Raw genomic sequence first — 271,254 nt, forward strand, 5'->3', positions numbered from 1 at the left:
TGAAGGGAAAAATCCCTGGCTAACCATTAAAGAGTGAAAAGTATTGCCTAAACATAGGTGGTAGAATCACATACCTATAAAGAAGTGTAGCACAGTATACACAGCCGTGTATACTGTGCTACACTTCTTTATCAGCGTACTCAGGACAAATTGCACAATAACTTTTAGGGTCCTGTTACCCTTGGGAAAATAAAAATTGGGGTGAAAAGATCATTTTTGTGGAAAAAATATGATTTTTTAATTGTACAGCTGTACGTTATAAACTTCTGTAAAGCCCTTGTGGGTTCAAAGTTCTCACCACATATCTAGATAAGTTCCTTGGTGGGTCTGGTTTCCAAAATGGGGTCACTTGTAGGGGGTTTCCACTGTTTAGGTACATCAGGGACTCTCCAAACGTGACATGGCGTCCGATCTGAATTCCAGACAATTTTGCATTGAAAAAGTCAAACGGCGCTCCTTCCATTCTGAGCTCTGCCATGCGCCGAAACAGTCGTTTCCCCCCACATATCAGGTATCAGCGTACTCAGGACAAATTGCACAATAACTTTTGCAGTCCAATTTCTCCTGTTACCCTTGGTAAAATAAAAAAAATTGAACCTGAAGTACTTTTTTTGTGAAAAAAAGTAAGATGTTCATTTTTTTTTAAATATTCAAAAAAATTCCTGTGACGCACCTAAAGGGTTAATAAACTTCTTGAATGTGGTTTTGAGCACCTTAAGGGGTGCAGTTTTTAGAATGGTGTCACTTTTGGGTATTTTTTATCATATAGACCCCTCAAAGTGGCTTCAAATGTGATGTGGTCCATAAAAATAAAATGGTGTTGTAAAAATGAGAAATCGCTGGTCAACTTTTAACCCTTATAACTTCCTAACAAAAAAAAATTTTGGTTCCAAAATTGTGCTGATGTAAAGTAAACATGTGGGAAATGTTAGTTATCAAGTTTATTGGGTGCCATATCTCTGTGATTTAAGGGCATAAAAATTCAAAGTTGGAAAATTGCGAAATTTTCAAAATTTTCGCCAAATTTCCGTTTTTCTCACAAATAAACGCAAGTTATTTGAATGAAATTTTACCACTAACATGAAGTACAATATGTCATGAGAAAACAATGTCAGAATCACCGGGATCCATGGAAGCGTTCCAGAGTTATGACCTCATAAAGGTACAGTGGTCAGAATTGTAAAAATTGGCCCGGTCATGAACGTGCAAACCACCCTTGGGGTGAAGGGGTTAAAGCCCATGGCACTGTGGCTAACCTCCCTAGATGTGGACGGAAAAGAAAAATTGACAAGAGATTTCAATGCAAGATTGTGCGGATGTTGGATAAAGAACCTCGACTAACATCCAAACAAGTTCAAGCTGCCCTGCAGTCCGATGGTACAACAGTGTCAACCCGTACTATCTGTCGGTGTCTGAATGAAAAGGGACTGTAAGGTAGGAGACCCAGGAAGACCCCACTTCTTACCCTGAGGCATAAAAAAGCCAGGCTGGAGTTTGCAAAAACTTACCTGAAAAAGCCTAAAACGTTTTGGAAGAATGTTCTCTGGTCAGATGAGACAAAAGTAGAGCTTTTTGGGCAAAGGCATCAACATAGAGTTTACAGGAGAAAAAAAGAGGCATTCAAAGAAAAGAACACGGTCCCTACAGTCAAACATGGTGGAGGTTCCTTGATGTTTTCGGGTTGCTTTGCTGCCTCTGGCACTGGACTGCTTGACCGTGTGCATGGCATTATGAAGTCTGAGGACTACCAACAAATTTTGCAGCATAATGTAGGGCCCAGTGTGAGAAAGCTGGGTCTCCCTCAGAGGTCATGGGTCTTCCAGCAGGACAATGACCCAAAACACATTTCAAAAAGCACTAGAAGGTGGTTTGAGAGAAACCACTGGAGACTTCTAAGGTGGCCAGCAATGAGTTCAGACCTGAATCCCATAGAACACGTGTGGAGAGATCTAAAAATGGCAGTTTGGAGAAGGCACCCTTCAAATATCAGGGACCTGGAGCAGTTTGCCAAAGAAGAATGGTCTAAAATTCCAGCAGAGCATTGTAAGAAACTCATTGATGGTTACCGGAAGCGGTTGGTCGCAGTTATTTTGGCTAAAGTTTGTGCAACCAAGTATTAGGCTGAGGGTGCCAATACTTTTGTCTGGCCCATTTTTGGAGTTTTGTGTGAAATGATCAGTTTTGATTTTTGCTTCATTCTCTTTTGTATTTTTTCATTTAAGACAAATTCAATGAAGATAATAATACCAAAGAATTTGTGTTTGCAATCATTTTCAGGAAGAAACTGAGTATTATCTGACAGAATTGCAGGGGTGTCAATACTTTTGGCCACAACTGTATATCCACTAATTAACTTTTATTAATGCTTCAGTGTTAAACATACAGTATAAATACGTTCTTGCCTATATTCTCCAGGTCAGTACAATTACACTGATACTAAATCTATATTTTTTCAGTATTTTTTCCACAATAAAACACTTTAGTTGTGTCCTAGGTTGCTATAACTTTTTACTTTTTTTATAGAGCTTTGTGAGAGCTTGTGTTTTGCTGTGCAAGTTGATATTTTTAGTGGTATGATTTTAGTTTCATAAAGGTGTTTATTTGTAAGATGTAAAACATTAATTCCCCACAATGAAGGGGTAAGGGTACAAAGGCAAGTTTTTGGTATGATTTCAGTGTACATGAAAAAAATCTTTGCCTTTTATAATGTGATGTAAACACTGTAATTTTATAGTTTTTATACATGACGTAGAGTGCCCATTCAACAAATAATTACAATCATAAAAGTTTCATTAAATGAGGAGTGTTATATATTGTATGAAAGCAGGAGGTAAGGTTTTGGATGGCAGATATGACACCGATGTGCTCAGTAATGTAAAGTCTGTACTAGTAACACTAAGTTAGAGTTTTAATTCAACTGGATTTTGGATCCGGATTCAGGAGCAACCAAAGCTTGAGCTGATGATACTGCCTGGAATATCGACATTGGTGAGACTTCTACGTTAGTGAGACTTTGTACATTCTACCTAAAGAAAGACTATTTATGTTTGCATTTGTACTAAAGGAAGGCTGTTCTCAATATGGAGATATAAAGGTCATTGTGGGCAATAAACCTTATGCTGTTTTGATATAAAAAAAAAAAAAATGTGTGTGTGTGTATCCAATAGATATATTTATTTTTTTGTATTTTATTTTTTTTTTAAATCTCATTTGACATTGTAAATACTCAAAACTCAACACAATTATTTCACTGAAGTTCGAGGATCTCTTGGTGTCCAGGTGATAAAACAATGGTGTGCTCCCCAACCCTGGCTTGAGGCATCCATGGTTAACACAATCCACTGTTTCTGATCAAATTACTTTCCTCTCTGAAAATTCTTGCTCCTCAACCATAACTTAGGGAAAACTTCATCTTGAGACAGACATAAATGCTCTTGGTGAAACCAGCTTGGTCTCTATTCCAAGTTCTTACGATTTCGCTCTTAGATGAGCTTTGACCCAAGATACAGCCTTTATTGAAGTAGTCAACAGGCCCAAAACTTTAATTGTGTCGTGGATTGAGATGATTTGGATGTGAAGCATTGCCAAAAATACAGTTTGATAGTAAGAATCTTCTCTGGTTAAAAGAAAACTTTCATTACTATATTGTCTAAATGCTCTGAAACATTTCTGTAGAAGCAGTCAATTGTCTATGTAGGAGACTTGGTTTATGTCCAAAAAAAAGTAGTGTCCAAAAAAAAAAGCCAGAAGAAAAGGGCCACAAACTGAATATGTGGTATCTTAAAGAAGCGCTCTCATCAATTTTTGTATCCTAATATTTAGCAGTCAGATTATATAGCACTGTGTACTTACAATAGCTCATTTTGCCTTTCTACCCAGCTAATTCTTATCTTATCCATTAGGTCTATGACATCACATGATTAAAAACTGACTACCTGAATCCTTCTAAGCTCTATGTGGAAACAGGAGATCGATTTCCCTGTATGAGTCATAAGTCACTGCAAAGGTCCCTGCAAGGGGGAGGAGCAGAGCAGCTGGGTCAGGAGATGAAGAGGGGAATGATAAATGCAGGGACCAGAGACTTCCTGTTTCTACATAGAGCAGAGAAAAGACCAGAATTATCTGGGTAGAAGGGTAAAATGAGCAATTGTAAGTACACAGTGGCTTATATTATGATGACTGCAAAATAGTAAGAGTATAAAAACTTTGATGGGAGTGCTTCAACTTTTTTTGTTTTTTTACATAATCGATTGGGAGACACTGCCTGTATGCCGGTAGGTATATGAACAAAACCATCTTTGCGATCCAACAAGCCCATCACCTCTTCTATGGAAGTACAGTACACCAAGCTAAGGCAGACTTACTTTACTGACAAATCTTTGAGGTGGGGGATATACAATCTCCAGAGGATACCTCGACCGACCTAATGTCCAACAGCATGTGTAGGCTTCCCAAAAATGAAGAACGTGTCTTAACATTGTGCTTTTCAGCAGGGAGAAGCCTAGCATTGGCTGTAGAGATTTCTTCCTTTAACCTTCTTCCCCCACAAACATTCTCATTCTTGCAGAATCTAACTTTTGAAGGAAAAGATCTATAGGTGCAAAATTTATTATTTAAAATGTAAATCTGTTTCTCTTCATCATCTCAGCAGCACGAACATATAGGGATTTCTTAATCCTGCAAGCTTATAGGACTAACAGAAAAGTTTAATCACGCATAATTCTATATGAGGCCCTTAAAGGGGTTGTCTACTAATAGGACAACCCCTTCTTAAACTAAATGTTCAGCCCCGATAAAATAAGCCTATACTTGACTCCTGTGCCGGCTCTGTTCCAGCGGTGCCTGGACTCGCGGTCCCGGGGCTGTGATGCGGTGGAATGACACGTGACGCCGGTGCCCAGTCAGCGTTTTTGTCACTGTGCCTTCGGGGAAATTGAACATGAAGAAGAAGCCAGTTCTGCAGCTCATCCCAGACATCCTCTTCATATTCAGCTTGTTTTACGGCAGAGACAGTGACGCCAGCACTGATTGAGCGCCAGTTATCACGTGTCATTCCCCGGCTTCACAGCCCCTGGACCGCGAGTGCCTACACTGCTGGAATGGAGCCAACACGAGAAGAGACTATAAGCTTTATTATTTTATCGGGGCCAAACATTTAGCTTAAGAAAGGGTTGTCCACCACTTTGTAAAAAACAGCCTACTGATACCCCAGGAAGGGATACTATCTTTTCTCAGAATCAACCACCCAAAGGCTCTTTCATCTGAGGTCCTGTTTGGAATTGTGTAGTGTCTAATAGAAGAATTTGGAGTAATACAACATGAAGCATTACCGCTCGGCTTAACTACCAGGGGAGCGTTCTACCACAGATTTCGTCACAGATGTCATTGAGTGGGCCTTGATTCCAGAAGTCACGGGAAATCGGAGGAGGTATAGGCAGGACAAATAGATTCCTTTAACTGGCAAAGGACATCTTTCTTGACAATGTGAGAAAGGCAAAGCTGTGAAGATTTTGTTAATCGCTTGACTTCTGAACCAATTAAGTATATTTATCAGAGGGATTTCAGAAGGAAACTGTCAACGTCCATGTTGTCAACCTAAGTCTCAATAAATGTGTGCATAGAAGGCTGTCCTAAGGGGAAAAAAAAGATCCGGCCCGTGGCTCATTTTCATGAGCTGGGAGAACAACACTCTTTCTGGCCAGTCAGAAATCAATCAATCAATCAATCAATCAAATTTATTATCGCCAAGTACATATTACATATATACAAGGAATTCTTTGTGGCAAAGAGGCACCATAATATATAACAACAGATACAACAAGTAACATCTAACAAGACAGATACAGTATATAGTCTACACATGACGATTTAATTGTTGAACAGAGAGTGGATAGAAGCTGTTCATATGGCGGTTGGTACTGCATTTGGGGACTCTGAAACGACGTCCTGAAGGGAGTAGTTGGAATGAGGAGTGTCCCGAGTGAGAGGGTTCGGATGAAATTTTCAATGCGTGGGATCGAATACTCTTATCATAAAGATCCTGGATTTTAGGCAGGGGGGAGACTATAATTCTCTCTGCTGTTCTGAAAGTCCTTTGTAAGCGGAGTTTGTCATGCGCAGTGGCTCCCCCATACCAGACTATCAGAGAGGAACAAATCACAGATCTGATGACAGCATTAAAGAATAAGATCAGCAGATTCTTAGACAAACCATATCTTTTCAGCTGACGCAGGAAGAACATCCTCTGTTGTGCTTTTCTTATAACAGCATCCACGTTTTTCCCCCATTTAAGATCATGAGAGATGATAACACCAAGGAATTTGGTCTCTGTGACCCTAAGAACCACTTCGTCATGGATGTAGATTGGAAGTATCTCATGTTGATCTTTCCTAAAATCCACAACCATCTCAGCAGTTTTTTTTAGTGTTGAGTACAAGATTATTGGCTTTACACCAGTCACATATTCTTTCCACCTCACTCCGATACAAGTCTTCAGCATTTCCCCTGATGAGACCAATCAGTGTCATATCATCGGCAAATTTCAAGATTTTTACTGAGTCTGCTGAAGAGATGCAATCATTCGTATAGAGAGAAAACAGTAACGGGGACAAAACACACCCCTGAGGTGCCCTGATGTTTGTGACCAAGGTGTCCGAAGTGAATGGTCCAACTTTTACACTCTGTATCCTGGCTGTCAGGAAGTTATAAATCCACAAGCATAAGTTGAGAGGGACTCCAAGAGCTACCATTTTCTTATGAAGTAAATTCGGATCAATGGTATTGAACGCTGAGCTAAAGTCCATGAAAAGAATCCGGACATATGAGTGCCGCTCATCTGTATGATCCAAAATGTACTTCAGTGCCAGATTGACAGTGTCGTTTGCTGAACGATTCTCCCTATAGGCAAACTGAAGCAGGTCCCATAGCTTCTGCGTGAATTTTATCAGGTGGGACATCATAATTCTTTCGAAGACTTTCATAGCTACAGATGTGAGTGCTACTGGTCTATAGTCGTTCAACTCAGAGGTTCCCACTTTCTTGGGGACAGGGATAATTGTGGAATTTTTCCAACACTGAGGTACAACGCACTCTTTCAGTGACACATTGTATATATTTGTCAGTATAGGGGCAAGCTGGGTAGCACATACTTTCAGACACATTGGAGATACACCATCAGGGCCAGGTGCCTTTTTGACCTTAAGTCCTTTGCTGTCATTAAGAAATGACAGCAAACACTGATGATAAATCAAACTGGATCTTGACAGAACGCTCTGAATCATGGCCACTAAAGGGAAGATGTGAGAAACACGGAAATTGCACAGAATAGTCATTGGTTCTCATGCACCTAAAACCCTACAAAATCCTTGACTTCGTGCAAAAGTACCTAGAAGAATTTATGCTGTTTTGAAGGCAAAAAGTGGTCACAGCAAATATTACTGTAATTTGATTTAGATTTCTATTTATTATTTTTTTTATCAATTTACACAATGCAAACTATTTTTATTTTTGAAAGCGCTCTTAAATTTCAGTGTTCTTTATTCTCCATACCTGTTAAAAACTTTTGCAGTACTGCACAGCAATGCCGTTGATGAGGAGCTGTCACCAGGCCAAAATTGGACAGTTCTGAAACGTTTTATTCACAGCGATTCTAAATATTCCATTATTTGGGGGGTTATCTTTATTTAAATCCAGCATATGGTTCCAGAGATTTGGACCTTTATCTTTAGTGCTAATTTTTATGATCGTTGCCAAGTCATGCCTTGTTTATACTCCCCTGCAGGGGCTACTGTCAATAGTAGCAGACCAGGCAGCTTCTATGGGGCCCGGGTGAGGGGGCCCTGATGGGTGAGGAGGCCCATGACGGCCGCTGCGGTTTGACAGCTGTGCTGTGCTGACACAGTACTATCTCCATTACTTAAATGTAAGCGACAGCTGCCGGCGCTGTATACCCCCTGGCTGGGCCCCTTGAAGCTCCCTTTCCTTGTTTCCTGGAGAGCAGTTGGCTGAAGTCTCTGGCTGGATTTGAACACCACGCCCCCTGGCAGCCAGAGAGCAGTGCATTGCAGGAAGCAGAAAACATTCATCATGAGCCTCTCTCACTCAGGGACAGGGACACACACAAGACGGTGACTTGGTGAGCCCGGCTGGGGGTGGATTTTTTTTGGTAAATGTGTCCCTTCACTGTGCTGTGTGTGATATACAGCGATATACAGCGTCCTGTGTGTGATATACAGCGTCCTGTGTGTGATATACAGCGTCCTGTGTGTGATATACAGCGTCCTGTGTGTGATATACAGCGTCCTGTGTGAGATATACAGCGTCCTGTGTGCGATATGTAGCGTCCTGTGTGCGATATACAGCGATATACAGTGTGCAATATACAGCGTCCTGTGTGCGATATACAGCGTCCTATGTGCGATATACATCGTCCTGTGTGAGATATATAGCGTCATGTGTGCGATATACAGCGTCCAGTGTGCGATATACAGCGTCCTGTGTGCGATATACAGCGACATACAGTGTTCTGTGTGCTATATACAGCGTCCTGTGTGAGATATACAGCGTCCTGTGTGCGATATGTAGCGTCCTGTGTGCGATATACAGCGATATACAGTGTGCAATATACAGCGTCCTGTGTGCGATATACAGCGTCCTATGTGCGATATACAGCGTCCTGTGTGAGATATATAGCGTCATGTGTGCGATATACAGCGTCCAGTGTGCGATATACAGCGTCCTGTGTGCGATATACAGCGACATACAGTGTTCTGTGTGCTATATACAGCGTCCTGTGTGCGATATACAGCGTCCTGTGTGCGATATACAGCGTCCTGTGTGCGATATACAGCGACATACAGTGTTCTGTGTGCTATATACAGCGTCCTGTGTGCGATATACAGCGTCCTGTGTGCGATATACAGCGTCCTGTGTGCGATATACAGCATCCTGTGTGCGATATACAGCGTCCTGTGCGCGATATACAGCGTCCTGTGCGCGATATACAGCGTCCTGTGTGCAATATACAACGTCCTGTGCGCGATATACAGCGTCCTGTGTGTGATATACAGCGTCCCATGTGCGATATACAGCGTCCTGTGTGTGATATACAGCGTCCTGTGTGAGATATACAGCGTCCTGTGTGCGATATGTAGCGTCCTGTGTGCGATATACAGCGATATACAGTGTGCGATATACAGCGTCCTGTGTGCGATATACAGCGTCCTATGTGCGATATACAGCGTCCTGTGTGTGATATACAGCGTCCTGTGTGAGATATACAGCGTCCTGTGTGCGATATGTAGCGCCCTGTGTGCGATATACAGCGATATACAGTGTGCGATATACAGCGTCCTGTGTGCGATATACAGCGTCCTATGTGCGATATACAGCGTCCTGTGTGAGATATATAGCGTCATGTGTGCGATATACAGCGTCCTGTGTGAGATATATAGCGTCATGTGTGCGATATACAGCGTCCTGTGTGCGATATACAGCGTCCTGTGTGCGATATACAGCGACATACAGTGTTCTGTGTGCTATATACAGCGTCCTGTGTGCGATATACAGCGTCCTGTGTGCGATATACAGCGTCCTGTGCGCGATATACAGCGTCCTGTGTGCGATATAGAACGTCCTGTGCGCGATATACAACGTCCTGTGCGCGATATACAGCATCCTGTGTGCAATATACAGCATCCTGTGTGCAATATACAGCGATATAAAGTGTCCTGTGTGCGATATACAGCATCCTGTGTGCGATGTACAGCATCCTGTGTGCGATATACAGCGTCCTGTGTGCGATATACAGCGTCCTGTGTGCGATATACAGTGTCCTGTGTGTGATATACGGCATCCTGTGTGTGATATACAGGGTCCTGTGTGCGATATACGACGTCCTGTGTGTGATATACAGCATCCTGTGTGCGATATACAGCGTCCTGTGTGTGATATAGTGTCCTGTGTGTGATATACAGCATCCTGTGTGCAATATACAGCGTCCTGTGTGTGATATACAGCGTCCTGTGTGTGGTATACAGTGTCCTGTGTGCTATATACAGTGTCCTGTGTGCAATATACAGCATCCTGTGTGTGATATACAGCGTCCTGTGTGCGATATACAGTGTCCTGTGTGTGATATACAGCATCCTGTGTGTGATATACAGCGTCGTGTGTGCTATATACAGCATCCTGTGTGTGATATACAGTGTCCTGTGTGCTATATACAGCATCCTGTGTGCAATATACAGCGTCCTGTGTGTGATAGTGTCCTGTGTGCTATATACAGCATCCTGTGTGAGATATACAGCGTCCTGTGTGTGATATACAGTGTCCTGTGTGTGATATACAGCATCCTGTCTGTGATATACAGCGTCCTGTGTGTGATATACAGTGTCCTGTGTGTGATATACAGCATCCTGTGTGCGATATACAGCGTCCTGTGTGTGATATACAGTGTCCTGTGTGCTATATACAGCATCCTGTGTGCGATATACAGCGTCCTGTGTGCGATATACAGTGTCCTGTGTGTGATATACAGCATCCTGTGTGTGATATACAGCGTCCTGTGTGCGATATACAGCGTCCTGTGTGCGATATACAGCGTCCTGTGTGCTATATGCAGCATCCTGTGTGCGATATACAGCATCCTCTGTGCGATATACAGCGTCCTGTGTGCGATATACAGTGGGGCAAAAAAGTATTTAGTCAGTCAGCAATAGTGCAAGTTCCACCACTTAAAAAGATGAGAGGCGTCTGTAATTTACATCATAGGTAGACCTCAACTATGGGAGACAAACTGAGAAAAAAAAATCCAGAAAATCACATTGTCTGTTTTTTTTTTCATTTTATTTGCATATTATGGTGGAAAATAAGTATTTGGTCCGAAACAAGCAATTGAGATTTCTGGCTCTCACAGACCTGTAACTTCTTCTTTAAGAGTCTCCTCTTTCCTCCACTCATTACCTGTAGTAATGGCACCTGTTTAAACTTGTTATCAGTATAAAAAGACACCTGTGCACACCCTCAAACAGTCTGACTCCAAACTCCACTATGGTGAAGACCAAAGAGCTGTCAAAGGACACCAGAAACAAAATTGTAGCCCTGCACCAGGCTGGGAAGACTGAATCTGCAATAGCCAACCAGCTTGGAGTGAAGAAATCAACTGTGGGAGCAATAATTAGAAAATGGAAGACATACAAGACCACTGATAATCTCCCTCGATCTGGTGCTCCACGCAAAATCCCACCCCGTGGGGTCAGAATGATCACAAGAACGGTGAGCAAAAATCCCAGAACCACGCGGGGGGACCTAGTGAATGAACTGCAGAGAGCTGGGACCAATGTAACAAGGCCTACCATAAGTAACACACTACGCCACCATGGACTCAGATCCTGCAGTGCCAGACGTGTCCCACTGCTTAAGCCTGTACATGTCCGGGGCCGTCTGAAGTTTGCTAGAGAGCATTTGGATGATCCAGAGGAGTTTTGGGAGAATGTCCTATGGTCTGATGAAACCAAACTGGAACTGTTTGGTAGAAACACAACTTGTCGTGTTTGGAGGAAAAAGAATACTGAGTTGCATCCATCAAACACCATACCTACTGTAAAGCATGGTGGTGGAAACATCATGCTTTGGGGCTGTTTCTCTGCAAAGGGGCCAGGACGACTGATCCGGGTACATGAAAGAATGAATGGGGCCATGTATCGTGAGATTTTGAGTGCAAACCTCCTTCCATCAGCAAGGGCATTGAATATGAAACGTGGCTGGGTCTTTCAACATGACAATGATCCAAAGCACACCGCCAGGGCAACGAAGGAGTGGCTTCGTAAGAAGCATTTCAAGGTCCTGGAGTGGCCTAGCCAGTCTCCAGATCTCAACCTTATAGAAAACCTTTGGAGGGAGTTGAAAGTCCGTGTTGCCAAGCGAAAAGCCAAAAACATCACTGCTCTAGAGGAGATCTGCATGGAGGAATGGGCCAACATACCAACAACAGTGTGTGGCAACCTTGTGAAGACTTACAGAAAACGTTTGACCTCTGTCATTGCCAACAAAGGATATATCACAAAGTATTGAGATGAAATTTTGTTTCTGACCAAATACTTATTTTCCACCATAATATGCAAATAAAATGAAAAAAAAACAGACAATGTGATTTTCTGGATTTTTTTTTCTCAGTTTGTCTCCCATAGTTGAGGTCTACCTATGATGTAAATTACAGACGCCTCTCATCTTTTTAAGTGGTGGAACTTGCACTATTGCTGACTGACTAAATACTTTTTTGCCCCATTGTATATAGCGTCCTGTGCGCGATATACAGCATCCTGTGTGCTATATACAGCGTCCTGTGGGTGATATACAGCGTCCTGTGTGCTATATACAGCGTCCTGTGTGCGATATACAGCATCCTGTGTGCGATATACAGCGTCCTGTGTGCGATATACAGCGTCCTGTGTGCGATATGTAGCGTCCTGTGTGCGATATGCAGCGTCCTGTGTGCTATATACAGAGTCCTGTGTGCTATATACAGCGTCCTGTGCGCGATATACAGCGTCCTGTGTGCTATATACAGCATCCTGTGCGCTATATACAGCGTCCTGTGTGCGATATACAGCGTCCTGTGCGTGATATACAGCGTCCTGTGCGTGATATACAGCGTCCTGTGTGCGATATACAACGTCCTGTGCGCGATATACAGTGTCCTGTGTGCAATATACAGCGATATACAGTGTCCTGTGTGCGATATACAGCGTCCTGTGTGCAATATGCAGCGTCCTGTGTGCGATATACAGCATCCTGTGTGCGATATACAGCGTCCTGTGTGCGATATACAGTGTCCTGTGTGTGATATACGTCATCCTGTGTGTGATATACAGGGTCCTGTGTGCGATATACGGCGTCCTGTGTGTGATATACAGCATCCTGTGTGTGATATACAGCGTCCAGTGTGCTATATACAGCGTCCTGTGTACAATATGTGTGATATACAGCATCCTGTGTGTGATATACAGCATCCTGTGTGCGATATACAGCGTCCTCCTGTGTGCTATATACAGCGTCCTGTGTGCGATATACAGCGTCCTGTGTGCGGTATACAGCGTCCTGTGTGTGGTATACAGCGTCCTGTGTGCGATATACAGCATCCTGTGTGCGATATACAGCGTCCTGTGTGCGATATACAGCGTCCTGTGTGCGATATACAGCATCCTGTGTGCAGTATACAGCGTCCTGTGTGCGATATACAGCGTCCTGTGTGCTATGTACAGCGTCCTATGTGCGATATACAGCGTCCTGTGTGCGATATACAGCGTCCTGTGTGCGGTATACAGCGTCCTGTGTGCGATATACAGCGTCCTGTGTGCGATGTACAGCGTCCTGGGTGCGATATACAGCGGCGTCCTGTGTGCGATATACAGCATCCTGTGTGCGATATACAGCGTCCTGTGTGTGATATGCAGCATCCTGTGTGCGATATATAGCGTCCTGTGGCGATATACAGAGTCCTGTGTGCGATATGCAGCGTCCTGTTTGCGATATACAGCGTCCTGTGTGCGATATACAGCGTCCTGTGTGCGATATATAGCATCCTGTGTGCGATATACAACGTCCTGTGTGCGATATACAGCGATATACAGTGTTCTGTGTGCTATATACAGCGTCCTGTGTGCGATATATAGCGTCCTGTGTGCGATATACAGCGTCCTGTGTGCGATATACAGCATCCTGTGTGCGATATATAGCGTCCTGTGTGCGATATACAGCGCCCTGTGTGCGATATACAGCGTCCTGTGTGTGATATACAGCGTCCTGTGTGCGATATATATATAGCGTCCTGTGTGTGATATACAGCGTCCTGTGTGCGATATATATACAGCGTCCTGTGTGCGATATACAGCGTCCTGTGTGCGATATACAGCGTCCTGTGTGCTATGTACAGCGTCCTGTGTGCGATATACAGCGTCCTGTGTGCGATATACAGCGTCCTCCTGTGTGCTATATACAGCGTCCTGTGTGCGATATACAGCGTCCTGTGTGCTATATACAGCGTCCTGTGTGCGATATACAGCGTCCTGTGTACGATATACAGCGTCCTGTGTACGATATACAGCGTCCTGTGTGCGTTATACAACGTCCTGTGTGCGATATACAGCGATATACAGTGTCCTGTGTGCGATATACAGCGTCCTGTGTGCGATATACAGCATCCTGTGTGCGATATACAGCATCCTGTGTGCGATATATAGCGTCCTGCGTGCAATATACAGCGCCCTGCGTGCGATATACAACGTCCTGTGTGCGATATACAGCGTCCTGTGTGCGATATATAGCGTCCTGTGTGCGATATACAGCGTCCTGTGTGCGATATATAGCATCCTGTGTGCGATATACAGCATCCTGTGTGCTATGTACAGCGTCCTGTGTGCTATATACGGTGTCCTGTGTGCGATATACCGTGTCCTGTGTGCTATATACAGCGTCCTGTGTGCGATATACAGCGTCCTGTGTGCGATATACAGCGTCCTGTGTGCGATATGTAGCATCCTGTGTGCTATGTACAGCGTCCTGTGTGCTATATACAGCGTCCTGTGTGCTATATACAGCGTCCTGTGTGCGATATACAGTGTCCTGTGTGCTATATACAGCGTCCTGTGTGCGATATACAGCGTCCTGTGTACGATATACAGCGTCCTGTGTGCTATATACAGCGTCCTGTGTGCGATATGCAGCGTCCTGTGTGCGATATGCAGCGTCCTGTGTGCGATATGCAGCGTCCTATGTGCAATATACAGCGTCCTGTGTGCGATATGCAGCGTCCTGTGTGCGATATGCAGCGTCCTCCTGTGTGCTATATACAGCGTCCTATGTGCGATATACAGCGTCCTGTGTGCGATTTACAGCGTCCTGTGTGCGATATACAGCATCCTGTGTGCGATATACAGCGTCCTGTGTGCGATATATAACGTCCTGTGTGCAATATACAGCGTCCTGTGTGAGATATACAGCGGCGTCCTGTGTGCGATATACAGCATCCTGTGTGTGATATACAGCGTCCTGTGTGCGATATACAGTGTCCTGTGTGCGATATATAGCGTGCTGTGTGCGATATACAACGTCCTGTGTGCGATATACAGCGTCCTGTGTGCGATATACAGCGTCCTGTGTGCGATATACAGCGTCCTGTGTGCGATATAGTGTCCTGTGTGCGATATACAACGTCCTGTGTGCGATATACAGTGTCCTGTGTGCGATATACAGCGTCCTGTGTGCGATATACAGTGTCCTGTGTGCGATATACAGTGTCCTGTGTGCGATATACAGTGTCCTGTGTGCGATATACAGCGTCCTGTGTGCGATATACAGTGTCCTGTGTGCGATATACACTCACTGGCCACTTTATTAGGTACACCTGTCCAACTGTGTGTTAAGACTTAATTTCTAATCAGCCAATCACATGGCGGCAACTCAGTGCATTTAGGCATGTAGACATGGTCAAGACAATCTCCTGCAGTTCAAACCGAGCATCAGTATGGGGAAGAAAGGTGATTTGAGTGCCTTTGAACGTGGCATGATTGTTGGTGCCAGAAGGGCTGGTCTGAGAATTTCAGAAACTGCTGATCTACTGGGATTTTCATGCACAACCATCTCTAGGGTTTACAGAGAATGGTCCGAAAAAGAAAAAAAATCCAGTGAGCGGCAGTTCTGTGGCCGGAAATGCCATGTTGATGCCAGAGGTCAGAGGAGAATGGGCAGACTGGTTCGAGCTGATAGAAAGGCAACAGTGACTCAAATTGCCACCCGTTACAACCAAGGTAGGCAGAAGAGCATCTCTGAACGCACAGTGCGTCGAACTTTGAGGCAGATGGGCTACAGCAGCAGAAGACCACACTGGGTACCACTCCTCTCAGCTAAGAACAGGAAACTGAGGCTAAAATTTGCACAAGCTCATCGAAATTGGACAGTAGAAGATTGGAAAAACGTTGCCTGGTCTGATGAGTCTCGATTTCTGCTGCGACATTCGGATGGTAGGGTCAGAATTTGGCGTAAACAACATGAAAGCATGGATCCATCCTGCCTTGTATCAACGGTTCAGGCTGGTGGTGGTGGTGTCATGGTGTGGGGAATTTTTTCTGGGCACTCTTTGGGCCCCTTGGTACCAATTGAGTATCGTTGCAACGCCACAGCCTACCTGAGTATTGTTGCTGACCATGTCCATCCCTTTATGACCACAATGTACCCAACATCTGATGGCTACTTTCAGCAGGATAATGCGCCATGTCATAAAGCTCGAATCATCTCAGATTGGTTTCTTGAACATGACAATGAGTTTACTGTACTCAAATGGCCTCCTCAGTCACCAGATCTCAATCCAATAGAGCATCTTTGGGATGTGGTGGAACGGGAGATTCGCATCAGGGATGTGCAGCCGACAAATCTGCGCCAACTGTGTGATGCCATCATGTCAATATGGTCCAAAATCTCTGAGGAATGCTTCCAGCACCTTGTTGAATCTCTGCCACGAAGAATTGAGGCAGTTCTGAAGGCAAAAGGGGGTCCAACCCCTTACTAGCATGGTGTACCTAATAAAGTGGCCAGTGAGTGTATAGCGTGCTGTGTGCGATATACAACGTCCTGTGTGCGATATACAGCGTCCTGTGTGCGATATACAGCGATATACAGTGTTCTGTGTGCTATATACAGCGTCCTGTGTGCGATATATTGCGTCCTGTGTGCGATATACAGCATCCTGTGTGCGATATACAGCATCCTGTGTGCGATATATAGCGTCCTGTGTGCGATATGCAACGTCCTGTGTGCGATATACAGCGTCCTGTGTGCGATATATAGCGATATACAGTGTTCTGTGTGCTATATACAGCGTCCTGTGTTTGATATTCGGCGTCTGCTGGCAGCCTGGCACTTTACATTTACAGTGGCTCTGGCTGCACTTTGCACCTTAGGGAGGGGGGCCCGGCTGCACGCACTGTGGAGGGGGCCCTGCATGCACTGCAGGTGTGTGTGTGTGTATATATATATATATACATATATATATATATATACACCACTGAGCCACCAGTGATTTATTCTGCCTTGCTAAATGTCTGTGGTATATATATTGACAATCAATCATCTACTTGTTGGCCAATAGCTGATAGCCCATTTTGGCATTTCTTATGCTCACAGGATGATCAGTATAGATTGTTTTGTGTGGATAGATTATTATTGTTCTCAGCAGCACATACAAGCTGAGAACTGAAAAAAATCAAAGACTTGCTATAAAATTAATGGTTTGACCTATAACATGCATGCCTGGAGTTAAGAGCACCTGTTGATTTTTTTTTTTTTTTTGGGGGGGCCCCATTCAGTCTTTTGATTTGGGGCCCCATGATTTCTATGTACGCCCCTGCTCCCCTGCCCAATTCACCCCTATGATGTATGCCTGACTCTTCACAGTTTGGACAGTCATCACTTCCCTCCACGCTTTATGACATGTTACAAACAAGCTGTAGAGCTGAAAGCTGCGAACGCTGAATGAGCCATGACAGTTTATATTGTGTACTGACGTGTTGTTCTGCTGGTGAAGTGAGAACTGCGTGGGCATGAAGAGAGCTATGGCATGTGGAGAGAAGCTGGAATAGGTCAAAGAGAGGAGTTAGCGAAGCAGAGTGCAATCGAGGCATGACAGTGGAAACAGGCACATATATCAGGCTTGTTCAAGGGGCAGACCTTAGTCTCACTACTCTTACAGTAAAGTAAGAGCATCTGTGATTATGATTAAACCTTTTTTCCTCTAGACCAGGGGTCCCCAACCTGTAGCTCGGGAGCCACGTGTCTCGCGGTCCCATGAATTGGCTCGCGGCTGTCTGCCAGCTTGGTGCATTAGCTCCAGGTCTAGCAAAGAACTATGAAAAGAACATCTCAAAATGGTGAATTTTGTGAGTAGTCCGGCACAGTAGAGCAGATCTGGATGCACATATACTGGTCTTAGGGGTTTAGAGATAATTTAAGGATGGTGTGCTGGAGACAGGATGATACTACCGGTCAGAGGAGGTGCTTGAAGCTGGATCTTGGTATACTGCTGCATTATACCCATAATAGGGGCTTTGGTTGCCACTAATGTGAAGGAGTGTGGGAGCCAGATGTGGCTCGCGACCATCTCTCAGAGCTAAACATGTCTCACGACCCTCTCTCAGAGCTGGATGTGGCTCTCAAGGTCAGAAAGGTTGGGGACCACCTGTCGCAGACAGGTGTAAACAGATCCTTAGAGAGATCTCTGTACTGTCTCCTCATATATTTGTACATTGTAATAAGATCACCCCTAAAGTTGTTCCCTCTGGTCTGTGATTCAGCATAATGGAAGGGAAACACTCAGCAGCTGCATCTCCATCACAGAATGGTATAGGGCAGTGTTCCCCAACTCCAGTCCTCAATAGCCACCAACGGTTCATGTTTTCAGGATTTCCTTAGTATGGCCCAGGTGATAACTGCAGTACCTGCACAGATTCCATCACCTGGGCCATGCTAATGAAATCCTGAAAACATGACCTGTTGGTGGCTCTTGAGGACTAGAGAAGGGCAACACTGGAATAGGGTATTTGCTTTATACTGTGGATTAATTTCCGCAACGTGTGAATGGGATTTAAAGGGAAACAACTTGTACTTTACATTCATGGCTATTTGTGATACAGAATGTTCCTCGCAAATTCCACAATGAATAAATCCACATCCACAGAGGGCTATAAGACTTGACCATAAAATCTAGAATTAAAAGGGTTTTCCACAACGTTTTATCTAAAATTCAACATTACTTCAATTCATTTGTCCAGGGGGTGAGATGGGGGAATGTAGTAATAATAATAATAAAACTGCACTCACTTCGCAGAGGAACCCTGCTTCTCCTCCAGACTTCCAGTACCCAGCGGGAGGCATTGTGATGGCTGCAGCTGGCACAAGGCACCGCACGAGATGTTGATGATGGCAGTCTGGCTTAGGACACTCCTGCGAGATCAGGCAGTCCTCAGGAAGGCATGGATAGTTTTTTATTATTTATAGTATTCCCCTTGGTAAAACAAGCTTTAGATAAATTGTTATGAAAAACCCCTTTAAGAGTTGTAAATTTTTCTTTGATAAGTCCTTACATACTTTGTGCTGCTAAATCATGCAAAATTAGTAGCAAATATGCTTAGTATCTGCTAAAAAAATAAAAAAAGTATTCATCAGTCTCAGCCCAGTACACGAATCTGCACTATAGAGACCAGAATGAATCAATCATTGTGGTGTATTATGTTCTGATCTGCACAGTTCCTTAATAACACTTTTTGCTCTTTGCTTGCCTTGATTTGATGAGTCTGTGTCCACTATCGCTAAAGCTTCCTTTGTGCATTCAGAGTTCCTCCATAGGATATTATTCTAGCTACTATTGTTTTAGCTCACTGCATGTTTTGTTTTGTTTTATGCACAATTTGTAGAGTCCGGTGCTGGGAAGAAATCATTTTAGGCTGATTTAGACAGTCATATAATAGATTCCCCCCCCACACACACTTCCATACGATAAAGAACCACTCCAGTGAGGTTTTTTTTTTATTTGCCCTTTTATAGGTATTACATATGTAAGTGTCATAAAGACATGGATAGGATGTGGAGAGCCAGTTTACGCTCAGTCAGTAGAAAGTCACAAGTTATTCACCGCACAGAGATGGCAGATCCAATACATCCAAAGGTCCAGCTGGAAAAGCCATGAGATAAAAAATTTTCTTTATTATTTAATTTAAAATTGTGATACAAAGATGAATTACACATGGTGTAGACAAACTGATGCGTTTTGGGCATTATGTCTTACGCATGATCTGATACACATATAACACAATTCTTACATATATATGCTGAAATCTAAGATCATAAATAACCTAATACAAAAAGTGAAATGCAATAAACACTGAAAACTTATTTCAAATAAAAACTTATGTAAATGATAGTAGAAAAATCATGGTCCTGGGAGAAAAAAGATCAATAATGATAATTCAGATCGGTTTTATATTTAACTCCAATGTAATTCTGGTATCCAGTAACTCTTCCTAGTAAGTAATTTACATCCACGACCGCGGTTTGCGAACCTTTCAATAACTTAAAACATGGAAAATCGCGGTTATGGACTTGAGCGCCATGTGTAGGAACTGCTGGAACAGGGACAGCTTTAGGGCTGAGAGTATCGGACATGTGCCGCCGCTGGAATATGTAGCGTGCCGGTAGTAAATTCCACATACTGAAGATTGGATAAAGAGCGTTGTAATAAATATATGATGAAACATGTATTATAATTGATAAAACTCCTAATATAGTTTCTATTATTATGAAAAGATTGGAAAGAACATGACTTGCCCACAAAACCACGTGTTTTGCACATAGTGTGACCACAATGTGATCCAGATGTAGAAAACCACATTTTTTGTGTACGGTTAATTATTTTTGGTATTAATGTCGGTAATAGTGGGCGACAAACCTATATCCTGTTGCACAATCATTTTTAAACCCTGGTCTAGACATAAGATGGGCAAGTTCACTGTATGCTAAAGTCTCTGTGTCCGAAAAGGCTGAAAACTTTCTTATTCTACGCGGGAGCAACTTTTTCCTTTGGTATGCTAAAGTCTGTTACAAAGGTTTCACACTGGTTCTTGTTATTTTACTTGGGTTTAGTTTTCTTCAATAGAACTTGTTAATTATTTACACATATTACTAGCTCTATGGAGAAACCAAGTGGCATATTCTCAACCTTTAAGTCCACACTTTGTGCAGTTCCACTTTATACCAATTCATTTCTTTCTTAATACCGTAATTCTCCCAAAGGAATGTTTTTTTGTTACCACATGTGGGATGGCTTTATTTCGTTTGTAACACAGCATTACATGGCGTACTGTTGTGAGTTCATTTTCCCCTTCACCATTGAGGTCTGATGAACTCCCTCTTCTGGTGAAGGAAGGTAGTGAGGCTGATTACAAAGCACCTGAGCAGAATGATGATGACTGGGTGACTGGGATTGCTGACTGGATATAAGGCAGCCGACGCCCTTCTGCCTTGCGGGTGATTACTCTGAGGGATTCTTGGAGACCAGTCTGATTCCTGCTCCTCAAAAGCTAAGTTTTCTGCTCTTCTTTTTGCATTTGTGTTTTGGTTTTGTTTTGCTTTGTTTTTCTGGATTTCTGCCTTTCCCTGCTGGGTGAGCTGAATTCCTTTTTGCTCTGTCTTCAGATAATACCTGAGTACTGATATAGTCTTTTTGAAGCCTAGCGTCTTCAGGGCTTTTTTCCCTATCAGTCTGTTGGCTCTTGTTTTTGAGAGGGTTTTGGCGGATTTCAGACAGCAGCTTTTCTATTCTGCCCTATTTAGTTAGCTTGGGCCCCATCATTTGCTCAGCCTATCTTTCTATCTGTGTGTTTTTTCATCTTGCTTCACCGTCATTATATGTTGGGGGCTGCCTATTGCTTTGGGGTCTGCTCTGGGGCAGTTTAGATTTCCCTTTCTGTCTTTAGGCTATGTAGTTCTCCGGCTGTGATCGAGGGGTCTAGGGCACCGTAGGAACCCCCCACGGCTACTGCTAGTTGTTGTTGTTAGGTTCAGGGGTCTGCAATCCTATAGCTGCCAACTTCTCTGGTTTTCTGGACTTAGCTAGTATTTCTGTTTTTGCCTCCTACGGTGACTCATTCATAACACCGTACGTTCTCTGCAGGGAAGTATGTCTATAGTGCTGCGTTACCGGTAAGTGTTGTATAAAAATCATTAATACGAATATCAGATAAACAACTTGTAAATCTGGGGGTATGTGTACATATTGCGGATTTTGATGGGGATCTGCAGCATTTTTGGACGCGCGGAATTGCATCAAATCAGCAGTGTAGTGCATAACCAATGTTAGTGAAGGGTAAATTAAGAATTGCTGCGCACATGCTGCGGAAAAATCCACGTTTTTTTTTCCACAGCATGTCAATTATTTTTGCGGAGCCGCAGCGCGTTGTTTTTAGTCTGGCACATCTCTCTCTCTTTTCCAGAAGCACAAGGGAGAAAGTACACACACCAAATCCATTCCCATTACCACAAAATAAATCCGCACAGCAAAAACGCATTAAAATCCACAAGAAATCGGCATGAAAACCGCAAGCGTTTTGCCTTGCGTTTTATGCCAACAGATGCGGATTCTCTGCAGAAAATTCTGCAGGCTAATCTGCAACATGTGCACGTACCCTAAAGCGATTATTATTAATATATTAAAAAAACATGTTGCCTCTTCCGCTGAGCTATCCTGCACCAGTAGCAGGTCAGCAATGAAATGTACATACCACTTGTCAGTGCCAAACGGATTGGAAATGATCGTAAAGATACAGCTCTTCCCATCTTGCAATGACTATATACGCTAAGTGAAGTCTTAGCGTAAACTCCTGGTTTCTGCATGTATGTATGTAAATATAAACAATATGACACTGCTCAAAAAAATAAGGGGAACTCTTAAACAAAACAATGCAACTCCAAGTCAATCGCACTTCTGTGAAATCAACCTGTCCAGTTATGAAGAAACACTGATTGTGAATCAATTTCTCCTGCTCTTGTGCAAATGGAACAGACAACAGGTAGAAATAATAGGCAATTAGCAAGACAACCCCTATAAAGGAGTGGTTCTGCAGGGGGTGACCACAGACCACTTCTCTGTTCTCAACCTTTTTGGCTGTTGTTTTGTCACTTTTGCATTTTGTCATTGCTCTCACCCCTAGAGGTACTGTACAGTATCATGAGGTGGTGTCTACAACCCACAGAAGTTGCTCAGGTAGCGCAACTCATCCACGATGGCACGTCAATGAAAGCTGTAGCAAGAAGGATATCTGTGACTGTCAGCACAGTGCCCAGAGCATGGAGCAGATACCAGGAGACAGGACAATATACCAGGAGACATAGAAGGGGCCGTAGGAGGGCAACAACCCAGTAGCAGGACTGCTACCTCCTCCTTTGTGCAAGGAGGAGCAGTGCAAGAGCTCTGCAAAATAACCTCCAGCAGGCCGCTAACATCCATGTGTCTGCTCAAACTGTCAGAAACAGACTCCATGAGGGTGGTATGAGGGCCCGACATCCACAAGTGGGTGTTGTGCTTACAGCCTAGCACCATGCAGGGCGATTGGCATTTGCCAGAGACCACCATGATTGGCAGATTTGACATTGGCGCCCTGTGCTCTTCTCAGATGAGAGCAGGTTCACACTGAGCTCGTGACAGATGTGACAGAGTCTCGAGACACCGTGGAGAACGTTCTGCTGCCTGCAACATCCGCCAGCATGGCTGGTTTGGCAGTGGGTCAGTAATGGTGTGGGGAGGCATTTCTTTCTGGGGGCGCACAGCCCTCCATGTGCTAGCCAGAGATCCTCAGACCCATTGTGAGACCATATGCAGGTGCACTGGGCCCTGGGTTCCTTCTGATGCAGAACAATACTAGGCTTCATGTGACTGAAGTGTGTCAGCAGTTACTGCATGATGGAGGCATTGACTGGCCCACCCGTTCCCCAGACCTGAATCTGATTGAACACATCTGGGACATCATGTCTCGTTCCATCCACCAAAACCACGTTGAACCACAGACTGTCCAGGAGTTGACTGATGCGCTAATACAGGGCTGGGTGGATATCGCTCAAGAGAACATCCGCCGCCTCATCAGGAGCATGCCCAGGCGTTGTAGGGAGGTCATACAGGCAAACACACTACTGAGCATCATTTCCTTGTCCTGAGGCATTTCCAGTGGTGTTGAATCAACCTGTAATTTGATTTTCCACTTGATTTTGAGTATCATTCCAAATCCAGACCTCCATAGGATAATTTTGATTTAAATTGATCATTTTTACGTGTTATTTTTCTCAACACATTCAACAATGTAATGACTAAAGATTTGCAACTGGAATATTTACCTTATTTTTAGGATTATAAGATGCTCCGGAATACAAGACGCACCCCAAATTTTAAGGAGAAAATTAGGATTTTTTTAATAAAATGGTGGTGCTTCTTATAATCCATACATCTTATTGCTTACTGGGGGTGGTGGGTGCAGTGAAGCAGTGTCCCAGGGTGGCTGCTGGAGGAGGCAGGTGTGGGGTGATGCTGCAGGCTGGGATGAGGTGGTGTTCCGATGTGCGGGTGTCCGATGCTGAGGTTGTGTCAAGTGTTGCTGCGGGTGCTTTGCGGACATTTTGTGAAAGGCTAGAGCTCTCACAGTTCCATGGTTTCCTATGCGGTGGACTTCAGGAAAATGGCCGCCGAGGGTGGCGCATGCGCAGATGGCGATCTCGGCACCAAGATCTTGGGAGATGAGATCTCATCTCCAGAGATCTCCATCTGCGCATGTGTCACCCCCGGCAGCCATTTTCCCAGAGTCACCACATAGGAAACCATGAAACTGCGAGGGCTCTAGCCTTTCACAAAATGTCCGCAGAGCCCCCACAGCATCGGAGACACCCGCAGCAGCACCGGACACCCCCTCATCCCAGCCTGCGGCCTGCAGCAATGGTAGCGGTAAGGTATATACACATTATAAGATGCACCCCCATTTTTCCCAAAAAATTTTTGGGAAAAAAGTGCATCTTATAATCCGAAAAATACGGTAATTCAGTGATATCTAGGTTGAAACATTTTAGTGTTCCCATTATTTTTTGGTTTTAGCTGTGTTTGTGGGTGTATACACATACACACACATACATACATTCTATGATCAAATGTAAAGTAATGGTGTTTTAGTAGAAATGTCACCGCCTTCAATAAAAATTGTTTGATCTAACTATATGTAATGTATCAAGATGATATGTGAGACACTCCAGTATTGAGGAATAGATGGCCTATGACATCACAGCTTAAAGGGAAGTCTGTCAGCAGGCTTTTGCTATGTAATCATGGACACCATGAGGTAGGGGCTGAGCAATATACATAGAAAGCTACTAATAGTGGTGTTTTTGAACTTTCTGAGCACTGCTACATCTATAGCAGAGAAAACTGATATTTGGTTTGTCCCCAGAAGAGCTCCCACTATTACCAACATTCTCACCTCGTGCGTTTACCACCAAAAATAATTGCACATAAAAAATGTGGCTTTCCACTTCAGGATTTGTTTTGCAATGGTTGGTTTTCTGGACAGATCCGATTGTTTCTGCCCATTGCATAATGGTACAATCTATTTCAGGCGTTTTATAAACGGTAACCCATGCTTTGTCATGTATTTAGTCAAATGCTCTTTATGCAAACTCCAGTATGTGCCCTAAAGATGATAAGAGCCACATGTCCGATACCCTCATCTCTACAGCTGTCACTGTTTCAGCAGTTCCTAAACATTCAAGTCCATAACCGTGTTTTTACAGGTTGTAAGTGTAAATGTACGGAAAGGTTCACAAACTGCTCCAAGGCAGAAGCTACTTACTGGATTTTTAATTTTTCTACTATCATAAAAATAGTATTATTTAAATTAGGTTTTTAATGTTTACTGCACTTCTTGGATTGTTATTCCTGACAGGTGATCTTAGATTCCGGTATCAAGGATGGTGTTAGAGGAGCAGCACACCACGAGCGAGGCATAATGCCGAAGAGCATAGGTCTGTTGTACTACAGTATGTGTAATTTCTCTTGAACCAGGATTTTAAATTAAGTACTAGAGAATTTTTTAATCTATAGTTTTTCTAGTTGAAATTTTGGATGTATTGAATCTTTGTCCCATTTTCAGCAGCGCTGTGGCACCACATGACGGCATCAGTAACCTGCCAGATCACTGTGTTAAAATAAAGGTATGGTCATAATGGCCTATTATATAGATTTAATAGTTACCTGAACACAGGATGATGTGGAGTATAAAGGTTAAAATGACTAGAGGCAAGAGCAACCAAATACCAGTCATAGGCATTCCCCTTGAGAAAGCGATGTTTTACACATGAAACGCGCGTCGGGGTCCTGCCTGGGCTCTTTTCACTTCTGGTAAGATGTGCCTCTCCTAACCCTGCATTTATTCCCACTTGGTTTGACTCGTACATAGATCTATGGGCTAATATTAGGTTATTACCTTTAGTACAACTCAAACATGTCACTGGACGTGGTGTGGCCTGTTCATATGCTGCAGGCTGGCCACTGATTGTTTGTCTTTTACACACTTTATTCACGCTTTTGCGACTTATATTTTGTCCAATAGAAATTTACCATTTTTAACTCTTATACTCCGCATCCTCCTGTGTTCATGTTCAGGTTGGAGTCGGTTTTCTCTTTGTAGGAGTCATTGCACCTGCAATGTGCAACTGTTTTGTATCTAGTATGCAACTGGGTCTTCTTTTCATAGATACCTGTAGAGAAGAAATTTGCAGCCTGGTTCTTGTTTAATTAAGAAGTTTTGGAGCAATAGCCCTTTCAAACATAGGGGCGGGACTGTAGGCCGGGTCTTCGGCTCCTCCACGGCCCCTCTGCATTTGTACACACCTCTTAACGTTCATGCTAGAGCCACCCTTTTCACAAGTCAATGAGCCGAGGTCTGAATCAGCGCATGCGCCGCCATTTTGCTGAAGACCTCCGGGAGATGAATGTACTCAAAGAAGGCTTGTACAAACGCAGAGGGGCCAGGCAGGACCGAAAATCCTGCTGGCAGTCCTGCCCCAATGCATAAAACTTGTAACATGAATTAAACAGGAACCAACCTGTAGAATTCTTCCCTACATGTATCTATTAAATCAGTAAAACTGTGCCATTATGGCCACAGCTTTACTTTAACATACTAAATCGTGATGACAGGTTCAGATTCCCTTTATGTCTAAGACTCAGAACAAGGCTCAATATCCTTGTTCTAAAATTCAGACTTGCAATGAAAACATTTTAAGTGACCTCAGCTCCACCCATCAACCGCTGAGATTCATCAAGTTACATAGGGCAGGAACATACTGGAGTACAGCTAGAACTGCGAGACGATGATGACTGGTGAGTTTGTTGCTACAGTTAAGACACTTACACATGTGTACCCTAACAAATAAGTAGAAAAAAAAATCATTGCAGTGGTGCGGTAAGAGACTCTTTTGGTGGTTATGTGAATTTACAATGACCAAGAAAACTATGACCCACACAGAATTACAAGTGCTTCTCTCTACATTAGAATATCATCAAAAAGTTAATTTATTTCAGTTCTTCAATGCAAAAAGTGAAACTCATTATATAGAGTCATTACAAACAGAGTGATCTATTTCAAGTGTTTATTTCTGTTAATGTTGATGATTATGGCTTACAGCCAATGAAAACCCAAAAGTCATTATCTCAGTAAATTAGAGTACTTTATAACACCAGCTTGAAAAAGCCCTGCTGAAATGTATGTTTAGTAAATGCACTCAGTACTTGGTCGGGGCTCCTTTTGCATCAATTACTGCATCAATGCAGCGTGGTATACAGTTGTGGCCAAAAGTATTGACACCCCTGCAATTCTGTCAGATAATACTTCCTGAAAATGATTGCAAACACATTCTTTGGTATTATCTTCATTTAATTTGTCTTAAATGAAAAAACACAAAAAGAATTGTCCTAAAGCCAAATTGGACATAATTCCACACCAAACATAAAAAAGACGGTGGACAAAAGTATTGGCACTGTTCGAAAAATCATGTGATGCTTCTCTAATTTGTGTAATTAACAGCACCTGTAACTTACCTGTGGCACCTAACAGGTGTTGGCAATAACTAAATCACACTTGCAGCCAGTTGACATGGATTAAAGTTGACTCAACCTCTGTCCTGTGTCCTTGTGTGTACCACATTGAGCATGGAGAAAAGAAAGAAGACCAAAGAACTGTCTGAGGACTTGAGAAACCAAATTGTGAGGAAGCATGAGCAATCTCAAGGCTGCAAGTCCATCTCCAAAGACCTGAATGTTCCTGTGTCTACCGTTCGCAGTGTCATCAAGAAGTTTAAAGCCCATGGCACTGTGGCTAACCTCCCTAGATGTGGATGGGAAAGAAAAATTGACAAGAGATTTCAACGCAAGATTGTGCGGATCTTGGATAAAGAACCTCGACTAACATCCAAGCAAGTTCAAGCTGCCCTGCATTCCGAGGGTACAACAGTGTCAACCCGTACTATCCATTGGCGTCTGAATAAAAAGGGACTGTATGGTAGGAGACCCAGGAAGACCCCACTTCTTACCCCGAGACATAAAAAAGCCAGGCTGGAGTTTGCCAAAACTTACCTGAAAAAGCCTAAAACGTTTTGGAAGAATGTTCTCTGGTCAGATGAGACAAAAGTAGAGCTTTTTGGGAAAGGCATCAACAGAGTTTACAGGAGAAAAAAAAGGCATTCAAAGAAAAGAACACGGTCCCTACAGTCAAACATGGCGGAGGTTCCCTGATGTTTTGGGGTTGCTTTGCGGCCTCTGGCACTGGACTGCTTGACTGTGTGCATGGCATTATGAAGTCTGAAGACTACCAACAAATTTTGCAGCATAATGTAGGGCCCAGTGTGAGAAAGCTGGGTCTCCCTCAGAGGTCATGGGTCTTCCAGCAGGACAATGGCCCTAAAACACTCTTCAAAAAGCACTAGAAAATGGTTTGAGAGAAAGCACTGGAGACTTCTAAAGGTGGCCAGCAATGAGTCCAGACCTGAATCCCATAGAACACCTGTGGAGAGATTTAAAATGGCAGTTTGGAGAAGGCACCCTTCAAATATCAGAGACCTGGAGCAGTTTGCCAAAGAAGAATGGTCTAAAATTCCAACAGAGCATTGTAAGAAACTCATTGATGGTTAACAGAAGCGGTTGGTCGCAGTTATTTTGGCTAAAGGTTGTGCAACCAAGTATTAGGCTGTGGGTGCCAATACTTTTGTCTGGCCCTTTTTTGGAGTTTTGTGTGAAATGATCAATGTTTTGCTTTTTGCTTCATTCTCTTTTGTGTTTTTTTCATTTAAGACAAATTAAATGAAGATAATAATACCAAAGAATTTGTGTTTGCAATCATTTTCAGGAAGAAACTGAGTATTATCTGACAGAATTGCAGGGGTGTCAATACTTTTGGCCACAACTGTAGAGGTGATCAGCCTGTGGCACTGCTGAGGTGTTATGGAAGCTGAGGTTGCTTTGATAGCAGCCTTCAGCTCGTCTGCATTGTTGGGTCTGGTGTCTCTCATCTTCCTCTTGACAATACCTCATAGATTTTCTATGGGGTTAAGGTCAGGCGAGTTTGCTGGTGTCATGATCCAGACCGGGGTTGGAGTCCTGTTGCCCCTTTTTCCCAGTCTGGCCATGAAGGGGTTAACCTTTCTCAGCCTCAGTCTGGGTTCAGGTTTGCTATTTATTGCCGCTGCTTCCTGCAGGCGATGTCAGTTACAGTTCCTGCCTAGTGCTGATGTAGCCGACTGATTGGTCCTGCAACGTTTGCCATCTGATCCCGTGTCTGTTTTCCCCTATTCCTGTTCTATCTCAGTGTTTCCCTTTAGTGTGCTGACTCCCTGTTTTGACTTGGCTTGCATCCTGACCTGCTTCTGTCTTACCCGCTTCTGACCGTTGCTGATTCTCTGGCTTATCCATGACCGTGAGTTTGTTTATTCCTTTGGTACTGCGCTACAGTCTAGGATTTGACCCGGCTAGTTGACTACTCTGCTGCCACCTGTGGTAGCCTTGCTGCTGCACTGCAGGCCAACTGTTTAGGTGCAGTCCTGCTTCCACTCTACTGCCATCTTGTGGAGCCTGCACCTACGTGCATCGCAGTAGCATGATAGATGGCCAATCGAGCACAGTGATACTGTTGTTTTTAAACCAGGTATTGGTACTTTTGGCAGTGTGGACAGGTGCCAAGTCCTGCTGGAGAATTAAATTTCCATCCAAAAAGCTTGTCGGCAGAGGGAAGCATGAAGTGCTCTAAAATGTCCGGGTAGACGGCTGTGCTGGTGTTGATAAAACACAGTGGACCTACACCAGCAGATGACATGGCTCCCCAAACCATCACTGATTGTGGAAACTTCACACTAGACCTCAAGCAGCTTGGATTGTGTGCTTCTCCACTCTTCCTCCAGACTCTGGCACCTTGATTTCCTAATGAAATGCAAAATTTACTTTTCTCTGAAAACAACACTTTGGACCATTGAGCAAAGGTCTAGTTCTTTTTCTCCTTGGCCCAGGTAAGATGCTTCTGGCATCGTCTATTGGCCATGAGTGGCTTGACACAAGGAATGCGACACTTGTAGCCCATATCCTGGATACGTCTGTGTGTGGTGGCTCTTGAAACAATGACTCCAGCAGTCCACGCCTTGTAAATTTCCCAAAAATTTTTGAATTGCCTTTTCATAACAATCCTTTCAAGGCTGCGGTTATCCCTATTGCTTTACCACCCTTTTCTACCACACTCTTTCCTTCCACTCAACTTTCCATTAAGATTTTTGGCTACAGCACTCTGAACAGCCAGCTTCTTTAGCATTGACCTTTTGTGGCTTACCCTCCTTGTGTAGTGTGTCAGTGACTGGCTTCTGGACATCTGTCAATTCAGCAGTCTTCCCCATGATTGTGGAGCTACTGAAACAGACTAAGGGATCTTCTTAAATGCTTAGGAAGCCTTAGCAGATGTTTAATTATTCTAATTTACTGAGATAATGACTTTTGAGTTTTCATTGGCTGTAAGCCATAATCATCAACATTAACAGAAATAAACACTTGAAGTAGATCACTCTGTTTGTAATGACTCTATACGAGTTTCACTTTTTGTATTGAAGAACTGACATTAACTTTTGACGATAGTCTAATTTAGTGAAAAGTACTTGTATTTGCCACACGTCAGTGATGTAAACGCAGACCTTATCTTGACCTTCAGTGTTCCTGTTAACTGCCATGTATTAATTACCTCTTCCTCAGTTTGAAATGTAACTTGAAAACGCTTTGCTATCGTCGGATACTGTGCTAGGCAGCTGCTTAGAATCAATGGATGCTGTTTTTTTTTGTACAAAGTTAGAAGAGGCTGGATTTTTATAAAACTGGGTAATTTGCATCACCTGGCTCCTAACGATGATAGCGTACAAGCCATAACAGGCTAATTAACCTATTTACGAACTAAAGGTACGTCATATGTCAACTCCCTGTTTGATGCAGGCTCAGGCAAAGCCCGCATGTTTTCAAGCACGACAGCTGATTTTATTATCTGTCATGTGCCCCTGACAGCAGCCACAGGTGTAATCGCGATCCTGACAGCAGCGGCAGGCATTCATAGCAGATGAACATTTCTGCTGCACATAGCAGGACTTGAGCCCTGCTATGCGTAGCACAAGAGATCAGATGATTGCAGCTTCAAGTCTCCTATGGATACTATTGTAGCAAGTGGAAAAAAAAATGTTTAAGCATATTAAAATTTTTTTTTAAATGTTCAAATCACCTCTCTTTTGCACCATTCAAAAATAATAAAAAATACACATTTAGTATCACCACGTGCAGAAACAGACGGTCAAAATATATAAAAAAAAAAAATTAATCCAATCAGTAAGCAGCGTAATGAGAAAAAATCAAAACGCCAGTATTACCTTCTTTTGGCGCAATAAAATGCAAGAACAGGCAATCAAAACATCATCTCTACACTTAAATGGTGAAAAAAAAACAAAAAAAACACGGCGCACAAAAAATAAGCCCTCACCCAGCCACCAAAAAATGGAGACGCTACAGGTCTCAGAAAATGGCTCCATTCCCCCCCCCACTTAAATAATAAAGAACCTGTACATGTTTAGTATCTACAAACTCGTAATGACCTGGAGAATCATAATGGCAGGTCCGTTTTAGCATTTAGCGAACATTATAAAAAAAAACTGCAGAATTGCAAATTTTTTTGCAATTTCACCGCACTTCGATTTTGTTCCAGTTATCCAGTACAATAGATGGTAGAATCAATGGTGTTGTTCAAAAGTACAACTCATCCCACAAAAAACAAGCCCTCACATGGCCATATTGATGGAAAAATAAAGTTATGGCTCTGAGAAGAAGGGGAGCAAGACACAAAAATTGAAATTCCCAAGGTGGTAAAGGAGTTAAGGTCTGAAATCTTGGTCAAATTTATCTGAGCACATAAATCTCCAAGGGTGCCCAAGCTTTTGAATCGGCCTATTTTCCTTTAAAAAAAAAAAATTTCTTTCCCCAAAATAAAAAAAAGAAATGTGTCATCTTTAACTTTAGGCCTTTTAAAGATCATTTCATCTTCAACTTGCCTATCTGTTCACAATAACAGTAATTTTGACCAGGGGTGCCCAAACTTTAACACGCCACTGTAAAGGTTTCATAGTGTACACACGAGCACACATGTATGTCAAGGTTTCATAGTGTCTGTGCAAAAAAAATGTTCCATAATGTCTGCATGCGCAAGTGATAGCCAAATAGATTGTACTTTTTCATACTCTTCTGCATTTTGGCTCTTTGTTAAAGGGGTTGTCCACTACTAGGCTCTGTTCCCGCAGTGTCTGCACTTGTGGTTCTGAAGTTGTGATGTGGTGAAATGACACGTGATGCCCAGGGCCCAATCAGTGCTGGCGTCACCGTCTCCTGTCAAAATGAACATCAAGAGGAAGTCTGAAATCAGCTGTAACCCAGACTCCCGCTTCATGTTCAGTTTGTCTGAAGGCAGAGATATAGATGCCATCGTGGCACAGGAGGGGAGTATAGGTTTATTTTATCAAGGCCGAACATTCACTTTAAGAAGGGGTTTTCCTAGTAGTGGAGAACCCCTTTAACTCCTTAGGACACCATGACAAAATGTATGGCACAATCAGGTGCGCTTATATGGAGCAGTCTTAGACGCTGAGAACACAACAGTTTTTAAAGCAACTCGTCAGAATGCTTGTTCCAAACATCTTGGAGAACTAACCACAAGTCTTCTGATAATGTAGGCTTGCAAAAATCATTCTGTTTCTTCATGCAATTCCTCACAAATTTGGTGATACTAAGATCAGGGCTCTTTGGCGGCAATATCACTTTCCAGGACACACTTTTCTTCATTACACTGAAGATTGTTCTTAACATTGCTTGGCTCCAGTTTTCTTACCCAGCAGGATAACGACCCCGAAGATCCATCATGCAATAATACCAACAAGAAAATGTTTGGTTGTATAAGCATCTGGCTGTTTTTCTTAGCAATAAAGATAGTAGATACAGTGGTCAGCCAAGGAAATTTAGTGCAGCAAATGAATGACACATAATGCTTACTTCCCTTCTAAAATCAGATGATTTTTAACAATGCCATCAGCTCAGAACTGGCAACAAACAGTGGGACCCAGCTGCACCCAACTATTCGTTGGAGAAGTCAGACCAGAAGTGGTGCTCATGGAAAAACTGCAGCCAAAAACCATACATTTACAAAGAAAACAAAGACCAAGGCCCTAAACTATGCATAAAAACATAATTGGTGTGCAGAAAAATAGCAGCAAGTCCTCAGGTTATACACTATGGCAAGACTAAGAACAGCAACAAGATATAAGGTTGTTAAACTGAATCAGTAGGGTCTCTCCCCGGCAAAGATTTCAAAGCCAACTAGGGTTTCAGGATATGTAGTATTCATGTTATTTTGATGTAGCACTGAGAAAAGGGCAACACCAAAGTCTGTAGACGCAGTGCTGAGACACAGAATCTTGCACCAGCAGATGAAATACAGGGGTTGGACAAAATAATGGAAACACCTAACTTTTTGGCATCATAATCTTCGAACATGTTATAAACATGCAAACCGTGACATATGGTAATGTTTTGTAGTTGATTATTTGTGTCATGTGATATGTGTATGTAAATTAACTTTGTTTTGCAGAATTGTAAGAACATTGATGAGAACCTGATACCAATGGCAGACCTCTCGGATTTTCAAAGAGGCCAAATTGTTGGTGCTGGTATGGCAGGTGCTAGTGTAACAGACAGTGCCCGAATGCTTGGTGTGTCAAGAGGTACTGTCTCCAAAGTAATGACTGTGTTTGAAAGAGAAGGAAAAACGTCCGCGGCAAAGCATAGGTCCGGCTGAAAGTCAAAGCTGACTGAGAGAGACCGTCGGACTCTAAAGCGAATTGTGAGAGAGGATCGCAAGACCACGGCTCCGAAAATCACTGCTGAGCTCAATGAACACCTACAGAACACCAGTTTCCATGAAAACTGTTCGTCGGGAGCTGCACAAATCTGGATTCCACGGAAGAGCTGCAATTTGAAAACCGCTGCTCTCAATGACAAATGTTTCCAAGTGTTGAGTGGTGTAGAAACCTCCACAATTGGTCCCTCGAGCAGTGGAAACATGTTATATTCTCAGACGAATCATCGTTTACCCTATTTCCGACCTCCGGTCGAGTGTATGTTTGGAGACAGCCGAAAGAAGCATTCCATCGAGACTGCCTTCTCCCAACCGTAAAACATGGCAGATGTTCTGTGATGATCTGGGGTGCTATTTCGTGGAGATCCGCTGGGTCAATGATATCCCTTCATGGAAGAATTAACAGCTGCAATTATTTAGGCATTTTGGGCGACCAAGTGCACCCTATGGTTCAAGCACTGTTCCCAGAGGGGAACGCCATCTTTCAGGATGATAATGCACCAATTCATACAGCTAGAATCGTTAAAGCATGGCACGAGGAACATTGTAATGAAGTTGAGCATCTCATCTGGCCCCCCCACAATCCCCAGACCTCAACATTATTGAGCATTTATGGCCGATTTTAGAGATTCAAGTTCGACGTCGATTTCCGACGCCATCATCGCTCAAAGAACTGGAGGGTGTTTTAACTGAAGAATGGGCTACAATTCCTTTGGAAACAATTCACACCTTGTATGAATCCATACCTCGGAGAATTGAGGCTGCAATCACCGCAAAAGGTGGACCTGCACCATATTAAACTAACTTTTGTTGATGTTTCCAGGTGTTTCCATTATTTTGTCCAACCCCTGTGCATTATGCTTCCCTTTGAAATTAGTAGATGTCCAGCAGTGCCATCAGCTAAAAACTGGTAGACACCAGTGCGACCAAGCTATAGCCATCTAGTAGTTGGAGAAAGCTGCCCAAAGGTGGTCTTCTTTGAATAATTGCGGCCAATAAGCAGATATTCAACACAAGAGCATAGCAACAACTATGCACAAAAACTTGGGTGCAGAAAATTGGCAGCAGGTGCTCTAGGCTAACTAGTCAAAATCTGAAATATATGGCTGTCACAGTATGCAGTTTGTTTGACAAAGAGCTGGATAGATAAATTATGTCCTCGATGCTGAGAAATACAGATACTTAATCATACAAAACCATCAAGGAGAAATTTAATTGGCTCCAAATTTAAGGCTACATTTACATCACGTTTTTGCCAGACTTCATTGACTCCATTGGAGCTTACATTTGCAACTCTGAAATACGTGGTTTACTGTTTTGGTGTGCACCTCGAATAGTAGGATATTGCTGAAAATGATGTCCCTCAGGCTAGTTTCATATTTGCGCTTTATAGCGCAGCGACGGCCTGCGCACGGCCGCCGCTAAGCCCCGCCTGGCTCCCTGCCCGCCCCATCCGGTCATCACCTCCTACTAGCGCACATGGGCGCTTGCGATCTGCGCACCCTATCTTTAGCATAGGGTGCGCAGATCGTGCGCTGGCCGTGCGCTAGCAGAATTTTGCCGTGCGCTGCGCACTTTTGAAGGTGCGCCGTGCGCACCGAAATGCAACATGCTGCGTTCGGCGCACACGGGCCGGGAGGGGGCGGGGCTTATGGGGCAAATGTGAAACTAGCCTCAGAGCACAAAGTGTCTGCATTGGCAGGTACACCTGTTTTCAGGGCTTCAGCCATAAGCCCTAATGGAGCCACTTTGTGTGATTAAAAGGGGATGTGCACATGGGCTTATTTTGCAGGATGACAACAACCTCAAATATACAGCCAATCATTAAGAACTATCTGCAGTGTAAAAAAGAACAAGGAGTCCTGGAAGTGATATGCTTCAAACATCCCTCATCTCAACATCAAGGATTTGCTTAAGTCTATATTCACAGGAGTGAAATATAGCGTGGCACTACTGCAGGGTGCACAAGTAGGTTACCCAAACCAAGGAGCAAAAATGAAAATAACTTGGCACTCAACTTATAGCGTTCATGAAAATAGAAAGAATTTTATTTGTGCAGTCTGCAAAACTTTTCGGCCTACATGGCCTTCATCAGTCTGAGCTATGTGACAAGCAGTGGAAACTGCGTCCAGACCCATGCCCACTTCTACTAACCACCAGTGCCTCATTAGGACCTGCTGTACTGACACACTGATGTAAAACAAGCAGACTGATGAAGGCCATGTAGGCCAAAACGTTTTGCAGATTGCACAAATAAAATTCTTTTCTATTTTCATGAACGCTATAAGTTGAGTGCCAAGTTATTTTCATTATATTCACAGGAGATCTGGGATTAAGTTAGCCAAGATGTTTGGAACAACCTCCCTTTTGAGTTCCTTCAGAAACGGTGTATAAATGTACCCAGAAGAATTGATGCGGTTTTGAAGACAAAGGGTCATCAAATATGGATTTGTTATAGATTTTGCCTTTGTTCATTCACTTTGCATTGTTACCGTAATTGATAATATATTAATTCTGTTTTTGAAAGCATTCATACTTTGCAGTACTTTTTCCACAGTACTGCATACAAGTCATTTTCTGTTACTTAACAAATGCCTGTGTTGGGATAGGGAAAGTTTTGTCACCCTGCATATCATAGCAAATTACATTTCATATGGCATTATGCAAAGCTATTTAAAAGTGGTTCTATTAAACTTTTTCTCTTTATGAGCGCACCGCTCCTAGGTTCCTGATGGGGGCGGTGTGCTCATGATGACTGACAGTTCGAACAATTTGCATGTTCACGACCCTGGTCTGTACCGAGCAGACAGATTTGCCTCCATGCAACATGGGAGTAGCGTAGGTGCACCAACACCGTATCCAGCCAGTGTCAGTAGCACAAGTAGACCCTGACGCATACAGCCTGCCCGTTCCATGAGCTCCTGGCCTAGGTAACTGAACACTGCAGGAAGGATGGTAACTTAGGTGACGAGCTGTACACTTATAGAATTAAAAATCCCATCATTCTTGAAAACGGAGAGGATTTTTAATAAGTTGTAAAGTGTTTTTGTTCTTAGGGTGTGTGCACACGTTGCGGATTCTGCTGCGTTGTACAGTACCATTTTAGTCTATGTAAAAAGAAAAACGCAGTGCACACGTTGCGTATTTTTCCGCACAAATTTGCTGTGGATTTAAATCCGCAGCATGTCACTTCTTTGTTCGGATTTCGCAGCAGTTTGGCACCTGCTCCATGACACGTGTCAAACCGCAGGCTAATCCGCAGATTTAGACAAATCTGCGCAGAAAAATCTGCAGCAGAATCCGCAACGTGTGCACACACCCTTAAATGTATTTTCTCAGCCGTGTAACATACCAGAACTGGAAGTTCTGCACATTGCTCCATATCCTAGATTGTTTAAAGGTGTTCTATGGGCATAGAAAACAATAACTAAAAGAAATGTGATTAAAAAAGAAAAATCCAAAATGCATTTAATTAGGAATCATATTTTGTCTAAGGAGGTAATCACTATAGAATTAAACTGGTCACTGCTACACTACAAAAACCTTTCCTCAGATATAAGAAATGTAAGGCTAGTTTCACACTAGCGTTTCTGCCATCTGCGCACAGCCGCCGATAAGCCCTGCCGCGCCCCCTCCTGACATCACCGTCTATTATCGCACATGGCCGCATGCGATCTGCGCACCCTATCTTTAATATAGGGTGTGCAGACCGTGCGCTAGTAGGGTTTTTGAGTGCGCTGCGCACATTTGAAGGTTCGCCGAGCGCGCCAAAATGCAACATGCTGCGTTCGGCGCGCACCTACAAAAGTGCGCAGCGCACTCAAAAATCCTACTAGCGCACCCTATATTAAAGATAGGGTGCGCAGATCGCATGCGGCCATGTGCGATAATAGGCGGTGATGTCAGGAGGGGGCGTGGCAGGGGGCAGGGCTTATCGGCAGCCGTGCGCAGACGGCAGAAACGCTAGTGTGAAACTAGCCTTAGCCTGTGAGCATGTGCAATAGCAAACTTCACTAATTCCGTAATATGCTGAAATATGAGCGACCAGTGAATATTTTGATTTAATTCTGTAGATACCAAGAGTGCTAAGGAAAGAAGCTGCAACTCACACTGCTGTCCACCCAGTCTTAGAGACACCCAAAGTGAGGATAGAAACTGCTGTCAACTCTATCTGATCCAATACTGGAGATACTATGGGGTGCAGAGGTAAGAAGAGGATGCACAGGATCCACCCTGTCTATGCTCTAGTATTAGAGATACCAGAGGTGCTGAGGCAATACAAGGCAGTTCACACTGCTTTCTACCATGTTTTTCTGAATGCTGAACAGCTATTGTGCCCTCTGGATAACCCATATCACATACTGGCAAGTTATCTACATGTGACAGCAGCACCTCAGCATTCAAAAAAAAGACAGTGTGGAAAGCACTGTAGGCAGATTCTTCTTCTCTCAGCACACCTGGTAATTTCCAGTGTTAAGGCAGAACATCCATAGGGAGAACATTTTTTCACTCATTATGAGAGGGGGTGGAATTTCCTACTGCACAAGCTCACATGCTTCTGTCCTATTTACACTAGGGCAGTTTTTTTTCTGTCAGTATTAACACAGAGGAAATTTTAATTCTATAGTGCTTACCTCCCTAGAAAAAAAACAAAAGTGATTTGCAAATTCACAGTATTTAGGAATTTATTGAGGACATGTAATTTAGTTATTTTTTTCTAATCCTGAAAAATCTAATACTACAGTAAACACAAACATGTCAGCAAGTTAAAAGGTTGTACAGATAAAGTTGCCAAAAATGACAACCTTCTCTTGACATTACTTCCTGCGGGAGCGCTCAGCTGTGACCGGAGGTATAAACTTTACCTTCGGTCACTGATGTCAGCTGATGGGACTACAGCTCCCATCATCTGACACCTGCTACCGCTAATTACAGTGAGAGCAGGAGCACTGGATGGGAGTTTTCATCTGCGGCTCCTGCACTGTAAATAAATAAAAAATCGGCATGGGTTCATCCTTATTTGCCTAATCCCAGCGAAGCCCTCAATCTACTGTAATAAAAATAGAATAAAAAAAAACAATATACCTGTCCGTGAGAGTTTTTCTCACGGTGCTAATGGGGATGTCACAGAGGTCACTGCAGTTCAGCCCAGCTGGGAATGGAGCCTCAGTGACCTGACGTAACCTCAATGACATCACCACCGGTCTCTGACGCTGCGCTCGCAGCATCTCATTCACCAGTGGTTTTCAGCCGGGACAGTCGCATCTTGGCACTGTCTAGGTTGGAAATTGTTTATCTCCCAGATATGGATTACAGCGTGGGACAGAACGATGGACAAGTATGGTATATTGTTTATTTTACTTTTATTACAGGAGATCGAGGTCTTCACTGGAATTAGACGTTTAAATAAAAATGGAAAACGGTGTTTAGCCTCTCCATTACTAAGCCGCGGGCTTGATGTCACCGCACAATACAAAGGTGACATCAACCCCACAAATATTACCCCACTTGCCACCGCTACAGGGCAAGTGAGAAGAGCCGGGCAAAGCGGCAGAATTGGCACATCCATTAGATGTGCCATTTCTGGGCAGTTGTGGGCTGCTATTTTTAGGCTGGGGTGGGGCAATAACCTTTACCCCTTACCAGCCTGAAAATATCAGCCCCCAGCTGTCTGCTTTAGCAAGGTTAGTTGTCAAAAATTGGGGAGACCTCACGCAGTTTATTTAATTACATTTAAATAATTTTTTTTAAAAAAACAGCATGGGGACCCCTCTTTTCTTGCTATCTAGCCTTACTGAAGCTGACAGCTGAGAGTTGCAGCCCCCAGCTGTGAGTTGTGTCTGGCTGGTTAGCAAAAATACAGAGGAACCCATGCCGTTTTTTAAAATTATTTATTTACAGCGCAGGAACGGCAGATGAAAACTCCCATCGCCGCTCCTGCTCTCACTGTAATTAGCGGTAGCAGGTGTCAGATGGGAGCTGTAGTCCCATCAGCTGACACCAGTGACTGAAGGTAAAGTTTATGCCTCTGATCACAGTTGAATGTTCACGCTGTCTTTTGACAGCATGGGAACTGCGGCTCTTTGACCGGCAGGGATGATTTCACCGCCGATCAGAAGCACATGACAGCGCAGCAAAGACTGGATGTTTGTGAATGGGGTTCCGGTCCAGGTACTGTTCTGGTACCCGAACCCAAACTTTTTGTAACTGTTCGGCCGAACCCACCGGACCCGAACATCCAGGTGTGCACCCATCTCTACTTATCATCTATTTCTAGTGTTAGGGCTCATACTCACATGCGAGAAACTCGGACGAGTCTCGCACGTCAATACCCGGCACTCAGAAGCGGAGCATGCGGCTGCATGTATTTTTATGCAGCTGAACACTCCGATCCATGTGCCGGCGGCAGTGCCGGGTATTGAGACGCGAGACTCGTCCGAATTTCTCGCATGCGAGTATGAGCCCTTAATGTTCAATTCAATGACGCTAGTACATCCAAGTTACAGGCCATAAAAATTTGCCCATTCCCCAGCTAGACCGTCCTAACCTGTCCAACAGTTGTACACTGCAGCTTAAAAAAATAGTAGTAGAGGCAGACATACAGAACCATATTTAGAGGTTTTTTTCCTTTAGTCTTTTCATGAGTGAGGGTAGTCACATGGAAATATCAGAAATACATCAGACAAATGAAAATACTAAAATACAAAACAATAGAAAAAAGAAAATATGTATTTACAGGTAGGTAACATTATTATGGAGGGAGCGATGAGCGCAGCAAGTTTGACATGCAAGAGTCCAAGGGAACCGCTAAAAAGGCTGCGCAAAAATGAAGACAAAGGTTTTGGAACATTTCATCTGCCCTAGGTCACTACATTGATCAGAACCAAATACAGTCACTAAACAGCCCATGAGTACATCAGAACAAGCACACAATACAATGGATTGGAACTGAGGCTTCACTTTGCTGGGATGGATTAGTCATAGAAAGCCAAAGATGAAAGTGCAGGACATGCGACAGAACACAGCAGGCCTGACCTGACCTGGCATTATTCTGTGAATATTTAAACTATCCATAGAAAATATATCACCTCAGACTTGCCCTCTGCAACATGAATTGGGGAAAGGGTGAAATGGAATTAAATACGACAGACTATGTATATACTTTGAGAAACTCACACACTGGCTGAGATCTAAAAAGTCACTTCACACCACGGAAGATATTTAAACTTAAAAAAAAAAAAAAAAAAAAAAAAAGGAAAAAAGGGGGAAGGGAGACAAAAAAACAAAACAAAACAGGAAGGAGAGCTGGTTAGAGGGCTGCACGTCTCCTCATGGGGTCTGGTCCCACAGGTTTTGCAGAGCCGAAGTAGTCCTGGAGGCCTTTAAAGTCACATGCTACATAGAGCCACAGTTAGGCCAGACCTTGAAGGAATCCAAGATTTCCAATCCACATAGATCCACTGGATCCCAGTCCTATATATATATATTATATAATATATATATATATATATATATATATATATATATATATATATATATATTAGTCTAAACTCTGATGTTCCAACAGGAATATAGTCCGCTGCTGAGGGCATGTTTCAGAGATAAAGGACCCTTTCATAGAAGTCACTAAAGTTTTTTTGTTTTGTTTTTTATTCCCATCATTTTACAACAAAAATTCCTTTGAGGTCCATCAGTTGTAGCTGTGTCCATTTACACTGAGTTTATCCAGAGGAGAAAGATGTCAAATTGAAAGAAATTCTGCCAGGTTTGGCTTGGTTTGCCGTTCCCATCATACTTCGAGGAAGCGGGAGCTGCTGGCCTTAGAGTGGAACGGTTCTGACCACATTCGGCGCAGGTCACCCTGTGAGAGAGAGGATAGGGTCAATGAAGTCTTCAGCGTACAGTGTAAGACTGTGCAGAATATCTTATCAATAAGTCTAATCCACTCTAACACCAAGCTACAGGAGAAATTATGAACCATCTCTTGTTGAACAATCCAAGCATCAAAACGAAGTGACAATACCAGATTATGGTAATATAGGCTGTAACAGACATGAAAAATTGGAAGAAAGAGGCGAGACCAATTAGAACAGATATCCAACAAGTAGTCCCTAAAGTCTCAATTAGTGAGGCGCCAAGAATTTTCTCAATACTATATGCTTCTCAGAGTATACACACATTTACTATTGTACAATATAGAGTTGCAGGCCAGATTCACTGTTATAGATGGAAACTCCCTAATGCTGGATTATAAAATGTTATGTGTGACTGTCCCAAATCAGGCAAGTTCTAGTCAGAGGTATGGAGATGAATTGCCTCAGTGCTTGAATGCAATATTTCCCCAGGCCCGATTACCTGCTTACTAGGCTATATTGGGGAATTTTCTAGTTGAGGAAAATTATCAGTTTCAGTTGGAGAGAGAGAGAGAGAGAACGAGAGAGAGAGAGAACGAGAGAGAGAGAGAACGAGAGAGAGAGAGAACGAGAGAGAGAGAGAACGAGAGAGAGAGAGAACGAGAGAGAGAGAGAACGAGAGAGAGAGAACGAGAGAGAGAATTTTGTCCGGCACCCAGAAAGAATTTCGGGTTAAATAACTGTCTGGAGGATCCGCCACAGAAAAAAACGTTGCAAGCTCCGTTTTGAAATTTTTGAGGATGGTGACGGACAGCAACTTTTGGCGGATCCTCACAAAAAACGGATGCAACGGACGGCAATCCGTCACAATCCGCCATTAATGCAAGTCAATGGGGAAAAAAAACGGATCCTCAAAAGAAAATTGAGGATCCGTTTTTGTCAAAACCTGGCGGATTGTGACTGATTGTAAAAAACTGAAGTGTGAAAGAGGCCTTACTGACCCCAGTGTACACAAAGAAAAATAAAACATGCGACGTTTCAGCCTCACAGGGCCTTTATCAAGACATTAAAGAAGATGTACATGGCGTGATAAATGCCCTGCAAAGCCGAAATGTCACTGATTTTTTTTCTGTTACGTGTACACTGGGGTCAATAAAGATTTTGTGAAGGAGGATCTTCCGTGCCTTTGATTTTTGGAATTTACTGAAGCTTTACAACCTTGTGGAGGGTGGAACCAAGCTAGCATGAACTGTGAAGTGGTGCAAGGAATATATCTTTATGGATGTCATGTACATACAGGTAACAGATGTCAAACCTTATGTACACGTGTGTGTATATATAAATGTATACACACGTGACTCCATTTTACAAACTACACCTCTCAATGAATTAATCTAGGGGGGGTGCAGTGATCATATTGACACCACAGGTATGTCACAGAATTTTTTGAAAAAAATAACTACATTTTTACCACCAAAATTTAGTTTTAGCCCCAGATTTTACATTTTCACACAATATATGGGTTAAAATGACACCAAAATTTGTCCCACAATTTCTACTGAAGGTGGCAATACCCCATATATGGCTGTACAGTACTACTTAGCCATACGGAGAGACTCAGGAGGAATGGAGCGCTATGCAGATTTTCCTAGAACAGTTTGCAGACTCCATATAAAGAGCCCCTAATTGCTAGAAGAGGAAAATCCTCCCTCAAGTGATCCAATTTTGGAAACTATATCCCTTGGGGAATTTATCTGCAGGTGTAGTGATGATTTTGACTCCATGGGTATTTTCTAGAAACATGCAGCAATGAATGTTGCCGAGTAAAAATTGCAAACTGCCGCTGTAGTAGTCACCAGTACGTTGCTGTCACCAGTACATTATGCCCAGCCTGTGCTTCTGTAGGCATGCACCCGCAAGTTGGGCGAGCTCTCATCACTTCAGAAATGCCAGAAGTGGATGCTATATGTGGTTTAAATACACAGTGGGGATCAGAAGAGAGGGGATATTTGGATTTGAGAGTGCAGAATTTGCTTAATTTCTTTTAGCGGGTGAGGAGCCATTTAGTTTTTCCAGAGCCTTTGTACTACCAGTAACGTAGAAACCTCCAATATTTCAGTTAACCTGACAGACCTGAGTGGGGACTTGCTTTTTTGTGGATTGAGTTGAAGCTTTTATACAGAACATTTTACATAACGTTTGGTATCACATTTATCCGCCGCTCTACGCTGACCACCTCCTTTGGGGTTTCCATCTAAATCTCTGAGTGACATGATTCAGTTGAAACCTCTGAGGGATCCATTCAATCTAATGTGGCAGCATTAGAAGTGCACAAAACTGTGGTAGATGGCACTTTATTCAGTCCTAAAAAGACAGACACTGCTGGATCACAGATCAGACAGAGTCCACAGTGTCTTCATCTGCCTCATTATAGGGAATTTTCCACCAGAGGTTCCGTCTGAATGACGTATTTCAGAGATTTACACGGAAACCTCGATGCAAGCCCTCAGAGCAGAGCACAGGATAAATGTGCGCCAAGTATTACCGCGAGCTTTGGGAGGCAGAATGAAAAAAAATTAACAGCGGGTGAAGAATTAGTTTTTTTTATTTTTTACACCGTTCTTCATGCGGCATAAGTTATTGGGCATCTTTACTCTTCGGGTCGGCGCGATTACAGAGATACCAGATATCGGATTTTTATGTTTGGCAGCTGTGACACACTAAAAGATGCTTTTTATTGCAAAAAATAGTTTTTGCATCCCCTTATTTGAGCGCGGTGTTTTCATATTTTGGCCCACAGAATCATGTGAGGTCTTGTTTTTTTGTGTGATGAATTGACATTTTTATTGGTACCATTGTCTGGCACATGACCTTTTTTGATCGCTTTCTATTTCGATTTTTGGGACGCAGAATGGACAAAAAACCGTCAATTCAAGAATTTTTTTTCTCTTGGGGGGGTTATGCCACTTTGTGTGTGGTAAAATTAATAAGGCAGTTTTATTCTTCAGGTCAGTATGATTACAGCGATAATCAGAATCAGCAGACACCCGGCAGCGATCGCCAACGCACAGCCCAGCCCGTGTGCGCAGGCGATTGCAATGTCATAATAATACGTCCCTGGTCAGATAGGAGGGTACAGGGAAGGTATTATTACGACAGATGTTAGAAAGGGGTTAAAGGCACTCTATCACTGGGATGGCTGCCTTTTTGTTTCTTATGTTACATTTTTTTCATGTTTGTAATTTTTGGCAAAATGTTCAAAAAAAAATCTGATTAAAAAATGAAGACCACAACCTACCTTTAAATAGGCCATGGTGAGCAGCGGTAATAAAGTAAAGGGAACCAAATAGAGTAAAGCAGGCTGTGCAGCTCTGTGGATACGTGAAGCCACCGTCGCCGTTAACAGTCCTGTAATGTAACAAGATTAACACAAAAAGGGTTTTTTTCCTCTTCATTTAAAGGGATAGTCTCGGAAGATAACAAAAAAAATTGCACAATCCCTTTCCTCAAAGTATAAAGTTGAGAAGTACAGTGCAGTTACATGATCTTTATAACCAGTGTAATTCCGTGTGACAGCATCTGCTCCTCACTGCTCCCCTCTCTTGTGTTGGTCATTACATCATAAACCAAGTGATAATGTCTTATTCACAGGGCATACTACAAGTAGGCCATGCCCACTCTTATTAGGATGACTGTTCCTTACCGGGGGGGGGACCCTTTAACGAGTCTAGTTACATGACTTAGGATAAAAGCCAAGCCAGAATCTCAATTTGCAGGCACTGTGTTTCGGGGTACTGCCCCTCATCAGTGCAAAGTGTGAGATCTGGTTTGGCTGTGTGAGAGGCGTCTGACCGATATCCAAGAAGTATCATTTCTCCTTGCGGAGAATGACATGCTAAGCAGGTCGATATGAGGAGACTTAAAGCTGCAAGGCTTCTCTGGGAAATATGCTAACAGATGTTACAAGGGTTAAAAATATCAAAGTACACTGGACATCTCATCTTTATAGTGTATATGAGTGCAGGAACAGTTCAAACATGTTTTATCTCCCCCGGAGCACCATTTTAAGGCAGGTTATAATGAAAATAGAGACTCAGTTTATTATAACACCAAAGAAATCTGAAGAGCCGATATGATACATAGAGAAAAAAAAAAGGCTCAATTCACATGTCAAGTCCAAGATGACAAAGTGGGTGGGTTAGAATCAGATCAGATGTTAGTGATCACTGCAACTAGCAAATACACTCTCACAACAAAATTATATAATAATTAACTGGCATTCATAAAAAATTCAAACATTTTTAAAGGAAGAGGAAGGAGGGCATCTTGAAGGACCAATCTAAATATGCTTAATCTATCAGGTGCTGGTTACTTACCCACAAAGTACCCAATGAGTGTGCAATGGAAGTAGGAGACCTTCTGCATTCGTCCAGAAATGTTGGCGGTCCCCTGTGCGCCACAAGAATCAGTCGTTGCCTGTTTCTTGTAGTTGTCATATCGCAGAACGAAGCAGAGAAGTAGTCCTGGCATTACAATGTCCCCTATGCCAAGCATGGAAAAGTGACTGCCTGTAGAACTACACAAAGACAGTAGTAACGCAGTGTAAGAATACACAAACAGGAATGGATTCATCTAGAACAGCTATTGCCGCATCTAGAAAGCAGAAGGCATTTCTCAATAAGAGAACCTTACCTAGGAAAAACTAGTTTTCCTGGCAGTGACAGACGAGGTATGTCCCTACCAACATTAGGGCCAAGATGAAGCTTCCTTGACAAGACATCCAGAGGATTATCAGCAGGTTGTGTTGCCACCTTGACCATCACATTGCTGTTAAATATGTAGGCAGAAAAGAAGACCTGCAGAAGAAGTACATGATAGCAATTATATCATATGCAAATAGCATGTGAAAGATACCCTATAGCGGACACTTAGCCCCAAAGGCATCTCATCCAGCCAATTAATTCTCATACTTTTCAATGATGAAGGGCAAAAACCTTGAAACTTCTGGAAATATGAATCACATGAGTTGTTCAGTGGAGACAACCCACTACAGCAGTGCCAAAAATGTGGTCGCTAACTGCGGTTTATGCACATTGTGGGGCTCAGAAGGAAGGGGACCTGTGGATTTGGGAGGGCAGATTTACATGGGGGGGGGATTTGGAAGAGGGCGCCATGTTGCATTTCCAGAGCCTATGTGATTCAAGTAATGTGAAAATACCCTTAAACCTTATGCACGAACACAGCCCTGCATGGGGTCCTGGTATTTGAGGACTAAAGGCCCTTTTACATTTAGCGATGCACCAGCGATCCAACCAGCGATCCGACCCGGTCAGGATCGCTGGTGCATCGCTAAATGATCGCTAGTGAGCTTTCATACAGAAAGATCTCACAGCGATGCAGCAGCGACGCAGTGCACGATACTTACCATTCACACACAGCGATCCTGCGTCCTCCCGCCCGCCTCCACGCGTCGCTGGACGTCACAGCAGGAAGCCCAGCAGGAAGCAGACGACGAGAAATGGAGCCGGACATTCTCGCGCGATCAGCGATGGACAGCGGGGGAGCCGGTCGCTGGTAAGTATCACACATAGCGATATCGCTAGCAATATCGCTATAACGTCACAAAACCGGTGACGTTATAGCGATATTGCTAGCGATATCGCTTAGTGTAAAACCCCCTTAAGTTGTACGTGTTAACATATTGGAGTACATAATCTCTTGCTGAAACTGATCAAAAAATGTTAAGATCACATTTATCCTATGCTCCAAGTTAAGCATGTACATTGGGTTTCCCTTTAAATCCCCCCAAAATTGGATTCAGACAAAACTTCTCACTAAGCAGCTGGAGTCACTTTGGACTCAGCTTGATATATGCTCCAGTGGTTTCTTTCCTTATGCCTTATATGGTCAACCACACTTGTGTGTGCCAAAAAGATGTCTAAAATGAAGGGACAGCGCCGAAACAGTGTGACTTCATCTGCCTCATTATAGTCAATGGTTCCATCGGGGGTCTCGTATGAATCATGTTCTTTGGGGTTTTTTAAACCATTAACGACCGTCGATACGCCTATTAACGGTGGCATTTAAGGGTATTTAAACCACAGCACCGCTTTTTAGTGGTGATGAGGAATAAGGGTATAGCGCCCCCCAGAGTCGGAATTTTTCTGGGGTCTCGGCTATCATGGGAAGCTGAAACCCCAGAGAACATGATTCGGGTCGGTTTTTACCGACCCCAGGGTTGCAATTGCCGTTGTTAAAGGTATAACGGGAGAGAAATAGGGTCCCCCGATACCCCCGTTGTCGATGTAACCCACCATGAAGTCCCCTGGGCCGCCGGAGTCCTCTTCCGTGAGAAAATGGCGGGCGCATGCGCAGTGCACCCGCCGAGATCTGCAGGCCGGCACCTGGAAATTTTTCCTATTGGTTCATTTTGATCACTGTGATAGATTCTATAACAGTGATCTAAATAAAAAGAAAAGTATATCAAACCCCCCTTTATCACTCCCTTAGTTAGCTAAAAATAAAAAATAATTTCCATTTTTCCATTAGGGTTAGGGTTGGGACTAATGTTAGGGGTTTGTTAAGTTTGTGGTTAGGGTTATGGGTTGGATTAGGGGCATGTTGGGGTTAGGGTTGGAGTTAGAATTGGGGGATTTCCACTGTTTAGGTACGGGGTCTCCAAAAGCGACATGGCGCCACCATTGATTCCAGCCAATTTTGCATTCAGAAAGTCAACTCGTGCTCCCCTCCCTTCTGCTCCCAAGATACGGGGTATCGGGGTACTCAGGAGAAATTGCACAACTAATTTTGTGGTCCATTTCTCCTGATACCCTTGCGAAAATAAAAAAAATTGGTTCCAAAGTAATTTTTTTGTGAAAAAAGTAAAATGTTCATTTTTTCCTTCCACATTGCTTTAGTTCTTGTGAAGCACCTGAAGGGTTAATAAACTTCTTGAAAGTGGTTTTGCACACCTTGAGGGGTACAGTTTTTAGAATGGTGTTACTTTTGGGTATTTTCTGTTATACTGACCCCCAAACTCACTTCAAATGTGAGGTGGTCCCTAAAAAAAAAAAAAAAAAGGTCTTGTAAATTTTGTTGGAAAAATAAGAAACCATTGGTCAACTTTTCACCCTCAAAACGTCCTAACAAAGAAAAATTATGTTTCCAAAATTGTGCTGATGTAAAGGTGACATGTGGGAAATGTTATTTATTAACTATTGTGTGTGACACCACACTGATTTAAGGGCACAAAAATTAAAAGTTTGAAAATTGCTAAATTCTCAATTTTTGCCAAATTTCCATTTTTTTCATACATGAATGCAAGTTATATTGAAGAAATTTTACCACTAACATAGTACAATATTTCACAAATAAACAGTCTCAGAATCAAATGGGACACATTGAAGAGTTCCAGAGCTATAACCTCAAAGTGACAGTGGTCAGAATTGTAAAACTTGGCGCTGTCACTAAGAGGTTAAGTGAAAACCACAACATGTGTGTTCAGCAGAGAACAAAGGACTAATATGAACAGAGCCTTATTCTGAATTTTTGGAAGGAAGAATGAATAAAAACAGCATTTCAAGAACTGTATTTTTTTTTAACTCCGTTTACTGTGCGGTATAAGTGATAAGACTACTATATTCCTCGTGTTCGTGCTAGTACAGCGATACTAGATTTCTATAGATATTGTTCTTTTGTTTTGCTAGTTGTGTACACACATTTTCATCAAAAAAAAATTTTTAATCACCATATTCTGAGAGGTATATTTTTATTTTGGGGGCAACAGAGCTGTATAAGGGATTTTTTCATGTGCATAACTTTTTTTTGTAGCTTTTTATTCTGCTTTTTTTGTCCCACGCTGAATGAATAAAACAAGCAAATCAATCTTTGTTTGCAGTAAATAGTGATAAAACAGTATGATTATCGCAATACCAGATTTATACAGGTTTTGTTTTTCATGATTTGACACTTTTACACAAACAAGATCTTACAAAAATTAATTTGTCTTTGAATTGCCATATTTTGAAAGTTCTAACTTTATTTTTTTTTTCAGACAGTGCTGTTCGAGGGCTTTTTTTTTTTTTTTTGAGGAAAAGTTGAGGTTTCCATTGATACCATTTTTCTTTATTACTTTAGATACAACTTTCTGACACTCTTATTCCATCTTTTGTGTGTCAGCATGATGAAAAAGCTAACTTTTTGGTGTTTGTGGATTATTATTTTTTTTTTTTTTACAGTGTGGGTCATACCTAATAAATAATGTAACAGTTTTACAGTTTGGCTTATTGTGGATGCCATCTAAGGGATTAATTAACCTTGTAACAAGGATCGTGACAAATGTTGCAGAGTGTCTGCATGGCATTTTTGCCCATCACGGGGCACTTACACATTTTATTCTTCCGTGCCGTAAAAAAAATGCATCGGGCAGCAAAGTGGCTCCGTGGTTAGCACTGTTGCCTTGTAGCGCGAGGGTTCTGGGATCAAATCCCACCAAAGACAACATCTGCAAGGAGTTTGTAAGTTTTCCCCATGTTTGCGTGGGTTTCCTCCCACACACCAAAGACATACTGATAGGGAATTTAAGATAGTCAGCCCCAATGACGACAGCAATGCTAATGTCGGTAAAGTAAATAATAAAGTGGCACTGAGAAATAAAGCTCATTTAAGAGAACTTGTCAGCAAGATTTTCTAATGTAAAGACGTAGCTGTTATGGAGCTGTAAGACAGTTGTTACCTTTGGTGAAGAAATCCACTTAGCTGTTCTTTATTCACCATTAATTTTCTGCTAATTAGATCTTGATGCATAGTACACTGGGGTCGTCACTTTCCTGTCGGATTCCCTGCCCCTCTGCCGCCTGCCTCTGGTCTTTCAATGACCTACCCCGTTTGAAATGTCAGCAGTGATGAGGAACAGGCGGAGGAGCTGGGGAATCACAGACAGTGAGAAGACGATCCATAGTCCAGTCCTTGTGCACAGAAATTTGTTTAGCAGAAAATTTCAATGGTGAAGAAAACTATTCCGTTCTTCCTCTGTAAAACAGTATAGGTAGAAGTAGATCCATAGTGTTGGTTGTTTCACTTTACGACGGGTAAAACAAGAGGCTACATGACTTGTTTCACACCATTGCAATGGTGACAAAACGTCTAATTCTGCAACACTTGCTAGCTAAAACACTCCCGGGGTAAAAGAGATCAAGGAAGGTTTAACATCGGTCTTATTTTTGGAAAAAAGAGAAACAGAAAGAAATAAAGATAAAATGCCAAAAAATTTTTTTTTTAAAATGGAGAGTGTTTATAGAAACGTCACTGACCACCAGAGAAATTCAAGACTTAATGAGCGCCTTTGTGGATTCGGATTGGTATCTATTAGAGGATTTGAGTGGTAATCTGGGTAAACTGAAACATGTTATATGACCTATATGGTGGAGATGGAGATAAGGTGTCTGATTTCAGTCAATGTAATCTATGAAAATGTGGACATAAGGGGGTTTGATAATTTTATATTTGTTGAGTTTATTTTTGCTTCTATTCAGGCTTAGGTGATAAGCATTTATAATCAACCAAAAGATCCAACAAAATTATATCAATGTGCCTCACATAATATTATTAACAAACCCATCTGTTTAATATACTTTTTTGTTAAACATAAACTGGCACAATATTTAGAAATTGTATAAAATTATTTTATTATTCCACATGGAAAATTTTTTTTAAAAAATATCACAAACACAAAAATAATTGTACAAGCCAAAATCACCTCTGTGGCAGGACATAAAGAGGCTACAGACCACTCTAAATATGTGATTATAAACATATAATGCTAAATAGGTACTGGCCCTTTAATTATAACCATGAAGGGTTAACAATTTAACAGATCTCCAATAAATACATTACAGCCCGGCAAGCCATAGCCAATATACATAAAAAATTAATGGAGTACTCTTATTGTATCTCCCCACCGCCAGCACACAGTACCTGGAGACATCTGGATCCAGGATGGCGCCGGCAGAAGATGATGTTGGGGATCGTGCCGATACCGACGGCGATCAAGGAACAGCGGCGATGATGGTGTGAGTATGAGAGACGGAGTGAGAGAAAGGGTCGTATGTGGAGTGAAAGGGGGGGGAAGTGAGTGGAGATGGTGAAAGGTGAGAGGAGTGTGTGTTGAGGAGGAGTGTGTGTTGAGGAGGAGTGTGTGTTGAGGAGGAGTGTGTGTTGAGGAGGAGTGTGTGTTGAGGAGGAGTGTGTGTTGAGGGTTAACATGGCAAGAGGTGTGTGGTGACGGCTGGCATGGTGAGGAAGGTGTGTGTGAGGAAGCTATATAGTGTCGGGGAGTGTGCGGGGGGCAGAAGAGGCACAGTGCTATCGCCAAAGGCAGCTTCTGTCTGGATGTGACGTCACCAAGTTACAACCGGACAGAAGCTGCGTTACAACTGGACGGAAGCTGCTTAGCGCATTTAATATTATAGATACCTGTGAGGTGGTCACGGCTCCACAGGATATATATGTGAGCATAGCTACAGAGCTATGCAAGTCCGAATCAGAAACAAACAGATGCATAGTTGTGGACATCACAATTTATCCCATAACCTGAAGTAATTCAACACGGAGGGCATGGGCAGCCCTGATGGACTATGATTTTGGAACATTAGGTTTGCCGCCATGGGCGCAAACATGCACTCAAATGAATAAATTAAACTCCATGATTTGAAAGGCAGCACATGGGAGATTTATAGGCGATGCGTCCCAAAAAAGCCACTGCATCAGAAGTCAATACTCGATCGATCACACATTTATTGTCCCAGAAGGCTAAAATCGACAAGCCACGCCATGTCGGCCAGGGCTGTGGAGTCGGTAAGCCACAGTTGCGACTCCGACTCCTGGATTTTATCAGGCTCCGGCTCCGACTCCTTCATAAATGGCCAATTCATAACAACAAATTTACTGTTGTAAAATATTAAACATTGTGCTTATTCAGTTTCTCACCATCATATAAGTAATCAGACCACTTAGAGCAAAAACTACATTTATTAGAATACAATTAGAATATAGCAAATAACTTTTATAAACTTTTCTAAACTGTAAGTAAATATGCAATAAACACTTTTATGCAGTTAATAAGAAGAAATCTATAAATTTGTCCTCAGAAAAAGTATTGCCTCTGTCAGATCCTCCTTCATGGATGCCCTCAAATCTGATCTAATTATTTTGAGAGCAGAGAACAACCTCTCTACACTAACTTGTGTTGGTGGCAAAGCAGTAACCACTCGGGCAACATCTCTGACAATGTCAGGATACAGAGGAATCGCTTGTTGCACTGTTATTTTTGATGAACGGTCACATTTCTCAATTTCTTTTAGTGCACATGAAAAATTCTGCTGAAATGTACTGGCTGTGCTCCTTGATGGGGATGACTCTTCTTCTATGCGGGAACGCTTTGCACGGTCCTTGTGATCCAAATATTTTTCTAAATTAAATTCTTCATCAGTTGATGATGAGGGTGAAGATGTGGCAGGACGACCAAATTCTTCTTGTTCCTCCTGACTGTTCTGCAACCCTTTCATCCTTACTGCTATTTCAAACAGAGCTTCTTTTCCTTTACTTAGCTGTTGATCATCTAGAAGAATCCGATGCATTGGGTCTACATAAACAGCTGCCAAAAGAATGTTATTTTGTAATAGTAGCTCCTCTCTCCGTTTCATTGATGTAGCAATGCCACTTGCAATTAACCCTCCTCTTTGGTACAGGCGAAACATCAGGTTCTTCCACTCCTTTAAGAAAATACCTGGAGTTAAGTCCTCTGCTTGTAATTTTTTAGTCACTGTAAATGGGTGCTCTAGTAATTTTTCCAGCTCAGTCACCTGATTCCACTGACTTTCATTTAGCGTCAGTTGAGGGTTAGCCATGTCTACAAGAAAGGTTTTCAGTTCAACCAAGCGCTGAATCATTAAGTACTGCCCCATCGTGTGGCTTGATCAATAATTGCCCCTTTTCCAGCACGTCTCTCCAAAATTGAGTCAACTTTAGGGGTTCTGGCAACAGTAGCCAATTTTCTCACCTTGCCAATCAGTGCAGCAGCATGTCCTTCTTGCAGACTGTCTCTTATAGCCAGCTGTAGCGTATGCACAACACAGCGCATGTGATGAATGAAAGAACATATTGACACAGTTTCAACAAGATCATCTAAACTATCATGTTGCTGTTCATCTGAAGCAACTTCAGTTTGCTCCTCAGTTACAATACTGTGTTCCTCTATTTCAAACATTTGTGTCTGTGGACCCAGAATGTTCTTCTAGCTGCTGGTCACCATCAATACTCTCATTCATTAGCTTAATAGTACCTATCATATTTGAAGCATTGTCAGTTACGACAGAAAGAACTTGCTCTTTTTTAAGTTCATAGTCTTGCAGAACCTTTTCCACCAAGACCTGGAGAAACTCACTGGTGTGATGAGCTTTGGTGTCTTTTACTGCCAATGTCTTGGTAACTATTTCATTTTTGTCACAAACAAATCGGACATTGATGGCAAAATAGTTCACTCTGTGACGTGTGCAGGCATCCATTTTAAGAAACAGAAAGCGTCCCTTGAGAGTTTTTTTAAGTTCTTCCTTTTGTTTAAAAGCTTCTTCGATTACTAATTTTCTAATACTCTCTCTCTCCAGAGAAACACCAAGCTTGCGGGCCATTTCCCCATTCAGACACATAAAAGCTGGTCGTGAAAATAATGAAATAGGCACGCTATCCTTTACAACAAGCTCTATGATCTGTTTTTTAAATGTATCTACTGTCATTGTCACAGTAACTTTGTCACTGACAAAATATCTTGCAACTGATGGCTGCAAAGTTCTCTGCTCCTTTGTTTGGCTGGAAGAGCTGGGCACTGGTTCATTGGTTTGGATGCAGTCTTTCTCATCCACTGCTTTCAGTACTTCTGGATGAAAGCGCTGTAAATGTCTCTTTAGATTAGAAGCTCTGGTAGGAGCATTTTTATCTTTGCCTGAATATGCACTCATCTTGGCTTCACAGCATTTGTTTTCGTCTGGATCATTTGTCATACACTGACAGACATAATGTTTTCTATCTTGAATGATGGTGAAATGTTCAAATACAGCTGATTTAATGTGATGCTTCTTTGACATTCTCAGGTTTTTAATTCTGCATTCACAATCCAAATGACAATTGTTTTTCCTAAAAACAATTGTACAAAATTATTGCCAGGTCGTACAACTGATATAGTGGTCAGTAATACTGTTATTATTCCTCATGTACTCACAGTTAACTGATGCAAAGTTTGTTGAAAGGATAATACTTCTTACAGTCTTCCTCTTCTGAGTAGCAGGCAGCTGTGAGATGCTTGGAAGACGCACACCTAGTATGATCTAGTCTAGAGGAGGAGCTTTACTACTAAGAATTTGCAACACATTTTCACTTTCAGTTTCATACATTGTAAGTAGGGGGGTTGGGGCAGCATGAGGTTAACCAAGTATAAGATTAGATAAGGTCAGTGGAGAACAGTGACACACAAGAAGTAAGAAATGTCTCTATCTCCAGCAGAACTGCTTATCACTGTTGTTCATAGTTTGATAGAACATATACACTCACTGGCCACTTTAAGTACACCATGCTAGTAACGGGTTGGACCACCTTTTGCCTTCAGAACTGCCTCAATTCTTCGTGGCAGAGATTCAACAAGGTGCTGGAAGCATTCCTCAGAGATTTTGGACCATATTGACATGATGGCATCACACAGTTGGCGCAGATTTGTTGGCTGCACATCCCTGATGCGAATCTCCCGTTCCACCACATCCCAAAGATGCTCTATTGGATTGAGATCTGGTGACTGAGGAGGCCATTTGAGTACAGTGAACTCATTGTCATGTTCAAGAAACCAATCTGAGATGATTCGAGCTTTATGACATGGCGCATTATCCTGCTGAAAGTAGCCATCAGATGTTGGGTACATTGTGGTCATAAAGGGATGGACATGGTCAGCAACAATACTCAGGTAGGCTGTGGCGTTGCAACGATGCTCAATTGGTACCAAGGGGCCCAAAGAGTGCCAAGAAAAAATTCCCCACACCATGACACCACCACCACCAGCCTGAACCGTTGATACAAGGCAGGATGGATCCATGCTTTCATGTTGTTTACGCCAAATTCTGACCCTACCATCCGAATGTCGCAGCAGAAATCGAGACTCATCAGACCAGGCAACGTTTTTCCAATCTTCTACTGGCCAATTTCGATGAGCTTGTGCAAATTGTAGCCTCAGTTTCCTGTTCTTAGCTGAGAGGAGTGGTACCCAGTGTGGTCTTCTGCTGCTGTAGCCCATCTGCCTCAAAGTTCGACGCACTGTGCGTTCAGAGATGCTCTTCTGCCTACCTTGGTTGTAACGGGGGCAATTTGAGTCACTGTTGCCTTTCTATCAGCTCGAACCAGTCTGCCCATTCTCCTCTGACCTCTGGCATCAACAAGGCATTTCCGGCCACAGAACTGCCGCTCACTGGATTTTTTTTCTTTTTCGGACCATTCTCTGTAAACCCTAGAGATGGTTGTGCGTGAAAATCCCAGTAGATCAGCAGTTTCTGAAATACTCAGACCAGCCCTTCTGGCACCAACAATCATGCCACGTTCAAAGGCACTCAAATCACCTTTCTTCCCCATACTGATGCTCGGTTTGAACTGCAGGAGATTGTCTTGACCATGTCTACATGCCTAAATGCACTGAGTTGCCGCCATGTGATTGGCTGATTAGAAATTAAGTCTTAACACACAGTTGGACAGGTGTACCTAATAAAGTGGCCAGTGAGTGTATATTTGAGTAAAATTTATAAAATTCATATGAAAGTTCAATTATGAAATATTAATACATTTTTTTTAAAGCTGGAGTCGGAGTCGGTACATTTCTACCGACTCCAACCAAAACTAACTCCGACTCCACAGCCCTGATGTCGGCGCCACTATCGACTTCGAGTTCTAAGAGTCCCCCCTCAGAAACCCCAACATAATGACCCGACATGCTCTACAACTATGATTCCTATGACAATGGAGGACCTACTGACCACCATTCAGAAGACGTTCAGAGCTGAACTCTCAACGGCAGTAGATAATTTTACCCAACAAATCCATGATATTGCCCAAAGAACCAATGATCTAGAGAAAAGAATGGATGATACTGCTGATGCTATGGAGTCCGACAGAGAACAACTAAAGGCGCAAAACGCTAGAGTTGAGTTCCTAGAGCTTAAGTGTGAAGACCTGGAAAACCACTCACGAAGGGCCAACATTAGAATTAAGAGACTACCAGAAAGCAATAATAACTTAATGGAAGTTGCCGTGGGCCTATTCGGTGCTCTCCTACCTCAGGCAGACCCTGCCACCTTACGAATAACCAGAATTCACAGAGCGTTGGGGGGGACCCAAACCGGACGCCTCGCCTAGGGACATTATCCTTAAAATGCACTACGAAGAATCTAGGGATCTGATCTTGGCTGCAGCTCGTAAAATGCAAAAACTACCAGGGGTCCCAGATACTGTTTCCTTGTTCCCAGACATATGCCCAGCAACCTTGCTGAGAAGAGATATGAAAGATGTGACAATAGCTTTAATCAAGGCGAATCTTAAATATAGATGGGGATTCCCACACACACTAATCTTCTCTCACGGTAACACCGTCTACTCGCCAAAAAATCAAGAAGGCGGCTAAAGGGCGCTAGAAAAAGCAGGAATCCCAATACTGGACCCAGGAGCAGCGCCGCAAAGACAGAGACCCCGTAGAGACTTGACTGAAATCAGCCGTGCGAGGCCCACAGGTCACAGAATAATACCTGATTCACCATCTGAGGCCTTTGTCAAAGCTTATGTTAAGTTTGATCCACAGATCAGTTAAAGATGCTGTTCCGATGTTGCTAACACTTTACATTCTTTTTAGAAAGTTCCAAGATACGTCATTTTCTTTTTGTACAGGAGTGCTGTGCCCTTGGAGTAGCCATGCCACTCCACCTTGGGATATTGCTGTTTCAGGTCCTACTAATATTGGACCGACATGCTTTACCCCACATATTGGTTATTGGTTGTAACCGTTTTCTACTTTTTTGTATTTTCCCCTTTATCCTTCGTGTCTTCCCTTACCCTATAACAGTGCTGAAAAGTTTTGAAAGTTTAGATGATTTGATAGAAGATGCGGAACAACACGCTATGCATTTTGTCACTCTGGGGGACTTAGTTATATGTATATCAGAACTTCCACACGCAATTTAAATGTTTAAAATATTAACACACAATGTTAGGGGATTCAACTCCCCGATAAAAAGGAAGCGTGCGTTTATTGATCAAAAACATTCCCCCGATGTGATATTTTTACAAGAGACTCATTTTTCTAATACTTCATCCCCCAGATTCTTCCATAGGCTTTATTCAAGGTTCTTTTTAGCTTCGCAGGATAAAAAAAAACCCAGAGGAGTCGCCATTCTATTCCACAATTCTTTTCCATTTATTCAGGAGGGCATAATTAGAGATACAGAAGGCAGATATATAATTCTTTGGGGCAAGGCGCAGGAGAAACGAGTTTGTTTTATCAGTTGTTATGCACCCCCTACCTTACAAATGAAGACCATTAAATTAGTTGCGAGATTACTAAACTATCCAATATGACAATATTATTTGGAGGGGCGATTTCAATCTGACCATGGATGAGGCACTTGATAGCTCCAATAATAAGAGATCTGACATACCGCAAAGGGAAAAAACTGTGCTAAAAAATATTTTCCAGGCCCATCATTTGGTGGATTCATGGAGGGAAAATCACCAACAAACAAGAGGGTACACCTACTTCTCTAGAGTCCATCGGTCGTATTCCAGGATAGATTGGATTCTTACTAACTCAGAGAATATACCTTCACTGCTATACTCTAGACACATCCCTTCTTCATGGTCTGACCATGATGGTGTGCTATCTGTGTTTAAAGTTGACATAGTAACCTCACGACTATATAGATGGAGGCTGAATGAGTCCTTATTAGCGGACCCCCAGATAAGATCACTAGTTGAATGTGAACTCAAAACCTTTTTTCATTCAAACACTACCTCTGATGTCTCTGTGGGTAACGTTTGGATGGCCCATAAAAAATATATCACGGGCATTCTTATTAGGCTAGCCTCCCAAAAAAAGAGAGACCGTCTCAGAGAACAAGTGTCACTCGAAAATGAGCTTCCTAAATTAGAAACCGCCAACCAATCATGCCCCTCACTATACCTAACTAAACGAATATACGATGTAAAACTACAACTGAACACCCTACTAACTACCCGGTACTGAAAGGGCAATACGGTGGACTCAAGCGATATTTTACAGGGTCTCCAATAAAATGGATCGAATACTTGCGAGAAAATTGAAGCAAACAGAGAGGTTAAACTCAGTCTTTTCTATAAAAGACGAGCAGTCCCATACCACGTTTAACCCGAACAGAATCTACAAGACATTCCAAAATTATCATCAAAAGTTATACACTGACAATGGGAACTTCTCATTGCCCAAACTAGATGACTTTCTATCCAACATACCCCTACCTTCTTTAACTTCGACTTCTGCTGTGTCACTGCACTCCCCTATCTCAGAGGAAGAAATAACTTCCATTATCAAACACTTAAAAGCTGGAAAGGCTCCAGGCCCTGATGGGTTAACAGCGCTATACTATAAAAAATTTTCTGCAATACTGTCTAAACATATCCAAGCATACTGTAATAGCATGTTAACAGGACAATCAATGCCACCAGAATTCTATACTGCACATATTACAGTTATTCCAAAGCAGCAGAGGGACCCTCAACTTACCAAGAACTACAGGCCTATCTCTTTATTATATCTAGACCTTAAAATATTCTCAGCCATCATTGCAAATAGGATCAATAAATGTTTACCCAGTCTTATTCACAAAGACCAAGTCGGATTTATCCCAACAAGACAGGCCCCAGACAATATTCGTAGAAATTTAAATCTTATTCATAGCGCTAATAAACAAAAATCCCCCCTGATTTTGCTAGCCTTAGATCTAGAAAAGGCTTTTGATACTGTCGTCTCGCCCTATATGTTCCACATATTGTATAAAATGGGGTTTTGACAACAATTAAAATAAACTCGCTTAAACTCCTTTATAATAACCCAGTAGCTTATTTTAAACTACCCTTGACTATCCCCGAACCAATTATTATTGGCATAGGCACCAGAAGGGGTGCCCTCTGTCCCCAGCCCTGTTTGCTATGGTGATGGAGCCATTGGCTCAAAAGATCCGTTTGCACCCAGACATAGCGGGCCAAAAGATGGGCAAACAAGAATTCAAGGTTAGCCTCTTTGCTGACGACCTTCTCCTAACCCTAAAAAACCCTCATGTATCACTACCCAACCTTATAAGAACACTTAACCATTTTGAGGAGATATCTGGACTCAAGGTTAACATGGATAAATCAGAGATTATGTTTTTGAATACCCCATCAACGGAGCAATCATCTATATTAAATAATTTTCACTTCAGTCATGCAAAACATCATATCACCTACTTAGGGATTAAACTTACAGCGTCCAAATCCACCCTTTTTAAATATAACTACGCTCCTCTTCTCCATAAATTACCGCAAACTCTCACAAAGTGGTCCACACAATCCATTTCCTTTTTGGGAAGGATCCATTCAGTGAAAATGGTTATACTACCTTAATTTTTATATTTATTTCGATCCCTGCCTATCCCGATACCTCAAATGACATTGAAAATGATACATTCACAATTGCTGCACTTTGTTTGGATTAATAAAAAATCTTGCATTTCTCAGAATACCTTGTTTAAACATAAAAGACATGGTGGACTCTCGCTGCCGAACTTTGCTCTTTATTATAAAGCAGCCCAAATCGCTCAACTAGCAGCGGTAAATGCTGAACAACAGGCACCCACCTGGATATCAATAGAAAACGTGCACATAGCACCTTATTCTTTAGAAAGCTTGATGTGGGCTACAGGTCCTCTGCCAAAAGATTTAGATATGCACTCGCCATACACCTCCCACTCGCTACGGGTATGGAGAACTAACAGATTCCAATTTTCATTGCAGTCCCAACTTTCCCCTCTTTTGAATTTGTTCAACAACCCCATGGTTGCACCAGGAGTAGCATCAAGAAATCACGCATGGTGGAAACAAAACAATTTAACTAAGCTACAAAACTTATCAACCCACTTTAAGCTAATGCCAAAACAAGATTTCATTACAGAGTTCCAGGTACCAGGGTCTGAATTTTTTAGACCAGAACAAATTTTTCATTTTCTACAAAAATTAACTGTAAACTTATCGGACCCTAAACCTGCATCCTACGAATTAAAATGCTTATACGATCCATTGGGAAATGGTCTTATCATATCTTTACTCTGTATTTCAGCAACCTGGGGAATGTTTGAAAATGAAGGTCATGGAACAATGGGAGGAAGACTTACAAATCTCCCTTACACCTCAAAGATGGTACAAATGTTATGAAAATATAGTTAAGGGTAGTAACCAGGTATCACTCACTGAGACGTCCCTTAAGGTGTTTCATAGAATACATTATGTCCCCAGTTTCCTACATAATGTTTACCACACGGTTCCCGGTAACTGTTTTAGGGGTTGCGCTGACAATGGGGATACACTTCACATATGGTGGACATGCCCCATAGTAAAATCCCTCTGGAAAGACGTCATAAAACTTATCAATACTACCTTGAATAGGAAGCTAACACTAACACCGACAGTGTTAGGGTGTGTGCACACGCTGCGGATTCTGCTGCGGTTCCGCAGCAGATTTGGCCGCTGCGGGTCTGCAGCAGTTTTTGCTGCGGTGTACAGTACCATTATTCTCTATGGGAATAAAAAAACGCAGTGCAGACGGTGCAGATTTTTCCGCGCGGTTTTTCTGCGGTTTTGAAACTGCAGAAAGAATTGACATGTCAATTCTCTCTGCGGATTCCGCTGCGGTTTGCCATCTCCTCCATTGTGGAGATGAAAAACCGCAGGGCAAAACCGCTGAGCAACCCGCAGGTCTTTTGACCTGCAGATTTTACCAAATCCGCGTGGCCAAATCCGCACTGCAATCCGCGTGTGCATGTACCCTTACTCCTAGGGGACAGATCAACTCATGTTAATAGCAAAACGTGCCGTCTCATTGATTTTATCGCCATGGCAGCTAGGAATCACATAGCCAGCAAATGGAAAACTAACACATTGTCAATATTACAGGTGAAGAAGCGGGTTGACCTAATGATGCTATATGAAAAAATAGAGGCCATCAGAACTGACTCTTTCGAAGCCTTTAGGGGTATTTGGGAACCTTGGATTCAAGCACAAAATGGCAATGATCTCCCTAGAGTGATATCCTTGTCGGTGTAGTATATAATAGATACCGTCGCTGATAAATATAAAGCCTGAAACAAAACTTACATTTATCCGCATTGACTCGGTTTTTAATAACAGCACTTACTGTTTACTCCCTTCTCTCCCCTCCCCTCCAACCCCAATTTAGTAGTGTTGAGACTGTTGTTTTACAGCTTTGCAAAACTTGGAATATGATAAGGAAGATATTGTATACTTTTCCATCTATGCTTTCACACGCACCCCCCTGCAAGGGGATTTTATTGCTTTGATATCAATGTCTTTCATGTTAAAAGATAATTATATTTTTCAATAAACTTGCTGAAACTAAAATAAGAATTGTTTTTCTCGAATGAGAAATTAGAGAATAATCTATTTTTGGAGCTCTGCAATATTTTGTCATTTCAAAATTTAATTATCAACATGATATAATTTTGTTTTAGATGCTCTTAAGCAATACAATGGTTGTCAAAGTAGAGAGAATCTTTCACAAAGTGCCAACTATGTTATGTTGACCACTTGACGGACAAACGTGCGGTTCAATTGGCTCAGGCATTGCAGTCTAGGCTTATAACTAATGTGATGGACCTTCAACAAGGACGAGGAACACATTTTTAGGGAATAAAAACACCCATAAAGCTTGTCAAAATGACAGTAAGTTAGGAAAAGCATAAATTTACTTTCTTCAAATTGTGTAATCAGAATAGTCTGTAGTTGTCAGCATTGTACAGTAGGTCTATCGGCACTTTGTGAGGCGTTATTATAATGTGCTTTGTCAAAGGTTTGAATTCTAGCATTACTGAATTTCTACGATCCCTTAAAACAAGTTTTTTTATATTATTGGAGCAACATGCTGCTCTAAGTAGAGTGTTGGACACCAAGTAAAAACGCTGCTCTTAATTACGCAGCTCCTGTAGGAGTGCTTGCACTGACGTTTGGGCTCAATAGTAAGTTTTTGGGTCGATAAACCACACTGATCGTGAAGCACGGACCCATATTGATTTTATTGAAACAAAAAGAATGAACCAGCAGCTCACCCACAGCAGCATACAGCTTGCTGAAGCACGGAACTCGTGCAGTCACACGTGTAGTACTGATGAGAAAAAACATATTAGAAAATGCTTCTTAAAAAGCCATGGCAGTGGCAAAGTTCACATGGCAAGATACTGAACTATATCTTGTCATGTGAACTTTGCCATTGCCATGGCTCTTTTTCAGAAGCATTTTTCTAATAAATTTTTGGATTCAAAGAAGCTGGAACACATCTCCTTTTTCTTATTGTTTTCATTGAGCCAGTACATTGCTGTGCCCAAGTACCCTTTACAAATGGGTGTGCGGTGGCAGGACCCTGCACCTCCAACTATCAGCAGCCCCTATAATATATAAAAATTTGGGTGGCAATGGAGGAACAGATACAAAAACTAAATCAGATCAATTGTTCTTGTTGATCCTTTTCTGCAAGGTTATGTGGTTAGTTTAAGTGTAAATTTGGTCTGACAGACTCCCATCAATGGCTGTAGGATAGAATAATCAGACTATATAGCTTTGCACATTTCATACCACATGTATTGTAAAACAGATATTCTTTTGAAACCAACAATTCTGCTTACCCAAAACACATCATATATAAGTAGCCCTGAAAGTAGGAGACAGGAAACCTTCAGGCTAGGCAGGCGGACAAAGGCGATCATTGCTACACATAGTCCCATTGCAAGGGCTGGAAAGAGAAACAAAGTGGTGGATTGTTCAAACCCGATTCTTCAAAAAGGAATTCATGAAATGTGTTACAACAGTGGTTATGTGCGCTACCCAGCTACATCATATTGTACAGCCGTCGTAAAGGGAAATAAAACACATTTAAAGGGAATATGTCAGCAGGTTTTTGCTATGTATTCTGAAAAGAGCAGCAGACAGAGGCGGAGACAGATAATTCAGAGATGTGTCCCTTGGCAAAGTGTGTGCTGTTTATTAACTGTGAAGGATTTATCATTAAGACTAACACTGCTGGACTACACTAGTCTGGCAATGCTCCTCCTGTGGTAGGCAGCTTACTGTCTATGGACTTTGTACACAGATCCTGGTGTGTGAGAGTGGGGGGATGGGGTTAACTTTGTCAGCTCTGCTTCATTCTAAATCTAAAATCTCTGATTGTGTGAGAACGGCTGCACCCAGTTATCGAAGTGATACATCGTAGGATTTAGCTTCCCTTTGCCTACATCAAGCTGCTCTAACATGAGGGAGCAACCTGCTGACAGATTCCCTTTAAAACTGCAACCGACCCAAGGATTTTAACTAAATAGCTATGGTTTCCCTAGTTTGGTGCCCCCACTTAACCTGTGAGATGCTTTTAAGAAAGAAGGCAAGAAAACTCACCATCCATGAGCAGCCAGTGGCCTGTTAGTACCCAAATAAGAACTAGCATTACAGAAAGAGAAAATGATAGCAGCTCTGCCAATGTAAAACGACCACAGCACCCAAAGGAAATCCTGAGGAACAGAAATGGAAACATTGGTAGAATATTGCCACGTACATTGCATTTGATAAGTATTCATCTTGTGCATTTAATATGACCTTGTATTCAAGTAGCCGGAAAAAAAAAATAAGACTGTCTAATATCTTATTCTGTTGGAATTCTCGTCTATATTCAAATCTAGAACAAAATACAACCATTTTAGGGAACATGCGCCAAGCTAAGATAATGAGGATGCTTTCACGCTGCGCTCAGACACTCATTCAGCGGCTCCGTCAGGACTTTTAGCCTCTCATTGATAGATATATTTATCTATTGATCTGATAGAGAAGAACATAAAGCATCGAGTATTTGTATTATCCTTCTTAAAGGGGTTGGCCAGGACCATTTTATTTACTTATTTTACTATGGGCCTTAAAACTATCAGGCAGGTAGATGCTAACAAAAGCAACTACCTGCGCCTGCTTAACCCGGCACCGGCTCAGAGGTCACCGATCGCTCCTGCCGGCGATTCAGCAGCTACACATCAACAGAGGATATCTTCTTCCAAGCTGTTCTGTTGATGAGGCATGACTGCTGACATCATGCCAACTGACTCTCTGCGGAATGACAGTAGGCTCCCAGCCCCGTCAACAAAGCAGATCAGATGAGAAGCTGCTGCTCTGTCGAGGTGCCGTCAACGGAAGCCGCCGAATCGTGGGCAGGAGCGGTCTATGCTGGTGGAGAACGGCGCCGGACACAAAGAGGCAGGTAGTTAGGAAATACCTGCTTGTTAGCTCTTCAGCCCACACAGATAAAATGTACTAGTCTTGTATAACTCCCTTTTAAAAAGAGGCAGACTGAAAACAAAAAAAAAACGCAAACAGTTTGCAATTGAGAACAAATGATTCAAATCGACAGAATTCAGGGATGCATACTCACTTATTCTGAGGAGAGCAGGGCCTGGTTAAATACTGGCACATAGGGAGCAAGAGAAATGCAAATGCTATTGTTGCGAGAACTGAAAGAGAAAATGAACATTAAATTCTTTCTTTTTTCACTTCTGTGAAATTATCATCACTGTGAACAAGAAAATTACTCACCTGCAGTGCAAATAGTGAACACCACCTGAACAGAGTCAAAGAAGAAGAACATGACCAGAAGAGAGACGGAGGCGCCAATAGGAAGGAACAAAGCCTGAGTAGAGTCAATAGTCTGGATACCTGTAGAAGAGCAAGCTTGTTACATTCCCAAAATGATTCCCCATCTATGTTGTACGTGTATTTTTCATTTACTATCCTTATAGCTGGTTACACCAAAATGCTGAATAAGCAATAATTTCTATTCACAGCCATATACATGGACCTACAGCAACATGTTATTTCTACAACAAAAGAATTAGGCATATGGAAACTTATCGTATCTAATAACTTTCCTACCCACTCCCTCAAGAGTCAGGCGGAAGCCAGGCAACCCCATACACAGCCCGCCAGTCTTGCCAAGATTGTTCTCACTGAATCCACCTTAAAGCATCACTAAGGTAATTTATTTATTATTTTTTATTTCACCGCATGTAAAAATGTATCTACATTATGAGACGGAACCCCCAGCGGAAGATTCCCTATAATGTGGCAGATGGAGACAAAAGAAATCGGCAAATTTTGTATTTCCAAATCCCCCTCCTTTATGAGCCCCACAGTGTGCATTTGGCAACTACATGTTTGGGATTTCTGTAGCAATGAGAGCCAGATTAATTTACGGGTGCATGTCTCAAGAAGCAGGAGCTGGGCATAATGTATGGGCACTACAATAGCAAATTTGCAATTTTCACTAGGCAACATCCACTGCTGCTTGTTTATGGAAAACACCCAAGGAGTCAAAATTGTCACAATACCTGTAACTAAATTCCCAGAGGGGTGTGATTGACAAAATGCGGTCACTCAAGGAGGGATTCTGCTCTTCTGGATCTTAGGGGCTCTGTATACAGAGTCAGCAAACTATTCTAGGAATATATGTGCTACAGAAGGCAATTAGCGCTCCGTCCCTCCGGAGTCTTGCCGTGTGGCTAAGCAGTACTGTACAGCCACATATGGGGCATTGCCACGTTTAGCAGAAATTGCGGAACAAGTTTTGGTTCCATTTTTACTTATTTGCCTGAGTGAAAATATAAAATCTGCGGCCAAACAATATTTTTGTGGTAAAATGTTATTTTTTTCTTCACTGCCCAATGGTATAAAATTCTGTGACACATCCATGGTGTTCATATGATTACTGCACCCCTAGATGAATTCTTTAAAAGGTGGTTTGTATAATTGGTCCACTTATTTGGGTCTGTTGTTCCAGCACCGCAGGGGCTCTCCCAGTAGGTCATGGAACCAGCAAACTCTGCACTCCAATAAGGCGCTCCTTTACTTCTGAGCTTTCCACTGAGCCTGATAAGTATTTGCAGATTACATGTAGACTATTGGCACACTCAGGAGAAATTGCACATCAAACTGAGGTTCATTTTTTACTATTAACCCTTATTAAAATTAAAAACTTCAGGCTAACCTAACATTTTAGCGGTACAAAGGTAATTATTCTTTCTTCAATGTACCCTCAATCCATTCCAGCAAAACCTGAACAATATGGCACTTCTTCCCTTCTGAGCTTTGCAAAGTTTCACAAAAGTAGTTTTTGACCATTTATGAGCTTTCAGGGTACTTGGGAGAAATTTTGCATCAAATTTTACCATTCATTTTCTCCTATCATCCCTTTTAAAAATTAAAAACTTGTGGCCAAAGCAAAATTTTAGTGGGGGAAAAAAAATAATAGTAATTTTTTATTTCCTCAGCCCAATATTACTCAATTCTGTTAATTGCCTGAAGGTTAATAATGCTCACTACACATTTAGATGAATTCCTCAAGAGTTGTAGTTTCCAAAATGGGGTCATTTGTGTGGGTTTCTGCTGTTTTGGCATGTCTAAGGGCATCTGCAATCTATTCCAGCCAAAATTACACTACCCTTTACGAGTCCTGCTGTGCGCCCAAACAGTAGTTTTACGCCACATATAGGGTATCGGTGTACTCAGGATTAATAGCCCAACAAATTGTATAGTCCATTTTCTCCTGTTATCCTTGTGAAAATGAAATATTTGGGGTAAAAGCAACATTGTTGAGGGAAAAATTTAATTGTCATTTTCACGGCTTGTCACTCCTTGAGGGGTATATTTTCCAAAATAGGGTGAATTCCGGGAGGGGGTCTCCACTGTTAAGGCACATCAGGGGCTCTGCAAACGCGACATGACGCCAAGCCAATGCTGTACTCCAAAAGTCAAATGATGCTCCTTCCCTTCCGAGCGCCCAAACAGTAGTTTTCCTCCACATATTGGGCACCTGCCTACTCCGGAGAAATTACACAACAAATTGTAAAGTCTATTTTCTACTGTTAGACTTGTGAAAATGAAAACATCGCTGCTTAATCAACCTTTTATTAGGGGAAAAAAATAAAATGTTTTTTTTTTCCTTCCACATTCTTTTAATTCCTATGAAGCACCTAAAGGGTTAATAAACTTTTTGAATGTGGTTTTGAGCACTGAGTGAGGGGTGCAGTTTTTAAAATGGTACTTTTGGGTATTTTCTGTCACATTAGCCCTTCCTGGTCACTTCAAATGTGCGGTGGTCCCTAAAAAAAAAAAAACACACACTGGTTTTGTAGATTTTGTTGGAGAGATGAGAAATTGCGGATGAACCTAAGCCTTCTAACATCTTAACAAAAAAAATAAAAATGATTTAAAGTAGACATGTAGGAAATGTTATTTATTGTCCATTTTGTGTGGTATAACAATTTAAGGGAATAAAAATTCAAGATTTTCAAATTTTCGATATTTAAACACAGGTCATATCAGCCAAAACTTACCCTAACATGAATACACTGTGTCACGAAAAAATTCTCAAAATAATTGGGATATGTTAAAGCGTTCCAGTTATTACCTCAAAGTGACACTGGTCAGAATTGTAAAAATTTGGTTGTCAGGAAGGTGAAAACAAGCTGGGGGCGTGAAGGGGTTAAGCGGGAAGGGATTGTAATGGTAATTCATTTCTTTTGTAAACTTGAAAAATAAAAAATAAAATTACAAATTTCCAAATGTGTCACTACTTAAAAAACAAAAAAAACTATACAAGTCTGATATTACTGTATTCTGTCAGTCCAGCAGACTCAATGCCAGGTTATATTTACCCCACAATGAACATCATATTAACACCCTGTATAAAAATAAATAAAAATAACAAAAAAAACCAAAACATTTTGCTGCAAAATTTCCTCAATATTAGATTTGTCTTTTTGCAATTCTAGAGTAAAATCTGCAGAATCGCTTAGTTACTCACCGATAATGGTGTTTCTCGGAACCCATGACAGCACCACGGAGAGAGGGGATCTGCCCTTCAGGGACAGGAACTTACAGATAAAAAGGGCGGTACCTCTCCTCCGCCTCCAGTTGGTTACAGAGCATCAGAGGGTCTCCAGGTTAGTTAGACAACAGAAATATATGCACAACATTATAATATTGCATATTTATCAGAAGCACCGTGCCTAAACGGAAACACTCTACAAACAATAAAACTTGCTCACCACACTCGTGAAGGGGAGGGGAATAAGCGGGTGCCGTCATGGGTTCCGAGAAACACTGTTATCGGTGAGTAACTAAGCTATTCTCTCTCACCCATGACAGCACCATGGAGAATTACAGAGATTGGTAGCTTAGGGAGGGACCACCGCCTGAAGGACCCTTCTCCCGAAGGTTAGGTCAGACGTAGAGCCTAGATCTAATCGACAGTGTCTGAAAAAGGTTGAAGGTGATGACCAGGTGGCCGCCTTACAGATTTGTTCTATCGATAGCTCAGATCTTTCAGGCCATGAGGTCGCCATAACTCTTGTGGAATAGGCTCTCAACCCTTCCGGGATGGTATTTCCACTGGATGAATATGCCAGGGCAATCGCATCCCTTATCCACCTTGCCAGGGTACTCTGATGCTTTAAGTCCCTTCCGAGGTCCCTGAAAACACACAAAGAGAGCCTTCCTTCCTATATTTTTTGGTGGCCTCTAGATACTGCACTAGGCACCTCTTCACATCTAAGGTGTGGAATTTTTCTTCCTTATTTTTAGGATTTGGGCAGAATGAAGAAAGGACTACCTCTTGGGACCTATGGGAATGTGATGACACTTTTGGTAGTAGGCCGGGTCGGGCTTTAGAATGACCCTATCCTCTAGAATCTTTGTGAAAGGTGGCCCTGCTGATAAAGCTTGCATATCGCTCACTCTGCGGGCTGATGTTAGCGCCACCAGAAGCATTGTTTTTAACGACAGGATTCTTAGGGATGCTGAGTGAATAGGTTTGAACGGAGGGCCTGTTAGTGTGGATAGAACAAGATTTAGGTCCCATGATGGTAATCTTTGATTAGCTATCGGCCTGGATCTGGATACGGCCTTAATAAATCTGGCCACCCAAGGATTACCTGCCACATCATGGTTATAAAGGGCGCCCAAGGCCGCTACTTGTACCTTTAATGTGTTGACCTTTAGACCCTGTTCTAGGCCCTTTTGTAGAAATTCTAGGATTTTTTCCACGTTCTCCCATAGGCTCTCATCGTAACCGGTTTCCTACTTTTTTGTAACGTAGTTATCAGGTTCTCTGAAAAACCTCTGCCTCTCATCAGTGCCCTCTCAAATTCCATGCTGTTAAATGGAGGCTCGCTGCCTGAGGGTGTAACACTGGGCCCTGCGATAGCAGGTCTGGGAGATCCGGTAGTATCCATGGGTCGGTTACCGAGAGCATTCTTAGCCAGTAGAACCAGGTTCTTTTGGACCAGAAGGGGGCTATTAAAATCATTCTTGCCCCGTCCTCACTGACTTTTCTTAGCACTGCTGGGATCAGCATGTCGGGGGAAAGGCATTTGTTAGGCCCTGTGTCCATGGGAGCATGAAGGCGTCCAGAACTAGAGGATTCCCCCTGGGGTCTAAGGAGCAGAAAGTTTCCACTTTTTTGTGTCTGAAGTTGGCGAACAGATCTATGTCCGGGGCCCCCCACATTTTTACAATCTGCCGAAAAACGGACCGCTTTAGGACCCATTCGCCTTGTCTTAATGGGGTGCGACTCAGAAAGTCTGCCCTTTGATTCTCCGTGCCCCGGATGTGTAGTGCTGACAGAGATGGCAGGTTTGCCTCTGCTAGTCTGAGGACTCTGGAGGTTGTGTCCATTAGGGCTCGGGACATGGTTCCCCCTGATGATTTATATATGCTATTGTGACTCGATTGTCCGAAAATATGCGGACATGATGACCTCGGAGCAGGGGTAAGAAGTGTGTTAATGCATAACCCACTGCCAAGAGCTCTTTCTGGTTCGAGGAGGCTTCTAATTCTTTACCTCCCACGCACCCTGCGCCATTTCGTAGTTCACGTGTGCTCCCCACCCGTGGGACTGGCGTCTGTGGTAACTATGTGTGTTATTTTTGTTACCCAGGGGATCCCTTTGGAAAGGTTTTCTTGGTTTCTCCACCAGGCTAGGGAATGAGTAGTTTTTGAATTTAGGGTAATACGACCCTCTAGGTGTCCCCCTACTGCAGACTGGTTGGCTAGTACATCCACTGTAGATCTCTCGTGTGTAAGTGAGCCCATTGGACTGCTGACAGGCAGGCGGAGAGAGAACCCAGTAGTGACATAGCTTTCCTTAATGTCATGGAGGGATTTTGGATGGCTCTTGTTACAATTTGAGCGATTCTCTCCTTCTTCCGGTCTGGGAGGTAGCACTCTTGGATGTTGGAGTCCAATGTTAGACCCAAGAATTCCTGTACTCTGCTGGGCTCCAATCTTGATTTTTTTAGATTTAGGAGCCAGCCCAGGCCCTGCAGAGTGTCCATCACCCTGTCCCTCTGTTCCCGGCATTTTTGAGCCGAGCTGATTGCTATTAAAAAGTCGTCCAGATACGGAATTATTATTATGTCTTGCTCCCTTATATGGGCCATCATTTCCGCTACTATTTTGGTAAATACCCGTGGAGCTACGGATATTCCGAACGGCAAGGCTCTGTACTGGAGTTCTCTTACCTCGCCCTTTATCGAGACGGCTAACCTGAGATATTTCCAGGAGTTTTTGTGAATAAGGACGTAATAATAGGCGTCGCTGAGATCTAACACCGTCATGAAGCAGTTCAGGAACAGGATTTTGGTGGTGGACCTGATCGACTCCATTTTGAAGCTTTGATTTCTGATGTATCTGTTTAATTTTAAATTTATAATCGTCCGAAACGTCCCGTCTGGCTTGGTCATCAGGAAAAGAGGGGAGTAGAACCTCCTGCCCCTTTCCTGCAGGGGAACCTCCTGGATGACTCCTTTTTCTACCAAGCTTAGGACTTCATTCTCTAGGGCTTCCTGCTCTCTTGCATACTGGATCTTAGCGGAGTCATTACATACTTCTGAGGCGGGAGGGAGAGAAAGTCTATCCTTAGGCCTCCCAGATCAGGTTTACCATCCATGGCTTGAGATTCTTTTCCAGGCTGGGAGGAAAAGGGTTAACCTTCCCCCTACCCTGGGCAAACTGTCACTTAGAGGGCTCTCTCTTCTCGTCATCCCACTTTTGCTCTCACGGTGGTCTCCGCTGAAAAAACTTTCTATTCCGAAAGGGCCTCTTAAATGCTGCAGGCCCTAAATTTGGGAACCCTTTCTTCTTGTCCCCCGCTTTCTGGAGGATGTCATCTAACGTCTCCCCAAAAAGGAATTTCCCTTCACAGGGGATTGAACACAGTTTCATCTTGGTCTGTAGGTCCTTTGGCCAGCTTTTAAGCTATATTGTTCTACGTGCTGCATTTGAGAGTGCTGCTGCTTTGGACGATAACCGCTGAATCTGCCGATGAGTCCGCTAACAAGGCAGCCGCTCCCCTTATTACTGGGATAAAGTCTAGGATTTTATCCCTTGGTGTCCCTTCTCTTAGTTGCTTTTCGAGTTGGTCCACCCAAACCATTAGGGCTTTCGAAGTACATGTTGCCGCTATGGCTGGCCTGAGGTTACCTCCAGCTGATTCCCATGCCCCTTTAAGAAAGGTATCTGCCTTTTTATCTAGGGGATCCCTGAGGGTGCCCATGTCCTCAAAGGGGAGGGCGAATTTCTTTGAGGCCTTTGCGACAGCTACGTCGAGCTTCGGGCTTTATCCCAAGATGTAGATGCCTCTTCCTCAAAGGGATATTTCCTTTTAAGGGAAGGGACCGTGGTGTTTTTCCTGTCCGGTTTATCCCATTCTTTTTTGATTAGACCACGAACATTTTCATTTGGCGGGAACACTCTCCGCTTTTTCTGGCCCAGACCCCGAACATTATGTCTTGGACTGTTTTATTGGGCCTAGGGTCCAATACCCCAATGGTAGACCTTACCGCTTTCACTAGTTTGTCTACCTCATCTAGGGGGAAGCAGTGATGCCCCTCTGTTTCCTTGTCTGAGGATGAGGATACTGAAGGGATGTAAGGGCACTCTGAACCTCCAATTTGATTGCGGCTCTTAGGTCAGAGGCGAAATCCGGAGTTTCCTGACAGAGGATTTCTTTCGTACATGACTCAGTTTTTTCTCCCAATAGGTAGGGGCCTAGTACAAGTGGGGCACTCCCTGTTCTTCTTTTCCCCCTTCTTCTTTCCTTAGTAAGGGAAAGGGATTTTATTACAATGGTGAACATTCACGAAGATCACTCACCCAGTATGTGGCTGCAGGTACTGATTCGGGAGATGGAGTCAGGTCCTGTATAGGCTGCTCTCCTGGTGGCGATTTGCTCCTTGCAGCTGACGTGCTACGCTGCTTGGAGTGACTGCTGGAACGACCATCCCTGTCGCGTTCCTTTTGGCGATGATGATGGTGGTGCTGCTGCTTAAGTTGCTGCCTGGCTTGCTGCTCCTGTTGCTGGTCGCTATCCCCTATGTTCAGGATCGCTTCCAGACAGGAGCACTTGTGCAACCACCATTTTAAATTTCCCGGCTGTGACATCACCGCTCCCCATCCTGCACCGTGGTCGCCGGGGAGAGCGCTCCTGCGCATGCGCCGGTTTCCGGGACCCAGAAGCCAGCTTCTACTTCTGGGGCGGCCATCTTGGTACACCTCTGTACCCTGGCGCCGCCCGCATGCATGCCGGGTCCCTGCGAGCCCCGACTTCCTCTTCAGAGCGGCGCCTCCGGCGTTTCTCCAGCCCGCTCACCTGGCAGCCCGCATCAGCCCCAGCAGTGGCGGCTTCGGGCACCGTACCTTCCCGAGGCAGGGGCCTCCCCGCTGCCGTCACCGGTCAGGCCGGCACCGGATCCTGGACACAACAAAAGGTACCGTTCTGTGGGTCCCCCGTCAGGGACAGGAACCCAACTGGAGGCGGAGGAGAGGTACCGCCCTTTTTATCTGTAGGTTCCTGTCCCTGAAGGGCGGATCCCCTCTCTCCGTGGTGCTGTCATGGGTGAGAGAGAAATTTGGCAAATCAGATCTGCATGTATATCCCTATAGCTATTGCATATTTAACATCTTATATTTCATGCCATAGCCATACGTGCAGCTAGCAAAGCTGCAAAACTACATCAAATAATTGCGGCAACTTCTTTGCAAGTAAAATTGCATTAGACTGAACAAAGTTGCTTTGTTTTACAGTATTTTATTTAGCTCTTTCAATGTTAACTGTTTATTGTGACACCTGATTATATCTACAGAGCAGGAGAAACTACGGTAAGTAAAAATTAAAATCTCAGAAGCTGGACAGACATCTGTCTGGGATGATTTAGCGAATCCTGCTTTGAGCAGGGGGTTGGACCAGATGGCCCAGGAGGTCCCTTCCAACTCTACCATTCTATGTTTGGCCGGCCGCAGGAGCTGCTGGCACCGGAACAAGATGCTGCTAGGGCGTGCTGGGAAGGTAAGTAGGATTTTTTTTTTTAAAAAATGCTTTTCTCATGGGGGCCATACATACCAGGGTAGGGATGAGGAGCCATGCATGCAAGGATGGGAATGAGGAGCCATGCATGCAAGGATGGGAATGAGGAGCCATGCATGCAAGGATGGGAATGAGGAGCCATGCATGCAAGGATGGGAATGAGGAGCCATGCATGCAAGGAAGGGAATGAGGAGCCATGCATGCAAGGAAGGGAATGAGGAGCCATGCATGCAAGGAAGGGAATGAGGAGCCATGCATGCAAGGAAGGGAATGAGGAGCCATGCATGCAAGGATGGGAATGAGGAGCCATGCATGCAAGGATGGGAATGAGGAGCCATGCATGCAAGGATGGGAATGAGGAGCCATGCATGCAAGGATGGGAATGAGGAGCCATGCATGCAAGGATGGGAATGAGGAGCCATGCATGCAAGGATGGGAATGAGGAGCCATGCATGCAAGGATGGGAATGAGGAGCCATGCATGCAAGGATGGGAATGAGGAGCCATGCATGCAAGGATGGGAATGAGGAGCCATGCATGCAAGGATGGGAATGAGGAGCCATGCATGCAAGGATGGGAATGAGGAGCCATGCATGCAAGGATGGGAATGAGGAGCCATGCATGCAAGGATGGGAATGAGGAGCCATGCATGCAAGGATGGGAATGAGGAGCCATGCATGCAAGGATGGGAATGAGGAGCCATGCATGCAAGGATGGGAATGAGGAGCCATGCATGCAAGGATGGGAATGAGGAGCCATGCATGCAAGGATGGGAATGAGGAGCCATGCATGCAAGGATGGGAATGAGGAGCCATGCATGCAAGGATGGGAATGAGGAGCCATGCATGCAAGGATGGGAATGAGGAGCCATGCATGCAAGGATGGGAATGAGGAGCCATGCATGCAAGGATGGGAATGAGGAGCCATGCATATGAGGAGCCATGCATGCAAGGACGGGAATAAGAAGCCATGCAGACAAGGACGGGAATAAGAAGCCATGCAGCCAAGGACGGGAATAAGGAGCCATGCAGACAAGGACGGGAATAAGGAGCCATGCAGACAAGGACGGGAATAAGGAGCCATGCAGACAAGGACGGGAATAAGGAGCCATGCAGACAAGGACGGGAATAAGGAGCCATGCAGACAAGGACGGGAATAAGGAGCCATGCAGACAAGGACGGGAATAAGGAGCCATGCAGACAAGGACGGGAATAAGGAGCCATGCAGACAAGGACGGGGATAAGGAGCCATGCAGACAAGGACGGGGATAAGGAGCCATGCAGACAAGGACGGGGATAAGGAGCCATGCAGACAGGAAAGGGATAAGGAGCCATGCAGACAAGGACAGGGATAAGGAGCCATGCAGACAAGGACGGGGATGAAGGACAATGCATATCAGGATAGGGATGAGGGGACAATGCACACCTGCAATATACTCGAGTCAATAAGTTTTCCCAGTTTTTCGTGGCAAAATTAGGTGCCTCGGCTAAGCGGGTCGGCTTATACACGAGTATATACAGTATTACAAACTTTTTGTCATCATCTGTACTATTGGATTTATGCAAAATTTGTTTCCATTTCTATCCAAAATTATACATGATTCCCTATTCTTGCAGGAATTCCTATATACTTTATTTTTTATAGGACTAAATTATTTTGAGAGCGAATTTATATGATTACAAAATGCTTAAGAGACTTCCTAGGAAGTTAGCAGTATTTGTGCATTTCACATTAACTTGGGATACAAAATATTTTGTGTGTTCGTGTATGACAGATGAAAACAAATGCTGTGAGCTCAAAATCAGTGCATACTCAGGCAGTGATAAAAATGCTCCTACCAGAGCTTCCAATCTAAAAAGACATTTACAACACTTACACCCAGAAGTTTTCAAAGCTGTGACTGAGAAAGATCACAGCGACACCCAGAAAACTTTGCCCAGCACATCCCGCCATGCAAAGGAGGAAAGAGCATCTCAAAAATCAGTTACAAGGGGGCGTGGTCTGGCAATGGCACCAAGTGGACTTGTTCACTATGGCACCTGTTACTCCCAGGGATTCAAGGGCCATGGACAAGGCTAAATGCTCCAAAAAGAGATCTAGGACATTAGGCATTGAGTAGCAGCAAAGGAGAGGTGAGGAGGATGAGCAGCTGTGTATTTGAGGTGAAGGGGAAGCCGTTGAGAAGAGAGAGAAGAGGGCCCGTGTGTCTTCAAGTTTTCAGCAGAGCAAGATCCCTCCTCCAGCCTACTGTGTGGAGAAAAGCAGGTAAAGAGCTGCACGTCTGTGCTTCAGGTCCCAGTGTGCTGATAGCTTAATATTATAGAATCTTATATCGATCTTAAATCTAATATATAAAGCTCAAAGTGTGTGTGTATGTGTTTGTGTGTATGTATGTCCGGGATAGGCATCCGCACCGTAGCAGCTACAGCCACAAAATTTAGCACAGTCACATGTCTGGACCCCGAAAGCGTCCTAAGCTATGCTGTGAGGCGAAATTTTAACCCTGCGCGTTCCAATTCACCAAACAATTTTGCCCCTATCTACATACTGGGGGAAAAGTGTGTGCGCGTCACGCCCCGCCCCTCATTGTGATGTCACAATGCCCCTATTTGCATACTGGGGAAGCAGTGTGTGCATATCAAGCCCCGCCCCTCATTATGATGTCACAATGGTTGCCATGGCGACGCTGATGTCATCAAAGGTTGCAAGCCCTGCCGCCGCTCATTATGATGTCATAATGGTTGACTATGGAATGGAGGATGTGTGATGAGTATATGGGCACCGGACTATGGGATGGAGGATATGATATGTATGATGGGTATATGGGACCGGGACTATGGGATGGAGGATGTGTGATGGGTATATGGGTACTGGACAATGGGAGGGTGGATATGTATGACGGGTATATGGGCACGGGACTATGGGATGGCGGATATGTATATGGGCACGGGACTATGGGATGGAGGATGTGTGATGGGTATATGGGCACTGGACTATAGGAGGGAGGATATGTATGACGGGTATATGGGCACGGGACTATGAGATGGCGGATATGTATGATGGGTATATTGGCACGGGACTATGGGATGGAGGATATGTATGATGGGTATATGGGCATGGGACTATGAGATGAAGGATGTGTGATGGGTATATGGGCACTCGACTATGGGATGGCGAATATGTACGATGGGTATATGGGCATGGGACTATGGGATGGAGAATATGTACGATGGGTATATGGGCATGGGACTATGGGATGGAGAATATGTACGATGGGTATATGGGCATGGGACTATGGGATGGAGAATATGTATGATGGGTATATGGGCACTCGACTATGGGATGGAGGATATGTATGATGGGTATATGGGCACGGGCCTATGGGATCGTGGATATGTATGATGGGTATATGGGCACGGGACTATGGGATGGAGGATAATTATAATTTTCTATAACTAACCACAGTTAGTTACTATGCCCGGGCAGCACCGGGCTCTTCAGCTAGTAGCTTAATGTAATAGAATCTTCTATAAAATCTATAATCATTATTTTGCTGACATGTAAGATTTTCTTGTGTGGTGATGTATTTTTCCAGAATGTCTGTGTGGGATGTTCAAGGCCGGGAAATGTTCTTACTCCAAGACATGTGGATGGTTTATTGAAACAATGTACTCACTGAAAATATAATTAACTTGTGAGGAAAAGTTTCTCTTCTCGTAATGGAAATGTTTTAAATGTATGTAACTGTATAACAATGTCCTTCAATGTTGATTATAAAAATACTGTAATCCCAGAAGAGGGAGACACTCTGTTTTATCCTTTCTGAGGTGATTTTTTGAGCTGTCTCCTCATATATGAGAAATAAACCTGGGTGTTGTTTCGACCTCAGCCGTCTCCAGCCATTTCGTTCTATAGAAGGGAGAATTTCCTGTAACCCCCCTGTCAGCACTTAACAGGTCACTCTACTCTCTAGCTGGCCACATTGAGTCTTGGGACACTAAATAGTTCTGGACTGCAGTCCCTCCTCCCTCCTGTCAGTGCTTATCAGAATGCTCTCTAGCTGCCACATAGATTCTGGGACTCTTGAGAAAAAGTGCATGGCAGACAGGGAGACAAGGAGGCAAAAGAGAGCTGATTGCTTCTAAACTGGAGGCAACAAATCCTCCCTGCTGATCTCTAGCAGAGCCTCCTCTGTATGAATTGAGGGAAGTGTATATGCAAAATCTGCTGAGTGCTTTACAGCTAAGAGTTAACTGGATCTTGTGTCACTGAAGGGTTAAGAAGTGAAACTAAACATTGTGCCCTAAACACACTGTTAAGCCCCCGTCACACACAGCGATCTCGTCACACAGCGATCTCGCTAACAAAATCGCTGCTGAGTCACAAGTTTTGTGACGCAACAATGATCTCACCAGCGAGATCGCTGTGTGTGACACCTATCAGCGACCGGCCCCCCTGCCAGGTATCGCTGATCGTTGTGGAAAGCCCTGGACATTTTTTTGATCGCTGGTCTCCCGCTGGCCAGCACGCACCGCATTGTGTAGCAGGCGGGAGACCAGCGATCAGGAGCTGGTAACCAAGGTAAACAGAGGGTATCTAAGCGGCGTTTAGAAACCCGCTGTTTACCTTGGTTACCAGCTCCCTGCACCAGCATGCTGGTACCTATGGTACACAGCGACGCCGCGCGCTCGTCGTCGCTGGTGCTGATCGCTGTCGAAGCTGCCTGTTTGGCAGCTCACCAGCGATCATATAGCGACACACCAGCGATCCTGGGAGCTGGTACCAGGGAGCTGGTAACCAAGGTAAACAGCGGGTATCTAAGCGGCGTTTAGAAACCTGCTGTTTACCTTGGCTACCAGCTCCCTGCACCAGCATGCTGGTACCTATGGTACACAGCGACGCCGCGCGCTCGTCGTCGCTGGTGCTGATATATAGCGACACACCAGCGATCCTGACAAGTTCATATCATTGTCGGGATCGCTGGCGATTCACTATGTGTGACAGGGCCCTTAGGCTCCTCAGTCTGGAAGACCAGTGTGTGGGGGCAGGAAATGCAGGAAGCCCTCCACATCATTAACCCCTTACCTACATCGGACGTACTATTCCGTCCATGTCACCTGGGACCTAAGTCCCAAGGACGGAATAGTACGTCTAGTGAGATCAGCGGCGCTCACGTGGTGAGCGCCTCTGATCGCGGCCGGGTGTCAGCTGATCACAGCTGACACCCGGCACAATGTGTCAGGGGCGGTCACGGACCGCCCCTGACACGTTAACCCCTTGCACACCGCGATCAAACACGTTCGCTATGTGCCGGGGGTTAAAGGGAAGCATCGGCAGGGAGGGGGCTCCCTCCGTGCTTCCCTGAGCCCCCCACCGCAGCGTAATGTGCAGCGCTGCTGCGGGGGTCTCTTTCCCTACAGGTCCCCGGATCCAATATGGCAACGGGGACCTTCGGGGGCCTGCAGGGAGCGGACTTCCTCAGTGCCTGCAAAGCGCAGGCATGAGGAAGTCTGCGTCTATGCCAGTGACAGATCGCTGATTTAAAAAAAAAAATATATATATATATATATATATATAAAATAAATAATAATAATAATAATAATAATAAATAATATATATATATATATATATTTTCCCTAATAAATTCATTTTTTGGAAGTAATAAAAAAAAACAAACAATAAAAGTACACATTTGGTATCGCCGCGTCCGTAACGACCCGCCCTATAAAACTGTCCCATTAGTTAACCCCTAAAAAATAATAAACGAAGCAAAAAATAATGATTTATTATACTGCCGAACAAAAAGTGCAACAACGCACAATCAAAAAGACGCATATAAATATCCATGGTACCGCTGAAAATGTCATCTTGTCCCGCAAAAAATGAGCCGCCACACAGCAAAAAAATAAAAAAGTTATAGCTCGCACAATAAAGCGATTCCAAAATATTTATTTTTTATATTAAATTGTTTTCATTGCATAAAAGGGCCAAAACATAAAAAACTGACATAAATGAGGTATCGCTGTAACGCACCCCCCAAAAGAAATTCATGAAACGCTGGTTTTTGTTCATTCTGGGTCCCAAAAATCGGAATAAAAAGCGATCAAAACATGTCACGTGCCCGAAAAGGATACCAATAAAAATGTCAACTCGTCCCGCAAAAAATAAGACCTCAAATCACTCGGTAGGTCAAAATATGGAAAAATTATAGCTCTCAATATGTGGTGATGCAAAAACTATTTTTACAATAAAAAGCGTCTTTTAGCGTGTGACAGCTGCCAAACATAAAAACCGCCATAAATAGTAAATCAACCCCCCGTTATCACCCCCTTAGTTAGGGAAAAATAATAAAATAAAAAAAAATGTATTTATTTCCATTTTCCCACTAGGGTTAGGGGTAGGGTTAAGGTTAGGGGTAGGGTTAGAGCTGAGATTAGTTAGGGTTGGAGTTAGAATTGGGGGGTTTCCACTGTTTGGGCACATCAGGTGCTCTCCAAACGCAACATGGCATCTCAACTCCAGCCAATTCTGCGTTGAAAAAGTCAAATGGTGCTCCTTCCCCTCCAAGCTCTGCCATGCACCCAAACAGTGTTTTACCCCTACATATGGGGTATCAGTCTACTCAGGACAAATTGCAAAACAACTTTTGGGGTCCAATTTCTCCTGTTGCCCTTAGGAAAATAAAAAATTGGGAGCAAAAATATCATTTTTGTGGAAAAAAATTATTTTTTATTTTCACGCCTGGGCGTTATGAACTTCTGTGAAGCACTTGGGGGTTCAAAGTGCTCACCACACATCTAGATAAGTTCCGTGGGGGGTCTAGTTTCCAAAATGTGGTCACTTGTGGGGAGTTTGAATAGTTTAGGCACATCAGAGGCTCTCCAAACGCACATGACACCCGCAGACCATTCCATCAAAGTCTGCATTCCAAAACGTCACTCCTTCCCTTCCGAGCCCCGACGTGTGCCCATACAGTAGTTTTCTCCCACATATGGGGTATCAGCGTACTCAGCACAAATTGGACAACAACTTTTGGGGTCCAATTTCTCCGGGTACCCTTGGGAAAATAAAAAAATTTGGGACTAAATGATCATGTTTGTGGAAAAAATACGATTTTTTTATTTTCACGCCCGGGCATTATAAACTTCTGTGAAGCCCTTGGGGGTTCAAAGTGCTCACCACACATCTAGATAAGTTCGTTAGGGGGTCTAGTTTCCAAAATGGTGTCATTTGTGGGGGGTTTCCACTGTTTAGGTACATCAGGGGCTTTCCAAACGCAACATGGTGTCCGATCTCAATTCCAGCCAAAAACGTCAAATGGCGCTGCTTCCCTTCTGAGCTCTGCCATGCGCCCAAATAGTGGTTTACACCCACATATGGGGTATCAGCGTACTCAGGACAAATTGCACAATAACTTTTAGGGTCCTGTTACCCTTGGAAAAATAAGAGTTGAGGGTGAAAAGATCATTTTTGTGGAAAAAATTTTTTTTAATTGTACGGCTGTACTTTATAAACTTCTGTGAAGCCCTTGGGGGTTCAAAGTTCTCACCACACATCTAAATAAGTTACTTGGGGGGGTCTAGTTTCCAAAATGGTGTCATTTGTGGGGGATTTCCACTGTTTAGGTACATCAGGGGCTTTCCAAACGTGACATGGTGTCCGATCTGAATTCCAGCCAATTTTGCATTGAAAAAGTCAAACGGCGCTCCTTCCCTTCTGAGCTCGGTCATGCACCGAAACAGTGGTCCACCCCCACATATCAGGTATCATCGTACTCAGGACAAATTGCACAATAACTTTTGCAGTCCAACTTCTCCTGTTACCCTTGGTAAAATAAAAAAAATTGAACTTGAAGTATTTTTTTTGTGAAAAAAAGTTAAATATTCATTTTTTTTTTTTTAAATATTCAAAAAATTCCTGAAGCACCTGAAGGGTTAATAAACTTCTTGAATGTGGTTTTGAGCACCTTAAGGGGTGCAGTTTTTAGAATGGTGTCACTTTTGTGTATTTTCTATCATATAGACCCCTCAAAGTGGCTTCAAATGTGATGTGGTCCGTTAAAATAAAATGGTGTTGCAAAAATGAGAAATCGCTGGTCAAATTTTAACCCTTATAACTTCCTAACAAAAAAAATTTTGGTTCCAAAATTGTGCTGATGTAAAGTAAATATGTGGGAAATGTTACTTATTAAGTTTTTTGTGTGCCGTATCTCTGTGATTTAAGAGCATAAAAATTCAAAGTTGGAAAATTGTGAAATTTTCAAAATTTTCGCCAAATTTCTGTTTTTTTCACAAATAAACACAAGTTATTTGAATGAAATTTTACCACTAACATGAAGTACAATATGTCACGAGAAAACAATGTCAGAATCACCAGGATCCATGGAAGCGTTCGAGAGTTATTACCTCATAAAGGGACAGTGGTCAGAATTGTAAAAATTGGCCCGGGAGTTAACGTGCAAACCACCCTTGGTAGTGAAGGGGTTAAAGACCATCCTCTCATTCTCCTCCAATTGAACAATGATGATAGCTCTGGTTGTTTCGGTTTCATTCTAGGAGATTCAATGAAAGCTTGTCTATTGAATTTTATATATCACTCACCAAGTTCCTTTTTTTCTGCATTTATATTGTGGACTTTGTAACTGTACCTTTTAGAATCATAAAGACACTTTATTTTATATAATGTGATCTGTACTGTGGACATCCGAGGGTGATGCCACTCGATCTATCTTGCCTTTGAAGGATATTCTACTGAGTTCTTAGACTAATAAGTTAGACACAAATATGCGATCAACACTGTGTGAATTTGATAAGATTTATGCACATACAAGTAGATACCTGCAGTTAGTATGAAAGACTAACACAACTTTCAGAAACGCCTAACCGTCTAGAATAAACACTGCGATACGTTCTAATAATGTTAATTACTGCATTTTACTTTCCCTACAGGTTGCCTAGTGTTATGCATCTTTAAATAGGCTTGATCCTTGCGATAGTTGGAACACAGAGTTCTTGTTTTTGTTAGCATTTATATGCTTTTTACAACCTTTATTTTGTCCGGTCCAAGATCCCCGGGAGTTATTCAATGTTGCCTTGAAAGACACTCCCCAATTAGGGCGACTTGTTTTATACAAGTTTACTTGGGAAGGACTCCGCTACCGCAGGGTTTCCTTTACCCTTCTTTACATCCTCGGCCTAGGATTGAGGATTTGGTCTATTCTCCATATATGCTTATTTCTACCTCTTCTATCTTAATTCTTTACCTATATCTTCTCTATCTCTGTCCATCCACCCAGACTAAAGGGCCTGTCACACTAAGAGAAATCGCTAGCAATATCGCTATAACTTGTGACATTATAGCGATATTGCTAGCGATATCGCTATGTGTGATACTTACCTCCGACCGGCTCCCCCGCTGGTTATCGCTGATCGCGCGAGAACAGGCTGGACTGTTTCTCGTCGTCAGCTTCCTGCGGCGCTTCCTGCTGTGACAACGAACGATGCGTGGAGACGGGCGGGAGGACGCAGGATCGCCTGGTGTGACAGGTAAGTAGCGACCCCCGTCCCCAGCGATGTCACTAGTGAGATCTGCCTGTGTGACAGCTCACTAGTGACCACTTAGCGATGTACCAGCGATCCTGACCGCGTCATATCGCTGGTCGGGATCGCTGGTGCATCGCTAAGTGTGACAGTACCTTAAGTTGACATTGGTAATATCAGACATGGCATCAATTAAGATACGTAGCTTCTCTAAATGTTAGAGGGTTTAATGTCCTGCAAAAACGGTCTCAAATTCTATACGGGATGCATAAAATGAGAGTGCAAATTCTTTTCTTACAGGAGACCCATTTTAAAAGTAATCACTCCCCAGAAATGAAGAACCAGTATTACACAACCTGGTATCATGGTTCGAATCTGATTGCTAAATCTAAAGAGGTCAGCATTGCTATTCACAAAAATTTCCCCTTCACCCTACTAAGGCTTGAAACAGATGATCACGGACGATTTTTGTTATTGAAGATCTCTTTTTTGAATCAGATCTACACACTAGCTAACTTTTATCTTCCTAACAAAGAGATACATGCGCGGCGACTGGAGGGTTTTATGGAAGGCCTTTTGATTTGAGGTGGGTGGGGAGAGACCTCAACATGACAGTGGATAAGATGTGGGACTCCACAGTGGGTAAGTCTACAATTCCACCTATGCAATTATCCTCCTGGAAAAAAAATCTCTTCAAATTGCAGACAGTGGATGTGTGGCGTGTCTTACATCCTAAAGATAGAGATTACACCCCCAACTCATCAGTTCACAACTCATAATAGTACTACTTTTTGGTTAGTCATCATTTGCTTAGCCGGGGTCCCTCCGCTTCTGTGGGCACTATGACCTGGTCAGACCATGCTCCCAACTTCTTTACCCAAACCTTCTTGAAGATATTAACACCAAAAATGCTGTAGAACAAGCCATCTCCGAGTTTTTGTATCATTACGGAACGGCACTCTCCATCCAATGGGAAGCTCTAAAATGCGTAATTAGGTGTGTCCTAGTCAAATAAGGCACTAGACTTAAGAAAGGAAAAACCCATGTGATAGAAAATCTTTGGAAGCAAATACAATCCCTTGAACAATCCCATAAAAAAATCCATCTGCTGATATCTTGATTAACTTGAACAAGCAAAAAGATGACTTGGAATGACTTCTAGACCAAAGCTACTCAAAACATATGGAAAAGTTACAGCAGTTATTGTATGAATTTGCAGACAAATCCCTCTAGCTAGAAGCATCCATTATAAAGCCCCACCAACATTTATGCAATAGATACAGGATGCTACAGGATCCGTAACCAATGAATCCCAAACAAATTGCTGAGACATTCAAAGGATATTATAGCTCCCTGTACAATATTGAGGGCAATATGTAGATATGTCACCAACCCAACTTCATTTGAAAATTGATCAATACATGAAAGACACTGCTCTGCCCTCAATACCGGATGACACAAAGCCATCCCTAGAGCAATCATTTGAAGAAGAGGAGGTACTTAAGGTCATCAAAACCTCCCCATCTCATAAATGCCCAAGTTCAGATGGTTACTCTGCCAAATTTTATTTAACGTTTGCTACGCAATTAACACCATTCTTAAGCAAAGTATTTAATTCAGTTTCGATTTCAAACCCCTTTCCCAGACAAACTTTGGAAACCTATATTTCGGTGACACCGAAAACTGAAAACTGTCAAAGACCAAACATTATGCTCAAGTTACAGTCCAATATCCTTAATTAACATTGATGTTAAACTGTTCTCTAAAATCACAGGAACCAGATTAGCCCCCCCGATGACTTATCTTATATCGTGCACAACGATCAAGTACGATTTGTACCCCAGAGGGAGGCAAGAGACAACACAACTAAAATGATGCCGATTATGTCCTATACGAAATTGAAAGAGATCCCAGCATGCATTCTGTCGGGTGATGCTAAAAAAGCATTTGAGTGGGTTAGCTGGCCATTTCTACATCGTGCTCTTAAACAAATCAATTTAGATTCCAACATTCTCAACAAAATAATGGCTTTATATCAAGACCCCCTCTGCCAAGGTCTGTTGCAATGGCACCTACTCAGAATCTTTTGGTGAGTCAAATGGAACAAGACAGGGGTGTCCACTCTCCCCGTTATTGTACATTATTGTGATCAGGGCTGTGGAGTCGGAGTCGTGGAGTCGGTGCTCATTTTGGTGGAGTTGGAGTCGGTATAAAATGGACCGACTCCGACTCCTAAAATATATAATAAATTGGGTACAGTAATTCAATGCAGGATGTGCTGAATATTTTTTCATAGGAATTTGGGAAAGTTATGAAATGTCCTATAAATGGCTGTTATATTCCTGATCTAAGGCTACATTCACACAGCGTTTTTCCTGCGTTTTTTGAGGATACGTTTTTCAGCTGCAAAAGCCGAACAGCTTTTTAAAAAAACGCATCACCTGAAAGGTTTTTGAGCTCATCGATGTTTTCAATAGCAAAAGCAGATTAGAAATCTGCTCTATGTATCTATTTATCCTTATCTGTCTAGCCATATCGTATCTGTACCAAAAAGAATGAAAACCGGCTAGTACACAGACTAACACTTTTTTTTTAGCACCAGTCATGTACACCTCATAGCTGCCCAAAAGGACGCCCAGGACAGGCATTGCTCGTCTTCAGTAACACATCAACATCAATTGATAGTTGGAATAAATAGACTGCGTTCATCACCACTACATCTTCTTAAGGTGCAGGCTTTATTTTCAAGTGTAGGGGTGTGCAGTCTGAGGTTCTGCAGCAGCTGAGGTGTGCAGTATGAGGTTCTGCGGAACAGTATGAGGTTCTGCCCCCCCAGGTTTGATCCTGGCTACGCCCATGGTGTGAATGTAGCCTGAGGATCTAGGCTTTGTCTTGGCTGAGATAAGTCATTGTGTTAGTGTATGTGTGCATATATACACACACATATACACACACACACACACAGTACAGACCAAAAGTTTGGGCACACCTCATTCAAAGCTTTCTTTATTTTCATTACTATGAAAATTGTAGATTCAGTCTGAATTCATCAAAACTATGAATTAACACATGTGGAATTATATAATGAACAAAAAAGTGTGAAACAACTGAAAATGCTGTATGTCTTATATTCTAGGTTCTTCAAAGTAGCCACCTTTTGCTTGATTACTGCTTTGCACACTCTTGGCATTCTCTTGATGAGCTTCAAGAGGTAGTCAACGGAAATGGTTTTCACTTCACAGGTGTGCCCTGTCAGGTTTAATAAGTGGGATTTATTGTCTTATAAATGGGGTTGGGACCATCAGTTGTGTTGTGCAGAAGTCTGGTGGATACACAGCTGATAGTCCTACTGAATAGACTGTTAGAATTTGTATTATGGCAAGAAAAAAGCAGCTAAGTAAAGAAAAACGAGTGGACATCATTACTTTAAGAAATGAAGGTCAGTCAGTCCGAAAAATTGGGAAAACTTTGAAAGTGTCCCCAAGTTCAGTGGCAAAAACCATCAAGCGCTACAAAGAAACTGGCCCACATTAGGACCGCCCCAGGAAAAGAAGACCAAGAGTCACCTCTGCTGCGGAGGATAAGTTCATCCGAGTCACCAGCCTCAGAAATCGCAGGTTAACAGCAGCTCATATTAGAGACCAGGGTCAATGCCACACAGAGTTCTAGCAGCAGACACATCTCTACAACAACTGTTAAGAGGAGACTTTGTGCAGCAGGCCTTCATGGTGTAATAGCTGCTAGGAAACCACTGCTAAGGACAGGCAACAAGCAGAAGAGACTTGTTTGGGCTAAAGAACACAAGGAATGGACATTAGACCAGTGGAAATCTGTGCTTTGGTCTGATGAGTCCAAATTTGAGATCTTTGGTTCCAACCACCATGTCTTTGTGCGACGCAGAAAAGGTGAACGGATGGACTCTACATGCCTGGTTCCAACCATGAAGCATGGAGGAGGAGGTGTGATGGTGTGGGGGGTGCTTTGCTGGTGACACTGTTGGGGATTTATTCAAAATTGAAGGCATACTGAGCCAGCATGGCTACCACAGCATCTTGCAGCGGCATGCTATTCCATCCGGTTTGCGTTTAGTTGGACCATCATTTATTTTTAACAGGACAATGACCCCAAACACACCTCCAGGCTGTGTAAGGGCTATTTGACCAAGAAGGAAAGTGATGAGGTGCTACGCCAGATGACCTGGCCTCCACAGTCACCAGACCTGAGCCCTATCGAGATGGTTTGGGGTGAGCTGGACCGCAGAGTGAAAGCAAAAGGGCCAACAAGTGCTAAGCATCTCTGGGAACTCCTTCATGACTGTTGGAAGACCATTTCCAGTGATTACCTCTTGAAGCTCATGAAGAGAATGCCAAGAGTGTGCAAAGCAGTAATCAAAGCAAAAGGTGGCTTCTTTGAAGAACCTAGAATATAAGACATATTTTCAGTTGTTTCACACTTTTTTGTTAATTATATAATTCCACATGTGCTAATTCATAGTTTTCGGAATCCACATGAAGAAATGGTCGCACTCATCGAGTTTGAAGGAATTCACGAGTTTATTGACACGCATATCACATGTTGGGCCGGGGGAGTGACATAAGGAGTGCAAAAAGGCTGGCAACGGCCGTTTCGCGCTATTCGAGCGTTTCAAACTCGATGAGTGCGACCATTTCTTCATGTGGATTCCGAGGATTGTCTATTTCAGGTCAAGCATCCGAGTTCACCAGCCGTCTGCTTCCTGCATGCCGCACACCTTCTGAGAATATAAGGTAACAGCGGTGCCATCCACGTTTTTTCTTGATTGTTGCTATAATTCATAGTTTTGATGCCTTCAGAATGAATCTACAATTTTCATAGTCATGAAATAAAAGAAAACTCTTTGAATTAGAAAGTGTGTCCAAACTTTTAGTCTGTACTGTATATATGTAATCGATATTACATAGTGTATTACATATTTACAATTTATTACAGTTTTTTGTGTTCTAAAGTTGCATTCCAATAAATATATATTCTGTTCTATCTAAATATCTTGATTATTGATCATAAAAATGATTAAATGTCTGATGTTCACATTGTACTACAATAAATTTTTCACTTAAATATAAGCAATATATGTGGGAGTCGGAGTCGGAGTTGGAGTCGCAGGTTTGGCTTACCGACTCCACAGCCCTGATTGTGATGTGATGGAACATCTGGCAAGAGGTCTCAGGAAAAATTTCAATATTCAAGGAATCCCAGTTGGGCACGAATCTCATAAATTGGCACTATAGGCAGATGACCTCTTATTGTACATCACTAATCGTAAAACATCACTGCCCTCTATTCTGAAAAAAATTAAGACATGACTCATGAGCAAAGGCTCATGAGTCAGATGGAAGAGCTGGGATAAGTCTGAGGGCAATTGGAACCCAAGATATTTCATAGAACCATTACACCAATGGAAAGGAAAGGACCCCTTTAACAATTGTGCCTCTTCCTGTGGGATATTAATGTTCAAAATCTCTGACAAAGATTTACCTTAAAATTACTCGGGGAATATATGTCTACAGCATTATAGAATGCTGCAGATAAGCCCTGAAAAGGCAGTGGCCGTATCTTATATCGGCCAAAACTGCTGACAGGTTCGCTTAAAAGCTCTCTACCCCAATCAGACCATACCTTGGCTTTCATACCTCCAGTTCCGTTCATTCATTGATTCCCTTCAGCCGCTCAAGTCTGACCCCTTATCAGTTTGATTCATTGCTGATCGGAGAAGTTGCACCCAAGCGCACTATTTCCCAAATGTATTATATTTTGTCATCTCAGACTAATACAGAGCTCCTATGGTTCAAGAAAGTGTGCGAGAGTGATTGGAATGACCTTATCGGAGGAGCAATGGAACAAAAATTTATTTTGCACACACAGACTTCTGCTGGCTTGCAAAGCTCAAGAAAAAAAAAATTACAAAATCATAACTAGATGGTACCGTTGCACAGCAGATCTTCACAAAATATTTCCCTCTGTCTCCAATAAATTCTGGAGATGTGAAAATGCTGAAGGCACTATGCTTCATATCTGGTGGGAATGCAAAGCCTTTGATATTTACAAATACATTACAAGGGAATAATCATCTAGAACTTCCCAGATCGGACTTCTTTCTATGATACCAGGGTCTTTTAAAAATCTATTAAAAGAGGATTGCTGAGACACTGTTTATCCGCCACTAGAACAGTCATTCCCAGACACTGGCGTTCCAGAACCACTCCATCTATCCAAGAGTGGTCTCTTGACAGGGATTTTTTGTGCAGAATGGAAAGACTCTCTGCTTACAATAAAATTAGCTCAGACGACTTTTTCTGTACTTGGAATCTCTGAATAAAATTCATCCTTGCCCAGGAGTACTCCTCACTCCTCCTGTCATGATGAAGACACCATATATTGTAATTGTACATACAGTGGGTACAAAAGTATTCCGACCCCTTTAACCGTTTCACTGAAGCCATTTGGTAAATTCAAATAAGTTTACGTTTGTTTCTCAATGTACACTCTGCACCCTATCTTGACTGACAAAAATCAAATGTAGAAAATTTTGCAGAAATATCACATGGTCTTAAGTATTCAGACCCTTTGCTCAGACACTCATGAAAGTCACATGCTGTCCATTTCCTTGTGATCCTCCTTGAGATGGTTCTACTCCTTCACTGGAATCCAGCTGTGTTTAATTAAACTGACAGGACTTGATTTGTAAAGGCGCACACCTGTCTGTATAAGACCTCACAGCTCACAGTGCATGTCAGTCCAAATGAGAATCAGGAGGTCAAAGGAACTGGCCAAGGAGCTCAGAGACAGAATTGTGGCAAGGCACAGATCTGGCCAAGGTTACAAAATAATTTCTACAGTACTCAAGGTTCCTAAGAGCCCAGTGGTCTCCGTAAGCCTTAAATGGAAGAAGTTTGGGACCACCAGAAGTCTTCCTAGACCTGGCCGTCCAGCCAAACTGAGCAATCGTGGGAGAAGAGCCTTGGTGAGAGGGTGAGAGGTAAAGAAGAACCCCAAGGACACTGCGGCTGAGCTCCACAGATGCAGTATGGAGATGGGAGAAAGTTCCACAAAGTCAACTATCACTGCAGCCCTCCACCAGCCGTGCCTTTATGGCAGAGTGGCCCGACGGAAGCATCTCCTCAGTACCAGACATATGAAAGCCTAAAAAAAAAAGAAAAAAAAAAAAAAAACACATAAAGGACTACCAGACTATGAGAAATAAGATTCTCTGGTTTGATGAGACGAAGATAGACCTTTTTGGTGATTCTAAGCGGTATGTGTGGAGAAAACCAGGCACTGCTCATCACCTTCCCAATACAATCCCAACCAACTTTTAACTATTGATGCTGCCTATGCAGCATCAATAGTAAAAGACAGAATGCTAAAAATCATTTAAAAAAATCATTTAAAAAAAAAAACAAAAAAAACAGGATATACTCACCCTCCAGCGACCCCCCGATCTCCTCAGCGGTGCATGCCACGCTGCCGGCAAGCTCCGTTCCCAGGGACGCATTGCGAGAATCACCTCAGATGACGTAGCGGTCACGCGACCGTGACGTCATCTGGGGTGATTCTCGCAATGTATCATTGGGACCGGAAGATGCTGGCAGCGTGGTGAGAGGCGGGAGCACTCCGGGGCCGCCGGAGGGTGAGTATATCCCGATTTTTAAATTTTTTTTTTTTTTTGCAGGAATATGGTACCCAGGACATGGAGGAAAGTCTCCTCTCCTCCAGACCCTGGGTACCATCCGCACGTGAAATGCTTACTTTACGCATGGTGGGCATAGCTACAAGCGTAAAGTGAGCGTTTCAATGCAATCCTATGGGTGCGGAATCGCCGCAATTCCGGAAAATTAATGAACATGCTGCGGATTTTACCGCAATGCAATTCCACAGCGGTAAAATCCATAGCATTAGCACAGCAATGCGGAATCCCATAGGATTGCATGGGATGCGTTTTCTTAGCGTTTTCGCAGAGGAAAAACGCCGCGAAAATGCTAAAAAAAAAAAAAAAAACGTAACGTGTGCAAATATCCTAATGCTGGAGGCTTGTGATAATGCATGCATAGCAGCAGCCTGGTGAGGAATTGACAGGTAGGTGGGAAGGTGAGCAACTAACTGCTTTACAAAAATCAAAAGGCTGGAGGGAGCAGATTGTGTTAGGCGTTAATGCCTCTCCTAGGATGTAACTACTGCGCATAGTCTGCCAAGCTCTGTTGGCCGATGTACTGGACAACAAGGTGTACGCTGTGCAAGATTAGAGTTCCTACAGTAAGAGAATGAAAGGAGATAGAAAAAGCAAGTCAATTACAAACTTGCTTATTTTTTTATGCTAAATATCTATACCATGAGAATACTTCTTTAAGCCACCAAATACAAGACAATAATCTTTTAATTAAAATGCTCATTTCAAAGGTCAGCACATTGCTAGAAAAAGCACTCACATTATGATTAAAAAGAAGCTTTACCTCTGGGATCCTGTGTCTAAAGGCTGTATTTCCCCACATGGATAGGTAACAGAGCACTGCTATGTGGGGTAATTTTTTTCCAAGGGGACACAGCGCAAAACTAATTACCAATGCAGCAACTTCATACTCCGAGATCAATGAAGGTCCCAGAGGTCAGAACGATATTGAATACAAAATTAGAGGAAAATCTGATCTATGTAATCAGAAGGGTGATTACAATCTAGAGTAAGGACTTCTGAAACATACTTCAGATTCAGTCTCATACGCAAAAAAAAAATCATGCAAATAATGGTAGTTAAATATAGAAATCCATAGGGGACACAATCTGAAATCATGCTTACTATTATTGGTGCTGTTCCCACTAAATGCTCCTGGAGAACCACTGCTGTCCTTTTCTTTATCTTGATTTTCAAAGTCCATGTTCAGAGACCTATAAAGAATAAAACCAGTTTCAAACAGATGTGCAAAACAAAAAAAAAAAAAAAAGGCAACACTATATCGTAGCACAAAGTGGGAATTGAACAATGCCAAAGTTGAACTAGTTTGGGGTAGTTTTAGGTGTGACTCTTTAAACTTGTACTGTACAATTGCCTCCAAACAATCTAAAGCTACATTCACACATCACACTAACCAGTGTTCAAGAGCCGTGTTTCTTGAAACGCGTATGGCTTTATTACACACCACCCCCTGTCATTGTTGTGTCATCTGAGATGTCCGTTTGTAATCTTCAATTTTTAAAGGATAACCCAATACAAGTTTTCTGATTTTTAAATGAGCCCTGTGAGTGAGCTGGATCCACTTCTATTTTCCTATTGCTTTGGACACTGCAGCAGTGAAGACGCTGTGTTCTTTCTTGTGCCTGGAACACCTCAGGGGTGAGCTGAAATTTTCTCATTTCTTTATTACAGTTTAGCATTTACATGCTATGAAGCAAAAAAAAAAGTCATACTTAGATGGTACAACGCATAAAAACACAAACCTGAAGCTGCCATAGACTATGAGAAGGATTGAAATAAGGAACGTGGAGACTTGACTGGAATCCACCAAGGAGTAAGCCCTGTAGAAATAAATAAAAAAAGAATAAAAAAAATAGATCAGTGACAACTCATCAAAAACATCTAGTAACAAATACAACCTGAATTCTGATCAGAATGTAGAAGAAATGAACTGAATAAAATAGTCTTGCACTACCAACAGTGATTAGAGTTACAGAGAATTGTGAGTAACATGGACTGGTCACTTCTAAAAACACTATTTACCTGCAAATACAGCAGTAAAATCAGCAGGCAAGTAGTTTTTGAAATTGAATCCTGTCTGGTGCCACTAGAGGAAAAGAAGTTTCATTCTCCCTGCAGATGCTCACTTCCAACCATTGGAGCAGAGCTCTTACAGTCACTGCTCCATAATCACTCCGACACTCTGCACACAGGCTACAGAGCGGGGGGGGGGGGGGTATTTGTGGTGAGTAAACTGTCAATGTGTAGGTGAGTGATTACAGGCCACACACTGTAGTGAGCAGTGACTGTAACGGCCCTTACACTGCCATGATGGCTGGAAGAGCACGTGGCTGCAGGGACTAGGAAACTTTTTCATTTGATCACTGTACCCGCTGTTCCAGTAAAACCTGCCACACATTATTTAAATGCCATTTACTGCAGATTACCACTATATCTGGAGGTAAATAGCAGCGGAGATCAATTTAAAGGGAAGGTGCCGTAATTTTATATAATTTGCAAAAAAATATTAAGTAACAAAACATGTTGTTTCAGCAAATGTTGTACTAACCAGGATTTATGGTTTGTTTGTAATAATGTTTTAATGTAGCCACTGGGCGCTGCCATGTTGATTTGCAGATCTGTGGAGGACTCATACAGTCTGCAAATATGGCCGTCCATGGACATAGGAGACTGTGGTCGGCTCCCGACCCCACATTGCAGCCTCATTAGCAGAGAACTGGGCACGCCCCTGTGGGCTGCACCATTCACTGCTGTAGGTGTGTCTGGGCGCCATTTTACTGTAGCCCAGTGCTATCTGCTGAGCTCCACTTACCCTCTATCACAGGACCACTTGTGGCATAACGGGTCCTGTGTTGTGAGGAGAGGCTGAAGATATGGAGAAGGTGGTCAGCAGAGGAGAGAAGCGCTCACTGGAGGCGGAGGATGGAGAGTGGTGAGTGCGGGTGACTTTCCTCTATGCTCCTCTATCCTGCTTACTCCAGGCTCGGCCCTGTGCTTCCTGCTCTGTCTCCGCCTCCTCACTCACACAGCCCCAGTGATATCCAGTAATCTGACACCTTCCCTTTTATGACAGCTTTTATGGCTGTCTGAGGACAGTGACATATACAGCCCATAGTCTAGTGTATAATTGGGGGGGGGGGGGGGCTGGAAGTTTCACCAGTGTGGGCATATCTGTAAGCCGTGTATCTAATCCTATCCTGTGTGATACTGACTGCTGAGCCGTGTATCTAATCCTATCCTGTGTGATACTGACTGCTGAGCCGTGTATCTAATCCTATCCTGTGTGATACTGACTGCTGAGCCGTGTATCTAATCCTATCCTGTGTGATACTGACTGCTGAGCCGTGTATCTAATACTCTCCTGTGATACTGTCTGCTGAGCCGTGTATCTAATCCTCTCCTGTGTGATACTGACTGCTGAGCTGTGTATCTAATCCTCTCCTGTGTGATACTGACTGCTGAGCCATGTATCTAATCCTCCCCTGTGTCATACTGACTGCTGAGCCGTGCATCTAATACTCCCCTGTGTGATACTGACTGCTGAGCCGTGTATCTAATCCTATCCTGTGTGATACTGACTGCTGAGCCGTGTATCTAATCCTATCCTGTGTGATACTGACTGCTGAGCCATGTATCTAATCCTCTCCTGTGTGATACTGTCTGCTGAGCCGTGTATCTAATCCTCTCCTGTGTGATACTGTCTGCTGAGCCGTGTATCTAATCCTCTCCTGTGTGATACTGTCTGCTGAGCCGTGTATCTAATCCTCTCCTGTGTGATACTGACTGCTGAGCCGTGTATCTAATCCTCTCCTGTGTGATACTGACTGCTGAGCCGTGTATCTAATCCTCTCCTGTGTGATACTGACTGCTGAGCCGTGCATCTAATCCTATCCTGTGTGATACTGACTGCTGAGCTGTGTATCTAATCCTCCCCTGTGTGATACTGTCTGCTGAGCCATGTATCTAATCCTCTCCTGTGTGATGCTGCCTGCTGAGCCGTGTATCTAATCCTATCCCGTGTGATACTGCTCTCCTGAAATACTCTGTGCTGCTGTCACCCTGCTGGTTTTGTGTGAGATCTACATGGTGGAATTGTGTATGATCTATATGGCGGTATTATGTGAGAACACTATGGCAGTATTATCTGCTAAAAGGGGACCCATTCTAGGGTGGTTCTGGCTGAGCACCTGCACACAGGTCAGGGGTAATAGGTGCAGTCAGGGGAGGGCTGGTGAGGCAGCTGAAGAGAGGGGTCTCATTTTTACTATATGGCTACATTTCCCCCATCCTGCTTCCCAGCGTCACCCCGGACTGCGCCTGTCGCCTCGCTTTCACACATCGCCAGGACAGGATCTGAGGAGGGGAATGGGGTCTTTGCCTGCAAAGTCTGGATCAGGCTGATTGATGGCCGTTCTGATCCAGAGTTTACATGCAAAGACAGTCAGTAACTTTGCAGGCCCCATCAAAATGGCTGCTCACTGTGTTCCTAGATGTCATAGGTTTTTGTGCCAGATTTCAGTAGCTGCTCCCCCTAGTGTTAATAAGTGGAAATGCCAAACTTTTTAAAATTATTTTTCATATTTTGCAAAATTAAAAACAAATGATAATATTTAAGAAAATGTAAACATTAATTCTTTACATTTTTTCAATTGCTGAAAAAAAATTTTTGGATGGCACCTTCCCTTTAAGGCTCGAACAACAGCAAGGATTTTAACAGATAACTGAAACAGAACTTCAGTGGTTGGATATCTGATGGACTGTTCGAGTGACCTGACCACTGCAGCCAATCACAGGCTTCAGCAGTTAGGTGACCAAAGAACGTGACATCATCCTGGCTGACAGCAGAAGCGCAAGCAGAGTTAAGCCCCCGTCACACATAGCTATCTCGCTAGCGAGATCACTGCTGAGTCACAAGTTTTGTGACGCAACAGCGATCTCACCAGCGAGATCGCTGTGTGTGACACCTATCAGCGACCGGCCCCCGTGCCGGGTATTGCTGATCGTTGTGGAAAGCCCTGGACATTTTTTTTGATAGTTGGTCTCCCGCTGGCCAGCACGCATCACTGCGTGTGGCAGGTGGGAGTCCAGCGATCTGGAGCTGGTAACCAAGGTAAACAGCGGGTTTCTAAGCGCCACGCGGCGCTTAGAAACCCACTGTGTACCGTAGTTACCAGCGCGTTGGTGCAGGGAGCTGGTACCCAAGGCACTTAGAAACCCGCTGCTTACCTTGGTTACCAGCTCCCTGCACCAGCGCGCTGGTATCTAAGGTACACAGCAATGCGCACGCTCGTCGTCGCTGGTGCTGATCGCTGGTGAAGCTGCCTGTTTGGCAGCTCACCAGCGATCATGTAGCGACACCAGCGATCCAGACAAGGTCATATCGTTGTCGGGATCGCTGGTGAGTCACTGTGTGATGGGGCCTTTAGTCACAGGGGTTCAAAATCGCAGTGTTATTTATTTATACTGCTAAGTACTATTGTTAAGCAATCAGATTTTCTAGGCCTTGGTCCAGCGACCTTATCAGAGGTCCATGGCCACTGGACAAGGAGCGCTGTGATCCCCTTCCTTATCGATTGCCATCACTGGGGGCGTATTTTGAATTGTGGGCCCTGTGTAACATCGTCACTGCTGAATTATGCACACAACTGATGCCAGCAGTGAGGAGAAGGTTAAGGGGAATCTGTCAGCAGGTATCTGCTATATAATCTGAAGGCAGCATGAGGTATTATATTTATTGTACTCATTTATATAGCACCATTAATTCCACAGCGCTTTACAGACAATATAGTAGGGGTTAAAACACAGATTTCTCCAATGCCTCTCTTCTCAAGGAGGCTTGGTTTGCTTACAATGATTGTGCTAGCACCAGTAGCTCATCATTGCTGTGACTAGCTAGTCCAACATGCCCCTCCTGTGACAGGCATCTCACTGTCTATGGATATATGGTGTGAGAAGGGCTGCACCCAGTAAGGCTATGTGCCAACGATCAGGAATAGTAGCGTTTTGGACGCAGCGCATTTTCACTGTGTCCAAAATGCTGCATTCTAATTAACCGCACTTGTGTTTCTGTAAATGCGGATTTACCACATCTAATCACGTTCTATTTTACCAGCTCTTTTTAATTATACCTAATTATTAAAATTCCACAGATATGTGCAGGTTACGATTATTTTCATTATTTTATTGCATAGCGCATTGCCTAGCCACCAATTTAGCATAGCAACAGTGGTCAAACATGTGCAGTGCTTACAATGCTACTTCATAAAAAAAATAAACCTTTAAATAATTATTTTAATTAACGTTTTTAAATTCAGAGTGTTTTTTTTGGCCAAAATGTGTCAATAGCCATGCAAAAAAGTCACAGTAAAGCAATGAGATTGTCTGAGTTGGGCACCCTAGGGAGTGTTCGCATTCCAACGCATGCCCAGGATCCTCAAGAGCCACATTGGTCACTGACTTTGGTTATCAGTTAATGCATGGATGAGGCTAGTGCCGAGTCACACAACACTCAAATAGTGTCGTATTGCAACCTCACATTTAATGATTTCCTGCTGTGTTACACTGCGACTTTCCACTGCAACAAAAAAAACAAAAAAACAAAATCACGTCTCTGAATGTGTTAGGTTTGCAGTCACTGGTCACCAAGTCACTCGTAACCATAAATACATGTTTAAAATTATCATGTATATTGGAATTATACTCTGTATTCAAGGTTGTAAGTGTATTAAAGTCACAGAACCTACACACTGCTTTAACCCCACGTAGGTGTCGTGAAAGTCGGTGCCAATCCGACCCATGACGCCTATGTGGCGTCATGAATTCATAGCACCCCTACAGGTCGGGTGACCGGGGTAGCTGAAAGGTCACCTGACCCGCACACACAGGACCCTTTCTACTTCACCCCAAGGGGGTGGCTTAGCTCCCCCCCCCCCCGTGGCTATGATCGCTCTAATTAGCTGTTTCACTTTTAACAGCCAATCAGAGCGATTATAATATTTCACCAATGAAATTTGGTGAAATATTACAATCCAGCCATAGCCAATGCTGCAATAGCATCTGCCATGGCTGGAGACACCGATCAGATACCCCCCCGACTGACGGCGCCGATCGGCCGCAACCATCACCACTGCTCCCTTCCCCCTTCCCTCCGCTACCCCCGCCTTCCGCGCCCCCTCACTTCCTATGTCCCTCTGGCCGTCCCGGATCATGGGCGCCGCCATCTTGGAAAATGGCGGGCGCATGCGCAGTGCGCCCGCCGGAGTATGCCGGCCTGCAGATTCATTCATTTATTTTGATCACCGTGATAAACTCTCACAGTGATCAAAAGAAAAAAAAGTAAATAAACCCCCCTTTATCACCCCCATAGGTAGGCACAACTAATAAAATAAAGAAAATATTTTTATTTTTCAGTCAGGGTTGGAATTAGAGTTAGGGTTGGGATTAGGGTTAGGGGTGTGTTGTGGATAGGGTTATGATTAGGGTTGGGATTAGGGTTAGGGGTGTGTTGGGGTTAGAATTGAGGGGTTTCCACTGTTTAGGCACATGAGGGGGTCTCCAAACGCGACACGCCGCCACCATTTAATCCAGCCAATTTTGCGGTCAAAAAGTCCAACAGTGCTCCCTCCATTCCAAGCCCCCGACGTGTGCGCAAACAGTGGTTTACCCCAACATATGGGGTAACAGCATACTCAAGACAAACTGGACAACTTTTGGGGTCAAATTTCTCCTGTTACCCTTGTGAAAATAAAAAATTGTGGGCTAAAAATTCATTTTTTGAGGAAATAAATGATTTTTTATTTTCACGACTCTGCGTTATAAACTTCTGTGAAGCACTTGGGGGTTTAATGTGCTCACCACACATCTAGATAAGTTCCTTGGGGGGGTTTAGTTTCCAAAATGGGGTCACTTGTGGGGGGTTTCTACTGTTTAGGCACATCAGGGGCTCTGCATTCGCAACATAAAGCCCGCAGAACATTCCATCAAAGTATGCATTCCAAAATGGCGCTCCTTCCCTTCCGAGCTCTCCCATGCGCCCAAACAATGGTTCCCCCCACATATGGGGTATTGGTGTACTCAGGACAAATTGCACAACAACTTTTGTGGTCCAATTTCTCCTGTTTCCCTTGGGAAAATAAAAAATTGCAGGCTAAAAAATTATTTTTGAGGAAAAAAATGATTTTTTATTTTCACTGCTCTGCGTTATAAACTTCTGTGAAGCACTTGGGGGTTCAAAGTGCTCACCACACATCCAGATAAGTTACTTCGGGGGTCTAGTTTCCAAAATGGGGTCACTTGTGGGGGAGCTCCAATGTTTAGGCACACAGGGGCACTCCAAACGCGACATGGTGTCCGCTAACGATTAGAGCAAATATTCCATTCAAAAAGTTAAATGGCGCTCGGGCTCTGCCGTGCGTCCAAACAGTGGTTTATGACCACATAAGAGGCATCGGTGTACTCAGGAGAAATTGCCCAACAAATTTTAGGATCCATTTTATTCTGTTGCCCATGTTAAAATGAAAAGACTGAGGCTAAAATAAAATTTTTGTAAAAAAAAAGTCGTTTTTTTATGGATCAATTTGTGAAGCACCTGGGGGTTCGAAGTGCTCACTATGCATCTAGATAAGTTCCTTGGAGGGTCTAGTTTCCAAAATGGGGTCACATATTTTCCATTCAAAAAGTCAAATGGCGCTCTTTCCCTTCTGAGCCCTGCCGTGCTCCAAAACAGTGGCTTATGACCACGTATGAGGTATCGGTGAACTCAGGAGAAAGTGCCCAACAAATTTTGGATCCATTTTATCCTGTTACCCATGTGAAAATGAAAAAATTGATGCTAAAAGAACATTTTTGTTGGAAAAACTAAAATGTCCATTTTTTCCATCCGCGTTGCTTTAGTTCCTGTGAAGCACCTGAAGGGTTAATAATCCTCTTGAATGTAGTTTTGAGTAGCTTGAGGGGTGCAGTTTTTAGAATGGTGTCACTTTTGGGTATTTTCTGCCATATAGACTCCTCAAAGTGACTTGAAATGAGAGGTGGTCCCTAAAAATAAGGTTTTGTAAATTTTGTTGTAAAAATGAGAAATCGCTTGTCAACTTTTAACCCTTATAACTTCCTAACAAAAAAAAAAAAAACATTGTTTCCAAAATTGTGCTGATGTAAAGTAGACTGGTTTAACAGAATAAAAATTCAAAATTTGAAAATTGCAAAATTTTCAACGAATTTCCGCTTTTTTCACAATTAAACGCAAAAATTATCTACCTAAGTTTTCCACTAACATGAAGCCCAATATGTCACGAAAAAACAGTCTCAGAATCGCTAGGATGCGTTGTTCCTGAGTTATTACCTCATAAAGGGACAATGGTCAGAAATGCCAAACAATGGCCAGGTCATTAAGGTCAAAATAGGCTGGGTCATGAAGGGGTTAAAAATCCAACTAAAACTAGAGCATTTTTGATTGAGGACAAGCAAATACAAGCCCTTCCAATAAATGCTGAAACTTGTACTTGTAAAACTAGGTCTGTCAAAATATCATGAAGCATATGTGCCTGTATTATTCAAATCACCCGCAATTACGTTACACAACGCTTTTTAGGAGTTAACCTCAAGCTCACAATCTACCATAAATGCAACCAATAAGAACTGGCCAGACCTGTTCTGCATTCTGACTACAACCTGAAGAACCAGGCTTACACCAAAGGAAGTGAGAAGTCACCATTCTACACAGACTTATTTTCTAGATGTAGACCCAGAGAAGAGTGGGACACACTAAACCTCCTGCCTCCATGAATTCGGTTCTCATCCCACAGGATACACCTTCTGTTATACACACAGGGCATGTATGTATGGCCCTTCAGATAGTTAGCACTTTGGAGAGAAGCGAGTACGTCTTATTGATACCACATTAATAAACTTGCATATAAAGTTCGGTAAGGTGGCGGGATGACGCTAGACGACTGCATCCACCCACACACTATGCAGACTACGTCTACCATTCAAGACAAAAGCACCACCCAACCCCGTCTCTGAACTCACAACACAGGCCAGAGGGATTTAAATGACTGGTTTGCAGTCTTAGTCTATTTGTGTCTGTTACACAGGCAGGGGTTTCCACCACAGAGAGGCTGTAGAAAACGGCAGGCCAAGACACAGAGTGCTCTGTCAGGGCCGGACAATGAGCACATTCTCCTCTGCTCCCACTGCAGTCACCTTCTACAGACACACCGAGATCAGCGAGAGCTTGTCACTCCGGGCACACAATGAACACACCACACACAGCACCCGATTGTCCAAGGCAATGGCATGCAAAAAGATTGCTGAAAACAAAGCCCAGGGTGACATGCTGCAGGTGTGAATTCTGGTTTCCTCGGGGGTGACATTTGCTGGCTCATGGGCGATGAGCAGCAGGTGAAATGCTTAATGCTTCCATGTAGAGGGAAGCCGAATCAGGGTCACTTACTTTTTTTGCAGTGTAAAAACAACTTCAGCAATGAAATTTGATGCATCAAAGTTTTTAATAACAAGTTGTAAATATTATTTAGAAAACGGAAGATGAAACAGTTACATAAAAAATTATGTGTAACCTGTTTTTATTTGAGAAAGTTATACAAGTGGTGTCCCTCTGATTCAGGGAAGATCTGTAGATCTGTGAGCTTTCTGGAGAGTATCAAATTGTATGGACACACCCAATTTACAGGGTTAATTGCAACACGCAGTTGTCTTGGTTTCCAGAATGAATAGACACAGGACATGCTAATGCAAAAGTTATTAAAGAGTAACTATACTTATCTAATGCATTTTTAGATTTCATTTTGCTAACATTTACAAATCAGATTGGTGGGGTCTGGGTCCCGAGACCTACACCAATTGTTAAAACCCTCTCTCCCCCTTCAGAGGTGCGCAGATCATGAGACCGGTATCAGGAGAAAAAGATTACCTGTAGACAAGCAGCCCTGCATGGTCAAACATACAATTGTATGAACCGGTCAAAAACCGCTGCAAAAATAGAGGGATAATGTAATGACCATGTAATATACAATAAAATAGTATTCAAATAATAGAACAATGAATGTGAAAATGAATGACTATCACATGCCAAAAAAAAAAAAGCACACAATGAGTCAAAGAAGAAGTTGAAACCAGGTCCCTAAATACAGAATGCTGGAGGGAATATAATGCCAGAGCATGTGGTAGCGCCGGCCAATATCTAATGTCTAAGATGCAGAAGACATGAGGTTAGTCCAATGCATGGAAATGCTTCAATACAGAGGACATGCAATAAATCCAACATATAGATCTATTAGTATAGGGCAAAAGCATACAATAATGCAAATAGGAATCCCTTACATGAAGCACATAGAAATAGACAATCAAGCATATCAAGTATTACAACATCCTAGAGCCTAACGTCATCAATACCAGGTAATATAAGGTCAATGGGGATGCGCAACACGGGTATTGCTACCGATTGGCAGCTTCATCAGGGGTAGTTCATGAGATAGGAGCACACTGCTCCTGCCTGAGCCCATATACAGCCGGAAGCACGGATTCAATAGTAGACGAAGGCTTCATAGCCTATGCTATTGAATCTGTACTCCGGCTGTGTGTACCCTCCTGTCTCCTGAGCTGCACACCTCTTGGCGAAGAAATAGGGGTGGGATAGAGTTGGTTTTAGGAACCTGTGTGGGATCACAGGACCTAGACCCCACCAACCTGCTTGTAATTATAAGTGCAATGAAATTACATTACAAATGATTTACTCAAAGAAACGTTCCAGCATTTTATGGGAAATTAAAGGAGTTTTCCGGTACTTTTATATTGATGGTCTAGCCTTAGGACAGCGGCAGATGGATGAACTCAATGCAGTGACCATGACCAGGCAACTGCACTTCCACCTCTATTCACATGAATAGGGATGGATCCGCACTATCCCGCTGGAGCTGCTATACAGTTGACAGGGCTTCATGGTTCCAAATCCAGCTGCCGTCGGCTGCTAGACTAGTTGATGGAATAGGTCTTCAACCCCCCTGAAGCATAGGCCATTAATGTAATTAAAAAAAATGGACAGCCCCTTTTAAGTATTTAAGAAATTAAATTTTATGCCATAAATGTCTAATAATGTGCTGTCCCATTTCCAGGTCACTCATCTATCAGAAGATCGGGGTCTCATTCTCCACTGGCCATGTTCCAGAAAAGAGGAGACTGTCCGTGTGACCATTCATTGTACTTTATGTGCTTAATTTCTCCCCTAAAACTACAGTGACGATGGTTGCGCACATGCATAACCAACTCCTCAACTCTAGTTATGGTCGCACCATTAGTACTTACTGGTTGCTACTCCTGACATGTGCCAATCCTCTAACATTGGAAATACATGTATTTGAATGGACGGCTGGTGGCCTCAAAAAATTAGCATTACAGGTTACATGTAGCCCCTAACCTATGATCTAGACCAGTTTCCCCCAAACTCCAATCCTCACAGCCCTCAGCACATAATTTTTTCGGGATTTTCCTAGTATTGCACAGGTGAGAGAATTTGTGGCAATTTGTGATACCTTGACAATAATTCCATCACCTGTCGAATACTAAGGAAATCCTAAATACATGATGTCTTGTGGGCAGTGAGGACTGGAGTTTGGGAAACACTGATCTAGACTATTCTTCCTGTAAAAATCCCTCTCCTCCATTGAAGATGGCTCAGTCTGTTGCACTGTTCTTGGAATGTATTAAATTGCCTGTAAACCTCTTGAAGTATATGGTCTTATGTAAGCTAGTAACAGAGATAAATTGCCCATAATATAATGTAAAGCTACAGTGTTTGATCCCATACTTAAGAGGGGACGAAGTCTCTAACCGAGAGAACTGGGTTGGTAGTACTCCACTGAACGTCACTGTGGCCCAGTTAGAACATCTATGATTTCCAGCTATTTTTTGTCTTCTTTTACTAAAACAATTTCTATTTCCTGCACTTACAACATAGATAGCAGGCCACTATCACAGGCTCACCATGCCTCTGCCAGATCCCAGAGACAAGTCTACTGCAAAAGATCCCCAAAATGGCAAGATCATGTTCCTGGATTCAGTGATTAGGCCAAGAGTCAAAGTCCAATGTAGTCACAAACACCTGGCGCTGAGGACCCACTCTTCAGATCCTCAGCTGCGCGATAACAGAACTCATTCCAATTTACACATTCAAACCAGTGCTACAATGTAGTTACGATGAAAAAAAGGACAGCGCCAAAGCACGTAGAAAAAGGTTCCAAAAAAAAAAACTCTTAATGAAAAAGCATTGAAAAGCTGTTAATGGAAACAATTATTAAAAGCCCAAAGTATGAGGTTATATTGAGCCCTTTATAATGCTGACTCTTTCTCGTTAACGTTGCTTTGGGAAGCAGTAATCATGCACTGGATCTCAGAACATGGCCACATGAAGAAAAATATCTAAGGATAAGTTCCTTATTGAGAACATGCTGTTGCGTAATGTCTGCAGCCTTCAGTTACTCTGCAGGTGTTTTGATTTACGGTACATATGCCGGAAAGTACAGAAGTGGCTTTCTGGTTTTATTTAAGTAGTTTGTTACAGCTTTGATGCAAAGCTTCTACATTTTCAGCACAAATCCCTCATTCTTGGTAATTTTAGCCTTTCTTCACATGTTCAGTAGTTATTTCCTGGTTTGGTTACAAAAATTAAACTAAAAAGGTCCCAGTACATTATCCTTTCATTTGAATAGGAATGGAAGCGTTATGAAATCATGCCCAAAATCTAAGAGCTGCTCAGTTTTTAAGAGAGTTGTTTCAGAACAAAAATGGATGAAAACAAAAATCTAAAGGGCCTGTCACACTAAGCGATATCGCTAGCAATATCGCTATAACTTGTGACGTTATAGCGATATTGCTAGTGACATCGCTGTGTCTGATACTTACCCACAACCTGCTCCTCCGCTGGTTATCGCTGATCGCGCGAGAACGTCCTGGGCTGTTTCTCGTCGTCAGCTTCCTGTGGAGAGACGAGCATGGAGCCGGGCGGGAGGACGCAGGATCGCCTAGTGTGACAGGTAAGTAGCGACCCCCGTCCCCAGCGATGTCGCTGGTGAGATCTGCCTGTGTGGCAGCTCACTAGCGACCACTTAGCGATGTACCAGCGATCCTGACCGCGTCATATCGCTGGTCGGGATCGCTGGTACATCGCTAAGTGTGACAGTACGTTAAGTGTCCAGTTTTAAACAGATACCTTAAGCAGAGATTGTATGTGTTAAAGATAATCCTTAAGTCCCTCGTCTCACATAGTGATTTTGTGATGCAACAGCGACCTCGCTACATGTGACACGCAGCGTTGACCGAGGGGAACAGCGTCAGCTGTGACATCACCTATGGTGACTGATGGATCCTGTGTTATCAGCGGTTTTTAAAAACAGCCCAGTAATGGGTGTGAAATCTACATGATTTTATTTTTATTTTATTTTTTTAAATCTAGGTATAAAAAAAAAAAGCGCTTAAATTTTTAAAATATATTTAATTCAAAATCCTGCTTCACACAATAGGCCTTTTTTGTTGATATTGTCCCTTTAAAAGGTAACTACTTAGGCTGAATTCATGTATCTGTGAAACACGACCCGTGTACAAGCCAGATGTACGGACCTACAGCACAACCTTCTGACCCAAACTTGAAAGCCTTATTTCAGGTGTGAATTCAATAACTGCCTCAAATGTGAGCTATATCCTCAAATTTCTGCTGCAGATGGGCTGTTTGATATACCGCAGATATCACATGCCAATTAGCCCCGTTGAACTGAATGGAAAAAGAGCTTAGTTACTCACCGATAACGGTGTTTCTCGGAACCCATGACAGCACCACGGAGAGAGGGGGTCCGCCCATCAAGGACAGGAACCTACAGATAAAAAGGCGGCACCTCTCCTCCGCCCCCAGTTGGTTACAGTGCATCAGAGGGTCTCCTGGCTAGTTAACAACAAAAGTATATACATAACATTATAATATTGCATATTATGGAGAAGCCCCGTGTCTAACAAAACCACTTTGCACACATTAACCCGTGCTCACCGCAAACGTGAAGGGGGGAAATAAGCGGGTGCTGTAATGGGCTCCGAGAAACACCGTTATCGGTGAGTAACTAAGCTATTCTCTCTCACCCATGACAGCACCACGTAGAGAATTTCAGAGATTGGAAGCTTAGGGAGGGACCACCGCCTGAAGGACCCTTCTCCCAAAGGTCAGGTCAGACGTAGAGGCTAGATCTAAGCGATAGTGCCTGAAAAAGGTAGAAGGTGTTGACCAGGTCGCCGCCTTACAGATCTGCTCTATTGATACCTCTGATCTTTCTGCCCATGAGGCCGCCATTGCCCTTGTAGAGTGAGCTTTTAAACCCTCCGGGATGGTATTCCCACTGCGGAGCTGGATAGAAATTTCCTCCAAGTTCTACCATAGGCCCTGGTTGTGATCAGTTTCCTACTCTTTTGTAGCGTGGAAACCAGGTTTTCTGAGAATCCCCTCCCCCTCAGCAGTGCCCTTTCAAATTCCATGATGTTAAATGGAGGTTCACTGCCCGAGGGTGTAACACGGGACCTTGGGACAGAAGGTCGGGGAGATCTGGTAGAACCCAGGGGTCGGTTATTGACAGTATTCTCAGCCAGGAAAACCAAGTTCTTTTTGGCCAAAACAGGGCTATTAGTATCATTCGTGCCCTGTCTTCTCTGACTTTCTTTATGACTGCCGGAATGAGAATGGGCGGCGGAAAGGCATACATTAGGCCCTGCGACCATGGAAGCATAAACGCATCCAGGGTCCGGGGATTCCCCCTGGGGTCTAGGGAACAAAATGCTTCCACTTTTTTGTTTGTGGTCAGCAAACAGATCCATGTCCAGGGTTCCCCACATTTTTACAATCTTCAGAAAAATGGACTGTTTTAGAACCCACTCCCCTTGATGTAGCTGGGTGCGACTTAGAAAGTCTGCTGTCTGGTTTTCTGCTCCCCTTATGTGTAGTGCAGATGGGGATAGTAGGTTTTCTTCGGCTAGCGTAAAAATTTCGGAGGATGTGTTCATTAGTGTTCGGGACCTGGTTCCCCCCTGATGATTTATGTAGGCCACCGTCATTCGATTGTCCCGAAAATATGCGGACATGATGTCCCTTTAATATCGGTAGAAAGTGTGTTAGAGTGTAGCCTACTGCCAACAGTTCCTTTTGGTTTGAGGAGGCTTCTAGTTCCTGACCTCCCCATTCCCCCTGAGCCACCCTGTTGCCCATATGTGCTCCCCATCCCTTGGGACTGGCATCCGTGGTGATTATGTGTGCGACTTTTATCACCCAGGGAATCCCTTTGGATAGGTTGTCTCTGTTTCCCCACCAAGCTAGGGAACGAATAGTTTTGGAGTCTAGTGTGACATAACCTTCCAAGTGACCTCTTAAAGCTGACTGGTTGGCTAAAACATTCCATTGGAGATCTCTCGTATGTAGCTGCGCCCACTGGAAAGCCGGCAGGCAAGCGGAGAGGGACCCTAATAGTGGCATTGCTTTCCTTAGCGTCATGGAAGGGTTCTTTGTCGCTCTTGCTACCATCTGAGCGATCCTCTCCTTTTTGTGGTCTGGCAGGTTACACTTCTGGGTGTTTGAGTCCAGTGTCAGGCCTAGAAACTCCTGGACTTTTCTGGGCTCCAGCCTTGATTTTTTCAGGTTTAGGAGCCAGCCAAGGTTTTTTAGAGTGTCTATCACTCTGTCCCTCTGTTCCCTGCATCTTTGGGCCGAGTTGCTCGCTATTAAAAAGTCGTCCAGATATGGGACTATTAAAACATCTTGCCGCCGCTGCATGATCCACGGGTCACCCGTCAAGGACAGGAACCCAACTGGGGGCGGAGGAGAGGTGCCGCCTTTTTATCTGTAGGTTCCTGTCCTTGATGAGCAGACCCCCTCTCTCCGTGGTGCTGTCATGGGTGAGAGAGAAAATCCACTCCATTTAAACAATGCAGATTTCCTATTGATATCCATAAAAAAATTTGGAGTTTTTTATTATACAAAAAGAAGCCAAGAGAATGTAATCTCCATTTATAATGCACATCCCACTGATCCAGATGGTTTTTGCATCTTTTATGTGCTTCTTGCAGAGTAGCTTTTCTGCTATACAAGTTCACAAAAAGTGAAAACTATATACCCTCTAACAGAACTGTGTTAGCATTCTGTCTGTATGCCAGCCAGATGAGAGTTGCACTCAAACACCTCGCACCCTCTAGTGTGCATAACTTCTGCAACAAAGAAAAAATCAAATAGTAAAAAAGACAGTCATGAAAGACTATAGTGCAATTCATTAAGAATGGCACAAAGCGTGCTTGCACAACACCAGTCTTGCTGGATTAAGTGCCAAATACACTAAGAGGCACACTTAGTGAAATTGATGCCTCTTCTGAGTGGCATGCGCAGTGCCAGAAAAGCTACTCTAGTCAGGGACTGGAGTAGCTATTCCGGTGAACAAAATGTTGGCACATTTGCACATGGCCCTGTCCAATTCGGTGGAGCAAATTCCAAGTGGTGTGAAAAAACAAGGCTTTTACATAACTTTTCTGATTTAAAAGCTTTGATGAATCAGTCTTCACGTTTCCTTTGAATTTTACAGTCTACACAAATACGAAAACTGCCTCAACAGATGTTGAAATACATTTTATTTGCACTGATCCTTACAGCCTCTATTCCGGACATTACAGAATGGCTTGTCTTTCACTGCAATCTGCCGCTCTGTGCACGGCAACAAATGGGTGGCACGGTGGCTCAGTTATTAGCACTGCAGCCTTGCAGCGCTGGAGTCCTGGGTTCAAATCCCACCAAGGACAACATCTGCAAGGAGTTTGCATGTTCTCCCCGTGTTTGCGTGGGTTTCCTCTGGGTACTCCGGTTTTCTCCCACACTCCAAAGACATACTGATAGGGAATTTAGATTGTGAGCCCCATCAGGGACAGTGCCAATAATGTCTGTAAAGCGCTGTGGAATTAATGGCGCTATATAAATGAGTTAAGTAAATAAAATAAATATTCTAAGGCGACAAGTCATACCTCTGATATAGGTTTACCCTCACTTCTTGCGACACTATAATGCTTATTCATCTTCTATAAGTAGCACTTTTTGTCATTTATGCTCGCTCATAAAATGTCATCAATGTCTGTACAAAGCCAAGCCCTACACCACCTTTTTTATGGTTTCTCTGCATCTAAAGTAACACAGTATTACGGTATGTGCACAATGTGAACTCTCTTAAAATCTTCACCAAAATTTATCATGAAAACTTAACGTTATAGGCAGATTTTGCTGTTAAAAGTGAAAATCCATGCTGCGGATTTCACTCAATGCAATGAATTAAAACTAAAATCAAAATCTGTCATTTAATCAACACATACCACATGCTGATTTGGTAGAAATCTTTTCTCCACTGGGTACATTGTACTTTACTTTTTAAATTTGTGGATTTTGGCATCAAATCCCTCAACTGAAGTTCTGCGAAAGGTATGCATTGTGAGAATCCAGAGTATAAATTAATTCAGTAGATAAAATCTGCATGGGATTAACTGAAATAGGAGGAGAATTTTGATTCAGATCTTCCACGTTTCAACCTATGCATTGCAAATGGTGATGGTATACAGCTTCAGAAAAATAAAAACCTCTTCACAACCGCTTAAAAACAGAAAATTGCCCCCAAAAATGAGCAGTTTTGAGTAGAAAACCACCATGGTTACTTACCGGTAGCCGGTTTTTCCGGAACCCATGACAGCACCACATGAGAGAGGGATCCGCCCAGCCAGGACAGGAACCTACTGAAACATAAGGGGCGGCACCTCTCCCCCGCTTCAGTTGGATTACAGAGCATTTGAGAGGACTTCCCGGTTAGTTACATATTTATCCAACACCACATCACACAAATACACCCGACTATTGTGCACACCCAAACGGTGAAAAAGGGGGGGAAATATACGGGTGCTGTCATGGGTTCCGGAAAAACCGGCTACCGGTAAGTAACCATGGTGGTTTTCCCTTCACCCATGACAGCACCACATGAGAGATTCTGGAGACTTCGAACACCTTAGGGAGGGACCACCGCTTGCAGCACCCTTCTACCAAAGGTCAAGTCAGCAGAGGAGGATAGATTTAGTCTATAGTGTCTAAAGAAAGTTGAGGGTGAGGCCCAGGTAGCGGCCTTACAAATTTGCTCTATTGATACCTCTGCTTTCTCAGCCCAGGAGGTCGCCACGGCTCTGGTGGAATGAGCCTTGATGCCGTCAGGAACCGGGACGCCACTAGCTGAATAGGCTACACTAATGGCTTCCCTAATCCATCGGGCAATAGTCCCCTTTGACACTCCATAACCTTTCCTAGCCCCTTGGAAGGCTACGAATAGGGACTGGGACCTCCTCCACTGGCTGGTTATAGACATATACTCTACTAGGGTTCTTTTAACGTCTAGGCTATGAAATTTCTCCTCCCCTGGGTTTTTCGGATTCTCACAGAAGGAAGGGAGGACAATTTCTTGGTTTCGGTGAAAGTTAGTTACTACTTTCGGCAAGTAAACAGGGTCTGTTCTCATAACCACCCTATCCTGGTATATCTGGGTATATGGTGGGTTGACTGAGAGGGCCTGTAAGTCACTAACTCTACGTGCCGACGTTAGAGCTACCAAAATGATGGTTTTTAGGGTGAGGTTTTTAGTTGAAATCTGCTGTATGGGTTCAAACGGCTCCTTCGTAAGGGCTTCCAGCACCAGATTTAGATCCCATGGAGCTATTTTTGGTAAGGAAACTGGCCTAGATCTGTGGCAAGATTTTATGAACCTGGCTACCCATCTGTTTGCCGCTATATTGCAATTGTATAATGCACCCAGCGCTGAAACCAGTACCTTGAGGGTATTAACCGCCAGGCCTAGCTGTAGACCTGTCTGCAAGAACTCCAAGATGGACTCGATTGGGGGTTCTTGACCTAACGGTTTTCCCAGGAATTGAAGAAATTTCTTCCACGTCCTGCCATATATGTTGGTTGTTATTGGTTTTCTACTTTTTATTAGAGTAGTCACCAACCCCGGGGAAAAACATTTATCTCTCAAAAGTGCCCTCTCAAATTCCACGCCGTCAGATGGAATCCCTTGACTTGTTTGTGGAATATCGGCCCCTGAGCCAATAAATCTGGAATTTCTGGCAGTACCCACGGGTCCGAGAGAGACATCATTTGCAGTAGTGAAAACCACGGTCTTTTTGGCCAGAACGGGACTATGAGGATTACTCTGGCTCACTCGTCTCTTATCTTTTTTATCACTGCCGGGATTAACGCTACTGGGGGAAAGGCATAGCTCAGTTTGAACAGCCACGGGATTTGCAGAGCATCTACTGCCCACGGGTTTTCCCCTGGGTTTAATGAGCAGAACCTCCTCACCTGCCGGTTGTTTTTGGTGGCAAAGAGGTCGATCACTGGCTGCCCCCATAGCTGTACTATCTTCTGGAATATTACACGATTTAAGGCCCACTCTCCCTGTTTTAACTTGTTGCGGCTTAGAAAGTCGGCTTGAATATTTTCTGTCCCTTTGATATGTAGGGCCGTCAGGGAGGTTAGATGTTGTTCTGCTTTGAGAAAGATTCTTTTGGCTTCGTCCATTAGGGAGTTTGACCTTGTCCCTCCCTGGTGGTTGACATACGCCACTGCCACCCTGTTGTCTGACATAATTCGGACATTTTGACCCTGTAGCCTGGGAATGAATGCCCCCAAGGCTCTGTTTACCGCTCTTAACTCTCTTAAGTTGGAGGAAGCCTTCTGCTCTAGGTGACCCCAGGACCCTTGGGCTATTTGTTCTCTCAGGTGTGCCCCCCATCCCAAGGAGCTTGCGTCCGTAAATATTACATCGGACACGGGCCTGTGCCACAAAGTTCCCCCTGCTAAATTTGTGCTGTCTAGCCACCAAGTGAGAGAGTTTTTCCCCTTTTCGGAAAGTTCCAGCTTCCCTTCTAAACGCCCTTTCAATCGTTTCTGGGCTGACAAGATTTCCGCCTGCAGTTGTCGGGTATGAAACTGTGCCCAGTTGACCACAGGGATACAGGCTGTTAGTGTGCCCAACAGGGACATTGCCCTTCTTAGGGTCATGCGCGGTTGTTGTATTGCTGTAAGGGTCATTTCTCTCACTTTCTCTAGTTTTTTCTCTGGCAAGAGACAAACTTGACGGTCGGAGTCCAAGACGAAACCTAGAAATGTTTGTTTCCTTAGGGGTTGAAGTTTTGATTTCTTTAAGTTTACCATCCAACCCAGTCTTTGCAGGGTTTCTGTTATTTTCTCTACTTGATGTGCGCAGTGACGTTCTGAATTGCCAATGACCAAAAAATCGTCCAAGTAAGGCACCATAATCAGATTGTGGATTCGAAGGAAAGCTGTCATTTCCGCTATTACTTTCGTAAGAATCCTTGGCGCTATGGAGATGCCAAACGGAAGAGCTGTAAATTGAAAGTGCCTGAGGTCGCCCTGGATGTATAGGGCTACCCTCAGGTATTTCTGGTATTCTGGGTGCATCGGGATGTGGTAATAGGCATCCTTCAAATCTATTACGGCCATGAAGCAGTTGTGGTGTAACAGCTTTATGGCCGAAGATACTGATTCCATTTTGAATGTTTGGTTCATGATCCATTGATTGAGGCGCCTGAGATTTATTATCGTTCTGAAGGAGAGGTCTGGTTTTCTTATTAGGAAGAGGGGAGAATAGAACCCCCTTCTCTCGATCTTTTGGGACCTCTATTAGAACTTTTCTCCAACAGTCCTAAAATTTCTGTTTCTATGGCTGATTGCTCCCCTGGTTCCTTTCTGACGGGGGTCACCACAAATGAAGCTCTTGGATGCTGGAAAAAAGGGATTTTTAGGCCATTCTTTATAATGCTCAGAATCCAATTGTTGGCCGATATTTTCTCCCATTCTTGAGAAAAGAGCTTCAATCTTCCCCCCACCGGAGGGCTGGCGTCATTGCAGGGATTTTTTGGCGGTTGAGGTAGATCCCCCAAACATGAACCCTGGTTCTTTTTTCCTCTTGTCGTCCCACCTTTTCCGCTCTCCCGGGGGACGGCCCCGATTGAACTTTCCCCTCCGAAAGGGCGGTCTCCTTTGATCACCCATGAATCTGGGGAAGCCCTTCTTTTTATCCCCGGCCTTCTCCAAGATGTCGTCCAGGTTTTTTTCCCAAACAGGAACTGCCCATCACATGGTAACGAGCATAATTTCGCCTTAGATTGAATGTCCCCAGGGCAGCCTTTGAGCCATAACGCCCGTCTTGCGGCGTTCGATAGCCCCGCTGCTCTTGCCGTTAACCTCATCGAGTCGGCGGAGGTGTCAGCCAAGAAAGCGGCAGCTCCGTGTAGCAAGTACATTTCTCCTAATATTTTCTCTCTTGGTACCTTGGAGACTAATTTTTCTTCAAGTTGTTGCAACCAGACCATTAATGACCGGGCTGTGCAGGTGCCGGCTATTGCCGGTTTTAGACCCCCTGCCGCTGCCTCCCAAGTGTGCCTTAGGTATGAGTCCGCTTTTTTATCCAAGGGATCTCTCAAAACCCCTGAATCCTCCAGGGGCAGGGCCGACTTCTTGGAAGACCTAGACACTGCTGCGTCAATCTTTGGGACCTTGTCCCAGACGTCCGTGTCTTTAGCCTCAAAGGGGTATCTTCGCTTTGAAGAGGAGGGAAGGCTACCAGACTTCTCCGGTTTCTTCCATTCTCTTTCGATTAGGGCCTGAACCTTGTCATTGACCGGAAAGGTACGCTTCTTCCTTTCTTGCAGGCCGCCAAACATTACATCCTCCAGTGATCTCTCTACCTTCTCCTCTTGCAGGCCCATAGGGGACCTGATGGCTTTAAGGAGAGAGTCCGTATCTTCTACGGGAAAGCAAGGTCTGCCCCCCGTATCACTGTCTGAGGATGAAGATGACCCATGCTCAACTTGATACTCCGAAGAGGAGGAGCCTGACGAGGAACTCGGGGAGGCTTTTCTACTCTATTCTTTTTTAACAATTTTTTAAGTGAGCCCTGAACCTCAGATTTTATCATTGATCTGAGGTTTGTTGCCAGGCTCGGCACCTCTTCAGCCATAGTCCGCTGGATACAGCTGACACATAAGTCCTTTTGGTAGTCTTTTGCTAAAGGGCTGTGGCATATGGCACATTCTCTATTTTTCTTTTTGCTTATAGCTTTTTTGCCTCCCTAAAAAAAAAAAAAAAGACAAGACATAGGAAAGCCTATTATTGTCTGACTTTCACGGAGATCACTCACCACCCAGGAAAGATGGATACCGGGCTCTGGGGCTGCGAAGGAGCGTGCGCTCTGCGCTCTTTTGATCTCGAGGAATCCCTCGATCGGTGACTCGGACGGCTGCTGCTTTTGCCGCTCGAGCGGCTCTTGCGACCAGAAGCTTGCGATGGGGGCAGAGACAATGGGGACGGTGAGCGATCCTCCTGAGACGCCATTGTCGCCCCTGCAGCCGCTTCTGCTCCTTCTTTTATGCGGTGAGTGAGCCCCTCATTACCCCTCCCCCCCGCGACCGCCAGCCGTTTCTCCTGGCCGGCGTCGCGCCCGGCGCCATGACCGTCGCGTCTTGATGACGTCAGCGGTCGCGCTCCCACGTCAGACGCCGGTCTCTGCCCCCGGCTTCCCCTGCATGCAGGGGAAGGAACGGGCGCGCGCGCAGGGGGAGGGCGGCACAGGGAGGAACCTCCGAAGGGAGGACATCGGAACGTGCCCGCATGAACCCGGGGCCCGTATGAGGAAAACCCCCGGGGACTGCGCTACCAGCTGCCGACGGCCAGCGTCGCAGGTAAGCCAGCCCTGCATTTTTACACGCCGGGACGGCCCTGGGTCTTTTCATCCTGACAGGCACCGCCGCTGTCAGAGGGATTCCTTTCCAGGACAGGAACCCAACTGAAGCGGGGGAGAGGTGCCGCCCCTTATGTTTCAGTAGGTTCCTGTCCTGGCGGGGCGGATCCCTCTCTCATGTGGTGCTGTCATGGGTGAAGGGAAAATCTTGTTGAAACCCTGCATATGATTCAGGAACTTGGTGAAGTCTTTCTGATCCCATCTCTGACAGCGGCACGTAATGTGATTGTGCCGGAAGCGCGTCACTAAACCCCCACACCCCAACAGTGACCCCGTCACATGGTGATCAAGGGTCACCAATTAACCAGAGGACTCCAGCAGAACTCTATGGTTGTCAGTCGGATTGCTATGAGCGCCGCCCAGTGGTCGGCACTCATAGCAAGTGAGCATTTCTGCTACACACAGGACATCTGATCATCTCCTGTGTGTAGCAGAGGTGATCAGACAACTGCAGCTTCTAGTCGCCCACGAAGACTATCGAAGCTTGCAAAAAGTAAAAAAAAAAAGTTTTTAAAAATAAATATATATTATATATATATATATATATATATATATATATACATATACACACACACACATATACACATACACTGCAAATTAATTGGGACAAAGCTTTTTTTTTTTTTTAGGAAAAATCGTGAGTTGGTTACCAGTCATGGATTCAAACCAGTTTTGACTGCTTTGAACAGTCACTCACACCTGTTCAAAGCAGTTAAAACTGGTTTGAATCCCTGACTGGTAACCAACTCACGATTTTACTTAAAAAAAAATGCTTTGTCCCAATTAATTTGCACAGCACTGTGTGTGTCTATGTGTATATATATATATATATATATATATATATATATATATATATATATATATACACACACACACATATACACACACACACACACATACATACACACGCACACATACTATACACACACAATGCGATCGGTAAACCGTGTAGCGAGAAAAAAAAAAGTCAAAACGCCACAATTTTTTTTTTTTTTGTCGCTGCAACGTTGCATTAAAATGCAGTAGCGGACGATCACAAATAGTATAATTGTCAGCTCGGCACGCAAAAAATAAGCCCTCACCCAAACAAACTGGTAAAAATAAAAAACCAAAAAAACAGTTGTGGAATTGCATTTTTTTTTTTGCAATTTTCACGGCACTTAGAATTTTTTCCCCATTTTCGAGTACACAACATGATAAAACCAATGGTGCCATTCAAAAATACAACTGTTTATTAAAGCTTTTGGAATGATTTAACTCGTATGACCTGGTTGAAATGCCATTTAGACTACGGTACTTCCCATTTTAGGATCTGTCACGCTTACCTTTGAGCATTTCTTGCCAGCTTACACAGAGAATTACATAAATCTACAGTATATGAGAAGTTGTGTAACCTTACAAATAACTTGCATTACTTGTTGTGATCTAGGTTACAGCCTGTTAAGGTTCAACATTGAATTCAGATTCAAGAATTGTATTATAGTAAACTGATAGTAAAAACTGTCCTGCATAATAGGAGCTTGGCTAAGCTGCTATGGATCCGATTTGCTTGTTGAGTGTTACCTATAGAAACCAGCAGAACTGTGAATGCAAATATATTGCAGTTTGCTCCTGCAGTCTTATTGACACTTCTCCGTGCCCCATATACTACCAACATACAAATAATAGGTTATGAAAGAATAAATGGATGAAGAATAACTGCCAGACTAAATAGGATTGGTTTCTAGTCTGCAGTCATGGAGAATCATATCCAAGGCAGACGAATCTACCGTATATACTCGAGTATAAACCGATCCCCCTAATTTTGCCACAAAAAACTGGGAAAACTTATTGACTCGAGTATAAGCCTAGGGCGGAAAATGCAGCAGCTACTGGTTAATTTAAAAAATAATAATAATAAATTTTATTTCTATAATAATAATAAATTTTATTTCTATAGCGCTGACATATTCCAGAGCACTTTACATTTCAGAGGGGACTTGTACAGACAATAAAAAATAAAAAAAGATACCAATAAAAGTAAAATTAATTGAGACATCAGTAGATTAAATGTTTTTGAATATCCATATTGAATCAGGAGCCCCACATAATGTTCCATACAGTTCATGATGGGCCCCATAAGATGCTCCATACAAAATACACCCCATATAATGCTGCAAAAAGGTTAATAATGGCCCCATAAGATGCTCCATAGAATAATATGCCCCATATAGTGCTCCATAAAGGTTATGGCCCCATAAGATGTTCCATAGATTATGCCCCCATATGCTGCTCCATAGATTATGCCCCCATATGCTGCCCCCATAAGATGCTCCAGATTATTCCCCCATATGCTGCCCACATAAGATGCTCCATAGATTATTCCCCCATATGCTGCCCCCATAAGATGCTCCATAGATTATGCCCCTATATGCTGCCCCCATAAGATGCTCCATAGATTAGGCCCCTAAATGCTGCCCCCATAAGATGCTCCATAGATTATGGCCCCATATGCTGCCCCCATAAAATGCTCCATAGATTATGCCCCTATATGCTGCCTCTATAAAATGCTTCATAGATTTATGCCCCATATGCTGCCCCCATAAGATGCTCCATAGATCATGGCCTCATATGCTGCCCCCATAAGATGCTCCATAGATTATGGCCCCATATGCTGCCCCCATAAGATGCTCCATAGATTATGGCCCCATATGCTTCCCCCATAATATGCTCCATAGATTATGGCCCCATATGCTTCCCCCATAATAAGCTCCATAGATTATGGCCCCATATGCTGCCCCCATAAGATGCTCTATAGATTATGCCCTCATGTGCTGCCGCTGCTGCATTTAAAAATAAAAAAAATTACATACTCACCTCTCCGTCGCTGGGTGTCAGGTGCCGGTGTCACTGCTGGCACCTGAGATATTCACCTGTCCCTCGCTGCTTGCTGCTGTCTGGCACATCATCTGTCAGTGACATTCAGACTGCAGGGGGCGCGGCGCACACTAACCACACCACCGTACCCTCTGCTGTCTGAACGTCACTGACAGATGACATGCCAGACAGCAGCAAGCAGCCATGGACGCAGGACAGGTGAGTATCGCTATACTTACCAGTCCTGGCGCTGTCTCTTCAGCCCCCAGCTTCTCCGCGATCTCCCTTCCTGCCTTCAGCGGTCACGTAGTACCGCTCATTAAAAATCATGAATATGCGCATATTCATGAGTTTAATGAAAGGTACCATGTGACAGCTGAAGGAAAGAAGGGAGATTGCGGAGAAGCTGTGGGCTGCAGAGATCGTGCCAGGACGGGTAAGTATGACCTCACACCCCCGCCCCCCTCCGACCCCCTGGCGTATGACTCGAATATAAGCCAAGAGGGGGACTTTCAGCCCAAAAAATGGGCTGAAAATCTCGGCTTATATTCGAGTATATACGGGTAATTTAGTGTGTGGGTGCTGTTGGCTTTCAAATTGCCCAACATTTTTCCCCTCATTCACATCTACATTTAGGTCCATATATATTTGGACAGAGACATTTTTCTAATTTTGGTTCTAGACATAACCACAATGAATTTTAAACAAAACAATTCAGATGCAGTTGAAGTTCAGACTTTCAGCATTCATTTGAGGGTATCCACATTAAAATTGGATGAAGGGTTAAGCAGTTTCAGCTCCTTAACGTGTTACCTTGTTTTTAAAGGGACCAAAAGTAATTGGACAATTGACTCCAAGGCTATTACATGGACAGGTGTGGGCAATCCCTTCGTTATGTCATTCTCAATTAAGAAGGTAAAAGGCCTGGAGTTGATCTGAGGTGTGGTGCTTGCATTTGGAAGGTTTTGTTGTGAAGGAAACATGCGGTCAAAGGAGCTCTCCATGCAGGTGAAACAAGCCATCGTTAAGCTGCAAAAACAGAAAAAACCCATCCGAGAAATTGCTACAACATTAGGAGTGGCAAAATGTACAGTTTGGTACATCCTGAGAAAGAAAGCACTGGTGAACTCATCAACGCAAAAAGACCTGGGCGCCCACGGAAGACAACAGTGGTGGATGATCGCAGAATAGTCTCCATGGTGAAGAGAAACCCCTTCACAACAGTTAACCAAGTGAACAACACTCTCCAGGAGGTAGGCGTATCAATATCCAAATCTACCATAAAGAGAAGACTGCATGAAAGTAAATACAGAGGGTTCACTGCACGGTGCAAGCCTCTCATAAGCATCAAGAATAAAAAGGCTAGACTGGACTTTGCTAAAAAACATCTAAAAAAGCCAGCACAGTTCTGGAAGATCATTCTTTGGACAGATGAAACCAAGATCAACCTCTACCAGAATGATGGAAAGAGAAAAGTATGGCGAAGGCGTGGTACAGCTCATGATCCAAAGCATACCACATCATCTGTAAAACACGGCGGAGGCAGTGTGATGGCTTGGGCATGCATGGCTGCCAGTGGCACTGGGTCACTAGTGTTTATTGATGTGACACAGGACAGAAGCAGCCGAATGAATTCTAAGGTATTCAGAGACATACTGTGTGCTCAGATCCAGCCAAATGCAGCCAAACTGATTTGGCTTTATGTTTTGGGTCATTCTCCATTTGTAGTATGAAACGACGACCAATGCAACCCAGGAGTTTATTAAAGCAAAGAAGTGGAAAATTCTTGAATGGCCAAGTCAGTCACCTGATCTCAACCCAATTAACCCCTTCCTGACATCCGACGTACTATCCCGTCCACGGTGCCCGGGCCCGTATGACCGTGGACGGGATAGTACGTCTACCGCGATCAGCGGCGCCCACGTGGTGAGCGCCGCTGATCGCGGCCGGCCGGGTGTCAGCTGATTATCACAGCTGACACCCGGCACAATGTGTCAGGGGCGGTCACGGACCGCCCCCGACACGTTAACCCCTTGCACACCGCGATCAAACACGATCGCGGTGTACCGGGGGATAAAGGGAAGCATCGGCAGGGAGGGGGCTCCCTCCGTGCTTCCCTGAGCCCCCCACGGCAGCGCAATGTGCAGCGCTGCTGCGGGGGGCTCCTTTCCTCCAGGCCCCCGAATCCAAGATGGCGACGGGGGCCTTCGGGGGCCTGCAGGAAGCTGGCTTCCTCAGTGCCTGCAAAGCGCAGGCATGAGGAAGCCTTCTGCAGTGCCTGTGTCAGATCGCTGATCTGTCACAGTGATCTGTGATGTGACAGATCAGCGATCTGTCACAGGACAGTGATGTCCCACCTGGGACTATTTAATAAAGTAAAAAAAAAAAAAAAAAAAAAAAAAAAAGGGTAAAAATAATTTTAAAAAAATCGCCAAATATATTAGAAAAAAAAAAAATATTCCCCCAATAAATCCATTTTTTGGAAATAATAATAAAAAAAACAATAAAAGTACACATTAGGTATCGCTGCGTCCGTAACCACCCGCCCTATAAAACTGTCCCATTAGTTAACCCCTTTAGCGAACCCCTTAAAAAATAAAAAACGAAGCAAAAAATAATGATTTATTATCATACCGCCAAACAAAAAGTGTAATAACACGCGATCAAAAAGACGCATATAAATATCCATGGTACCGCTGAAAACGTCATCTTGTCCCGCAAAAAACGAGCCGCCACACAGCATCATCAGCGAAAAAATAAAAAAGTTATAGCTCGCTGAATAAAGCGATGCAAAAATAATTTATATAAAATAGTTTTCATTGCATAAAACCGACAAAAACAAAAAAACGACCTAAATGAGGTATCGCTGTAACCGTACTGACCCGAAGAATAAAACCGCTTTATCAATTTTACCGCACGCGAAACGGTGTAAACGCACCCCCCCAAAAGAAATTCATGAAACGCTGGTTTTTGTTCATTCTGCGTCCCAAAAATCGGAATAAAAAGCGATCAAAAAATTCCACGTGCCCGAAAATGGTACCAATAAAAACGTCAACTCGTCCCGCAAAAAATAAGACCTCACATGACTCGGTGGGTCAAAATACGGAAAAATTATAGCTCTCAATATGTGGTGATGCAAAAACTATTTTTACAATAAAAAGCGTCTTTTAGCGTGCGACAGCCGCCAAACATAAAAACCGCCATAAATAGTAAATCAAACCCCCCGTTATCACCCCCTTAGCTAGGGAAAAATAATAAAATAAAAAAAAGTATTTATTTCCATTTTTCCATTACGGTTAGGGCGAGGGGTGTGTTGGGGTAGGGTTAGGGCTAGGGTTAGGGTAGGGTTAGGGCTAGGGTTAGGGGCGTGTTGGGGTTCGGGTTGGAGTTAGAATTGGGGGTTTCCACTGTTTGGGCACATCAGGGGCTCTCCAAATGCAACATGGCGTCTGATCTCAATTCCAGCCAATTCTGAGTTGAAAAAGTCAAATGGTGCTCCTTCCCTTCCAAGCTCTGCTATGCGCCCAAACAGTGTTTTACCCCCACATGTAGGGTATCAGCCTACTCGGGACAAATTGCAAAACAATTTTTGGGGTCCAATTTCTCCTGTTACCCTTAGGAAAATAAAATATTGTGGGCAAAAAATATCATTTTTGTGGAAAAAAATGATTTTTTTATTTTCACGTCCGAGTGTTATAAACTTCTGTGAAGCACTTGGGGGTTCAAAGTGCTCACCACACATCTAGATAAGTTCCGTGGGGGGTCTAGTGTCCAAAATGGGGTCACTTGTGGGGAGTTTCAATAGTTTAGGTACATCAGGGGCTCTCCAAACGCACATGACACCCGCAGACCATTCCATCAAAGTCTGCATTCCAAAATGTCACTGCTTCCCTTCCGAGCCCCGACGTGTGTCCATACAGTAGTTTTCCCCCACATATGGGGTGTCAGCGTACTCAGGACAAATTGGACAACAACTTTTGGGGGTCCAATTTCTCCTGTTACCCTTGGGAAAATGAAAAAATTGGGGACTAATTGATCATGTTTGTGGAAAAAAATACGATTTTTTTATTTTCATGCCCGGGCATTATAAACTTCTGTGAAGCCCTTGGGGGTTCAAAGCGCTCACCACACATCTAGATAAGTTCCTTAGGGGGTCTCGTTTCCAAAATGGGGTCACTTGTGGGGGTTTCCACTGTTTAGGTACATTAGGGGCTCTCCAAAGGCAACATGACACCCGCAGACCATTCCATCAAAGTCTGCATTCCAAAACGTCACTACTTCCCTTCCGAGCCCTGACGTGTGTCCATACAGTAGTTTTATCCCACATATGAGGTGTCAGCGTACTCAGGACAAATTGGACAACAACTTTTGGGGTTCAATTTCTCCTGTTACCCTTGGGAAAATAAAAAAATTGGGGACTAATTGATCATGTTTGTGGAAAAAATATGATTTTTTTATTTTCATGCCCTGGCATTATAAACTTCTGTGAAGCCCTTGGGGGTTCAAAGTGCTCACCACACATCTAGATAAGTTCCTTGGGGGGTCTAGTTTACAAAATGGTGTCATTTGTGGGGGGTTTCCACTGTTTAGGTACATTAGGGGCTCTCCAAAGGCAACATGACACCCGCAGACCATTCCATCAAAGTCTGCATTCCAAAACGTCACTACTTCCCTTCCGAGCCCTGACATGTGCCCATACAGTAGTTTTCTCCCACATATGGGGTATCAGCGTACTCAGGACAAATTGGACAACAACTTTTGGGGTCCAATTTCTCCTGGTACCCTTGGGAAAATAAAAAAATGGTGACTAAAAGATCATGTTTGTGGAAAAAATACGAATTTTTTATTTTCACGCCCGGGCGTTGTAAACTTCTGTGAAGCACTGGGGGGGTCAAAGTGCTCAACACACATCTAGATAAGTTCCTTAGGGGGTCTAGTTTCCAAAATGGTGTCATTTGTGGGGGGGTTCCACTGTTTTGGTACATCAGGAGTTTTCCAAACGCGACATGGTGTCCGATCTCAATTCCAGCCAAAAACGTCAAATGGCGCTGCTTCCCTTCCGAGCTCTGCCATGCGCCCAAATAGTGGTTTACCCCAACATGTGGGGTATCAGCGTACTCAGGACAAATTGCACAATAACTTTTAGGGTCCTGTTACCCTTGGAAAAATAAGAATTGAGGGTGAAAAGATCATTTTTGTGGAAAAAATATGATTTTTTAATTGTATGGCTTTATGTTATAAACTTCTGTGAAGCCCATGGGGGTTCAAAGTTCTCACCACACATCTAGATAAGTTCCTTAGGGGGTCTAGTTTCCAAAATGGTGTCATTTGTGGGGGGGTTTCCACTGTTTTGGTACATCAGGGGTTTTCCAAACGCGACATGGTGTCGGATCTCAATTCCAGCCAAAAACGTCAAATGGCGCTGCTTCCCTTCCGAGCTCTGCCAATGCGCCCAAATAGTGGTTTACCCCCACATGTGGGGTATCAGCGTACTCAGGACAAATTGCACAATAACTTTTAGGGTCCTGTTACCCTTGGGAAAATAAAAATTGGGGTGAAAAGATCATTTTTGTGGAAAAAATATGATTTTTTAATTGTACCGCTGTACGTTATAAACTTCTGTAAAGCCCTTGTGGGTTCAAAGTTCTCACCACATATCTAGATAAGTTCCTTGGGGGGTCTAGTTTCCAAAATGGGGTCACTTGTAGGGGGTTTCCACTGTTTAGGTACATCAGGGACTCTCCAAACGTGACATGGCGTCCAATCTGAATTCCAGCCAATTTTGCATTGAAAAAGTCAAACGGTGCTCCTTCCATTCTGAGCTCTGCCATGCGCCGAAACAGTCGTTCCCCCCACATATCAGGTATCTGCGTACTCAGGACAAATTGCACAATAACTTTTGCAGTTCAATTTCTCCTGTTACCCTTGGTAAAATAAAAAAAATTGAACCTGAAGTATTTTTTTTATGAAAAAAAGTTAGATGTTCATTTTTTTTTAAATATTCAAAAAGAATTCCTGTGACGCACCTAAAGGGTTAATAAACTTCTTGAATGTGGTTTTGAGCACCTTAAGGGGTGCAGTTTTTAGAATGGTGTCACTTTTGGGTATTTTCTATCATATAGACCCCTCAAAGTGGCTTCAAATGTGATGTGGTCCTAAAAATAAAATGGTGTTGTAAAAATGAGAAATCGCTGGTCAACTTTTAACCCTTATAACTTCCTAACAAAAAAAAATTTTGGTTCCAAAATTGTGCTGATGTAAAGTAAACATGTGGGAAATGTTAGTTATCAAGTTTTTTGTGTGCCGTATCTCTGTGATTTAAGGGCAAAAAAATTCAAAGTTGGAAAATTGCGAAATTTTCAAAATTTTCGCCAAATTTCCGTTTTTCTCACAAATAAACGCAAGTTATTTGAATGAAATTTTACCACTAACATGAAGTACAATATGTCACGAGAAAACAATGTCAGAATCACCGGGATCCATGGAAGCGTTCCAGAGTTATGACCTCATAAAAGGTACAGTGGTCAGAATTGTAAAAATTGGCCCGGTCATGAACGTGCAAACCACCCTTGGGGGTGAAGGGGTTAAGCATGCATTTCACTTGTAAATGACTAAACTTCAGACAGAAAGGCCCACAAACAGCAACTGAAAACCACCGCAGTGAAGGCCTGGCAGAGCATCAAAAAGGAGGAAAAACAGCGTCTGGTGATGTCCATGAGTTCAAGACTTTAGGCAGTCATTGCCAACAAAGGGTTTTCAACCAAGTACTAGAAATTAACATTTTATTTACAATTATTTACCGTAATCTGTCCAATTACTTTTGGTCCCTTTAAAAACAGGGTGGCACATGTTAAGGAGCTGAAACTCCTAAAACCCTTCATCCAATTTTAATGTGCATACCCTCAAATGAAAGCTTAAAGTCTGAACTTCAACTGCATCTGAATTGTTTTGTTTAAAATTCATTGTGGTAATGTCTAGAACCAAAATTAGAAAAATGTTGTCTCTGTCCAAATTTATATGGCCCTAACTGTATAAATATAAAACTGAATGCATGTATGTGTGTATCACCAACCAATCACGAAGCATCTTTAATTTCGCCAGAGCTGTTCAAAAGAAGCCGAGCTGTGATTGGTTGCTATGCGCAACAGTTTTCCTTGCAAACAATCACTAAGCATCTCTCATTTCACCAGAGCTGGTTAAAAGAAACTGAGCTGTGATTGGTTGCTATGAGCAAGTTTTCCCACTTGACAACACCTCAGCAAACACTGACTGGGTGGGCGAAATCTGGCATTCCTGGGAACATAAGCTCCAAGCCATCGTCTGCCCAACAGAAAGGAGCACAGAGCACTTTGGTTTTGACCCCAGGCCTCTCTTAAAGGGATCCCCGCTATGGAAGTTAAAACGGTTCCACTCAGCTCTGTGGTTCTGACCCCAGGGTCTCTTAAAGGGATCATTGGTATGGAAGTTAGGGCAAATCTACTCTGTGCTTTGGTACTGACCCCAAGGCCTTTCTTAAAGGGATCTCCAGTATGGAAGTCAGGGCAAATCCATCCAGTGCTTTGGTTCTGACCCCAGACCTCTCTTAAAGGGATCCCCAGTATGGAAGTCAGAGCAACTGCCTTCAAATGCTCTGGTACTGACCCCAGGCTCTCTTAAAGGAATCTCCTGTATGCAGTCAGGGCAAATCCATCCAGCCGCTCTGGTTCTGATCCCAAGTTCTCTTAAAGGGATCCCTGGTATGGAAGTCAGGGCAAATCCACTCTGCGCTTTGGTAGTGACCCCATGCCTCTAATAAAGGGATCTCTGGTATGGAAGTTAGGGTAAATCCCTCAGCGCTCTGATTCTCACCCCAGGCCTCTCTTAAAGAGATCCCTGGTATGGAAGTTAGGATCGTTCCACTCAGCGCTCTGGTTCTGACATGGAAAAAGGTTGTCCAGCTCCACCATGTAGTGAAAACAAATTTCTTTTATTCACTTCAATCAATACAGGGTAGAGGTTAAAATGCCAGCATAGAAGAAATAGATGCTTGCGTTCTCAATGCGTTTCTGGTGTCTTACTTACTATGCCCGGGCAGTGGCGGGCTCTTCAACTAGTGCTTTACAAAATCATTGACCTGTGCTGCAGATATTTAATGTATATCTTGTTAGTCTGTTCTGTATATTTCAGGGATTGCCCGTTTGCTAGGCAATCCCTGCATGTGTTGCGGCTGTCTAATAGCTGTGAGACATGCAGCCGCAGCGACTCAAGCCTCCCCCCCCCCCCAGCACAACGAAAATACTCAATTAGGACACGAGCGTGCTCATATAACACCTTATCCGAGCACGCTTGCTCATCACTAGTTGCGAGATCAGAATAAAGGAAATGACAAAACTTTACAGCACAGAACCCAATCACTTGAATGGAAATGGAAAGGTCATAAAAAAATATTCTGTTTGCCTCATTTCCAATCCTTTATCTGGATTAAAAAAAAACACAGTAATGTGCAAAAGTTTTAGGCAAGTGTAGGGGGGAAAAAAAAGCTTCAAAATAAGAAGGTTTTCAATAACAAACAGTAATAATTTACTTTTATTTAACAAAATGCAAAGGTAAAGAATAAACGAGAAATCAAAATTATTTGGAGCGATCACCCTGTTTCTTCACAACAGTTCTTTTAGGTACACTTATACACAGGCATTGAGACATCTTGGAGAAGTGACCATTGATCTAGTGTAAAGATTTCCATCACTTCATAAAATCCTTGACTTGGTCTTTGAGATCTGGACTTTTTGGAGGCCATATCATCACTTCTAGGACTTCTTGTGTTGCCTTTTTCTAGGTGCTTCCTCAAAAGAACTTGAACAGTACATCTGGAAACCTCAGTATGCTTGGATACTTTGTCTGGGAGAGACCTTGCTGATGCAGTATAACCGAGCGTGTGTATTGTAGCGGTGCTCAGTCTTGCCATGGTGCATACAACCTGTGACAGGAAACTGTCTAACGCACCTTTACCGATGTAGCAGAGTTTGGCTGTCCCTCTTCCAGTTTTTGGGGGGTTTTTTAAGGAAAAAAAAAAAAAAAAAAAGGTTTTTCACTACTTATCTGAGGATCTTCCCATGAAAGTATAAAAATTGCAGCCCGTTAGCAGCTGCCGTTTATGATTCCACAAGAGCACTGCAGCCAAAAATCACATGAGCTGAGGTAGAGCGCTCAAAAACAGGCAAGGAAATGTATTTCCAGAAAAATCAGCAGCTGCGGTCCTGCCTATATACTCTCGTTTCCTTCCTCCCTTCCCCAGGAGTTGTGGTATGTTCAGACCATGTTCCTGTACGGCCATTACACAGTACACAGCAGGGGCACATGTATAAGATTATCTCAGCACAGGAACATTTTATTTTAACACATCCAATAGCGGAACTTAAGGGGGTTTTACACATAGCGATATCGCTAGCGATATCACTACAGCATCACCGATTTTGTGACGCAGCAGCGATATTGCTAGCGATATCGCTATGTGTGATACTTACCTCCGACCGGCTCCCCCGCTGTCTGTCGCTGATCGCGCGAGATCGTGCAGCTCCATTTCTTGTTGGGCGCTTCTTGCTGGCGCCGACGAGCGACGCGGGCGGGAGGACGTCAGGATCGCCGCGTCTGAAAGGTAAGTAACGACCGCTGCTGCGTCGCTACATCACTGTGAGATCTGCCTGTGTGGCAGCTCACTAGCGACCATTTAGCGATGCACCAGCGATCCTGACTGGGTCATATCGTTGTCGGGATCGCTGGTGCATCGCTAAATGTAAAGGGGCCTTTATTTTCATTCCAAGATCTAGTGATTAAGACTTCTTTTGTTCATTCACTTTGCATTTTGGTAACTTATAACAATAAAACATTAACACTATTCCATTTTTTAGCACTGCTCATGCCCAGTACATTAAGGGTGTATGCACACGCTGCGGATTCTGCTGCGGATCCGCCCCTGCGGATCCGCAACAGTTTCTGCTGCGGTGTACAGTACCATTATTCCCTATGGGAATAAAAAAACGCTGTGCAGACGCTGTGTAATTTTCCACGCGGATTGTGCTGCGGTTTCAAATCCGCAGAAAGAATTGCATGTCAATTCTTTCTGCGGATTCCGCTGCAGTTTGCCATCTCCTCCATTGTGGAGATGATGAACCGCAGGGCAAAACCGCAGGCCAATCCGCAGATAACCGCAGGTCTTTTGACCTGCGGATTTATCTGCAGATTTTGCAAAATCCGCAGCAGATTCCGCAGCGTGTGCACGTACCCTAAGGCCTGTTTCACACTTCAGTTTTTTGTGTCATTTAAAATCCGCCAAAAAGGCGGAAAGCGGATCCGTTCCTAACTGATGTGAACGGATGCCACCGGATCCGTTTTTTTTTTTTGACGGATCCGCCAAATGAAGAATTTTAAAGGAACCGCTGCCCAGGTAGGGGGGAGGGGAGGGGGGAGGGAGAGAGGGGAGGGGAGAAGGGGAGGGGAGAGACTATTTTTTTTTCTCTGTCCGCCAGAAATGGATTTCAGGGTTAAATTTCCTCCTGACTTCATTCCTCCGGGCATGCGCTCTATAAAAATGCGGATCCTGCAGTACAAAAAACGTTACATGGTCCGTCCAGGCATCTCGGCGGACGCCAAAAAATTGACGGATCCGCAAAAAAACGGATCTAACGGATGGCCATCCGTCAAGATCCGCCAGTAATGCAAGTCAATGGGGGAAAAAAACGGATCCGCCAAAAAAAATGGCGGATCCGTGTTTTTGCAAAAACGGCGGATTTTGACTGATGGTTAAAAACGGAAGTGTGAAACAGGCCTAAGATGTTCAGAGACACCGCAGGTAAAAATGGAACAGCTACAAACAGAACAAAATCGAAACCAAAGAATCTATTTGTAAACTGATCAGGGTTTTGATTGTTTTTTTTAATAGTGGATTCATTACAAAAATATGACAACAGAACATTGAACATGTGACCACAGCCTAAAAATAATATTTTTTACACATGCAATTGAATTAAATCCCTCTTTAGTATATGATTTCTTCGATGTAGACAGAATGATTTAGAACCAACTAATGAGCTTCAAGTGTGTACATGAAAAAGCAAATACACACAAGAACCCATTGACACTTGGAAAAAGTCCAATACAAAATTATGTCTCAGTTTCTCTATGCAAACATTACAACATACCAGCGAAAGCAAAAAATAAAATATATATATACACACATACACACACACATGAATGAGGTGAAAAGGTGAAATTGTTATTTATGTAATTAACATGTTAAAGATGACAAAGTTTCCCTGAGCAGATAATAGCATATAGTGGAGCAGTGCTTTACACCAGTGAGCAGCTAAACACGATTTAGCCAATAGTTATTGTTACCAACGTTCAACCTAATCAGACTATATCAATGGCACCTGGCAAACGATCTTCAGGAGAAAGCGCAGAGCTGTACTCTCGGTTATCTCTGGCAGTTCCATACAGATGACTGGAGCAGAGGTGCACAAACTTAACCTCCACTCAGTTTTGCATGCTTTCAGGATTTCCTTAGTATTGCTCAGGTGATAATTGCTTCACCTGTGCAATACAAAGGAAATCCCGAAAACATGATCTGTTGGTGGGCCTTGAGGACTGGAGTTGGGGAACCCTGGCTTAAGGGGGTTTTACACATAGCGATATCGCTAACAATATCGCTAAAGCATCACCGATTTGGTGATGCAGCAGCGATATCGCTATGTGTGATACCTACCTCCGACCGGCTCCCCCGCTGTCCATCGCTGATCGCGCAGCTCCATTTCTCGTCGGGCGCTTCCTGCTGGCGCAGACGAGCGACGTGGACGAGAGGACACCAGGATCGCAGCGTCTGAAAGGTACAGTAAGTATCGTCCGCTGTATCGCTGCTGCATCGCTGTGAGATCTGCCTGTGTGGAAGCTCACTAGTGACCATTTAGCGATGCACCAGCGATCCTGACCGGGTCATATCGCTGGTCGAGATCGCTGGTGCATCGCTAAATGTAAAGGGGCCTTTAGTGTATATAAGATAAAAGGTAATTACTTCCAGCCGTAGATGATATGCATACGCATAATTAGCCAGTAAATATGGTCCAGAAGACCTAATGGTAAATAGGTAGCACCCAGCTAAAGAGGAATTATAATCAAGTACATAAAACTCAGTTACTATAGTGCAAATTCCTGGAGGGGGGGGGGGGGGGGGGAGTAACCCCTGGATTTTAGGCAAGAGTGGAGAAATAATTTACTAGAACCAAGTGACCAACCAGCTGCAGAGCGTGGGAGAGGCAGGCCCCATGTAAGACGCAGGCTCAGCTCCTAAGCCAGCTCCCTACATGTGATGTAAATGTAAAGTCAGGAAGAAGGTTAAAAAGGCATTTACATTTTAATATCAATAAATGTGCTAGAGATTTGATGATTCTGTAGCACTTAATATATTTAAAATTCTGCTCACTTTTTTTTTGTGTAGCTGCAGTTTACCGCTGTCCAAAGTAGGATGGTACAGTCCATGATCTGACCAGTCTTGTGTACTGCTTATAGTGACCGCTGCCATTCAGCTAGCACTGCCCAGGAATCTATCAATAGTCGTTTTTTGGGAGCAGGATTTATCATGCGGTCTTCAGCAGTATCTTCCCATCATATCTATCTTTAGAGGGGCTGCCTTTTTCTTTATTTTAACAAACGTATAGGGGACATGACTCTATGGCACTTTCTATATGTGAGTATTACAGTTTCTCCTCCTGATCTAGTTAGTGACACCTTCCTCACTGACTGCAGAGCTTTCCTGCCCATACAATGGCTGCTGGTGGAGGAGCATGTGACCAGTCCTGCCCATCAGCCTCCTCCAATTGTAATAATCTGCACATAGGAAGCAGTTATAACTGGATTAGGCTGATGGACAGGCCTGGTCACACGCTCCTCCGCCAGCAGCCACAGGAGAGGTGTGCAGTCTGTGAGGAAGGCGTCACTAACAAGCACAGGAAGAGAACCTGTAATTTATATACGGTATATAAAATTGAATGTATGTGTGTTTCACCAATCAATCACGAAGCATCTTTCATTTCCCAGAGCTGTTTAAAATAAACTAAGCTGTGATTGGTTGCTATGAGCAACAATTTTCCTTGCAACCAATCACTAAGCATCTATCATTTCACCAGAGCTGTTTAAAAGAAGCTGAGCTGTGATTGGTTGCTATGAGCAACAGTTTTCCCACTCCACAACACCTCAGCAGACACTGACATGGCGGGAGAAATCTAGTATCCCCGGGAACATAAGCTCCCAGCCATTGTCTGCCCCCCAGAAAGGAGCAGAGAGCACATGACAGAAATTAATCACCCACTCCCGTGCCCATATACCCATCACACATCCTCCATCCCATTGGCACAGCTTCCCTCTTAAAGGGATCTCCGGTATGGAAGTTAGGGCAAATCCCTCAGTGCTCTGATTCTGACCCCAGGATTCTATTAAAGGGATCATTGGTATGCAAGTCAGGGCAAATCCACACTGCGCTCTGATTCTGTCCCCCAGGCCCCTCTTAAATGGATCCCCGATATGGAAGTTAGGGTAAATCCCTCAGCGCTCTGATTCTCACCCCAGGCTTCTATTAAAGGGATCATTGGTATGGAAGTCAGGGCAAATCCACTCAGCGCTCTTGGTCTGATGCCAGGCCTCTTAAAGGGATCCTCGGTATGGAAGTTAGGACTGTTCCACTCAGCGCTCTAGTTCAGACCCCAGGCTGACGGGATGATGTGGGATATTAGGGGTAGTAGTCTGGTGGCTCTGGCTGATGTGGGATATTAAGGGTAGCAATCCGGTGGCTCTGGCTGATGGGATGATGTGGGATATTAGGGGTAGTAGTCCGGTGGCTCTGGCTGATGGGATGATGTGGGATATTAGGGGTAGTAGTCCGGTGGCTCTGACGGAATGATGTGGGATATTAGGGGTAGTATTCCGGTTGATCTGGCTGACGGGACGATGTGGGATATTAGTGGTAGTAGTCTGGTGGCTCTGGCTGACGGGATGATGTGGGATATTACAGTGAATGTGGCTATGTGAAGTGGGCGGGGCTATACCTTCAGAGACAGGGAGATAGAGATAGATATATATTTATATATATATATATATATATATAAAATTTGTTATTACTAACCGTAGTTAGTTGCTATGCCCGAGCAGCGCCGAACTCTTCAGCTAGTGCTAATATATTAGAAAGTGCCACAGAATCATGTCCTCAATAACTGTTAAAGAAAAAAAGAAAAACTAGCCAACCCCTCTAACCATACATATGATAGGGAGATGCCCCGAAGAAATCATGGATAAATCCTGCGCCTCAAAAACTATCTGCTTGTTAGATTCCTGGACAGTACTCACTGACTGGTCACATTACAGAAGCTAAAAGGTAGTACTATTCAGCTAGAAAATTAATGTCAAAAGTGGTCGATTTTTGCTGTTATTTTATATTAACTGCACCCCTCAATATTCAGGGTTTGTTTTTTTTTCTTTAAATTGGCCATATGGTTCTACAGATATGGGACTTCCCCTTGAATAAAGAAAATAAAATTAACACTAGATAACAAGTCTCATAACTCCAGAACTGTATAATGGATTAAAAATAAGCAAATATATATTACTCAGGAGTATCAGAAATACAATAACAAAAACTAGGCACTTTGGACCTACTGAAAGATCCTCTTTAAGTGCACTACACAGGATTGGGCAGTTCATGGACTGTACTATTCTACTTTGGACAGGGGTCAAATAAGCCCTCACCCAACCCGAGATCATGAAAAATGGACACGCTACGGGTCTCGGAAAATGGCGCAATTTTTTTTATTTATTTTTTTAGTAAAACTTTGGAATTTTTCTTCACCACTTAGATAAAAGAGAATCTAGACATGTTTGGTGTTTATGAACTCGTAATGACCTGGAGAATCATAATGGCAGGTCAGTTTTAGAATTTAGTGAACCTACCAAAAAAGCCAAACAAAAAACAAGTGTGGGATTGCACTTTTTTTCCAATTTCACCGCACTTGGAATTTGTTTTTCCCCGTTTTCGAGTACACTACATGGTAAAACCAATGGTATTGTTCAAAAGTACAACTCGTCCCGCAAAAAATAAGCCCTCACATGGCCGTATTGACGGAAAAATAAAAATAAAAAAAGTTATGGCTCTGGGGAGAAGGGGAGCGAAAAACGAAAAATGTTCCAGTAATGAAGGTGTTAAAATTATGTGTGTTAAACTTTTTACAGTATTTTGTATTCCTTTTACGGGATTTGAACCGGTGATCGTCTGATCGTTTGTACTCCACCCAGTATAGTATTGCTGTGTATCGTAAAAATCACGGTCTGCTATGAATGCCAGCCACAGGCTGGCTTTCATAGCAGTACCATCATGCCAGGCAACCCAACAACATGCTCGGGCGGTGGCCGATGGGCAGCTAGCACAGCATGCTCACCAGTCTGTCCACTTTAATTGCCAGTGTCACAGATTGACCGCCGCAGCATTTAAAAGGCTAACATCAGCATAGAGAGCTCAGCCCCACTTCGAAGCTGTTGATGGATGGATGGCACAGCCATCACCTGCCATGAATGGTGCAGTCTCAGCTCCTGAGCCTGCAATGCAAAGACAAGGAGCAGACATTACATAACATTAAGTCATGTGTCTGCAAAAGCGTTAAATACATGTATAATTCTACTCATACAAAAATTAAAAAAAATATAAAACTAAACAACCTCATTTAAGATGTAATTATGTTACTCCAGGTTTGGTTCTTATGGTGACATCTCACTTTACTTGATGGCAGTTTTGATAATGAAAATTTTTTAAATCTGACCACTGTCGCTTTATGTGGTAATAACTCTGAAACGCTTCAACGTATCCAAGTGATTCCAAGACTTTTTTTTGTACATATTCTACTTTGTGATAATGGTAAATTTATGTCGATATTTTCTGTGTTTATTTATAACAATATCAGAAATTTTACAATTTTTTTTTTAAAAAACTAGCAATTTGCAATGATTATCCCTTTAATCCAGATAGTCATATCACACAAACACATTAATAAACAAAATTTTTCTCATGTCTGCTTTACATCACCATTTGAAAAATGTTGTTTCATTTTGATTGCATTTTAGAAGGTTTAACAATGTAGCAGTAATTTTTCATTTTTTCAAGGAAATTTACAAAACTTTTTTTTTAAGGACCTATTAAGTTTTGAAGTTACAGTGGGGGTCCTATATATTGGAAAACCACAAAAATGATACAAACTTAAAAACAAGGTCCCTCAACATATTCAAAATTGCCTTCAGGTTGTATATTAACCCTTCTGGTGCTTTTCAGGAATTAATGCAAAGTGGTATAACGGAAATGTTCAAGTTTATTTTTACCATCAAAATATTTATAACTTCTGAACTGGCCGCTATAGCGGAAGACTTTAAGGTCATTATTAGGCCATGAATTGCCATGGCAAACACAAAGACCACACGATCAAGATCTCAGGGTTCCAATAGGATTAAATAGGGAGCCCCCATACTCTGCTAACCACCTAGATGCTGTAGTCATTGTTGACAGCATTTAAGGGGTTAAATGACCATAGTAGGTGCCAACATTAATGTGGCTGATGCAGCAAGTTGTCAGCTATTGAGTCCAGCTGACAGCTACAGGATTTTCACCCATAGGGGGATGCTAGTCTCATATAACACAACTCAGTAAAAAGATGTATTTGTGGTCAATTCATTAAGGGGTTAATTTCACATTCTACAGCAAAAACACTGCAAAAGTCAATTATCACCTCTAGTACAGAAAGTCCTTAAAAACTAATAAAAAATGCTTTGACTATAGGCATTTCTGTTGCAGTAACATAGCAGGCCCTGAGTCTTTGTATGTAGCTACCAACACCTCTGCACAGCTATCTGATGAAATCATCAAGCCAAGATTAGAAGAGTCATGATGTCCTGGGATTTTCACACAGAATTATGAAGGCTATAACAACAAAGTTTATGCATGTAAAAGGTCACAAACTAGAATGGCAGGTCCTATGTATAGCTTAGAGATTGCAGTTATGTAATTTTAGTTGTATGTGAGGGACTGGAATAAAACTTCATCTGCCTTATGATCAGCAAAATTATTAGCCTCAACTTCTAAAGAGATCTCACAAGAAATGTTGTCCCATAGACAAACTCTTTATATAATGAAGCAAAATTAAGAAGAATTAATAATACAGACTAGAAGATAGAAAAAATATACAATTCTCAATGTACAATATGTCATAATAGCACACACACAAAAAAAAAGAAGAGAACAGCATAAAGCAATAGACAATTTGCAGTGTGGCTACACAAATATAAAAGGAGTAAAATAAAAAAAAGACTGGAGCGGTCATCTTTAACTTTAGGCCTTTTAGAGATCATTTCACCTTCAACTTGCTTAACTGTTCACAATAAGAGTAATTGTCACTGTACCTCACCCAAGAGCAGAGTCACATCTAGACAGCTCAACATTTCTAACTACTATGGAATTAAACCCATAAATCGATGGTAAAGTGGCAAATAAACTGCCAGGAGGCGAAGAAGCGAAACGTGCGTTGGGGCGGCAGGGACGCCACACTCTTCACCTTTTCATTCATGCAAGTGCTGCCTCTGACTATTTATTTACTATTAGCCATAGGATTTGCTAGGGAGCATTATATCCCATTGATTACATACATACTATTGGCTCCTTTTATACATTTCTGTGCATGTACTCTTATCACTTTATATTGTGCTACTGTGTTGGCTATCCCTGCTGGCTAGCAGTCACCTTGATTATAGTAACTCATTATACAATTTTAATTGTGTCTAATAAAAATTGTTTTATTGGAAATGTATATTGCTGCTCCTTGTTGTTTATAAGCTCAATATTTCTTTGGAATGTCTCCAGCTTGTCTATTAAATGAAGAACAAGATTCCCTCTCCGTGTTCTGTGCTGTGTATGGGAGAGATCACGACACCGATTCTCCTTCCAGACAAATCCCAGTGGATTGCAAATTACAGCTGCAGCATGCAAAAGGGATAACTGGTGACAATGCATGATGTAGGTCTTGTAATTGCTGGAAATAGTGGCGTTCCTCAAGTACACACACAGGATGGCTTAATCTTAAATTTACTTGGACCTACTGGTTTATGTGAAAATATAGGTACTAAAGGACCACTATACAATGATTTATCAACCTAGAATATGTCATAGTAGCACCCCAAAAAAAGAAGAGAAGCAATAACGTAAAACAATAGACTGTTTGCATTGTAGATAAACACAAGTACAAAAAGACAATGCTAAAAACACATGGAGGTGTGTACTGCAAGTGTCGGAAAGGGGTTAAGGCTGGGGCACCGACTGCACAGTTTTGATATGGGCTGATACTACACAGTGTAAAGGATTTTTTGCGACTTGCTTGTCATCATACCCATTACACTGCAGTGTTGAGGCGGCAGATAGCGAATTCTGAGTGCGTTTAACATGTTTTGCACCAAAAATCACAGCATGGCTACAGTCAAATTGATTCATTTCCAGAAGGAATAGATGAGGAACACCACAACATACCATTCTAAAGAATGACGTATTTTCCTGTAACATCATTCTAGAACATGTATGTACTAAAACAGACGCGTGAAAAAAAACTTGACATTCCACTTTAACCCCTTAACCCCCAAGGGTGGTTTGCACGTTCATGACCGAGCCAATTTTTACAATTCTGACCACTGTCCCTTTATGAGGTAAACTCTGAAACGCTTCCATGGATCCCGGTGATTCTGACACTGTTTTCTTGTGACATATTGTACTTCATGCTAGTGGTAAAATTTCATTCATGTATCTTGCGTTTATTTGTGAAAAAAAAACGAATTTCGCAATTTTCCAACTTTGAATTTGTATGCCCTTAAATCACAGAGATATGGCACCCAATAAACTTGATAACTAACATTTCCCACATGTTTACTTTACATCAGCACAATTTTGGAACCAAAATTCTTTTTTGTTAGGAAGTTATAAGGGTTAAAAGTTGACCAGCGATTTCTTATTTTTGCACCACCATTTTATTTTTACGGACCACATCACATTTGAAGCCACTTTGAGGGGTCTATATGATAGAAAATCCCCAAAAGTGACACCATTCTAAAAACTGCACCCCTTAAGATGCTCAAAACCACATTTATGAAGTTTATTAACCCTTCAGGTGCTTCACAGGAATTTTTTGAATATTTAAAAAAAATGAACATTTAACTTTTTTTCACAAAAAAAATACTTCAGGATCAATTTTTTTTATTTTACCAAGGGTAACAGGAGAAATTGGACTGCAAAAGTTATTGTGCAGTTTGTCCTGAGTACGCTGATACCTGATATGTGGGGGGGAACCACTGTTTCGGCGCATGGCAGAGCTCAGAAGGGAAGGAGCGCCGTTTGACTTTTTCAATGCAAAATTGGCTGGAATTCAGATCGGATGCCATGTCACATTTGGAGAGCCCCTGATGTACCTGAACAGTGGAAACCTCCCACAAGCGACCGCATTTTGGAAACTAGACCCCCCCCCTCCAAGGAACTTATCTAGATGTGTGGTGAGAACTTTGAACCCCCAAGGGCTTCACATAAGTTTATAATGCCCGGGCATGAAAATAAAAAAATCTTATTTTTTCCACAAACATGATCTTTTAGTCACCAATTTTTTTATTTTCCCAAGGGTACCAGGAGAAATTGGACCCCAAAAGTTGTTGTCCAATTTGTCCTGAGTATGCGGATACCCTTTATGTGGGAGAAAACTACTGTATGGGCCCACATCGGGGCTTGGAAGAGAAGTAGTGACGTTTTGGAATGCAGACTTTGATGGAATGGTCTGCGGGTGTCATGTGCGTTTGGAGAGCCCTTGATGTACCTAAACTATTGAAACTCCCCACAAGTTACCCCATTTTGGACACTGGACCCCCCACGGAACTTATCTAGATGTGTGGTGAGCACTTTGAAACCCCAAGTGCTTCACAGAAGTTTATAACGCCCGGGCGTGAAAATAAAAAAATCATTTTTTTCCACAAAAATGATATTTTTGCCCCCAATTTTTTATTTTCCTAAGGGTAAAAGGAGAAATTGGACCCCAAAAGTTGTTTTGCAATCTGTCCTGAGTAGGCTGATACCCCATATGTGGGGGTAAAACACTGTTTGGACGCATGTCAGAGCTTGGAAGGGAAGGAGGACCATTTATAATAATAATAATAATAATAATAATAATAATAATAATCTTTATTTTTATATAGTGCTAATATATTCCGCAGCGCTTTACAGTTTGCACACATTATCATCACTGTCCCCGATGGGGCTCACAATCTAAATTCCCTATTAGTATGTCTTTAGAATGTGGGAGGAAACCAGAGTATCCGGCGGAAACCCACGCAAACACAGGGAGAACATACAAACTTCTTGCAGATGTTGTCCTTGGTGGGATTCGAACACACTGAGCCATTTGACTTTTTTTCAACGCAGAATTGGCTGGAATTGAGATCAGACGCCATGTTGCATTAGGAGAGCACCTGATGTGCCCAAACAGTTTAAAACCCCCCAATTATAACTCCAACACACCCCTAACCTTAGCCGTAACCCTAATGGTAAAATGGAAATAAATACATTTTTTTTAATTTTATTATTTTTCCCTAACTAAGGGGGTGATAACGGGGGGTTTGATTTACTATTTATAGCGGGTTTTTATTTTTGGCAGCTGTCGCACCCTAAAAGACGCTTTTTACTGTAAAAATAGTTTTTGCATCCCCACATATTGGGAGCTATAATTTTTCCATATTTTGACCCACAGAGTCATGTGAGGTCTTATTTTTTGCGGGACGAGTTGATGTTTTTATTGGTATCATTTTCGGGCACGTGACATCTTTTGATCGCTTTTTATTCTGATTTTTGGGACGCAGAATGAACAAAAACCAGCGTTTCATGAATTTCTAAAATTGATAAAGCGCTTTTATTCCTCGGGTCAATACGGTTACAGCAATACCTCATTTAAGTCTTTTTTTGTGTTTTGGCGCTTTTATGCTATGAAAACAATTTTATATAAAAAATAATTATTTTTGCATCGCTTTATTCTGCGAGCTATAACTTTTTTATTTTTTGCTGATGATGCTGTATGGCGGCTCGTTTTTTGTGGGACAAGATGCCGTTTTCAGCGGTACCATGGATATTTATGTGTGTCTTTTTGATCGCACGTTATTGCACTTTTTGTTCGGTGGTATGATAATAAATTATTTTTTGCTTCGCTTTTTATTTTTATTTTTTAAGGGGTTCGCTAAAGGGGTTAACTAATGAGACAGTTTGATAGGGCGGGTCGTTACGGACGCAGCAATACCAAATATGTGTACTTGTGGGTTTTTTTTTAATTTCCAAAAAATGAATTTATTAGGGAATATTTTTTTTTTTAATTTAGCGATTTTTTAAAAATTATTTTTACACTTTATTTATTTTTTTAAACTTTATTACATTGTCCCAGGGGGGACATAGCTGTCGTGTGACAGATCGCTGATCTGTCACATCACAGATCACTGTGACAGATCAGCGATCTGTCACAGGCACTGCACAAGGCTTCCTCCTAGCCTGCGCTTTGCAGGCATGAGGAAGCCAGCTCCCTGCAGGCCCCCGAAGGTCCCCGTCGCCATCTTGGATTTGGGGACCTGCAGAGATGGAGCCCCCCACATCAGCGCCGCACATTGCGCTGCTGTGGGGGGCTCAGGGAAGCACGGAGGGAGCCCCCTCCCTGCCGATGCTTCCTTTAACCCCAGGTGCACCGCGATCGTGTTTCATTGCGGTGTGCAAGGGGTTAACGTGTCGGGGGCAGTCCGTGACCGCCCCTGACACATTGTGCCGGGTGTCAGCTGTGATAATCAGCTGACACCCGGCCGCGATCAGCGGCGCTCACCACGTGGGCGCCGCTGATCGCTGTGACATACTATCCCGTCCCTGGGAATTACCGTATTTTTCGGACCATAAGATGCACTTTTTTCCCAAAAAATTTTGGGGGAAAGTGGGGGGTGCCTCATATGGTCGAAATATACTAACCTCCGGAGGCTGGTGCGGGCTCCGCGGGGTTCTGTAGTGCGTTGGTGGCAGCGGGCTGTGCTCCGATGCAGGGGTAGCGGCTCTCTGTGGTCCGGCGCAGGGGCGGCGGCTCCGCCGGCATTTCCTCCAAGCCCGGAGGCCCCCGCACATCCCTTGCTGGCCGCCGCCATGTCCTCCGGGAACATGGACACCGGGAAGATGGCCACCGGTCCGGGGACGGCGCATGCGCAGGTTCAGATCTCGTCCCGAGATCTCGGGGGACGAGATTAAAATCTCGGAAACGCCCCCGCCCCTGCATCGGAGCACAGAGAGCCGCCACCCTCACCCCACAGAGCCCACCTGCTCCAGCCCCAGCACAGCTGCCCCAGCCCCAGCCCAGCTGCCCCAGCACTGCCCCAGCCCCAGCACAGCCCAGCTGCCCCAGCACAGCCCAGCTGCTCCAGCACAGAGCCACCACCGCACGAACCTGGACCACTGAATGACCCCTGTGACGGATCCCTTCCCAGGTAAGCTAAATTCAGACTGTAAGACGGACCCCCATTTGACACATTATTATTTTTTTCCCTATTTTCCTTCTGAAAATTGGGGTGCGTCTTATGGTCCGAAAAATACGGTAAGTCCCAGGGCACATGGACGGGATAGTACGTCATATGACAGAAAGGGGTTAAATAAAAGCCAGTAGGAAAATAAGAGCTGCACTACCAGTTATTCTGTAATATTGCTCGAGTTTACAAAATGCAAAAAGAAAAAGACTTCTCGACTGTAAGGTGATGTCCTTTCATCCATTATTTTTACCTGACCTTTAATTAGAAGCTTAAACTTTACGTTAATCTAAATATTGTTCATTATTAGCCATGTGATAAAATGTCCCTGTGTATAATGCAGCCCACCTAAATGACAAAGACACAGATTTAGCTGCTTATAAAGCAGGGTGGATAAAAATCAATGTTTTTTTTTAAAAAAATAAATAAAAAAAAAAAAAAAAAAATCGGATTTTTTTTTATTTAAATCGGATTTTTTTCAATAAACTGCTTTTTGAGGAAAATATTTTACCATCCAAAGGTTCTTCCATCATGAGATAAAGCTGAGTTGTTTAACTCAGTAGAATAAAGGCTGTATATGTGTAACATTCACAATGCCATGCTCTTCCAGAGGTTTCTGTAGGATTAGTGGGCAGTTTCTCTCCTATATTATCACAGACGCTCGCTTTACTTACGCAGTTCTCAAAACTGAATTTGACTCCGCAGAGGTCCCAGCCTCTTCTTCACGGCAAAAATGTTACAACATGAACAGAGTTGAGAAAAAGACCTTAATCCTATTGTTCTACAAACCTATGAATACAGAATCAACCCCTTCAGTGCCAAGTCCAAGAAGTTAGACAATATGTTTATGATTGTTTGGAGTGGAATAGATCTGCACAACACAAGAAGAATGTGAATCTAAGTGTGAGGAGGAGGAAGGGCAAGCAGACAAGAAAATGAAAGTGAAACTTTGAGCACAATACTGCAGCATAGCCACAGACAGACAAGTCTGGATCTGTTTGTGTGTACGATCTGAGGTTTATTACATTCTTTCCTTATAATGGCAGCAGGCCGTAAAAGAGACCCAGTTTGGGAATATTTTAATGAAGCTCCTTCGCCTATCGGTAAGGCAGGCATGCGTGCAAAATGCAAACGATGCAACAAAGAGATGCAAGGCCTGGTGGCGCGAATGAGGCAACATCATGAGAAGTGCGGTGGTAAAGATGACCAAAGAAACACTTCTGAACAGGCAGGATCTTCAGGTTGGTAAACATTTTTATTGAATCCTATTTCTAAAGACTGAACTGTCATGTGTGAGAAAAATTATATTTCTTATTATTACTGCATGTTACTGTCATTTGGTACAGTTATGAAGAAAAACAAATATTCCTTTTGGGGCAGGGGCAGTGATGTGTTGTGTAGAATAAGCAGAAATTGTATAAACAATAAAATAACAGCATTGACTTTTTTTGTTTAGGGGAATTCATGGATTCTGGAAACTATCCACCTCCAAGATCACCATCATCCTGTTCTACAGTTTCAGAGTTATCCATCCAGGATAGTGCTTCATTAGCAGCATCATCATCATCATCATCATCATCAGACACCCACAGCCACATATCACCATCACCCAAAAGGAAGAAAAAACCTTACCTCCTGGAACCACCATAGATAGGTTTGTGATAAGAACTAGCAGATTAGAAAAAGAGTTGATTGATGAAAAAATTGCCCAGTTTATTTATGCAACGAACTCTTCTTTCCATCTGACTGAGAACCCACATTTCATTAATATGGTTCAGTCACTGAGACAAGGATACAGTCCACCCAGCAGAGCTGATGTTGCAGGGAAACTGCTGGATCAAGTGTATGACAGAGAAATGGAGCAATGTGCAACAGCTCTGGAGGGTAAAATTGTTAACCTAAGTATTGATGGGTGGAGTAATGTCCACAACGATCCTATTGTATGTGCTTGTATAACAACAGAAGAAGGTAAAGTCTTCCTTGCACAAACAACTGATACGTCAGGAAATGCACACACAGCAGAATACTTACAAGAAGTGGCAGTAAAAGCTATAACGACATGTGAACAAAAATTCAAATGTCTAGTACGCAGTTTGGTCACTGACAATGCTGCAAACGTATCCAAGATGAGAAGAGATTTAGAAGAGCAGGGAGGGAATACAAAGCTGCTAATAACATATGGTTGCAGTGCTCATTTGCTGCACCTCTTAGCCAAAGACTTAAGTGTTCCAGAAATAAAGGCTAATGTTGTTGAAATTGCTAAATACTTCCGTAATAATCATTTTGCTGCAGCAGCTCTGAAAAGGATGGGTGGAACCAAGCTAACGCTCCCACAAGATATTAGATGGAACTCTGTGGTGGACTGTTTTGAGCAGTATATCAAAAACTGGCCTATTCTGATGACACTTTGTGAAGAAAATCGAGATAAAATAGATGGCACTGTCACGGCCAAAATCCTCAACATTGGGCTTAAGAGAAATGTTGAACATATGCTGAGCTTCCTGAAACCCATCTCTCAAGCTTTAAACAAAATACAGAAAAATAGCTGTTTTATTGCGGATGCTGTTGAAATTTGGAAGGAACTGAGCGAACACTTAAAAACAGAACTACACATGGACAGAATTAAATTACAAGCAGTAAACAAACGAATGGGACAAGCACTGACTCCAGCTCATTTTTTGGCAAATATTGTCAATATCCAATATCAGGGTCAAAACCTAAGTGCTGAGGAAGAGGAGTTAGCTATGACTTGGGTATCCAGCAATCATCCATCTTTAATGCCATCTATAATAAACTTCAGAGCTAAGGGGGAACCATTCAAGAAATATATGTTTGCTGAAGATATTTTAAGGAAGGTCACACCAGTAAACTGGTGGAAGTCACTTAAGCGCTTGGATTTAGAGACTGTTCAAGTAATGATTTCACTTAACAGCAGTAGCTTCTTCTGCAGGCGTTGAAAGAATATTCTCTTCCTTTGGACTCATTCATTCTAAATTGAGAAATCGGTTGGGACCCAATAAAGCAGGAAAGCTTGTTTTTCTTTTCCAGATTATGAATAGGAACAAAGAAGAAGATGATGATGAAGATGACGACAAGTGAGCTACAGAGGACAGCAGGGACAGTAGTATTTAAGTTTTTCATGTGTCGGCTGGGCTGACAGTCTAAGTTTCTTAAAATATATATATATTTTGTTTAGCCAAATTAGTTAACAAACATGGATGTTTGTTTAATCAAATAACTTATGCTGTAATGTTGTTATTGTTTCAGTTGAATAAATCTATTTAAATTGTTATTAAGGTCAGGATTATTTTTCTCCTTCCTAAGTACAACAGAACAGTGGTGTCCAAATATGAATGATTAACCCATTAAACTGGGGAGAAAAAAGTAATATAAAAAGTGATTCTAAAAATCTTCATCTACTTGCATGTTAAAGTAGCAAGAACTAGTTTAGGTAGAAACTTTGATTTAAATCACTGATTTAAATCAAGCCTTACTGACTAGTGATTTAAATCGTGATTTAAATTGTGATTTAAATCAGTTAGATTTAAATCAAATCCACCCTGTTAAAAAGTGATTGGAATCACGCAGACAACTGTGGATCTCTGTGCAATCACGGACCACAATGCACTGACTGGCTTAAATGCCTCTCGACTGGAGGACAGCTTCACATATTTCTATCAGGCTGCCACAGTTGGTTCCAAAGACTTGAGGCCAATCTATGCATTGTGGTGCATGATCAGACCAAGAGCTACAAACATCCGTGTAAGCCCTTAAAAGGAGTCTCTCAACCCCCAAGATGCATTTCAAGGAACTATACAGTTAAGGTGACTTGGCTCCTGTAAAAGTCACACTAGCACTGTACCTGTTACTAAATACCTCTTAATGCCTATGAAAATGAGGGCGCTTTAGTGCACCTTTGACGTGGTCAAGAGATCATTGCTCCCCCCATTTTGCATTATGAGGCCTGCCTTACCTTGCTTATGATTATCCAATATCCCCAGTACCACCAATGATAATCTTTTAGCAGCAGTACAGAGAACTACTAGAATGGTGAGCGGACTGAAAAGTATGTCCTACGACAAACTGTAAAAGGATCTGGGAATGTTAATCTTGCAAAAAAGAAGGCTAAAGGCCCCTTTACATTTAGCGATGCACCAGCGATCCGACCCGGTCAGGATCGCTGGTGCATTGCTAAATGATCGCTAGTGAGCTGTCATACAGGCAGACCTCACAGCGATGCAGCAGCGACGCAGCGCACGTTACTTACCTTTCACACACAGTGATCCTGACGTCCTCCCGCCCGCGACCACGCGTCGCTCGTCGGCGCCAGCAGGAAGCGCCCGACGAGAAATGGAGCCAGACATTCTCGCGCGATCAGCGACAGACAGTGGGGGGAGCCGGTCAGAGGTAAGTATCACACATAGCGATATCGCTATAACGTCACAAAATCGTTGACGTTATAGCGATATCGCTATGTGTAAAACCCCCTTAAGAGGAGACTTAATAGCTGTCAACAAATATCTGAAGGATCACCCTGAAGAGAGATCATCCATATTCTCTTATATAAACAAAAAAACACAAAAAAAGAGAGTGCTGCCTAAGGTTAGAACGCAATACATAAAGTGCATATACACATATTAATTTCTAACTGTACTTTAAAATGAGACATTTAGCAAAATATTGATCAATTTTTTCAGCCACCCCGCCATGTCAAGGCATTCTCATATGGGGCAGTCCTACTCTACGTTTTTAATATTCGCTGTGACATTACGGCCACCTAAATAAATTAAAAGCAAGACGGCAAAAAATGCAAAATATACCTGAAGCGTCTCAGACTCACTCCCATTGCGCCAGAAAGGGCAAGCGCAGATAAAGGCTGACCAGATCCGGACATGGACATATCAGGTCTAACCTCCGCACTGCCAGAACAGCAACCACAGATGAAGGGTGAAACAGGCCCAGATACAGGTGCAGAAATCAAATAGAGCCTGCGGCAGTGCAGGGCTGCTGTGTGTGCACACAGCAGCCTAGATCAATCACAAAAAAAGACACAGAAAGAATGGCGTGCATAACCCAACGCGCACGGCAAACTGTGGTGGTCAGCCACAACCAATTTCAAATAAAAAAAGAGAAGCCATCCATATTCTCATTTGCACATGGAAACGCAAGAAGCAATGGAGTGAAACTGAAGAGAGAAGATAAAGATTAGATGCTAGAAAAAAAAATTTTGACAGTGAGGGTGATCAATGAGTAGAAAAGGCTGTCATGAGAGGTGGTGATTTCTCCTTCAATGGAAGTCTTCAGAGGCTGAACAGACATCTGTGAAATGGTTTACTGAATCCTGCAATGAGCAAGGAATAACAGTGCACCAAGCTCTTGGCCACCTCAATCCCCCCCCCAAATTTGCATCAAGTTATATAATTTGTATAGGGGCCATTATAACACATTATAATTAGGATGGTGGCAGACTTCCTTTAAGGCCGGGGTCAAACTTGCGAGTCTCTCACATCAATACCCGGCACTGCCGTCGGCGGTTCGGACCAGAGCGTTCAGCTGCATAGAAAGACATGCAGCCACACAGTACGGTCCCGAGTGCCGGCAGCAGTGCCAGGTATTGAGGCGCGAGTTTCTCACATTGCATTCGCAAGTGTGACCCAGGTCTTACTCTACAAAACATGGAATAAGGTTCATGTAGCAGGTTAATCTGAGTGTCTCTACATACTGTACACAAGTAAAGCAACAACTGGACTTGGCCAATATACATCAACGAGAAACGGACAGGGGTTGTATCCGGCTAGAGTCAAGTGACACAATATGGTGACATATAAGCTGGGATATGAATGACAGACCATTCAGCAATTAACAGAAAACATGGATTTTTGTGAGTACTCACCGTAAAATCCTTTTCTCCGAGACGCTCATTGGGGGACACAGAGACTGTGGGTGTGTGCTTCTGCCGCCTGGAGGCCGACACTAAGTGTACAAAAAAAAGAGTTAGCTCCTCCTCCGCCGCATACACCCTCGCCCCTAGGCCGGGCGTAACTCAGTTTAGTGCATAAGCAGTAGGAGAACGCGCCTTAAACTCAGGCAAGAAATTATACGTCTGAAAAAGGGACCACCCTGATCCTTACATAAGGATTTGTATAATTCAAAATAAACAGATGCCAACTGGCTAATAGGGTGGGTGCTGTGTCCCCCAATGAGCGTCTCGGAGAAAAGGATTTTACGGTGAGTACTCACAAAAATCCATGTTTCTCCTTCGTCTCATTGGGGGACACAGAGACTGTGGGACGTCCTAAAGCAGTCCTCTGGGCGGGATCTTAGCTCACCCAATCCATGCTAATTTGCGCCCCTGACTAGAGGTGCGCAACTGCTGCCTGGAGAATCTTTCTTCCCAGGCTTGCATCCGAGGATGCCTGGGTATGTACGTTATAATGTTTGACAAACGTATGTAAACTGGACCAGGTAGCTGCTTTGCATACCTGCTCCGCTGAAGCCTGGTGTCGTAGTGCCCATGAGGCACCCACTGCCCGTGCCGAGTGAGCCTTGATCCCTGCCGGAACCGGCGTGCCACTGATTTGATAAGCTTCTTGGACCGTCAGGCGAACCCATCTGGCCAAAGTCGCTCTGGACGCAGCGAGCCCCTTCCGCCGTCCCTCTGGAACCACGAATAGAGAATCTGTCTGGCGGAATGGCGCCGTCCTTGTCACATACCTCCTAAGAGCTCTTACCAGATCCAGGGTGTGCAAAGCCTTCTCTACCCTGTGCACCGGTGCCGGGCAAAACGAAGGTAAGACGATGTCCTCGTTGATATGAAATGCAGACACAACCTTCGGCAAGAAGGGGGGAGCTGGCCTTAAAACTACCTTATCCTTATAAAAGGTTAGGAACGGCGGTTTACAAGATAAGGCCGCCAATTCCGAAACCCGTCTAATAGACGTTATGGCTACTAGAAAAACGACCTTTCTGGACAGGTAAGGCAAGGATACCTCTTGCAATGGTTCGAAAGGGGCCTCCTGAAGGGCTCTGAGCACCAAGTTCAGGTCCCATGATTCCGTCGGCGCCTTATAGGGGGGTACTAAATGTGCGACCCCTTGCATAAACGTCCTAACCTGCCAGACGGAAGCGACTTTTCGTTGGAAAAGTACCGACAGGGCCGAGATTTGTGTTCTGAGGGAACTCGGGGCCAACCCTGCGTCCAGCCCTGCCTGTAGAAAAGCCAGTACGTTGGGGATCGAAAAAACCAGAGGAGCCACTTCACGATCCCTACACCAACGGAAGAAAACTTCCCAAGTTCGATGATACACCCTCGCCGAGGAAGGCTTTCGGGCACTCACCATCGTGGCCGCCACATCGCGTCTGAATCCTGCCTGTGTTAACAGCCAAGATTCAATGGCCACGCCGTCAAACACAGGGCCCCTAAGTTCGGATGGCAGATCGGCCCTTGGGACAGTAAGTCCGGCCGATCTGGAAGACGCCAGGGTACGTCCACCACTAGTTGGACCAGATCTGCGTACCAGGCCCGCCGGGGCCAGTCCGGGGCCAGCAGAATTGCTGGAACCTTCTCTCTCCTTATTTTCCTGATAACTCTTGGAAGCAGCGGCAGCGGGGGGAACAAGTACGGGAGACGAAACTGGCTCCACGGGAGCACCAGCGCGTCTGCTGCGATTGCCTGCGGATCGAGGGATCGAGCAACAAACCTTAGTACTTTGGCATTCTCTCTGGATGCCATAAGGTCCACGTCTGGTGTCCCCCACCGTTGGCAGATCTGCTGAAAGACCTCGGGGTGCAGGGACCATTCCCCTGCCGCGACCCCCTGTCGGCTGAGAAAATCTGCCGCCCAGTTTTCGACTCCTGGGATGTGCACCGCTGAAATTACCACGCGGTTCTTCTCCGCCCAACGTAGTACCAGTCCGACCTCGCGCATGGCTGCCTGGCTGCGCGTGCCCCCTTGATGGTTGACATATGCTACTGCTGTAGCATTGTCCGTCTGGACGCGCACCGGCTGGTGTCTCAAGAAACACTGAAAATGTTGTAGGGCCAATCGTATTGCCCGTATCTCCAGAATGTTGATCGGGAGAACTATCTCCTGAACGGACCACCGCCCCTGGGCTATGTGACTCTGGAAAACTGCTCCCCAACCTTGCAGGCTTGCATCGGTCGTCACCACCAACCATTGTTCCGGGGGAAAGGGTTTCCCCTGGACCAGAGACGAGTCGCGAGTCCACCACCGGAGTGAACCCCGTACCAGCGGAGACAACTTGCACCGATGACTGAGAGACAGCAGCCTCCGGTCCCATGCTGTCAAGAGCGCATGCTGAAGCGGACGGAGATGGAACTGGGCAAACGGGATTGCTTCTATCGCCGCCACCATTCTGCCCAAAACACTCATGCCATACCGGATGGACCTGGAGCCCGGCTGTAGAAGGTTCCGTATCCCTTGCTTGATTTTTTGCGCCTTGTCCTGAGGGAGGATCACCAGCCCCCGGGAGGTGTCGAAAATCATGCCTAGGAACACAATCTTTTGGGCTGGAACCAAGGACGACTTGCTCCAATTGATCAGCCAGCCCAGACGGGCCAGGGTATCCAGAGTAATCCTGACATTGTCCTGGCACTCCTGAAACGACGGCCCCTTTACCAAAAGGTCGTCCAGGTAAGGTAACACCGTTATGCCCCGTGCATGCAGGATGGCCATAACCACCGCCATTATCTTTGTAAAGACTCTGGGGGCAGTGGCCAGACCGAAGGGCAGAGCCACGAATTGGAAGTGACGTCCTCCGATCGCAAATCGCAGGAACCTCTGGTGTGGGGGGAATATCGGAATATGCAGATATGCATCCTGCACATCGATTGAGGCCAGGAATTCCCCTGGATCCATGGCTGCAATGACCGAGCGGAGGGATTCCATCCGGAATCGCCTGACCCTGATGAATCTGTTTAGGATCTTTAGATCCAGAACCGGTCTCACAGTCCCGTCTTTTTTGGGGACCGAAAAAAGATTGGAGTAAAACCCCTGCGACTCTTCGCTCTGCGGCACTGGGGCGATGACCCCTTTGTGCTGTAGCGACGCCACAGCCTGTAACAAACTCTTCGCCTGCGAATCTGTTATGGAAAGTCGCGAACGGAAGAATCGCTGAGGTGGCCGTCCGACAAACTCTATCTTGTACCCGGACGATACAAGTTCTGCCACCCAAGAGTCGCGTGTCACTGCGACCCAAACGTGGCTGAACCTTAGTAGGCGTCCGCCCACTCTGTCGTCCGTAGGTACGGAGTGCCTCCAGTCATTTAGCTGGAGGTTTTTGGGGCTTGGCCCCCTTCGCTCTGGGTAAATGGCCTCGGCCTCTACCCAGCGGATTGGCCCTGTAAGAGACTTGTCTTTCCCTACTCTGGCCATCGTTTGCGGAGGAGTATGCCCTGGCCGACGTCCCCCCCCAGGGGCTACGAAAGGGTCGAAAACGCCTTTGCGTTTGCCTGAATGCCGGGCGACTTCTCTGCTGCGGAAGGAAACTACTCTTCCCCCCTGTGGCTTCTGAGATAAGCCTATCCAGCTTCTCACCGAACAGTCGATTGCCCTGAAACGGCAATGAGGTTAAGGATTTTTTAGAGATAGAATCCGCTTTCCACAGTCTCAGCCATAATGCACGCCTAATGGCGATCGCATTCGCCGCCGCCACCGCCGAACACTCGGCCGCGTCCAGTGAGGCGCTGACAAGATAATCACTTGCTCCTGACATCTGATTTGCCACCTCTAAGACCTCCGCGGGGAGATCCCTGTCCTGGAGGGCCTTATACAGAGCGTCCCCCCACGAAACCATGGCCTTAGCCACCCAAGTCGCCGCAAAGGAGGGGGCCAGAGCCGACCCTGCTGCCTCATATACCGAGCGGGCAAGCCCGTCCATGAGGCGATCAGTTGGGTCCTTTATAGAGGAAACACTGGGTATCGACAATAGCGATCTTGATGCTAAACGTGACACCGGAGGATCCACTACTGGCGACTCTACCCAAGCTTTATGGAGCTCAGGAGGAAACGGATACTTTGCCTGCAGCGCTTTTTGCATTGCAAAACGCTTATCCGGGTGATCTCTATGTTTCTGGACTAGCTCCTCAAACTCCGGATGCGTGGCAAATCTTCTATGTGGTCGCCTGGATTTCTTAAAAGAGACCTTGTGACCTGAGGCTGTGGGCAAATCGTCCTCGATCTCTAAAGTCTGGTTGACTGCCTCAATGAGACTGTCCACCGAATCCTGGAACCCCAGACTCTCTAGATTCCAGGCCTCTTCCTCCTCTCCTTCATCCTGATCGCTCCCAGAGCTTAGTGACGGGGAACGGGACGCCCTAATACCCGCCGCCGAAGCCCCGGAGGGTCCGGCCGACGGAGAACGAACCCTCTTGATATGAGCTTGCCTGGTACTGGAGCGACCTCTAACGGTTGGAGGGTCCTGAGACGAGGACGAGCTCTCTTCCGCTGGCAGACCCCCCTCCCTGTTTCTGCCCGGGCCCTGAAGGGATTCAATTGCCCTTGTAAGGGACAGCATAGACTGCGATAAGGACACCGCCCATTCCGGGGGGTCCTGACCCCTGGGTTCAGAAACAGTGGGGGGCTCCTGGGCGCGCTCCGACTCACAGGCTTCACAATATTTACCCGCCTGTGCCTTTGGCAGCCTGACCCCACAGGACACGCAAACCGCGTAAAGGAAAGAGTGAGCTTTCCCTTTTGCAGACATACTTGCACAGGCTGAAGGCAGAGTAGAAGGAGGAGGAGGGTAACCTCTTCCTTGACAAGCAGCGTGGTTCTCCACACGGAGTTACACTCACCCACCGGCTCCTGTCCGCAGTACCCCTGCGTGGAAGCGAGGTGTTAGGGCGGAAGTCTCTGAGATCTGTGCGCCCGCCGTTTCTCTGACCTCCTGCCCTATATCGCACGTCCCCGCATTCGCCGCCGCCACCGCCGCGTCAGCGGGCGGGACTTCCGGCTACCACCGGAAGTCAGCGGGCGGGACTTCCGGCTACCACCGGAAGTCGGCGCGCGGCCTCGCGCGATACTCGCGGCTCCTCTTGCAGCGGGGCCGCGGCCCGCTCCGATACACGCGGCGTGCGGAGCCCGGGTGCAACGCCCTGGCTACCGCTACTCACCAGCGCCAATTTGCGGTGCGCTCCCGGAGCAGACCCATATATTAAATAGGTGAGCAGGACCAATTCGCCGTGCAGGGGGGGGGGGGGGGGTCTGGCTCTGTCGGTTTTACTCGCGGCCTCTTCCCCTGTACCGGAATCCCCGCTCCTGAGCGCTCTTACCTGCGCCTCCGATTCAACCCCCTGGACTCACAACCAAGGGGTGGACGGGGCCTCCATACACTGCTACTGTAGGAGAGGAACAACGTGGAGGCTGACCACTGGTTCTGCTCACACGCGCCCGATGAAGTCTGTGGGGAAACCGAGTCCTCTAATCAGGACGCGTTGCCCCTCTTTCGTTAAAAAATAGATGTCTGGAAAAAAGTTCCAGATGTGTCCCTCGGTGCGGGAGAGGACACGTGGAGGGTTACTCACACGTGGTCGCCCGTTGGTGATTTGGGGAGATCGGATCCTCTCTATAGGATCCGTCGCCCCTATCTTATCTTCATAGAAAAAAAGGAAGGGAAAAAAAAAAAAAAAAAAAAACTAGTCTGGAACTCCAGACTGCGTGTGCCTCCATCAGACACTAAGCAAAAAACTGAGTTACGCCCGGCCTAGGGGCGAGGGTGTATGCGGCGGAGGAGGAGCTAACTCTTTTTTTTGTACACTTAGTGTCGGCCTCCAGGCGGCAGAAGCACACACCCACAGTCTCTGTGTCCCCCAATGAGACGAAGGAGAAACCCAAAGGAGGAAGCACTGAACATCAGGTTATGAAAAGTCAGATATGTGGATTGTAGAATAAAAAAACCTTTATTATTTCACAACTAATTGGTTACATGGTGACACTGCAGAAACGGGTGCCCACGCTACATAAAACCTGTATAAACAAGATACATAACAGTTAAAATATTGTATGTGTCCTGAACCACAAAAGAGTGATTATGTACAAGTAAAAGGAAGAGGCCAAACTAATAGAAAATTAAACTAACAATAGCCTGCCACAATAACTCTAATAGGGGCCTGTATAATGGAGGAAAAGACAAACTGTATGCAAAGAAGTAGCCATGTAAATGTAAACAAAACAGACAACGTGGTTGTCAAAATTAATAAAAAAATATCACCCCTATTATCCAGTAAACAGTGATTGATAATATGGATAGGATGATAAAATATATATGCAAGTATCTAGGTATATACAGGATGGTAAGTACTAGTGATTAGGGGGGGCTAAGAGATTGACTGTACATCGCAGCATATAACAGGTCATTCATATACCATAGGTGTTATCCAAGTATCTTGAGTGTGTCAGATATTTTTGGGTCCCTGCGGCTGCATCTTTTGCATCACGACACCAGCGGGTCAAACACATATACCGGTACATGGTATTTTACTTCTACATCTACCATAAATTTATTACGGATTTAACTGCCTATCACCAGCAACACATGAACTATACCAAAAAAAGGTGAAAACACGGCCAAAATAACATATAAAAAATACAATTTTATTAAAGCATCTAATAAAAATCCAATCGACAGGTATATATGGGAAAGATGTAGGAAAAACGCACACATAATGGTGGTACATAAGCACATGCAAAGGGACGTACATTTCCAGATTGATATATATTATTAACAATATATATAATAATCACACAATTGCGATTTAACCCAAGTGGGGAAGAAAAAACCACTTTAGTATGTAATAGTAAAGGGAAAATAATGGACACACAAACGCACAGCTGGGATATATACCACAATCATTTCCCTTAGCCATATCCATACAGATCCCACCCTGCTAGCGGCAAGTGACCTCCATGTTATTGATCACAACCCCAAAGTTACCAATCAAATGCTTTAAATTACCAGCAAGTCGCGGTGGCAGCAGGGACAGTGGTGTAACCTGGATAAGCACGTCAGCCCCGACGCGCGTTTCAATCCTCCATCAGGGGGCATAGCTGCATTGATGACTGCCTGTCCCTGCTGCCACCACGACTTGCTGGTAATTTAAAACATTTGATTGGTAACTTTGGGGTTGTGATCAATAACATGGAGGTCACTTGCAGCTAGCAGGGTGGGATCTGTATGGATATGGCTAAGGGAAATGATTGTGGTATATATCCCAGCTGTGCGTTTGTGTCCATTATTTTCCCTTTACTATTACATACTAAAGTGGTTTTTTCTTCCCCACTTGGGTTAAATCGCAATTGTGTGATTATATATATTGTTAATAATATATATCAATCTGGATATGTACGTCCCTTTGCATGTGCTTATGTACCACCATTATGTGTGCGTTTTTCTACATCTTTCCCATATATACCTGTTGATTGGATTTTTATTAGATGCTTTAATAAAATTGTATTTTTTATATGTTATTTTGGCCTTGTGTTCACCTTTTGTTGGTATAGTTCATCTTTTGCATCAGTAGACAGCCGCAACACATGTTGGCATTGCCTAACAAACAGGCAATCCCTGCATGTGTTGCAGCCATCTTCTGAAAAACATGCAGCTGCAGTGTCTCAAAAATATTATCCACGCACACCCAAGATACTCCGATAACACATTATCCGACCCCAGCTCCTGAGGGGGTCTACAGCAACATTTTTTGACAACAGGCAATATGTCACCAAGTTTTTGCTCCATTATCTGAGTAACATAATTTAGGCACAGAGACCCTGTTCCCAGCATTGTATCACTTAAGCTCGCCGTACACATTAGATGGCTGTCAGTCAGCTGAATAATGCTTCGGCTGGTTGTTTAGCCGACAGCCACCACAGCCAGCTCTCCCATACACAGAAGTGCTCACTCGGCCAAGATCTCCTGTATTCTCTATGGGAAAGCTGTGGACTGATACGTTGGCTTATCTTATGGAGAACAATGCAATCGACATTCCAAAATCAGATATGTCCAAATCGACATCTCTCCTGACCATCAGTCTGCCCCATACACATCACACCCTTGTGTTAATCTGTCCATGTCGGCTGGTTCAGCGAACATTAGGTTTAAGGGCCTGTGTCACACTAAGGCCGGTTTCACATTAGCGCATTTTATGCGCACGCACGGCCGGGGGTAGCTCCGCCCCCGATCCGGCTCTCTGCCCGGCGTGCCCGCCCCTTGCCTGTAGCGCCGCCTCCTAGCGGACGGCGGCGCCTGCGATCGGCGCACCCTATCTTTAGCATAGGGTGCGCAGGTCGTGCGCTAGTTGCGCTTTGACCTGCGCTGCGCACTTATGACGGTGCGCCGTGCGCGCCAAAATCCGAAAAGTTGGATTTTGGCGCGCACGGCGCACCGTCAAAAGTGCGCAGCGCAGGTCAAAGCGCAACTAGCGCACGACCTGCGCACGATCGGCGCACCCTATGCTAAAGATAGGGTGCGCCGATCGCAGGCGCCGCTGTCCGCTAGGAGGCGGCGCTACAAGGAAGGGGCGGGCACGCCGGGCAGAGAGCCGGATCGGGGGCGGAGCTACCCCCGGCCGTGCGCGCGCTGAAAATGCGCTAGTGTGAAACCGGCCTAAGCGATATCGCTAGCAATATCGCTATAACGTCACTGGTTTTTGTGACGTTATAGCGATACTGCTAGCGATATCGCTGTGTCTGATACTTGCCTCCGACCGCTCCCCCGCTGGTTATCGCTGATGGCGCGTCCTGGACTGTTTCTCGTCGTCCGCTTCCTGCTTGGCTTCCTGTGGCGCCGACGAGCGACGCGGGCGGGCATCAGGATCGCCTAGTGTGACAGGTAAGTAGCGATCTCCGACCCCTGCTATGTCGCTGGTGAGATCTGCCGGTGTGGCAGCTCACTAGCGACCACTTAGCGATGCACCAGCGATCCTGACCGCGTCATATCGCTGGTCGGGATCGCTGGTGCATCGCTAAGTGTGACACTACCTTAAGGTGTAAGGGGGCTTTTAGTTTACAGATTGCTGCAGTTTTGATAAAATCACTCTCTGCTGTAGATGAACCAGTTCTCTGAATTCTGAGCTGAGCATACCACTGATTTCTGACAGATTTCTGTGTATACTGTGCGCTAGCATAGAGCTGCCGAATAGTGGTCGAGGCAGTGTAATACAGTGCTCATGAATATGGAGAACTACATGGCAACAGGTTTACTAGTCCTACAGTGATAATCTCCTGATAAAGGTTATTTTATATCGACTACACCAAGTTGCCCAGTAAGTGACATTGCTGGAATCAGGGTCTCTGCCCCGACATTTTATCAGATTAGGCAGAAAAAAACCTGCTGACAAATTCCCTTTAAAGCTCCTACAATCAAGCAAAAGCAGTTTGAGAGAATGCTCAATCAAGCCCTCGAGTGACTACACCAGAAAATTGATAAACTGGCTGACATACGAGATTAAATAACATTCAAATGATAGATGTATATTCCTCTTCTAAGACTCCCAAGAGAAGTACTGGTGAATCCGAGAGCAGGGAATAGTGTCTCAGGCAATCAAGAGGCAGTACACAGCTTAAGAAGCGCTGCAGCCTTCTTAGGAGTGATGGGAAAAGGTGGGCACCAAGTCCATTTATCATGTATTCTCAGTTAAAGTGAATTTTTAACGCAAAACCAAGAATTCTCCTTTTATATGACTAAGAGAATGGAAAGTGGCAAATTATTTGCATTTGTATTTTCATCTTCCCTCATGTAACTACACCCAAAGTCATTTTTCACCTTGGGTGGAGGCACTTAACTGACATCCATCAAAATAATGACGTATTAGATAACTCATTGTCTAACCAAGTACTTTGTAGAAATACAATTATAAAGAAAACTATCAGCTATTCATTGACCCATCCAGCAGTTTCCAGTGACCAGCAATGCAAATTTCCATAACTATTAACAGGTTTAGACCTGTTAGCTGCGTGATTTAATAGCTGGTCCAGTATAAGAACCAACTTTATAATATACCAGTGCTTAAAACCCCAATGGGAAGGGATCGTTATAAAATAAAGGCATTTGTGTTATTTACCACTCCAATCCCTTCTATCTCAAGAAGTTTCTGTGGGTACAGAAAGTTAAAAAAAAAATCCTGTCCATTTAATCTATGGGACTAGGTGTGATGATATCTCATACATTAAATAACCAACCAGCTGAGGCCACAAACTGGCTACAGGGTCAGGTTACAAATGAAGGGAATAGCATCACGTCTGGTAGAACGGCATCCATCACGCATATTCATCACTTTAATACTTTAATAAGCGGTACCACGTGACCGCTGAAACCTCGAACAACTGCGGCGCCAAGACCATGGAACAAGCAGGGGGGAGGATGGGGAGCAGTGCAATATTCACCTGATCTTGTTCCACAACCGCGGGCCGCTCTGTCCTCCGTGTTCTCTGACTGACGTTCAGGTCAGAGGGCGCAATGACGGAGTCAGTGAGCGCCCTCTGCTGAACGTCACTGCAGAGACCCAGGAGACAGAGCGGCGCGCGGCGATGGAACGGGGATAGGTGAATATCTCCAGTGCCGGGGGCCTGACCTGACCCCCATAGCGCGCCGGTGTCCCCGCCTGCTCAGGACACCGGCACCTGGCCCCCAGCGACGAGAGGGAAGTATGTCTTTTTTTTTATTGCAGCAGCAGCAATATATGGGCCATATTTATCTAAGGAGCATCTTCTTGGGCCACCATTAACCCTTGTGCAGCATTTTATGGGGGGTATTTATCTATGGAGCATCTTTTTGGACTACCATTAGGCTTGTTTCACACATTCGTTTTTTCCCTTCAGTCAAAGTCTGCCAAATTTGTAAAAAAAAAAAACGGATCCGCCAAAAAAAGGGGTGGATCCGTTTTTTCCCCCATAGACTTACATTATTGGCGGATCTTGACTGACGGTCGTCCATCCCACCCACTTTTTTACAGATCCGTCAAGATTTGAGTGGCTCCTGGGCAGATGAAACAGACCCGGCAACGTTTTTTGGCTTTGACGGTCCGCTAATTTCGGCATTAACCCATAAATGCCGTTCCGGGAGCCGATAAAATCTCTCTCCTCTCATCGGATTCCATGCCGATCCTGGCGAGATCTCGCCGATCCTAGAATCCTCTCACATCGCGGCGCTCATACCGAGATCTCGCCGATCCTAGGATCCTCTCGCATCGCGGCACTCATGCCGAGATCTCACCAATCCTGGTCATTGCGGCGCTGATGGACTTCATGATGACAACAGCAACATCCCTCACATGATACGGCCACGGTCGCTTTATTTCCCGCCACTTCAGATCCGTCCTACTACGTGGTCCGCTGTAATCCGTACTTCACTGAATGGAGACGGATCAGTTCTTTTTCACCTTTGGCGGATTGCAGCTGACCGCCGACAACGTATGTGTGAAACAGGCCTTAGCCGTTGTGCAGCACCACCCTCTGCTTATACTCGAGTCTAACTTTTCCCAGTTTTTTTGTGGCAAAATTAGGGGTCTCTGCTTATACTAGGGTCGGCTCATACTTGAGTATATACGGTACATTTTTACCACTAAAATGTTGTTTTAGCCCCAAGTTTTTAATTTTTCTAAGGGCTAATAGGAATTTTTTTTTTTTCTTACAGCAAACTGAGGTTTATTTTTTCCTGAATGTGCCAATACCCTACATGTAATCTGGAAATATTATTCAGGCACAGTGCAAAGCTCAGAAGGCAAGGAGCGCCAGATTTCACTGATATGGTTTTTGCAGGTACCATGACCCACTGGGAGAACCCATGAGGTGCCAACACAGCAGAACCCCCCCCCCTAATAAGTGACCCCATTTTACAAACTACACCTCTCAATGAATTCATCTAGGGGTGCAGTGATCATATTGACACCACGGGTGTGTCACAGAATTTTATACCATTGGGCAGTAAAGAAAAAAATACTACATTTTTAACCACCAAAACATTGTTTTAGCCCCAGATTTTATATTTTCACACAAGTGGGTAAAAACGACAGCAACATTTGTCCCACAATTTCTACTGAACATGGCAATATCCCATATATGGATGTACAGTACTACTTAGCCATACGGAGAGATTCCGGAGGAACAGAGCACTATTTGCCTTCTGGAGCGCAGATGTTCCTAGAACAGTTTGCAGACTCCATACACAGGGCCCCTAATTGCTAAAAGAGTAGAAACCCCACTCAAGTGACCCCATTTTGTAAATTATACCCCTTTGGGAATTTATCTACAGGTGTACTGAATTTTGACTCCATGGGTATTTTCCAGAAACAAGCAGCAATGAATGCTGCAGAGTGAAAAATTGCAAACGGCCGCTGCAGTAGTCACCAGTACGCTATGCCCAACCTGTGCTTCTGTAGGCATGCAACCACTAGTTAGGGGGCTCTCATCGCTTCAGAAATGCCAAATGTGCAAGCTATATGTGGTTTAGGTACACTGTGGGGCTCAGAAGGTAGGGGACATTTGGATTTGGGAGCAGAGAATTTGCTCAATTTCTTTTGGCGGGTGAGGAGCAATTTCGCTTTTCCAGCGCCATTGTGCTACCGGTAACGTGAAAGCCACCTATATTTCAGTTAACAGATGACGACCTGAGTGGGGACTTGCTTTTTTTGTGGATTGAATTGAAGCTTTTATTGGGAACATTTTACATAACGTTTGGGATCACATTTATCCAGCGCTCTTACTTTGGGATTTCCATCTATATCTCTGAGTGATGTGATTCAGATGAAATCCTGAGGGATCCATTCACTATAATGAATTACTCTGGACTCCGTCTGGCCTCTGTTCAGCGGTGTCCTCCTTTTCAGAAGTGCGCAAAACTGTGTCCGACAGCACTTTTATGCAATCCTAAAAAGACGGACACCACCGGATCACAGGTCAGACGGTGTCCACAGTGCCTCCATCTGCCTAGTTTAAGGGAATCTTCTTCCAGAGGCTCCATCTGAATCACAAGCCTTACTGCGATCTTTGGGAGGCAGAATGAAAAAAAAAACAGCATGTGAAGAATTGGTTTTATTTATTGCACGGTATAAGTGATTAGGAAACTTTATCATTCAGGTCGTTGCGATTGCAGCGATATCAGAGTTATATCGGGTTTTTATGTTTGGCTGCTGTCACACACTAAAAGATAATTTTTATTGCAAAAAATAGTTAATGCATCACCGTATGTTGAGAGCTATAGTTTTTCAATATTTTGGCTCACAGAGTCATGTGATGTCTTGTTTTTTGCATGATGAGTTGACGTTTTTATTGGTACCATATTCGGGCACATGACACTTTTTTGATCATTTTCTATGCAGATTTTTGGGAAACAAAATGAACAAAAAACAGCAATTCAGTAATATTTTTGGGGGGTGGGGGGGTTATGCAGTTGTGTGTGCAATAAAATTGATAAGGCAGTTTTATTCTTCAGATCAGTACGATTACAGAGATACTACATTTATATTGTTTTTTTATGTTGTGGTGTTTTTACACAAACTATTTTACAGAAAAAATTATTTTTGCATCGCTTTATTCTGAGAGCTATAACTATTTTTTCGCTGATGGAGCTGTATGGCAGTTTTTTTTTTTGTGGGACAAGATGACGTTTTCAGTGGTATCATGTTTATTTATATGCATCTTATTCCTCTTTATTTGGGGGTATGATAAAGCATTGCTTTTTGTCTTTTTTTATGGTGTTTACTAAAGGTGTTAACTTGTTGACCAGTTTTATAGGTCGGGCAGTTGAGGACAAGGCGATACCAAATATGTGTACTTTTGTTTATTTAATTTTTTTTTACTTTGTCCCACTATGGGACAATCATTTTTTGCAGGCTGATCGCTTGTACAGCATGGGGATAGACAAAAATGCTGATCATGCACTGCACATAATCAAGCAACCTTCCTAGATCTGGTGACCTGGATGTCATCATTACGACACTATGTCACCATAGGAAAGATTGGGACCCCATGTCACGCCGCCGGGTCGCCGATCCATGGGCAGAGGGGCTGTCATCCCTCTACCGGCTCCCAGAATACTGTGATCACGTTCGATCTCAGCATTTAGGGGGTTAAAGTTCCGGGAGTGGTGCGTGACTGCCCCTGGCACGTAGGCTATGTGCACACGCTGCGGTTCTGCTGCGGTTTTGGCCGCAGCAGTTCTGCAGACAGTGTACAGTAGCATGTTATCCTATGGGATTAACATTCTGCTGTGCACACGCTGCGGATTTTTAACTGCGGAAAAGCTGCGGGTTTGAATCCGCAGAAACAATTGACATGTCAATTATTTCTGCGGATTCTGCTGCGGTTTGCCACCTATTCCATTGTCCAGGTGGCAAACCGCAGGGCAAAACCGCAGGTATTTTACCTGCGGTTCTGCAGATAAAAATCCGCAGACCAATCCGCAGTGTGTGCACATAGCCTTAGTGCCGGAGTCAGAATCAGCTGACACCCAGAGGCGATCACCCATGTACAGCCCATATGCGATCGAGAGGACGTAATAATCCGTCCCTGGTCAGCTAGGTCCAAGGCACAGCGACATATTATTACAACAAATGTCAGAAAAGGGTTACCCACCATTCCTGGCAATCTCGGATAGTGGCATTTAAAGCACACCGGCAGGGAGATGATTAATTCGTTATCTCGGGGCGCCGATGGGTTGCCATGACAGGAGGGGGTCCGCTGAAAACTTTGACCATGATGCACTGATATAGTAAATTCAAGCGATTGGATGATAGCAGGTTCAAAGTCCCCTAAGAGGACTAAGGAATACAGTAAAAAGAAAAAAAATATATAAAGCTCAAATCACCTGCTTTGAAGTAATTATAAAAAAAAATACATTTGGTATCACTGTTGAAAAAGTCAGATCTACCAAATATATAATTAATCTGATCGGTAAACGGCGTAAATAGAAAACAAAATGCAAACAGAATTACATTTTTTTTTTTTTTTTTTAGCCGTAGGCAATCAAAACATCGTATCTACCCCCCAAAATGGTATCCGTAAAAACTTCAGCACAAGGCGCAAAAAATAAGCCCTTACACCTAAACGGTGACAAGTTTGTTTTTTTTTTTTACTATATGAGGGGTTTTTTTATATCGAGTGAAAAACAAAAACAAAAAACAAACTATACATTTTTGGTATATTAGTAAGGTCTGTTTCACACATACGTTGCTTTGACTGATCCGGGGAAGGCAGAAATTTAAAGGAGCCCGGGGAGGAGAGAGAGAGAGAGAAAGAAACAAAGAGAGAAAGAGAGAGAAAGAAAGAGAGAAAGAGAGAGAGAGACAGAGAGAGAAAGAAAGAGAGAGAGAGAAAAAGAGAGAGAAAGAGAGAGAGAAAGAAAGAGAGAGAGAGAAAGAGAGAGAGAAAGAAAGAGAGAGAGAAAGAAAGAGAAAGAGAAAGAGAAAGAAAGAGAGAAAGAGAAAGAAAGAGAGAAAGCAAAAGAGAAAGAGAAAGAGAGAGAGAGAGAAAGAGAAAGAGAAAGCAAAAGAGAAAGAGAAAGAGAAAGAGAGAGGGAGAGAGAAAGAAAGAGAAAGAGAGAGAGAGAAAGAGAGAGAGAGAGAGAGAGAGAGAGAGAGAGAGAGAGAGAAAAAGAGAGAGAGAGAAAGAGAAAGAGAAAAAGAGAGAATTTTTTTCAGCCGCCAGACCTGGCATGTAGGGTTAAGGGCCCGTTACACATAGCGATATCTCTGGCAATATCGCTGTAACGTCACCGATTTTGTGATGCAGCAGCGATATTGCTAGCGATATCGCTACATGTGATACTTACCTCCGACCGGCTTCCCCGTTGATTATCGCTGATCGCGCTAGAACGTCCTGGACCATTTCTCGTCGGGCGCTTCCTGCTGGGCTTCCTGTGGCGCCGACGAGCGATGCGTGGACGCGGGCGAGAGGACGTCAAGACGCCGCGTATGACAGGTAAGAAGCGACCCCCGACCCCTGCTATGTCGCTGGTGAGATCAGCCTGTGTGGCAGCTCACTAGCGACCACTTAGCGATGCACCAGCGATCCTGACCGCGCGATATCGCTGGTCGGGATCGCTGGTGCATCGCTAAGTGTGACACTACCTTTAGGTATCATTTTTGCCTTGTGACACGGTGCTCAGTCATTCTGGATAAAGCATTGTTCATCACCAAATTACAAAGGTTTGTTCTATATTTTTGTAATTTGTGTTTCATGAAAAACATACATATTAGAACTGTTTTCATAATGACTTGGCCTATCATGTGTTACACAGCCATTTATTCCACTGGGTGTAGATAAGATTTAGCCAGCATCAATTTTTCTAACTAAAGATGGTTTGAAGAACAACTACAGATGTGATCGACATCAAAGTTCCCAAGCTAAAGTATCATGTGAGAGCAAAGCACATTGAAGTAATGTAAATGCCAATACCAGTGATCTTAGCACATACAAATTATGCTGCCAGAAAACAGAAGTTTTAAGGCTTTATTCACATGTAATGCATTTGTTATGACAACTTCATTGCCATTTTTTTAATTCTATATTTTTAGGTCAAAGGCACTGCAACTCAATGTTACTTTAACCTGTTTATGACTGGACCAATTTACTCCAATCTCAAATCAGACAATTTTCAGATTTTATTGTACATGCGTTTTTCACGGCTATAAAAAAAAAATGTTCTTGATCGGATATTCAAATCAATTTTGGATCTTTGTTTCACAATACAGTGGGCGTAACTTTTAAGTCGTTCGTAGAATCTTTTCTGTTTTTGCAGATATTGGGGAAAAATGAAGAAAAATCAGGAAAAGTGTGTTTGTTTCACAGGCCACAAAGGAACACTAAAAACATTAACCCCTTCACCCCCAAGGGTGGTTTGCACGTTCATGACCGGGCCAATTTTAACAATTCTGACCACAGTCCCTTTATGAGGTAATAACTCTGGAACGCTTCCATGGATCCCAGTGATTCTGACATTGTTTTCTCATGACATATTGTACTTCATGATAGTAGTAAAATTTCATTCAAATAACTTGCGTTTATTTGTGAAAAAAACGGAAATTTGGCGAAAATTTTGAAAATTTCGCAATTTTACAACTTTGAATTTTTATGCCCTTAAATCACAGAGATACGGCACACAAAAATCTTAATGAGTAACATTTCCCACATGTTTACTTTACATCAGCACAATTTTGGAACCAAAATATTTTTTTTGTTAGGAAGTTATAAGGGTTAAAAGATGACCAGCGATTTCTCATTTTTGCAACACCATTTTATTTTTACGGACCACATCACATTTGAAGCCACTTTGAGGGGGTCTATATGATAGAAAATACCCAAAAGTGACACCATTCTAAAAACTGCACCCCTTAAGGTGCTCAAAACCACATTCAAGAAGTTTATTAACCCTTTAGGTGCGTCACAGGAATTTTTTGAATATTTTAAAAAAAAAATGAACATCTAACTTTTTTTCACAAAAAAATTACTTCAGGTTCAATTTTTTTTATTTTACCAAGGGTAACAGGAGAAATTGGACTGCTAAAGTTATTGTGCAATTTGTCCTGAGTACGCTGATACCTGATATGTGGGGGGGAACCACTGTTTCGGAGTCGGCGCATGGCAGAGCTCAGAAGGGAAGGAGCGCCGTTTGACTTTTTCAATGCAAAATTGGCTGGAATTCAGATCGGACGCCATGTCACGTTTGGAGAGCCCCTGATGTACCTAAACAGTGGAAACCCCCGACAAGTGACCCCATTTTGGAAACTAGACCCCCCAAGGAACTTATCTAGATATGTGGTGAGAACTTTGAACCCACAAGGGCTTCACAGAAGTTTATAACGTACAGCGGTACAATTAAAAAAATCATTTTTTCCACAAAAATGATCTTTTCACCCCCAATATTTATTTTCCCAAGGGTAACAGGACCCTAAAAGTTATTGTGCAATTTGTCCTGAGTACGCTGATACCCCACATGTGGGGGTAAACTACTATTTGGGCGCATGGCAGAGCTCGGAAGGGAAGCAGCGCCATTTGACGTTTTTGGCTGGAATTGAGATCGGACACCATGTCGCGATTGGAAAACCCCTGATATACCAAAACAGTGGAAACCCCCCACAAATGACACCATTTTGGAAACTAGACCCCCCAAGGAACTTATCTAGATGTGTGGTGAGCACTTTGAACCCCCCAGTGCTTCACAAAAGTTTAACGCCCGGGCGTGAAAATAAAAAATTTGTATTTTTTCCACAAACATGATCTTTTAGTCACCAATTTTTTTTATTTTCCCAAGGGTACCAGGAGAAATTGGACCCAAAAAGTTCTTGTCCAATTTGTCCTGAGTACGCTGATACCCCATATGTGGGAGAAAACTACTGTATGGGCACATGTCAGGGCTCGGAAGGGAAGTAGTGACGTTTTGGAATGCAGACTTTGATGGAATGGTCTGCGGGTGTCATGTTGCCTTTGGAGAGCCCCTAATGTACCTAAACAGTGGAAACCCCCCCACAAATGACCCCATTATGGAAACTAGACCCCCTAAGGAACTTATCTAGATGTGTGGTGAGCACTTTGAACCCCCAAGGGCTTCACAGAAGTTTATAACGCCCGGGCGTGAAAATAAAAAAAATCATTTCTTTCCACAAAAATGATATTTTTGCCCCCATTTTTTTTTTCCTAAGGGTCACAGGAGAAATTGGACCCCAAAAGTTGTTTTGCAATTTGTCCTTAGTAGGCCAATACCCTATATGTGGGGGTAAAACACTGTTTGAGCGCATGGCAGAGCTTGGAAGGGAAGGAGCACCATTTGACTTTTTCAACTCAGAATTGGCTGGAATTGAGATCAGACGCCATGTTGCATTTGGAGAGCACCTGATGTGCCCAAACAGTGGAAACCCCCCAAATATAACTCCAACCCTAACCCCAACACACCCCTAACCCTAATCTCAGCCCTAACCCTAATGGGAAAATGGAAATAAATACATTTTCTTTTCATTTTATTATTTTTCCCTAACTAAGGGGGTGATAACGGGGGGTTTGATATACTATTTATAGCGGGTTTTTATGTTTGGCAGCTGTCACACGCTAAAAGACGCTTTTTATTGTAAAAATAGTTTTTGCATCACCACATATTGAGAGCTATAATTTTTCCGTATTTTGACCCACCGAGTCATGTGAGGTCTTATTTTTTGCGGGACGAGTTGACGTTTTTATTGGTACCATTTTCGGGCACGTGACATTTTTTGATCACTTTTTATTCCGATTTTTGGGACGCAGAATGAACAAAAACCAGCGTTTCATGAATTTCTTTTGGGGGGGGTGCGTTTACACCGTTCCGCGTGCGGTAAAATTGATAAAGCGGTTTTATTCTTCGGGTCAGTACGGTTACAGCGATACCTCATTTAGGTCGTTTTTTTATGTTTTGTCGGTTTTATGCAATGAAAACTATTTTTGCATTGCTTTATTTGCATCGCTTTATTCTGCGAGCTATAACTTTATTTTTTTGCTGATGATTCTGTGTGGCACCTCGTTTTTTGCGGGACAAGATGACGTTTTCAGCGGTGCCATGGATATTTATATGCATCTTTTTGATCGCGCGTTATTGCACTTTTTGTTTGGCGGTATGATAAATCATTTTTTGCTTCGTCTTTAAATTTTCATTTTTTAAGAGGTTCCCTAAAGGGCTTAACTAATGGGACAGTTTTATAGGGAAGGTCGTTACGGACGCGGCGATACCTAATATGTGTACTTTTTTTTTTTATTTCCAAAAAATGGATTTATTGGGGGAATTTTTTTTTTTTTCTAATTTATTTGGCGATTTTTTTAAAATTATTTTAACACTTTTTTTTTTTCTTTTAAAAACTTTATTACATAGTCCCAGGTGGGACATCACTGTCCTGTGACAGATCGCTAATCTGTCACATCACAGGCACTGCTGCAGACTTCCTCATGCCTGCGCTTTGCAGGCACTGAGGAAGTCAGCTCCCTGCAGGCCCCCGTCGCCATCTTGGATTCGGGGGCCTGCTGGGAAGGAGCCCCCCGTAGCAGCGCTGCACATTGCGCTGCTGTGGGGGGCTCAGGGAAGCACGGAGGGAGCCCCCTCCCTGCCGATGCTTCCCTTTAACCCCCGGTACATCGCGATAATGTTTGATCGCGGTGTGCAAGGGGTTAACATATCGGGGTCGGTCCGTGACCGCCCTGACACATTGTGCCGGGTGTCAGCTGTGATAATCAGCTGACACCCGGCCGCGATCAGCGACGCTCACCACGTGGGAGCCGCTGATCGCGCTAGACGTACTATCCCGTCCATGGGCATAGGGGCCCGGGTCCCATGGACGGGATAGTACGTCTGATGTCAGAAAGGGGTTAAGGCTATGTGCACACGTTGCAGAGTTTATGTGTTTTTTCCACGCAAAAACACATACAAAAAGCAACCCATTGAATTAAATGGCATTCCGCACATGCTGTGCTAATGCTGCGTATTGTTCCGCAGCGGAATCGCATCGCGGAGAATTACGCAGCATGCTCATTCTTTGTGCGGAATTGGGGGGATTACACACACAAAAGAATGCATTGATCCGCTTAATTTCCGCATGTGGCTAAGCCCATCATGTGCAAAGTAAGCGGAAAATGTGCGGATGGTACCCACGGTCTGGAGGAGAGGAGACTGTGTTCCAGGCCCTGGGTACCATATCCCTGTTAAAAAAGAAATTAAAATAAAAAATTGTGATATTCTCACCTTCCGGCGTCCCCCGCAGAGTTCGCAGGCCTCAGCGATGCTCCCAGCAACTCCCGTTCCCAGCGATACCTTGCGACAATGACCTGTGATGATGTAGCGGTCTCACGTGATGCTATGTCGGTCATTGTTGCAAGGCATCGCTGGGAACGGGAGTTGCCGGGAGCATCGCGAGGCTCAGGAAGGCTGCAGGGGCCACCGGAAAGTAAGAATGACAATTTTTTATTATTTTTCAAATTATATCTTTTAATACTGATGCTGCATAGGCAGCCTCAATAGTAAAAAGTTGGTCACACTTGTCAAACACTATGTTTGACAAGCGTGACCAACCTCTCAATTAGTTTGCCAAGCGATGCTACAGATCGCTTGGAAAACGCTAGCATTCTGCAAGCTAATTACGCTTGCAAAATGCTAGCTTTTCGCGGGAATTCCGCATGCATATTTCCCGCGGCAGGGAGTTGCGGAAATTTCCGTGGCAATTCCGCATGTGTGCACATAGGCCAAATTGCATTCCATTGAAACAACTTTTTAAATATTGGTCACATTTTTTTTTAATTTATTTATTTTTTCTTTAGCCCCTTCCTGACATCCGACGGTATATCCCGTCCATGGGACCTGGGCCCCTATGCCCATGGACGGAATAGTACGTCGGGAGCGATCAGCGGCGCCCACGTGGTGAGCGCCGCTGATCGCGGCCGGGTGTCAGCTGATTATCACAGCTGACACCCGGCACAATGTGACAGGGGCGGTCACGGACCGCCCCCGACACGTTAACCCCTTGCACACCGCGATCAAACATGATCGCGGTGTACCGGGAGTTAAAGGGAAGCATCGGCAGGGAGGGGGCTCCCTCCGTGCTTCCCTGAGCCCCCCACGGCAGCGCAATGTGCAGCGCTGCTGCGGGGGACTCCTTTCCTCCAGGCCCCCGAATCCAAGATGGCGACAGGGGCCTTCGGGGGCCTGAGGAAGCTGGCTTCCTCAGTGCCTGCAAAGCGCAGGCATGAGGAAGCCTTCTGCAGTGCCTGTGTCAGATCGCTGATCTGTCACAGTGATCTGTGATGTGACAGATCAGCGATCTGTCACAGGACAGTGATGTCCCACCTGGGACTATTTAATAAAGTAAAAAAAAAAAAAAGTGTAAAAATAATTTAAAAAAAAAATCGCCAAATAAATTAGAAAAAAAAAAAAAAAATATTCCCCCAATAAATCCATTTTTTGGAAATAATAAAAAAAAAAAAAACAATAAAAGTACACATTAGGTATCGCCTCGTCCGTAACGACCCGCCCTATAAAACTGTCCCATTAGTTAACCCCTTTAGCGAACCCCTTAAAAAATAAAAATAAAAAACGAAGCAAAAAATAATGATTTATTATCATACTGCCAAACAAAAAGTGTAATAACGCGCGATCAAAAAGACGCATATAAATATCCATGGTACCGCTGAAAACGTCATCTTGTCCCGCAAAAAACGAGCCGCCACACAGCATCATCAGCGAAAAAATAAAAAAGTTATAGCTCGCAGAATAAAGCGATGCAAAAATATTTTTTATATAAAATAGTTTTCATTGCATAAAACCGACAAAAACATAAAAAAACGACCTAAATGAGGTATCGCTGTAACCGTACTGACCCGAATAAAACCGCTTTATCAATTTTACCGCACGCGGAACGGTGTAAACGCACCCCCCCAAAAGAAATTCATGAAACGCTGGTTTTTCTTCATTCTGCGTCCCAAAAATCGGAATAAAAAGCGATCAAAAAATTTCACGTGCCCGAAAATGGTACCAATAAAAACGTCAACTCGTCCCGCAAAAAATAAGACCTCACATGACCCGGTGTGTCAAAATACGGAAAAATTATAGCTCTCAATATGTGGTGATGCAAAAACAATTTTTACAATAAAAAGCGTCTTTTAGCGAGCGACAGCTGCCAAAAATAAAAACCGCCATAAATAGTAAATCAAACCCCCCGTTATCACCCCCTTAGTTAGGGAAAAATAATAAAATAAAAAAAATGTATTTATTTCCATTTTTCCATTAGGGTTAGGGCTAGGGTTAGGGCTAGGGTTAGGGCTAGGGGCATGTTGGGGTTCGGGTTGGAGTTAGAATTGGGGGTTTCCACTGTTTGGGCACATCAGGGGCTCTCCAAATGCAACATGGCGTCTGATCTCAATTCCAGCCAATTCTGAGTTGAAAAAGTCCTATGGTGCTCCTTCCCTTCCAAGCTCTGCCATGCGCCCAAACAGTGTTTTACCCCCACATGTAGGGTATCAGCCTACTCAGGACAAATTGCAAAACAATTTTTGGGGTCCAATTTCTCCTTTTACCCTTAGGAAAATAAAAAATTGGGGGCAAAAATATCATTTTTGTGGAAAAAAATGATTTTTTTATTTTCACGTCCGAGTGTTATAAACTTCTGTGAAGCACTTGGGGGTTCAAAGTGCTCACCACACATCTAGATAAGTTCCGTGGGGGGTCTAGTGTCCAAAATGGGGTCACTTGTGGGGAGTTTCAATAGTTTAGGTACATCAGGGGCTCTCCAAACGCACATGACACCCGCAGACCATTCCATCAAAGTCTGCATTCCAAAACGTCACTACTTCCCTTCCGAGCCCCGACGTGTGCCCATACAGTAGTTTTCTCCCACATATGGGGTATCAGCATACTCAGGACAAATTGGACAACTTTTAAGGTCCAATTTCTCCTGGTACCCTTGGGAAAATAAAAAAAATGGTGACTAAAAGATCATGTTTGTGGAAAAAATATGAATTTTTTATTTTCACGCCCGGGCGTTATAAACTTCTGTGAAGCACTGGGGGGTTCAAAGTGCTCACCACACATCTAGATAAGTTCCTTGGGGGGTCTAGTTTACAAAATGGTGTCATTTGTGGGGGGTTTCCACTGTTTAGGTACATTAGGGGCTCTCCAAAGGCAACATGACACCCGCAGACCATTCCATCAAAGTCTGCATTCCAAAACGTCACTACTTCCCTTCCGAGCCCCGACGTGTGCCCATACAGTAGTTTTCTCCCACATATGGGGTATCAGCATACTCAGGACAAATTGGACAACAACTTTTGGGGTCCAATTTCTCCTGGTACCCTTGGGAAAATAAAAAAATGGTGACTAAAAAATCATGTTTGTGGAAAAAATACGAATTTTTTATTTTCTCGCCCGGGCGTTATAAACTTCTGTGAAGCACTGGGGGGGGGGGGTCAAAGTGCTCACCACACATCTAGATAAGTTCCTTAGGGGGTCTAGTTTCCAAAATGGTGTCATTTGTGGGGGGTTTCCACTGTTTTGGTACATCAGGGGTTTTCCAAACGCGACATGGTGTCGGATCTCAATTCCAGCCAAAAACGTCAAATGGCGCTGCTTCCCTTCCGAGCTCTGCCATGCGCCCAAATAGTGGTTTACCCCCACATGTGGGGTATCAGCGTACTCAGGACAAATTGCACAATAACTTTTAGGGTCCTGTTACCCTTGGGAAAATAAAAATTGGGGTGAAAAGATCATTTTTGCGGAAAAAATATGATTTTTTAATTGTACCGCTGTACGTTATAAACTTTTGTAAAGCCCTTGTGGGTTCAAAGTTCTCACCACATATCTAGATAAGTTCCTTGGGGGGTCTAGTTTCCAAAATGGGGTCACTTGTCGGGGGTTTCCACTGTTTAGGTACATCAGGGGCTCTCCAAACGTGACATGGCGTCCGATCTGAATTCCAGCCAATTTTGCATTGAAAAAGTCAAACGGCGCTCCTTCCATTCTGAGCTCTGCCATGCGCCGAAACAGTCGTTCCCCCCCACATATCAGGTATCTGCGTACTCAGGACAAATTGCACAATAACTTTTGCAGTCCAATTTCTCCTGTTACCCTTGGTAAAATAAAAAAAATTGAACCTGAAGTATTTTTTTTATGAAAAAAAGTTAGATGTTCATTTTTTTTTAAATATTCAAAAAAATTCCTGTGACGCACCTAAAGGGTTAATAAACTTCTTGAATGTGGTTTTGAGCACCTTAAGGGGTGCAGTTTTTAGAATGGTGTCACTTTTGGGTATTTTCTATCATATAGACCCCTCAAAGTGGCTTCAAATGTGATGTGGTCCTAAAAATAAAATGGTGTTGTAAAAATGAGAAATCGCTGGTCAACTTTTAACCCTTATAACTTCCTAACAAAAAAAAATTTTGGTTCCAAAATTGTGCTGATGTAAAGTAAACATGTGGGAAATGTTAGTTATCAAGTTTTTTGTGTGCCGTATCTCTGTGATTTAAGGGCATAAAAATTCAAAGTTGGAAAATTGCGAAATTTTCAAAATTTTCGCCAAATTTCCGTTTTTCTCACAAATAAACGCAAGTTATTTGAATGAAATTTTACCACTAACATGAAGTACAATATGTCACAAGAAAACAATGTAAGAATCACCGGGATCCATGGAAGCGTTCCAGAGTTATGACCTCATAAAAGGTACAGTGGTCAGAATTGTAAAAATTGGCCCGGTCATGAACGTGCAAACCACCCTTGGGGGTGAAGGGGTTAAACAGTGTCGGGTCCAGAAACTGTGATTCAGACTTGCAGTAGTTTTTTGTTATTACTACTACTTTAGTTATATTTATTCTTCTTTTCCTTTTTCTCCACACACTGTGCCCCTCAAGAAATCTAAAAAGATTTTTAGAAGGTATTACAATATGCGAATACATTATTTTATTGCAGATTTCTTCATGTAACTGGGGTTGGCATATTAGCCTCAGATACAGGATAAATCTAGCCAACTGACTGCATAGCAGACTTAAGTGGGTCTTCTAAGATCCAGCAGGTCTCATACCCTCCTTACACCCAGTGGTCACATGATCACTGGGTCCGGAGGAAGAAGTACTGTGAGTGCTTCCCAATCTGTATACATAAACACTGATTCAGCACTGTGTATATATAGATTGAAGGTAAACTTTGTAATAAACCATGTTCATCTTCTCTGGGGAAGTCTGGACGCATGTGACAGCCACATTGCCACTCCCAACGCTGCATAATTTTTCATGCAAGATGCTTACAATGCATTAATGTTTTAGAACATCAGTGCAGAGTCATACTATGGATATGCTCATACGTTGTATTTTTGCAGCACTTTTAACTGGTTTTTTATGCAAATTAAAAGCATCTTTTCACAATGACAGTCAAAGCTTTGAGATTTCAGAAATTTCATTCACACACTTGTTTTTTTTTCCCCGACTGAATTGGAAATCTGCAGCGGTTTTGAAACCTGCAGTACAGAATGCAATGAGAAAGTGAAGAAGAAAAAAAAAAAAAAAAAAACAGCAATAACCGTAACATCATTTTTGGCGAGTAAAACTAACTTTATTAAACAAATTCTGTAGACAAAGCACACCTATAATCTGCACCCAAAAAAAGCAGCAAAAATGCTGGAAGAGGGGTGTTTTGAACTCAATGTTTTTCTGCAAATAAAGTATACTTAGGCTGCAGAGAAAGAAAAAAAAAACAGCAAAGACTGCTGCATATGAACACAGTCTTAAGTGCAGACTCCAAGTCCACGCGCACAACACCGATTTGTGGAACGTAAGGGCAGTTGCGGTTTTTAATTTTAAACACAGTATGCTTTGAGTTTGCTATTTTCGACCTGCTTTTTACTTTGAAGGGCCAACCATATACATGCATCACATTTTTGCAATTGGTTTTCACTTCAAACTTTGCATCTTTTAGGGTAGTGGCAGCGCTTTGGACACATCACATGCTCGCTGCGTCCAAAGCGCTGCAGTCTATTGAACACAGGTAAATCTGCATGTGTTCACTGAACCGTGCGGATTCATTGCATCCAATATATTCTATTGTCTCCGCAAGAGAAATTGACATGCCACGTGTTCGTCTCCGCAGGTGATCTGTGGACGCATAGTGGACATTGGATTTCTTGAACTCCCATCCACAATCCTGTAACATCTGGCCGCTATGGGTTGGACGACGCACAAGCACACAGCGTACAACCCGCAGCGTTTACTGATTGTCTGCACATACCCTTACAGGTTCTTTTTTGTCTGCATACCCAATTCAGATGTGGTCCTGAATCAGATGAGAAGCACAGACAGAAAAAAAAAAAGTTCCAAAGTTCAAAACTTTCCCCTTACACTGGCATAACAAGCTGACAAATTCTCAGGTAAAGAGGTAGGCCACTTTCTCTTGTTAGTGCAGCTTTCCTCACACAATGACCACACTTATGTCCACATAATGGCTGCAGGTGGAGGACCATTTGGACAGACCTGTCCATCAGCCATCTCCAAAAGAAAAGCACATTCCCAATGTAAAGTTTAATTTAATTCAGTTAAATAATACTTCTCCAGGGATCTGCTTGTGTGCATTTGGGTAAGAAGTTTCTCTTAGCTACAGTTGTGGCCAAAAGTATTGACACCCCTGCAATTCTGTCAGATAATACTCAGTTTCTTCCTGAAAATGATTGCAAACACAAATTCTTTGGTATTATCTTCATTTAATTTGTCTTAAATGAAAACACACAAAAGAGAATGAAGCAAAAAGCAAAACATTGATCATTTCACACAAAACTCCAAAAATGGGCCAGACAAAAGTATTGGCACCCTCAGCCTAATACTTGCTTGTACATCCTTTAGCCAAAATAACTGCAACCAACCGCTTGCGGTAACCATCAATTAGTTTCTTACAATGCTCTGCTGAAATTTTAGACCATTCTTCTTTGGCAAACTGCTCCAGGTCCCTGATATTTGAAGGGTGCCTTCTCCAAACTGCCATTTTTAGATCTCTCCACAGGTGTTCTATGGGATTCAGGTCTGGACTCATTGCTGGCCACCTTAGAAGTCTCCAGTGCTTTCTCTCAAACCATTTTCTAGTGCTTTTTGAAGTGTGTTTTGGGTCATTGTCCTGCTGGAAGACCCATGACCTCTGAGGGAGACCCAGCTTTCTCACACTGGGCCCTACATTATGCTGCAAAATTTGTTGGTAGTCTTCAGACTTCATAATGCCATGCACACGGTCAAGCAGTCCAGTGCCAGAGGCAGCAAAGCAACCTCAAAACATCAGGGAACCTCCGCCATGTTTGACAGTAGGAACCGTGTTTTTTTCTTTGAATGCCTCTTTTTTTCTCCTGTAAACTCTATGTTGATGCCTTTGCCCAAAAAGCTCTACTTTTGTCTCATCTGACCACAGAACATTCTTCCAAAACGTTTTAGGCTTTTTCAGGTAAGTTTTGGCAAACTCCAGCCTGGCTTTTTTATGTCTCGGGGTAAGAAGTGGGGTCTTCCTGGGTCTCCTACCATACAGTCCCTTTTCATTCAGACGCCGACGGATAGTACGGGTTGACACTGTTGTACCCTCGGACTGCAGGGCAGCTTGAACTTGTTTGGATGTTAGTCGAGGTTCTTTATCCAACATCTGCACAATCTTGCGTTGAAATCTCTTGTCAATTTTTCTTTTCCGCCCACATCTAGGGAGGTTAGCCACAGTGCCATGGGCTTTAAACTTCTTGATGACACTGCGCACGGTAGACACAGGAACATTCAGGTCTTTGGAGATGGACTTGTAGCCTTGAGATTGCTCATGCTTCCTCACAATTTGGTTTCTCAAGTCCTCAGACAGTTCTTTGGTCTTCTTTCTTTTCTCCATGCTCAATGTGGTACACACAAGGACACAGGACAGAGGTTGAGTCAACTTTAATCCATGTCAACTGGCTGCAAGTGTGATTTAGTTATTGCCAACACCTGTTAGGTGCCACTGGTAAGTTACAGGTGCTGTTAATTACACAAATTAGAGAAGCATCACATGAATTTTCGAACAGTGCCAATACTTTTGTCCACCCTCTTTTTTATGTTTGGTGTGGAATTATATCCAGTTTGGCTTTAGGACAATTCTTTTTGTGTTTTTTCATTTAAGACAAATTAAATGACGATAATAACAAAGAATTTGTGTTTGCAATCATTTTCAGGAAGAAACTGAGTATTATCTGACAGAATTGCAGGGGTGTCAATACTTTTGGCCACAACTGTAGGTGTTCTGGGGTATAAGAGACATAACAGCTAGTCTCTACCTATTTTAGAGCAAAGTTGATGGAAAACTGAATAGATAGTGTAAGCAAAAGGGAAAACTGCTGGAATACATGGGATCCAAGTCATGTGATGGCCAGAAACACCCACCTTATGTACACAAACACACACGACAGGTATACTTTAATGGTTTTGATAAACTCCAGATTATCTTGCAGGGGTTACATTTTACTGTACTTAGCACAGATATTGATATGTGACCTCATCAGCATTTAATATGGAAGGATAAACAACATGGTCAAAGCAGTCAAACTGGACAATGAACCTGTTGAATGACTGCATCAGGCCACATGTGGCTGGTTGAACAGGTTATATTGTAACTGAACACTAATCTGTACACAATGGAACTCATGTATGAATAATGTGGCATGGAGGGGTTTTGGCACAATACAAAAAGTATGTGCTCTATAGTTTATAGACAAAAACAAAAGACAAAATTAATGTAATATCCAGGCTGTACTGTGCCAGTTGCAACTAAGTAACAAGCCATGAAAACCACACTGAAAGAGGCCCATGGTACATACGTTTTTTAGAGCCCTGCTCATCCCAGTTTTCAGTGATGCACAAGGCAAAAACCTAGCTGCCAAATGTAAAATATCAAGATTTTGTTCAATGGACCCATGGATCAGGAAACTCCATATTATCTATGCATTAAAAATGAAAATACACAAATGTGGCTCTATTCACATCACATTATGTTCCAAACTAAATTAACCCACACACAGTCAAATCTTCTGTCAGTACATTTACAGTGGCTTCCCGACACTTCACATGTTGCATTCCTGTGCGGTCGGCGGGCACGTCAAAATGACGCACGTGGACACATCCGCTTACAACACATGTCCCTACATACCCAATGTTAACGATAGGTAAGCAGGATGCATGCACATCTGAAGGGAAGAAGCACGCATCCCTACGCAGAGCACCCAAACAAAAGTGTGAACTTAGCCTGAAAAAAAGATTTTAGGGGTATGTCAAAAGCAAATGAAAGGTCAAAGATGCTATAGGACTTTTTTTACAGGATGTAAACGGTGAAGTGGTAAAAAAAAAAGGTGTTGAGAAGGCCAAACTTTTACATTTCTATTTTGCATCTGTCTTCTCTAAGAAAGCAATTGTAACATCAATTGATCTTTGTGGTGCTTTCAAAGGAATAAAAGAATCCACACTATTTATAAACAGAAAAATGGTGAGGGAACACTTATCTAGCTAAAATTAATTTAAATCTCCTGGTCCAGATGAATTACATCCTAGGGCATTAAAAGTTGGAGGAAATTGCAGAACCACTAGCCACAATCTTTGAAAAATCCTGGAGAACAGGAGAAGACCATGAAGATTGGAGAAGGGAAAATATTGTCGCCATCTTCAAAAAAGCTATTAGGAAGAAGGGGGGAGACACAAAGCGCAATAGGGTCTTATCCCACGTTACACAAAAAAAGAACACCAAGAGAACTGCTCACCTGGTGGAAATGAAGTACAGGCATGTAGAAGTGGCGGCGGCTGCAGATCCACAGGAAATAAGGATTATCCCCAAGCTGCCGCAATAGATAAATTCCAGGAGTAGTTTAGGGATTCAAGGAGTCATTGTATGTGTTATGTCCCGACGAAGTGGTCACTTGAACCCCAAAACACGTTGAATAAACCACGTTGAATCCCTTAGCTACTCCTGGAATTTAACTATTGCGACAGCGCAGGGATAATCCTTATTTCCTACTGAACGTATGACATCTTCAAAAAAGGAAAGAAGATAAAAGCAGGAAGTTATAGGCCAGTGAGCCTTACTTCTATACCAGGAAAGACCTTTGAACAAATTATTAAACAGCGTGTACGTAAGGCTGAGATCACACGTGGCGTTTTTTTCGCATTTCCGCGGCGGTTTTAACCGCGCGATTTTGCCGCGAAAACGCAAAAAATAAGCATCCCATGCATTCCTATGGGGTTCCGCAATGCTGTGCTAATGCTGCGGGTTTTACCGCGGCGGAATTGCTTCGCTGTAAAAAAAACACAGCATGCTCAATTTCGCGGAATCGCGGCGATCCCGCACCCATAGGAATGTATTGTTCTGCTTACTTTCCGCATGTGGCTGTGCACACCATGCGAAAAGTATTCAGAACATTTGCGGATGGTACCCACGGTCCGGAGGAGAGGAGACTGTCCTCCGAGCTTTGGGTACCATATCCCTGTAAAAAATAGATTTTAAAATAAAAAATATTGTTATTCTCACCTTCCGACGTCCCGCGCAGCCTTCCCGCCTCTCTCCACGTTCCCGGTCCCAGTAAGCCTTTGCGAGCGATGACATACGTTCTCGCAGTCATCGCGAATGACCGCGAGACATCGCGATCCCTTTGAGAACAGACGTCATCGCGGTAATTGGCGCAAAGGATTACTGGGACCGGGGGCGTGGAGAGAGGCGGGAAGGCTGCGCGGGACGTCGGAAGGTGAGAACAATAATATTTTTTTTTATTATTATTAACATTCTATCTTTTACTATTGATGCCGCATAGGCGGCCTCAATAGTAAAAAGTTGGTCACACTAGTCAAACACTATGTTTGACGAGTGTGACCAACCTGTCAATCAGTTCTCCAAGCGATGCTACAGATCGCTTGGAAAACGCTAGCAATTCTGCAAGCTAATTACGCTTGCAAAATGCTAGTTTTTCCGCTGGAAAATCGCGGGGATTTAAAATGCGATTTTCCCGCGGAATGGAATTCCGGAACTCTCGCGGTAATTTCCGCTACATGTGAACCGAGCCTAAGTACTTGGATAAGAATATATTAATTAACAAGAGCCAGCATGGGTTTGTAGCAAGCAAGTCATGCTAGACTAAATTTCCTTCTCTGATGGAAATCACTGACTGGGTGGAATTATGGAAAGGGGAAGATATAATGTATCTCGACTTCAGCAAAGCATGTGATAAGGATAGCATGAGATATTTTATTGAAAAAAATGACCAAGAGTGGGAGTGACAACGCTACAGTTAGGTGGCTTCATAACTGGCTCAGTGATCATACTCAAAGAGTGGTAATAAGTGGTTGCACATCAAATTGGAAAAGTGTTTCAAGTGGGGTACCGCAAGGCTCTCTCCTGGCCGCAGTGTTGTTCAACATTTTTATAAATGATCTAGAAAAGGGAACTGAAGGTAAACTAATCAAATTTATAGACTATGCAAAGCTAGGAGAGATAGCTAACCAGGGCGGTGGAGTCAATAAGCCAAACCACCGACTTTGCAACTCCACAGCACTGCCTCACTACTGAGCATGTAAAGTGCAGCACAGATTAATCTCAATTAAAAGCCTAGATTCTCCAAATTCTGAAAATATTTACAGTACATACTGCACAGAACTACTGTACTCAATTATATATATATTTTAGGAGTCAGAGTCGGTCCATTTTATACGAACTCCACCAAAGTGGACACAGACTCCATGACTACGACTTCACAGCCCTGTAGCTAACACTAGAGAAGACAGAGAAAGGATTCAGAAGGATCTGGAGAAGCTTGAAGAATGAGCAGCGAATAATTGAATGGTATTTAACAGGGAGAAATGCAAAATTCTACATCTGGGCAAGAAAAACGAAAATTACATCTACAGAATGGAAGGAACAGAACTAAGCAACAGCACATGTGAAAAAGACTTGGGTATACTAATAGATCACAGACTGCGCATGAGTCAGTGTGATGCAGCAGCAAAAAGGCAAACAGTTCTAAGATGTATTAAGAGAAGCATAGAGTCCACATCACATGAAGTAATTATCCCCCTCTATGCCTACATGGTTAGGCCTCATCTGGAATACTGTGTCCAGTTCTGGGCACCACAATTTTAAAAACCACACTGAAAAATGAGCAAGTACAGAGAAGAGCTACCAGGATGGTGCTCAAACTGCAAACTATGTCCTACAAGGAATGGTTAAAGGATCTGGGAATGTTTAGCTTGCAAAAAAAAAAAAAAGGCGGCTAAGAGGAGACTTAATAGCAGTCTACAAATATCTGACGGGATATCACAGTGTAGAGGGATCATCCTTATTCTCATTTGCAAATGGAAACAAGCAGCAATGGAATGAAGCTGAAAGGGATATTAGAAAAAAACTTTTGACAGTGAGGGTGATCAATAATTGGAACAGATTGCCATGAATGGTGGCGAGTTCTCCTTCAAATGAAGTCTTCAAACAGAGGCTGGACAGACACCTGTTTGAGATGGTTTAGTGAATCCAGCGTTGAGCAGGGGTTGGACATGATGATCCTGGAGGTCCCTTAGGGCAGGGGTCCCCAACCGCCGGTCCGCGGCCCAGCACCGGGCCGTTGCATTGCCCTTGCCGGTCCGCGGACACAAGGGGAGCCAGGGGGCGGTGCAGCAGCTGATACTCACCCTGCATCCCGCGGCGGCTTCATCCAGCGCTGAGCGGTCACATGCTACCGCTCATTTAAGGTCATGAATATGGACGCCACTCATCTCCCATAGGCGTGGCGTCCATATTCATGGACCTTAATGAGCGGTATCACGTGACCGCTCCGCACAGGAAGAAGCTGAAGCGCCGCGAGATGCAGGGACGTGCAGCGACGGGAAGGAAGTTCAGCGACGTGAGGGTAAGTATGATGGGGAGGATGGGGGAGCCGAGCGGAGCCATAAATATAAGGGAGGGAGAATGGGAGCAGAGCCATAAATATAAGGGAGGGAGAATGGGAGCAGAGCCATAAATATAAGGGAGGGAGAGTGGGAGTGGAGCCATATACACAGGGGAGGGAGAGTGGAAGCAGAGCCATATATACAAGGGAGGCCGGGAGAGTGGGAGCGAAGCCATGTATACAAGGGAGGGAGAGTGGGAGCGGAGCCATAAATATAAGGGAGGGAGAGTGGGAGTGGAGCCATATACACAGGGGAGGGAGAGTGGAAGCAGAGCCATATATACAAGGGAGGGAGAGTGGGAGCGGAGCCATATATACAAGGGAGGCCGGGAGAGTGGGAGCGAAGCCATGTATACAAGGGAGGGAGAGTGGGAGCGGAGCCATAAATATAAGGGAGGGAGAATGGGAGCGGAGCCATAAATATAAGGGAGGGAGAATGGGAGCGGAGCCATAAATATAAGGGAGGGAGAATGGGAGCGGAGCCATATACACAGGGGAGGGAGAATGGGAGCAGAGCCATATACACAGGGGAGGGAGAATGGGAGTGGAGCCATATATACAAGGGAGGGAGAATGGGAGCGGAGCCATATATATAAGGGAGAGAGAGTGGGAGTGGAGCCGTATATACAGGGGAGGGAGAGTGGGAGCAGAGCCATATATACAAGGGAGGGAGAGTGGAAGCGGAGCCATGTATACAAGGGAGGGAGAATGGGAGCGGAGCCATATATACAAGGGAGGTAGTGTTGGAGTTGAGCCATATATACAAGGGAGGGAGAGTGGGAGCGGAGCCATATATACAGTCATATGTAAAAGTTTGGGCACCCCTATTAATGTTAACCTTTTTTCTTTATAACAATTTTGGTTTTTGCAACAGCTATTTCAGTTTCATATATCTAATAACTGATGGACTCAGTTATATTTCTGGATTCAAATGAGGTTTATTGTACTAACAGAAAATGTGCAATCTGCATTTAAACAAAATTTGACCGGTGCAAAAGTATGGGCACCCTTATCATTTTCTTGATTTGAACACTCCTAACTACTTTTTACTGACTTCCTGAAGCACTAAATTGGTTTTGTAACCTCATTGAGCTTTGAACTTCATAGCCAGGTGTATCAGATCATGAGAAAAGGTATTTAAAGTGGCCACTTGCAAGTAGTTCTCCTATGAAGAGTGGCATCATGGGCTCCTCAAAACAACTCTCAAATGATCTGAAAACAAAGATCATTCAACATAGCTTTTCAGGGGAAGGATACAAAAAGTTGTCTCAGAGATTTAACCTGTCAGTTTCCACTGTGAGGAACATAGTAAGGAAATGGAAGAACACAGGTACAGTTCTTGTTAAGCCCAGAAGTGGCAGGCCAAGAAAAATATCAGAAAGGCAGAGAAGAAGAATGGTGAGAACAGTCAAGGACAATCCACAGACCACCTCCAAAGACCTGCAGCATCATCTTGCTGCAGATGGTGTCACTGTGCATCGGTCAACAATACAGCGCATGCATAACGCCTTTTTGTATGACCAAACAACTCAATCTTTGTTTCATCAGTCCACAGGACCTTCTTCCAAAATGTAACTGGCTTGTTCTAATGTGCTTTTGCATACCTCAGGCGACTCTGTTTGTGGCATGCTTGCAGAAACGGCTTCTTTCGCATCACTCTCCCATACAGCTTCTCCTTGTGCAAAGTGCGCTGTATTGTTGACCGATGCACAGTGACACCATCTGCAGCAAGATGATGCTGCAGGTCTTTGGAGGTGGTCTGTGGATTGTCATTGACTGTTCTCAGCATTCTTCTTCTCTGCCTTTCTGATATTTTTCTTGGCCTGCCACTTCTGGGCTTAACAAGAACTGTACCTGTGTTCTTCCATTTCCTTACTATGTTCCTCACAGTGGAAACTGACAGGTTAAATCTCTGAGACAACTTTTTGTATCCTTCCCCTGAAAAGCTATGTTGAATAATCTTTGTTTTCAGATCATTTGAGAGTTGTTTTGAGGAGCCCATGATGCCACTCTTCATAGGAGAATCAAATAGGAGAACTACTTGCAAGTGGCCACTTTAAATACCTTTTCTCATGATTTGATACACCTGGCTATGAAGTTCAAAGCTCAATGAGGTTACAAAACCAATTTAGTGCTTCAGGAAGTCAGTAAAAAGTAGTTAGGAGTGTTCAAATCAAGAAAATGATAAGGGTGCCCATACTTTTGCACCGGTCAAATTTTGTTTAAATGCAGATTGCACATTTTCTGTTAGTACAATAAAGCTCATTTGAATCCAGAAATATAACTGAGTCCATCAGTTATTAGATATATGAAACTGAAATACCTGTTGCAAAAACCAAAATTGCTATTAAGAAAAAAGGTTAACATTAATAGGGGTGCCCAAACTTTTACATATGACTGTACAAGGGAGAGAGAGTGGGAGCGGAGCCATATATACAAGGGAGGGAGAGTGGGAGCGGAGCCATATATACAAGGGAGGGAGAGTGTGAGCGGAGCCATATATACAAGGGAGGGAGAGTGGGAGTGGAGCCATATACACAGGGGAGGGAGAGTGGAAGCAGAGCCATATATACAAGGGAGGGAGAGTGGGAGTGGAGCCATATACACAGGGGAGGGAGAGTGGGAGCAGAGCCATATATACAGGGGAGGGAGAATGGGAGCAGAGCCATATATACAGGGGAGGGAGAGTGGGAGCAGAGCCATATATACAGGGGAGGGAGAGTGGGAGCAGAGCCATATATACAAGGGAGGGAGAATGGGAGCAGAGCCATATATACAGGGGAGGGAGAGTGGGAGCGGAGCCATATATACAGGGGAGGGAGAATGGGAGCGGAGCCATATATACAAGGGAGGGAGAATGGGAGCAGAGCCATATATACAGGGGAGGGAGAGTGGGAGTGGAGCCATATCTACAGGGGAGGGAGAATGGGAGCAGAGCCATATATACAGGGGAGGGAGAGTGGGAGTGGAGCCATATATTCAGGGGAGGGAGAGTGGGAGTGGAGCCATATATACAGGGGAGGGAGAATGGGAGCGGAGCCATATATACAAGGGAGGGAGCATGGGAGCAGAGCCATATATACAGGGGAGGGAGAGTGGGAGTGGAGCCATATATACAGGGGAGGGAGAATGGGAGCGGAGCCATATACACAGGGGAGGGAGAATGGGAGCAGAGCCATATATACAGGGGAGGGGGAGTGGAGCCATATATACAAGGGAGGGAGAGTGGGAGCGGAGCCATATATACAGGGGAGGGAGAGTGGGAGCGGAGCCATATATACTAGGGAGGGAGAATGGGAGCGGAGCCATATATACAGGGGAGGGAGAGTGGGAGCGGAGCCATATATACTAGGGAGGGAGAATGGGAGCGGAGCCATATATACAGGGGAGGGAGAGTGGGAGCGGAGCCATATATACTAGGGAGGGAGAATGGGAGCGGAGCCATATATACAGGGGAGGGAGAGTGGGAGCGGAGCCATATACACAGGGGAGGGAGAGTGGGAGCGGAGCCATATACACAGGGGAGGGAGAATGGGAGCGGAGCCATATATATAAGGGAGGGAGAGTGGGAGCGGAGCCATATATACAAGGGAGGGAGAGTGGGAGCGGAGCCATATATATAAGGGAGGGAGAGTGGGAGCGGAGCCATATATACAAGGGAGGGAGAGTGGAAGCCGAGCCATATATACAAGGGAGGGAGAGTGGGAGCGGAGCCATATATACAAGGGAGGCCGGGAGAGTGGGAGCGAAGCCATGTATACAAGGGAGGGAGAGTGGGAGCGGAGCCATGCATACAGGATGGGACAGGGGAGCCATGTATACAGGATAGAAGAGTGGGAGCAGAGCCATGCATACAGGATGGGAGGATGGGAGCGGAGCCATGTATACAGGATGGGAGCAGAGCCATGTATACAGGATGGGACAGGGGAGCCATGCATACAACAGGGGGAGCCACACAGAGCTGGACGGGGGGGACCACACATACATTTTCTGATGATTAGAAAATAATCAGCATGTACAGTACTCCAGTACAATTGTTCTTAAGTGCTCAATGCTCCATTTCCTTGTAGGTTCCAATCATCATTAGCAGTGACGGTCATCAGTAGAAGTAGCCCAGTGCTCCCACTGAAACAGAGAAACAAGCCCTGTGCTCCCACTCATTCAAAACCTATGGTGAGTTGAGTCACATTAAAAATGTTATAATTAAATGATAAATATGCACTGCTAAACTACAACTGCGTCCATAGCCCCGCCCCCTTATGACCAAAGCCCCACCCCTGTCACACCTCCATCCCCGCCCTGCCGGGCCATGGAAGAATGGTCTTGGTTCAAGCCGGTCCCTGGTGCAAAAAAGGTTGGGGACCACTGCCTTAGGGTATGTTTCCATGTTTAGGAAACGGCAGCTCTTTGGACGCAGCACACGCCCGCTGCGTCCAAAGTGCAGCCGGTTTTGTACGCGCGGTGATTCCGCATGTGTTCACTGAACACACGCGGAATCACCGCATCCTATACATTAGACTGTGTTATTTATTTTGTGGACACTGAGCGTCTCAACAAGACATGCCGCATGTCCGGTTATGCAGGTCTGCCACCTGAGTCTTTGAACGCATAGTGGAGACAGGATTTCATAAAATCCCCTCCACTATGCTGTAACATCTGGCCGCTGCGGCTGTACGCAGCGTCCATTCCACAGCAAATAATGAACGTGGAAACATACCCTAAAAACAAACATTCTATGAGTCTATGATTCAGTGGTTAAGTCATCTGATCTCATGGTCTACCAAGGAATTACATCGCATTATGTTCTTTGAATGGGGTCACCAAAACTGCCTATATGATGAAATTGCATGGACTGTGCCAATGAATTTCTCCACAGAGTCTATCACATCCACTGATGATGACTGGCTCCTGCCACATTAGAGGTAATCTTAATGCAGATGCATAATGACTACATACAGAGGTTATTGGAACTAGCTGGTCATTTAGTAGAGTACTGATACATCATGGGATCAATAGCAGAGCATAAAGGAAAACAATCCAGGGTAAAATTTGGGAATCAATGTTGAGTCTGAAGAGAAGAAAGAAGAAAGATTAAATGCAGGTAAGTATACTACAAAAAAAAGGGCAAAATGTGAAAAAATCTTGGGGGTTGAATAGGCACATGATGGACCCACCACTTTATGGTGGTATTGTAATGTATTGGCATACTGTACACCCTATTTGACCGACAATCGCTTGCTTTCATACTTTCTGATAAAAGATTACCACACCTATGAAAAGGATCCACCTTGACAAACAAAACGTTTTTGAGGAGGCGAGTAATAAGTGCTTGACTTTTACTTAATCAACTAATAAGCACATGAAACAAGTCTAACCCATATATACCTTAGCAACAAGGACACATCAAAGCAAAAACATGCTTCATTCATCTTTGGCTTTTTCAGAAAATATCACACCCTGTGATAAACAAGGGTTGGGACAATTACTGTACTTTAAACCAAGAGACGCTTTTGCTCCAAAAGTCTAACATGATAGTATGATGATTAATCAACAAGATGAAAACATATCAATGATTACATGTATTTTTTTGTGGTCAAAACAAGTCATGTTTTCACATGCTTCTAATCCCACATAATTTCTTGCATTTTTTTTTCTTTACATTTGGTCATATTTGAGCCTGTTTCTGTTCATGATAAAAGCCATGACAATGTGTCAGTTGTGTCGTATGACAGTCTTTAATAACGTGGGGTTAGATTTCTAGTGAACTGTGTCATTTTGATGGCAATGAGTGCTGCAATTACTGGCAACATTCTAAAAAAACAGATTACTACCGTATTTTTTACAACTTATCTATAAACCTGATTACATCGGACTGCATTTTTATTTCCAGGTTTTATTGTTTTTTTTGCTATGATTATTTAGAAAAGCCACTCACAGGCACATTTGGTAACACAAGAAAGCCTCATTTCCAAGGTTTAAAGGGAATCTGTCACCCTTTTTTTTGGACTATGAGCTGCCGGCATCATCATCAGGGGCTTATCTACAGCATTCTGTAATGCTGTAGATAAGCCTCCGATGTAACCTGAAAGATGAGAAAAAAAGAGTTAGATTATACTCACCCCGGCGTCCGGTCCAATTGGTGTCGCCGTCTAGTCCGGCGCCTCCCATCATCATACGATGCCATCCTCTTCTTCCCTTCCTGTCGTGGCTCCAACGCAGGCGCATTGCCCTGCCCTGTTGAGGGCAGAGCAGAGTCCTGCAGTGCGCAGGCGCCGGGAGAGGTCCGTCACCTGCGCACTGCAGTATTCTGCTCTGCCCTCAACAGGGCAGGGCAATGCGCCTGCGTTGGAGCCACGACAGGAAGGGAAGAAGAGGATGGCATCGTATGATGATGGGAGGCGCCGGACCGCAACACCCAATGGACCGAGACCAGACCGCCCCCCCCGGTGAGTATAATCTAACTCTTTATTCTTATCTTTCAGGTTACATCAGGGGCTTATCTACAGCATTACAGAATGCTGTAGATAAGCCCCTGATGTCGATGCCGGTAGCTCATAGTCCAAAAAAAGGGTGACAGACTCCCTTTAAATCAATATACACATAGTTGTGGACAACCTCTTTAAAAGGGAATCTGTAACCACATTTCATCACTTTATGTAAACTGCGTCTTCCAGGCTCTGGGGAGGATGTTGTCTGGAAGATAACGCTGCCTCCAGAGATTATTATAAATAGAAGGAGGAGTTACAAGGGTGATGTGCAATGGCTGTGATGTATTAACTCCCCCTTCTATTTATAATAATCTCTAGAGGCAGAGTTATCTTCCAGACAGCATCCTCCCCAGAGCCTGGAAGAGGCCATTTACATATACGCAGATCGCAAGATATGATTTTATTCAGCTTCCTATGACCTGAGTGTCCATCTACTGCTTAGGAGGGTGGATCTTCCTACTGACAGATTCCTTTTAAATAGAGACTCTCTTAATTTTATCTTTTGTCTCTTACATAACATTTAAGTAAGTACAAAATTGGTCAGTTATGTTGTTAAACTTTCAATCGTAGAAAGGACTGGACAGCATATGATCACTTAGATAAAACCTGTCTCCACAACATCAAGATGATGCCTTATAGTTTAAAGGGGTTGTCCACCCTTGAGTCTACTGTCACCGTATGTGGATGCAGACTTGTGGATCCTCACATCGCGTACACTTGCACGCTGAGGATTTTCTGGTGCAGGTAGGGTGACCTCAAGTATGATATTTGCGTGCATATGGTCACTTGCTGACTAGACGTGCGTGGCCTCGCTCAATGCAATTGCATTGAGCAAGGTCAGACACGTCTAGTCGGAACGCGGCCAGAAGAAAGCAAATCACATACATGCGGTCACATGACTGTTCGCTCTCAGCATAGGCACCGGTGAATCATCACAGCACAGTGAGGATTCACTAGTCTACAGTCACGGTAGACTTGTAGCCTAAGGCTAAGAATGACTGGTTTAAAAAACATAAGTCAGGTAAAGCTTACCATTTTTCAATGCATCTATGCAAAGAATGAGGTGGATTCACATATCCATATTTTGTAGTCTGTATATGCCTATGAGTACAGGTAAGACCTGTGGTCAGTGCGTACATGGATGGATGTGTGAATCAGGCCTTATGTAGCTTTCAATACTAGCTATACTCTTTTGATCATGTGATACATGGACAGGCTGCGTCCACAAGAGCCATTTGTTGGCGTCTCTAGCTGCAATAAGGCACGTAGCCTTTAATTCGGCAGAGAGCCCTTTGTCTTAATCAGAAAACCCCTAAAGGCTGAATTAAGATGTCCATGTATCATGATCTGATTGGAAAACCCAAGCCCACTGTGTTTGACTTTTCATATTTAGTAATTTTTTTCTCTATAGGCTTTTATGAGTGGGGGGGGGGCCTAAAAAAATTTGATTCTATGAATAAGACTGCAAGTTATCTCTGCAATTCATCTAAGCTTTTATGTCAGAATTGGTACAAATCACTGGAAAGTCGCAAATACTTTTGGCAAGGCAAAGTTGTGCAAAAAATGTTGTGACTTGGTGATTCACGACAGTTGTGCCCAGCGCGGTGCATCGACCCCTGCTCAAATTCATAACAAGCAGCATTTCTTATGCCACAAATCCTACTCCAATCATTGAGTGAAGTAAGATTGTGGGGAGGTGCATTCCACTTTGGGTCTCGCCTAATTCATTAAAGCCAACTTGTCTCCAGGTTTGACCGATATGAGGTAAGGCCACCACGTATAAGGCCAGATATACAGAATTACAAACTACCGTATATAAGACCCCAACCTGACCAGCAAGACAAGAAAAAGACCTTTTTATTATACTGATCTGCAGGGCAGTCTGGTCCCAGGGGTGTTGCTGATCTTGGTCCGGCGCCTCCTTTCTTCTTTTGATTCTGTTCTCCTTGTTTTGTGTCGATGACAAGTCCCTACCTCATCCACACAGTCTCCCCGACATTGCGCACCTGCTCAGGTGTACTTCTCTACCCTGATGAGGGCAGAGGAAAGTACTGCAGTGCGCAGGCGCTGGGAAGGATCAAAGATCACCGGCGCATGTGCAGTGCAGTACTTTACTCTGCCCTAGTGAGGGCTGCGGCTGTATGCAGCGTTTCCTGACCGTGGAAATATACCCTAAGAGGCTGTATATATCAGGCCGGAAAGGTGGTGGTCTTATATTGATCAAACCTGGAGATAGATTTGATTTAATGAATTAGGCAAGGCCCCAAGTGACATGCGCCTCCGTGTGCACCTCCCCACAATCTTACTTCACTTGAGGATTAGAGTAGGATGGGGGCAGATATACCGCATTATAGCATGTTGTATATCAGGCCTGAGAGATGGTGGCCGTATCTCATATCGCTCAAACCTGGTGACAGGTTCCCTTTAAGAGACTTCTCCACCCTGCCCCCTTATAAAAACCCGGGTGAAAAACAATTGGGACCAAAGTGTTTGTGCACTAACAAAAAATGCATTAAAAAATATTGAGCCAAAACTGGACAAAAAAAACAAAAGGGAAAAATGCAGCAAAGACAATCAGACAATGTGTATTTTGGTGTAGACACCTGAAAAATAAAAAAAGAGGCAGCACTTTCACACATGGGAACATAACTTGGCCTTATGAGTGAATATACAGTGACAGAATTGGACCCCCCCAATCCTGAAAACAGAGTTCTGAAATGCCCTGTTAGAATGGAGCTGCGCTATTCATTGTATATGGGACTGCCAGAGATAGCTGGGCACTGTGCTTTGGCAGTCCCTTAAAAAATTAAAAGGAAATCGGTAGGCATTTGTGGTGGGGGCCTCAGAGGTGCTGATAACATTTACATGAATAAGTGTTGAAATATCAATCTGTTCAAACACACTGATGCCCATTTCCTTATTCTGGCATAATGCCGGCAGTATGGGATTACAGTGTAGCGCGAGCCCTACTTTGTGGATGGTGCAGACCTATGTAGGCATACAGCTAATTTATAAACTTTTGGGGAACTACAGCAACTTAGAAATATCACTACAAGCTTTATCAGGTGGGCTCTGAGTGAATGCCATCCAAATCAAGTTAGACTGACCGCAATGATACGCTATGCACTGTGACTGCCGTTCCTGTGCTGGGACACATGGGACCCTTCTGGGCGGGCCATGCATTGTGCAGGAATACCCTCCAGGCATGCAGCAAGTTTCACAATTTGCAGGCACATCACTGCATTGCATGCAGTCTAACATCAGAAAGCAAAAGTCCCTGCTGCGTTTCTGGACATGGGTAACCCCCAACACACAAACTCACGCTTATGGAGCATCACTAGCCAGGTAACCAGCCCGCATCAGCCCTCGATATTATAAAATTGGTCCTACATGTTATTTTACCTCTAGAAGGGAAAATTAAAAGAACAAAGCACATGATACTGACAGCTTTGTTGCTCCAGTTCCTCTCCCTAAATGTCCATGTCTTCTGTACAGACAGAAGGTGACACGCTAGTCCTCAAGCCCAGTCCAGAACCCAAAACTGAGGAGTCCTGAGTCCCAGCACCGGGGATGAGGGGACATGGGACGGCCGGCTGCAACAGGTCAGCACTGGGCTTCCCATTGTCATCCAGATCACTACAGAAAATGCCCCCCACTATGAGACCCCTGGAGGAGCATTCACCCCGGCCAGCAGTCACTGGGCCCTGGGGGTTGGGGACGGCACAGGACGGGCACAAAGCCATTGTTTACATAGAGCCCCCCATTGTACACTCAGGAACCGCACATACAAAGGCGGCAGCAGCGGGTCCAATCCACAGCACAATCTGCGGCCGCCATCCTGCCCGCCGCATCCGCCCGCAGTCACCACCGATTACCGGGCCCACAACGACCTCTGTGCACGGCCCTCCGGGGCCCAGACAAAGCCGAGACCGCGGCGCCCGGTCACTACGGCCCAGCGCCAGTCACATCCCCACCACACCAGCCCCTCTCACCACGAATAGGTCTGCTCGGCCATGGCGGCGTCTCCTCAGGGGGGTCGGGGCTCCGGCCCTGTGTTTGTCAGCGACGGCTCTGAGACTGTGCACACAACATGTCGGCCCGAGCTCAGTTGTCAAGGGGACGGTTATCCCAGGGGGGCAGGCCCATGGCAGACGAGAAGATACAGGCAGCGGGCACCGGACTAACACTGGCGGAGAGGCCGCGGCTGCGCGCTCGGGAGTTACGAGCACAAAGCGCGTCCACACAATCCGCTCTGCAGGGTACGCGCAGGCGCGGTGAGCCGGGTGCATCACGTGTTTTCCTAGTGGGCGTAGTTATTTACTATCCATTATTCCCTCTGGTCTGGAGGCGTGGACTGTGGACACACGGTCCAGGAGAGGAGACGCTCCGGTGTACGCACGGTCCAGGAGAGGAGACGCTCCGGTGTACACACGGTCCAGGAGAGGAGACGCTCCGGTGTTCGCTGTGTACACACGGTCCAGGAGAGGAGACGCTCCGGTGTACGCTGTGTACACACGGTCCAGGAGAGGAGACGCTCCGGTGTTCGCTGTGTACACACGGTCCAGGAGAGGAGACCCTCCGGTGTACGCTGTGTACACGCGGTCCAGGAGAGGAGACGCTCCGGTGTACGCTGTGTACACACGGTCCAGGAGAGGAGACCCTCCGGTGTACGCTGTGTACACACGGTCCAGGAGAGGAGACGCTCCGGTGTTCGCTGTGTACACACGGTCCAGGAAAGGAGACGCTCCGGTGTACACACGGTCCGGGAGAGGAGATGCTCCGGTGTTCGCTGTGTACACACGGTCCAGGAGAGGAGACGCTCCGGTGTTCGCTGTGTACACGCGGTCCAGGAGAGGAGACGCTCCGATGTTCGCTGTGTACACACGGTCCGGGAGAGGAGACGCTCCGGTGTTCGCTGTGTACACACGGTCCAGGAGAGGAGACCCTCCGGTGTACGCTGTGGACACACGGTCCGGGAGAGGAGACGCTCCGGTGTTCGCTGTGTACACACGGTCCAGGAGAGGAGACGCTCCGGTGTACGCTGTGTACACACGGTCCGGGAGAGGAGACGCTCCGGTGTACGCTGTGGACACGCGGCCCAGGAGAGGAGACGCTCTGGTGTTCGCTGTGTACACGCGGTCCGGGAGAGGAGATGCTCCGGTGTTCGCTGTGTACACACGGTCCAGGAGAGGAGACGCTCCGGTGTACGCTGTGTACACGCGGTCCAGGAGAGGAGACGCTCCGGTGTACGCTGTGTACACACGGTCCGGGAGAGGAGATGCTCCGGTGTACGCTGTGTACACACGGTCCAGGAGAGGAGACGCTCCGGTGTTCGCTGTGTACACGCGGTGCGGGAGAGGAGACGCTCCGGTGTTCGCTGTGTACACACGGTGCGGGAGAGGAGACGCTCCGGTGTACGCTGTGTACACGTGGTCCGGGAGAGGAGACGCTCCGGTGTTCGCTGTGCATACACGGTCCGGGAGAGGAGACTCTCCGGTGTACGCTGTGCATACACGGTCCAGGAGAGGAGACGCTCCGGTGTTCGCTGTGTACACCCGGTCCAGGAGAGGAGACGCTCCGGTGTACGCTGTGTACACACGGTCCACGAGAGGAGACGCTCCGGTGTACGCTGTGTACACACGGTCCACGAGAGGAGACGCTCCGGTGTACGCTGTGTACACACGGTCCACGAGAGGAGACGCTCCGGTGTACGCTGTGTACACACGGTCCACGAGAGGAGACGCTCCGGTGTACGCTGTGTACACACGGTCCACGAGAGGAGACGCTCCGGTGTACGCTGTGTACACACGGTCCACGAGAGGAGACGCTCCGGTGTACGCTGTGTACACACGGTCCAGGAGAGGAGACGCTCCGGTGTACGCTGTGGACACACGGTCCAGGAGAGGAGACGCTCCGGTGTACACTGTGGACACACGGTCCAGGAGAGGAGACGCTCCGGTGTACGCTGTGGACACACGGTCCAGGAGAGGAGACGCTCCGGTGTACACACGGTCCAGGAGAGGGGACTCTCAGGTGTGCACTGTGTACACACGGTCCAGGACCACGCCCGGGATAGCCCCCCCCCCCCCCCCATAGTGAGAATTTGAGTAAAAAATTATTACGTTTGTTAGATCTTTGTTGGATCTGGTTCGATCAACCAAACCTAACGTTAGATCACCCCTACAAAATGAGATATTTACAATCTTTTCCAGGGGGGGCTAACCCGTAGCTAGCACCCCAACTTTGACATTTGCCTTTTTTGGATGGATTCTGATAGATATTCGTTAGATCCAGTTTGATCAGCAAAAATTAACGTTAGATCTCCTTTAGTTCCCGAGATATTGGGGGTGTCAGATGGGTTAGCTACGGGTTAGCCCCCCTACTTTGAAATTTGCCGTTTTTTGGATCTGGTGAGTGGAAACCTTCAATGACCTGGTGATGAACCAGGTCTTTAGGCATTATGCCCACCGCCGCTGAGGCCCGCCCTCCCACAGCCATTGAACGGGCCAAGAGCCGAGGTGAAGTGACGCGGCAGTCTGCTGCATCATGTGATGCTGCAGGGGGCGTGGCCTTCATTCCAGGAAGCGGCTGCATCGCAGCCACTCCTGGCCTGCCCCCGGCACGAGGACCTTGACTCCTTTAGCATTTTGCCAGATCAGTCAAGCGATTCCTGGCTCTGGCGGTGGGAGGAGGGGGGACGTTGCATTTGCAGCAGCACTGCGGGCTGCAGGAGGCCTGGAGCACAGCTGCAGCTGCACACAGTTTTCTGTCATGCTGTGCCCATCAGCCACCGCATGACAATACAGAGTAAAGGTTCAGGTACTCTTTAAGGCTGTGTCCATGCTCACAATTTTTCCCCATGAATGACTGCCATCATGGCAGGAAAAAAAAAGGCGAGGTGACGGTCACATTCAATTTGAATAGGACTATCATTACAATTTTTTGTTTCCCCGCTACTTCACCGTCCCGTCATGTCATCGTAAGACTGGGTGAGAAAATGCAGCCAGCAGCATTATTTTTGCCGTCATTCACTGATGGTCAGAGCACTGCCTGTCGTCTGCCCCTCAGAGAATTACTAGTTTTTAATGCAGTTTCAGGCCGCCGACTATCATTTCTCTGGCACCTCCTCTGGTTCGTGAGCTGGAGGTGGTTGGATAGCTGACACCTGGCACACTCTTGGGTACTTGCAATCTGCACATGAGCCTGCATGGAAGTGAACAGTGCCAGCAGGGGAGTTCCTCAAGTATACTGGATGATGTCCGCCATCTAAACACATAAGCTGGAGGAGGAGACAGATAAGATAATTAGCTGCCTCAGACTGCATGCGTCTGCACACCCATCAGGCTGGGAATGCCTCTTAAATGGGCATCATGCTTCTTTTTCTTTTGGATTTATATATGTTGGTGTGCTTAAAGGGAATCTTCCACCTAATGCTGCCCGATGCAGCTGTCAGCAGGCCTGTATTGTCCTGCAGACCAGTGGCGTAGCAACTGTTTGTGGCGCCCGGGGCGGTCGAAAAATTTGCCGCCCCTTTGGTCGTTGATAATTCGGAAGAGCCCACACTACACTCAAAGATCTAATTTTTAGTCTGCTACTAACTCTGCTATTATTTCTAAATTTCTAGACTTTCAACTTCTTGCAATTCTCTATATGTATGTTTTAGCTTGATGATGCTGGATGAAGACCTAATGGCTTTTTTTAATACTAATTTTTAATAATGTGACAGAAAAAAAAACAAAGTACAAATTATTTTGGCGGACACTGACAGCTTGGGGTCCCTGTGCAAGAAATGTGTCCGGGCCCCCCTCCTTTTATGGCGTCAAAGCTACGTGTGTGTATATATACATATATATATAGATTATTGATGTTATATAGCCACACACACACACATACAGGTATATATTACATAGTCTCCTTTATTATGTATATCCCAATCCCCCACACCCCTTATTGTCCTCCTCCCCTCGCATCCCATTATTGTCCTCTCCCCCACCTCCATCATTTTCTTCTCCACCACTATCTTTGCTTTCTCCCCCACCACTCCCATCATTGCCCATTCCACCACCTCCATCATTTCCTCCTCCACCACCCCCATTTATTGCCCTTTCCACCACCACCATCATTGCATTCTCACCCACAACCCCATCATTGCCCTCTCGACCATCACCCCATCATTGTCTTCTCCCCATCACTGCCTTCTCATCACCCCATCACTGCCTTCTCCCCATCACTCCCATCATTGCCTGCTCCATCACCCCATCACTCCCATCATTGTCTGCTCCATCACCCCATCATTGCCTGCTCCATCACCCCCATCATTGCCTGCTCCATCACTCCCATCATTGCCTTCTCCATCACCCCATCACTGCCTTCTCCATCACCCCCATCATTGCCTGCTCCATCACCCCATCACTCCCATCATTGCCTTCTCCATCACCCCATCACTGCCTTCTCCATCACCCCATCACTGCCTGCTCCATCACCCCCATCATTGCCTGCTCCATCACCCCCATCACTCCCATCATTGTCTGCTCCATCACCCCATCACTGCCTGCTCCATCACTCCCATAATTATCTGCTCCATCACCCCATCATTGCCTGCTCCATCACCCCCATCACTCCCCTCACTGCCTGCTCCATCACCCCCATCACTGCCTGCTCCATCACCCCCATCACTGCCTGCTCCATCACCCCCATCACTGCCTGCTCCATCACCCCCATCACTGCCTGCTCCATCACCCCATCACTGCCTTCTCCATCACCCCCATCACTGCCTGCTCCATCACCCCATCACTGCCTTCTAGACCATCACTCCCATCACTGCCTGCTCCATCATACACACAGACATACACACACAGAGACATACATACATACATACACACAAGACACCACCTCTCTCCTCTCACCTGTCCACAGCATCGCCAGCGCTTCCTCCCTCACACAGCAGCGGCCGCTGAATGATGACGTCATTCAGCGGCGCTCCTCTGTGTGAAACAGGAAGCGCGGCCTCCGGGCAGGAAGCAGGACGGACCCTTGCCGCTCCGTTCCTGCTATTCACTCTTGCAGGCAGCGGAGCTGCCGTGATCGCATCGCTCCCTGCCCGCCGCTGCACTGCACTGCAGGGTGGAATTGCTGCTGCCGCGCTGCCCCCACACACATGCCGCCTGGGGCGGACCGCCCCCCCTGCCCCCCCCACGCTACGCCAGTGCTGCAGACACACAGAATATTGACACCAGTGGCGCTCCACTCCGAGGTGCCGTCTGGGTGCTGCAGCGCCCGGAGCTCGGCGCATGCCAGCTATCTAATAGCACGATTAGGCTGGTCTGTGGTCACTAGAGCCAGCTCTGCTGCCAGTTCTCAGCATTTCAGTGAAGCATTCAACACTCGTGTGAATGACTAATATCCTATATATGAATAAATTGGCCAACACAAATAACGTAATGGGGAGGCTTGAAGTAAAGGACTGGTTTGCAGCTACTTGGCACATTTTCCTATTGTGCACTTATGTGCTTAAAGTGGGATTTCATTTCCTAACACACAGCTCTCTACATCCATTCTCCTGCTGCCATCCATATCTGCATACATTGATCAGCAGATCCATACACACACTCATGCCCAGATAAAGCTAGGTCAATTACAGTAGATCAGACCTTCCTGCATAGAAATATGCCATGCATAGGAAATCAATACCTACCTTCACATTTAGTTAGTGAACCCACTTGTACGAGGATGTGTTTCTCTGCCTGCTCTTATGACTGAAGTGAAAACATCCAAAGAAAAGGGTCACACACAGGGTCAAACAGAGGGTGGGATCAAAATCACTCAAAAGTTGATACATTGTGTTGATAAAACTACATGCAAATGTAAAAGGAGCTAAGTGGGTTTTCAAGCCATTACCCCACCTGGTTTTTCCACATGTGGTTTTCAATGGCATCATGCAGTGCTTAGGGAGCTGATGAGCATGTGATCGGCTCCATCATGCTGCGTTCCTCTGTTCCGCAGCTATCCCACCTGTTGCTTTTCCTGCCCTGTATTTAACTTTCAGGTAACTTTTGATATGTCATAGAGGCATATCAAAGTTTATCTGCTGACGTAGACTAAGTTCACACAGCTTTTAACATGACACCTGTTTTGTCTGAGCCGGAATTAAACTCTGAATGTGGTACTACAGGGGTTCCTTGGTGTCTCCTGCTGGCGGGGTGACGTTGCCCCTCCAGTGTCCTATGCCGGGGAAATGCCAGGGAACCACAGACAAGCCCTGCAGTACAAGACCCACAGGTAGCCGACAGCAAGGGAGGCCATGCGTATCAGTGCCGCTGCAGCGAAGCGGGAGGACGATGTGCAGGGGAGCACTGCTCACCGGAATCCCTCTGTTGTGGCACTGTAAGGATTCCCTGAGCTTTCCCGCTGGCAGGGTGACGTCACCCCACCAACTGGGGAAATCCCAGGGAACCTCTGCAGCCTGGGGAAATCCCAGGGAACCCCTTCAGCACCATACATCACATGCTCACATTGGATTACAGATCAGGTACTACCAGGGGTCAAGTTCTGGGAGAAAAAATGTGGGAACTCACCCAAAATTTCCTACTTTCCCCCACTCTGATGAGTTACACCAACGTAGTAATGAAATAATACTGCCATACTGTGACTGAATAAAACACCATGCAAAGACCAATATTACTCCTATACAGTGACCATAGATAGGCAGAAACTAGCTACACAGGCGCTCTGCAGACCGCACTAGTGATTGTTACCTTTAGGCCTCTTTCACACGATCATATACGTATTGCGCGCGTTAAAAATGCCGCGTTGTCACTGTGTATTTCCCGTCGTATTTCACGCAGCCCAGTGATTTGTGTTAATGGGCTAATCGTGTAATATGCTACAAAATAGAACCTGCTGTAATAATTTTTTTTTACACGCATTTGCGTATGCATGAAAATAGCGCATATGAGAATAAACACATGCGTGAAAAACAGCGTATTACACGACAAAATTAAGATCATGTGAAAGAGGCCTTATATCCAATGGTCACATGCGACGTTTGCTATTACTGGGGTCATTTGCTTTTCCTATATCTAGTCCAGACCGCCACAATGAATTTTCACAGCCGCTGCTTGTCTCTGTAGGATTTTGCATTCAGACAGCTACGGGTTAGCCCCCCCCCCTCCAGAAAAAGATTGTAAATATCTCGAGAACGAAAGGAGATCTAACGTTCATTTGTGCTGAGCAAACCGGATCTAACGAATATCTATCAGAATCCATCCAAAAAAACGGCAAATTTCAAAGTAGGGGGGGCTAACCCGTAACCTGACACCCCCAATATCTCGGGAACGAAAGGAGATCTAACGTTAATTTTTGCTGATCAAACCGGATCTAACAAATATCTATCAGAATCCATCCAAAAAACGGCAAATTTCAAAGTTGGGGGGGCTAGCTACGGGTTAGCCCCCCTGAAAAAGATCGTAAATATGTTATTTTGTAGGGGTGATTTAACGTTAGCTTTGGTTGATCAAACCGGATCTAACAAAGATCTGACGAATGTAATCATTTTTTACCCAAATTCTCACTAAGGGGGGGGCTAACCCGGGGGTGGTTGGTCCAGGAGAGGAGACGCTCCGGTGTACACTGTGTATACACGTCAAAAGGAGGAAAAAAAAGACCAAGCATATTAGGCACACACCCAAGGCAATGAGAATATATGTACAAATATATATAAAATTTATTGAAAGACAGAAAAAACACAGTAAAAATGTTTAAAAGGCAAAACACCCCTAAGTGTCCAAAATGAATCTAACAATAGGTACTAGTTAACAAGAACCACATAAATCAGTGTGTAAAGCACACTCCAAGAGGCCGCTGATAGGTACCCTGACGAAGCTGCACCTATCAGCGATACGCGTGGGACTCCCCACACTGCCTTTGTCCTGGGACCATCCTCCTCTGCCTGACCCCTGACACTCTATGCTGGACTGTCTTTTATGGTGATGCTATTACTACCTCTCCTTTTCCACCTATATACTTTGGCATTTACTTTTTGTCCTCCTTATTGCTTTTCAGTTCAGGTTTTCTCTCTATCCTCACATTGGACAGGTGATTGCTCCTTTCCTAATAGGGCTACCTACAGTGCCCTCTAGGTTCTCTGAGGCCTCTTGGAGTGAGTGTCTGTGTGCAATTGACTTTCTGGGGACGCCCAGACCTGGGGTCGGCAAGTCATGCTTTATGTAGTATTATGCGCATATAAGCTTGTGCTTTACACACTGATTTATGTGGTTTTTGTTAACTAGTACCTATTGTTAGATTCATTTGGGACACTTAGGGGTGTGTTTTGCCTTTTAAATGTTTTTACTGTGTTTTTTCTGTCTTTCAATAAAATTTATATATATTTGTACATATATTCTCATTGCCTTGGGTGTGCGCCTAATATGCTTGGTCTTTTTTTCTCCTTTTGATTATTGTTCTCCCCGTGCATTGTGCAGCACCCCTTACATATTGTGGAATTGGTTCTTCTCATGCCTGGTAGTGGTGCTCCCTATCCTCTCCACTGTATACAAACAGTCCAGGAGAGGGGACGCTCCGGTGTACACACGGTCCAGGAGAGGAGACGCTCCGGTGTACGCTGTGTACACACGGTCCAGGAAAAGAGACGCTCCGGTGTGCGGGGCTCGGAAGAATAGTGGACCAGCTCTCCTGGTTCTTGTCTGTTTTATATCCAGATTCTGCTTTTAGGTAATCTCAGTTCCTCCAATAAATCAGATTGCAGCGGGCATATGGGTACAATCATCTTTGCAATTTCCATTTATTAAAAATCAATTCTATTCTCAATAACAGAGCTTTATTTTTACACTGTTCGGCTCAGTGCCTAGGTTACTGACCACTCTGCAGTCCCAGTGTGCACCCCCTAGGAGGCGCTATGCATTACAGCCTGATTGGGCCACTGAGATGCTGGATAGATAGATCCGATCAGTCTATGTTCCCTGCTGCCAAAGGCAGAGCTACTTCTAGGAGAGCGCTCCGTTCACACTGGTCTGGACTGTCAGTCTTCACTTCCTGCTACCGGAAACCAAGCACTCCTTAAAAGAGTTGTCTACTACTTGGACAACACCTTCTCATACCCCTCACTTGGCCCTCATAAAATAAGAAAGCCTATACTCATCTCCCGTGCTGGCGCCGTTCCTGCAGCGTCGGCACTCCGTCTCCCGAGGCTCTCGTGTGGTTGTGCTGACGCCGGCGCCCAATCAGTGCTGGCGTCACTGTCTCTGCATCCTGTTGAATTGAGCAGGAATAGGAAGTCCGGGATCGGCTGCAACCTGGACTTCCTCTTCATGTTCGATTTGTCTGAAGGCAAGCACAGTGGCGCCAGCGTTGATTGGGTGCCGGAGTCACATTTGACAGCAGCAGCAACGGAGACCCGAGACAAAAACACCATGGGTAAGGCGCCGGCATGGGAGGGGAGCACAGGCTTTATTATGGGGGCCGAACATTTGGATCATGAAGGAGTTGTCTGTTGTGAACACTTTTGACCTGGCTTCTGAGTTTGGGCTCCCTCTGGTGGTTGCTGCTGGTAATGGAGCTGGTCTGGCTGACAGAAGTCAATCACTTGAGGAGGATGATTGGAGGTCAGGTGTTACAGACTGGAGAGATTTAAGTGAGCAACCTTCCCTCAGTGGTTGCCGGTGATTTGGTTTTCTTCCGATCATTTTGGAAGTCTGCTTGCCTCCTGCTTTGTCCTGCATCTTTCAGATAAGTTATTTGTCTGCTTGAATCTTTTTGCATTTGATCCATTTTTTGCTTTCCTCTGATTTCTGCTTTGCTGGTGTGAGTCCAGCCTTGTTCCCTGCTGGGACCTGTGCTGGACTCTGTTCCATATGCCACAGCTCATGTCAGTCTTTTCAGTATTTCTAATCCCCTGTTATATCAGTATCTTTGTTTTGCGTCCAGTTCACACCAGAGTTCTGATTTAGTGGGGGAGAGGTTGTGTGGCCTCAGTATTTTTGCATATCAGACGTGTTGGATTTTTGCTTAGGGTTTTTGCATGATAGCAGACAGTATCCTTTCCTGTCCTGTTCTATCTAGACAGTTTGGGCCCCATCATTTGCTTACTCTGTTTTCTGCCTGTGTTTTGTGCCTCATCTTGACTCACCGGCAATATATGTTTGGGGGCTATCTATTCCTTTGGGGTTCTATTCCGGGGCAGTTTAGCTTTCCCTAATCTCTCTTTAGGCTTAGTTAATTCTTTGGCTGTGCCGAGGCGTCTAGGGCATCGTAGGTACGTCCCACGGCTAATTCTAGTTGTGTTGTCAGTTTAGGGGTCTGCAATCCACTAAGTTACCAACCTCTCTGGTTATCTGGTTGCCTAGGCTATTCCCCTGCTATCCTCCTCGGTTACCTAATCATAACAGTTGTCCTAGTAGTGGGCAACCCCTTTAAAGGGAAACTCCATGTCACTAAACACGTTAATATGCAGGTTAATAGTTATGTTACATAGCTGTCTGGCCACCTTAGTGAAAGTGCAGTTACCAGGAGAAAATTAACGCTTTCAGTCTAAGGGTATGTGCACACTTTGTGGATTCATCTGCGGATTTTCCGCAGAATCCGCAGGTAAAATGACCTGCGTTTTACCTGCGAATTTCCTGCGAATTTCCTGCGGATTTTGCGTGGATTCCACCTGCGTTTTTACACCTGCGGATTCCTATAATGGAATGGGTGTAAAAACGCTGCGGAATCCGCACAAAGAATTGCCATGCTGCGGAAAATAAACCGCTGCGTTTCCGCGCAAAATTTTCTGCTGCATGTGCACAGCGGTGTTTGTTTTCCATAGGATAACATGGTACTGTACATCCCTTGGAAAACTGCTGCGGATCCGCAGGGCCAAATCCACTGCAGATCGGCAGAAGAATCCGCAACGTGTGCACAGACCCTAAAAGTCAGTTTTACCTATGAAACGTTCGGTTCTTTGGGTGGCCGTGCAGAATAGACTAATATTGGCCGAACTGACATTTCCTGATGCCAAATGTCAGGAAAGAGAAGTATTAGGTAGTGAGATTTTAAAATTCCCGATCTCTTTGCACTCAGAGGAGATAAGCCATGTGTGGCAGCAGTTTATTCTCCTCCGCTCAGCATACAGAACACTTGAGCGCTCTGCCATGCTGTGTATATGGGGTTCGAAGGAATAACGAGACCGAATGATCGTTCAGCCGACAGCTAACTGACATGTATGGCCAACTTTCCTGACTGTAGGCAGCACACTCACTCAATATTGTTGTTTTTCTCGCACCTGAGTTCAGTAAAGCCACAAGAAACAAATTTTTCCAGTATTTATATTACTCGATTACATAGCACCAATAATTTCCACAGTGCTTCAAACTAAAAACCTTATTAATGATGGTAAATAATAGAGACCAGTCACCATACATAACTCATTCAATCCAGGGGATCAGTTTGCATCTGATACATTGTTCTGCCTTTTTTAAAGGACTTTAAGAAAAAAAAAGGAATTGTACATTTCTCCTCCATCCAGTGAGTGTTGCCTTGCTTGATTTTCCTGCTTTACTTGCCGGTGGAAACAGGTTAGCAGCCCAGTTATCGGTCTAAAATCTATTATTTTCTTTAAAGGGGACATGTCAGCTGATACAATTCTATGGCAACATTGATCAGAGGCCAGCTTCTGCATTACCAACGCCTATTGTTTTCTCTGAAAAACTGCTCCCCTCAAAGAAAAAGGTAGATGAAAGCGCATTTGGAATTGACATGACTAGTTAAAGAGGCTGGTCTCCAAAAACTTCTCCTCGCCTGCTTAGGTAGGCTGACAGACCTGTTCCTACACACAGTCACATATAGGGAGGGACCTGTCAGTCTAGTTGAGCCTGCGGGGTGGGCCTCTTGGATTCGTTGCCACTACGTTTTTCTCTGAAACAGCATTTCATAGTATAGTGGTGCTTTAGGCAGAATGAATCAGCAGATAGCTTCCCTTTTCGGCAGGTGCTGGCGACCATAGCTGCTCTTATCCTAGAGGATCAGGCCGGTTATGCTAATAAAACTCCTTTCGGAGTGTGATCATAGTATGAACCGATTCTCTTGGATGTGGAGAAGACGGAGACAAAAATTTCTCCATCTTCTCCATGTATCAGTCTGTGGAAATCAGACTGCACTCAGATCTCATCCAAGTGCAGTCCGATGCTTTCCACGCAGTCATTGACTTGTATGGCCGAGTGCAATCCGAATATTGGGTGAAATCCAGGAATGCAGCGCTATTTTCCCCAGACTGGCTTTGTCCAAAGAAAAAAAAATCGGACACGTGCATGGCCCCATAAACTAACATTGGTACTAGTGTGTTCCGAAATTTTGTAGGATGACACTCAGACTGAAAATATGCTCATCTGCACCTGCCGTTACTTTCCCATGATGAGCTTTTAGGCTGTGCATTTTTTATGTGGATTTCCTGCGGATTTAGCATGCATTTTTACACCTGCGGATTCCTATAATGGAATGGGTGTAAAAACGCTGCGGAATCCGCACAAAGAATTGACATGCTGCAGAAAAAAAAACTGCTGCGTTTCCGCGCGGATTTTTCCGCAGCATGTGTACAGCGGGTTTTGTTTCCCATAGAATAATATTGTACTGTAAATCACTCGCGGATCCGCAGCAGATCCACAACGTGTGCACATGCCCTCAGTGAGCTATAGATGTTGCAGATCTGTTGCATCCATTAAGTAAAATAGGTTACTTGCATTTTTTTCAAGAATATACAGCGTAAAAAAATAAAAAAAATTAATCGTGGGTAGTCTTAGGCTGTGTGCCCACGTTGATTTTTTTTAAGCGTTTCCGCAGCGTTTGTGCCGGCTCAAACGCTGCAGAAACACTTAAAAGAAGCTTCAAATTAATTAGCATGCATTTTTGGCTTTTTGTGCCAATGCATGCGTTTTTAAACGCTCAGGAATCGCTTAGCGTCTAAAAACGCAGCATGCTCATTAATTTCCGCATTGCTGAGCGTTTTTAGCCTTCCCCAATGTTCCCAGAACTCGTGTGTCAAAAAACGCATCAAAAACGCTCGTCTTTTGTGCCAAATACGCGCAAGAAACGCGTGGAAAAAAGATGCTCATTTTATGGGAAGGGGATCAGTTTCCCGAGCGTTTAAAAACGCTAACGTGGGCACATAGCCTTATATAGACTTGAAAAGGTCCTGGTATGTAATATCGTTATGTATGGTAATGAGTCAGCATTACAAAACTAATTGTTTTAATTGCTTTACTAAGGCTTTGACTGTATCACATGTTGCACGGTTAATGACCATATTGTAACCAGCAAGTTGCCGTAATTGCGGCACGCCAGCAATAATCTCTGCTTGTGCTGTTTTAGGGCATAAAAACAGCTATGATATACAATGCTGCTCACCATTATTGGCACCCCTTCATTTTTTCATAGACTGTACAAAATCTTCAGAAATAAATGGAAATGTACCAAAGTTATATCCTCAGGATTTTTAAACTAGTGGTCCAAAGTAATACAACAATAAAACATTGTTTTTCAACTTCCATGTTGCAATTTCAAAGAAGAAGCAAAGTAAACAGCATGTGCAGCAATAAAGGCACCCCTAATTAATACATGATTGCAAACCCTTAGGCATTGATGACAGACTCCAAACGTTTCTGTAGCCATCTATAAGCTTCTTGCACTTCTCAGCTGGTATTTTCTTACACTCGTCCTTTGCAGTATGTTCAAGCTCTTGAATGTTTGCAGGGTTCTTTTCCCAATGGCAGATTTCAGCTCAACCCAAAGATTTTCAGTGGGATTGAGCTCGACTCATTGCTGGCTGTTTTAAAACAGTTTATTTTTTCTTTTTCAACCATTCTTGTGCGAATGTGTGCTTTGGGTCATTGTCTTGCTGGAGGACCCATGATATTTGACTCAAACCAAGTTTTCTTACACTGAGTAGGACATTTTGCTCTAAAATATCTTGATAATTCTCTGATTTCATGATTCCTGTGATAAAGTCAAGTCCTGCAGTACCAAACACAGCAAAGCAACCCCACAGCACAGGTGGATCCACCACCATGCTTAACTGTGGGTAGGGTATTTTTCTTATAAGCTTAATTGCACCATCTGTAAACAAATTGTTGCTTTGCATTGCCATAAAGCTCTATTTTTGTTTCATCTGTCCACAGAATATTTTCCCAGGAGGATTGTCATTTATCAAAGTACTCTTTGGCAAAGATTATTCGTTCCTTTTTATGTCTTTTCTTCTGCAGTGGTTTCTTACTTGGCTTTCGCCCATAAAGCTCTGCTTGGTTTAGTGTGCGGCTTATGGTACTTGTTGAAACCATGATCTCAGACTGTTCCAGGTTGGCCTTCGGGTCTTTGGTTGTTTGACGTGTTGTTTTTTCCACCATTCGCACCAACCTTCAGAGACATCTGTTAGCGCGGGTGGTCTGGAGCGGGAAACTCCGAGAGTGGACCCTCTGGACCGTGGCACCGAGGGACCCCGGGCGAGCTGCCAGGTGGAACCGACCCCTATACAGGGACCGTTAGGAGCAGGCCCAGGGGTTTGAGTACCACGGTAGCCGGTACCGAGAGGGGCGGCTCAGGATGGACCGGAGTAAGACTGAGACTGGAGTAGGATGGCAGGAGCACTGAAGGCAGGACTGGAGTAGGACGGCAGGAACACTGAAGGCAGGACTGGAGTAGTACGGCAGGAACACTGAATGCAGGACTGGAGTAGGACGGCAGGAACACTGAAGGCAGGACTGGAGTAGGGTGACAGGAACACTGAAGGCAGGACTGGAGTAGGTAACAAGGAACACGGGTAGCAGGACTGAGAAGCTGCTGTGAGGAGCAGCCGAGACTGGAACTGCAGGAGCAGAGTGTGCACGATGGAGCGAGGCCAGAGTGTCAGGAAACACAACGATCAGGCGCCTCCCTCAGGGGGAAGCGGCCTGATATGGCCCCGTCTGGTCAGCCATTGGTCCAAAGGTGCTTCCAGGTCAGGGCCCAGCCGGAGCATAAGAAGCGGGAAGGAGGCGCGGCCGCGGCCTATGGCGCATGCGCATAGCATGCCGGGAAGGCATCGGTCGCGGGCCTGTCTCAGGTGACCGCCGCGGCCGTCGGGTGGAGAGAGGCTGCGGCTTGGGAGTGGAGGCCGGGTGAGTATGGCGGAACGGTGTAACAGTACCCCCTCCCCTAAGCCGCCCCCCCGGAGGTTAACAAGAAACCTCTTGAGGATACGGGGAGCATTAATATTCTCCCAAGGCTCCCAGGATCCCTCCTCAGGACCAAAGCCCTTCCAATCGACGAGAAAGAAAGTCCTACCTCTAACCCTTTTCACAGCGAGGATGTCCTGCACTTCAAAAACGTCGTCGGCACCCACTGGCTGAGGACCAAGATCAAGCGAGGAATGGAATCGATTCAGCACCACAGGCTTCAGGAGAGAGACGTGAAAGGTGTTCGGGATCCGGAGCGAAGCAGGCAACCTCAATTTGTAGGCGACTTCGTTAATACGTCCCAAAATTTCAAACGGACCGATGTAGCGTGGACCCAACTTGTAGGAGGGCAGTTTTAATCGGACGAATTTGGAGGAGAGCCAGACCTTGTCGCCAACACGATACGGAGGAGAATCCAACCTCTTTTTGTCTGCATAGTTCTTCATCTGATCAGCAGATCTCTTGAGTGATGTGTTGGTCTCAGCCCAAATCTTAGAAAATTCAGAGGACAAGGCATTGGCCGCGGGTACCTCAGAGGCAGGAGTTATCGGAAGAGGAACACCAGGATGTCTGCCAAAAACAATGAAAAACGGAGACTTGGCCGAAGACTCACCAGCATGGTTGTTATAAGCGAACTCTGCCCAGGGGAGTAAGTTGACCCAGTTGTTCTGGTGGGCGTTAGAGAAGTGACGTAAGTATCCCGTAAGCGTCTGGTTGGTACGCTTTACTTGTCCGTTGGACTGTGGATGGTAGGCCGAGAAGAAGTCGAGGGAAACGTTCATGAGCTTACAAAGCAAACGCCAGAACTTGGAGGTAAACTGAAACCCTCGGTCAGACACAATGCGTCGAGGTAGTCCATGAAGCCTGAAGACTTGATGAATGAAGATTTCGGCCAGCTCTAGCACTGAGGGAAGACCGGGCAGAGGGATGAAGTGAGCCATCTTGGAAAAACGATCCACCACCACCAGAATGACTGAGCAGCCCGCAGAGCAGGGTAGGTCGGTGATGAAATCCATGGCGATGTTCTCCCAAGGAACCGTAGGGACAGGCAACGGAAGCAACAAGCCGGACGGAGATCTCCGTGGCACTTTGTTTTTTGCACAGGATGGACAAGAAGCCACAAAGTCGAGTACATCTTGGCGAAGTGAGGGCCACCAGTAGTGATGTTTGATAAGGTCAAGGGTCTTCTTAGTTCCGGCATAGCCGACCAGTTTGGAGGAGTGCCCCCATAGAAGAACCTTTCGCTTGAGATTCTCTGGCACAAGCGTCTTGCCAGGTGGAGGAGTAAGCCAGTTCACCGGAGCCACGGTGATGATCCTAGTGGGATCAATGAGATGCGACGGTTCCTCCGTGGATTCGTGTGGCTGGAAGACCCTGGACAGGGCGTCGGCTTTGGAATTCTTGTTGCCAGGACGGAATCGGAGCTCGAAATCAAATCGGGCAAAAAATAAAGACCATCTGGCCTGGCGAGGGTTTAGTCTCTGGGCAGACTGGAGATAGGCCAGATTCTTGTGGTCCGAGAAGATGACAAAAGGATGGACAGCTCCTTCCAGGAGGTGGCGCCATTCCTCCAAGGCCAACTTGATGACCAAAAGTTCCCGGTCACCGATCGAGTAGTTACACTCGGATGGAGAAAAGGCCTTCGAGAAGAAGCCACAAGGGTGCAGGCGACCGGAGGCGGTTCTCTGGGACAGCACTGCCCCGGCACCAGTCGAGGAAGCGTCCACCTCGAGTACAAAAGGTCGATCGCTCTCAGGGCGATGCAGGACCGGAGCCGTGGAGAAAGCCCGTTTTAGGGTCAGAAAGGCCTCCTCTGCCTCAGGAGACCAATCCTTGGAAGTAGACCCTTTACGGGTGAGCACAGAAATGGGTCTTGTGATCGCGGAGAAGTGGGAGACAAATTGCCGGTAATAGTTGGCGAACCCGAGGAATCGTTGTATCGCCTTTAATCCGACGGGGCGAGGCCATTTGAGGATGGCAGACAACTTCTCGGGATCCATCCTTAGACCAGCGTCGGAGATAATGTATCCCAGGAATGGCAAAGAGGTCTGTTCGAAGAGACATTTCTCGATCTTCGCATACAGACGGTTCTCCCGAAGACGCTGAAGCACCAGGCGGACACTCTTTCTGTGGGACGAGAGGTCCGGCGAGAAGACGAGGATGTCGTCTAAGTACACGACCACACAGGAGTACAAGAGATCCCGGAAGATCTCATTGACGAACTCTTGAAAGACTGCAGGAGCATTGCAAAGACTGAAGGGCATGACCAGGTATTCGTCATGGCCATCTTGAGTGTTGAAAGCGGTCTTCCACTCGTCACCTGCACGGATACGGACCAGATTGTAGGCTCCTCTGAGGTCCAGCTTGGTAAAGACCCGAGCCCCTCTGAGATGGTCAAACAGTTCCGGAATGAGTGGAAGAGGGTACCTGTTCTTGATGGTAATCTCATTCAAGCCCCTATAGTCAATGCATGGCCGTAGAGTTCCGTCCTTCTTTTTGACGAAGAAGAACCCGGCTCCCGCGGGCGAAGAGGATTTCCGTATAAAGCCTTTGGCGAGGTTCTCTCGGACGTACTCGGACATGGCGGTGGTCTCTGCGGGAGACAGAGGGTAGATTCTGCCCCTTGGAGGGGTTGAACCGGAAACAAGTTCAATTGGGCAGTCAAACGGCCGGTGTGGAGGGAGGACCTCCGCTTCCTTCTTATCAAAAACATCGGCGTAGGAGCTGTAAGCTGGAGGAAGACCCGGGAGGTCTGGAGGTGACCGTGGAGCGGCCGCCAGGCGGACAGGAGTCAGACAGCGAGCTTGGCACGGGTGCCCCCAGCGGAGTATCTCCCCAGAAGACCAGTCAAGAACAGGCTGATGAGTCCTTAACCATGGAAGACCGAGTAGAATGGCGTGAGAGCTTAGGTAAAACATAAAAGGCTATCTTCTCTCGATGTAAGGCTCCGATTTGCAACTCCACCTCTTCAGTGACCAAGGTGACGGTCACCTGTAGCGGTTTGCCATCCACAGTGGCAATCTGAATTGGGTTAGAGAGAGTGATTACAGGAATTTGGTATTTGTCTACCTCTTCCGGCCGAATGAAGTTACCCGCTGAGCCCGAATCCACGTAGGCCACCTCGGAACCACGCCTCCCTCCTGAAACCAAAAGCCTAGAAATCGTAAGGGGTTGAGAGGAATCATCATCACCTAGGAAGGCCTCTCTTACCTGACCTAGGTGGAGTCGTTTCCCTGTCTCTTAGGACAGGTGCGGATATAGTGTGACGAATGACCGCAATAGAGGCACAGACCTTGTGCCCGTCTCTCTCTCTGACGTTCTCGGCCAACCTGAGATGATCTATCTGCATGGGCTCACCCGAAGAGAGGGAAGAGGATCCGACTGAACGGGAGCTGGCAGACTGGGTGAAAGGAGAAACTGACCTGGAGGAGCGCCTGTCTCTCGCTGACTCCCGAGCGCGCTCCAGGAAGCGCAGGTCAATGCGGGTAGCCAGCGAGATAAGATCCTCTAAGGTGGACGGGGTATCTCGACCTGCAAGTTCATCCTTTATTTTACTAGAAAGACCGCGCCAGAATGCCCCCACCAAAGCTGCGTTATTCCAGCCGATCTCGGAGGAAATAGTGCGAAAGCGAATAGCGTACTGTCCGACCGTGAGAGAGCCCTGGTGTAAGTTAAAGAGTGACTCAGTGAGAGAGGCTAACCGACCCGGCTTATCGAAAACCTTACGAAACGTATCCAGGAAAACCTGGACACTCGAAACGACCGGGTCGTCACGTTCCCAGAGCGGGTTTACCAAAGAGAGGGCCTCTCCCTCCAGATGGGACATGATGAAGGCCAATTTGGCCCGGTCCGAGGGATATTGCTGCGGCAGCCATTCAAAGTGGAGACTACACTGATTTAAGAACCCCCTACAGAGCTTGGGATCCCCGGTGAAACGAGGCGGCTTGGCGAGGCGGGGTGTCGGAGGAGCAGTAGACACAGGGGGAGGAGTCGGCACTGCAGTGGGAGCCTGGAGGGCCGACAAGCGACTATCAAAGGAGGCCATGTAGGACAAAATGTGGGTTTGAGTATCTTGCTGCTGACCCAGCTCCTGTTGGAGACTGGACAGCTGAGTGGCATTTCCAGGATCGGCCACCTGTAAGGCCGACAAACGGGTGTCCATCGACTTCATGACTGACATAATGCGCCCCTGATTCTCCCGTAGGAATAGCAACTCTTTCTGGGTAGCAGCCGTAGTACCGGCGGAGTCCATGGCCTGATCGTACTGTTAGCGCGGGTGGTCTGGAGCGGGAAACTCCGAGAGTGGACCCTCTGGACCGTGGCACCGAGGGACCCCGGGCGAGCTGCCAGGTGGAACCGACCCCTATACAGGGACGGTTAGGAGCAGGCCCAGGGGTTCGAGTACCACGGTAGCCGGTACCGAGAGGGGCGGCTCAGGATGGACCGGAGTAAGACTGAGACTGGAGTAGGATGGCAGGAGCACTGAAGGCAGGACTGGAGTAGGACGGCAGGAACACTGAAGGCAGGACTGGAGTAGGACGGCAGGAACACTGAAGGCAGGACTGGAGTAGGACGACAGGAACAGTGAAGGCAGGACTGGAGTAGGACGGCAGGAACACAAGGCAGGACTGGAGTAGGATGACAGGAACACTGAAGGCAGGACTGGAGTAGGTAACAAGGAACACGGGTAGCAGGACTGAGAAGCTGCTGTGAGGAGCAGCCGAGACTGGAACTGCAGGAGCAGAGTGTGCACGATGGAGCGAGGCCAGAGTGTCAGGAAACACAACGATCAGGCGCCTCCCTCAGGGGGAAGCGGCCTGATATGGCCCCATCTGGTCAGCCATTGGTCCAAAGGTGCTTACGGGTCAGGGCCCAGCCGGAGCATAAGAAGCGGGAAGGAGGCGTGGCCGTGGCCTATGGCGCATGTGCATAGCATGCCGGGAAGGCATCGGTCGCGGGCCTGTCTCAGGTGACCGCCGCGGCCGTCGGGTGGAGAGAGGCTGCGGCGTGGGAGTGGAGGGCGACTGCGGCGTGGGAGCGGAGGCCGGGTGAGTATGGCGGAGTGGTGTAACAACATCTCTCGTCAGTTTTCCTCTTTCCTCCACCTCCAGGGAGGTCCTTGCCAGTCCTTGGCAGTTCCATACTTGGCAGATTTCTTAATAACATTGCACACTGTTGAAACTGGGATACCAAGGTCTTTGGAGATGGCCTTATACACCCTTTGGAAGTCTTGTGTTTGCTAGTAATAACAGGTTCTGATGTTCTCAGACAGCTCCTTTTGTCTTCACCATTATGACAAAGTAAGGCTAGTTTTACACTAGCGTATTGCCAAGGTGCGGATGGCTGCGGGCTTCCTCTGTGAAGCTCCGCCCACGGCCGCACCTCGTCCCATCAGCTCCGCCTATTTCGGCACGCGGTGTGCGTACCCCATCTTTTGCATTGGGTACGCAGGTCTCTGCCGATGTATGTGGATGCGTCGTTTTGACGATGTAGCGACCGGCGCAAAACGCAATGGAATGCTGTAGATAAGCCCCCTGATGGCGGTGGCCACATCTCATAGGGGAAAAATGAGGTGACAGATTCCCTTTAACATTCAAGTCTATGGACAATGGATCAGTTAATTAGCCATCCATTGTCTCCCATTTCTAATGACTCTGTTTTCTGCTTGTCCAAAGACGTCAATGTTAAGAAAATGGATCAAGCAGAGATCAGTTTTGGAAAAGCGGAATAAAAGTTGTGTCTGCACAACTATTTTGATAACGGATTGCTGCTGAATACATTCCTGGACATGTGAACATAGCCTAAACAGGACCTGTGCTGCTGCTGCAGAGAACAATGGCAGCCTATCTTTATTGAAAAATCTATTACTGATTAATACTGAAGCATGGTCTACCTATGAACACAGCCTTTTAAATGACCACTGATCCACAAATATTTTTTTTTCCAGCATTGGAGTTGCGCTTTAAATGTAAGACCTCTGACCCCGGTCATACCCTCACCCCCCGCATCTTCCGAGTTTTTTGACACCTTTCCGTTCCCCGTGCGCCATCTTGTGACAGTAGCTTCTGACTGGCCAGAATTCAGAAGCTACGTCGCAAGGTCTAAATGCAGGTCTATGAGAGCCAGAACGAGACTTTCATACTTGTATTGACAAGTGACCTTTGTTCCGCTCCATGAAACACTGGAGCTGCAGGTAGGTCACTTTTCGCTGGAGACCGAGGCAAAAATAGATGAAAACGCCAGAACGTGAGTATCAGACAGCGGACAGGTGACTTACATTAAAAGCATCACTTCAAAAGTGCAATAAAAAAATGGCTGGAGTGGTGCTTTAACGATCGTTTTTCGAGAAGATAGAGATCCATGCTTTGAATGTCAATTGCCCAGTCATTCTGTTCTCGTGGAAATAATCTAGTGCCTCAGGGTTTTAAGAGTGGCTTACTTACCATCTTTACTGAGAAAACAAGCACCAACCTGAGCATTCATGTGTAAGGGAAGGTCGGGAGCCATACCTGTCAGCTGAATGAGGGCTCTACATGGTCAGTGAGCGTATAAATTCCTATTCAAACAGTGATGACTTCAGTAATAAAATTGTTCATAAAGACACAATGACGCTTGATGATGCACAGTAATTTGGGGTGAGGTCTTACAATAATGGCCAACACCCAATTTTTTCACTCTCCGTAACAGTAATTTACAGACTGTAAGAATTGTAAACCATGTTAGCAATTTCCCATTTTTTATTTTGTATGGAGGAAGAACATAAAATATGCAATTTAAATGAAAATATCAAGTCATAAAGAAAAATTACTTCTGAAAATGTAAAGGACAAATAGTAATCTTACAACGCACTATATATTCTTTGTCAAATTTTCAACATGTACAGTGCTGAAAAGTGTCTGCTCAGCAACCTCGTTCACAATTACGTTACTAATGTAGGATCAAATTTCCGGGCTGGCATAAAAGATGGAAACAAAAAAAGTGTTATAAGGCTCATGGTTCCAGAAAATGTGAAGTCAGTGGTGCAGTAGCATAGCTACCCGGGGGGGGGGAGATGGTGCGGTCGCCCCAGGCCCTGTGCTCTGAGGGGTCCCATCCGGAGCTCATACAGTTACACTCTGTGTCAGAACAGCGAGAATCGATCTCCCTGCTCTGTCACCCAGTCACTATGGGGCCCCGGAGCAAGTTGGGGTTGCCCATCATCGCAAGTTCAACTGTATCGGCTAGATGCCGATACAGCTGACCACATTAATGAGAGAGGGAGCATTATGCTCCCTCTCCCATCATCCCCCCCCCTCTCAGCATCTGACTTCCTTGAAATTCTGAAAACATGACCTGTTGGTGGCTCTTGATGACTGGGGTTGGGGAACACTGCTATATAGAGCAGGGTCGTCTTATTTCGTCTTATTTTGCTTTAATTATTGTATTGTTAGCGTTGTTACTTATGACTTGTGTTTTGAAACTGTTAAACTGTAAAGCGCTGCGGAATATGTTGGCGCTATATAAATAAAGATTATTATTATTATTATTATTATTATAGAGTCTTCCTATGGGGAGTGCATTATACTATATAGAGTCTGCCTATGAGGAGTGCATTATACTATATAGTGTCTGCCTATGGGAAATACATTATACAATATAGAGTCAGAATATGGGGAGTATACTATTTGGAGGCCTATGGGGAGTACATTATAATATATTGAGGACTATATGGTGCATTATACTATATGGAGGCTATCTCTCTAGGGGGCCATCATACAGTATTGGAGCCATCAAACAGTTTGGTGGATATTAAGGGGTCAGTATATATACAGTCAGGGGCATTATATGATGTATAAGAGATCATCATACTGTGTATAGGGGAGCAGGACAGGGGGAGACTCAGGAGATTATTAAATGTAAAGTGGGCACTTGTTGTAGGGGAACACAGGTTACTGTGACTATCAAGAGGACACACAGAGGGCATTGTTATTTTCTAGGGGACAAAATGTGAGCACTGTTTTCTATTCCACTTTCAAGGGGCATTACTATATTCTAGAGGTTTTTACCATTCTAGAGGTTACAACAGCTAACATAGAAAAATTTTAAAAAAACTCACACAACAAGATATGGCCTTACCAAAATCCTGTCTGATGACAAATGCACATATAGCAGGATGCAGCGGGCCTCCACTAATAAAGGCAAGGGGCAGCTCAGGTGCAAACTAGTGATAAAAACAACCACCCAACACCTACAAGACCACGGAGGGGTTGGCTGCCTAGTAGGAAAAATGCACATAGATAAGGCTTGCATAGGACGCCAGTCACACATATAAGTGTGATGCAAAGTGTCTGGCTTGCAACCTATTAATGACACCCATAGTATTATCAGGCGGGCTGCTACAGCACTATAATATGCAACACACAGTGACAGACGCCCCAATAGACCAAGCCAACAGAAAGAGGCCCAGCTGCATCCTGCAAAAAGTGACATGATAAGTGCAAAAAATGAATGCATACAATGAGTACATTAAATGAGGTATTGGTTAATATTTTGGCCAAAATAGATAGAGCCTGCAAGCCAACGTCAAGGCTCCTCATAATATTGCAGATCCCTAACACTAATGTCAAAACAGCTAACATAGAAAAATTCAAAAAAACTCACACAACAAGATATGGCCTTACCAAAACCCTGTCTGATGACAAATGCACATACAGCAGGATGCAGCGGGCCTCCACTAATGAAGGCAAGGGGCAGCTCAGGTGCAAACTACTGATAAAAACAACCACCCCACACCTAACAAACCATGGTGGGGTTAACTGCCTAGCAGGAAAAATACACATAGATAAGTCTTGCAAAGGACGCCAGTCACACATATAAGTGTGATGCAAATTGTCTGGCTTGCAACCTATTAATGACGCCCATAGTATTATCAGGCGGGTTGCTACAGCACTATAATATGCAACACACAGTGACAGACGCCCCAATAGACCAAGCCAACAGAAAGAGGCCCGGCTGCATCCTGCAAAAAATGACATGATAAGGTCAAAAAATTAATGCATTCTCGAGGTTACACAATACAACACAGTAGGTTCAGTAATGGGTGCACATACGGCAGCAGTGGCTCAGCATTGGGGTATCAGCAGGATGAGCAGTTTGTGCAGGTTGGGAATAGTCCTATTGGGGACAGTGCTGAAAATATGAGACGTGAAATGTGTCTTTGTTGTAATCTGCAGCCGAGTCCTAGCTGGAAGAAGTTGCCATGTTGGTCTGAGCCAGATGGAAAAGATGTCAAAAGTGAACGATTCCATCAGAAAGAACTTCAGCGGTAAGTCACCAACTATACCTGTGCTGTAATCCCTTATATATTCCATAGGACTGGTATCTACCACTGACCGTATGGAGGTAGTATCAATGTTGGTCTTTATACAGTTGTGGCCAAAAGTATTGACACCCCTGCAATTTTGTCAGATAATACTCAGTTTCTTCCTGAAAATGATTGCAAACACAAATTCTTTGGTATTATTATCTTCATTTAATTTGTCTTAAATTAAAAAACACAAAAAGAATTGACCTAAAGCCAAATTGGATATAGTTCCACACCAAACATAAAAAAGAGGGTGGACAAAAGTATTGGCACTATTCGAAAAATCATGTGATTCTTCTCTAATTTGTGTAATTACCAGCACCTGTAACTTACCTGTGGCACCTAACAGGTGTTGGCAATAACTAAATCACACTTGCAGCCAGTTGACATGGATTAAAGTTGACTCAACCTCTGTCCTGTGTCCTTGTGTGTACCACATTGAGCATGGAGAAAAGAAAGGAGACCAAAGAACTGTCTAAGGACTTGAGAAACCAAATTGTGACGATGCATGCGCAATCTCAAGGCTAGAAGTCCATCTCCAAAGACCTGAATGTTCCTGTGTCTACCATGCGCAGTGTCATCAAGAAGTTTAAAGCCCATGGCACTGTGGCTAAACTCCCTAGATGTGGACGGAAAAGAAAAATTGACAAGAGATTTCAATGCAAGATTGTGCGGATGTTGGATAAAGAACCTCGACTAACATCCAAACAAGTTCAAGCTGCCCTGCAGTCCGAGGGTACAACAGTGTCAACCCGTACTATCCGTCGGCGTCTGAATGAAAAGGGACTGTATGATAGGAGACCCAGGAAGACCCCACTTCTTACCCCGAGACATAAAAAAAGCCAGGCTGGAGTTTGCCAAAACTTACCTGAAAAAGCCTAAAACGTTTTGGAAGAATGTTCTCTGGTCAGATGAGACAAAATTAGAGCTTTTTGGGCAAAGGCATCAACATAGAGTTTACTGGAGAATAAAAGAGGCATTCAAAGAAAAGAACACGGTTCCTACAGTCAAACATGGCGGAGGTTCCCTGATGTTTTGGGGTTGCTTTGCTGCCTCTGGCACTGGACTGCTTGACCGTGTGCATGGCATTATGAAGTCAGAAGACTACCAACAAGTTTTGCAGCATAATGTAGGGCCCAGTGTGAGAAAGCTGGGTCTCCCTCAGAGGTCATGGGTCTTCCAGCAGGACAATGACCCAAAACACACTTCGAAAAGCACTAGAAAATGGTTTGAGAGAAAGCACTGGAGACTTCTAAGGTGGCCAGCAATGAGTCCAGACCTGAATCCCATAGAACACCTGTGGAGAGATCTAAAAATGGCAGTTTGGAGAAGGCACCCTTCAAATATCAGGGACCTGGAGCAGTTTGCCAAAGAAGCATGGTCTAAAATTCCAGCAGAGCATTGTAAGAAACTCATTGATGGTTACCGGAAGCGGTTGGTCGCAGTTATTTTGGCTAAAGGTTGTGCAACCAAGTATTAGGCTGAGGGTGCCAATACTTTTGTCTGGCCCATTTTTGGAGTTTTGTGTGAAATGATCAATGTTTTGCTTTTTGCTTCATTCTCTTTTGTGTTTTTTCATTTAAGACAAATTAAATGAAGATAATAATACCAAAGAATTTGTGTTTGCAATCATTTTCAGGAAGAAACTGAGTATTATCTGACAGAATAGCAGGGGTGTCAATATTTTTGGCCACAACTGTATATAGGGTATTTCTAGCAACAGCGCTGTCATCTGCTGATGTTCTCTTACATCCACTATTACGGGGTGTCACCCAGATGTAATCAAGGTTACCTGGTTAGGGGCTCACTCAGAAGTTTTGCCCCCCCGAACCAAAACCCTTGCTACGCCTCTGCAATGGTGTATGCAAGACAGCAGCAAAGTGATGTAGAAAGATGCAGGAAAGCGTGGCGCCTATACCAGTACTTAGAGAGAGAAAAAGATCTTTGGATTGACAGTAGTGTGCTGGATACCAAACACTGAAAGTCTCCAGAAATTTAGGTTAGGCTGACTTTCAACTTTTAAAACTCAATTTTTTTTATGTAAGAAGCTACTGATCCAAATAATGCACAAAAATGATATTCAGAATCCCTGCTTATCACACATGCTCTGTTCACAGCATAACAGAAGTATTGGCACCTTTATCAATATCAACGGTTTCGACCGAGAGTCTGGTGTGTATGGGTGGCCCTGACTCTCCCCCGATAAAAGATTTAAAGGGAGATAAAGATAGGCACATCCAATTTCCGATCTCTTTATTTTCTAAGAGATGGTCCAGTTTTGGCAGCAACTTGTCCCTTTTTTTAAAGATATGGCTGCAGCCAGATATGTCAGCGTCCCTCTCATTAAGAAGACAGGAGCACTCGGCAGCCCCAGGAAATATAGCACTAGCAACCTCTAAAATCCTGTCTCCGGGGTCTCATAACACCAAAATCCAACTGGTGAGGTGGAATATGGGACAGCTCATAGAGGGTGCTGCACTGAGAAATTCAGCACGGGGTCCTTCTTTTGTGTGATTTCTGCAAATTGGAATATGTTCACATTATGGGATAATTTGCATCATACTTGGCTGTGTGTCCTTTACAGGTTGCTTAGCTTCTTTTCCATCATAGCTATCTCTGCTAACCAGCAGTGAGAAATGTGAAGAAATCATTCAAAGGATTGTCTTGGACCAATCAATTAACGACCTATTCATCATATAGGTAACCGATATCAGGTCAGTGGGAATCTGACATCCGGCTTCTCCACACATTAGCTTAAAGTGAATATACTTTTTTCTGCACAGTGTTTCAGCACAGCAGGTATATCGTGTGATTCTGATGTCTCCTTCACGAGTAGATTATTCTTATACAACACACCTTCTTTAAAAACATATGAGTCAACAGGAGATAATTTGCTGCTCACACAAGCTATAATGTCTGTTGTTTGACAGGTAAAAGTAAAAGTTAGTCTAGGGTTCATATTGTATAGTTTTGCATTTTGACGATGGGGTGCAGCTTTATAGAAGATTTGTCTGCTCTCATGATTAAAAAAAAAAATTGTATTTCCCATTAAATAACAATTCTGGATTATTTTCCTTGCATTCACTGTCAACTGGAGAATTTTGGGCCCACCAAGGCAAAATCATAATTGGATCAATCATTCACCCATATAGAAATAAAACAAGACCGCCAATTGTGTTGTAAAATGTGCTAATATTGTATAATATAAGGCACAATGTTTTTAAACCAATAACTAGCTCATTTAACTTACAGAACAAGGTTAAGGCCAGATTGTAAGGCCGAAAATCTCAGTGGTCATCATCGGCCACACGTGCCCTAGTTCGGTCTGATTTGCAAAGTAAATTCACATTTATATGAATGGGTCCCCGATGTGAGTGGATGTAACGTGGTGAGGGGCAGTAGCCGTGGGCAAGATACTCGTCTTCCATAGCATGGCACGTTACATGAAAATGGGGGTCCTGACCGAGTGGACTTTGCCTACGGGGCGCTACACCCTTGCAGGCCGCATGATACCAGTGAATTTGGCTGGCCAGGACCAGATGTTGTCAAGTTCACTGAGGGAGCCCATCACTCAAAAATAAGCGGTCTTTTACTGAACAGCAATGTAGGGACGGGTATGTGCAATAGTTAGCGGGTGCAAATCTTCATGGACATTTCTCTTAAAACATAGAGCATCTTCATAAACATTCTTTCATTCCTTCCTAAACTCGGTTCTGCCGGTAATTTACCATAGGTGGGATCCTGTGATGGATCCTGTCTCCAGTAAAACACACACTCCATTTATCACTTTTCCCTCATCTCTACTCCAGATCTCGCTATCCTTTGCTTCAGTCTCCTCTCACAGAGGCATATCTAGGGAGGGCAGCTGGGGCATGTACCCCAGGCACAGCCGGAAGGGGGGCACAGTTGGGCTGCAGTGTCTCCCCGGCGGTTGCATTCTGCCGCCCCCGGACTGGGAGTCGGCTGTTCTCTGTACCTCTGTCAAGCTGACAGCCGGCACAGAGAAACTGCAGCGCACCGGCTCCCAAGGAACAATTGTACTCGCATCTTACAGACATGCACTGCTGCTAAACTGTGAAGCAGTGGCACAATTCCGACGCGTTTCGAGAGAAGGCTTCTCTCTTCATCAGGGATGTGCCACTTGCGAGCCACCATCCTTCCCCTAGTGTGACGTCACGCTACACCCCGCCCCCACCACGCGCCGATCTCCTTAGCGTTGCTCACGGCCGGAGCACGCGAGGCAGCGGCGGCTCCCACTGCTTCACAGTTTAGCAGCAGCGGCTATCACCCTCACGCCTGCACCACTGATCACCTGCCAGTCAAGTAAGTGCCACATATCCCTGCACCACGTTAGCGGGCACAGGCCGTTACTGATAATCATCCACGTTGCAGGTGGTTCTGCCTTCATGTGCATCTGCACAGCATTCAGGCTATTCCTGGTTCAACTGAGGACACTTAGAAAATAGCACCCAGCAAGGTTAGCATACAGCCTCTAACCAGTCAACTAATATTCGGTGGTATTTTCCTTTATTCATTATCTATTTTTTCGCTCAGCATTTTAAATCATATCAAGATTTTGAGGCACCTTTCTTTCTGATATCCATACTACAGCTGTTTCATGGTATGCCGTCCACATAGTCTGATGCACTATTGTGAACAAGTTCAGGTTAGTGTTTTTAACTCTTAAGGGATTCACTTCCAGGCAAACATTAGTGTTCATTTATTTATCACTGGTTGTATTTTTATTTTATTTTAACAGCTTTTTCATCTAATTAAATGGCATCATATATATCCAAGTACAGGCAAACAGCTTCAGGACATTCCATTTTTTCATTTACAAGTGAGTAATCTGATTCACCCTTTTGAGTTTCCCAGTATTGCGCGGTGTTATACCATTTTCTACCAGCTTTTTTGCTTTTCTAAACAGGCACCAGCACAGAGCCTGTTAATCACCTGCTGCATCTGGCAATATTGCACTGCCGCTTCCTGGTCTAGTGGATTTGCGCCAGTGTGTTATTATCTTATCATATAAAAAAAACTCTATTGTCTACAGCCAAGCCATCAGATACAATCGTATATGTTCCAACCCCATGGATAGAGACAAACATCTTGGTCGCCTCAGAAAGACCTTTTTGAATCATGGCTACCATCCAAGAACAATTGAAAACCAAATTACAAGAGCCACCAGAATATCAAGGAATCACCTGCTACATTACAAAGCTAAAGATGAAAATAACTGGGTGCCTCTAGTGGTCACCTACAATCCAAATCTAGAGGTGCTAAGGGGAGCTGCACGGAAATTACAACCTCTACTACAAAAAGATGCCCGACTACAATCCATATTTCCAGACCCCCCAGTGCTGTGTTTTAGGCAGACTCCAAATTTAAGAAGCATCATTGTCAGAAGCTCCCTGTTCTCTTCAACAGCTGCAGGAACCTTTCCTTGCAACCAGAAAAAAATGTAAAACCAGTCCATTTATAATGACCACGGACAAGATAAAGATCCCCAACTCACATCAGGACTACAAGATCCCAGGTACTTTCAGCTGCATCACATCTAATGTGGTGTAGTTAATTATTTGTACTAAATGTCCAACTGGGGGTCTGTATGTGGGGGAGACCGGGCAAAAACTGAGAACAAGGATGAATTCTCATCGTCACACAATAAGAGAAAAAAGAATGGATCTACCTATGGCAAAACATTTTTGTATCCCTGGTCATAGCATGATGGACATTAAATTACTTGTATTAAAAGGTAACTTCAAGTCTCAGAGAGGGAGAAGAGTCTGGGAGTACAAATTTATGACAATTTTTGACACATTCCGTGCAGGAATGAATGTGTCGCATGGATTTATATCTTTTTACATCAATTAAGGAATTTGCTCTTCAGACCTTCTGGGGTCATCATACAACACAGAACAAGACCCCAATCAGAGGGCAATAAAACTTTCACGATCCTTATCTATGAACTGCTCCAATATTTATGTTTAGCCCTCTCCCATAATGACAATTCTGCTTCACGTCACCTGTCTTATCTATTGCATTATTTCTGTGCTGTCTTTTGTATAAATATGCGATTCTTCAGATGTTGTATTAGTCTAGCCTGATGAAGAGACCTGAGCAGTCTCGAAAGGTTGCAATTTGTTACCATCTTTTCAGTTAGCCCTTAAAAGGTATCAACCACTGAGGTCTCTCAATTCTAAATATTCTTCTGTCATGGAGGAACACTGTCTTCTCCTGTCAGACTCAGTTTCTGTATACCAGCCTCCCCTCACAGGGGTTACATACAGTTCTAGGTGTATTGCTGTAACAAGCAGGGCTGCAAACAGGAACCAGGGTTGAAATCGATCCTACACCCGCACTGTGCGCACCACTGTGCTCCTCCAGTGTCAGTGTGCATGCACTGGGATGCAGAACAAATTCAGGCAGTGAGCACTGTCAATCAGGATCAGTTAGAGATCCAAGAATGCAAATTGTGGGTGCGGAATAGTGCCCTGAGCCACTGAATAACCCTCATTTGCATTTGTATTAACCCCTTCACAACATGCGCTGTACTAGTATGGCACAAGTCGTGTCCCTTCCTTTGATGTGGGCTCCGCCGCTGAGCCCACAACTTTCCCGGCACATGTCAGCTGTTTTGAACAGCTGACATGTACCCTTAAGGCCTCTTTCACACATCAGTTTTTCGCCGTCAGGCGCGATCCGGCTTTTTTTTGTAAAACCAGATCCGGCAAAATGCAATGCCGGATCCAGTTTTTCCCCATTGACTTGCATTAGCGCCGGATGGCATTGCGTTTCATCCGTTTTTTGCCTGATCCGGCTACTTGTCTCATTCCGGCGTCTGGAAAAAACGGCTACTGTAACGGTTTTTGTCTCCGGCGAAAAAGCCGGAAGCGCCGGATCCGACGCTTCCGGCTTTTTGCCACAATGAAAGTCTATGGGCGCCGGATCCAGAAAAAGACAGATCCAGCCTCCGGATCCGTTTTTTTAAGTCTGTGCAAGCTCACATCCAATTGGCCAGCCCCCAGGAAACAGATATAACCTGCTAGTCGGATCCGGCAGAAAAACGGATCCGTTTCTACAGTTCTCCAAAATTTATGCCGGATCCGTTTTTTCTAAAAATAGCCGGATCCTGCCTGACGGCAAAAAACTGATGTGTGAAAGTAGCCTAACAGCCGCTGTCAATGCCGCTGTTAATCGCTGGCATTTAATGTGATCGCGCCAGAAGCGCGTCACTAATCCCACCCATGGGTGACCCCGTCACATAATCGTGGGTCACCGATGGGTCGGCATGACAACCAGAGGTCTCCAGCAGACCTCTATGGTTGTCATTGCTGCATTGTTATGAGCGCCGCCCCGTGGTTGGCGTTATTTATTTCATGGCGCTTTACATGTGAAAAGGGGTATACATAATAAAACAAATAGAATAAACTTGAACAAAATGAGTCACCAACTGGTACAAAAGGCCAGAGGACCCTGCCCGCGAGGGCTCACAATCTACAAGGGATGTGTGAGGATACAGTAGGCGAGGGTAGAGCTGGTTGTGCAGCGGTTTGGTGGATCGGTGGTTACTGCAGGTTGTAGGTGTGTTGGAAGAGGTAGGTCTTCAGGTTCTTTTTGAAGGTTTCCATGGTAGGCGAAAGTCTTCTTATATGTTGTGGTGCAGAGTTCCAGAGTAGGGGAGATGTGCTGGAGAAATCTTGAATGCCATTGTGAGAAGAGGAGGATAAACGTTATTCCTACTCGTAGCCGCCAGCTAGAGTCAAGCCTGGAGTAGCTACTGTCACTACTCAGTACACAGTGAGCAGCAACTGTTTGCTTAGCTGAGCACTTTGATTGACAGCTCCCTATGCAGCGCATCTGTGCAGAATTAGCTGTCAAAGTGCTGGGTCTTGCTTACAGCAGTCGCTCACCTTGGTGTAGGCGATGACTGTGCTGTTCTGGGTACGCCTCTATGACAGAAAGCCAACGACTCCCGGGAGGGAGTAAGTCAGCCAGATAGCACATAGTATAACATTATTTACCTGCAGATTAACCCTATATCTGCAGGTTAATAACATTTAGGCACATGACAGGTTTCCTTTAAGTAGTTTATTTGAAGATGGCAAATTCCAAATTGTGTATGTTTCAAGATTGTGGCTGGGTCGAGTGTCCTTTTTCTTGGTTCTATCCGAGGGGAGGACATTTAATTTTGCATTCATAATCCCATGCTGTACATTCCATTACACAGTTATATGGATGAAGTTGTACACTGTAGCACTGTAGTCTTGCAGCGCTGGGGTCCTGGGTTCAAATTCCATCAAGGACAACATCTGCAAGGAGTTTGTAAGTTCTCCCTGTGTTTGCATAGGTTTCCGCTCACAGACCAAAGACATCTAGAGAATCTAGATTATTTTTACTTTCCCCATTGGGGCTCACAATGTCTGTAAATGAATAAAATAAATAAGCATGCAGTATATTACTTTGTGGTGATTATTTAGATACCAAGAAAGATCTATAAATTTAGTATTTGTGTATGTATGTTGCAGACAAGGCAGCAAGATGACGTCTGCTACCAACAGGTTCAGAACAGAGTGAATATGTCTTCGAAGTATTTGGCCTCAATGATGTGACACATGAAAAAGGCTCCAGCACTGTTAGGGTTGTAAGGCGATGGACATATTACCCTGTTCTCCCTTGAAGACGTTAGTGCTGTGTATAATGTACAGTGTAGTGTGTATAATGTCATGCGTTATTGTGATGTGTAATGTGAATTGTTATTTGGTGTATTGTAATGTTTTGCACTGTACTGTTAGGACGCTGAGTTCTGCCCAGCAACAGACAGTCAGCAGGGTAAGGCTACTTTCACATTTACAGCTTTGCAATCCGGCGGCCTGCAGCGGAAAGTCGGAATACCGGATCCGGCAGAAAACGCTGACACCTGATCCTTGTTTTGGCCTGTTACGGTCGCCGCAGGGTTAACATTCAGGCCCGTGGAAAGTTGCCGGGCATGCGCAGTGGGAAAAAGCAGTCCGGCACAGGGAAAAAACGTTGTATGGAATGTTTTTCAGGACGCCGGACAGGTGATTTTTGCCGCATCCGGCAAAAGCCGGACGCGACGCATGAGCATCCGGCGCAATGCGGCACTAATAAAACTCTATGGGGAAAAAAACGGATCAAGTTTTTACATATTTCGCCGCATCGTGCCATATGCTAAAAAACTGAAGTGTGAAAGTAGCCTAAGACATAGTGTTGGGACTAACCTAGAGAGGGAGGGGCTATGTAGCAGGATCAGAGAGGACTTCCTGTTAGTGACTCAGACAGGTCCTAGCTTGCAGGTAGAGGAAACGTTTGGTATGAGTGCTCAGTAAGGCCGCATACAGTGAGTGTTTTGTTTTTTGGGGGGCAGCACGGTGGGTCAGTGGTTAGCACTGCAGTCTTGAAGCGCTGGAGTCCTGGGTTCAAATCCCACTAAGGACAACATCTGCAAGGAGTTTGTATGTTCTCCCCGTGTTTGCGTGGGTTTCCGCCGGGCACTTCGGTTTCCTCCCACATTTCAAAGACATACTTACAGGGAATTTAGATTGTGAGCCCCATCAGCGACAGTGACGATAATGTTTCCAAAACTGTAAAGCGTTGCAGAATATGTTAGCGCTATATAAAAATGAAGATTATTTATTTAATTATTTTGTAGCAAGAGAGAACAGACAGAGACAGTTACAGAGCCACAGAGAAAAGGACAGCTCAGAGGACGGAACAGACAGCCGAGGCAGGAGAAGGCACGCCTAGCAGCAAGGCCCCTAGTAGCTTACAGCTCTTAAAGTTAATGGCCAGGATGTAATAAAACATAATACGAAGTGAGTGTCCCAGGCGGGAGTTCCCTAAGCGACCTAGAGCTTGAAGAGTAGTCCGACAAACCCCCTCCTCTACGAGGAAATTTAAACGCGGAACCGCGGGAAAAGGAAATAACTTTCACATACTGTACTGTGGTGTTAAGCTTGATGGTGAAGGATATAAGACCACTGGAGGCAGGGATGTGTGAGGCTGAGGCAGTAGCAAGACTGTGTATTGAGATGTTCTGTATTAATGACGAATTGTGCGAGAAGTTGTGCACCCTCTATTCTGTGTATGTAGGAGAGGTGGAGGTGATGTTTTACTCCCTGAAACCTCAAATGGTTAAATGTATTTAGATTAATGTATGTTGTCAAAGGTAAAATGTTCTGGGGCTGCCTTCTAGTCTAGATAGGGTTAAATGTAATGGCTGGCCCAGTTCTGGGAGGGGGAACTGAGAGTTAGTGACAAGTTCAAGAAGAGTCAAGGGCATCTTTAGAGAAAGTGTGGTGAAGACACAGCAGTGGTCATAGACAATAGGCTGTTAGGGACAACGTGAGCCTGTTACTCTGGGCAGTGAATTGCCATAGAACCCTTCTATGTGAATCCGTCTGTTGGCCTGGGAACCTCGAGATGGACGACGGGGCCCTTGGGCGCACTAAGCCTGTGGAGCTACAGTGCAGGGAAAGATGGGCTCAAATTTTCAGAGGCAGGAGGTATTGTATTCTGAGTGCACTGCCTGTAGTGGAGAATAATTCCTATTGCTAGATGAGTTAGCAAGAGGGATGCTCTACCCATACAGAGAATTAAGGCTGAAGTTATGTCTGGTATCTTTGGGAAAGATTGGAATCCCTTAGGCCCAATCTTATGTGCCTGATTGTAATGTCCATAAGTTGCCAAGTAAAAGTTTGACTGTTTTTACACATTCGGTGTCCCCTGGGTTGCTTTCTGCGAAGGTTCTGGAAGATGAAGGTCTGGTGCCAGTGAAGGTCTATGGGCCACAAGTATCTCACACACAGTAGCAAACCGGGACCAGGACAAATTTTGTCTGTAGGATGCCAGAGAGAGCGGGAGCAGCAGCAGTGGGTACACCTTACATGTACATAGTTGCCAAGCAATGGCTGTTTAGTATAGCTTCATTTTGTTAAGAACTGATAGTCTTCTTTCATGAAGTGCAGCTCCCATGCACTTCTCACCTTGCTGAAAAACCTCAGCCCATCTTGCCCAAATACATCACACAAAAAAAACTTCTGACAATTCCAATAACTACAGGGTGGGCCATTTATATGGATACACATAAATAAAATGGGAATGGTTGGTGACCCAGATCAGCGCGCTGAATTTGCAGAATGGACAAAATAAAAATTTGAACAAGACCCTCAGTTTACACAGAACATTATGTTCAGTGATGAAGCAAACTTTTTTGAGTGGGCCATTTATATGGATACACCTAAATAAAATGGGAATGGTGACAGTTTTCTTGCATAGGGTGTCTTGCATTGAAATCTGCTGCAATGACCCGGGTACATGCGTTCACCAGACATCAACACAATTTCTAATCGCTCCTCACGTGTTAACCTCTGCGACATGTCAATGGCTGTAAACAAAGAGAAACTTGTAAATAACTCATGAAAGAATAAAGTTACAATAAAACCAAGAAGTATCATTTCTCCTTGCGGAGAATGACATGCTAAGAATGTCGAGGTGAGGAGACTTAAAGCCGCAATGCTTCTCTGGGAAATATGCTAATTATGCAAATTGTCTCTTCAGAGAGGAAGAGGACTAGAACTCTAGTGCCACCTATTGGAGGTAGCAATCCTAAAAGTCAATGTTGTCCCTTTAACGAGCCTAGTTACATGACTTAGGATAAAAGCCAAGCCAGAATCTCCATTTGCAGACACTGTGTTTCGGGGTACTGCCCCTCATCAGTGCAAAGTGTGAGATCTGGTTTGGCTGTGAGAGAGGCGTCTGACCGATATCCAAGAAGTATAATTTCTCCTTGCGGAGAATGACATGCTAAGCATGTCGAGGTGAGGAGACTTAAAGCCGCAATGCTCCTCTGGGAAATATGCTAATTATGCAAATTGTCACCCTCAGAAGTACTCTTGACCATGCACAGAGTAAAACAGCCCTGGCTCACATTGCAAACTCGATTTCTCCAGCAATACCATAGGTGTGCTGAACGCTTATGTATGAAAACAGGCACACCACAAAACTTTATCCACTTCAAATTTATGTTAAGAACCTATAATTCTGCCCTTCACCTCGCCAAACAGACCTACTTCACCACCCTGATCTCCTCACTATTCAACCCCAAGAAACTTTTTGACACCTTTCACACCCTCCTCAGGCCAAAAGCACAAGCCCCTATCACAGACATTAGTGCTGATGACCTGGCCTCCCACTTTATAGAGAAAATAGATAATATCCATCAGGAAATCCACTCCCAGCCAGCAGGTGCCGTGATTCCCATCCCTTCCTGCTTTTCCCCAGGCTCACTCTCCACATTTGATCCCATCTTCTTCTTGTCCGACTACATACACTACTGACCCCATTCCCTCACATCGCCTCCAGTCTCTCTCTCCAGTCGTCACAACTCACCTAACTACAATCTTTAATCTCTCCCTTTCCTCAGGCATTTTCCCCTCCTCCTTCAAACACTCTATCATTACTCCATTATAAAAGAAACCCGCTCTCGACCCATCCTGCACAAACAACTACAGACCAGTCTCCAATCTCCCCTTCATCTCTAAACTCTTGGAGCACCTGGTCTACTCCCGCCTTACCCGTTACCTCTCCACTCACTCCCTCCTAGACCCTTCAGAGTCTGGCTTCCGCCCCCTACATTCGACAGAAATTGCACTCATCAAAGTGACCACCGACCTTCTTACAGCAATATGTAACGGTAACCACTCTCTGCTCATTCTTCTCAACCTTTCTGCAGCTTTCGACACTGTTGACCACCATCTCCTGCTCTCTCTTCAGTGTCTTGTTCGCTGGCTCCACTTCATCTCCTCTTCCTCTCACTGTTGGGGTACCTCAGGGCTCAGTCCTTGGCCCCCTTCTCCTCTCCTTCTACACGGCCCCAATTGGACAGACCATCAGCAGATTTGGCTTTCAGTACCATCTTTATGCTGATGACACACAACTATACACATCATCCCCTGACCTTATCCCCGCTGTACTACAGAACGCCAGTGACTGTCTGTCCGCAGTCTCCAACATCATGTCCACTATCTATCTGAAACTCAACCTTTCCAAAACTGAACTTCTTCTGCTCCCACCGTATACTAACCTCCCTAAATCTGACATTTCCCTCTCCGTGGGTGGCAACATAATTACACCCCTCCAGCAGGCGCTCTGTCTGGTGTGATGTTTGACATCAATCTTTCCTTCACCTCCCATATACAATCTCTTTCCTCCTCTTGCCACTTACACCTAAAGAACATCTCTAGAATCCGCCCTTTTCTCACCATGGAAACAACAAAAACCCTCACTGTCGCCCTCATACACTCCCGCCTGGACTACTGTAAGGCTTTTTTAATTGGCCTCCCCCTCACTCGACTTTCCCCTCTCCAGCCCATCATTAATGCAGCAGCCAGGGTCATCTATCTGGCTAATCGGTACTCAGACGCGTCCGCTCTTCGCCAGTTGTTACACTGGCTGCCCATTCGTTATAGGATCCAATTCAAAGTACTTGTTCTCACCCACAAAGCTATCCACAATGCAGCACCCCATTGCATCTCCTCCCTCATTTCTGTCTATCGGCATATCAGATTGCTGCACTCTGCAAACAACTTTCGACTAACCTCTGCAACTATCTGTACTTCCCACTCCCGACTCCAAGACTTCTCCCGCGTTGAGCCAATCATCTGGAATGCTCTACCCCAAAAATTAGGACCAGCCTCAACTTGCACAGTTTTAGGCGCTCCCTCAAAACACATTTGTTCAGAGTGGCCTATCACGTTCCCTAATCAAAGATATTTTATGTGTAAGTGTGCGTGTGTAGCCTATTCACTACCTCCATCTAGCCCCCGCTCCCTCAAGATGGCTGGACCATCATTGTAAATACACCCCTGTAACTTTGTATCTCCCCTACCTCATTGTAGATTGTAAGCTCTCATGAGAAGGGTTGTTGTATTTTGCTTTAATCATTGTATAATTGTTAACGTTGTTACTTGACTGTTGTGCTTTAAACTGTTTAACTGTAAAGTGCTGCAGAATATGTTGGCGCTATATAAATAAAGATTATTGTTATTATTAAGTGTTTATCATTTGGTCCTGGCAAACCAGTTTCATGCTTCCTGCATGGGCGCAACGCCTTCTCAGCCCAAATCCACACACTCACCCAGTGTTAGGCATCGGGTTCCTGCAGCTGCACAGCGGGAATCCAGAGCCTTGCATCCTGCGGGGTTGTGAGTTCATTTTCCCCTTCGTCACTGAGGTCTGGTGAACTCCCTATTCTGGTAAATGAAGGTAATGAGCCTGATTATCAGGCACCTGAGCCTAATGAGGATGACTGGCGTCACTGACTGGATGTAAGGCTGCCGACGCCCTTCTGCCCTGCGGGTGATTTCTCTGTGGACTTCTAGGACACCAGTCTGATTCCTGCTCCTCTAAAGCTAAGTTTTCTGCTTTGCCTGTTAACATTTGTGTTTTGTTTTCCTTGCTTTTCTGTATTCTGCCATTCCCTGCTGGGGTGAGCTGAATCTCCTTTTGCCTGTAGCTCTGTCTTCAGAATATTCCTGAGTACTGACATAGCTTTTTTGAAGCCTAGCGTCTTCAGGGCCTTTTTCACTGTCAGTCTATTGGCTCTTTTTTTCATAGGGTTTTTCACGGATTGCAGACAGCAGCATTCCTGTCCTTTTCTATCTAGTTAGCTTGGGCCCCGTCTTTGCTCAGTCTATCTTTCTGTCTGTGTTAGTGTTTTCATCTTGCTTCACCGTCATTATATGTTGGGGACTGCCTATTGCTTTGGGGTCTGCTCTGGGGCAGTTTAGATTTCCCCTTTCTTTCTTTAGGCCTATTTAATTCTCCGGCTGTGATCGAGGGGTCTAGGGCATCGTAGGAACCTCCCACGGCTACTGCTAGTTGTGTTGATAGGTTCAGGGGTCTGCAATCCGATAGCTGCCAACTTCTCTGGTTTTCTGGACTTAGCTAGCATTTCTGTTTTTGCCTCCTACGGTGACTCAATCATAACACTGCGGTCTCCCATTTTTCTCCGACCACTCAGGAGCCTGCACAGCAATCTTGGCGTCGCAGGCGCTCTGCTCAGACCAGCTCTGTAGGACTGGTTGTTGCTGCCACCTCTGGGTCAGCAATAGCAGCGCAGGCTGCCCTGCAGCAAGCCACTCCAGTGGCTAAGTCCTCTTGTCACGCTACTGGGCATGCTCACGAGACAATCTCCCATTGGAGATCGGGAGTCACGTGCTCAGGTCCTTCTTCTGATCTGATTGGTCCATCCCAGAGATCTGGAAGGTCCCGCACGGCTATAAAAGGTCTGCATGGCCGCTCGGCCATGCGCTAGTGTAGTCTCTAATTGCTACTGTGTGAATGATGATGGATGCATGAACTTGCGAATGACTCATTAAGATCCCCTCCCTCTGATATTATGTGTGTGGATAGGGACTTAGCCTTAGAGTCAGCGCCAGTCAGTGGCATGCTACAAGCCACAGTGCTCATCTCCACAGAGCTAGCGTCCGACACTGCGCCCCTCCTGGGCAGTGTCGGCTGAGTCAGTTGCCGCGCTGCGGTCAGCAGCACTTGTGGGCGTCCACGGTAGCGACGCCGTTTGCACGGTAGGTCTAGACGGACACCAACCCTGTGTCTTGGGCCCGAGTCCTGTGACCATATACCATGCGTGCACACCGCTGAGACCTGTGAGGTCAACAGGCTCGGCATTTATGAATATAACAGAGTACGCCAAGTGCACACCGGGTGACGTTCAACCCGTGTGCGATATACCGCCATATTGTGCATTTGCCATTATATAGCAGCAGTTTAACACATCTGCATGGTGGACCCCGGGCGGGGAACGCACTTTCTATTTTATATTTAGTGCATTCCGCCGTCCCTAACACCCAGGACCTCTACATTCATGTAACATGTCGGGGTGTAACAGATCAGTGCCTCGCACATGGCTACTGCCCTGTGCCATGTTACAGGGTGCTGAGAGGTTTTGGTTTAGTGGAGCAATATGGCCTCAGGTGTCAGGAATTATTGGTACATGATGGGCTGGACCAGTCATTCCCATATTTCAATCCAGGAGGTTCTGCTGAAGTTAAAAGGGCAGCAGAGCTGCTCATAACATTCTTTGTTTAGATTTGCAAATAAAGTCCGTGGAGCCTCATTTAAGAGTCTCAAACACGGGACTAGCCAGATCTTCTTCCAGGGAAGGACCCAGCCAAGGAGTGGCTCCTTTCGGAAACCACCATTACCACCATATTAAGTGGCCCTTTAAATCAATATCCAGCTCTTTACGAGTTTACAGATATGACAAGGGAAATACCAAGGCCAGGTGCATATTCGTATTTCCCAGGGAGCAATGCACCTAGGATTTCACTGATTGAGCGCCGTTGCCGGCTGCCGCAGTGTTTTCTTTGACTGGTCTCCCTGAGGTCAGTGATAGTTTCGTGATGTTGGTTTAGATTTAGTAATACCTCTGATATTTGGAGTCTGTGAGTGGAGTTTTGCAGACCTCTAGTGTTTTCTATCTGAGGACTAAAGAGCTGGATTTTAACCTAAGTGTGCGAAAACTGTATGGACTATTTACTTTATGTTTTCACTTTGTGCCATAAAATGCTGTTTTGTTTTGCTATCCTGACCAGTTTATGGATACTTATTAAAGGGAATCTGTCACCAGTTTTTGGGGTTACCAGGTAAAAATATCATCCAATTTTGTGTCCCCTATGCATTACACAAGTACTTTTGATACCCCTTGACTCCACACGTATGATCCATAAATACCGTTTTTGTTCCTCCCGCGCTGTATGTAAATATGCTCAGTCCGGTCCGATGGGCGTGGCTTATTGTCCGTCTCCCCCCCTCCCTCCTGGCTTGCTCTATGCATTCCTTTCGCATAGAGTTTTGGCACATTCGCATTCAAATGGCCTCTTGCACATGCGCAGTATGCTTTGCCCAACTGCGGGCAAAAATTATTATTGTGCATGCGCCATTGCATTCTATTGCCAGGAACGTGCAGAAACGCAATACGAAATGAATACATAAAGCAATCCGAGGATCGGGGGGTGAGATGGGCAATAAGACCCGCCCATCGGACCGGACCGAGCATATTTACATACAGCGCCGGAGGAATAAAAAGGTATTTATGGATCATTCATGGGGAGTCAAGGGGTATCAAAAGTACTTGTGTAATGCATAGGAGACAGTAAATTGAATGATAGTTTTACCTGGTAACCCAAAAAACTGGTGACAGATTCCCTTTACACCGCTTATTTGTTTGAATTGAAGAAATCGGACGTCTGAGTGTGCTCCATGACCTACCAGAGAGCCTATCCCTTACAATGTGTACAGGAACATAGGCTAGAATGTTTCATACTTTTATCTGAATTAAACCTTGACAGTAGATGTCAAAGTTTTGTACATGATAAAAACAGTTTTAGGCCCCCTTCACACGTCAGTGTGTCTGGTACATATGGTGACAAATTTCACACATACCAGAGACACTTACAAACATAGACCCGTTAAAATCTATGGGTCTGTGCACATGTTTGTGTGTCCGTGTGACTCACACATGGACATGTCCGTTTTTTTCCGGAAGCACAGCTGTCAATATATCTCGCACACGTAAACACGGATGACATAAAATGTGACATCCGTTTGTACGTCCGTGTGACACATACCAGAATTTAATGCAGAATAGAAATTACACATATTTATATGTTAGATGTGCAAAGATAGAGATAAATATGGTGCAGATAGATGTATAGCACGATAGGTATACGTGAGAGATATGATTAGTGCCTGTGTATTTTACTGAACTTGTATTACGCTAATAAATAAATAATTGAAAAAAACATGTGGTTCCCCCTATTTTGGATAACCAGCACAGGTAAAGCAGACAGCTGGGGGCCATTATTAACATGGTGTGAAGGTCCATGGAAATTTTCCCCTTCTCAACCTAAAAATACCATCTCACAACCGCCCCAGAATTGCCGTGGTTTGTTGGCAATCCGGGTAGTATTTTTGGAGGTTGATATCAGTTGTGTGGTGTCAGCTGGCATGCAGCCCATGGGTTAGTAATGGAGAGGCATCCATCAGACACCCCTATTACTAACCCAGTAAGATAAAAGAAAAAACACACACACACAAGAAAAGTCCCAGACTCCCTGGTTCACCAATTTACAAAAAAAAAAAAGCCCTGCTAGTCAAAAGTAGTCCAAGGATTCTGGCGTAGTCCACAAATAGCAAGCTGAAAGACATAAAAAGAGAGAATTAAATAAATAAAGACAAGAGACAGTCCCTCCACCAATTTATTAGATCCATAAAAAACCCGGCAGCTCCGACATAATCCATGGCGATCCAACAACGTCCACCGATTCTGTAGTAAAACTTTTGGAACCTCGTTCTGAGAACAAAATTTCATAGGTCACCTATGGTCAAGCTACGCTCCACGAGACCCGGCGAGAGTGGTGATGACATCAGTAATGTTACTGACATCACCGCTCTCGCCGTTTCATACAGAGGACTATCTGGGCATTGCTTTGCATTTTTGTAAAGTATTTTCGCTGCAAAAAAACAACAAGAAAAATTATGGAAAAACACATAAAAAATTGTAGCATAAAATAACGTTGGAAAAAAAGCTCAGGAAATTGAAAAAAAAAACCAGTGGTGTAGACCAGGCCTTGATGAAATTTGTGTCAGAGTGAGTAAGCCTCTTAATGAATTTGGAGCATCTTTCAGCTGCTGGGCACCACCCCACCACAAGAGAAGGACTGGAGTACATTTCAGTCATAATTTACACTTTTGAAAAATGTGATGAATTTTTAGTCTGTGCCCGGTCACACCCTCTCCAGCCAAGCTTTGCCCACTTTTCAAATCATTGGTGGAGCTGGCCAGTAATCTTCTAAAAAGATCAAAAGTAGCAACATTTTGGTGCACAATTTTTTTTTTATATATATTTTAAGTACTTTAAGTCAAAATTCTGGCAAACAAAATGCTTGATGAATCAGGCCCATTATCTCAGTTGAGAGCCATAGTATACAGTACAATGAAGTGGCGCATCACATTAGAAGCACTTTGACTTGGCTCTCCCCGATATCCCCTGGTGCATTGGCAACCAGTAATGTCGTTGATGGTATTTGGGGTTGATGTCAACTGTGATTTTTGACATTTGGCATCAAGCCCTGGTGTTAATAATGAAGAGGCGTCTATTAGACAACCCCATTATTAACCCTATTCTGTTATGAATGAGTCACCGTAGGAGGCAAAAGCAGAAATACAAGCTAAGTCCAGAAAACCAGAGAAGTTGGCAACTATCAGATTGCAGACCCCTGAACCTATCAACACAACTAGCAGTAGCCGTGGGGGGTTCCTACAAAGCCCTAGACCCCTCGATCACAGCCGGAGAATTACATAGGCCTAAAGAAAGAAAGGGGAAATCTAAACTGCCCCAGAGCAGACCCCAAAGCAATAGGCAGCCCCCAACATATAATGACGGTGAAGCAAGATGAAAATACTAACACAGACAGAAAGATAGACTGAGCAAAGACGGGGCCCGCAACTATCTAGATAGGAAAGGACAGGAAGGCTGCTGTCTGCAATCTGCCAAAACCCTATCAAAGACATAAGCCAACAAGCTGATATGAAAAAGGCCCTGAAGCAGCTAGGCTTCAAAAACTAAATCAGCACTCAGGTATTTTCAGAAGACAGAGCTAAATGAATTCAGCACACCCCAGCAGGGAATGGCAGAAATCCAGAAAAACAAAGCAAAACAAAGTCAAAGCACAAAAGCAAAAGGCCGAGCAGCAAACTTAACTTTAGAGGAGCAGGAATTCAGACTGGTCTCCAAGGATCCCACAGTGAAATCACCCGCAGGGCAGAAGGGCGTCGGCAGCCTTATATCCAGTCCGTGACTCCACTCAGCCAGTCATCATCATCAGCCTCAGGTGTATGATAATCAGGCTCACTACCTTTCTTTACCAGAAGAGGGAGTTCCTCGGGCCTCAGTAATGAAGGGGAAAATGAACTCACAACAGTACCTCCCCCTTGAGGAGGGGTCACCGAACCCTCAACTACGCCACCAGGGCGATCAGGGTGAGCCCGATGAAAGGCACGCACCAATCTTTTGGCATGAATATCAGAGGCAGAGACCCAGGAATTATCCTCCTGACCATAACCCTTCCACTTAACCAAATACTGGAGTCTCCGTCTAGCCAGACGGGAATCCAGTACTTTCTCTACCTCATATTCCATGTTACCTTCAACCAATACAGGGTCTGGAGGTGCCACCCCCGGAACAACAGGTTCAACAAACCTCTTCAACAAAGATTTATGGAACACATTATGGATTTTAAATGTGACAGGAAGAGCCAAACGAAAAGAGACCGGATTAATAATCTCCACAATCTTGTAAGGTCCAATAAATCTAGGCTTAAACTTAGGAGAAGCCACCTTCATAGCAATATTTTTTGATGATAACCACACCATATCACCAACCTTAAACTGGGGACCAATGGTCCTATGTCGGTTGGAAAACCGCTGGGCCTTTTCCTGGGAGAGAGATAACTTATCCACCACTTGGTCCCAGATCTGGTGCATTCTCTCCACCACAGTGTCAACACCTGGGCAGGCAGAGGGCTCCACCTGCCCTGAATAAAATCGAGGATGAAACCTAAAGTTACAAAAAAAAGGTGACATCAAAGTGGCAGAACTAGCTCTATTATTTAAAGCAAATTCGGCCAAGGGCAAAAATGAAACCCAATCATCCTGATCAGCAGAAATAAAACATCTCAAATATGACTCCAAGGTCTGGTTTGTTCTCTCTGTCTGCCGATTGGTCTGAGGGTGAAAAGCAGAAGAGAAGGACAACTGAATTCCCAGCCTGGAACAGAAAGTTCTCCAAAATCTAGACACAAACTGGACTCCTCTGTCAGATACAATGTTCTCAGGAATCCCGTGCAAACGAACCACCTGTTGTAAAAACAGGGGCACCAACTCAGAGGAAGACGGCAACTTAGGGAGTGGTACAAGATGAACCATCTTAGAGAACCTATCACAAATCACCCAAATAACAGTCATCCTTTGAGAGACAGGCATATCAGAGATGAAATCCATTGAAATATGGGTCCATGGCCTCTTGGGGACAGGCAAAGGCATCAACAACCCACTAGAGCGAGAACACGATTTAGACCGGGAGCACGTCCCACAGGACTGCACAAAATTCCTGACATCACGAGACAAGGAGGGCCACCAAAAAAACCGACTCACCAGATCTCTAGTACCAAAAATACCTGGATGATCAGCCAAAGCAGAGCAATGAACTTCAGACATCACTCTCTTCTTCCACTGGTCAGGAACATACAACTTTCCACTGGGACAACGCTCAGGTTTGTCCTCCTGGAACTCTTCCAGAGCACGTCTCAAATCGGGCGAGATGGCAGAAAGAACTACCCCTTCGCCTAAGATGGTAGCAGGCTTGGTCACCACAGGAAAATCAGCAAAGAAGCTCCTAGAGAGGGTGTCTGCCTTGACATTCTTTGTTCCAGGAAGAAAAGAAACCACAAAATCAAAACGTGTAAAAAACAAGGCCCACCTAGCCTGTCTAGGGTTCAAGCGCTTAGCCGACTCTAGGTAAATCAAATTCTTGTGGTCAGTGAGGACCACGACTTGATGCTTAGCTCCCTCCAACCAATGTCTCCACTCCTCAAATGCCCATTTCATGGCCAACAGTTCCCTATTCCCCACATCATAGTAACGTTCAGATGGAGAGAACTTTCGGGAAAAGAAAGCACAGGGATTCATTTTAGATGTTACAGGATCCTTTTGGGACAAAACAGCTCCTGCACCAATCTCAGAAGCATCCACCTCTACCTGGAATGGAAGTGAGACATCAGGTTGCCGCAAAACCGGGGCGGAGGTGAATCTTCGCTTCAGCTCCTGAAAGGAAGAAACAGCCTCCGGAGACCAATTTAACACATCAGCACCCTTTTTAGTCAAATCAGTCAATGGCTTGGCAATACTAGAAAATTTTGCTATAAATTTCCGATAAAAATTAGCAAAACCCAAAAACTTCTGGAGGGCCTTCAAAGAAGTGGGCTGAACCCAATCGTGAATGGCCTGTACCTTGGCCGGGTCCATTTCAATAGTTGACGGGGACAAAATAAATCCCAAAAAAGAAATCCTCTGTACTCCAAAAAGGCATTTAGATCCTTTGACATACAGGGAATTCTCCCTCAAGATCCGGAACACAGTCCGAATATGTTCCACATGAGAATCCCAATCCTTGGAGAAGATCAAAATATCATCCAGATAGATAATCAAAAATTTATCGACAAAATCTCGGAAAATATCGTTCATGAAACACTGGAAGACAGAAGGGGCATTAGTGAGCCCAAAAGGCATCACCAGGTACTCAAAATGTCCCTCCGGAGTATTAAACGCCGTCTTCCATTCATCCCCATGCTTAATGCGAATAAGATTATACGCCCCCCTGAGGTCAAGCTTGGTAAACCAGCAAGCACCTTTAACTCTGTAGGAATAGATCAGAAATCAGGGGTAACGGATACTGATATTTAACAGTAATTTTGTTGAGGGCACGATAATCAATACAAGGTCTTAATGATTCATCCTTTTTGGCTACAAAAAAAAAAATGGCACCTAAGGGTGACGAGGATGGTCTAATATGTCCCTTCTCCAACGCCTCCTTAATATAGGATCGCATAGCCTCGTGCTCGGGTACAGATAAATTGAAGAGCCGACCCTTGGGAAATTTACACCCTGGGCTCAGTTCAATTGCACAGTCATAAATCCTATGAGGAGGCAGAGACGCAGACTCATTCTCACTAAATACATCATAAAAGTCCGCCAAATAATCAGGAACATCATGCGACTGAGGAGAGGTGGAAAACACCGGAGCCTCACTAAAGGCACACCGACAACCCCAACTCACCACAGACACAGATTTCCAATCCAAAACTGGATTATGAATCTGTAACCAGGGAAACCCCAGAACAATAGTATCATGCAGATTATGCAACACCAAAAATCTGCAATTTTCTTGATGGTCTGGGGTGACCCGCATTACCACCTGGGTCCAAAACTGGGGTTTATTTTTAGCCAAAGGAGTAGCATCAATCCCCCTCAAAGGGATAGGCGTCTGCAGAGGTGTCATCGGAAATCCACAACGTTTAGCAAAATCCAAGTCCATTAGGTTTAGGGCTGCTCCCGAATCCACAAAAGCCTTGGCGGAAAATGTGGACAGGGAGCAGATCAGAGTAATAGCCAGAAGAAACTTAGGTTGAACACCCCCAACAGAAAACGTGTGTGCAAAGCGTTTCTCTCGTTTAGGACAGACAGAAATAATATGCGAGGCATCTCCACAGAAAAAACACAACTTATTACGCCTTCTGAACTCATGACGCTGCTCTCTGGAAAAAACTCTATCACATTGCATAGGTTCAGACATTTGTTCAACAGGTGGCAACACCTTTCGTGCAGCTTTGCGTTCGCACAAACGCCGATCAACCTGAATGGCTAGTGACATAGAATCGTCAAGACAAGAGGGAACAGGAAATCCCACCATAGTATCTTTTACGGCTTCTGACAACCCCTTCCGAAAGAGAGCAGCCAAGGCATTATCATTCCAGGTAGTAAGTACTGCCCACTTTCGGAATTTTTGACAGTACAATTCAGCAGAATCACGACCCTGGCTCAATGCCAGCAGGGTCTTTTCAGCCTGATCAATGGCATTAGGTTCGTCATACAACAACCCCAAAGCTTGAAAGAATGCGTTCACATTAGTCAGAATAGGATCATCTGGTTTCAAAGAAAACGTCCAATCCTGGGGATCGCCACGCAGCTAAGAGATGACAATTTTAACCTGCTGCGCGGAGCTCCCTGACGAGTTAGGCTTCAAGGCTAAAAATGATTTACAATTATTTTTGAAATTCAAAAATTTAGACCGATCCCCAAAAAATACATCAGGTGTAGGAATCTTTGGTTCAGCAGCATGTGAATGAGCAAGGTAGGCGGAAATTCCCCGCACTTCCGCAGCGAGCTGCTCCACACGATCAGACAATTGCTTTATCTCCATTGAGAGAAAAAAAGAATTCCCCCTACGGCCTCAGAGATATAGAGGAAAAAATATACACACTTTTTTTTTTTTTTTTTTTACAATTCTTTCCTGCTATTGAGTACCCTAGAATCTGCGGTATGGCGGGTGATTCTGTTATGAATGAGTCACCGTAGGAGGCAAAAGCAGAAATACAAGCTAAGTCCAGAAAACCAGAGAAGTTGGCAACTATCAGATTGCAGACCCCTGAACCTATCAACACAACTAGCAGTAGCCGTGGGGGGTTCCTACGAAGCCCTAGACCCCTCGATCACAGCCGGAGAATTACATAGGCCTAAAGAAAGAAAGGGGAAATCTAAACTGCCCCAGAGCAGACCCCAAAGCAATAGGCAGCCCCAACACATAATGACGGTGAAGCAAGATGAAAATACTAACACAGACAGAAAGATAGACTGAGCAAAGACGGGGCCCGCAACTATCTAGATAGGAAAGGACAGGAAGGCTGCTGTCTGCAATCTGCCAAAACCCTATCAAAGACATAAGCCAACAAGCTGATATGAAAAAGGCCCTGAAGCAGCTAGGCTTCAAAAACTAAATCAGCACTCAGGTATTTTCAGAAGACAGAGCTAAATGAATTCAGCACACCCCAGCAGGGAATGGCAGAAATCCAGAAAAACAAAGCAAAACAAAGTCAAAGCACAAAAGCAAAAGGCCGAGCAGCAAACTTAACTTTAGAGGAGCAGGAATTCAGACTGGTCTCCAAGGATCCCACAGAGAAATCACCCGCAGGGCAGAAGGGCGTCGGCAGCCTTATATCCAGTCCGTGACTCCACTCAGCCAGTCATCATCATCAGCCTCAGGTGTTTGATAATCAGGCTCACTGCCTTTCTTTACCAGAAGAGGGAGTTCCTCGGGCCTCAGTAATGAAGGGGAAAATGAACTCACAACACTATTCTATCTATCTGTCATGATCCAGCGTGGATCTGACAGTTTAAATGGATAAGTGAACTTTTTTCCTTTGGCTAGGTGCCCAAGTGATGTGATTGCCCCAGGTGGCCATTAGAATTATTACACGTGGTGTCGTTCATTCTAAGTTGCCCTGGTGGTGGTGAGTGGTAGTGCACTTTAGTTTCTTTGGTTTAGTGCACGTAATTATAATTCAGGTGTGAGGCTCTATAAAAGAGAGCCAGGTGTGTTCAATCACTGTTGGTGATATTGTGAGTTAGTCATTCACAAGGAAGCCTGGGTGAAAGAAGGAGCTGAACATGAGTCCTGCACAGCCCAGCCAGAGGGGACGAGTGGCAGCTATGTTGTCTGCAGGAAGGGCTGGCATGGTGTGGTGGAGTCGCAGTTTATGGTGTCAGCAGGAGGTGCTTGCATGGCTTGGTGGAGTGGCGACTATGGTGAGAGTTGCACTCAGCATGCTGGACTTGGTTGCTGAAAACTGGACTCAAGCATGCTGGACTTTTTGGCAGAAGCTGGACTCATCTTTGGGACTCTGTTTACTGGGCAGCTGCAACTGGTGGTGGACTCTGCTCCAAGGCTGCACTATGGTGAAGGATCCAGCTATGGTGATGGATCCGGGTGGAGGAGAAGATACACACAGGTGGTGGGCTCTGTTGCTAGGAGCGTACGCAACAGAGCAAAGCTAAGTGGTGTTTCCCCTGTATTGTCATTTTCCCTCATGTGTGTTTAGTGCAGTGGTGGGATTAGTTTCCGCACCGACCTATTCCCTTGTGAGGGTTTAGGTTCAGGGCGAGCTAGGGTTTTTAGGTTCCTTTGCGTCGCCCGGTGCGGAACCGGCATAGGGAACGTTAGGAGTGCAGGGACACTGGCTCAGGGGAGTACAGGAGGTCTCCACTTCCCTATTCCCTATTGCAGGACCCACCATTGTTAATGTTACCCAGGTTCCCCTTTATTATTTAAATTCGCCTTACTGGAGGCGGGGTTTATATATACGTGTAATATCTAAATTCGCCAGTTGGAGGCGGTGTATCCAGCTGCACGTCCTATTATTTAAATTCGCCCAACTGGATGCGGTGTATCCAGGGTCACGTGTGTCATATGGGTCCGCCTTGCGGTACTCGCTGCGTCCAGACACACGTGACCGTGACACTATCTATCTATCTACTATCTAGGGTTCTGGCAGGGAAATTACTGTATTTGGCTGATTTTGTAGTTCCATTGAGATACTGTATGCGAGAGAAATAAAATAGACAGTATACGCATTCTTTGACCAACTGACGAGGCTCGTCCGATATACGCGGCTACTCATGGCATGCTGAAATTTTTTCCTCAGACCGATTCCAGCTGAGTAAAAACTCGCAGATGAACTCTGCTTCATTGAATAACATTGGAGCAAGTGCGCTGTGATTTTTTTTTTAATATATCACATTGCATTCGCCGATTTTATATGCAAATGTGAGCGAGCAACACTGGGATGAGGGCACAGGTGCTGTCCCTTTTACTGACATAATTTGTCCTCCAAATGGCTATGTGAGGCTTTTTGCTGAGTTTTTGAAGAAGAAACCACGTTTGTGAAGAGTTTTAAAATTTGGGTATTTAGAGAGTTTCTGCTCTAAAAACTCCTCGGAAAACTCTGTGTGCCCATAACAAATAGTATTTTCTGATGACAAGGCAGCTAAAAGCAGGCAAATAGGCTGGTGACAAGAACGTGTTTGGAAACCATTTATACATTCATTTATTTTGTAGCATTGAGGTCAAATCCCCTAATAAAGTGATTTTCAAAGTTTTATAACTTTCCATGCTGGACAAAATTATAAAAAAAATGAAAGTTTAGTTGCTCTTTATTTTTCCTGGATCATCATTGCTACTTTTTGTTCCCAAGTCATAGTTTTACAGTCTGGGGTTAATTCTGTATGCCATCTATTGATGAAAGATGAACAGTACATGTGAGATATTCACTAGCAGATGGCAGACAACCTTGCAGGCAAGAGTGAGAGGAGAGGGGAAGCTTCCAGCCTCTTCACATCTCTGCTGGCTGGATCAGCCGGTCAGTCAGTCATGCTGTTTCTACCTTCTTCTGTGAAAAAAATCCATCAGAGTTGTATGCATGTAAACATTTGACTATAGGAAAGATGTATATCTTTGTACCGTGTTAGCCAGTAGATAGAAAAATATACAGAATTGAGAGTCCTCAATGGTTGATACCTTTTAATGGCTAACTGAAAAGATGGTAACACATTGCAAGCTTTCCAGACTACTCAGGTCTCTTCATCAGGCTTAGACATGAAGAGACCTGAGTAGTCTTGAAAGCTTGCAATGTGTTACCATCTTTTCAGTTAGGGCTCATACTCACTGGCAATAAAATCAGACGATTGCAATCCGATTTTAAATCGGATTGCACTCTGACCAATGTTAGTGAATGGGTGACATCTCACTTGCGATTTTTTCCACATCCAAAATCGGTCTGAGAAAAAAATCACAGCATGCTGCGATTTGCAGCGATTTTTGCCAATGCAAGTCAATGGGTGCGATTTAAAAAACGGACCATTCGTTTTCCATCCGTTTTAAACAGATACATCACCATTCTGTGGTATAGAACACTGTAAATGGTCCTGTAAATGACTGTAGAAAAATAGTTACTGGGAAAAAAAACGGATTGCAAACGGATGTAAAACGGAAGGAAAACGGATAGAAAACAGATAGAAAGATTAAAAATCGCATAGAAATCGCATGACACTCGCATAACACTCCACCCTTTTTTACAGTCCAGAAATCGGACCGTTTTTTTAATCGCCAATGGGTATGAGGCCTTAGCCATTAAAAGGTATCAACCACTGAGGACTCTCAATTCTAAATATTTTTCTAACATTTGACTATGAATCACAGTGTATATGTGGGTTGCCGTCCCAGGGCTGTGGGGTACTCGGTACCGGGCCGGTCTCTCAGAGGGGAATGTCACAGCAGCGGTGACCCGGTCCGTGGCCCTGGACGCCCATGTAAAAGGGGTAGAGTGGTGGAATAAAGTTTGAGTGATTCGTGACGCCACCTGTGGTATTCGGCAATGAAGGTGTTAAGCCGACGCTGCAGACAGATCCTCTGGGACAGATGGTGTGGTGCAGCAATGATGGTGTAGCCTGCACAGGCAGGGCTGTAGTCCCAGGGCAGTGTAGATCGGTGTTGGGGAAGAGGGTGCAGTGTCTGGCACAGAGATGTAGCAGTGCTGGAGAAGTTGCAGAAAGAAGGCAAGGACACAGCGGAATGTAGATTCTTTACCTTTACTTTGTAAGTGCAGTCCAGGGTCCAGATTACAGATGGCACAGGAGATAATTAGCCTGGAAGCAACTCAGGAATCTCTCTATGCAGATAGGTTGTGTAGTCTCCTTCCTAGCGATTACTTGAGGTACATGCAGTACTGTGTTACACTGAAGTTCCTCCTTCTTGTTCCCTCTCAGATCTACCTCGTATGGCAGACAGCTGTAGCCTTCTATCTCTTCTCTTGGCTCACCCGTTGCTGTTGTGCCTCCGAGTCTTAGGTGGGAATAGAGCATTTACAGCTTCCTATTCCTCTAGCTTCTGTTGCAGGACCATTAGTATCCATACAACCGTGGAGACCAGGCTCCAGATCATGTGCTCCAGCTGGGAACGAGCTCTCAACTCTACTCAGTCCCCCAGCTTCTCTCTCCATGTCTACACACTTCGGCCTCCTCACACTAACTGACTAATTTCCCCTCCTGGCCCTCAGAGAGCACTCCTCCCTCAATTCTGGTTTAGAGCTCCCTCTGCTGGCCCGGAGTGGGAACTGTGTTGCATGTTATGGTTGACTGCCAGAGAGACCCTTCATTGCTTCCAAGCCTGACATCACCCTCCCTGGAGGAAGGCAATGCCACTGTGACGACCATACTCCTGGGGGCTCCACATATACAGGATTTTTTATGCATGTATTATAGAAGTGTGTATATGTCCATGTTCATGGTATATTGGTCATGTTCAGTGATCTTTTGAGAATAGGCAGACAAAACAAGAGAATAGACAGTGCAGCACAGCTATTGTGAACCTTTTCTGAAGTAAAGCAGGGAGATGATCAGTAGTTGGAGTTGGGCCCAGGCTCGGACAGGCCCACAGGGAAACAGGTAAATTCCCCGGTGGGCCTCTGTGTATAACTAAACCTCTTGCCCCCAACATGAGCAGTATTTGCCCAAATATTCATTCACTATGTATATACAAAATCAGCATCTCATCATTCATTCAACAAACAATCTGAAAAAAAAAAAACATGGCTGTACTAGTTCAAAAGGGTGCTTCTAGTCAATACTGAGCAAAGTGTCTGGATACTTATGACCATGTGATATTTCAGTTTTTCTTTTTTAATAAATTTGCAAAAATTTATACATTTCTGCTTTTTTCAGCCAAGATGGGGTGCAGAGTGTGCATTAATGAGAAAAAAATGATCTTTTTTGAATTTACAAAATGGATGTAATGAAACAAAGAGTGTAAATTTAAAAGGGGTCTGAATACTTTCCGTACCCACTGTATGTTCTGCAGGACTGATATCTACCACTATATGGTCACCATATGGCAGTAATATCAGTGTTGGTCTTTGTGTATAGTTTATTTTGTAGTAACAGCCCAGTAATCTGCTGAGGTTCTCCTACATCCACTATTAGGGTACATCACCATAGTTGTAATCAGAGTTACATGGTTAGGGGCCCAATCAGAAGTTTTGCCCAAGAATCAAAACCCTAGCTGCGCCTCAGGAAGGAGGGTATTGTAACATTTGTATGTAGCTTAACAGTGTATGTTCTAGTGTCAGTGTCTACTGTGATGTATGTTCCAGTTCCAGCATTTCTAATGTGATGTATATGCTCCAGCCCCAGCTTCTCCTGTGAGATACATATGCTTCAGCCCGTTTCTCCTGTGGAATGGATATGCTTCAGCCCGTTTATCCTGTGTAATGGATATGCTTCAGCCGCAGTTTCTCCTGTGTAATGGATATGCTTCATCCCCAGCTTCTCCTGTGCGATGCATGTTTCAGCCCCAGCTTCTCCTGTGCGATGCATATGTTTCAGCCCCAGCTTTTCCTGTGAGATGCATATGTTTCAGCCCCAGCTTCTCCTGTGCGATGCATATGTTTCAGCCCCAGCTTCTCTTGTGCGATGCATATGTTTCAGCCCCAGCTTCTCCTGTGAGATGAATATTCTTTAGCCCAAGTTTCTCCTGTGTAATGGATATGCTTCAGCCCCAGTTTCTCCTGTGTAATGGATATGCTTCAGCCCCAGCTTCTCCTGTGCGATGCATATGTTTCAGCCCCAGCTTCTCCTGTGAGATGCATATGTTTCAGCCCCAGCTTCTCCTGTGCGATGCATATGTTTCAGCCCCAGCTTCTCCTGTGCGATGCATGTTTCAGCCCCAGCTTCTCCTGTGAGATGAATATTCTTTAGCCCCAGTTTTTCCTTTGAGATGTATGTGCTTCAACCCAGCCTCTCATGTGTGATGTATATGTTACAGTCCCAGCCTATACTCTGTGATGTGTATGTACCAGCCTCAGTATCTCCTGTGTGATGCATATAATGCATGTACTGTAGTGTGAGAGTGTTAATATACTCATCTACCTCCGCTCTCTCCGGTGTCCAGAACTGTTTTTCTGCTCTTCTCAGTGACATCACAAGAAATTACACTAGATCTGCTGACTCACTCTATACTCTATGTGGGAGCTGGAACTTGCTTTTACAATGAAAGCCGATGGAGCCTCATTATGTCGCTCCATAGGTTTACATTGTAAAAGTTACGGTACTTCCGAGTCTCACTGCTGGTCTTACCAAGGTGATCACACTGCCTTTATGGTTTTTAATAGTTTAATAATAATAGTTTTTCTTTTGACACTTGTCTGTGATTATAGCTTTTGCATTTAATAAAGTTTGAATATTTGTATGATTATGTAGTATGGTTATACTTATGGTATATTGGATGTATGGCTTTGGAGTAATTTGCAGGTTATTGTTGAATAATTGTTAATCTTTAATACTTTCTATTTGCATATGAAATTTATTATGAATATTTTAGTCCAGTTTTGGTTATTTAGTGTAGGTGATATTAAGTCTGCAGGAGCACACGCAGGATATAAAGGTCCCAGAGTAGGTTGCGCAATGACGTTAACATTGTTTGCGCCAGGACGCTCAGTGCCGGTGAGCTCATTGGGATCCAGGAGTTAGGGTAGTATATGGGGTTCACTTTTTATTTCAGCCATCAGTACTTGTAGGAAGCTGGGGGGAGGGTTTTCATACTGTCTGACGGGGACTACTGTGGGTCCATCATACTGGGTGAGAGCGATCATACTGTGTGGTGGGCACTGCTGTAAGGACCTCATACTGTGTCTGAGAAGCTGTAGGAGTATTAAACCACGTGTGTGAGCTACATTTTATTTTTATCTTGTTTTCTTTATTATTATTTTCTGGTGCACTATTGCTTTATATCTGGAGAACTCAGGAGGCATTATTAATAAATATAAGGGTGGCACAGGAATCATTATTATTGTCTCTGATGGGACTACAGGGGTAATATTACTGTATGTTGGTAGACTACGGAGCCATTATTACTGTATGTGGGGAAACTTGGGAGCCATTCGTTTTGTGAAGACCACTGGGGCTATTATTTTTGCATGTGGGGGGAGTCAGGGGCTAATATTACTGTGTGTGGGGGACTCGGGCTATTATTACTGTATGTGGGGAACTCAAGGGCTACTATTACTGTATGTGGGGGACTGGGGATAAATACAGCAGCGGCTCAGCATTAGAGTAACAATAGGATGGGTAGTTTGTGCTGGTGGGGAATAGATGAGGACACAGTGCTGAAAATGGGAGAACTCAATGTGTCTTTATGGCAGGAAGAAGCCGCGACACAACTGCAGTTTTTAAATTAGAAAATAGCAATTAGACAAAGGATGGTCATCAGTCTCCTGCGTTCCTCCTGCAGCGGGACCGTCGGGTGACACCCCAGCAGATACATTTTGCCTGAGCCAAAAGAAACTCCGACAACACTATTGTTTTTCCTGTTCAGACTAAGCGTAGCTGCCAATTAACTACAGTGGTCACCTGATGTTCCCCGTGGTAATAGAAAGCCAGACCAGTGGGGTACCTCGCATGAAATATGGAGGAGCAGCGCCAATCTGGTACGCGAGCATGTGTCATTATTGTTAGAATACTACCAACTCTGGTAATATTAGCCTCATATTCAAAAGTAGTGGACAACCCCTTTAAGATCTATCATTGTAAAATGATGTAAAGAACGAAGATATTGAATGCTGATACATACTACTATCTATTTCCTTGTTTTGTTTTTAGACCACAGCATATATCCCAGCTGTACTGTGGATTTCCCCCGGGTTTTTCTTTATTGGTTTCAACGAAGATCATAATGCTGTAACTTGAAAAACGTCTTTAATAGCATACATACTATGCATAGCTAGTTGCATTTTTCATTACAATTACATGTGAGTGCCAACTGTTTACTATCGTTTTAACTTGTCATTTGCATATCATAAAAAGAAGGAAAACTTGCCATGTGAACTAGATTTTTTACATGTTTTTTTCAATAAATCCCTGTCTCACTTCATACCGTACTCTACTCTGAGAGAAGTGGCCAGAAATGCACAAGTGATTGAATAGAATAAAATAAAAATAACAATGTTATTGATTATACAAGAATAAACATACAATAGTAGCAAGATTAAAACAAATGCCTCAAATGTGCTGGACGCTGTTGGCTGGGGACACCAATTAAGCACACTACCTATTGTATTTAATGCCAATTACCAATACACATGTCATCAGTGCAGCTTGCCTATTATGATTTTTATATAATCCCTCCAATATTAAATAGTTTTTACGGTGAAAGTGCTTATATAACGGGTTTGTGATGGTGGCAATTATTTGCTTAGTGCATGCGGATATACCAAAGCAACAATAAATGATGTCTAGGGACTCTGCTGTGTGCTAAGATAGCATGTCACAATTACAAACCCGGATTAGGCAATACAGTATATCAAAATATCATGCTGCTACATATCCTGTGAAAAGGGAAAACTGCCCATGGCCATTACATTGTGTGCGTCCATGCCACGTTCCTCTACTCCGACGCGCGTTTCATCCTCAATTCATCTAGGAGCGTCCCTGATTAAGTGAAGATGAAACACGCGACAGGGTAGCATAATGTGGCTTGGACACCTCACACACACAAGGTAATGGCCAGATGGAGATATATTGCTAAGCTGTTAGCCAAGGTTCATATGGATCAATGAGTTTTTGGTTTAATTATGTTTTTACAGCATGTTTTGTGCAGTCTATACAAAAATGCAGCATTCATTATTAAATGGGTGTCTGGGGCTTTTATTATTTTTGTGTATGGGGTTAACAACTTACAGGCAGATTGATGCTAACTACCTGCCTGTTCTGCCTGGCGATGATTTCTGCCAGCTCAGAGCGGTCACAGACCACTCCTGCCAGCGATTCCCCGACTTCCGCCGACAAAGCAACGTATTGTTTTCCGCTCTGCTCTGTTGATAGGACATTTCTACCAATGTCATGCTGATTGACAGCTTGCTCCCCACTGTCTAACTGCAGGGAGCCGCCTGTCAATCAGCATGACGTCCTCAGTAACGTCCCTTTGACAGACCAGATGGGAAGAGGAAGAGATGTTTTGTTGATGTAAGATGAAATGAAACAGTGAATCGCAGGCTGAGCCTGCGGAGATCATCCCCGTTCAGAACAGGCAGGTTGTTAGCAACTACTTGCCAGTTAGTTCTTAGCTCCAGACTGAAAAATAATAACAGCTCTGGATAACCCCTTTAACTTTTATTATGTAAGAACTATTTTCTGGTCAGTAAGTGACTGCAAAATGTTATCACCTCGATTGCATTATACCTTTTAGAGGAGCTGCAGGAACTATTACTATATAGGAAACTTCTTTGAGCAGAAGATACAGCCTCCGTGGGAGGACATGGCACATAGGTGCGCGGCCTGCAAGAATGTATTGGCTAGACGTGACCAACCTCAAAATTTTGAGATGATCTATTTGCAGCATTCAGTGTCCCATTACAGAAACCTTAGATGTAGTAATTATAATAAAAAGATAATGTGGTTTAGAATTCTTTATTGTACGCCATAGATAGCTGTCTGGGTTTCTAGTTTACACGACATGCTTGTCAATTAATTTGTTGTTTTTCTATGCTTGCAAAAAAGTATATCCACTTATAACTTTACTGTAGACGCTGGTCCTAATACAAGAATTGACTCATCATATAAATTATTTTTATTTGCTTGTGGTATTTAACAGGTCACTCATCATAAAAATATTATAACATACTTAAACACGGCAGTTCTATAAATATAGCCGTGCACGGCATCAATTGAAGCGTTCTATTTTTTCTTTAAATTTCCGTACTGATAATCTCCTGCTGATAAAACACTGATTGTATTGAAATAACAAAACACAGCTCAGTAAGTGACATATCGCTGGAATCAGGGTGTCTTTTACTATAGCATAGCGCTGTCAGATTACATAGCAAAAACCTGGTGACATATTCCCTTTAAATGATGGTTAATAAAACTGTAGGCATTGTGTCTGTAATATTTATGCCCCTGAATGAGGGCACTGTACATGTATGCAAACTATTCACCTTGTACTGTACGGTGCTTCTCTGCAAGAGATATTACTACTCCCAGTATGGGCCGGTTGGCTGCTTTTCCTGAATGCCACGCTTCTGAAGTTCCAGTTTTTCAGTACAGTTGACTGTATTGAGCTGCAAACAGAAATAATATTTTCTTTGTTCCACTGATGACTGGTATCACAGTGGGCTCCTTATTATGACAACTGGGAAGTACCATTGCACTGAATGATACCCTGGCCTCAATTACTGTCCTATAAAGCAGCGTTTGTGTCCCTTTTGAACATGGTAGGATTCATACCCATCACCGTTAAAGCAAAAGGTCCAATATTGGTCCAGAAAATTTGGATAAGTGTCATGCGATTTTCTTGCAAGTACAATGCGATTTTTAGCACCTAGCATCTGAAGGATATCTGATTTACATGCGAATGTGATCCTATTGCAATGCGATTTTAACATGAGCTTTTACATAGAAGAATTCTCTGTCATTTACACCTAGTTCTCAAAGTAAATATTCTTATATATATAGATATAAATATGTGACTGAGATATATAATCAGTGCTTTGTGTGTAGCTTACTGTGCATGTATTGTATTAATAAACTATTTTCTGGAAAAAAAAATGGCGTGGGGTCCTCAAAAATTTTATTAACCAGCCGAGGGAAAGCGGACAGCTGGGGACCAATGTTTTTAGCCTGGAAAGGGGGTAATAGTGATGGAGCTTCCCAGGCTATTAATATCAGCTCACAGCTGTATACTAAGCCATTACTGGTCACTAAAATGGGGGACCTCCCCCCAAAATTACATAGGATATGTAATACTGGGATAAAATACTGACCAAATTCTGAACATGTGAATGTGGCCTTAAAAACCACCACTGATTCACAAACTTTCCAGGATTTTATGAACAATTGTAACCCTAATTAATATGAATATAAATACAAGGTGTTCAAAATTCTTCAGATAGCTCATTGATAATGTGTGCAAAACTGTAAAGCGCTGCGGAATATGTTAGCGCTATATAAAAAATAAAGATTATTATTGTTATTATTGGTCTGTTCTGATGATGTAAAGCTCCAAATTACCTGCTTCCTCTCCACAGAGCCACGGATACGAGATAAAACTACTGCATCCACCTCCAGAGGGAGCTCACGCCATAGGTTTTTATACAAAATCCCCTGTGAACTGTACATCAAATCCACATGCAATGAGCTCCCTCTAGTGGCAGTAGAGACATAGGGCCCGATCTGTTGTTACGCTTGTGTCTTTCCTTTATCTAGTTTCTGGTGTTTTATAACATTTTATTTCATTTTTGAGCAATTCTTTTAATTTGCACATTTTTTAACTCCTTCACCCTGAAAACCGTTTTCATCTACCTGACCAATCCTACTCTGACCACTGTCACTTTATGTGCTAATAACTGTGGAATGCTTCAACGGATCTGATTCGGGTTGTTCACTTTTCCAGTCTTTTCCATCTGGCCCAGACCTCCATTACCACTTCTCTAGCCACAGCTTGTCTGCACAGATTACAACAAAAACACATTTAAAGCGACGTCGCCATCTATTTCCAACCTACAAAAACTCCCCACTCTGCGCGCACTTGCGGTGTGGAGCACTGACCCCAATATTTAAATAATTGTGCCATTATTAGGATTACTCCCTCCCAAAAAAATTAAAGTGTCCCATAGAAAGTATTAATGCCCCTACTGTGCAAAGACCTGTATTCTATATAATATCCCAAGTGCCCCCTTCCAGCAACAAATACCCTTGAGTGTCCACTTAAAGTTAATAATGCCCCCCCAACAAAAATAAATAATGGGACCTGAGTGCCCCTATCAAAACTAATAATGTCCCCTTTTATAACAAATAATGTCCTCTGAGTACCCACACAGATCTATATATACAGAATGATAGTCCTACAGCCCTCAATACACAATATGATGGTCCCCAAAGCCCTTTATAATACATTGAGGACCCCAGAGCTCCCTATATATATTAAAATACCTACATAGCCCATATATACAATATGATGTCCCCACTGCCCCCTATATATAGTATGAAGGTCCTCACTGTCCTATACGTATTATACAGTGGGGAAAAAAGTATTTAGTCAGTCAGCAATTGTGCAAGTTCTCCCACTTAAAAAGATGAGAGCGGCCTGTAATTGACATCATAGGTAGACCACATCTATGAGAGTCAAAATGAGAAAACAAATCCAAAAAATCACCTTGTCTGATTTAGCAAGATTTATTTTGCAAATTATGGTGGAAAATAATTATTTGATCACCTAAAAACATGCAAGATTTCTGGCTCTCACAGACCTGTAACTTCTTAAAGAGGCTCCTCTGTCCTCCACTTATTACCTGTATTAATGGCACCTGTTTGAACTTGTTATCAGTATAAAAGACACCTGTCCACAACCTCAAACAGTCACACTCCAAACTCCACTATGGGGAAGACCAAAGAGCTGTCGAAGGACACCAGAAACAAAATTGTAGCCCTGCACCAGGCTGGGAAGACTGAGTCTGCAATAGGCAAACAGCTTGGAGTGAAGAAATCAACTGTGGGAGCAATAGTAAGAAAATGGAAGACATACAAGACCACCGATAATCTCCCTCGATCTGGGGCTCCACACAAGATCTCACCCCGTGGGGTCAAATTGATCACAAGAACAGTGAGCAAAAATCCCAGAACCACACGGGGGGACCGAGTGAATGACCTGCACAGAGCTGGGACCACCGTAACAAAGGCTACCAACAGTAACACACTACACCGCCAGGGACTCAGATCCTGCAGTGCAAAACGTGTCCCCCTGCCAGTACATGTCTGGGCCCATCTGAAGTTTGCTAGAGAGCATTTGGATTATCCAGAAGAGTATTCTGAAAATGTCATATGGTCTGATGAAACCAAAGTAGAATTGTTTGGTAGAAACAAAACTTGTCGTGTTTGGAGGAGACAGACTGCTGAGTTACATCCAAAGAACATCACCATACCTACTGTGAAGCATGGGGATGGCAACATCATGCTTTGGGGCTGTTTCTCTGCAAACTCAAAACAGACACGTCACTCCGATATTTCAGGAGATGCACGGAAAAGGGGTACCAATCCCTGTAAATAGCAAAAGAAAAAATACGGCACTCTCTAACAAGGCAAAAAGAATCACGTTTTATTCTTACAAAAGGGAATCCAAAAAGGTTTATTACACTGTAACGTTTCGGTCCCAAATAAGACCTTCTTCAGACCTTATAAACCTCAAGAAATGCCCCGTGTGTTCCCTTTGATATAACACCAGAGCAGAAAAACGTCTGTGAAAACGACGCCTGTCAGGAGAGCGGATGAACCGCCCTCACTATCGACAGCGGTTCATCCGCTCTCCTGACAGGCGTCGTTTTCACAGACGTTTCTCTGCTGCACTTCTATGTGCCTTTCACAGGCGGCTTCACGGTGTTATATCAAAGGAAACACACGGGGCATTTCTTGAGGTTTATAAGGTCTGAAGAAGGTCTTATTTGGGACCGAAACGTTACAGTGTAATAAACCTTTTTGGATTCCCTTTTGTAAGAATAAAGCGTGATTCTTTTTGCCTTGTAAGAGAGTGCCGGATTTTTTCTTTTGCTGTTTCTCTGCAAAGGGACCAGGACGACTGATCCGTGTAGATGAAAGAATGAATGGCTCCATGTATTGTGAGATTTTGAGTGCAAACCTCCTCCCATCAGCAAGGGCATTGAAGATGAAACATGGATGGGTCTTTCAGCATGATAATGATCCCAAGCACATCCCCAGGGCAACGAAGGAGTGGCTTCGTAAGAAGCATATGAAGGTCCTGGAGTGGCTTAGCCAGTCTCCAGATCTCAACCCCATAGAAAACCTTTGGAGGGATTTGAAAGTCTGTGTTGCCCAGGGACAGGCCCAGAACATCACTGCTCTAGAGGAGATCTGCATGGAGGAATGCATACCACCAACAGTGTGTGCCAACCTTGTGAAGACTTAGATAAGTCGTTTGACTTCTGTTATTGCCAACAAAGGATATATAACAAAATATTGAGATGAACTTTTATTAATGAACAAATACTTATTTTCCACGATAATTTGCAAAATAAATCTTGCCAAATCAGACAAGGTGATTTTCTGGATTTGTCTCCTCATTTTGACTCTCATACTTGTGGTCTACCTATGATGTCAATTACAAGCCTCTCGTCTTTTTAAGTGGGAGAAATTGCACAATTGGTGGCTGACTAAACACTTTTTTCCCCCCACTGCGTGTTTATATATATATATATATATATATATTTATATACACACACACACACATTATGAAGCCCCTCACCCCCACCATTCCTCACACAGTGCCTCATTATCCCCCCATTCCCCACACAGCCCCTCATTATCCCTCCATTCCGCGCACAGCCCCTCATCATCCCTCCTCCCCACAGCCCCTCATCATCCCCCCTTCTCCGCACAGACCCTCATCATCCCTCCTCCCCACAGCCCCTCATCATCCCCCCTTCTCCGCACAGACCCTCATCATCCCTTCTTCCCACAGCCCCTCATAATCCCTTCTCCCCACAGCCCCTCATCATCCCCCCTTCTCCCCACAGCCTCTCATCATCCCTCCTTCCTACAGCCCCTCATCATCCCTTCTCCCCACAGCCCCTCATCATCTCGCCACAGCCCCCCTTCTCCCCACAGCCCCTCATCATCCCCCTTTCTCCCCACAGCCCAATCATCATCCTCCCTTCTCCCCACAGCCCCTCATCATCCCCCCTTCTCCCCACAGCCCCTCATCATCTCGCCACAGCCCCCCTTCTCCCCACAGCCCCTCATCATCCCCTTCTCTCCACAGCCCCTCATCTTCCCTTCTCCCCAAAAGCTGTTGTGAGTTCATTTTCCCCTTCGTCACTGAGGTCTGGTGAACTCCCTATTCTGGTAAAGGAAGGTAATGAGCCTGTTTATCAGGCACCTGAGACTAATGAGGATGACTGGCTGAGTGGAGTCACTGACTGGATATAAGGCTGCCGACGCCCTTCTGCCCTGCGGGTGATTTCTCTGTGGACTTCTAGAACACCAGTCTGATTCCTGCTTCCCTAAAGCTAAGTTTTCTGCTTTGCCTGTTTGCATTTATGTTTTGCTTTTGTTTTCCTTGCTTTTCTGGATTCTGCCATTCCCTGCTGGGATGAGCTGAATCTCCTTTTGCCGGTTGCTCTGTCTTTAGAATATTCCTGAGTACTGACATAGCTTTTTTGAAGCCTAGCGTCTTCAGGGCCTTTTTCACTGTCAGTCTGTTGGCTCTTATTTTCATAGGGTTTTTCATGGATTGCAGACAGCAGCCTTCCTGTCCTTTCCTATCTAGGAAGTTTGGGCCCCATCTTTGCTCAGTCTATCTTTCTGTCTGTGTTAGTGTTTTCATCTTGCTTCACCGTCATTATATGTTGGGGGCTGCCTATTGCTTTGGGGTCTGCTCTGGGGAAGTTTAGATTTCCCCTTTCTTTCTTTAGGCCTATTTAATTCTCTGGCTGTGATCGAGGGGTCTAGGGCATCGTAGGAACCCCCCACGGCTACTGTTAGTTGTTGTGATAGGATCAGGGGTCTGCAATCCGATAGCTGCCAACCTCTCTGATTTTCTGGACTTAGCTAGCAGTTCTGTTTTTGCCTCCTACGGTGACTCAATAATAACAAAAAGCCCTTCATCATCCCCCCTTCTCCCCACAGCCCCTTATCATCCCCCTTCTCCCCACAGCCCTTTATCATCTCGCCACAGCCCCTCATCTCCCCACAGTCCCTCATCATCCCCCTTCTCCCCACAGCCCCTTATCATCCCCCCTTCTCCACACAGCCCCTTATCATCTTGCCACAGTTCCTCATCTCCCCACAGCCCCTTATCTCACATTCTCCCCACAGTCCCTCATCTCCCCACAGCCCCTCATCATCCCTTCTCCCCACAGCCCCTCATCATCCCCCTTCTCCCCACAGCCCCTCATCATCCCTTCTCCTCACAGCCCCTTATCATCACCTTCTCCCCACAGCCCCTTATCATCTTGCCACAGCCCCTCATCTCCCCACAGCCCCTCATCATCCCCCCTTCTCCCCACAGCCCCTCATCATCCCCCCTTCTCCCCACAGCCCCTCATCATCCCCTTCTCCCCACAGCCCCTTATCATCACCTTCTCCCCACAGCCCCTTATCATCTTGCCACAGCCCCTCATCTCCCCACAGCCCCTCATCATCCCCCCTTCTCCCCACAGCCCCTCATCATCCCCCCTTCTCCCCACAGCCCCTTATCATCCCCTTCTCCCCACAGCCCCTTATCATCTTGCCACAGCCCCTCATCTCTCCACAGCCCCTTATCACCCCTTCTCCCCACAGCCCCTCATCATCCCTTCACTACCCACAGCCCCTCATCATCCCCCTTCTCCCCACAGCACCTTATTTCACCACATCCCCTCATCATCCCTTCTCCCCACAGCCCCTTATCATCCCCCTTCTCCCCACAGCCCCTTATCATCTTGGCACAGCCCCTCATCTCCCCACAGCCCCTTATCTCACCACAGCCCCTCATCATCCCTTCTCCCCACAGCCCCTCATCATCCCTTCTTAGCACACACAGCTCCTCATCACCCCGCCTTTCTCCCCACAAAGCCCCTCATCATCCCCCCCATTCCCCACACAGCACCTCATCACAATCTTCCCTTTGCAGGCCCAGTCAAGTAGCATCAACCCCTTTCCAAAATCCTGCGAACTCATCCCCATTTGCAGCACCTCAGTCCTCTCCTCACAGGGCTCCATGCTGCAGCCCCTCAGTTTCCTTCTCCAGCTGCCTTGCCAAAACACAGCTTCATTTCCTGCTATTGGATCGTCACTGGACTGAAGGAGACCCCGCCCCTTCCAGTGACATCATTACGTGAAGAAATCAACTCCGATCTTATAGACACAAACCCTGCTGCCAGCCGCATCACAGACAGTACTGTGCAGCACAGCAGACATGGCCACACGCAGTTTTCTGTGTGCAGCCATCAGGAGGCCGGCACTGCACAGCTGCTGGGTGAGTGGCCCGGGGGGCATTTGCCTCCCTGCCACCCGGCCCAGCCCGCTGTCATGTGCCCCGTCCTGTGTGACGCGGCCAGCAGGCCGGTAACTAATACAATAGGAAACGGCACGTGTAATTGTCCGGTGTGACGCGGCCCGCAGGCCGATAACTAATACAAGACAAAGGGGATAGGAAAAACATTTACAAAGGTGGGCCCTGCGATAGGGAACGGGGATGTGGAGACCTCCTGCACTCCCCTGAGTCAGTGTTCCTAACACTCCTAGCGTTCCCTATACAGGCTCCTCACCTGTCGCCGATCAGGATACCTGTCACCCTAGCACACCCTACACCTATTCCTTACTAGGGAGCTGGGTGGTGCAGGCACTGGCCCCACTGCTGTACTAACATCAACATGAGGAAAAGAGTCAAACAGGGAAACACTTAGCTTTGCTCTGATGCACTTGCTCCAGGCAACAGAGTCCAACACCTGAGTGCATCTTCCTCCCACCGTGTCAACACCTGGGTGCAGCTGTCCAGCAACTGAGTCCAGCACCTGAGTGCAGCTGTCCAGCACCTGAGTGCAGCTTCCAGCAAAAGAGTCCAGCACCTGAGTGCAGCTTCCAGCAAAAGAGTCCAGCAACTGAGGGCAGGTCTACACCATAGCTGTCATTCCACCAAGCATTGCAAGAATTCTTCACTGACACCATAGCTGCCACTCCACCATGCTTTACACAAACTCCTCGCTGACACCATAGCTGCCACTCCACCATGCTTTACACGAACTCCTCGCTGACACCATAGCTGCCACTCCAGAACTCTGACTGAGTTGTCCTGGACTCTCCTCAGCTCCTTCCTTCACCCAGCATGGTTTGAAAAGACCAACAATATCACCCACATCAGTGAGCACAACTGACACACCTTTATTGAGTAAACACACCTGTTAGTGATTCCCGTGCAATTACACTAACCACCACCGGGGGCCAAACTATCTCTAAAAACACCTGCGCGATGACCATACTGGCCACTGGGGGCAAACAGAACAAAAGAAACCACCGTGAAATAATCCTAATGGCCATCGGGGGCAAACCCAACTCCGAGCACACAGCTCAAGGAAAAAAAAAAGGTTACTTTGCATTATATCAGTCATGATCCAGCATGGATCATGACACCCGCCCCTGGTGAGGGTTGCCTGTTTGTTAGGGAATTCCCACATGTATTCAGGCTGTCTAGCAGCTGCAAATCATGCAGCTAGGGCTACAGAAACGAAATCTCGGAGCACATCCAAATATTCGGAGATCACCCGAGCATGCACAGGAAATCTCTAGTAACGAGTATACTCACTCATCACTAATCGTTAACTTTGGGTCTTTTTGGAGATCATTTCCGCTTCTACTTGCTTAACTGTTCACAATAACTGTTCACAATAACAGTAATTTTGATTAGGGGTGCGGAAACGTTTACTGCCACTGTGCCTCAGTATTTGTAAGCCAAAACCAAGAGTGGGTGATAAATACAGAAGTGGTGATGTGTTTCTATTATACTTTTCCCCTGATTGTTCCTCTCCTGGTTTTGGCTTACAAATGCTGATGTAAAATACTGGCCAAATACTCTATGTGTGCGTGTGGACTAAAGATAAAAATAAAAATGATTTTTGGCTGCTCAACATTTAAGAACCACAAGCGCCATTTCAGAAGAATAGGCGCAAAAAACAGCAACAAATTCCAAAAGACAAAAATTAAAAGCGACTTAAAAAAACAACACATAAATGAAGAAACCATGCTCCCCGATGTCTTGTGACACCTGCTTGTGACAACTTTAACAACAAAAAAATATATATTTTTCCTCTGCTTGTATTACAAATTTTCTGATTTTTGCATGTATATTTTTCACCTCCAGATTGTAGACAGACACCGATAAATAAATATAGCTGGGCTAATTTGTTTTTCACTATATTTATTTTTTCTTTATATGTCTGTATGTAGAACACTGCATAATATGTCAGAGCTAAATAAAGAAAAGTAATCTTTTGTACAAATTGTACAAATAGGAACAGATGTAGTGTAATCTCCTAGCAGATGTAGGTTAAAAATACTGAAAAGCAATTTACAAATTAAATAAAATTTTTGAAACCAAAATATAAATAGCAGCACTTAATATAGTCATGGAGGGTTGAAAAAATGTCAACAGCCTTCACTTATCATCTACCTAAAAAATAAATAAATATATATATATATATATATATATATCGTAACTAGAGTCCGATGAGCCAAATGTAAAATTTGAGCCAGCCCCTGCCCCGCATGTTGGTCAGATGTATGGGCCCATGTAGCATTCTAAATCTTATGGGGACACACAAGTTGCATCGCCTCCCCCATTATGTAGTAATGTCCCCCATCTTGGGCTCCTTCCTGGTATGTGCAGCATGTCTCCCATCCTGGGCCCGTCCAAATATATACATCCATATGTGCAACCTCAATATATGTCCTCCATCCTGGTGTGTTTCCCATCCTGGTGTATATATATATATATATATATATATATACCCTTTCCTGCCTCTGTTCTTTACTGGATAGAAAACAAATTATTCTACTCACCTTCCCTCCTCTCCCCCACCCACACAGCCGCAATCGTTACCCCTCTGTACTTTATGTATATGCGGCATATATATATATTAAACCCCTTCACTGCCAAGGGTGGTTTGCACGTCAACTCCCGGGCCAATTTTTACAATTCTGACCACTGTCCCTTTATGAGGTAATAACTCTGAAACGCTTCCATGGATCCCGGTGATTCTGACATTGTTTTCTCGTGACATATTGTACTTCATGTTAGTGGTAAAATTTCATTCCAATAACTTGCGTTTATTTGTGAAAAAAATGGAAATTTGGCGAAAATTTTGAAAATTTTGCAATTTTCCAACTTTGAATTTTTATGCCCTTAAATCACAGAGATACAGCACACAAAAAACTTGATAAGTATCATTTTCCACATGTTTACTTTACATCAGCACAATTTTGGAACCAAAATTTTTTTTTGTTAGGAAGTTATAAGGGTTAAAAGCTGACCAGCAATTTCTCATTTTTACAACACCATTTTATTTTTACGGACCACATCACATTTGAAGCCACTTTGCGGGGTCTATATGATAGAAAATACCCAAAAGTGACACCATTCTAAAAACTGCACCCCTTAAGGTGCTCAAAACCACATTCAAGAAGTTTATTAACTCTTTAGGTGCGTCACAGGAATTTTTTGAATATTTAAAAAATTGAACATTTAACTTTTTTTCACAAAAAAAATACTTCAGGTTCAATTTTTTTTATTTTACCAAGGGTAACAGGAGAAATTGGACTGCAAAAGTTATTGTGCAATTTGTCCTGAGTACGCTGATACCTGATATGTGGGGGGAACAACTGTTTCAGCGCATGGTAGAGCTCAGAAGGGAAGGAGCACCATTTGACTTTTTCAGTGCAAAATTGGCTGGAATTCCGATCGGACGCCATGTGCGTTTGGAGAGCCCCTGATGTACCTAAACAGTGGAAACCCCACACAAGTGACCCCATTTTGGAAACTAGACCCCCCAAGGAACTTATCTAGATATGGGGTGAGAACTTTGAACCCACAAGGGCTTCACAGAAGTTTATAACGTACAGCGGTACAATAAAAAAAATCATATTTTTTCCACAAAAGTGATCTTTTCACCCCCAATTCTTATTTTTCCAAGGGTAACAGGACCCTAAAAGTTATTGTGCAATTTGTCCTGAGTATGTTGATACCCCATATGCGGGGATAAACCACTATTTGGGCGCATGGCAGAGCTCGGAAGGGAAGCAGCACCATTTGACGTTTTTGGCTGGAATTGAGATCGGACACCATGTCGCGACTGGAAAACCCCTGATGTACCAAAACAGTGGAAACCCCCCACAAATGACACCATTTTGGAAACTAGACCCCCCAAGGAACTTATCTAGATGTGTGGTGAGAACTTTGAACCCCCAAGGGCTTTACAGACGTTTATAACATACAGCCGTACAATTAAAAAATCATATTTTTTCCACAAAAATTATCTTTTTATCCTCAATTCTTATTTTTCCAAGGGTAACAGGACCCTAAAAGTTATTGTGCAATTTGTCCTGAGTACGCTGATACCCCACATGTGGGGGTAAACCACTATTTGGGCGCATGGCAGAGCTCGAAAGGGAAGCAGCGCCATTTGACGTTTTTGGCCGGAATTGAGATCGGACACCATGTCGCGTTTGGAAAGCCCCTGATGTACCAAAACAGTGGAAATCCCCACAAATGACACCATTTTGTAAACTAGACCCCCCCAAGGAACTTATCTAGATGTGTGGTGAGAACTTTGAACCCGCCAGTGCTTCACAGAAGTTTATAATGCCTGGGCGTGAAAATAAAAAAAAAAATCGCATTTTTTCCACAAACATGATCTTTTAGTCACCAATTTTTTTATTTTCCCAATGGTACCAGTAGAAATTGGACCCCAAAAGTTGTTGTTCAATTTGTACTGAGTACGCTGATACCTCATATATGGGAGAAAACTACTGTATGGGAACAAGTCGGGGCTCGGATGGGAAGTAGTGACGTTTTGGAATGCAGACTTTGATGGAATGGTCTGCGGGTGTCATGTTGCTTTTGGAGAGCTCCTGATGTACCTAACCAATGGAAAACCCCCACAAGTGACCCCATTTTGGAAACTAGACCCCCTAAAGAACTTATCTAGATGTGTGGTGAGCACTTTGAACCCCCAAGGGCTTCACAGAAGTTTATAATGCCCGGGCATGAAAATAAAAAAATCGTGTTTTTTCCACAAACATGATCCATTAGTCCCCAATTTTTTTATTTTCCCAAGGGTATCAGGAGAAATTGGACCCCAAAAGTTGTTGTCCAATTTGTCCTGAGTACGGTGATACCTCATATGTGGGAGAAAACTACTGTATGGGCACACGTCGGGGCTCGGAAGGGAAGTAGTGACGTTTTGGAATGCAGACTTTGATGGAATGGTCTGCGGGTGTCATGTGCGTTTGGAGAGCCCCTGATGTACCTAAACTATTGAAACTCTATTGAAAAATAAAATAATCACTTTTTTTTTCTCAAAAATGATTTTTTAGCCCGTTATTTTTTATTTTCCTAAGGGTAACAGGAGAAATTGGACCACAAAAGTTGGGCAATTTGTCCTGAGTACGCTGATGCTCCATATGTGGGGGGGAACCACTGTTTGGGCGCATGGGAGAGCTTGGAAGGGAAGGAGCACCATTTTGGAATACAGACTTTGATGGAATGGTCTGCGGGCGTCATGTTGCATTTGCAGAGCCCCTGATGTGCCTAAACAGTATAAACCCCCCACAAGTGACCCCATTTTGGTGAGCACTTTGAACCCCCAAGTGATTCACAGAAGTTTATAACGCCCGGGCGTGAAAATAAAAAAATCATTTTTTTCCACAAAAATGATATTTTTGTCCCCAAATTTTTATTTTCCTAAATGTAACAGGAGAAATTGGACCCCAAAAGTTGTTTTGCAATTTGTCCTGAGTAGGCTGGTACCCTATATGTGGGGGGTAAAACACTGTTTGGGCGCATGGCAGAGCTTGGAAGGGAAAGAGCACCATTTGACTTTTTCAGCGCAGAATTGGCCGGAATTGAGATACGACACCATGTTGCATTTGGAGAGCCCCTGATGTGCCCAAACAGTGGAAACCCCTAATTCTAACTCCAACCCTAGTCCCAACACACCCCTAACCCTAACCCTAGCCCTAACCCTAGCCCTAATGGGAAAATGGAAATAAATACATTTTCTTTTAATTTTATTATTTTTCGCTAACTAAGGGGGTGATAATGGGGGGGTTGATTTTCTATTTATAGCGGGTTTTTATGTTTGGCAGCTGTCACACGCTAAAAGACGCTTTTTATTGTTAAAATAGTTTTTGCATCACCACATATTGAGAGCTATAATTTTTCCGTATTTTGACCCACTGAGTCATGTGAGGTCTTATTTTTTGTGGGACGAGTTGACGTCTTTATTGGTATCATTTTCGGGCACGTGACATTTTTTGATCGCTTTTTATTCCGATTTTTGGGACACAGAATGAACAAAAACCAGCGTTTCATGAATTTCTTTTGGGGGATGCGTTTACACCGTTCCGCGTGCGGTAAAATTGATAAAGCAGTTTTATTCTTCAGGTAGGTACGGTTACAGCGATACCTCATTTATGTCTTTTTTTATATTTTGGCGGTTTTATGCAATGAAAACTATTTTATATAAAAAATAATTATTTTTGCATCGCTTTATTCTGCGAGCTATAACTTATTTTTTCACTGATGACGCTGTATGGCGGCTCGCTTTTTGCGGGACAAGATGACGTTTTCAGCGGTACCATGGATATTTATATGCGTCTTTTTGATCGCGCGTTATTGCACTTTTTGTTCGGCAGTATGATAATAAATCATTATTTTTTGCTTCGTTTTTTTATTTTTAATTTTTAAGGGGTTCGCTAAAGGGGTTAACTAATGGGACAGTTTTATAGGGCGGGTCGTTACGGACGCGGCGATACCAAATATGTGTACTTTTATTGTTTGGGTTTTTTTGATTTCCAAAAAATGAATTTATTTGGGAATATTTTTTTTTTTTTTGTAATTTACTTAGCGATTTTTTTAAAATTATTTTTACACTTTTTTTTTTTTTTTACTTTATTAGGTTGTCCCAGGGGGGACATCACTGTCCTATGACAGATCGCTGATCTGTCACATCACAGATCACTGTGACAGATCAGCAATCTGTCACAGGCATAGACGCAGACTTCCTCATGCCTGCGCTTTGCAGGCACTGAGGAAATCAGCTCCCTACAGGCCCCCGAAGGTCCCTGTCGCCATCTTGGATCCGGGGACCTGTAGGGAAAGAGCCCCCTGCAGCAGCGCTGCACATTGCGCTGCTGTGGGGGGCTCAGGGAAGCACGGAGGGAGCCCCCTCCCTGCCGATGCTTCCCTTTAACCCCCGGTACACCGCGATCGTGTTTGATCGCGGTGTACAAGGGGTTAACGTGTCAGGGGCGGTCTGTGACCACCCCTGACACATTATGTCGGGTGTCAGCTGTGATAATCAGCTGACACCCGGCCGCGATCAGCGGCGCTCACCACGTGGGCGCCGCTGATCGCATTAGACGTAATATTCCGTCCATGGGACTTAGGGCCCAGGTCACATGGACGGAATATTACGTCCAATGTAGGAAAGGGGTTAAACACAGTCATGGCCGAAAGTGTTGGCAACCTTGACATTGTTTCAGGAAATGAAGCATTTCTCAAGGAAAATTATTGCAATTACACATTTTTCACATTTTTTGTTATACACGTGTTAATTTCATTTGTGTGCATTGGAACCAAGAAAAAAGAGAAAAAAGGCAAATTGAACACAAAATCTCAAAAATGGTCAGAACAAAATTGTTGGCACCTTTCCAATTTTGTGGTTAAAAAATTCTGTTTCAAGCATGACGCTCATTCAAACTCACCTGTGGCAAGTAATAAGTGTGGACAATATGAAAATCACACCTAAAACTGGATAAAAAGCGGAGAAGTTGACTCAATCTTTGCATTGTGTGTCTGTGTATGCAATACTAAGCATGGAGAACAGAAAGAGGAGAACAGAACTGTCTGAGAACTTGAGAACCAAATATGTTGAAAAATATCAACAATCTCAAGGCTACAGGTCCATATGCATAGATCTTGATGTTCCTTTGTCCACGGTGCACAACATAGTCAAGAAGTTTACAACCCTTGGACGCGGACGGCAGAGAAAAATTGATGAAAGGTTGCAATACAGGACAGTCTGGATGGGGGATAGGCAGCCCAATCAAGTTCCAAAGATATTCAAGCTGTCCTGCAAGCTTACGGTGCATCAGTGTAAGCAAGAACTATCCGTCGACATTTGAATTAAATGAAACACTATGGAAGGAGACCCAGGAGGACCCCACTGCTGACACAGAGACATAAAAAGACAGATGGCAGTTTGCCAAAAAGTTTGTGTAGGTCAAAATCGCTCTCGGAAAGTGTCTTGTGTACAGCTATGACCAAGATAGAGCCTTTTGGTAATGCACATCATTCTACTGTTTGCCTAAAACAGAATGAGTCCTACAAAGAAAAGACCACAGTACCTACAGTCAAATATGGTGGATGTTCAAAGATGTTTGGGGGTTGTTTTGCTGCCTCTGGCACTGGGTGCCTTGACTGTTACGTGTCAGAAAGTTGGGTTTCTGTCCTAGGTCATGGGTCTTCCACCAGGACAATGACCCCAAACATACTTCAAGAAGCACAAAGAAATTGATGGAATCAAAGCGCTGGAGCATTCTGAAGTGGCCAGCAATGAGGATGAATCTAAATCCCAGTGAACACCTGTGGAAAAATCTTAAAATTGCGGTTGTGAGAAGGCATCCTTCAATTATGAGAGACCTGGAGCAGTTTGCAAAAGAAGAATGGTCCAAAATTCCAGTTGAGCGATGCAAGACGCTTGTTCACAGTTATATTCATTGCAGTTATTTATTCCAAGGGGTGTGCAATCGAATAATAAGTTGAGGATGTCAACAATTTTGTCCTGCCCATTTTTGGGGTTTTGTGAGAAATGATGTCCAATTTGCCTTTTTCCCCTCAGCTTTTTTGCCGTGTTCCAATATAAGGAAATAAACATGTGTATAACGAAACATGTAATTGCAATAATTTTCTGGGAGGAGTGCTTAATTTTCTGGCACAATTTCAAGGATGCCAATACTTTTGGCCATGACTGTATATATATAAGTTTCCACGCTGCATTTTTTTTGTTTTTGTAGCCAAAGTCATGAATAGATTAACAAAAGAAGGAGTCTCAGTCTTTTACATACAGGTGTCTTCTAGATTTGGCTTTAACCCCTTAACGACCGCCGATACGCCTTTTAACAGCGGTAATTAAGGCCACTTAAACCACAGCACCGTTAATTCACGGCGCTGTGGAGAAAGTAAATAGCGCCCCCCAGTGTCTGATTTTTTCCGGGGTCTTGGCTGCTCGGGGTAGCCGAGACCCCAGAGAACATGAATTGGGTCAGTTTTTACCGACCCCGCTTTTGCGATCGCCGTTATTAACCCTATAACGGCGAACGCAAAAAAAGGCGGCGATTTTGCATTTAGTTTCTCTCTCCTCTGATGTGATCGCACATCACAGGAGAGAGAAATAGGGTCCCCGATCCCCCCCTGTACCTCCCAGTGGTCCTGCATTCCCTCCTGGTGGTCCTCTATCCCACCGGCGTCCTCCGGTGGGTGCTGCCAACTTGGATCCGGAAGAAAATGGCGGGCGCATGCACAGTGTACCAGCCGCGAATCTACCGGCTGGTAGATCCATTTTGATCACTATGATAAACTATCATAGTGAACAAAATAAAAAAAATAAATACCCCCCCCCCGCTTATCACCCCCTTAGTTAGTCAAACATAATGAAATAAAGAAAATATTTTTTTTTTTCATTTTTCCATTAGGGTTAGGGCTAGGGTTGGAATTAGGGTTAGGGCTAGGGTTAGGGCTAGAATTAGGGTTATGGTTGGCATTAGGGTTAGGGTTGAAATTAGGCTTAGGGCTAGGGTTAGGGTTAGAATTAGGGTTAGAAATAGGGTTAGGGCGAATTAGGATTAGGGTTAGAATTAGGGTTGGGATTAGGGTTAGGGGTGTGTTGGGATTAGGGTTGGAGCAAGAATTGAGGGGTTTCCACTATTTACCATCTTTGGGGGTCGAATTTCTCCTGTTACTCTTGGGAAAATAAAAAAATTGGGGGCTAAAAAAATCACTTTTGTGGAAAACAAAAAGACTTTTTTATTTTCACGGCTCTGCGTTTATAAACTTCTGTGAAGCACTTAGGGGTTCAAAGTGCTCACCACACATCTAGAAAAGCTCCTTGGTAGGTCTAGTTTCCAAAATGGGGTCACTTGTAGGGGGTTTATACTGTTTAGGCACATCAAGGGCTCTGCAAACGGAACATGACGCCCACAGACCATTCCATCAAAGTCTGAATTCCAAAATGGCACTTCTTCCCTTCCAAGCTCTCTCATGCACCCAAACAGTGGTTCCCCCCACATATGGGGTATCAGCGTACTCAGAACAAATTGCCCAACTTTTGTGGTCCAATTTCTCCTGTTACCCTTAGGAAAATAAAAAATAACGGGCTAAAAAATCCTTTTTGAGGAAAAAAAGTGATTATTTTATTTTCACTGCTCTGCGTTATAAACTTCTGTGAAGCACTTGGGGGTTCAAAGTGCTCACCACACATCTAGATAAGTTCCTTAAGGGGTCTAGTTTCCAAAATAGTGTCACTTGTGTTTTTTTTTCACTGTTTAGGCACACCAGGGGCTCTCTAAAAGCGACATGGCGCCCAATCTCAATTCCAGCCAATTCTGCATTGAAAAAGTCAAACGGTACTCCTTCCCTTCTGAGCTCTGCCGTGCACCCAAACAGTGGTTTACCCCCACATATGGGGTATCAGCGTACTCAGGACAAATCGCACAACAACTGTGAGGGTATGATGTCTCCTGTTACCCTTGTAAAAATAAAAATTTGGGGGCGAAAAGATCATTTTTGTGGAAAAAAAACGATTTTTTATTTTCATGGCTCTACGTTATAAACTTCTGTGAAGCACTTGAAGGTTCAAAGTGCTCACCACACATCTAGAAAAGTTCCTTAATGGGTCTAGTTTCCAAAATCGTGTCACTTGTTGGGGGTTTCCACTGTTTAGGAACATCAGGGGCTCTCCGAACATAATATGGCATCCGATCTCAATTCCAGCCATTTCTGCGTTGAAAAAGTAAAACGGTGCTCCCTCCCTTTTGAGCTCTGCCATGCGCTGAAAAAGTGGTTTACCCCCACATTTTGGGTATCAGCATATTCAGGAGAAATTGCACAACAAATTTTGTTGTTCATTTTCTCTTTTAACACTTGTGAAAATAAAAAAAATTGGTTCTGAAGTAAATTTTTTGCCAAAAAAAGTTAAATGTTAATTTTTTCCTTCCACATTACTTTAGTTCCTGTGAAGCACGTAAAGGGTTAATAAACTTCTTGAATGTGATTTTGAGCACCTTGAGGGGTCTAGTTTTTAGAATGGTGTCACTTTTGGGTATTTTCTGTCATGTACACCCCTCAAAATGACTTTAAATATGATGTGGTCCCTAAAAAAATGGTTTTGTAAATTTTGTTGTAAAAATGAGAAATCACTAGTCAACGTTTAACCCTTATAATTTCCTAACAAAAAAAAATTTTGTTTCCAAAATTATGCTGATGTAAAGTAGACATGTGGGAAATGTTATTTATTGAGAAATTTGTGTGATACATCTCTCTGATTTAAGGGCATAAAAATGTAAAGTTTTAAAATTGCAAAATTTTCAAAATTTTCGCCATATTTCTGTTTTTTCATAAATAAACACAAGACATATCAAAGAAATTTTACCACTAACATGAAGTACAATATGTCATAAAAAAAATCTCAGAATCAGCGGGCTCCGTTAAAGCGTTCCAGAGTTATAACCTCATAAAGTGACAGTGGTCAGAATTGTAAAAATTGGCCTGGTCATTAAGCTGCAAACTGGCTCTGTCACTAAGGGGTTAAAGTATACCAGCTATTTACATGAAAATGTGATATAAAATGGGCCGTCCTGTATAGCACATCATACCTCTATTATTCTTCCGCTTTCTGATCCTTCCACTTTCTGATCCTCTTATACCTCCCCTAGCTGCCTGAAGTTGTTTCTCCATAGAACAGGGGTAGAGTATTGTGTACAGTATATACTGTATAGCATTTGGAAAGCTGGGTTACAGTGGCTGTTTCAAAGAGAGCATATCTGTAGCCCAGCTTTCCCACTGCACAAAGCACAAAAGAAGAGGACATAACAATATTAGGAAGAAACTTGAATAAATATGAAAAGTAAAATAGAAGACATTGGAAACAAACGTGGGGCTTGAGGGAGGAGACTAGAGTCGCAATGCTAATCGGCAGTGGAAAGCTAGCAGGCAATTGCACGTAACAAGTGAATGACTAATGAGAGCAGTCATGGATCCAGGCATGATAAAAATCCTGTATCTTTCCTATCGGGTGCTGTGGAGTGGCTGTACACACCAACTAGGTCTTCCAACAGTCTAAGATCCTGAGGCTTGTCAGGACACCCCCATGTCCTGTAATCCAGTGTACAGCTTGTTGCTCAGAAGGCTGACATCTAGTGGCCATAACTTTCAGCAATTTTTTTCATGTTGAACTGGACACATAAGGCAATCGTGGTTGCAGAGTAGAATAAAACGTTTGTGTTTGTTCATTTTGCCTCTTTGTTGCGGACATATTAGCAAGCAAACTATTTGGCACATAAAGTTATTTTTTTAATTATCAGATAGATTTCACTGGTGAGGGTGTACTGCCTTCTATTTCTGACGCTGTCCAGTCATAAGCAGGCAGGAACAAACTGGGGATAGAAAAACTTGCCCCCACAATACCTTAGAACAGGCTGTGTGAGACATATATTGGCAAACTGTCTGCTTTCCTCACTGCAGAGTGATGACATGCTGCAGTACAGCATTCTCGAGTGTGAACAACTGACAGCTTTCAGTTCTCATCTCTGGCAGTCAGTGTGGGGGGAGGAACAGTGCTTCTAATAGTGTTTGTAATGAGAATCAAAAACATTTTACGCTGCTCTGCAATGCTTTTACATTACAAATGTCCGTGACCATTTAAAAATTGCATAAAAAAACCTCAACGTGGTAACATTCTCTTAGGCGGGCCTCTCCGTTACTGAGACAGCCATTCTAATGTATCAGTCCTCAAACAGGCCTGCAGAAGGGTCCAGGAAGGACAGAAACACAGTTGACAAATGCTGATCTTCCAACAAACACGATCACTTTGTACTGCAAACTGAGTGCTGTGGTGTTGTAATACTTGGTGCTCTCTAAGACTTACGGACAATTTACCTTTTTTTTTTTTTTTTTAAATAGATATATATTTTGACACATTGCATGTTGCTGCAAGTTTTGTTGAGTTATGTTCTGTTGATTTATGACCATGACGTATGAATATACCTGAAGTTATCTTTGCATCTATCCAGTTATATCAGAACATTTGAGAAGATAAATCAAATTGCTACAAGGTCTTTTCTGATACAGAAAACTGTACAAAAGATAGTTGTCACCTGAACACAAACCCGAGCTGACATCTATTCCACCATAGACATTCACTCGTGACATGTGTGAACGTGCCATTAAACAGGTAGTGCGGTGCTGCTCACATCTGCCTCTTTAGAATAGGCCACCTACCATTTGTGCCGGCATCCCTGCAGGTGTGTGTGGACGAGACATCTTCAGCTGCACTCATCTTCTTGGGAGACCACACAGCACTTTTAAGAACAACGCAACATGAAAATTAGTTAATAATAGCTCTGGAAACAGGCCCAATTATATGAACCATATACAGAAAAAATTCTGGGAATAACCACAAGTTGCGTTGCTAGCCTCAATTCCAGATTTCAAAGTTTCTATTGTTTTATATGAAAGCTGTAGCGCCCTATCGAACTGCTAATCGTATTGCATGGTTATTACAATTGCTATTATTTAGCACTAACAATGAAATAAGATCTGTTCATAATGAAAAACAAGAACATTTCTCAATTAAGTTTATTGTTTCATGCCACAATGGTGGAAGAACAACCCCCCTCCCCCAAATTATGCAGCAATTACAAATCCATAATTAGCTTTCTAATCAACATATTGTAATCTTCTCCATTCCTCCATCCAGAGAAATATCATGTATAGTCAGCTAAGCAGGTTAATGGTGGAATGGACATTTATCACAGA

The 271,254-nt window shown here is 44.3% G+C and overlaps 1 protein-coding gene across 1 annotated transcript; it reads right to left on the reverse strand.

The window, feature by feature from the left end:
• Positions 1-40,645: 40,645 nt before the first annotated feature.
• On the reverse strand, positions 40,646-191,459 carry SPPL3 (signal peptide peptidase like 3). Its single transcript, XM_073582769.1, has 11 exons — positions 191,153-191,459; positions 93,667-93,744; positions 93,029-93,117; positions 65,840-65,959; positions 65,679-65,757; positions 64,661-64,773; positions 63,898-64,004; positions 46,592-46,755; positions 46,276-46,475; positions 45,198-45,307; positions 40,646-41,907 (listed from the first exon to the last, which is right to left on the reverse strand). The coding sequence occupies exons 1-11, from the start codon at positions 191,173-191,175 to the stop codon at positions 41,836-41,838; spliced, it is 1,155 nt and encodes a 384-aa protein (XP_073438870.1). The 5' UTR covers positions 191,176-191,459; the 3' UTR covers positions 40,646-41,835.
• Between the last annotated feature and the right edge of the window lie 79,795 nt (positions 191,460-271,254).

This window comes from Dendrobates tinctorius, unplaced genomic scaffold (genome assembly GCF_039654945.1).
Source record: "Dendrobates tinctorius isolate UK_male_01 unplaced genomic scaffold, ASM3965494v1 ptg000073l, whole genome shotgun sequence".
In the NCBI taxonomy this organism is placed as follows: domain Eukaryota; kingdom Metazoa; phylum Chordata; class Amphibia; order Anura; family Dendrobatidae; genus Dendrobates; species Dendrobates tinctorius.

Excerpts from the sequence above, each read along its gene's own strand:
- SPPL3 (XM_073582769.1), bottom strand. The coding sequence starts at position 191,175 with ATGGCCGAGCAGACCTATTCGTG. Across the intron at positions 64,005-64,660 it reads CCACTGGCTGCTCATGGATG|CCCTTGCAATGGGACTATGT; the intron begins GTGAGTTTTCTT and ends TTCTCTTTCCAG. Across the intron at positions 45,308-46,275 it reads ACTCATTGGGTACTTTGTGG|GACTGTTAACGGCGACGGTG; the intron begins GTAAGTAACCAG and ends GTTACATTACAG.